The sequence below is a fragment of the Pseudoliparis swirei genome, chromosome 10 (assembly GCF_029220125.1).
Source record: "Pseudoliparis swirei isolate HS2019 ecotype Mariana Trench chromosome 10, NWPU_hadal_v1, whole genome shotgun sequence".
Lineage (NCBI taxonomy): Eukaryota > Metazoa > Chordata > Actinopteri > Perciformes > Liparidae > Pseudoliparis > Pseudoliparis swirei.
In genome coordinates, this window is record NC_079397.1 from 10,565,030 (window position 1) to 10,799,504 (window position 234,475).

Here is a 234,475-nt window from a genome sequence, read left to right on the forward strand (position 1 = left end):
TCTCCGGGGATGAGAGAAATCGGGTCTCTTCCACAGGTATTCTCGACGCCGGAAGGAGGGCGGAGGAGCCGATGAAGATCACGATCGTGAGCCTTGAATGTTTGTTCTACACTTCCTGCCATTAAATGTTGATAACTTAATTCACGCGCGTCCGGAAGCCTGTTTTCCATCATCTGCGAAGTGCCCAGTTTCAGAATACTTTACATGAGCCATGTAGCTTTCTCTGCTGTTGCGACCACACATTTGCTGCCTCAGGCTGAGTAATCGGAGCACACCAACATGATGGCGACCACAACAAGAAACAATATTGATAACATGATGCCATGTGTGTGTGTGTGTTGAATAAATGGTTCTCCAGGGAATACACGACACCGTGCAGGTTGTTCACAATGCATCTCCTCCATCTCTCTCCATGTGTCCGTTCACCTGTCTCTCTGCCTGCTCGCTCATATTGTACGTCTCCCTCGGTTTCTCTGCATTTTCTCTCTCTTTTCAGTCTGCTTTTCCTATTTACCGCCTCTCCAACACTCTCGTCTGTAGGCTACGGACGATGGGGAACGGCATTAGCAAACAGCTCTTTGATCAAATGTTGAGAGTACAACGTAATACATTCAACGAATACAACTCTCCAAGGGACATTTTTGAAAGAAATTTGGAGTGGTCTAACCACGAGCGAGCGGAGGCTAAGGACACTCCATACAGCTGTTCACGTTTGGATATATGTTTTTTTTCCAAATAATTTAGCAATGAACCCACAGCTGATACTAAAGATGTCCGGATGGGGATTAACAGACCTTTCTCAGAAGCATTCAGGATGTTGTGCTTTGTTTAAAAAGAATGATGGTGATGGTCTCACTGGAGTATCCTCACCAAATCCAAGAAAAGGTTAAACATGGCTTATTGTCTTTCCCTTTTTAATTATTAGATTTTTATTGTGGTCAATAAATCCTTTCTCTCAAACGAAGAAAAAAAACTCTAGTCGAGGACAGGAATTCCCTTTTATCTGCGTGCCCCACATGTGTGTCTGTGTATCCCCCGATACCTCCATCTCTTGTGTGTGCGCCAGCTGACCCCTCTTGCGGGTTCTTCTGGCGAGAAGATGCCAAATACCAGTCGCTGCCAACAGGCTCACTCATGGCTAAATATACACCTGTGTGAAAGCAAGATCCGGTTTATAGATGCACATGCGGGGGCACATGCAAATTCTGTGTGCCGTGTCGAGGCGTCCACCTCGCCAGGGATCCACTCTTACCACACCTTTGAGCAAGGTCTATTTTCTGTCGTTCACAATCTCCCCCCTCTCTGTTGGAGAAATATTCATGAGGAAGGGGGAATCGGCCCTCACCTCTCCTTTCTCTGGAGCCCAGATGTTGGATTTCGGGTATGTCGGCTATGCAGAGTGGCTTGGCGTTACAGTGCTGCAGACACAAAAGAAAAGAGAGGGGCGGGCGGGGGGGGGGAGGGGGAGTTGAGGCTAACGGCATGTGACAGGTGAAGAGATGAGGCGGGAGAGGAGGAGAGAAAGTGAGGGAGGAAGAAAAGGGAGGGTGAGCAGAGAGAGAGAGAGAGGAGGATACTGGGTGCACCGTGTCCTCAAAAAGCCCCGGATAGAAAGAGGCAGGGATGAGGGGAGAGGATGAGCAGTGCGGCGTGGCTGGGAAAGAGGTTAGTAAACCAGTTGAAATTGGATAACAGTCTCCCTCCGTCGCCACAGTTTCACATGGCGAGAGCTCAGTGGATGAAAATTGGAGATTAACGGCGGACAGATGGCGATGATTTAATCGCGTGTGTCTGCGCAAATCCGGCACATATGATGGTTTTAGGGGCCATGTGGAACGGACCCGCATGAAGTGTGCTGTTCCAACATACGAGCGAGCTCGTGAGCCAATTAGGAGATCCTTGATTAGGGTCGGAGAGCAGACGCAGGCCGAGCCAATCGAAAAGGTCGAAAGTGGCAGCGAGTGCGCGTGTGTTTTGGTGAAAACTCCAACATGTCTGCCGTCGGTGCCGCAGTGTCACCCTGCCTCCTCTCTGCTGCCTCTTTGTTGATTTTTCGGAACAATTTGTCCCCACAGGAAATGTCACGCTACCCTGTCAGCTCTGACTCCAACCCCCTCTGCCACCCACTGTCTCTCCTCTCCTTCTTCCCTGTACTTCTCCTCAGCCACACACAGAGAGCTTCCTCCCTCCCGTCTCCTCACATCTCCCCACGTCCTTATTTTCCCTTCACATCTCCTCCGCTCTCTTTCCCCTGAGCCGTGAGACTCGGTAGTACAGCCAGTATCACGGAACACAGTGTTCCACGTTGTACACAGTGAGTGTGCGTGTGTTCGCGTGTGAAGTGCACAGCGCCTCACTCGCCCACGTGCCGCAGGAAGAGATTGCGGAAGGACAAGAGGAGGAAAGATGCCCGATGACTTTCCCTTCTTTACAGCCTCTCGCATTCTTCGAGATAAACGTCGGCAACGCCTGATGATGTCGACATCGTCGCTCTAATCGCTCGCAGGCGCCGGGCCGGATTCTTCTTCGATGTAAACATCAACAGCGTGTTCTCTACGGCTCGCCCCGGTGCTAAAGCTCACTGAAGGCAGAGTTTCTTTCAACTCTCTTTCCATCTCTAGGCGATCAGGTATCTGTTCCAGCTGCAGCCGGTAGAACACCTTCACGCCGAAAGTGGCGTTTTGATTCACTGTTCAACAGTTTTTTGTACGCATCCACAGCCGCGTTGCAGTCTGACACGTTGACAACCAATTCTCACAGTTCCCTTATTTGTCCTGTAGTGGGGAAGTGAACACAAGAGACATAATACAATCAAAAACAGGTGACATAAATAATAAAAAGGAACAAAATAAATAGTCATTATAATAAAATTATGAATAAAAGAGTGATTCGGTGCCAGTCTGTCACCAATCTTAAATATCGGTTGCCGGGGCAACAGCCAAATGCGTCATCACTTTTTAAAAGAGACTGGCCGAAATGTCACCTGGAGCTTCATCTATTAATAAACAGGGAGGGGGGATGGAGATTGTTAAAAATCTACCAACCAATCAAAAACAATTTACCAAGCAAGACCCAGAAAACAATAAGTTTCCTCAGTGCATGATGAGAGGGATGAACGTAGTGAATGTGATTGGTCAGGACTAGCCCCGCCTCTAATGCACCCACTTATCATAATGCCTTCTCTTGGATAAAGGTCCAACATGTTAAAAGTAATGAGTTAATAAAGTTACAACATAAGAATACAAACAAGAGTCAAACAAAATAAAGTGTATAAGAAATAAAATGACCTTATATTAATAATATTACCGAGATATTACAACTTTTCACTCGTGACTTTGAGCAAAAGATCACTTCTAGCTAAATATTTAAACTATTTTGACAGCCAGAAGTGATAGATGGTTAAAATAGTTCTTTTTTCCCATCACTCCAGTCTTTCCATGTACCTGCTTAGACTCTGGTTGTGAATCACAGAGGAAGAGGCAGAATCATAAAGATGGACACAAAGACGGAGACTGACCCGTGCAGCTGCTCCAGACATCAAAGACCAGCTCTGTCAGTCTCACATGGTCAAAAAATCATCCCGCTAACAACACATGAAGTATTGGATTACCCCCCCCCCCCCCCCCCCAAACACACACACACACACACACATGCTGCCTTGTATACATTTCATAAAACACAAAAGGAGCACCACGTTATTTCTCTGTGACGTGATGCAGAGAAGCTTCAGGAGGAGAACATGCGGAATGCACCGAGAAAGGAGAGAAGAAGAAAAAATCTTTATTTTTCATCACCTGCCATCCCGTCTCCCGTGACCTCGTATTATTCCTCCTTGATTGTCATTCTTTCCCAAAGATAAGTTGTATGTCACAGCGGCGACCGCGACCACACGTACTGAAATTGAAATTGGAATGCTATTTTCCAGAAGCGTAAAACCATATTGCCGTGCCTTATAGTCCCCGCTTCACTTCTACATGGCCCTTCCCCCCCTTCTTTGCCTCCTCTCCACTTGACCACCTGTGGCCTCGCTTCCTCTCCTGTCAACCCCCCCCCCCCCCCCTCACACACACTCCCTCCCGTCACCCAATCCTGCCATTACACTTGTGTCTTATGACTACACTGTGCTTCATGAGGCTTATTTAACAGCCCCCCCCCCCAGCCAAAAAACACACATACACACACACACAGACACACACATTCAGTCAACTGCTAATAAACACAGGTGACGCTTTGACCAGGCACGTGATCAAACATGCACGAATGGAAGCAAAGGACAGAGACAAATGCACTCCGGCACAGAAGCAAACTCTGGCTTTCCGCGCCATTCATGGAGGTGCTACTGTATCGGGCTTTAGCATCTATTAATAGTGATGACCATAGCGAAGCCATTTATGTATCTTTACACCCTCGACTCACAGAGTGACGTGATGTGTCGAGCCGTGCGGCATATGGCTGACGCATTCTTTAAATGTTTGCCATGGAAGAGTTCGTATTTCCGGATGATCCAAGCCGAGTGCTGCAACACGCACGGCGGCCCAGTCGTCATATTGACCCTTAACTGGAAGGTCACAAATCAAGCTGGTGACAGCCAGGTGAACAACTGGGTGGTGCAGGGGTAAACGAAACACACCTGATATTCACGACACATCAGATACTGGAGCTGGAACACATTCTTCATGAAAACCGCAATGAGAATACAGCGCCTGTTTAAATGAAGAGATACAGATAATTGGTCTCTTTGGTCGGTCCACCACTTTGGCCAAGACTGATTTTTTTTTTTTACGATCGGACTATTTCTTTCAGACATTGATGGTCCCAAGAGGGCAAATCTTTCCCCAACTTTTCCATTCACGCTGCCACCAAGTCAAATTCTTTTTTTTCTTCTGCGAAATACCTCAACATCTACTTGATAGATTGGTGAAAAAAGTCTGTATAGACATTTCTGGTGACCAGATAATAATCATCCTTCCTCCGCTTTTCATACACAGACCGGTGGAGGGAAGGGGACAGTGGAGGACGAAAATAAAATCAAAGTATACATAAATTGTCACGCTGATACCGAGAGAAAACCTTTCATGAAAAGAAAATGTGTGAATGCAGCATATTGTCGCAACTTTCAAATGACTCCATTATTCTCTGACCATGAAATCTTTTCTACGTCTTTCCATCAGACACATAAACACTTTAAAAATGCCCCCAATTCTCCGGGAATAAAAGGCAGGAACCTTCTCATGGAACATCTGTGCCTTTCATTCACACTTGAGCTCGATTATCCTTGAAACACACTTTTAGAGCAACAAGCGCCGACTCACTTCCAGGTCACATGCTTTTGCCGACAACAGTTTTCTTTGATAATGGTCTCGTTAAATGCTAACTATGATAGGAATGTGAGCATGTGGGGCACAACGCTATCATGTGACTGAGTTTACAACACACACAAACACACACACACACACACACACACATGCGCACACTCCCACTCATGAACGTGCGCTCGGCTAACACAGAGAATGGGATAAGCCGTTGTTCAGCCAAGCAGGCAGCACCCTGTTAGGACGGCGCACACCTTGAGAAAGTCAATATCACAGATGTTTGACGTAGACACAGGTGAGTAACACTGTGCACACAGACAACCTGATCCCAGAATGCATTGCAGGAAGATCACTTAAGGACAGAGACGAAGATGAACGCTTGAGGGGAACTTTGTCAAATTACTTGTGTTTCCTTCTTTGATATTTATTCATTATTAGCATCTTCCAGTCTTTATGCTAAGCTCCGCCAACTAATGCGAAAACATGACTCACTTCTCCTGTATCTTTATTCTCTGCAAGAAAGCAAGTAAGCCCTAAATGTGGAACTATTCCTTTTGAGGTTGCAATGTAATCTGTGTGCTCCTTGTTTTATTTTAGCGGCTTGTTTGCAGCTAACTGTGAATCGCCGCGGATCACATTTCTGTGGAAGTTTGCCATGTTTGCTCTCATTTCTCATGCTAATTTTATTACATTTAAATGCTGAACTGCTGATGCGTTCTTCCCGAGGGATAAAATGCTTCACCCGGCATGACCTGACACTGGGATCCGGTCTCGGTACTCAATTTAAGGCCGTTCCCCTCGAGGGGATCCCCCGCTGCCAGCCTTTGTTATTCACGTGAAGTGAATCAAACTCCACAGGAAGTGTGTCGACTCCGGAGCCAAAGTGATTCAACGCGCCAGGGGGACATGTTGTGATGGTGCTCATGATTTGTAGTATAATTGTGAATTATGATCCAAATTTGAGTAAAAACACTACAACATTAACTATTTAGCATGTCCGTTGTCGCTTGACCCCCCCTGGCTCAGAAAGCAGCCACCCATGTGATCTATAAAGTCATGTCCTCGGGAATTTTGTTTAATCACTATTGTTTGGACAAAATAGGCCCATTAACTTTATTCTGGAGGCGTTTCAGCCAGTGTCTTGATACAAACGTATTGCATGTAACATCCACCAACAATCAACCATTCACATCCGATTCCAGAAACCACCCTTGTGTCACATGACCGACGCTGATGAATGCGGGTTGTGTGAAGCGAATGTGTGTGTTTCACTTATGAATAGTTTTAGTCTTTGTTTTTTTATCCGGGAAGGAAGAATAAGCAGGCCCAGGGTAGCACCCGAGGGTTCATCGTCATCATCGTCATCGTCATCATCGTCGTCTTGATCAGCCACCATCCCGCTCACCCTGAAGCCACTGTGTGTAGCTCAGACGTGATCAGCGGTGTGTGTCTAAATGAGGACTTGGAGGAGTACAGGTTGTCCCATCTTCAGTGACACGCCGAGGTCAGAGTTCAGATTGGGCGTGAAGCGGGAGCAGTGACCCCTGCTGCAGTTACCCTTCCCACCTGGAGTGTGTGTGATAAGGACAGCAGTGCGTGTGAGCTCAGTCCCCCGGAGCATGGGACCATAAAAAACAGCCACATGTTCTCTACCTTTGCTCCCTCGGTCCGTGACTCAGCATTTCCGCTGCTTTCATAAGCTCTTTAGTTGCATGTGTGTTTGCACATGCTCAGAAACGTGTGTGTGTGTGTGTGTGCGTATCTTTAGCCACCTCACTCCAGCCACTGACCTTTCCAAAGGTCTCAACGTCCAGTTGTCCAAACAAAGATGTGCAGACTGTCCTACGGAAGCTTTAATTCATCCGTCTATAAAAAACAACGGAAAGCGCCGGCGCTAAAAGCTTTGGATTGAAATCCATCCAAACATATAAGTGAAACGTGTGCTGTTTCTGAGTCGAGCTATAGAGAGTGGCAGAGGACACGCGGCTCTTATCAGGCTGTGCATGTCAAGGATAAAGATTGCCCTTAAAATGATCTTTGAAAACACAATCGCACGGATATGGATAGCTTTGCAGGACTCGAGACACACTCAAACTGACCGGGTGATCGTTGATACACGAGTTAAACCCAAGATGTGAATTTGGTCAATTGCTAGTGGCTTTGAAATGTAAAATAAAAAAGTGCAGACAATCATTTGTGAACGTTTGATACGCACCAAAACACAAATGTTCTTTGGCCTGGGGTTAGGTACAGTCCGTCCTGTCCAACATGGTTCATTGTGGTTTGACATTCCTCAATGTGACTCAATCTTAGTGGTTCAAATGTAAGAAGAAAGGAAACGCACCCAAGTCAATTATGTGTGTGTGTGTGATACACGTGTCTGTTATGGCAAAAATATTATTTGGAAGGAAGGAACATCCAATAAAACCAACATAAAGTTTATTTAGCATTTAGCTGTTTTTTGTCACATCGTTTAAAATTAAATTAAACTAATCTACAGATTAATAAAGAGCAATAGAAGCATATTAATAACGAAAGAACCGTATACTACAAAGACTACAGTATAATATTAGTGTGCAGAGTGGAATTAGGTCACAAGTGGAATGCTAATGGTGACCTCTTCAAGTAAGTTAGTATTATAACAAATACACTGTCTTATCTTTCCTAAAATCTAATCCTCCTTCTCTCCTCAATGAAATCTCATTAGATGAGCGATGGTAATAATCCCATAATGCACTGGTACTCGACTGTCCTTTGACCTCCAGTCATGTTGCAATCGTAGCCCCGAAGTCAAAAGAAGGGGGGTGTCCCGGCCTCGCTGTGTGTTCTCACTTTGAGTTCATCTGAGTTCAGTTGAGACAAAGACAACCTGAGAAAAAAAACCAATGTGATTGTTGCCAACAACCTGAACTGCAGGCAAGAAGACGTGTCTCGACACGGTCGCATACCGTGACCAGATCAAACGCTTGACAATCACACATGTTTCACTTTTGATCTCGTGAATCACAGCGACAGGACTTTAATTGGGAAATTGCAGAACACACACACACACACACACATTGGCTAATCTCTTCACAATTTTAAACAGAAGCATTTCACAAATGAAACCCAGAGTGTGGTCACTGGTTGACCATTGTTAACCCTCGACAAATTAATAAACCCCGCTTTTGGGAGATTATCTAAATCCTTTCTTGGAATATTATACGAGGATTAAAATGTGCAAAACTCCAAGTGAGTCATTGAGTTATGTCACTCAGTCACGGCCAATTAAACGGATCGTGCTGGTGTTCGTTGCATATTTTGGATGTTGCAGAATCGGTCAGCTGCTCAGAGTGGAACTAAAGTTTCCACCATAAAATGTCAACTGAACCAGTTGCTACATCAGGTGTTAGATACAGAACTTCCTTTATCTTTCTCGTGGTATTTTCTAAAGCATTCACTCTGTGGCTGTTAAACTTGCAGAACTGCCAGGAATAGCGTAGTGCTATGTCCCTGACGGTAGTGCGTTATGATTTGAATGCTCATCCCGTGACGTAATTACATTTTTCATCTCAGATATTATCGCCCATTTGAATGCCTTGTTGCATTCCTCTCGTTGACGGCTCGTGGCTCAAATAGCTTTCCGTGAGGCTCGAGTGGGAGCATTTTCTTTTCAATGAGCCTGTGGTTGCCCTTGTGCTCGTGCTGAGGCCTCGAGGAAAGCCGGAAGGGATGTTGGGAGACGTGGCCTTTGGACCGGGGCGAGCTCAAATCCACGGCTCGACAACGAGCCACTACATCTTCATGAATCTATTAGCACATTAGCATGAGCATTAGCATTATTATACATCCAAAAAGGGAGAGAGAAAAGAAATGAGTTCATTTTTGAATATGTTTTCCTTCTCTTTTGTCTCTCCATAAGTGCTTTTCTTTCCTGGTGAATAGGCTCTGGCTGCTCACCAAATTACCAAAAGGAAAGAAAAAAGTGTGTGACGTTGCAGTTTGGAGTATTTTTCTTTAACTTTTTTGTTCAAAATTTTCTTTTTTATAATCTTATCCGGTGAGACCGTGAGCATTTTGTTGATGGCATAATGACCAAAGTGCATGCATACTGTAGCAGCGGCAGTAATGACAGTGTCTGTTGTTGCAACATGATAATGGTAATTTACTGTGTGTTATGACTGTACCCGTATTTGACGAAGAGCAAATTCATATTTACAGCTGCAGCTCAGGGTGTTTGGTGTGGCAGGGGAAAAGAAAAAGGGTTGCAGACATTAAAGTGAATGGTTAATGCCCTTGCTCAAAGGCACTTCAAGCAAGTAGCGCAGGTCTTCTTCACTCCTTTAAGTCCTTATTCTTCTGTCTTTAAACCGGTGACCTTCTGAACACAAGCTGCCGTCTCCAATCTTCAGGTTGTGAGGTTTTGAAACACGCCTGTTTACACTCGCAACATCATAAAGAGCGATTCTTAGCCATCCATCGGTCAAACTGTGAGCATGTATGTAAGTAAGGGGGGGCACGATGGGGAACCAGAAGAAAAAACAAACACTTAACACCCCTCGATGCCTCCTAAACCTTTCCTGTGCTAAAAAAGGCTCAGCTGCAATTGACACATAACCGCTGACCGGTCAAGGAAGCAAAGCGAGGAGCCAGTCGGCATCGTTGAGCTGCATTCTGAAGACTAGCGGTTATCACTTTGACCCGGCAGGCAGCTATTCCTCCTGTCACACACACACACACACACACACACACACACACACACACACACACACATACATACATACACATACATGTGGGTCAAAGAGACACACAGTGCGTTTACATGATGGTATAATTCGAATCTTGCTTTAGTCGGACTATGCTATCTTTTGGGTCATCTGCTGTTATCCCAATATACATGGCAGTGAGTAATTCGAATCATTGGCCGAAAGCATGTCATATCCGATACGATAGGTGGCGCTGTTTTCATTACAACTCGTGGTGATACAGCCATTTCCGCTTGACCTCTTCACCACGACCAACAACAACCAACAACAACAACATCAACATTTCGAGAAAGAACCATGAACTTTAGTATGTTCAACTCCTTCAATACATTAAGCATAAATTCTGTCTGCTCTTCGGTCCCAACATGTGTGGTGGCTCTTGTGTTCTCCATAGCGTTGTTTGTTTGTTTTCTGCCGGCCAGGCTCCCGGCAGTGACGACTTATCGTCTCTTTCGACTTCCGGGTCACGACATGGGAGGGAGGGAGGAGGGCGGCGGGATCTCAAGGATGCGCAAAGACGCAAAGTCCAGTTCCTAATCCAATTCACCGTTACATGCCGCGATAGTCGAATTATCAACCGGATCGGATCGAGTTATCCAGGGGTGTTAATCGGATCGTAGTCGGACCGCACATAGTCGAACAAAGGTGTTTACATGAAACGGAGAATTCGATTTCAGTCCGACTAAGCCAGTTATTCGAATGCATGTAAACACGGTCACTGACTAACACAAGGGCAAGTGTGTGCATTAAATCCTCTTAAATACACACACATACACAAGGTCAAATATACAAACTCATACTTGTCACACACATCAAGCGTGCCACACACACACACACACACAGTCTAACCCTACACGAGGTTATTTACACCGCAATCACAGAAATGGATGAACCGGAATGGCTCACTTTCCGCACATACCTGCCCGTGACATCAGTCAAGCCTTTTCCCCGCCCGGCTTGACGTGATGGCGCCATAACATGTGTCGTTCACTTTGTGGCACTTGCGCTTTAATGCAAACTGAGCGCCGGCAGCTGATTTATCACGACGGAGGACCAGAAACAGGGGAAAAAGATATCGGACTGTCAAGACGCCGCTGCTGAAACGGAAGCGAGGCGCACAACACCCACGCTGGCGTGTGCACAGCGCCGATGGGAATGGGGGGTGAAAGGTCACGTCGAGCTTCCTCGCGTGCTGGTTCGGCGTTATTTACGGCGTCGCGATCCGGGGCGGCTGGACGCAGATTACTCGGAGTGGGTTTGATTAAAAAAGAGTCAGAATCAGCCAATCGATAACAAAGGCGCCTGATTTTCCGTGCTCCAATCCCATTTGTCACCGATTTCCTTCCTGCAGTTTATCTTCCTCGCGCCTCCGCGCATCATCTGTTATCATTACAGCGATACTGTATGAGGGGCCATTAGAGAGGAATTGACCCAGATTCCTGCCGGCCTCAGCAGGCTATAGCCTCACCGAGCCCCCCCCCCCAACCCCCTGCTGAGGCAGCGACGGCCGGCCATTACGATTGGAAGCTGGATTGGCGAACTGTAAAATATTTATTGGCGCTCCGCCCGGGGCCCTGGGGAACTGTGCACTCACACGCTCACGCACAGGCAAACCCATTTACACTCGGGGACCGAGACAATTAAATGTGGATCGGGTCGCTCTGTTTCGCTACACGAGCAAACATAAATGTATGTGTGCCGTATCAGAGTCGCGAGCTTGACGGGTCAAATAGGATTGAGTCGTGAGTGCATGTTGAGCAACTATCTGGTTTATTAGTGCATCAGTGGGGATTCCTCTGGACGTGAAGCGGGGCCGGCATCACTCCAGCTTGTGTAATTAGCGCTGTCGCTAAAATGACTGTTTTTATGCCAATGGAGGGTGGGGATGTGTCGCGTTTACGAGATAAGATATCAAGATAAGGGAGAGAGTTTTGCTCTTGCCGCCACGTGTGCAGAACTATCAGCGTGGCAGTTTATCACAGGACTTGAACTTTGCTGTTCCTTGGCAGCCGCGTGTGTGTTTATTGTCAAAGGTGGAAATGGGAAGCTCCAACCCGATTGTTGACCGGAGTCATCAAGTTACACAACACCTTGAGGGATAGTTTCCGTGTGCGTGCACGCCCATGTGTGTGTGTGTGTGTGTGTGTGTGTGTGAAAGAGGAAGAGAGGGAGCATTTTGCAGGCCCTGCTGACTCGTAAAGGTGCGATGCAAAGATCATTTCAAGGTTGCATTGCTAGTGAGAAAAGGGCGGCGGTGCGAGAAGACGCTGGACGGAAAGATATGGACATGCGTACACACCCCTCCCACCCCATCACACTCCATCACACACACACACACACACACACACACACATGCCTACTCTACCATCTCTAGAAAGATGTCATGAATATTCAGAACTCCCCTTAGATTCAAAGATAGAGCACTTTTTGCCTGGAAAGCTGTATGTGTGTGTGTGTGTGTGTGTGTGTGTGTGTGTGTGTGTGCGTGTGTGTGTGTGTGTGTGTGTGTCAGGGATCAGGTACAGGACTGCAAAACTGTGTGCAAGAGTTCTCTGGGGGCTCTTCCTTGACAAACTTGCCAAGTGTGTGCGCGTGTGTGTATGTATGTGTGTGTGTGTGTGTGTGTGGTGTCTGAGTGCATTAAAGGTCTGTTTCAAATGATCAGTCAGTGCGTTTACATGATGGTATAATTCGAATCTTGCTTTAGTCGGACTCTGCTATCTTTTGGGGGATCTGCTATTATCCCAATATACATGGCAGTGAGTAATTCGAATCATTGGCCAAAAGCATGTCATATCCGATACGATAGGTGGCGCTGTTTTCATTACAATTCGTGGTGATACAGCCATTTCCGCTTGACCTCTTCAACACCACCAACAACAACCAACAACAGCAACATCAACATTTCGAGAAAGATGGCGAACAGAGAGCAAGGCGAAGCTACATCCCTCTACTGTTCTTGCATGATGTTAATAGGAGTACAGCGAATGCAAATGGCGCTATTGGCGTTGTTTGTTTGTTTTCTGCCGGCCAGGCTCCCGGCAGTGACAACTTATCGTCTCTTTCGACTTCCGGGTCACGACATGGGAGGGAGGGAGGAGGAGGGCGGCGGGATCTCAAGGATGTGCAAAGACGCAAAGTCCAGTTCCTAATCCAATTCACCGTTACATACCGCGATAGTCGAATTATCAACCGGATCGGATCGAGTTATCCAGGGGTGTTAATCGGATCGTAGACGGACCGCACATAGTCGAACAAAGGTGTTTACATGAAACGGATAATTCGATTTCAGTCCGACTAAGCCAGTTATTCGAATGCATGTAAACACGGTCAGTGTCTGCTGCTCATTGAAGCTCGGTAAATGGAGTGTGACGCATCGTTTCACTGGTTTCCTGTGACAAGCAGACGTGATGACGATGATCTTCAGGAACTCTCACCTCCCATTCTACAGATGCCACTTTTTGCAAATTAAGTAATGTACCACGAATGCTTTGGTTTGCTCGGTCTCCCATCCGAAAATGATTAACACTCATAAACCCACACTGTATTTCTGCTTACCCGTGTCCGATTACAAACCCAAGTCACACGCCTTCGACGTATATATCAAAACCCAGAGGCAGCTGCTATGGATTGGCATGTTGGGATCTCGCGGTGTATTTATAGCCGGCGTGTGATTCCTGAGCCCCGCCGAACATCAGATGCCGGTTTCCGGCGCGAGCGGATATACGGTATATTTCAAACGGCGAGTGTTCTCCGGCTTCCTCGGCTCGGCCTCTCTGAATCACAACGTCTGCTCGATATGCAAATGTGAGATGACTCACTGCGACCGCCTGGCTCCGAAGCGCCGCTCGACTCTCAGCGTCCCCCGACACAGCTGCGGTAATGTTTACATTATGATGAATGAATATACAATGACGAGAGCGCTGTATATATGAGGGGTGATATGTATCGTCTACTTTCTAGTTACTGTCTCGCAGATTGACGGCAGCATGCCGTGTCATCTGCAAAAGTATTTTACCAACACGACAAAATGAATCATACAACATACAATATCCATGAACGAGGCCCACTGAGAGGGAAGGATTTATATCCATTCATTACCGAAACGCTGCTCGACAGACGTTAGAGACAATGTCTTGTATCTGTACGCGACATATGAAGCAAGGTCGAGCCTGGCTCAGTCAGCGCGGGAAGAAATGAATAAATCCACCACTAGCAGAACTCTGACAGCGACATCAAGACTCCAGGAAGCTGATGTACACGAGCAAGAAACGCACAAATTGTTTTTTTATGCGGATTAAACAAATGAGATATAACGTGTTCATTAGCGAGCCCCTTGACGTAACCTTTGGACTTTCACAAAGAGCCAGGCTGCTTGTTTCACCGTCGTGACTCGAGCTTCATAGTCCACATACATGAGGGGCGGATTCAATCTTCATCGAATTCAAAGGAATATATTTCCCAAAATGTCAAACCGTCCATCAGAATGGAGCCTGCAGCATTTCTCGCTACTACGCCGAGTGTAGATAGACATTTAGCTCTCTCCACGTAGACCCGGGATTGTCGTCACGCCGACCCGCTGTTACTATCACTGTTTGGCCTCAGCTCACCGTGGAGGGTTTGGCCATTTCTGCAGCAGCTCGGTCCTGCAGAGCAGAGGAGGAGGAGGAGGAGGAGGCGTGTTCACAGTGTGTCGCTATGAACAGCCGGCCTGTGTGCCCCTTGGCATGGACGATGACACACACACACACACACACACACACACACACACGCGTGCCTAAAACACACAATTATAGCAATGTTCTGAGTGAGTGTGCCAGTGGAACTGCATTGAGGAGAACTGGACATGCCTGTGAATGCCAGCTGGACATGGGCAGTGTATATATATATAGTATATATATACTGTATATATTGGTGTGTGTGTGTGTGTGTGCGTGTGCGCGTGAAGCTAGGCTAAAAGAGACTCTGGGTTCTTGCCAGTGAGAGCGGCTGCTAAATATGTCCTCATAGGAGCGCCGAGCAGAGCTGACTGGGGTTATTCCAGGACAAACCCTCCTCCTCCCCCTCCCCCTCCCCTCCTCCTCCCCCTCCGCTGCCGCTGCCGCTGCCGCTCCGTCTCCATGTTTCTCCTCCCATCCTTTCCTTTTCTCCCTCTGCGTTTCTAATATAGAGCTCATTTTGTGTCTGTTTCTAGGTGGCAAGGCCAGAGGGGGGTTGTGTGTTTGCGTTTGCGTGTGTGTGCCAGCTGAGGCTGCCGCCGCTGTCTCGATGGCTGCTTTATTTTGGCTCTAGTTGCCATAGCGACCCAGTGGGACTTGCAATGTGTCTAAACCAGTCATCCGACCGATGCTAACCAACACCAGCAGCAGAGATGTGTGTGTGTGTGTGTGTGTGTGTGTGTGTGTGTGTGTGTGTGTGTGTGTGTGTGTGGCAATATATCTCTGCAATGTGCAGCATATGAATCGTGATATTGAATTGTTTGTCTTGCACTTTTTGTGCAGCCCTCTGTTGGAGAACAGTTGTAAAATGAATAAACCTCGAACATTGCAGGAATTCTCCGAATCACATGAACTCAAATCGTGAATTTTGGCTTGTTATAAATTTATATTTGGGCTGCCCGGAACAACGCAGGATGGTTATTGGACATGTCATTTTTCCCGCGCTATCATTTCACACTACTGACCTCCCACCTTTAGCCCACATGTTTACCCGCTGATGAAAACACGGCCTCATCCCAGAACAGAATCAATAGTGGAAAGCCAACAGTTGCACAAGAAGTGTATTCCAGTAAAGCTCCGCCCCTTTTGCCAAGCATTACTGCGGGTTACATTCACTACGAGGGCAGCTTTGGACAAATCAATGAAATATTACTCTGCAGTCGGGCCAACACCACCTAAATCCAAAGTTGGTTTGTTTGTTCTTGTTTGCATGACATCTCCAGAACATTTCTAAGTATTAAGCTCAAGCAGGCAGAGAGTCCCGCACAAGGACGCTCCAACAAAAGCCGCTGCTGCTATTTTTGATACAGGGCATTCATTCAAGACGTTGCTTCTTTACTATTAAGCTGAATGCACGAAGTCTTTGTTATTGTGAAACTCTGGTTTGATTCTAAAATACAAAATGCAGGCTTTTTATCAGGAGCCTTGCATCAATCACAAGCTGTTCCCAGAAAGAATTGTGCGTATGCTATTTGTAGAAGTCCATGTACTGTTTGTATTTCCTCCCATGAGATAAGTCCCTGATTGGTGAGTGATGACTCCAGACATATGACGAGATGTTATGCATTCCTCCACGTGTTCGTAGACTACAAATGACCAATGCAACGTTTTAATCCGTGTGATGCGCGGCGTCGTACGTCACATGCATGCTGTTTGTTTGCATTTTGCTTACATACGCTTTCATATGTAGGAATATGGATGGCTGCATGACAGCCGTAGGCTGAGCATACTTATTAAAAAAGCTTCAGAAGAGACCCTTGTCAGGTCTCCTCGTATTCCGTATGTTGGCATGTGTTATGCTCCTTCCTATTCAATTAATATTTCTCTATTATTAAGCATGCAATATGGTGTCAGTCACAATCAGTTTTCTTGTTATATTATGATACTTGAGCTATGCCTCTTTTAAAGTCGGTCGAGAATACTCCAATGGTATTTCTACTGAAATATAACCACGAGGCAGTAATTCTAGGTGAGTTAGATTTCTTTGATTCATTTTCCACATTGCGTAACCATCGATGGTGTGACTGTAACATTTCTATAAACTACAGCTTTGAAGGACGACTGACATGAAAAGCCCTTTTCTTTGGGAACTCAATACATATCTTGTTAGTGTTTCTTTTGACTCTTGTATTCATTAGAGAGAAGAAAGAGAGAAAGAGCGTCATATATCGATGTTCTGGCCCATGAGCTTTTCCTGCCCACTGACTTCGCTGGTGAAATATCTGTGATGTCGGCACTCAAAATAGTTTGTTATGTCAGACAGGAATCGGAGTACATGATCATCTTAGTATCAGGAATTATTATTACAATTCTGAACACACTGTGTGGTTAATGAAGTTGAGCTCCTATGCAACATTATGCTCTTCTTTTAATTCATCATTAAACTGATATTATGTTACCTGCCTCTCTGAGCAGGAGTATGAGCCTTAAAGATAAAGGTAGAATATAACTTCATGACTTCACCGCCACGTTCTGTTCACTTTTTCCTTGAGGAAGACACACATAGACATGCATAGACGACCATCACGGGGAAAGAAGCAGCGTCATCCCTGATAACCATCAGGAGGGCGCCACTCCAAGGGGAACGCTTGACCGTGAAACGGAGTGATGTTTTTTTATTTAAGAAATCATTATTTTCTGTTCTGTGTGCCAACACCAGGAAATGTTTTTTTTCCATTAGTGCTGTGTGTTTCCTTGACACTGTGTTCCTGGGTTGTAACGCTGGTGTGTGTGTGTGTGTGTGTCTGTGTGTGTGTGTTCGCATTCCGCGTGTGTTGGTGTATTTTTTAACCAGGAGTGTCGAAACTCTCTGAAATGGAGAAAAACAGGATGTAAAATGCATCACAAGGTGAACAAGTTGTAAGGGAGAGAATGTACTGTGTGTGTGTGTGTGTGTGTGTGTGTGTGTGTGTGTGTGTGTGTGTGTGTGTGTGTGTGTGTGTGTGTGTGTGTGTGTGTGTGTGTGTGTATTGAACTCTCAGCTGACCTCAGTGGCCTCTCTTTATGAAAACAATGCAGAGTGCTCTAGAAAGTCCTATGGATTCATTCACCCTAACAATAGCCTCTTACAGTACGATGACATGGAGAATCAAAACACACTCACAAGCAATTACACACACACACACACACACACACACACAGGCAGTACATCTGATATTAACATAAACGTCATTGAAGAGTTACCATTTTCTGAGTTGATATCCATTAGTTAATCAAATTAGATTGGTATATATATTTATATAGCAATTGTTATTGTTCAGTTGAAATGGTATTTTTTCTTTCTTTCTTTAAAAAAAAACAAATTTCTATCGGCAGCGACTCCACTTCAGGGACTTCCACTTATTTAACTACACAGCCTCCCTCTGTCATTTCCTCTCTGGAGGGCTGACCTCCATCTATTTATGGTCCAAATTATTGTCAGAAGATGATGGACGACACTAGATGGGCGTAAGTTGGAAACAGTTTTGTGTGTTGACCAATAGTCAAAGGAGGGGTCATCAACAATAATTGTATGACCCTAAAGAATGTATAGTGTTATTTCCTGGCATCTCTTAGAGAGCTCAAGACCTTTACATGCCATTGAAACTGCATGGGCACAATCAATTGTCAAATACTTATAAAAAGTGCATTCTTATGAACAGTTGTTTACTTCTAAAACCACAACCTTTAAAAAACATAAATGTATTCTTTAAGTGTATGTTAAATATGGAGATAGTTAGCTTAGCGTGGTTTAAAGACTGAAAACAGTGACAGCTAGCGTGACTGTTCATGTCCAGCTTTTTATGTTTTAACCCCAAAACAGACATGAGAGTTGCATTAAAATAAAATAATACGTCAGGGTTGTTGCACTACTCCTATCGCCACCGCCTACAGAAAACCAGAAAAGGTCAAACTGGAGAACGTTTGTCCACGTGGATACAAATTGTTCAGGACGTATGACGACAGCGGCTTTAATTCTCGTGGAAGTGAACACACCATTATGCATTGTTTTCTTTCTGCTCCTGAGTATCTCTGTGTTCTAAATGCGTGCACACTAACATGCGAACTGCAGTATTCAAAGCACTATTAGCCCACATGCTGACACAGGCTCTGGGGAAAACAGGAAATGGGGCATGGTGTGAGGTCAGCACACCGCTGACTACCCAACCATTGAGCAGCTTGAGCACCAGCGTTTCCCCCTGAATGGCTGTGACCTGCAGCGGATGCAGAGACGCTGTGATGAGCGCTCACGCTGGGCATTCCCTCAAAGCATTGATTAAAAGGTCCATAATTATACATATAAAGAGTGTTTTAAATCTAAATAAAAGAACATCTGACTTAGATTTAAACCTGCATATTTATTTCAATCCTTTTTCCACTTTCTGTCCAAGACTTTGATGAGAAGATTAATACCGCTCTCGTGTTCGTGCACTAATTAAGAAGCAACAGCCACCGACTGGTTTGCTTAGTTTAACATAAAGACTGGAAGACACTCAGTGCGTTTACATGCAATCGAATTATTGGCTTAGTCGGACTGAAATCGAATTATCCGTTTCATGTAAACACCTTAGTCGGACTATGTGCGGTCCGACTTCGGTCCGATTAACACCCCTGGATAGCTCGGTCCGATCCAGTTGATAATTCGACTCGCGGCATGTAACTCTGAATTCGATTCGAACTGGACTTTGCGTCTTTGCGCATGCTCGAGATCCGCCGCCTCCTCCCTCCCTCCTTCCCATGTCGTGACCCGGAAGTCGAAAGAGACGATAAGTTGTCACTGCCGGCAACCTGGCCGGCAGAAAACAAACAAATAACCAGTCCCGCTGCTAACCATGTTGGTGCCCTAAGCATAACTCCTCATGATGCCCCCTGAGATCGGGTCTGTGTGCGCGGATGTGTCGGCGCATCACGGCAGAGCGGCGACCCCGAAGTGTTAACGGGGTGCTGGCGATTAAATATATCTCTTGTTCTGCCTGTTTTGTCATATACATGCCTAAAGGCGCCTAATATTTCTAGACTGAAATAATATCGGCATTATAATTATTATAACTATGAGGATTTTATTAGTTGCCTATTTTGTGGAGCCCCCTCAGGACTTGGTGCCCTACGCGCCAGCGGGGCTGTGCTGGGTTATGGGCGCGCAGCTGCAAAACAACACTATGGAGAACACAAGAGCCACCACACCACTTGAAGCACACACCCAAACACTTCACATTATTTGTTGTCTTTCTGTCGTGTTGATTGTTGTTTGTTTGTCATGTCCAAATGTTGCACCTTCCACCAAAAAAAATTCCTCGTTTGTTTGTGAAAACATTCCTGGCAATAAAACTGTTTCTGATTCTTCTGATTCTGATTTCTGGACCGAAGAGCAGACAGAATTTATGCTTAACGTATTGAAGGAGTTGAACATACTAAAGTTCATGGTTCTTTCTCGAAATGTTGATGTTGTTGTTGGTGGTGGTGAAGAGGTCAAGCGGAAATGGCTGTATCACCACGAGTTGTAATGAAAACAGCGCCGCCTATCGTATCGGATATGACATGCTTTCAAAGGCCAATGATTCGAATTACTCACTGCCATGTATATTGGGATAACAGCAGATCCCCCAAAAGATAGCATAGTCCGACTAAAGCAAGATTCGAATTATACCATCATGTAACCGCACTGACTATATCTGGTTAGTTTGCATATGCATTTATGTTAAGTTAAGTTCTCAGACCTATATGAGAGGGGTGTTGATCTTCTCAATGAACTCTCTGCAAGAAAGCAAATGAGTGTATAGGCCTATTACTCAAAATAGCCATGAGGTGACCACAGCTTGTTTTTACCTTTTTAGTTTGCGTATGGATTCAAACAAGTGAGATACAATGTGTAAATTAGTATCTTGAAGAGGTTCTGGTATTACAGTTTTTTTCAAGCGCTTATAAGCGCTCACACATACTTCAGATACTTTTTCTAAACTCTTAACACAGACTCACACCTACAAAGCACAATTGGCCAAATGGATAATTTTCTTGTCAAAAGCACATTTTGTTAAATATAGACTAACTCTTCATTTCAAAATAGAACACATCTTTTTCTGCAGACACTAACTTTACCAAAACACTGGAAATCTGACTCAAAATGAAATTATTCTGTCAAAGAATAACTCTAGTTTTCACTTCACAAGGCCCTTCCATTCAAGCAAAGTCCACCAGGTTTCAAAACACTGGCTGTTGTTGACATTACAAAAACTGCATAGACTTTTATGTTTCAGTTTTACAGGGATTTGCATGCAAAACATGCAATCCACTGTTTTTACACTACATTTCTTGGTTGGGAACTGTATGTCCACATGCAATGTTCACATTCAAAAGCATTCCAGTAAAAAACTAATCAGTTTTTTTCTCTTAACTGTTTACTACAGGAGGTACAGTATAAATACTGTTTACAGTATGATGGAACAGAAAAAGTTTTACAGTATTGCTTACAGTGAACAAAATATCCATGAAACACACAAGAGCATTCTGAACAAAAACACAACGGCAACAAGCCCAGATAAAATGGGGGGGGAACTATTGTTCCTTTAAAAAAGTTACAGTAAATCCAAACTATTTTATTCATTTTTTTACAAATAAACTATGTTCTGGGGCAACGGCTGCAATAGATGATTGAACAACATTCGGTTAGTCAATGTAGGCGGTGTCTGATCAACATCTCAACCTGTCATAATCAAAATGTAAATTCTACTCCAAAACTTGCTAAAACATAATTCTCAAAAACATTCCAAACTCTGACCTACCGTCAGGAGATGGAGAATCAATTGTTTGTTTATTATCAGCTGAGATATATTGTTTTATAACTGATATCATTGCAGAACAGGTTTTTAGACTGTATCTAAGGTTTGGAATATTGTGTTTGCCATTGTGGGATGTTGTGTGTTAACGTTCGTAAATAATACAAAAACAATCCATCATTTTGTTGGGAGGTATAGCTTGTCTGTTAAGAAAATGTAAGCATTGTGGAAATGTGTTCACTGACTGCATATTGTTTGAAAACGACATGAAATGTGTGAATGGTACGGCCACAAAAGACCGATGCTGTGCTAATTGTGTTTAGACGGAAACGTGGGAGTGGAATACATCTTGTCTAACTCGCTGGTGTAACTCTTATCTAAAGTGTACCCTTTAACTTGTAGTAAAGTTACACTAAGGCAGCTTTAATGGAAGCGGTTAGCAGTAGCCTACTAAAATCATAGATTTCTCGTCAGTAGTCTAAACTGCATACATGCATACGTAATACAAGCTATATTATAAGAATATACACTTTTATTAATCCCTAAGGGGAAATTAGTTCTCTGCATTTAACCCATCCTTAGTTATTAAGGAGCAGTGGGCTGCGGTGAAGCGCCCGGGAAGCAACTGGGGGTTCAGTGCCTTGCTCAAGGACACTTCGACTTGCAACTAATGGGGAGAGCGGGGATCGAACCCACAACCCTGCGGTTGCAGGACGGCCCTCTTACCCCACTGAGCTAAAGCCACCCCCGAATATTAGGGTGAAATCAGCAAGCGTTATCTTTTTCTAGCTCACGCAGGATTCAGGAATAGCACTATGAGCGTTTGGATTTGACGTTTACATTCAGATCTTTGATCTCGGGCAGGACTACTTGGTTTGAATAAAGAGGGAGCTCCGTTCTGCAGCCTTAGTTTGTGACAAATGGGTGACAAGATTGTGTGTTTCTTAAGTAAATAACTTCACTGTCTATCCAGAGCTCTCGATGCTAATTAGGGACAGTGAGGCGGTGAGGTTCAGTCGAAAGGCCATCAAACAAACACGAACCATGGCGCTCTGTGAATAAATCATTCTCAAAATTGACTAAATGCGGAGTCATGTTAAAAGGCAGAAGGATTTTGTATTTCTGTGAGTCATTCTTAAGACTTATAGAGAAATAAAGAATAATAATATACTGTTGTAGGCAGTCATTTCTTCTCACGTTATCATACTGCTTATTTAAAGAGACAGTGTTATGAGCTGTCAACAAAAACGCTGCCTTAAGGGAAACCTTTTCGAAAAATAATGCTTCTTCTGTGGTGTTGGTAGTTCAATTATGATGCTTGCAGTGGTCATAGGAGCATCGATTGACACGTGTCAAAAGAGATACTTCACATATCGCTTTAACTGTGTTTAGGCCCTGAGCGTTACATTTATTAGGGTTTCACAGATTAATTTTCAGTGAGACAACCTTGAAAAGATATTCCCAATGAAAACTGCCTGTGTGGCAGATACAACTGGCATGGCACGCACAGAGGACCACAGTATTTGTGATCCAGGGCTTTAGAGAATGTCAAATGTAAAAAAGACAAAGTAGAAAAGACAAAACTGTGCATGCAGAGCTCTATACTGTCAGTGACAACTACGATGTTATTGTTGACCAATCGCTGAACACAAATGCTGGTTCACTACGGAAAACCACGCCAGCAGTGATACATGTTTACAGTTAGTTTATTGTGAAATAAATGAATGAAGGGTTGATTATGTCTGGAACGAGAAGGGTCGTGAAGAGCGGGTTGGAGGGGTGCTATTGGAGACTGCTGACGTCTGGTGGTTAGAGGGAACGGCGGGGGTTGAGACTCGTGGGTGGGGTTGTTCTTCTGAAGCTCTAGCGGTGCAGAGTCCCGTTGTTCCCGTAGTCCTGTAGTAGAGAAATGGGAAGACAAGAACGGGGTTGGGAGGAGGGATGTCGCCGCTGAGACGAAGAGGGCGTGAATAGGTGTGACGTGTTTAAGTACCGGCTCGAATGATTGGCTGAATGAGGGCGTGGTCTCCTCCGAACTATGTTCTGTAAAACCTCCTTTCACTACGGAAAACCACGCCAGCAGTGATACATGTTTACAGTTAGTTTATTGTGAAATAAATGAATGAAGGGTTGATTATGTCTGGAACGAGAAGGGTTGGAGGTGCTATTGGAGACTGCTGACGTCTGGTGGTTAGAGGGAACGGCGGGGGTTGTCTCTTCTGAAGCTCTAGCGGTGCAGAGTCCCCAAAAGATGGCTTAATGGAAAGCGTGCATGCCCGTTACGAGTGTTAGATAGGAGCGGGTATCGGAGAGGACAGTGAGGGAGGACCGTGGCCAAGCATCTGAGTTGAGGCAGACAAGGTTGTTGCTCTTGCAGAGTTTAGGGTTAAGGATGATGTGTCGGCGTGACGGAGATGTCGGGCGTGGAAGCGGTAAACTGGAGGATGCGGGAGGCCGAAGATAGCGGTTCTTCACCGTAATGTCATTTAGTGGACTGTAGTCTATGCAAGGTCTCAGAGACCCGTCTTTCTTTCCACAAAAGAATCCGCTCGGCTGGAGCGATGAAGGACGGATAATCCTGATTTGAGTGAAGAGATGTATTCATCCATTGCTGTTCTCTCAGGTCTCGAAATCGAGTAAAGTCTCCCCTTGGGAATGGGGGCTCCCGGTACGAGATCAATGGGACAGTCAAAATCTCGGTGAGGAGGTAGCGACAAGGCTTTAGACTTGTTAAAAGCTTCTTTTAAATCATGGTAACAGAAAGGTACCTTCTGTAGATCAGGATAGTCAGGGTGATCTATAATGATCCTACTAGAGTCTGTTGGTGCATTAACAGGTTGGCAGTTTACACCTGCCCTTACAATCCTCTCCTCTCCCCATTCCTTAACTTTCCCTGAAGGCCAGTCTATGTGAGGATTGTGGATCTTCAGCCAAGGAAACCCCAAAATAATCGGGTACTGATTCGACTCAAAATATGAAATTGCATGCTCGGTATGGTCCTTATTTATAGTAATCCGTGATGGGCTCAGTGCAATGGGTAACTGTGAACAACAAGCGCCGTCTAAGGCACTGGCACTAACAGGATGAGATAGCGGGACAGTTTTATTTTAGCTGTTTGACTAGGCCCCCAGTCTATAAGGCTTTCGTCAGCCCCTGAGTCTATTAACACACCCTGGTCAATGGTCTGATTGTTAATACAAATGTCTACCTGAGTAACAGGTCGAGGAGGAAGTCTGCGGAAACTTGCTCACCAGCGCCTCCTTTTGACTGGTGAGCACGATCTTTTCCCGGCACGGCGAGTTGATGACCCGCTGGCCGCATAGAAACAGCAACCCTCCGTGAGACGGCGCTGCCTCTCCTCCAGAGAAAGCCTGGTTCTTCCAAGCTGCATGGGTTCACGGAGTCATTCGGAAGTGTAGTCCTCTGATGGTCCGGTAACATGAGCTGAAATCCTCCGCTGGCGCGACCCTCCGAGGCGAATTCTGGAAGCTGGGAATAACATCTCGGTTGCGTCGACGCTCCTCTCTCTTTCGAAGACGGTTATCGATCCGGATGGCTACAGCGATGAGGGATTCCAGATCCGGGGTGTCTCCAGTGGAGCCAGCTGGTCCTTTATCGGTTCCGAAAGTCCTGTCATGAAGGCGTCACGAAGAGCCGGAACATTCCATCCGCTGTCCGATGCTGCTGTACGAAACTCGATGGCATAATCAACCACCTGACGGTTGAGCTGACGTATTTGAAACAGTCTTCTGCTGGCCTCCGTAGCAGGCGATGAGTGGTCAAAATGCGCCTCATAGTCTCTATGAAATCGGCCAATGAGTAACATAGTTCGGTGTCTCTAGACCATTCTGCAGTAGCCCAGGCTGCAGCTCTTCCCGTTAAATGAGACACAATAAACGCCACTTTACCATGCTCAGATAAAAAAGCTGCTGGGTTGTGTTGAAAATGCAGATCACACTGTACCAGAAAGGCTCTGCAATTCGAAGAGTCTCCGGAAAATCTCTCCGGAAGAGCCAGCCGTAATGGGAAGGAAACAGCCTGACCTGGGTCGTCAGCTGGAGTATTGACAGGCAAATTCTCAGCTGTGGATGACGTCACCGGAGGAGCAGTCTGTTGATGAGTGAAAAAAATTATTCATTTGGGCAACCAGTTGTTGCATCTGTGTAGATAATTCTTCCTGAACCCCGGCCTGGCGTCCTCTCAGCTCTTGTATTTACCAGCTGACTTTGTCCAGTTTTTCCTCGTGATGAAAAATCGTCACGCCCTGTACCGACAGAGCGGCGTGGAGCGTCCTTGGGTCGGCTGGGTCCATAATGTGGTCAGTTCGCTCTGTTACGACCTCAGACACTTAGGAAGTAGGACCCAATTGCACGACCGGAGACAGAGATAAAGTATTTGTAAGTACTTTATTTTTCGGTTCTGCAGTGAACAAAATGAAAGCGCTCACGTAGTGAGGGATCAAAAACTTTTCAAGAGCATAACATAACCCGACCTGATCATGGCAAAAGACCAGACGAACTGACAAGGAACACTGGGAGACAGGGGAATTTAAGCACATGGTAACAAGACACAGGTGGGACCAATCAGGGGCGGGGCTGACACTGATGAGCATAGGAGACAGGTGTGATGACAGGTGAAAACAATCAGGAAGCCTGGAATGAGAGAAAGCGAACATAAATGACATGAACCTCTCTAGCATATCTGTCGGTGCACAACAGATTTAGAGTTAAAATACATTCAATGAATATGACAGAGTGTATGAATAGTTCATAGTAGGCATATTCCACGATGGAGACCTCCACGATCCATCAGGCAGATGGCGGTGGGGAGGAGGAGTGGGCGGAGTCTCAACAGGACAGTGGCGTAGTCATGAGCAGGAATTCCACGACCCAGACGATCCATCAGGCAGATAGATCTATGCGCGCCTCATAGGGTCCGATGACCCCATGAGACGTAAAGTCAAAAGGACTTCCGGGAGAAAGCAGAGTTAGTAACGTGTGATTGAGAGATGAAAATTCATCCTTAAGGAGAGAAAAAGAGGAGATAGGTACTCAGTGCATCCTAAACGTCCCCGGCAGCTATAAGCCTATAGCAGCATATCAAGGGGCTGGACCAGGGCAAACCTGATTCAGCCCTAACTATAAGCTCTGTCAAAGTGGAAGGTCTTAAGTCTACTCTTAAACGAGGTGACTGTGTCTGCCTCCCCTATCTGAAATTGGAAGCTGGCTTCATAAAGAGGAGCTTGATAACTAACGGCTCTGGCTCCCATTCTACTTTTTAAGACTCTAGGAACTACAAGTAGTCCCGCATTTAGTGAGCGTAGCTCTCTAGTGGGGCAATATGGTACGACAAGCTCCTTAAGATATGATGGAGCATCACCAATCAAGGCTTTGTAGGTTAAGAAAAATTTTAAAAGTGATTCTTGATTTTACTGGGAGCCAGTGCAGAGCAGCTAGTGCAGGAGTGATGTGATCTCTTTTCTTAGTTTTAGTGAGAACATGAGCTGCAGCATTCTGGATCAACTGGAGGGACCTAAGAGATTTATTAGAGCAGCCTGATAATAAGGAGTTGCAGTAATCCAGTCTCAAGTAACGAACGTGAACCAATTTTCTGCATCTTTTGAGACAAGATGTGCCTGATTTTGAAATATTACGTAGATGAAAGAATGCAGTCCTTGAGATTTGCTTTACGTGGGAGTTAAAGGACAAGTCGATCAAAGATAACGCCAAGATTCTTTACAGTGGTGTTGGATGCCAGGGCAATGCCGTCTACAGAATCCACATCACCAGATAATTGATCTCTGAGGTGCTCAGGGCCGATTAAAATTACCGGTTTTGTCTGAGTTTAACATCAAGAAGTTGCAGGTCATCCATGTTTTATGTCTTTAAGACATGCTTGAATTTTACAGAGTTGGTTGCTCTCCTCTGGTTTTATCGATAAATATAGTTGAGTGTCATCTGCATAACAATGAAAGTTTATGGAGTGTTTCCTGATAATATTGCCCAAAGGAAGCATGTATAAGGTAAATAAAATTGGTCCAAGCACAGAACCTTGTGGAACTCCGTGATTAACGTTGGTGGTTATCGAGCGTCATCGTTTACAAATACAAACTGAGATCGATCTGATAAATAAGATTTAAACCAAATTAGTGCCGTGCCTGAAATGCCAATCGACTGCTCCAGTCTCTGTAACAGGATGTCATGGTCAATGGTGTCGAATGCAGCACTAAGGTCTAACAAGACCAGGACAGAGGAGTCCTTTATCTGCTGCCATTAAGAGGTCATTTGTAATTTTCACCAGTGCCGTCTCGGTGCTGTGGTGTTTTCTAAATCTGATTGAAATTTCTCAAATAAACTATTATGATGTAGAAAGTCGCACAACTGATTTGCGACCACTTTCTCAAGGATCTTGGAGAGGAAGGGAGGTTAGAGATCGGTCTGTAGTTAGCCAACACCTCTGGATCCAGAGTGGGCTTCTTCAGGAGAGGTTTAATAACAGCCACCTTGAAGGAGTGTGGTACGTGGCCTGTTAGCAGAGACACATTGATAATATCTAATAGAGAGCCGCCAATTAAAGGCAAAACGTCTTTAAGCAGCCTCGTCGGGATGGGGTCCAAGAGACAGGTAGACGTGTTGGAACTAGAAACCGTTGAAAATAATTGGTCACGGTTGATAGGAGAAAATCCCTACAAATATACACCAGGGCATACAGCGGTTTCCAAGGCCATTCCACTTGAGAACAGATTGGCACTGGTTATGGGCAAGAGATTATTAATCTTGTCCCTAATAGTTAAAATCTTTTCATTAAAGAAGTTCATAAAGTCATTACCACTAAGGTTTATAGGAATGCTCGGCTCCACAGAGCTGTGACTCTCTGTCAGCCTGGCTACAGTGCTGAAGAGAAACCTGGGGTTGTTTTATTTTTCTATTATTGATGAGTAATAGGCTGCTCTGGCATTACGGAGGCCTTCTTATATGTTTTAAGACTATCTCGCCAAACTAAGCGGGATTCTTGAGATTAGTTGGACGCCATATGCGTTCAAGCTTTCGTGACGTTTGCTTCAGTTTGCGGGTCTGAGGTTATACCAGGAGCAAACCTCCTCTTCCTCACTGTCTTCTTCTTCAGAGGGGCTATCGAGTCCAGTGTCATTCTCAGAGAGCCTATGGCACTGTCAACAAGATGATCAATCTGGGACGGACTAAAGTTAGACCAGGAGTCCTCTGTTATATTGAGACGTGGTATCGAATCAAATACAGAAGGAATCGCTTCTTTAAATTTAGCTACAGCACTGTCAGTTAGACATCTGGTGTAGAAACTTTTGACTAACGGAGTACACTCCGGTAGTATAAATTCAAAAGTTATGAGGTTGTGGTCTGACAGAAGAGGATTCTGTGGGATCAATTGTTTGTTTATTATCAGCTGAGATATATTGTTTTATAACTGATATCATTGCAGAACAGGTTTTTAGACTGTATCTAAGGTTTGGAATATTGTGTTTGCCATTGTGGGATGTTGTGTGTTAACATTCGTAAATAATACAAAAACAATCCATCATTTTGTTGGGAGGTATAGCTTGTCTGTTAAGAAAATGTAAGCATTGTGGAAATGTGTTCACTGACTGCATATTGTTTGAAAACGACATGAAATGTGTGAATGGTACGGCCACAAAAGACCGATGCTGTGCTAATTGTGTTTAGACGGAAACGTGGGAGTGGAATACATCTTGTCGAACTCGCTGGTGTAACTCTTATCTAAAGTGTACCCTTTAACTTGTAGTAAAGTTACACTAAGGCAGCTTTAATGGAAGCGGTTAGCAGTAGCCTACTAAAATCATAGATTTCTCGTCAGTAGTCTAAACTGCATACATGCATACGTAATACAAGCTATATTAGGGTGAAATCAGCAAGCGTTATCTTTTTCTAGCTCACGCAGGATTCAGGAATAGCACTATGAGCGTTTGGATTTGACGTTTACATTCAGATCTTTGATCTCGGGCAGGACTACTTGGTTTGAATAAAGAGGGAGCTCCGTTCTGCAGCCTTAGTTTGTGACAAATGGGTGACAAGATTGTGTGTTTCTTAAGTAAATAACTTCACTGTCTATCCAGAGCTCTCGATGCTAATTAGGGACAGTGAGGCGGTGAGGTTCAGTCGAAAGGCCATCAAACAAACACGAACCATGGCGCTCTGTGAATAAATCATTCTCAAAATTGACTAAATGCGGAGTCATGTTAAAAGGCAGAAGGGATTTTTGTATTTCTGTGAGTCATTCTTAAGACTTATAGAGAAATAAAGAATAATAATATACTGTTGTAGGCAGTCATTTCTTCTCACGTTATCATACTGCTTATTTAAAGAGACAGTGTTATGAGCTGTCAACAAAAACGCTGCCTTTAGGGAAACCTTTTCTAAAAATAATGCTTCTTCTGTGGTGTTGGTAGTTCAATTATGATGCTTGCAGTGGTCATAGGAGCATCGATTGACACGTGTCAAAAGAGATACTTCACATATCGCTTTAAGTGTGTTTAGAATATAGAATAGAATATACACTTTTATTAATCCCCAAGGGGAAATTAGTTCTCTGCATTTAACCCATCCTTAGTTATTAAGGAGCAGTGGGCTGCGGTGAGGCGCCCGGGAAGCAACTGGGGGTTTAGTGCCTTGCTCAAGGACACTTCGACTTGCAACTAATGGGGAGAGCGGGGATCGAACCCACAACCCTGCGGTTGCAGGACAGCCCTCTTACCCCACTGAGCTAAAGCCACCCACAAAAGGCCCTGAGCGTTATATTTATTAGGGTTTCACAGATTAATTTTCAGTGAGACAACCTTGAAAAGATATTCCCAATGAAAACTGCCTGTGTGGCAGATACAACTGGCATGGCCCGCACAGAGGACCACAGTATTTGTGATCCAGGGCTTTAGAGAATGTCAAATGTAAAAAAGACAAAGTAGAAAAGACAAAACTGTGCATGCAGAGCTCTATACTGTCAGTGACAACTACGATGTTATTGTTGACCAATCGCTGAACACAAATGCTGGAAATGATTGACACTTTCAGTGATTTATTTTACTGATTTATGTCGCCTTAAATAACACTAGAAGTAGAAGATGGGTGTGGTGCTAGAAAGGGAGTTGTGTGTGTGTGTGTGTGTGTGTGTGTGTGTGTTTACACTGAGCATAAATCCCAAATATGGGCCTGTGTATATTATGACGGACATCGGAATTTTCTCCTGAATTTCTATATCCTCCGCACACACACACATACACACATACACAAACAAACACAATAACACACACTCACACAAACACACACAATAACACACAAAAACAAAGAGGCTACCCCTTCTTGCACAGTACGGATACGGCAGACGACCAAAATAAACTCTGGCTGGAAAACAGGATGGCGGGAAGACACTGCGGCTTGTCACCCTGCACTGTGTGTGTGTGTGCGTGTGTGTGTTTGTGTGTGTGTGAGTGAAAGCGAGGGAGAAAGTAGTAGTGTTAGGGGGCTGCCCCGCTATGGAAGCCAGCAGGAAGTCTGAGCTAATTGTTTTTCTAGTTCACTGAGTTCACCACAGTGTCTTCATAACAATGACCAGTGACGGCTCCGGACCCTGTGTTGTTGGAAAAAGCTTTGGGTGTGTGTGTGTGTGTGTGTGTGTGTGTGTGTGTTCATGCTAGCATATGTGTATATGTTATTCAATCAAGCGTAGTCATGTAATATATTATATATAATGGTATCGAACAGATGGTGTGGCAATCCCTGTTATCCATTTTTGACTGGGAAATTAGTGGATTCTTGTTTAACTGAAAATTGTAAAACATGCGTTGTTGATGTGTGTGTGTGTGTGTGTGTGTGTGTGTGCCTGATAAGGTCAGTCCATCGGAGCCCGCCACAGCCTGAATAAACATGTCCCGCAAAAAATATTTGTGTCTGCCTGCGACTTCGATCTGGCACGCTGTCAATCCAGTTGTGTTTGTTTTTCATTTCTTGTGTGTTTGTCGATGGTTAGAGATGAAAGAGAGGGAGGGTAAAGTTTATCAGAGACATGTTTGAGTCATCCTCAGTTGAGGGAGAGGGGGCGAATGTAAAAAGGAGGGGTGAATCGAAGGGGAGAAAGAGAAGGGAAGAGCGACGTTGTAAAAGGAGGCGGATAAGAAAGAAAAAGAGAATTGAAGATAAAAGAGGAAAAGAGCAGGCACTCTGAAGAGGGTCACCCTAACATCAACAGTGGGTGACACAGGGCGAGGGCAGGAGCTCCTGACTGGGATATCACGGTGGAGTCACCGGGGCCTGGCTTCAATCACCCACAGGTCAGAAACACAAGCGCAAACAAGCACACAAAACCCACATGGAGTCAGCTCAACCCACACACGCCGAGTGACACACACACACACACACACACAAGCTCTGAGAAATGTATGTTTTAGGTCACATACAGAAACTCGTGACCTTAACTTAAACAGAAGCTCACGGTCACACTGGCAAACAATCCAATACTGGCAAATATTTACATCACGCAGATAAATAGCAGCCAGCACAACAATAATAAAAAAAATAGAAGAATAAAATATGCACACATTTTTTTACACAATACATTTCCTACAAATCGCGTCAAGCAGTGCAGACGTATGTGATGTCTGTTTGTCTGTATTTTTCCTTTTTCGATTTAGTGCACTATTGAAGCTGTTTGCCTGGCGATAAACTTGTGATGCTCCTCCTCAAACGACGAGCCATTTGAATTGCTGCTGCTTCACTATTTGAGGAAAAACAATATGTCATTTGAGGGCTCCAGTTCTTAATTTGAGTGAACCATTTGACCAGAAATGTCCCCCTGATACCTGCCAGGCTCTGTAACATGCAATAGGTTTGCGTGTTTGTGTGTGTGGGTGTGTAAGTGTAGGTGGTAGGTGTGTAGGTGTGTGTATGTGTGTGTGTGTGTGTGTGGGTGGGTGGGTGGATAATTACACACACTTCCACCAATGTGTTCGGATATGAATAGATCTTTACATGTGTGTGTCTTCGTATCCTTCTTCCCTTCTGTTTGTCTATAGGGGCCAGGTGGTAAACACAGACGGAGAGTAAACATCTTCTGCACGTGCTCAGTGGGGATTTCCATCGCACCCCGATCGACAGGAAGCAAGAGCACTCGGAAAGTAGAAATGTAAACAAACTTGCACTTCACGTTCAAGTTGTGTGTGTCAGAGTGTGTGTGCGCCAGGATAATGGCAAAAATAGAGACCAGGCCCTCTTGATCGTGTATGAGTCCGATCCACAGTGTCTCTATGGGGGTTTGTATTAGATCAATACCAACAGTGAGGGTGTCTCCACAGTACAAACACTGGCAATTACTTTATTTTGGCTAAATGTGTTAAATGTTGGATACTGCTGATAGATTATGTTATTCATTAGTTTGTCTATAAGGGTTTAATTGCCTTCATAAAATAAAGCTCTTTCTGAGCCGTGGAGGATAAAACAAAAGCTGCTTTCATATATTTGTAGAAGAAAGAATTTTGTCACTCAGATAAAATTATAATCCTTTGGCGTTATTAACGTAGATGTCCGATACTGCTTGTGAGAAGAGAGCATGGAAAAAGAGTGTTTTCAGTTTTCTTCATCGATGGATTATAATGGATGGATCATTTATTAGTTTTATAACATTCATTTGACGTCTCCAGAGCAAGTGTGATCAAACTGAACTTCACAGCTTGAACCAGCAGAAGGTCGAAGTGAATACAGTCAGAATCATTTATAGTGCGTCCGCTCGCTGAAGGCTCACTTAAGGGAACAGTGTGTAACATTTTTGATTGGACAGGGAGCGGCGCTCTCTTTATAGTCAAAGCACTTTTCAACAAAATGTTCCGAATGAGAAATAAATACTCAGGAATTATATGAAAGGAACGAGTTGAGAGTCAACACCTCTCAGAATACAAGACCAGAACATTTCTTTCTCTACATGAATGCAGAATCTGTTTAAAGAGAATGAGTCTTTTGTGACTGCGATAAAGAGATATCATTTAGACATGACGGCTCTCACCTGACAGGAGTTAAAGCCACATGACAAATACACAACAACACTTCTCTGCGAAATATTTCCCATCAAAACTATTCATAACCGAAGGGATATACGAACGTGTGACAGTTGCAACACTTGTTTAATAAAAGGTGTGAATCAATTTGCTCAGGCAGAGAACCAACTACCAGGCTCCCATTGACCCAGAGCAGCGCCTGGCAGTCTGAATTGTAGCTCCGCCTAAGCTACTGTGAGATATTTGATTGAGTTTCCTGTTAGCGAAATGCTATTTGAGTTCCCTCAGGTCAAGAGTTACACGGTGGATGTCTTGTATTGTGTAACTCCAGTGCAGAAGGAGTGGATCTGGTCTGTGCTGCCTTCGTCAAGGTTGAAAGGTGGAATACAATTGGCAGCCTTGGTTCGGATTATGTGACCCCCCCCCCCTGTTGTTGTACAGTGTTTTAAAAAATAATAATCTGTCCCTCTTTTCCCAGGATCCAGTGGCTGCATTTTCTCCGAAGTTCATTAACGAGCAACACCACCTTCTCCATCAATCATTGTAACCAAACTGTGTCTGTCGCGGCAAAGATTTCCCACTTAGCGCTGTTTACTAATTAATCCCACATACCGCCGCAGCAGCACTTTGGATGGATGGAATAGGAGGAATGGAGGGAGAGGAGGCAGAAGAACAGAGAGGTAATGATTTGCCGTCTCTGTCTGCAAGGCGCTGACGAGGGAAAGTGGGCATTAGGAGAAGTCGGGGGTCGGGGCGGGGCTTTTGATTTGTTTGTTTCAACTGAGTCTGGACATGTGATACACACACGAAAACACACATATTTACACTGATGCCGAACATCCAAGCGCACATAAATACATAAATGACACAAAACCAGAGAAGCAAATATTCAACTATCAAGCAGGAACACACGGGGAGTGTTTCTATCTCAGCATCTTCTATCGGTCTGATGTATTGATCCCGAGGCTCTATTGCTGCACTCCCAGCGGCCATTAATTCACTGAGGGATGCAGACTGTATGCTGATCTCTGCAGACGACGACTAAGAGCATCCATCAGAGAAAAGAACACACAGAAAAGACGCACGCTCCATTTACACATTCATCACATCGCCGGACAGACATTTTACACACACATTTACATTTATAAACGCATGTCAGAGGAACTCGCCGTGTACTGCGAGACATTCACGTTGCCCTCGTGACTTTGAGGATCTTCTGGCTTTTAATTCCAAGTGCCATCCTCAGATCAGATTGATCAAGTTGAGCGTTTTGCATGCCCGACTCGCAGATTTCATTGATTTTTCCTGGATATTTGTGTTTCCGCCAGGAGTCCAGGTGAAACACAGCAACTTGAAACACACGTCCGATAGCAGGTCGACAGTTTATTGGCATCCAATTATAATGCAGAGAGAAAATCCCACATGATCAGCCAGTTAAGTCAATCAACAGAAAATGTACTGGAAATTAAGAGGATTTTAATGGATAAACAATTTCGATAGTAATCAATAAATCCATAATCAACTAGAACGGGCACTCGGTAGAGCGCATACCTTCGCATATCACAAGATTGGGCATTGAATTATGAACATTTTGGCATTAGTTGCATGCCAATTGGATAAAAATTGGCCGCGCTATGGTAAAAATAAGATGTTGACCTTTTCATGACCTTGACCTTGACCTTTGACCCAATCGATCCCAAAATCTAATAAAATGGTCCCCAGATAATAACCAATCATCCCACCAAATTTCATGCGATTCAAAGAAGATTTTGACCTTTTCATAACCTTGACCTTTGATCTGATCAATACCAAAATCTAATCAAATGGTCCACGGATAATAACCAATCATCCCACCAAATTTCATGCGATTCGGTTTAATACTTTTTGACTTATGCGAATAACACGCACGCACGCATACAAATACACGGCGATCAAAACATTACCTTCTGCATTTTCAATGCGAAGGTAATAACTGTTTATGCTTTTTGGAAACATGCCGACTTTTTGAACACTTGATATATTTTAGTTTCGGCTGGTTGGCGGTCAAAACAATCTGTTCACATCAACTTGGGTTTTGGAAATGTTCAAAATTGTGTTCAAGATATGAATCAAATGAATAATTGCCAATCAATCCCCCACACCTCAGATCACTTGTTATCACATGTCTGACATCCCAGCTGGAAATAGAGGCCGTGAGACGTGGATGGGAAGCTCTGAAAAAGCGTTGCGACCACACAGAAATGTAATCGTTAATGATTAATGAGAATAACTGGCGTGGATATACCTGTCAGAGAAATGCAAAGGGACAGAGAGCATGTTCTCACGCACTGTGCCTCTTATGTGGTAGATTATCAATCAGCTGAGATCTCACTCCTTCGCGTCTCCCAAGACCTCAGGCGTTGCCTCACATTCATCCAGCGTGGGAGCGCGTTGAGAAACGATTACGCTCAACGCTGCACACACCTCTTCCCAATCCATCACTGTTATGTATTCAGCCTCTTGCTCTTCAACATACAACGGAGAGATAAGGAATTATTCCTCCCTCTTTCCACGCAATGACGACTAAAGGGAGTAAATCTCATAAAAGGCATACACGCGAACATCATATTTCTTATTTTCTTGACGCTATCGCTCCTTACCGTGTGAGACCGCTGGATGAGTGAAACACACCGAAACACACCGAAAGGGATAAATGACGATGTCTCGTGGGTTTAGACACATTATTTCTGAGCCTCGGAGACATTGGGAAAGATACTTTGAACAAAGCACGAATGTAAATCGGTTCCACCTCGATGTCAGCGTGAAGCTATAATGAGCTATGTTATGTTAAATGGTAGAATGGCACTTTGAGGTTCCTGTGATGAGCTTAAAGATTGTTATTGTGTGTTTTTCAGTACCGTCTCAGGGCTTTATTTAAATGTCCTTGTTTTTATTGTCAGATTAAACCTTCCCGCTCGTTATTACAGTGGCTATTGTGTTATATTCTACTTCCCAAAGCTGTAATTATTTCAATACAACAGGCAGAAAGGTATTTTCACACCTCGCTAAAATGGCAGTGCAATTTGATTACACAAACAACATAATAGGACCAACCAACATAAGAAAAAGAGGTCTTTTGTACGAAGCATCATTCGCTGAGGAATTGCAAAAAAGGAAATGTTATGAAATTTAGAGGTAAAGTTCAAAAGTATTTGGTTTTTTTCGTATTCTTGACAAAAACATATATTGACTCAAACAAAATGCCCTAGGTGTGTGAAGCCCTTTACTCCCACCAAGAGCTAAGCGTGTGTGTGTGTGTGTGTGTGTGTGTGTGTGTGTGTGTGTGTGAGTTTGTTCAACCCTGTGTTTATTATAATCTTTTATCCTTCAATGTGTATTTGTATATGATTGCATATGATTACATGTTTTATCTTATACATGTGCTTTGATGCACACGGCAGTATCATCATGAGTTATATAGGGTCCATAGGGTGTGTGTATGTGTGGGGGGGGGGTGGTGTATGCGTGTGTGTGTGTGTGTATGTGAGATGCCCATGTGTGCATCAGCAGGTATATTCTGAGAGGTGACGGGGATCAATAGTGCATTAGGCCCCCCATCACAGCTGCTTGCCCTGGGGACATCGCATAGAGGCAGAAGGCTGGTATTGCTCTCGGATAGGCCTCACAGGCAGAGAGACAGGGAGGAGACACAGAGAAAGAAAGAAGCTGTCAGAGAGAGAGAGAGACAGGTGGGGAGAAAGAGACTGAGAGACCTATTGATCAAGAAAGAGAGAAGAGACAACGCAAAGGGGAAAGGGAAGTCAAGAAAGAAAGGGGTGAGGGAGAATGCGGGTGCCAACAAGGCCAAGATAGAGAAAACTGGAGATAAAAGGCAATCAGTGACAGGCAGAGAGGGGAGGAGAGGAGACACGCTGAGGGAGGAGGGGTTCCGAGAGAGATATGGGGCAATGCAATGAGGGAGAGGAGACTGCTGGGCTCTGGAGCGGATCAGATGAGGAATTTCATTTCTGATAGAGCGACTGTACATCAGCCCTTCATTGTCTTATCCCGCCGTTTAATAGAGACGTCTGGTTGCTGACAGAGAGGCCCGGCAAGAAACGACAGATCTATAGCGGAAGGCTTGAAAAACATCTGTCGCCCGCGCACACATCACACCGCCAACACCTCCACGTATCCAACGCTTTAGATGCACACAATCCAACTCACACACACACACACACACACCACAGAGGTACACTCACACTCAAGCCGCCTTCTCCCTAACGCGATACGTCAACTTTATGGAGCGGACAGAAATGAGAGCATTTGTCTAATCCAGTCTGCCAGCGGTGCGCGGGGGGCCAGATGATTGGATGGAACTATCTGGTTGAAGATGGGTGGGCCCGTTTCCCCCTCTGAGTCCTGCGCTGAAGAGACCCACGACGGCTCTCTGCTCCTCCCTCCGCTGGCTGTCACTGGTTGGCGTTGTGTTTGCCCCCCTGAAGCTGCAGCTACCCAATTAGGAGATGTCTTGACATTTGTGGCGGTCCCTTTTGAAGGGACAACACACTCTCACTCACTACTTGTCAAACACGGAGGGCTGGTCAGTGGCCCTATATGCTTCCACTACTATAAGCCTTTATTTAAGCAATAAGGTGCCAGAGGCCGAACTTTGTTGTCAATAATGTCCGCTTCAAGGGTTTTGTTAGGCCCGACGTGCAATTTGCCGCAATTTTAATATAAATAGATAATAAAATGGATCTTTTTGATGGACGGAAACAATTATGTACATTTTGCACATTATCAAAGTTGATAAAAAACCGGACCAGACTACTTTATTAACACAATAACAACACGTTGGATTTTAAGATAGCGCGTTCATTTCTGCACACAAACATCAGCATACTCTCACATCTGTGTTTGTATGTGTTGTGTTAGGATCTAAAGTTTGTGTCTCGTTTTGTGTGTTGTTTTGAAGTCCTTGTGTCGTCTGTCTCCCTGTGATTGTCTGCCCTGTTCCTGATTGTTTCCTTCTGTGTGATTGCTGGCCCCGCCCTCATTGTGTCCACCTGTGTCTCGTTCCCCGTTGTCCAATCCTCTCACCTTGCCTGTGTATTTAAACCCTGTTTGTCTCATTCCCACTGTGGCTTCGTACTGTTTGGTCTACGTTTTTGTCGTCCTGTTTAGTTCGTTGGAATAAATATTGTTTTTTGCTGAAGTTATGTCGGCATTTGGGTCCTCTCTCGACATCTGTGGCAATTCATGACGTTGATTTGAATATATATATGTAAAATATATGCGCGCCCACACTCATGTACTTCCTGTACATGTGTAGGCCTGTGGCGTGGAGAAGGTGTGTGTGGGAGGGGATGGCTGGAGGGCAATACGGGAAACGTTGGAAGGCCATTTCCAGTGTGGGGAAAAGAGCAGCACCATCTGTGACTGGCGCTCTAATGAGCAGCTTAATGGACTTGGAACCATGTGGCTTCCTCTATACCAGGGACGTGCGGTCAGGGGAGGCAGAGCCTCACCTGTCATGAGTAAAAAAAGTTTCAAAAAATAATGATAACATCAAATATATATTATTATTTGTCCACCGATCTTTATGTATGACTAATTTCGAACATTTCATCGTCAAAATCGCTGAATTTGCCTATTTCCTGTTCAAATACAGGATGAAACGAGAGTTGAGGCGACAGGTTGAGCCTCACCTCTGATTGCGCAATCCATCACAAGCTGGGTTGATGCATGCAATTGGCCCGTGCGGGTTGCCGTATCTGTCGCCAATATAATGTTTGCAGATATGTTTATTTGCCCTGATTTTCCACAGTCTGGCAAGGTCTTTAACCATTACAGTTTAATGTTTGTAAGTGACATATTTAGTTTTGCTGATGGTAAATAAAACCGCAGATAATACTCTGCCTCACTGAAGGGACGCTCGTGAGCCAACGGGTACTTGTTGCTGCTTCTTCTACGCTGAGGCGCCAGGCGAGTCAAGTCCGTTTGTTTTTGTATTTTGCTACGCCAGACTGCCAACATGGAAGAGGATTATATATCAGAATCAGAATCAGAATCAGAAACAGGTTTATTGCCAAAGAATGTTTTCACAAACAAACGAGGAATTTTTTTTGGTGGAAGGTGCAACATTTGGACATGACAAACAAACAACAATCAAAGACAACAAATAATGTGAGAGTGTTTGGGTGTGTGCTTCAAGTGGTGTGTTTTAGTTAAAGTGACGTGTGTGGAGGAGGGAAGAAGAAGGAGGAGGGAGGAGGAGTGGGAGGAAGAGGGAGGAGGAGGAAGAGGAAGGAGCGGGAAGAAGGAGGGTAGTCCTGGGGTGACAGTCAGTCAGTAGCTTTTGTTGTGGCGGGTGGACTTAGTCATGATGGAAGCCTCCTCCCGAGGGAGGGACTGGAGTGTCCAGGGTGGGAGGGTCGGCGACAATCTTTCTGGCCCGCTTCAGTGACCTGGAAGTGAACAGGACCTGGAGGAAGGCAGATTGCAGCCGATAACCGGATGATGCTCTGCAGCCTGCGCTTGTCTTTGGCTGTGGCTGCAGGGTGCCAGACGGTGATGGAGGAGCAGATGATGGACTCAACGATGGCCGTGTAGAACTGTACCATCATCTTCCTGGCAGGTTGAATTTCCTCAGCTGCCTCAGGAAGAACATCCTCTGCTGGGCCTTCTTGGAGATGGAGCCGATGTTCAGCTCCCACTTGAGGTCCTGGGAGATGATGGAGCCCAAGGACTCCACAGCGTCGGGAGTCACACAGGATGAGAGGGCGGGTGGGGCTGCATTCCTCCTGAAATCCACAACCATCTCCACTGTCTTCAGGCGTTGAGCTCCAGGTTGTTCTGGCTGCACCAGGTCACCAGGTGGTCAGTCTCCCACCTGTGGCGGTCTCGTCCCCACCAGAGATGAGTCCAATGAGGGTGGTGTCATCCATGAACTTTAGGAGCTTGACGGACTGGTGACTGGAGGTGCAGCTGTTGGTGTACAGGAGAACAGCAGAGGGAGAGAACACAGCCTTGGGGGAACCCGTGCTGGTGGTCCGGGAGCCTGAGACGTGTTTCCCCAGCCTCACGTGCTGCTTCCTGTCGGTCAGGAAGTCTGTGATCCACCTGCAGGTGGAGTCGGGCACGTGCAGCTGGGAGAGCTTGTCCTGCAGCAGGGACGGGATGATTGTGTTGAAAGCAGAGCTGAAGTCCACAAACAGGATCCTGGCGTAGGTTCCTGGGGAGTCCAGATGCTGGAGGATGTAGTGAAGGGCCATGTTGACTGCATCGTCTGCAGACCTGTTGGCTCTGTAGGCGAACTGCAGGGGGTCCAGGAGTGGGTCGGTGATGGTCTTGAGGTGTGACAGGACCAAGCGTTCAAAGGACTTCATGACCACAGAGGTCAGGGCGACGGGCCTGTAGTCATTGAGTCCTGTGATCTTGGGTTTTTTGGGGACGGGGATGATGGTGGAGGCCTTGAAGCAGGCTGGAACGTGGCATATCTAAACTTAAACATGTATCAAAACTGGACTTTCAGTCAAAAGTGGACGTGATTAACACAGGTAGACCAACGCCGGAGCTAAAAGGTTTGCTTCAAACTTTTTCTTACCTTTACATATCTGTAATATGTACCGTGTGCGTTTGTGCGCGTGTGTGTTGTGTGAAGAATGCTGATGAGACATGAAATAACCAGAAGCCAATTGAATAAGCTCCCCTTTTGGGTTTATATATTTGTAAATCTGACACTAAAGGAGTCAGTGCCTCACCAACCATGAACCTCACCGCACGTCACTGCTCTATACGTCACCACACAAGTGTGTGTGTGTGTATCTGTCGCACACTCACACAGATGTTACCACCTGCACTGGCTTGGCCAACATCAGCTCCTATGTGCATCTAATGTGCATCTTTCTCCCATTATCACACTCTCTCTTGTGTTTTTGTCTCTGTCTCTCTCACTCACACACACACACACGCATAGACCCACAGATGTTGTCACCTCAAGTGTTGCAGGCATCCTCAGCATGATACCTGGCTAATAGTTTTATAGGACCCAGGGTGCAGCTCTCAGATCATAATGTTACGTGGATGCTAATATGCGCTGATGTGGTGCCATTTGAGAAGAGGCGCTATCCCCACGCTTGCGATTACACTGATCTCAGGTTATTGTACCGCATGTTTATCAGCCTAATACTGAATTATATAGTGGGCTTATATTGGCCCGTGAGGGGTATAAACGCCACACTGAGTGCACCGGATATTTTTATTGAAATGTAAATACTGCATCATGTGGCTGCACTGAAATGGAGACGACATACAAAGTATACATGCGACTGGGTGCTCGGCATGTGTACCCGTTCCTATTTTCGGAGCATTGTCTGTTTATTGATTTGCAGAACAGACGAGCAGTATATTATGATGTCCTTTGTTTCGAAAGCTAATCGTGAATCTGTCACATCTTAAACGGTAGCGGTAATGCTCTGCGTATATAACCTGACAGCTCCAGACATAAATCAGAGACATTCCTTCAGGTAGAGAGGTAATGTGTGCGTACGCAGCAGCAGGGTGGGAAAAGAATGCTAATAAATTGCAGCTTAATGAAAAATGTAAGTGATGTCAAGTAAATACAACCCTAAGAAGATGAAATATTAAATATGAAACCATTGGAAAAGAAAAAAAATTAGATGTTGGATGGGGGAGAAGGGAAATCTGACCTTTTTAAAAAAATAAAAAATTGTTTACATACATTTGATTAAAGAGGGCGAATGATGAAAAGAAAAAGTGGTTATTTTATCATGTTTTTAACTATCAAAAGGTGGTGGAAATGCAATATCACAGTTTTAAGTTGAGTGATGTGTGAGTTAATCATTGGGTACGCAATAATTAGCGATAATTAAAAGAAATCACAAAAAGTGTATTGATGACTAATACAGCTAAATGAGTAAAATATTATATTAAATATAATTAAATTATAATAAAGAAAGAAATACAGTAATATCACATTTGTATTGCATTTCAAATTGTCTAATTAAATAAAAACTAACATATTGTTAGGCATCTTTCTGATTATAATTCATCATCTGAACGCATTAACATTCTACACCACCTCGTTGGAGGAGTGAATCTGGCTCATTACTGCGTTCCTATTGTTTCTGTAATGAACTCTGTTTATTAGCATCTCCATGTAAGCTCCATGCTGTCTCGCTGTGTAAAACCATGTCATGCACCGGTTGCGTCAATTAGCTCCGGGTCAGTCATACCCCTCGCCCGAGGCTCCCGTTAGCAGCATCAAATTGGTTGAGGTAATTGTGTGATTTTTTTTGTGTCCCCTCTCTAATTTGAGGGTCTTTTCGTGTGTTGTTTCATTGATGTTTCACTGGAGAAGGGAAGCGAAAGAGGAAAGGCGGTCGTCCGCTCACAGAGGAAGTCATTTTTTCGGTTGCAAACACTCGGACGACGCACAAAGTGATCTGTCCTCTTTCCCACGTTGTTCCTGTGTCGCCAACATTTTTCACTTCAGTTTTATTGCTTTGAAGGTTTTTTTATTGCTTTAGCGTAATCCACGTCTCCCTGCTGAATCCTAATAACTTGTCTCCCCGTGGGGGTCATTACTCTTTCATCGTCTCATCTTTAACCTCTGCACTTCCTCCTTTGTGTCTCTCTCTCTCTCTCCCTCTTTAACCCACCTTCCCTTGACCCCTCCGCCCATAATTTTTTAGAGAATATGTGCTGCTTTGTTAAACTAACATGTTGCCGATCGGCTCGTGTACGACGCGCGCACCGTGTAACGTGATGCGTTCTCTCAACGAGATTCCCCCAATGTCCCCGACCTGGGAAACAAGAGATGGAGACTAAAAGGCTCCCGTTGCAACTCGAAGTGGCAGAGACAGATCAAGGAGGGGGGAAAAAAGGGGGCAGAGGAAGGGGAGGAGGTGAGGGGTTAGGAGGCCCGCTGATGGTGGTGGTCCAGAGGGAAACAGACTTAATGTGATGTCTGCAATGAATGCATTGTCAGGGTGGATTTTTGTTTGTGTGTGTAGGAACACGCCAGCGGGGACTCAACTCGTCTCTTGGGCCTTGTGTACATTATTCGGTCCCCCTTTGCACTTCTCAAGCTGCAGTATTTTAAACACACACACACACACACACACATACAGACACACACAGGAAGCTCGGGGGGGAAAGGCATTATTGTGGCTGTCACATCGGACAGATTAACAAGAGCGATAGGGACCATAACATTAAAGGACGTCGGCTTCACTTGTTCCGTCAAGGATCTTTGGAGGGATGGATGGATGGTGTGTGTGTGTGTGTGTGTGTGTGTGCGCAGGCTTGTGTGAATGAGCCCAGTCAACACATGGAAGTTACATCAGTGCAGTGCCAATAGTTTCCATAGCTCGGCCTATAGGACGGTCTGCTTGCATCAGCGTGTCCTTGTCTTGCCTCAACATGTCGTGCACACGGAGCGCTGCAAGCGCCGTACAACGAGCAGCGCCAACACAAACACATGCGAGTCTCCGGGGAAAGCAAAGCAATGTGTCAATAGACTGCAATCAGACACTCGGAGAGAGAAGTTTGAATTTATTTGTGTTAAAGGGTGATGAAATCGGCAGTTTACTCCCAAAACGGTGATGAGTTTCATGCAAATGCAATCTAATGGTGTGGAGAGCACCCGTTTGCCTTCACCACCGACGCACACACTCGCTACAGGCGAGAGGAAGAGCGGCGCAGGAGACGCAGGATCCCATCAAGGTTTTGCAGCCTTTTCCTCTCAAGACTCTCTAAAGTTCTAGTACTACTTATTTGGGAGAGGAGAACAATTCCTCTCCGATCCCTGTGTAAAATAAAATAAAACAATGCATCTCAACAATTGAAAAGCATTCGGAAAACAATGCAGAAATATAACCAGTTTTAGGACTCTGACGGCCATAAGATATCTTAGTCCTGCCAACAAACTGGGAAAGGGAGCGCAGGAGTCCACAGGTCATACACTCACTCATGTCAATCCTGTAACAGAGAGCGTTGTGGTTCAGCGCCTGCAGCATCAGCCATTCAACACTAATCGTCTGGGAAACGGCAAGGGAGATATGAATTAATTTCAATCATGAGAGACAAGTTAGATGGAGAAAAGATGATGGTTTATTATTAACAGATGATATGTGATGATAGATATGTGATGGCATCACAGGGAGGTTTCTAACTGAGGGTCTGCCCTGATCAGCAGCAACATGAATCCCCCCGTGGAGTCCAGACCTGGTGGTGCTGATGAGGATGATAGAACGATGAGTTGATGGAGCTGATGAATCGGTGAAGAATGGGCAGAGATGGGAGGTGGAGGTGGAGGTTGAGGGGTGCGTAACAGCAACACGAAAGCACTGAGATAGAGAGACGATTATATTTACAAAGAGACAGCAGCAAGGCGAGAGGCTAACCACGGCATTGTTTTGTTGTGCTACTGGATGAAAGAGACCAGCTGATCCAAGCAGCTGATTTCATGATTGACAGCCCCGAACAATGACAGCAAGGAAATGATGAGTGAGCATGCTGTGAGGAGTGAATAGCAGATGTATGAGAAATGAACTACAAACCTCAGCATGCAAAAGTGACTGAACGTATGCGAGAGCTTCATTCGGTCAAATGCCCATAAATGGAAATGTATTTGCTGAAATCTGAGGTCTTCTTTAGCACTATTGCAAATGTGTGTCATTCCAAGACTTAGGATAAAACATGATACACTTATGTGTTCACGCTGCCATTCAGACCTTCCAGTGTGTGAATATTGTCAGAGGAGATCTTCAGGTTTAGGGTTAAACTGTTGGTTGAGAGTGTGGGATTACGTTAGCAGCAAATACACAGAGAGACACTTTGTTGAGCGCCTACTGTCTGTCACCTCAGTTAGGGATTCAAGAAATGCGGTCGTATTTAAAGGGACCACTGTGGCGGTTTTGTGTTCAGCTTAGTTTCAACCTTCTGGGTGGAAAAAGACTGTCAACAGTTAATGTGACTGCATCAAGTGAAGCACGTGCAGGCTGAATGCATAATTTCAGGCAATTTCATGAATGCATAAAGCATTTTTCTCGGTTTCCCCCTTCGTCTTAATGTAAAGCCCAACCTATAATTGGACTAAAGCATTACAGCATATACTGTATATACTATGTGCTCCTATGTGCTACAGGGCGTGTCCGCAGTAAATGCAAATGACATACAGTACACTTTGAGAACAAATAATACTGAGGATATGACAGCAAATTGCAGATTAGCGTTAAATATAGAGGAGATTACGCGGATGAGGTCACAATATTTCTAGTTTATGGTTTGCGAGCCACAAATGATCAACGGTATAATCTTCAACGTTACAGGGCAAACAGCGGAGACAGTGAGGCAGCTCCTGTAACGCACACTGCCGTTATATGATGAGCGAGTCCCCGTGTGTTCTCAGCTCTCCTGGGGACGACTTTAATCAATGCCAATCACAAACAAATTAGCCTCGCCTTAACGCACCACCTCTCCTCTTCCTCGCTGACTACACGGGTTTTCTTCCCCGAGCAGTGCACATCAGATACACCCCACCCGCATGGAAACCCTTCACATAGAGAATGTTGGCATTGAAATATGCAATGCAAGGCATCAAAGTGGATATGAAGTTAACACGTGCCATGAAAGGCGCAATGAACATTCATTGAGAAACATAAAAGAGGTGTCTGAATATTTACATGTTGAATATCCAGGGATGGTGACGGTTTTCCTGAGTCAGCTGTCAGATGTTTTCTTTACACTTAAAGCGAGAGAAACTGAAATCTACTTCCATTCCTTCCTCAAAGAATGTACAGTATTTGAAAGGGTATCGGGTTACACTTTTATTAGATAATCCGAGGCATTGGCTGCGCCTCGACAAAGCCCGTCTATACTGAATGCACACTGTTCCACTTCTAGGGCGAATGCCAGCGCACACATGTAAAGCTAATGTACGGGAGGATCTGAGCGGGAAGTACACAAACAGTTAGGAAATGGGGATTAAACCAGATTACAGTAGTTTATGTCAACACCAGAGAAGAAGATAATTGCAGGGAGGTGACAATGTGCAAGACGTGTGTGTGCGTGTGTGTGTGTGTGTGTGTGTGAACACACACCCAAGAGCGGGACTCCAATATCAGGACAGCATGAACTGCATGAGCGTGTGTGAAGCATGTCTCAGGAGGAAACTATTTTACTCCGGTGTGTGTGTGTGTGTGTGTGTGTGTGTGTGTGTGTGTATGTGTGTGTGTGTGTATACAAAGTATGAGCCAATAAACCAGCAAACACACTTGAGCAGCACATTTTAATAACTAGTGTGAGCAATAAAGCTGCTTGCACTGCCTCATAACAAACATACATAACGACATGTCTACAGTATTGCACATGCATGCATGCGTGTGGATGTCTGTGTCTACTTCAACCATTTCAAATAATCCATTATATTGACGGCAAGATTATTTTCAAAGAGAAACTCCCTTTAAGATGTCTTTGCATGCAGTTGCGTTACAAACCCATTGTATTGAGTGTAAGGGAGCGAGGAATAATTGCAAAGACTGTATGTAACTTGAACAGTAACTGGGACACTGTAGATAACGGTTGACAACGCAGGATACAATATATTTATCTCTTTTAGATTAAGGTCCCTTCTTTGCCCAAACTATTGGACAGTGAATACAACTTTACTATTTTGGCTTTGAGTTCACAGACACAATGTGCAAGTTAGTCGTGAGTGGTCGTGGTCAGTCAATTGCATGTCCACTGCACGGCACGGCACGGCTCTACTCAGCTCGACTGGCTTTTTAGATTGTGTCTTGAAAAAAGTACAAAATCAACCTGGCAGGTACTGAAGAGAAAATAACATGGGGCCAAGAACTGAACCCTGAGGAACCCCATATGTCAAAAGAGCATTGCCTCGTAAGCGACGGATACAAATAACTTCCAGTTTTGTGAACAGTGAGAAATTATTCTATAAAATGTCTGAATGAAGACATTTTGTCAAACCTTTTCAGTTTAGTGTCAGCGTTGGACCGTCTAAATACACTGTGATCACCACGTTTTGTCAGTGGCATTACTCGCGTTCCTCGGTGGAACTTAGGCTTCATTCTCCTTGAGTAAACACTTGCAGGAGGGAGATCAAAAGAACCACTGTGTTTGCACCACCCCCCCACCCTCCCGCCCCCCTTCATTACTACTGATGCTGTAGTTGAGAGCTGCGAATGTCAAGCAACCAGAGCTAAGCGTTCAATCACACCCCTCGAATCTCATTACGGCTCACTGACTGCACTGTTCATACATGCATACACAGGGAGCCACACACTTTCATTATCGTGAGCTCAAATAACAACAGCTGTGTTGATCTCCATCTCTGTCATTTGATCATGTGTCTGTTATACATTCATATGTTAAAAGAGAAAAGAAAGATACAAATTTAACGGTTGATGAGAGAAGTCAACAGAGATTGGAGAGTTGCACAAAAAGAGGACGGATGAGCGGAGGAAGGCGAGGATGAGAAGGTTGGACAATGAAAAAGGAACAAAAAGAAGAAAAAAACAGAGGCAGGCAGGAAGTGAAAGAAGTGGATGAACTCATGAGGAAGACAAAGAGAAAGAGAGGGACAGAGTCCCCGGTGTTTGTGTCTCCGCATTAAATGGTGAGAACTGAGCTCGCTCCCATCGCTCCCTGGCGACCAATCAGTCTTAGTGTGTCTGCGGGAGGCCGGCTAACCGGTTCACACCAGGCTGACACAAACTCAGTGCCCTCACCCAGCTAGCGGACCACCCTGATAACACACACACACATTCATACACACACACATAGACATTGTGGAAAGGAAAGCACCGGAGAAAGAGATGCAGAGAGGTGCTTCATACTAAGGCGCCCATATTTAAGCTCACACACATAGCAAAACACATACATGAGGATATGTACATTTACACCCACAATTGGATTAATTTCGTATTCTTGGCTCGTCGTCTGCCCTTCCTCTCCCCTCTGACACAGTGAGCTTCAACCGGAAGCTTGGCTCCCATTCTGGAGAAAGAGGAGCTTTTGTCTCCAGAACACAGAGGCCTCTTTCTCTGAGCGGTGGAGTGTTTGTGTGTGTGTGTGAGAGAGAAAGAGTGTGTGCGGTGGGGTAACAAGTGCAGATAAAAGTTAAGAGGAATTGAGAAAGAAGAAAAGGGAGGGACGGAAGAAGAAGAAGAAAAAAACATGAGAAAAACCAAAACCGGGATCTTTGTCTGACGTTATTTGGAAAGGATTTGCAAAGATGCTGTCAGCCGAAAAAACGAGATGCAAATAAGGGCCGCTGCTTCTCTGGCAGCGGCAAGGTGACATCACCGTGTGAGCGCAGTATAAAGTTGCACTTTACTTTTCACACCATGTTTTACTGACTGGAGAAAAGGAGGCCTGTTTGGCTGTGTCTAGACGCGGAAGCCGCGAGCGTGGCGCCTGACCGTCTCGCTGTATGGCGAGGCTGAATGAGTGGCGTCTTTCTTGCTAAGAGGAGAGTGGAGGACAGTTTTGTCACGGTGCTTGAGAAGTGAGAGTGAGAAGTGTGTAAGGGTCTGGTTGACTTTTATGCTCAAAGGTGGTAATGACTCTTAAGGTCAAAGTACGAGTTGCACCCCTTGAGGGTCAATTAAAGTTCAGTCCACGAAATAAAAAAATGTAAATAGGGGATTTACATACTGGTGCAAGAGGGGTTCTCTCGCTGATGGATTAGAAGAACATTTTAATATCCAGAGATTTATAGTTTTAAATGAAAGTTCACCTCTTAAATCAAATAGACAAGATAAAAGAGCTTTTCTATTCTTCTCTAATCTCTGTCATTTCCCGCCCACCTTTGACCTCCGTGAACTCTTACCTCGAATGAAAGTCAAGGGAAGACAGGGGTGCAGCTCACAAATGCACCTGTAATGCTACTAATAATCTATTTAAATTAAACAGATTTGTGTCAGTCATTAACCCTTTCTGTTTGTCTGAAGACGGCAGACGGGCATGAGGTGCCCACGAGACACATTGTGTCTGGTTAAATGTCACCTAATGTCAGTTCATAGATGATCATTAAAAAATTGCATTTGCAATATGAGTAGATCTAAGTAGATCGAGGTTAATTCAAGTTTTCAATAAAACACAAAGAGAGAGCTTCGTCATACAGTGCCGTGCATTTTAACTACACTACCGTTCAAAAGTTTGGGGTCACCCAGACAATTTTGTGTCTTCCATGAAAACTCACACTTTTATTTATCAAATGAATTGAACATTTCATTGAACATATAGTCAAGACATTGACAAGGTTTGAAATAATGATTCATATTTGAAGTATTAATTTTGTTCTACAAACTTCAAGCTCAAAGGAAGGCCAGTTCTAGTTTATATCACCAGCATAACTGTTTTCAGCTGTGCTAGCATAATTGCACAAGGGTTTTCTAATCATCCATTAGTCTTCTAAGGCGATTAGCAAACACAATGTACCATTAGAACACTGGAGTGATAGTTGATGGAAATGGGCCTCTATACACCTATGGAGATATTTCATTAGAAACCAGACACTTCCACCTTGAATATTAATTTACCACATTAACAATGTATAGAGTGTATTTTTGATTAATTTAATGTTATCTTTATTGAAAAAACAGTGCTTTTCTTTGAAAAATAAAGACATTTCTAAGTGACCCCAAACTTTTGAACGGTCGTGTATATATAAAAGGAGACACAAAATAGTTAACATTTAACGTTTTATTCCATCACCACAGCGACCTCCCGTTATCAGCGTTTCATTTTGCCGTCCTGCAATTCTATTGGACGATTGGTTTGTTTTCCCCTCCATAAATAGTACAAAAGTGGAAAGGGCAAACACTGCAGTCTTTTCTCAGAGGCATGACACCTAGCTCTTGTTCCTTTGGAGTTTGAATGCATGAAAGATTGTATTGTCCACGAAGTCACTTTGGACCAGAAGCATCTGCCAAATGAAAGCAATGTGAAATGAGATGTGTTGCTCTCTGTTGTACATCACAAAATATATGGAAGATTTGAAGAAAGACTACTTTTCTTACTGGAGCTTTAACTCTCCTCAACTTGCTATTTCACATGTCAACATCATTTTAAAATAGAAAGACATTCTACAACACAAAGGGCTACCATATCAATACGAGAATAGTCATCTAACGCGTATTCTGCCTCGTGCAAAAGAAACATTCACAAATAGAATCATGCCCCTAAGAGACTGCAGTGTATTGTGATTTATTTTTAGCGCTTGGTTGATGTACAGTAGCTCATTCAGCTCATAAACACTGTCGATTTTTGAAAGATCTTCTGATAAATGAGGCCACTGTGTTAGTATTGAGATAACAAATGAATAGCTGCATGCATGGACATAATGATGCACGGCTGAATGGCCGACAGATGAATTCATACAGCATGGTGGGTTGGTAATCCCCAACGGGCGGGATAATCCTATCCTTCCAAAGGATATCCGCGATGGTTTGACGTGCATATACTTTAACAGCAGCATGGATTTTCTTCCAAATGAGTAATCAATAAGTCTTCGAGCTGTATTGAGCTCGCATGACACAGCATATACATGCGGAGCTGCGCTGGCAATTTGTCGATTACAAAGTTGTCAAATTCCTTCCGCTGCTGTTGTTTGGGGTTCAGGCATGAAGACCAACAACAGCCGACGTGCCTTCACATCCACAGTAGGCTACGCCCCCCCCCCCCCCCCCCCCAGCCATCCCGCGGGAAAAGTCTTCCCCTCATTTACCCCGGGATGTGACCACTTACAGTAAAAGCACTCTCTTATGTGGCGAGAAACTCAGAGGCACACATGCACACAAGACACTCTGCCATCTGGGACTCATTCACCCCCATCGAGAACAGCTGTGGCCGGAGCTTTCATGTGTTGCAGTAGGCTTGCCGGAGGAATGCCAGGCGGACGGCCCTAGCGCTCCGGCAGAAGGTAAATTACAGGGGGCGGCCTCGCGCAATAACTCAGGAGAAAACGCAGCGGCCGCTTTGGAGTTTTTTTTGGCGGCCGACGTTTGCATCGAATCCTTTCTTTTTTTGGGGGACATTTCTTTTACTGTTGGTTCACATCTGCAGATGGGGTTTGTGTGGTGTCTGTGTGTGTGTGTGTGTGTGTGTGTGTGTGTGTGTGTGTGTGTGTGTGTGTGTGTGTGTGTGTGTGTGTGTGTGTGTGTGTGTGTGTGTGTGTGTGTGTGTGTGTGTGTGTGTGTGTGTGTGGTTCAATGCAACCCTTGGATCCCTGGATGTTCCATGTGCTTGCTACCAAGCAGAGATATATTTATATATTCTATTCTTTTTTATTTATTTACCAGAATGAACATACTTTTTTCTTCTTCCTGGAACTCTTCATACTCAGCCACCTAAAACGTTTGGCTTGTAAGTGATCCAGTGTGCCTCTTTATGTGGCTCCCGACGGTGCTTTAGAGGCACGGTTACTTTTTCGCCGCCAAGATTAAAGGTCTGCGGGAAACATTGAATCCATGTCATTTACGGCGGTGAAAATTGTGCCGTTTAAATTTTAAACTGAACATCGCCTATCGGCCCCCTTCAATCAAATTCACCGAAACACTGTGTGTGTTGGAAGGGAGAGAGACAAAGAGCAACACAGTCATACACACATCTGTAGGAGAGGGAAACCATAGCATGTCAGGGAGCAAAGCTCAAGAGCACCACTCAATATACCCCACACACACACACACACACACACACATACATGTTGTCAGTGCACTGAACCCAGCCAGAAGGGGGGGCATTTAGTAGCCGCTTTTGGCAAACTCATCACAAAAGGCCTGGTTAGTGTACAGTTCACGAACAGTAACGTTATCCCTCCGTCCTCCTGACAATAGGCCGGCCTGTTCTTCCTGCCATCCCTCGCTCTGCTCCTCCCTGGTTTGTCTTCTTTCCCCTGGATCTGTCGTTCTTTTTGTCTCGTCTATATCTCTTTCCTTCGGGAACTACTTTCATGACTGCTGTTCCCCCCAGTGGTCGACTGTAACTAAGTACCTTTACTCAAGTAGTGTGCTTTAGAACAGTTTTGAGGTATTTATACTTAGTTGATACTTCTGGTCCACTACATTTCAAAGGGCAACATTAGACTTCTCATGCAGGTCTTCTACTTATAGTATTTGAAGGACACTGGTGACCTCCCCTCCTTGAAACTCAACATCACAATTGTTACACTTGTATTCTTCAAGCACAATCGACGCGTCAATCAAATACTGTCGTACTTCTTTTTTTTTTAATCAAAGATCTGAACATTTCTCCCCTCGGTGCCTTTACCCGACGATCATCCCACATCATGACCTCTCCTACCGTCTCTATTTCACCTTCCCCAAGGTCATAGAGAGGCCAAGTCAAAGGACCCTAGTTCATGAATTACACATATGATGCTTGTCGATTTCAAAAATTGTTTTTACACGTAGTCAAAAATGCCATTTTGTTGTAAAACTGGAGAAAAAACATAATGAGAAAAGACTTAAGAGCCAAAAGTCGCGTAAGTGACGTCTTTTTTCAGATTCTACGATGCCCATGTGTCCTCACAAGACTAAAGGGTCTCGCTCATTGAATGAGGGGGGGGGGGGGGGGGGGCGACGACACAGGAGGTGGAGGGACTTCACCTCTCTATTCCGACCTTTCATGTCAGCTCTGCTTTAAATCACACATAACTACCGGGGGGTCTAATCTTTCAGTTTGCTGTTCCTTCTGACGTATCCCATTTTTCAATCAGTGCCAAAGAGTTGTCTAATCCCTGTTTATTAGCCCAGGTGACCTATATATAGCCATCGACATGCACACACTGCAAACACGTGAGAAACGGCGAGGAACGACTGCGGTATTAATATTAAGCAGCTTAGCTTGTGTAGGGGCCAATGTCCTTTAAAACACCACGAAGGACTCAGAAGGGATTATATCCACCAAACTGAATTTTGCAGTTTTTTCCTTATGCAGGGAGGCGGGAGAGGGATGGAGAGGAAAGGGAGGAGATGGCGTAGAAATCTATTTCAAGGTAAACGTGGGAGTGGGATTCGAGGAGGGCAGCTGTGAAGCACACACACACACACACTCACACAGAGTAGACCGAAGTGCCACTCACATCAAGTTGTGTTGTGAAACTGGAGGCAGAGAGCATTTAATGCGCTTTCACCCCATTGTGGTTCATATCACTGTGGCCCATGTGTACATTTGAACAAACAATGGGATTTTTATCAATGACAAAAGTCACAATACATTTGATTTTCTTTTAATTTTTTTGTGCTAGAACTGTCATGATGTACTCGTTCAAAAATACACCAGTACAGTAATTGAGCTGCTTCTGCACTACAATGGAAAAACTAGGTTTCTGATCCCTCCAGAGCCTTTTCATACTATTAACCGAGACAGCTTACAAGTTGTCAACAAATTGGCAGAGGATTGAGATACTGTGTGATTCATGGGAAATATACATAAATTCAGACTGGAAGTGTGGCAAATCAAAAATATTGCTACAAAAATACCTTCTTTTCATGAGGTGAATCCACCTATGCATGATTTATATGTCCCCCAATAGTCAATATGGATGTTTAATTCATTTATTTCAGTGTGTGAACACATGTAAGTCTGTGTGTGTGAACTGTACGCCCCCAGCCTTCTAAAATGGTGCAGTCGAGCAGAACCCCTCTGTGTGTGTAGTGTAGTATCCTACGCAGCGCTTGGCGAGAGCGAGCGGGAGAGAGAATTTTGACAGAGTGCCAAGCCGACCTCGTTTCCCCCACGAGGTGTGTGTGTGTATTTGTGTGTGTGTGTGTATGTTGCAGTCACAGCAGTACTGTAGCAGCACTAGCCAGCTTGGCTCAGCACGCAGCTCCCAGATCTCTACCCTGCACTTTGTGCATGTAACTCAATCCCCCCACCGACGCACAAAGCTACACCGTCGGCATCAAAACTTAACCCCCAAATACACACAGATATATATACATGCATGCACATACAATGCTGCTGGATTGGTTATTTTTAGCACACAGACACACACACACACACACACATGAACACACGCACTCTGGTGTGGGTATTCTGAGGTGAAGCAGCTTCATACATTGATGCACAGGTCCCAGAAGATCCTGTACCCATGTAAGTAGTGACGATGTGGGAATATTTATCTCACTCCATCACACGCCTAAGCTGCATATGAGATACAAGCAGAGAAATATTATAAGGTCTAGTAATAAAACCATTGTACAAATGTTTGACTGTGTGTGTGTGTGTGTGTGTGTGTGTGCGTGCGTGCGTGCGTGCGTGCGTGTGTGTTCTCCTCACCACAAGGAACTGATTGACCTGAATCGGTGCAGAGCCGCGCCCCTCCTCAGGGCTGCTGCAGAGACTCTATGGAGCCTCTGGTGGCCAAAGGGGAGAACTGCACCCTGGAGCCTCAGAGCCACATTATCAGATGCTTGACTGACTTACTACCAGCTGTGGAAGCCATCAAGTACCAATACCACATTGTAAACACAGTCCATTACAAGTCAAAGTTCTGAATTCAAAAGTACTGTGCAGAAATGTAAACAAATTGTATATCTAAGTAATTGTTTTGAGCAAAAATGGTCCAAGTAAACCTGGATCCGGCTTTATTGATGCATTAATGTACAAATGGAGCAAATCTACTTTATATACACTACCGTTCAAAAGTTTGGGGTCATCCAGACAATTTCGTGTCTTCCATGAAAACTCACTTTTATTTATCAAATGAATTGAAAATTGAATAGAAAATATAGTCGAGATATTGACAAGGTTAGAAATAATGATTAATATTTGAAGTATTAATTTTGTTCTTCAAACTTCAAGCTCAAAGGAAGGCCAGTTGTATAGCTTATATCACCAGCATAACTGTTTTCAGCTGTGCTAACATAATTGCACAAGGGTTTTATAATCAGACATTAGTCTTCTGAGGCGATTAGCAAACACAATGTAGCATTAGAACACTGGAGTGATAGTTGATGGAAATGGGCCTCTATACACCTATGGAGATATTTCATTAGAAACCAGACGTTTCCACCTAGAATAGTCATTTACCACATTAACAATGTATAGTGTGTATTTTTGATTAATGTTATCTTTATTGAAAAAACAGTGCTTTTCTTTGAAAACTAAAGACATTTCTAAGTGACCCCAAACTTTTGAACGGTAGTGTAAGTAGAGTAGTTAGTTTGGTCATCTAGTTTTCTAACATACCATTTTTAACATGTTTAAATGTGTTGTATTTTAGTCACATTCCACTACTGCTCGCTACTTATGTGTTATTGTTTTATAAAACATGTCTGAGTATAGCAAGGCTGCGTTATTATTATAGTGCTATCTCATCATAAGAAATATGGCCAACATTGCCGGGGTGTGTGTGTGTGTGTGTGTGTGTGTGTGTGTGTGTGTGTGTGTGTGTGTGTGTGTGTGTGTGTGTGTGTGTGTGTGTGTGTGTGTGTGTGTGTGTGTGTGTGTGTGTGTGTGTGTGTGTTCCTGGATGAAGTGGGTTAATCTGTCAACCGTTGGATGAACTCCAGTGTGTAATGGATTAGCTTAACTCTGAATAACTGGTGGACAGACAATGAGGATTACTTTTTCTTGCCATATTGCAGGCAGGAAGGATGTAGCACTGGACTGATTGTGTGAATGTATAACTGTCTGCCCTATGATGACTCTGGCAGGTCAAAGGTCAACATTTGTGTGTGTGTGCATTTTCTTTTGCAAAAAAAAAACATGTCTCAGAGAGAATGTGGCTTATAAAGTGAAAAGAAGACAATAGATCTGAGAAACGTATTTTCAGGGAATTTACAGAAGAATGAAAACAGAAGCAGTCTTTCAAATGACATCTGAAATGTTTATTTACGTCTCAAAGGTTGTCGTCATGCCACAATTTAGCTGGAATACGCTGAGGCTGTCAGCTGGTGGCAGAAAGCTTCCTGATCACATTCTTTACAAAGACACATCTGTCTTTGACGTTCCACCTTTTCAATCTGTTAAAATTGTGCTGCATTCAGGTTCATTCATCAAAATCTCTGCCTTTAGTAAAAAACTAAACATGATGTGCTACAATAGACGTGTCTACGCAGAGAGAATGAGGCTGTCAGAAATGTTTGGCTTTAGCAACTATTGTACAACTTGGACAATGTTTGGCACAATCGACTCAATTCTTGAATGTTTTATCTTGGTGAATAATTTCGGGCTACATGCCAAGCCCCCAGGAAGACCGCCAGGCTCAGAGCGTAACTTTACATAGTGGCCAAACGGTGTAATTACATCTTACTGGACCATGAGGCCCAAAAAGACTTTCCCATAGACTTACACTGGGCATGATACTTCTGGAAGTGTTCATATCATTAGTTGTTTATGTTAATTAACTTGCCAGTGTAAAAATTGGAATATCCCTTATTACTTGTTTGTAATGCATAATAGCCAAACCCAGAGATAGGAGTAAAAGGAATCTCTATTATATTTCTTCTGAAGTATCTAAAAATATGTACATACAATTTTTTTTTTTACGGTGAATATCGATTGTAAATACTGCAATTTAACTGTTCTAAAGTACAACCATTAATATTTTAGCTATTTTGAGACATTTAGAGGCTGATGCATAATCTATGGTTACATTTTTACAAGAAGGACATTTTTATTTTTAAATCTGCCTCATGCAGCCAAAGAAACCCTTTGGACTCACAGGGACATCAATCTAAGTAAAAATTTAATAAAAGGGAGGCGAGAAAACTAAGATGGCGTATTATGAAGTTCAATAAAGAGTAAGTCACAAACAGGTGGTAAATAATGAGCCTTAATATAAAAGTGTTTCAAGGAAAAGCTGCTCGAATAAATGTTCTTCTTTTATTTACTGACAACAACTTCTTTTCACTCCATTTTTTTTACTACATTCACAAACACGCAGGAACATTTTGCTTGAAACCGTGTTGGCCACGTTGCGCTCGATCAGCCAAGGGCAAACGCCTCGAGTCAAGGGCTGAGGAGGCTGAGAGCATTATCTTCCCTCAGCGCGAAGCTGCTTCTTTAACCTTTGCCATTGGGCTTGATTTCAATAGAGATAAAAGACAAGAAAAGAGCTGATTCTCTAAAACTGATTTGAAAAGAGTGGTTTTATTGGATCATAAATCCTATGATTAGGAAACAAACTGTATGTAAACAATCACAAAAGCCCAAGCTCAACAACAACAACAAAACTTTTAACATTGTCAGATTTTTATTTAGGTTTTTAATCATTAAGCTGCTGTTTTCTTCCTGCAGTGACACTCGTCACGTCAATTCTGAGACCTCCAGTCAATACTGTGGCTGTCGGGCTCTGGTGGCTCGACCTGTATGACCCCTAAACCCTTCCTCTGGACACGACCATGAAGTCTTCTTCTTAAATGACACGTGTCCATATGGTCTCCTCAACCCTCTGTCCTTGTTGACCTCAAGGGGGAAGAAGGAGATGAGGGAATTCTCCCTACACAGCCAATCATCTAAAAGGTAAAACACATTAGTCGGTGTGCCCGAACATGTCTTTACAGAGCAGCTCAACACGTATGATGTCATGACCGGAGTCGAGCACATTTGGAATAGAAAATGTAAGAGCCTGTTGTCACATTCCTGTGAGGCGTTCACTGGATACACGAAGCCACAGCGGCACGGGATCAGGTGGCATCCCGGAGAAGCCGAGGCTTCGATCTTCTTCACACCTTGACAGTAAAGAGCATGTGGCAGCTGCGGGATCAAACCTGTGCCCTGCCAGTCATGTGACGACCTGTGTGACCCCCAGCACACACACACACACACACACACACACACAGTGGACAGAACAAACACACAGCAGAGGCAGCAGCGTCTTCTCGTAGGCTGCAGACGTAAATATGTGACTCCAAACAAAGTTGAAAGTATGTATGCACACAGAAATGGGAGGAGGGGGGGGGGGGCATTTGTTTTGTAGTTGTTCGGGTTAGACCACATGCGCCTCGGTTTGACAAACACATGTGTTGGTGTGGTTGTTGTTGTTGTTGTGTAGTCTTATGGCTCAAGTGTGGTATGGTAAATCATAACGTCAGACAACATAATTACTTCAGGGATAGTTTGACATTTTGGGAAATACACTCATTCGCGATAGTGAGATTAAAAGATCCACTCTCCCTACGATCAGGTTAGCTTAGCACAAAAGCACCAAGACAGGAAGTGATTGAAGACAGCTGTTCAACACATAGAGTTTGGCAAATTGTCATTTTTATACTTAAAAAACGAGTTACAAACTGCTTATTATTGGTGAGCTTTACAAGTGCTTTTTACATTTGGATGGAGTTTAGCTTGCAGTTTCCTCCTGATTCCAGTCTGTTCTAAAATAATCTACATTTCTACTCTCAAAGGACAGATGGTGGTATATTATTAAAGCATCTGGCAAAAAAATAAATCAGTCCATTTGACAAAATGTGGAATGATTCGAGGTTCGAGAGATGGTGAGAGATAATACAATTGTAGGCCTACAGCAAATGGACAGGGAGCTCTCAAAATTAAGGATGTTCCAATGTTCCGTAACTAACTCATCTGGGACACAAAGATACAGCCTCTGGGACAAATGACAGCAGATAAACGTATCATTAAATATTGACTTATGATATTTATCCGAAACTCTGTTCTTCAAAAAAACAAATAAACTGCATTTGAGTTACTGTGTCCATTACTCTGGTGGATGCACAGTTGTACTGACGAGTAACAGACATTTTGTAACATGCAGAAGGTGATTAGTTAAAAAAAAAAAAATGTTTTGTTTATTTCATTCACATGTAGATCGCTAAACTCAGATGCTAATCGATATTGGCACATTAGCATTTACACTCTGTTTATACTTGGTTCCATGTTGATTTCCTATCAGCTGGTTCATTCACAAACACTGTAAATAGGACACATTTAAAAAGTTTACTTTTACAACTGTGAAACGATCGATTTCTCTGTCTCTCTGACTTAATTACAATTTATTAGAATGAGTTACTTTGCAAATAAACAAATAATGAAACCTAATTATTAGGGCTGTGAAATGATTAAAAATTGTAGTCGGGTTAATCACAGGTTTTGTGGATTAATCATGATTAATCACATATTAACGATATTCTCGGTATATTTTGTGAGAACATAGAGATTTATGACAAAAGCGGATATATACATTTATACATTCTTCTATACAATGGTGCTGCAACTCAGCAGTTATTTAGCAGTTTTCTTCCATATGGAACATTAATACATCTTCATCCTAAACAGAATGTTTAACCCTCCTGTTACCTTTCGGGTCAATTTGACCCATTCAATGTTTAATGTCGGTGTTCTTTCAATTTGACCCCAGGCTGTTTTTCACTGTGTCAAACATATAAGAAATATCAACTTTTTTATTTATTTAAAGGGCTATTTAGGTAGTCAACAAACAAACATAAAGTACCTCACACTTAAACTTGGGAAGCAATATTAATTCTAATAATTTTCTGGAGGTTTTAATTGCCGGGGTCAAATTGACCCCGAGGGTAATATATGTCAGTAAATATAAAGGTAAGAGGAGGGTTAAACAGAGCATTTTTCTCTTGCGTGTGTGTGTGTGTGTGTGTGTGTGTGTGTGTGTGTGTGTGTGTGTGTGTGTGGGTGTGTGTGTGTGTGTGTGTGTGTGTGTGTGTGTGTGTGTGTGTGTGTGTTCCTGGATGAAGTGGGTTAATCTGTCAACCGTTGGATGAACTCCAGTGTGTAATGGATTAAGCTTAACTCTGAATAACTGGTGGACAGACAATGAGGATTACTTTTTCTTGCCATATTGCAGGCAGGAAGGATGTAGCACTGGACTGATTGTGTGAATGTATAACTGTCTGCCCTATGATGACTCTGGCAGGTCAAAGGTCAACATTTGTGTGTGTGTGCATTTTCTTTTGCAAAAAAAAAACATGTCTCAGAGAGAATGTGGCTTATAAAGTGAAAAGAAGACAATAGATCTGAGAAACGTATTTTCAGGGAATTTACAGAAGAATGAAAACAGAAGCAGTCTTTCAAATGACATCTGAAATGTTTATTTACGTCTCAAAGGTTGTCGTCATGCCACAACTTAGCTGGAATACGCCGAGGCTGTCAGCTGGTGGCAAAAAGCTTCCTGATCACATTCTTTACAAAGACACATCTGTCTTTGACGTTCCACCTTTTCAATCTGTTAAAATTGTGCTGCATTCAGGTTCATTCATCAAAATCTCTGCCTTTAGTAAAAAACTAAACATGATGTGCTGCAATAGACGTGTCTACGCAGAGAGAATGAGGCTGTCAGAAATGTTTGGCTTTAGCAACTATTGTACAACTTGGACAATGTTTGGCACAATCGACTCGATTCTTGAATGTTTTATCTTGGTGAATAATTTCGGGCTACATGCCAAGCCCCCAGGAAGACCGCCAGGCTCAGAGCGTAACTTTACATAGTGGCCAAACGGTGTAATTACATCTTACTGGACCATGAGGCCCAAAAAGACTTTCCCATGGACTTACACTGGGCATGATACTTCTGGAAGTGTTCATATCATTAGTTGTTTATGTTAATTAACTTGCCAGTGTAAAAATTGGAATATCCCTTATTACTTGTTTGTAATGCATAATAGCCAAACCCAGAGATAGGAGTAAAAGGAATCTCTATTATATTTCTTCTGAAGTATCTAAAAATATGTACATACATTTTTTTTTTTTACGGTGAATATCGATTGTAAATACTGCAATTTAACTGTTCTAAAGTACAACCATTAATATTTTAGCTATTTTGAGACATTTAGAGGCTGATGCATAATCTATGGTTACATTTTTACAAGAAGGACATTTTTATTTTTAAATCTGCCTCATGCAGCCAAAGAAACCCTTTGGACTCACAGGGACATCAATCTAAGTAAAAATTTAATAAAAGGGAGGCGAGAAAACTAAGATGGCGTATTATGAAGTTCAATAAAGAGTAAGTCACAAACAGGTGGTAAATAATGAGCCTTAATATAAAAGTGTTTCAAGGAAAAGCTGCTCGAATAAATGTTCTTCTTTTATTTACTGACAACAACTTCTTTTCACTCCATTTTTTTTACTACATTCACAAACACGCAGGAACATTTTGCTTGAAACCGTGTTGGCCACGTTGCGCTCGATCAGCCAAGGGCAAACGCCTCGAGTCAAGGGCTGAGGAGGCTGAGAGCATTATCTTCCCTCAGCGCGAAGCTGCTTCTTTAACCTTTGCCATTGGGCTTGATTTCAATAGAGATAAAAGACAAGAAAAGAGCTGATTCTCTAAAACTGATTTGAAAAGAGTGGTTTTATTGGATCATAAATCCTATGATTAGGAAACAAACTGTATGTAAACAATCACAAAAGCCCAAGCTCAACAACAACAACAAAACTTTTAACATTGTCAGATTTTTATTTAGGTTTTTAATCATTAAGCTGCTGTTTTCTTCCTGCAGTGACACTCGTCACGTCAATTCTGAGACCTCCAGTCAATACTGTGGCTGTCGGGCTCTGGTGGCTCGACCTGTATGACCCCTAAACCCTTCCTCTGGACACGACCATGAAGTCTTCTTCTTAAATGACACGTGTCCATATGGTCTCCTCAACCCTCTGTCCTTGTTGACCTCAAGGGGGAAGAAGGAGATGAGGGAATTCTCCCTACACAGCCAATCATCTAAAAGGTAAAACACATTAGTCGGTGTGCCCGAACATGTCTTTACAGAGCAGCTCAACACGTATGATGTCATGACCGGAGTCGAGCACATTTGGAATAGAAAATGTAAGAGCCTGTTGTCACATTCCTGTGAGGCGTTCACTGGATACACGAAGCCACAGCGGCACGGGATCAGGTGGCATCCCGGAGAAGCCGAGGCTTCGATCTTCTTCACACCTTGACAGTAAAGAGCATGTGGCAGCTGCGGGATCAAACCTGTGCCCTGCCAGTCATGTGACGACCTGTGTGACCCCCAGCACACACACACACACACACACACACACACACAGTGGACAAAACAAACACACAGCAGAGGCAGCAGCGTCTTCTCGTAGGCTGCAGACGTAAATATGTGACTCCAAACAAAGTTGAAAGTATGTATGCACACAGAAATGGGAGGAGGGGGGGGGGGGCATTTGTTTTGTAGTTGTTCGGGTTAGACCACATGCGCCTCGGTTTGACAAACACATGTGTTGGTGTGGTTGTTGTTGTTGTTGTGTAGTCTTATGGCTCAAGTGTGGTATGGTAAATCATAACGTCAGACAACATAATTACTTCAGGGATAGTTTGACATTTTGGGAAATACACTCATTCGCGATAGTGAGATTAAAAGATCCACTCTCCCTACGATCAGGTTAGCTTAGCACAAAAGCACCAAGACAGGAAGTGATTGAAGACAGCTGTTCAACACATAGAGTTTGGCAAATTGTCATTTTTATACTTAAAAAACGAGTTACAAACTGCTTATTATTGGTGAGCTTTACAAGTGCTTTTTACATTTGGATGGAGTTTAGCTTGCAGTTTCCTCCTGATTCCAGTCTGTTCTAAAATAATCTACATTTCTACTCTCAAAGGACAGATGGTGGTATATTATTAAAGCATCTGGCAAAAAAATAAATCAGTCCATTTGACAAAATGTGGAATGATTCGAGGTTCGAGAGATGGTGAGAGATAATACAATTGTAGGCCTACAGCAAATGGACAGGGAGCTCTCAAAATTAAGGATGTTCCAATGTTCCGTAACTAACTCATCTGGGACACAAAGATACAGCCTCTGGGACAAATGACAGCAGATAAACGTATCATTAAATATTGACTTATGATATTTATCCGAAACTCTGTTCTTCAAAAAAACAAATAAACTGCATTTGAGTTACTGTGTCCATTACTCTGGTGGATGCACAGTTGTACTGACGAGTAACAGACATTTTGTAACATGCAGAAGGTGATTAGTTAAAAAAAAAAATTGTTTTGTTTATTTCATTCACATGTAGATCGCTAAACTCAGATGCTAATCGATATTGGCACATTAGCATTTACACTCTGTTTATACTTGGTTCCATGTTGATTTCCTATCAGCTGGTTCATTCACAAACACTGTAAATAGGACACATTTAAAAAGTTTACTTTTACAACTGTGAAACGATCGATTTCTCTGTCTCTCTGACTTAATTACAATTTATTAGAATGAGTTACTTTGCAAATAAACAAATAATGAAACCTAATTATTAGGGCTGTGAAATGATTAAAAATTGTAATCGGGTTAATCACAGGTTTTTGTGGATTAATCATGATTAATCACATATTAACGATATTCTCGGTATATTTTGTGAGAACATAGAGATTTATGACAAAAGACGGATATATACATTTATACATTCTTCTATACAATGGTGCTGCAACTCAGCAGTTATTTAGCAGTTTTCTTCCATATGGAACATTAATACATCTTCATCCTAAACAGAATGTTTAACCCTCCTGTTACCTTTCGGGTCAATTTGACCCCATTCAATATTTAATGTCGGTGTTCTTTGGGGTCAATTTGACCCCAGGCTGTTTTTCACTGTGTCAAACATATAAGAAATATCAACTTTTTTATTTATTTAAAGGGCTATTTAGGTAGTCAACAAACAAACATAAAGTACCTCACACTTAAACTTGGGAAGCAATATTAATTCTAATAATTTTCTGGAGGTTTTAATTGCCGGGGTCAAATTGACCCCGAGGGTAATATATGTCAGTAAATATAAAGGTAAGAGGAGGGTTAAACAGAACATTTTTCTCTTGTTTGTCAACCATTAACTCCACCATGATACAATCTAAAGGCCTCTAGTCTTCCTCTAGCAGCTGCTGAGGCAAACTGACTGTGTGGGTTTTCTTCATGAACTGGGCCGTGATGAAAGGGACGGCGGGGACACCGCTGCAAAGCTGAAACCTCACCGGCCCGGACACGGGGACAGATTGACAAGTGACTTTTTTTGCTCGGTCCCGATGCGCGCGCACGGAGCTCTGTGGCGCGCGAGACGGAGATCGATAAGTGTTAACGCAACGCGAAGAGACAGAAATGACATGCTGCTGTGGAGATACGATCAACAACAGACGTTTAGTTTAATAAAAGAACAAAGATGTGCTATAGAGAACATGTCAGGGGGCGGGCCAATCTATTTAATGTCATGCGATCTACCGACACTACGCCGCGATCGACTGGCAGGTCGCGATCGACGTGTTGAGACCCTGATCTACAGGAAGTAAAAGTCGTAACAAGGTTTCCGGAGGTGAACCTGCGGAAGGATCATTACCGATGAACAGACCGTCTGCATGAGAGCGGACAGAGTTCAGATTGAAGTGGTGTATTGGAAGCTCATTTTGCAAGTGACTTTTTTTCGTCCCGACGACCAACAACAGACGGATTGGAAGCTCATTCTGCGCATGCGTTAAATGCGTTAAAAAAAAAAACTAGTTAAACCTGAAATTGAATTAACTGAGTTAACGCGTTATTTTTCACAGCACTACTAATTATGTCTAAAACACTTATTCCAAGATTGTATTCAGATATAAATGCGGGAAAACAAGCAGAACTTCCATGGCGGACAAAAGTCAGGAAATGAGAATAAATTGTTCAGAATCAATCTATATTTATTATGTTGAATGAAACTTAAGGAACTTTAATGTGGGACTTCTGGGACAGTTGAATGGATTGTCAAGACAGTAAGAGTGACTTTTTCTAATGTCAATATTTAGTTTTTCGCACTGATTTGTGACATTTCATAAATAAAGTGTTTATCAGTCACTGTAATAGTAAAATAGTAAAAATAGTCTGTTTGACTTTCCCACTGTACCATGGCAATTTTTAATTTCCCAGTCATGTGACGTGTCCAGGTCGAGCTCACACAGCCGAGTAATTATGTAACGCAAGTGACTTGGCTTTTTTTGGAGGGCTGTGTGTGTGTTGGACTGTCTTTTCACTGGTGCTGATCAGTCACATGTGTGTTTCTGTCATTTTCCTGCGACACACACACACACACACACTCACAAACAACCCGAGTCATCCGCCAGCAGCTGCCTCGTCCTTGAGCAAAGGCATCCTGTGTTTTTTGGGAGACTGTTGTGTAACCTCGTTAACAACGGGGCTCTGCATGTGGGAAATGTGTCAGAGTCCAGCCAAGAGCCGCGATTGGCTCACCGGGCTCACTCCCCCCAACATCCAGCCCCTCCCACTGCCTCCGAACCTGGAGTGCTCAGATGCTCGGGCTCGGTCACCATGGCAACTGCCACTTCAGGAGAGTGGTCTCGTGTAAATATCCCCTTTTCCTCCTTTTCCTCCTTTCCTCCTTTCCCCCTCTCCTCTTTTGTCTTGCTCTTTTTGCTTCTCTCCTTTTTCTCCTTTTCCCCCATCTGTAAAGCAGGTGACTCGTATCTGTGTGTGTCGTTATGGATTATCAGTGAAATGCAGATGTTCTTGGAAAGGTCGGCCTCGTTTCCTGGTTCCTCAACGGTCATCCACTCAGTGACTCACTACTTCCCCTCACTCACCCTCCTTCCCGACTCCCCTCCTCCTCTTCCTCAAACCGGTAGTAACGGAAAATAGATAGAGGAGTGAGGGGGGAGGCGATGCTGACGGAGGGGTGTGCTGCGGTTGGGAGGGGTAGTGGGAGAGCCCTGCTGAGGAGGTGTGCGTGCTGTCTCCTCCAAAAGTGTGTGTGTGAAAGAGAGAGAGGAGACACCACACACACACACGGAAAAAAACTGCAGAATACTAAACACTGAGGGGATCTCTCCCTCCTCACTTTTTTTTTTACATACCGACATGTTGAAATATATGTGCACTTGTCCATTTGATCAATCGTACAAAATAAGAATGGACGGAAAGTGAGGAGATGTAAAAATGTTCCTGTGTTTACCAACAAACAAAAAAAGAGGGATGATGCGGAGAGGGGAGGGGGAGAGGGGGCGGAGATGGGGAAAACCTGCAGTGCAACACAGTCTGAATTATTCATCGAACGTCTGAGCGGGGCGCCTCCGACGGATAGACGTAGACAAAAAAGGGAGGTAGAGAGAGTAGAGAGGAAGAGGAAGAGGGGATGACCAGGGGAGAGGGAAAAAAGGAAATACCATAGAGAAAGTGGAAGGAGATTGAAGAAAAGAGAAAGGGGAGCGATGGTACGGCTGGATAAGGGAAAGAGAGGAGAAAGAGGATGGGAAAAAGTCGGAGTGGATGAGAGATGATGAGGAGGAAAGAGAGAAGAAGAGGACGGATGCAAGCGGGGAGGGAGAGCTGAGACAGGGGGAGAGAGAGGGATGGCGCAGTCGTCTGAACTCTGTGTTCCCGACACTTGATTCACATCTTAGTCTGCTCACACACGCACACACACACACACACACACACACTATAGCCCTTAGATGCACTCACCTAATACACACTGTTAACACACTTGTATGAAGGGAGGAATGAGAGAAGGGACTACTTTCTAGAAGGATGATGATAAAAAAATCATCCATATTTTTTGAGTTTACTGGGAAAAATGCCCAAAATCCAACATCCGACGAACAGAACCAGCTTTTCATCTTGAGCACACGCTGAAACGATGACTAGATTATCAACACGATAATATTCTCAGTCAATCAAGCCCAAATGTATCTGATGGGATGAAAGATAGATTCAGCAGGTTTAATGTGGAACGAGAGGAGAGCACACCGTGCTTCCCCCTCTGCTCACCTCAGACGACCCCACCCGAAGGACGCTCCCGCTCCATCGGGTGCTGCATGCCCTGCGTACGCACCTCCGTCTGACGCACTGACGCAGTGTTTGGCGTCACATTTGCAGTTGGAGACTCTCGGCCGTGGATTGGACGGACGGTTGTAATCTCGGTCTGGATACGGCCGGTCTCGATGCCGTTCGTGTGTCGGCTCTGATTCTTCTTTTTTTTTTAAAGAAGAAGCTGTTGCTGCTGCAACGTGACCGACATTACAAATCAGAGTAAATGTGAAGCACGATGCTGCTGCACCGGCCAGCCTGAGGATTGGGGGAAAGTTCTGATGGGAGGTGTTCCCCGATGAGACAAAGACACATGGAAGTAAAGACACATGTACTGTAACGTACTCTTTGACATTTGTGTGTGTGTGTGTGTGTGTGTGTGTGTGTTTGTGAACGGGAGCCATGTCCCGTGTGTGTCTGAGAGCCGGCTGTCACACTCAGTGCTTGGCATTAATATGACTTCTGCATCCTACATCTATTTTGGTGTGTGTGTGTGTGTGTGTGTGAGAGAAAGAGATGCGGCAGGGACAAAGAGTTCACACTGCAGCAGTGCTGTCTCTCTCCTCTCCATCTCCTCTCCCACATCCCTCCCTCCCTCCCTTCGTCCGCATCCATCTCCATCTCTCGCTCTCTCTCTGCTTTTTGTTTTTTTCCCTGCGAGTCTGTTCCCTTCTCCTCGAATGATCTCTCAGTATTTCGGTCTGTCTGGGTGCACATCCCCCCTCTCTCTCTCTCTTTCTCTCTCTCTCTCTCTCTCTCTCTCTCTCACACACAGTTTGAGGGTTAATACACTGTCTGTACATTTTTTGCTGCACGTGCCAGCCTGCTCAACCCTGTATCACAAAAATTACGTTCCCCCAGACCTAAAATGCAATTTGCAGTTACGTTTGACTCAAACGTATTTCTCTCCAAATTACGTTTGAATGAAACGTATTTCTCCAGATTACGTTTGTATTTGACGTATTATAATTACAAATACGTCTCTGATGAACGTATCTTTGCCGTTTGTTATCTCTCTTTTCTACAATGCTGTTATGAATTGTAAAAAGCGTCCTCTAGTCTTATTTATTATTTTGTTGTTGTTTCGCCTGCGTATTCTGAAAGCAATAAGCGTTGTAACGGATCATATGAATTGGCGTGAAGACTTACTGCTGGTGACTCTCCTTTATTTTCTTTTTTTAGGTGACAATACATAAATTAAAACTCGGCCACTATCACCACCTCATCACCACCGAAACAGAGTTAGTCCCATACGGGTCAAATCAACTATTAAACTTGTTATAAAATGCGCATCTGTCCGTAATCTATACCATAAAGTTCGCATTTTAACCTAAAAAAAAAGTGCGCTTCCTTTTAACCTTTCAAAATAAAAGTCTGATTTATCTGTTAAGCGGAAGTAGTATAAAACGTCTATATTTATTCAAACAATACAATATAAAAGTCATACATACATCAAAATCAATAAGGAAAATGGTAAAGTCAAACAACTCAAAACAATAAACCCTTCATGGCGTTATTTACAGGTGTTTACTTCTCATCAAACAAAAAGAGCAGGTACCGGAAAAATGAAATAATTTGAGAATTGTGAATAAAACATGATTTACCCTTCAACTTCCACTGATATGCATGCAAACTAATACATCGCACACACACACACACACACACTGACAGAAACACATAGACACTCACACACACACAGGCAGAGACACACACATACTCACACACAGACACACTCTCACACACACACACTCTCTTACGCACACTTACACACGCACACACAGAATGACAGACACTCTCACACACAGACACACACAGGCAGAGACACACACACACACATTTACACATGCACACACACGCATACTCTGCAGACTGACCCTTGACCTCCCAATTGTCTCTCAGATATAACCCTACTGCTTTATATTTAATATATTATATTTACCTAAATATAAGACTTTGAGGTCATGAGGGGAATCCCCTCCAAAACTTTCAGAAGAGAAAATTGTCACCGTGCCAATAACCCTTGTACGATCCTTAAAACCAGTCTTTTAGTTAATTTTCATACTTTCAATCAACTTAAAGATCTGGATTCTTTTCAGATTCAAAGAGGGGCCTCTGAATATGAATACCCTAACGTTTTGGACCGATAGCTCTGAGTTAAGGGCCCCAAAAACACGTCCAAAGGGTCAAATTGGGTAAACATGTCAGAGCTTAGCTTTCTTTTCCAGGTTGTAGCCACTCCCAAATGGGGTAGAATACAATTGAAATTGTTCATGTAGTACAAACATGTAAGGAGTTGTTAACCTTTGAAGGAAGGAATTTTGTTTTTTCCGGGTTTTAAACCCTCCCAAGCAGGGATGCTAAGTGCTATATGTTGCCAGCCTACATGGTTGGGCCCCATTTGGGAGGGGCTACAACCTGCAAAAGAAAGCTAAGCTCTGACATGTTTCGAAGAAAAAAAAGTTAAAATCAGCCCAAGCTCACAACAGGGTCTCAGATTTGTTAAACCACACACCCTCTTCAAGTCCTGGATTTCAGACAGCCAATTAACTCTTGTGGGTGTTTCGGAGGAGATTTCACCCCATCACCTCATTGTAGGCCCTGTCCTGAGTGTCTGTGTTCAATTTGGGATTTCCAGGACAAATATTTAGGAGATTATGGCCATTTGTGCACTTGTCAAAAAATATGCAAATTTAAGAGAATAAGGCCCAATTTGACCGTTTGGACTTGTTTTTGGGGCCCTTAACTCAGAGCTATCGGTCCAACGCCGTAGAGTATTCATATTCAGATGCCCTTCTTTGAATTTGAAAAGAATCCAGATCTTTAAGTTGATTGAAAGTCTGAAAAATTAACTAAAAGACTGGTTTTAAGGATCGTATAAGGGTTATTGGCACGGTGACAATTTTCTCTTGTGAATCTTTTGGAGGGGATTCCCCTCACGACCTCAAAGTCTTATAGTTAGGTAAATATAATATATTAAATATAAAGCAGTAGGGTTATATCTGAGAGACAATTGGGAGGTCAAGGGTCAGTCTGCAGAGTATGCATGTGTGTGCATCTGTATTTGTGTGTGTGTGTGTGTGTGTGTGTGTGTGTGTGTGTGTGTGTGTGTGTGTGTGTGTGTGTGATTCTGCCTGTGTTTGTATGTATGTGAGTGTCTGTATGTGTGTCTGAGTGTGTGTCTGTGTGTGTGTGTGTGTCATTTGTGTGTGTGTGTGTGTGTGTGTGTGTGTCTGTCTGTGTGTGTGTGTGTGTGTGTGGGTGTGTAAGTGTGTGTGTATGAGTGTGTGTGTGAGTATGTGTGTGTCTCTGCCTGTGTGTGTGTAATGTGAGTGTCTATGTGTTTCAGTGTGTGTGTGTGTGTGTGTGTGTGTGTGTGTGTGTGTGTGTGTGTGTGTGTGTGTGTGTGTGTGTGTGTGTGTGTGTGTGAAACGATGTATTAGTTTGCATGCATATCAGTGGAAGTTGAAGGGTAAATCATGTTTTATTAACAATTCCCAAATTATTATTTCCCAGATTTTTCCGGGTACCTGCTCTTTTTGTTTGATGAGAAGTAAACACACCTGTAAATAACGCCATGAAGGGTTTATTGTTTTGAGTTGTTTGACTGTTTAGCATTTTCCTTATTGATTTTGATGTATGCGTTTTATATTGTATGATTTGAATAAATATAGACGTTTTATACTACTTCCGCTTAACAGACAAATCGGACTTTTATTTTGAAACGTTAAAAGGAAGCGCACTTTTTTTTTAGGTTAAAATGCGAACTTTATGGTATAGATTACGGACAGATGCGCATTTTATAACAAGTTTAATAGTTTATTTGACCCGTATGGGACTAACTCTGTTAAGGTGGTGATGAGGTGGTGATAGTGTACGAGTTTTAATTCATGTATTGTCACCTAAAGAAAGAAAATAAAGGAGAGTCACCAGCAGTAAGTCTTCACGCCAATTCATATGATCAGTTACAACGCTTATTGCTGTCAGAATACGCAGGCGAAACAACATAAAACATAATAATAAATAAGACTAGAGGACGCTTTTTACAATTCATAACAGCATTGTAGAAAAGAGAGATAACAAACGGCAAAGATACGTTCATCAGAGACGTATTTGTAATTATAATACGTCAAATACAAACGTAATCTGGAGAGAAATACGTTTCATTCAAACGTAATTTGGAGAGAAATACGTTTGAGTCAAACGTAACTACAAATTGCATTTTAGGTCTGGGGGAACGTAATTTTTGTGATACAGGGTTGGCCTGCTTGTCTATGAACTCGGTCACTGTGTGTTCAAACTGATATCCAGAGTGAAATGTGCTCTCATAAGAGTCTCTTTCTTTGTAGAATTGAAGCGTTTTATTTGCCTATTGATCACAATAACCAGATTTAGCTCAATATTTCCAGCTACCTGACACAATACACGCAGGTTTGTTGCTCTTCCACATCTGAGGATTTGTATGCATGCGAGCGTCCAGCACTTTCATCCCTGCTGTTCTCCCTCATCCCCTCATTTGAACCCACTGTCTGCTGTCTGTATCTCTGTCTCTCTCTTTCTCTTTCTCTCTCTCCCTCTCTCCGTCGCATGGCAGTATATGTCAGATCCTCCCACGTCGTGTGTGTAGTTCAGCCTCCATCTGCCTGGGCGTGAGAGTGAGACCGTTTGATGCTTCCTTTTCTTTTTTGAAGCTGTCGGGTCTCAGAAAAGGCTTGATGTGTGTGTAGCTGTCTGGTGCTGATGTCTGCTTGTGATGTACTATAGGACTGTAGCACGGTGTGTGTGTGTGTGTGGTTTGTGTGTGTGTGTGTATAATCTCACCTCATAGGTTTTTCTTTTGTCTTGAATGTTTATATGCACCCATACACTGTTTCCTTTTATTCCTCTATTCCCCTCTATTGTGTCAATAAAAGAAAGGATGCAGGAGTGGAAGTTGTGTGTGTGTTCATACAAAACCGTCCGGTATCTTTGAGTTCTGTTCCGGCACAAAGCTTTAAGGGGTCAGACCGCTGTGAGACACTGACACGCCTTTCTGTGGTTGTATTCAATGCCATTAGCCAATAACTAGAATAACTGTGTTTCAGTATTTCTTCTCATCACTTCCTCCAGCTAGTGATGGTGACCAACACTTGGTGTGCTGTAAGACTTTATTCACGAAGCCAAGCCTGCATGTGTGTGTGTGTGTGTGTGTGTGTGTGTGTGTGTGTGTGTGTGTTCTTGTGTGTGTGTGTGTGATCTTTCAGTCGATTCAATCGACAAATCTGTAAAACAGAGCACCTATGTTTTATATTGTGCTTCCCAGAGATGGGCTCGATGGATACATGGAAATGTAAAAGAGCTAATGGACTAAGAGGGGACAGCCCTCGTATACATACTCTGCCAGAGGCTTTATGACGCGTGCATCCTGTATTTGCCTTTTGATACGGGGACTGAACCCGCTCAGTAAAGGAAGCAGGAAGTATAAACACGAGTGAACACTGTGGCTTTCCTCGACTGAGGTCGGTCAGAGGTCACAACACCGTTCCGCCACCCGGAGGCCAAACGCCTCGCTTGTCCTTCATTAAAGGTCAATTTGAGAATTTTTATTTCTATCCTAGATTTTGAGGGATATGTGTAGCTTAGAGTTTATATATGAAATATATCATGTCATATGCAACCTTTTATTGCTGTCTGTTGGTCAAACAAAACAACACATTTGAGCATATCATTTTGGAGTTTTTAAAATTGTGATGTTCATATCTTATTGTTTTTTACATGTTACACGTCAAACAATGAACTGATACTGTAGTTCCATCCAAATAAAAGATAAACCTGTCCTTTTCCTATGTATTGATTTTGATTGAGACTGCTATAACCACAGGTATTAATTGAAAAAGCACAATAGAGAACCAGAACGGTCCTCTGCAACTCACTGGTGTTCATGATTCCTCTCCTCTCGTTCTTTTACCGCCCATCACTCTCTCCCTCTCTCTCTTTCTTTTTCATCCCCCTCAGCCAAATCCCTTCCTCCATGATTGTTTCTCTTCCCAGGCTGTCGTTTCTAATAAGAAATGTTGTTCTCCGATGGGTCTCGCTTGTTAGACAATGGTTGCATAAAAAATGAATAACACTCCAACTTGTGGAAATAATATTATAATATTATAATGTAATATTGTGTCTTTCATAAAAATGTAGGGAGGGGTGTTCTTCTGTAAGCAACATGAGGATAAGCGACACCACTGGATCTGCCGTTTCTATAAGAGCATAAAGCTGTAAGACCACATTTAGTGCAACTAATTCCAGCTCGTCCGAGAACACGACGAGCGCAGCAAAGGTCTGTGTGTAGAAATAGAGACTCCTTGTAATATTATATACGCATGAGAAAACATATCCGAACTAGTTTCTGGCGAGATACATCATTCTCGCTGATTCCCTCTTAAATCTTAAATCATAAACTTCTCATGATCATAAAGGATTTGGGGCAAAGCCGGCGGAGAGCTGCAGAAAAAGGAAAACCTTCCCATAGCTAATGAATTGGTTGGTTGGTGAGCCAGCACCAGTCTAGAGTCTGGACCACAACACAAACTGCCCTCAGAGCAGAAGTCTCATTATGAAGCCTGTCAAACCGCTGGCTCGGCACTTTAAACGTCATGCTACAAATCAATTGGAAATTCAACTTTTTCTTTATACTTTTTCTTTCCAGCTCCTCCTTTGATGTCATCGAACATGTCGAAGATTTAACGCTGCTTGACAACTTTATAGCCCACTCGTGACCCCCGGACACACACACGCACACGCACAACACACACACTGTCACCATGAAATTGCATCAACTTCCGATGTTGAAAGGTTTCCATGGTTACTGGGTCTGCTGATGTGCCACAAACACACAGATAACCTCAAATGTGCCTCAAATTTTGATGCTTGTTTTTTTTTCAGGTGGGGGGGATTAAGATCTATTTCACATCATGACCAAGATAACAGAAGACTTTCATTTAAGTTAGTCAATGTCGGGCTGATTTTGTAGAGGTTATTTTATTAATATACCGTAACAGTGGACTGTACGGTTTTCTTCAGTGTGGCCATTAATATACAACAATTGCCCCATGACTGTTTTGCAAGAGTAACTATTATTGGCTTGATGGTATCCTGATTTAACAAGGTCAGAAGCTGAGTGGATAGTGAGTTTATAGCCGGGGACGGCTGCATTCAGTCAATCTTCTGCCAAGCTAAAGGTCAACCAAACTGTCCCTCCATCCCTCCATCCATTTATCAATCCATCACTTTCTGTCTCTTTCTCTTTCTCTCTCTCTCTCTCCTTGATAAACTCGCAGGATGACAACGTCAGCGTTCAGTGGCCTTTACAGCCCATTACGGCTCTGCTCAGAGGACCTTATTAAGCCTCGGTCAAAGGTCAGTTTGTGTGTTTTTGTTTATTGGTGTGTGTGAAACACACACACACACACACATATATGCACACACACACTGTGACCTCACTTGATGGTCACGCATCTGATCAATCATCTGTGTAGGTATATTGGTTATTTTAAGAAGGCAGATGAGGTCGATCCCATGAGGTTAATTCGCTGTGACATGTGTGTAGGTGTGTATGTGTGTGTGTGTGTGTGTGTGTGTGAGGGGTAAGGTGGAAGCGTTTCATAAATGTATAGATTGGACGAAGTGTAAACACAGAGGGGCTCCTGCATTATGCATGGTCAAGGGGATCGGTGTGTGTGCGTGTGTGCATGCGTGTGTGTAGATGTGTCAGTGAACAAATACGCGTGAGCTTGATTGCGTGTGTCTCTAAGCGTACGAGTTTGCATCTGAACGCGCTCGTATTTACTCTGTGTGTATAAACATGTATGTGTATGAGTGTGTGTGTGTGTGTCTTAGTGTACAAAGTAGCTTAGAAGTGACAGCTGCAGCACAGCACACTGAATACAAAGAGCCCCTCTAGACATACATCCGTCAATCAAACTCTCTCCGGGGGGTGTGTGTGCGTTAGTTTATTTGTGCTTTCGTCAATCAGCTCGAATGGCGGCCCACCCATCTGTCCGCCCATACATACATCGGCCACGCATAAACATACGAAGAGTCATTACACACGCCAACAAAGGGAGTTATGTCATTATGAGCTCTTTATGCTAAGGCATGCAAACAATGTGACTCTATATTACTTCCCCCCCACCGCACATGAAACCAACAACATTGGTGGGTTGAGTTATTCTGTAAGATAATGGTTGTCTAAATGATGGGTTTATCATTTATTTTGCAGTTGAGTGACTCATTAGATCTCCTGCTGGATTTCTGACATGTTGAGCAAAACAAAGTATATACATGTGGGCAGGTAATCTTTTTATTCTAACAACGGATACAATTAGGGATGGACCCAACCAACCACCAGCACACAGATAACCTGAGCTTGTGTTTGTGTTGACTGAAAAATTGCTTTACTTTGTCAAACAAAATGTATCAAATAAATACATACAGATATTGATTTATAATTTTTTTATTTAGTTTTTTATTATAAATTGCAATCCAGCAACATGGTAAAAAAAACTTATTCTAACATATTATATAGGAATTACATTTTAAGTGTAAACCTTTTTATTTGAATGCAAAGACAATTGTAAAAAAAAAATTCTTGACTTCCAGTTTATATTGTATATTGAATACAAAACATTACATGTTATTCAATACATCACACTAATAAACTACTATCACATTTAGGCTTGGACTGTATAAAAGGACCAAGTGGAAACAACCTAAATGCACCAACAAGCATCGTCTCCCCATCATGTATGCACAGATGCTGAAGCCTTGTGTGCTATCTTCTTAAATATTGGAAATATTATTATTTTTTTACATGAAAACCCTTCAGCTTTCTGGCTCTGCAGCAGACCGAGCAATGCACAGTACATGCTCACATAAAGTATTGGAGTCAGAACCCTTTATATTGGCTAACTGACAGACATTTTTACAATTCTCTGAGTCCTTGCATGCTTGTTTTACAGTGTGTGTGTGTGTGTGTGTGTGTGTGTGTGTGTGTGTGTGTGTGTGTGTGTGTGTGTGTGTGTGTGTGTGTGTGTGTGTGTGTGTGTGTGTGTGTGTGTGTGTGTGTGTGTGTGTGTGTGTGTGTGTGTGTGTGTGTGTGTGTGTGTGTGGAAACATGTGTGTCGCCATTTCAACGTGCATGTGCATGTATGTGTGTGTGTGTGTGTGTGGCACACCTCATGGGGAGGTTTTGCTCCGTGTGCTGAGAAGCAAGTTTTGGCACCGGTGCCAAGTTCCACACTCCACCACACTCGCCTCACATGGCTCCCGGTAGCTCGCCCACCTCCAGTTTTGGTTATTTAAAAAGTGTTTTCCTAAATTATACTTGACACTCCAAGTGATGGGAGAGATCCACAGAGACTGTGGAAGCAGCTCTAACGGCAGCTTTAAAGTCTTACGGAGGGAAATTACTTTTTGACAATTACATTTTAACGACCCCCTCATAATCTGGTTGTGGTGATGTGTGGCACTGAAACGGGGCCTAGTGCTGTCGTATCAGAATTTAGATTCATTTCAGAGCATTAATACATCTCTGCTACAATAAACGAACAGATGTTTATGGTAAACTACATAAACACGACTCTCATATTTGTATAATTAGCATAATTCTCCAGCCATGCGCATCGTATAGATTACCTGAACTTAAATACTTTTCTTGTATTTCTCTTGAAGCTTACGAGACTGGCGGGATCACATAACACACCGATACCAACGTGTTTGTGTCCGGGGGGAAGATGTGTTATCTTGCCACCTGGCATGTATCTTTTCCAAAGTGCCAGCCAGCTTCCCAACAGTTCTCCAAGGTTTTCCTTCTCAGGTGGTTCTGTGTAACAAACGGCGGGTCAAGTGAATCGCGAGGAAGTCACCGCAAAACCACAAAGCCATTTTCACGCTCCTTTTTTTATTTTGTCCAAATTAAACAAACGCGACCTATCGCGTGAATAATGAGCCTCAGAGGTGTGGATGGATTTCGTTACTCTTGATAAAGCCTGACTGGCTGTTTCCCCTGTTTACGGTGTGTGTATACGCTAAACTTAGCGAACCAGCTGCAGACAGAGTGCGAGTGGGGTCCATCATCTCACTCTCACTCTCAGCAAGAAAGCCAATGAGCTAATTTCCCAAAAAATATCAAACTACAGCTTTAAAGTTTGAGGTAGACTCTAAAAGTACAAGTGAGACTGGGTTGTGCGTGTTGCGATGACGCAGGCGCTCCGAGCTGCAATAAATAATCCTGTAATAACTGTGACTCGTATTTTACAGAGAACAGCAGGAGGAAAGAAAAGGGAACACACCCGCTGAGCGTAAGACTACACGCTCTCACCAGCCCCTCCAATGTTATTTTCCACTTAGAAGTGAAATTTACGCTGTGATGATCGTGTGTGTGTAGGTGTGTAGGTGTGTGTGTGTGTGTGTGTGTGTGTGTGTGTGTGTGTCGTCTCTCATCCTACTGTGTGGTAAATATTTCTTCAGGAGGATCATACCGGCCCGTTCCCAGAACAGCCACCCTGTCTTCAGCCAGAAATATTTGTTATCAATTGCACTATTATGATCTTCTCATCTTCGTCCACTTGCCTCCCTGCTTACATTCAGCAGCTGAGGCCCCAGTGTGTGTGTGTGTGTGTGTGTGTGTGTGAGCAGCATGTGACAGAAACTCCATGTGCACATGAGAAGAAATCAGGTGGCGCCAAGGTCAGATCAAAACAATAACAGACGCGAGTGCACGTGTGCGCGCTCCCCCGCACTCCAACACAACTCCTCGCCGCTTTTCTCTCGCAAACACACTCCTTCACAAGCAGCTGTCAAAAGTCGGGCCCCTCGCAGGGTTCGTTGCCTTTGTTTTTTCCCAGAGAACAACCTCTGTCGACCCCGATCATGTGCCTGCAACATCAAATTTGGAGTATATCCACAATTATTTGATGAGTTTGGGGAAAGCTGTGCTTTCATAACCCACTATTAGTTAAAAGGGAGATGATCTCACCTAACTGCCCATCAGTAAAAGAAACAACTTTAAATATAGTCCTGTTTTAGAAGGAGTGTTATGGAGAAGGTCCTAGTGTGAAGTTCAGGTAACATTCATAAAGCGTAATGCAGATCGACGTCTATAGATTAACCTCATTGATCATTGATCATTATTTGACTTTCATGTCAAAATCTTTCAAATTCTTAAGATATGTTAGGTTGTAATAGTGTATTTTGATAACATGTGCAGAGGTCTTATGCTTTAAATTAATACATATAGAAAGATATTATAATAGGAAATATTAGGGAGAATATTGATCTTGTTATTAATGTATTATGAAGCATAGGGGTAATGTTTACTCTATGGCTATGCAAATGTAAATGGCAAGAGTTAATGTGTGTTGCATGAGAGTGACTAGTATTATAGATTGTCAAAGCCGGTTGAAATCTGTGAAGTGACTTACAATAATAGACGGGACTTTTATTGTGAAAATACTTGTTTAGTGACTTGACCGGACGTGACGTTTTGACAGTTTTTTTTTAGATGTGCATTTACTTCATGTGTCATATATTTAAAGTGTTACATGTGTTGTGTTGTAGTCCTTTTTCTGGAGACCCAACAATAATCATCTATTTCCTGGTCTTTGTGAACTCCTGAGGAAAATATCAGACCGATGTGATTATACAAAGTTTCAGGCCGTCAAACCAAAACAATATGTTGAGAATCCTCTCTGGCTTCTTCACACCCTCCCCAATGGTTCATATGACACGTCCTTTATATCAAAATACCCACAAGCCCAGTTTGAGACATCTTGCAACCAAACCTCTCAGCTCTAAATTGGTATTCATAAGTATCGGTCGCGTTCAACAGTAAGTTCATCTGTCATCACATGTTCACCAAAGCTATCTCCTAATTGAGTGGAACTCTCATGTGGCTTTTTGTCCAAAAGCATCAATTTATCTGCCTTCCGTTTAAACCCCTGGTCGGATCTGAAGAAATCACCCACTCCTAATAGGATTATGAGGACACCGGACCAACCGCAGATCAGTCTTTAGAGGGTCGGATTGGCTTCGGCTTTTCCCGAATAAGACAACGGCTACAGATGGCTCCTTTTGTCGCAGTAGAGAAAGGTAGAGCGACACACTGACCATACATACCGTCACATTGAGCTCATCTCCTCGACATTGATAGATCATGTGGCGCCAAATGTTTCGGAGACAATAGCAGACAATAGCTGTGTCATGCTACATAATATGCTAATGTTCCTTTGTTCTTCAGAATTTGCATCGACTGTTGTTACATAACCGGACTCCTTCTTATAGAGTAGGGATATGAACATACCAAATACACATATTATTGCAGCTCATGGTCACTGCATGGCGTACTCTGTTCCAGAAGAGTTGAAGAAACAATCTCATCACAAGGTCCAATTGCTTTTATTTCACTTTATTGCATTCTTTTGTCAACTAGTCTTTCTAAAGTCAGGAGTGAACCTTAACTTGTATTTTATACTCCCAGGAAACCGTTTGTTCAAGGAAAAATCTGTCATAATTCAATATGTTTTTTTTGTCATTTCCTTTAAAAAAAAACAATATCAGTATGGATCTCTATCAGCGGTGATTCGGTGTTCTGCCACAACTTTTTATTGCTTATGTAAACATAACTTTCTGTCATATCTTTTCAAACTGTCACTTTATACAGACAGCAGTAAATCAGACGGATGGTTTATGAATAAAAGCAAGTTCCTCTGCCTCCTTTTATTGCTGCTGATGGCATTTGCAAGATTCCACCGTAGAGACCCGAGAGGTCTCTAAGGCACCTGGCAATAACTATTTGTTTTTTAGGAAAGTTTCAAATCGTCGATGTGTCTCTGGCCACAGAGTGGCAGAGGTTGGCAATGCACTCAGCTGTATTATCTACATGCCAGTTAAGAGTACGGAGTAAGGAGTAAATTATGTGTTTGAGTCACTGCGACCACAAGGGCTCCTTGAGCATGCAGCGATAACTGGCCACCCAAAATATTATGCCGTTTTCCGCAGCAGAATGCTGAAAGATTTGGTACGATTTGGTTCGTTTGAGGCACAAACATGGTATGATTAGGGAGGATGGTGGTTTAATTAAACTTTTTAGTTATCGGGTTGCAGAACAATAGTGACCATATTCAAAGAGACATGCATTTAGGAGACGGTCTGATATGTGGTTGACCTTTCTCTTACCTTCTTTGGACTTTGAGCCTCTGCAACAACGTCACAGTATTGTTCCTGTGGATGCCCGTAAACATTTTCACATGTCATTTTTTGGGCATTTGTTGAAACAGCCAATGTGGTTGTGCCTCTTGTTGCTGAAGCCACAACATCGTTGCCCTTTTCGTGGGCTCGTAGTCTTCATCTCACTTGTTAGCCCCTCGGTGACTGTGAAGGACACGATGTTCTCTCTTTTGTTATTCCATCGATGGCTCAGTCAAAGATTCCTCTATAGGGCTGTTTTTGATACACAAGAGTGTGTGTGTGTGTGTGTGTGTTGTGTGTGTGTGTGTGTGTGTGTGTGTGTGTGTGTGTGTGTGTGTGAACGTCATCACAAGGAAGTGAAACAAGACTGCATGAGTGACCACGTAGCTCTCACATGTGAGATGCATCCAGATGACCTGTTTGACCTCGCCGGCCACGCTGAAACACGCCTCAGCAGTACGACTCTCGTTTCAAAAATCCACAGACAGACGCTGACCTTATATCTGAGGACAACTTTACCCCGCAGCTGATTTCCATACAAATCCAGACTCGCTTTAGCCTCACGGGAGGCAACAAAAAAGGTTTGATTTCACCCTACTTAGTAAGAATACCCATCCATATTCCTCTTATCTCCCACCCTGAGCACTATGGAGAACATCCACATGCAGACTCCGTCTTGAGCAAATCTCCTCAAATCCAGTTGATAAGATGATGCAAGGTGAGCTGGAAATCAGTTCGACATTTTATTAACTTCATTACTGGACTTTCTCTTCCATTCAAATCCACTTTGAATGGACCTTGAGTTGTAAATGACTGCTTTTTTAAATTATTGCACATCAGTCATGTATTTCCTTTGCGATTAGATCCTGCTGCTCATCTGCCACTGCTGCTGTCTCGCATCCAGGCTTTATTCTCAAGATCTTCACTCGTTGCACTGCTCCTTTAACGACAACAACAACAACAACAACATCAGTCGGCTGTGAGCACGTTGTTTCGTATGAGTGAAACAAGAACACAGACAGAGAGGTTCTCCCACAAACCATAATCAATTGTGTTTTTACTTCTGATATACACAGTTAGATTATTAGTATTATCATTATTATTATCATTATGCTCTGACACAGACACACACACAGGCTATCTTCTGCTTTGCATTTGAGTAATTGCAATAAACAAACGACATGAATACAAAGGAGTCGTGTACAAAAATTGTTGCAAAATAAAGTTAGAAATTCCTAGAAAGACTGTTCCTTGAAGATATCCATGGATGTTCATACATGGAAACATTCATGTTATATCCCCCCTCCCCTAACTTATGTAATGTTTCCTTGGCCTCAGCCTCAATATACAGTGTACACTAGGCTTCACAGCTCTAAGCCTGATACATATACAACTCTGAGAATAATATGAGCCAGAACATAAATGTTTACTTGCACGGGGGAAAAAAGTCCATAATATATTTTACGTTTCTGGCGATGCATAGAATAGCGCTGTGTATTTGTGTGTGTGTATGTGGACGTGTGCAACAGGGTGCAATATACTCCAAATAACTTGGATTTGTATGGTAATGCTTTCGGCCCCAAGCCAAAGTGGACCCTGGAGTTGAGTTATTCCACAAGAGCACACACACACACACACACACACACAGAGTGTTTACAGTGGTGTATTTGGACTGAGCTGCGAATTGAAACATTTTTCTTTTTCCATCCAAAGTAGTAAAGGGCATCCCTATTTTCCCACTGTGAAGGTGTAGTATTTGTGTGAGTGTGTGTGTGTTTGTGTGTGTGTGTGTGTGTGTGTGTGTGTGTGTGTGTGTGTGTGTGTGTGTGTGTGTGTGTGTGTGTGTGTGTAAGGGGGTGGGGGGGCTTGTGAATAGGCCCATAGAGTTTCTAACCACAGGCTGGCCATTACACCTAGTTACAGTCACCGCTGGATCGACAAGGAGACAGACAGTCTGCAACACTGACAGAACTCCACTGTGTGTGTGCGCAAGTGTGTGTGTGCATGTGTGTGTGAGTGTGTGTGTGTCTTATATCAGGTTGGGGATCCCCTAAGTTGCCCCCGTCAGTACCACATGTTTCATAGAAAACGTAAACTCTTCCCACCAGGGAACAAGACGCGGAAAGAGGGAAAGGCAAGTTTGTCTCTTTAAACAGAAAGAGTCCTCTGTGACCGTGGCTCGGGACTTTGAGCCTGTCTCCCCGCCTGTCTGTCTGTCTCTCTGTCTCCCCCTGTGTCTGTCTGCCTGTCTTTCTGTCCTGCCGTCTCCCTGTCTGTATGTCTGTCTGTCTATCCATCCGCCCGTCTCCCCGTCTGTCTCCCCGTCTGTCTGTCTGTCTGTCCGTCCGCCCGTCTCCACGTCTGTCTGTCCGTCTCCCCGTCTCTCTCCCCGTCTGTTTGTCTGTCTATCCATCCGCCCGTCTTCCCGTCTCCCCGTCTCTCTCCCCGTCTGTTTGTCTGTCTGCCCGTCTCCCCGTCTGTCTGTTTGTCTGCCTGTCTTTCTGTCCTGCCGTCTGTTTGTCTGTCTATCCATCCGCCCGTCTTCCCGTCTCCCCGTCTCTCTGACTGTCTATCTGTCCGTCCGCCCGTCTCCCTGTCTGTCTGTCTGCCCGTCTCCTCGTCTCCCTGTCTGTCTGTCCATCTCCCCGTCTGTCTCCCTGTCTCCCCACCTCTCTGTCTGTCTGTCCGTCCGCCCGTCTGTCTGAAATGTGAATTGGATTTGAGTTTAAGAGGAATTAACAGACTGTAAAGGATTAAAAGCCGTCATTATGAAGTGGCCAGAGTAATTATATTGTGTACATTTCAATGTAAAAACAGCAGCATTCATGATAGTAACGATTTGGACTCAAATGATTTGATCGGCTCGATCATTGGATCACCGAAGTGAAACCTCCATGAAGCGATGTATGGAAAAGAGAGGTGTGGCTTTGCAGTCAGGCTGTCCCCTCACCGAGCATCCATGAACCACCCGCGTTGCAAGGAATGCGACAGTAAAACACTCCCAGGTGTTTCAACCAGGTGAGGTCATAAAACATGTCATCATTCCTCTTCGCTGCATCTCACTTCACACCCAATCGCTCGAAGGATTTGTCGATAAGCTGTCTTCGATAAAAACCCAAAGCGTTAAGTCCAAAAACATCTCACACTTTTGGACTATTGGTTGTTGGACGTGAAAAGTGCAAAGAGAGCTTTTAGGAACCCAGATAAATTCCACTGTCAACAATTTCCATCTAGTGAAGTAGTGGCACAGAATCAAGTACTTCAAGTTATCATTCAATACAATTCTTATGTAAATGTTCTTCAGCACTTCCCTCCGTGTCTTTGTTCTGTGACTTTGTTTTCTTTCCCATGTCTGTACACTGTGCTATTGTTCTGTCTCCAGTTTTTCAGTCTGTCTCAGTCTCAATATTACTATTCTCTCTCCTAGTTTTTACAGCTCTCTCTCTCTCTCTATTTATACACAGTGTTACTGTTCCCTCTCTTGGCTCTTTTAAGAGTCTCCCGCTCTTGGACGCGGCCTTAAATGGAAAGTCTATACGCGCTTGCCTGTTTGTGAAGGCCACAGAACTCTGTTCAACAGCTGAGCATTTATAATGGTTTGTTTATGTTAGAAAGAGCTTTCCACAGTAACCCACTGTCATGTGTGGAGCCTGCATGGCTAGAACGGGAGGCAACAGTAGCAGACGAGTGGGCACCCAACCACACACACACACACACACACACACAAGACACACACTGCTGTGCTTGAGAGCCTCGGCGATATGGATTTAATTAGTCTTATTATTCTAATCATAGGCTGTAAATTACAGGCCGTACCACTGGGAGGAGGAAGGAGGGAGGGTGGTGGCAAAGAGGGGAAGAAATAAAAAGAGGAAAAAGTGAGGGAGGGATGGCAGGACTGTTTCTGCGAATGATTGCTAAAACAGTGGGGTTATTATTTGAGTTATCCCTCAAACTTCATAAATTGGCGGCTGGTTGAAGCTCTCTTTTGGGGCTCCTGTTTGACCACTGCTATTGGAACGCGTGTGCTTCTGTTTGTGTCCATGTTCAGCGCCACTTCCTGCCTCGGCGCCATTTGTACGCTTTCCAAACTGCCGTTACGCGTGGCTATCTGCATTGAAACGTGGGGATTTTTGACTGGCAGGTGTCGAGCCTCCGTGCACCTGTCTCCGGCGTCACTAATGGAGCTGTGAACACAGGAGGTGGAGTAAGTGTGTGTGTGTGCGTTAGCCCCGCTGGGCGGGCTGCTTGATGGAGTGGTCCTCCGTGACACACACACACACACACACGTGGATGGAGGTGGATGTGTGTGTGTGTGTGTGTGTGTGGGCGGTGGGGTATAGACAGTGGTGTATAAAGTACCCAAAAGTCATACTTGAGTAAAAGTAAAGATACTTGACTGGAAAATTACTCAAGTAAAAGTAAAAGTCACCTATGAGAATACTACTTGAGTAAAAGTATTAAAATATCTGATTTTTTTGTACTTAAGTATCAAAAGTAATTTTCTGATATTAAATGTACTTAAGTATTGAAAGTAAAAGTAAAAGTAAATGCTGTTAATAAAAAAAACAAAGGGTCAGAATTTTGAGAATTATGAAGTTTATTTGTTTGGGTGCTGTGGCCGCCATGAACAAGGAGTATGAGCTCGGATGAACTTAGCAAGATATGAATACTATGAAATTACTAAAATATAAAAACACGATTAACACAGAAAAAAGCAGCACCAAAAGTAACAACCAGAATCATCACTTTAAAGTGAAAAATGTATTGTTCATCTTCAAAAGAAGTTGATTTTCAAAATGGACAGATTTCAGTGTCGCTCTTCTGGGGCTGAAGACGAGTCCTGCGATGCTGAAGAGCCGTTCACATGGTGCAGGTAGAGTGTGTCTAGCTTCACAGGCCCTGGTGCAGGTAGAGTGTGTCTAGCTTCACATGCCCTGATGCAGGTAGAGTGTGTCTAGCTTCACAGGTCCTGATGCAGGTAGAGTGTGTCTAGCTTCACAGGCCCTGATGCAGGTAGAGTGTGTCTAGCTTCACAGGCCCTGATGCAGGTAGAGTGTGTCTAGCTTCACAGACAGCAGCACACAGTTGGGAAGCATTTCAGCAAGTCAACGTGATCCACGTCTCCATCCAGCTGTTTGCTGCTGTCACGCGCTTGAGATGACGAAGAAGAAGTCCTCTTCATCAGATGAACTGGACCTGGTGGCATCACCTAGCTGCAGGGAGGGTTCTTCCATGTGCTGCTTGATGTAGTCCATTCCTGAAATAAAGTGAGAGTATTACAGACATGATAGAATTAATAACACTTCCTAACATGTCATGACCCCAACCAACAGTTTTGTCCAAAATAGTTTGTTTTAATTTGAGGTTTATACATTTAGTTTAATGCACTGTCCGTGCATCCAGAGTTGATTTGTGAATATGTACTTGTATCTCTGTAGTTAAACACAACAACAGTCCCAAATCAATATCGTCGGCATTACTGGACCGTCACTCTTATAATATTAATACAAATAATTATAATAATGCTGTAATGATTAGCATTATATTATAGCTAAGACGACTCAAAGCAACAAATTCTCAACTGTCAACACTTCTTCAGCTCATTAACTCGCTAGAGATCCGTCTGCTGCACTAACGCAAATTGTCTCTTTAATTGATGATAGCTAGCGAACGTTAGCCTAACATACAACATGCGTAGGACAACCAGACACCTGCCTCCCCCTCTCCTGCCAAAGATATAACTTACTACAATCCACTGCTAGATATCTTAACAGGTTTATGATGACTAAACATTAACGTTGCGGCTCATGGGATTAATCTTAATTTACCTCAATGTGTTTCCTGAGGTTGGATGGTGTGTTTTTGAAGGCCAGTATCTCCGTAGCTTTCGGTCGGCATAAGAGGCACTTCATCCGGTAGGAAGAAACTTTCACTCCGACAAAAGAAAAGAGTTCGCCCAAATATGGCCACGGACGTTGATCTTGGTCCCCGTGGTTGTTCGAGTAGCTTCCATTGCTGCTCCACATGAAATGAGTCGTATCTGTAGCCGCTCGCTCGCATCCTGGGCATCACTGGGAAGAGAAAACACGCGGCAAGGACCACTGATCCCCAACCTGGTGTTCGTGCTGCGTTCAGGTGCGCTGCGGTGTGTTCCACAACAGTCCCGATGTTTCTCATGATTATTTTTTTCCGTAGTAACGAGTAACGATACTGTTTCAGGGGAAATGTATCGGAGTAAAAGTACAAGTTTTCATTGCAAAATGTAGTGAAGTAAAAGTAAAAGTAAATAGAAATATAAGTAGTAAAATAAAGTACAGATACCCAAAAAAACTACTTAAGTAAAGTAACGAAGTACTTCTACTTCGTTACTATACACCACTGGGTATAGAAGGGGACCTCCTCCATGCTTGTTAATTGCCCCTACTCTATAACCCGCTGAGCCGCCGTGGGGGAGGAGAGAAAGAGTAGAGGGGGAGGGGCGCGAGCAATGTCTGCCATCTGCTCTGACTCCTGACCCCCACCCCCAACCACGGTAGCCCCACCCTCCTCTCCTCACTGCACCTCCATCTCTCCCGGCCTCCGCCGCTGCCACCATCAAGGAACAAGTGAGCCGCCACGTCATTCCAGAAGCACACGCAGCAAACACACGCTCGTCCTTTGAATCTGGCAAAATCACCGCCACCAAGGAACTGCACAGCAGGGGAGGAGAGAGCCGGGGGAGGGGGGGATGAGGAAGAGAATAGGTGGAAAGAAAGAGAAAAAAAACACTGAGGGAGAGAAAGAAAGCGGCATGGATAAAGGGAGGGAAACGGGGAGATGCTCAGTGAGAGTGGTAACAAGTGTCTGGCTCTTTGTGTCATGGTGTATTGTTCTAGAAGCAGAAGAAGACAGCTTGTCGTGACTCGTGATCGACAACTGCATCGTGGAAAAAGCTTTAAAAAGGGCTTCCTAGCGGCATGAGGGTGTGTCACATGTACGTTCCATTACAGAGCAGCATTTCATCAATTATTTACATGTGGCGGTCGCTGTGGCTTGGTTATAAAATGCTGAATTATGTATTACGTATAGAAGAGAACAGAATTCAAACGATCCATAATCATCCTTTAGTGTTGAGGGATGAGCGACGGCCACAGGATTATCCTAAAGGGACTCAATTAATGTGATGGTTAAATCTCTTATAGCTGTAGTCACGTTTAAAATAAGTGGCACGTACCATCACAAAGTGTTCACTCACGATCACGACAAGGCCGTGGGATAGTGAATATGATCATGTTTTCATGAAGGTATGTTTTTAGCCACCGTTGGTCAACACTGTGGTGGACTGAAATAAGATGAAATTAGATGAAGGTTGATGCCCCACTCTGAATGAATTATTATCATTTTGATGATGATAAACATTTAATTTAGTGCTATAATCAGGTGAAAAATGTAATGTGTTCAATACTTCAATATATCCCAGAATACCTGCAGAAAGGATGATCAGCTGCACTATGTTCTAAGCACATTAATTACACATTAAGTTACAATGCTACCTCTACATATACAGGACTGTCTCAGAAAATTAGAATATTGTGATAAAGTTCTTTATTTTCTGTAATGCAATTAAAAAAACAAAAATGTCATGCATTCTGGATTCATTACAAATCAACTGAAATATTGCAAGCCTTTTATTCTTTTAATATTGCTGATTATGGCTTACAGCTTAAGAAAACTCAAATATCCTATCTCATAAAATTTTAATATTTCCTCAGACCAAGTAAAAAAAAGATTTATAACAGCTGAGTGTTTGTCAAGGCTCAGGAAACCCTTGCAGGTGTTTCGAGTTAATTAGACAATTCAAGTGATTTGTTTAATACCCTACTAGTATACTTTTTCATGATATTCTAATATTTAGAGATAGGATATTTGAGTTTTCTTAAGCTGTAAGCCATAATCAGCAATATTAAAAGAATAAAAGGCTTGCAATATTTCAGTTGATTTGTAATGAATCCAGAATGCATGACATTTTTGTTTTTTGAATTGCATTACAGAAAATAAAGAACTTCATCACAATATTCTAATTTTCTGAGACAGTCCTGTACATCATGAGGGAGCAGCATATATTCAATGTGGGTGGAGGGAACGAGTTTTCAACGAGCTGATGGAGAGCAGCGCGCTGAAAACATGGAAAGAAAAGCAAACACGTGAGGCGCAGCTGGCGTGTAACACGTTGGGCTTTCCTGAAAATGCCGCCTCAGCATCTTTGAGCTCAAGTTGCTGTCGGGTGACCTCAGCTCCAAAATGGCAATTACCAACAGTCCATCAGTGCGCTGGCATTAATGGGCTTTCCCTGTGGCCCCCTGGGCATTGTAGTATAATTACAGGGCATTCACCCTCAGGGCCACTCTGAAGTCGACTAAACAGTCACGGAAAAAAATTAGACAAATGCAGGCAAAAATTTAACAGGACACACGTGCATACATCACGATGAATTGTAGGAGATGTGCTCCCCCCCCCCCCCCCCGGGGACGTACGCCTTGGAAAGGTCTGAGGGCCAGCGGGGCGGGATCTGGCCCCTTAGGTGGTAATAATAATAAAGGTTGAAGGGGGGTAGTGGGATGCGGGAGGTGGGGGGCAAGGAGGAAGGAGGGGTGGGGGGGGGGTCCAACCATCTTGATTACAGCAGAATTTAATTCTTACAGGGGCCTTATATGTGAGGGGAGACAGGCTGGTATATAGGCCAACCATAGGGATATGCTGTGATGATGAAAATACATTGCTGGGGAGGTACGCAATGTATATCCCTGGAGCGAAACAATACTGTGGTTGATTCTCCCCTTTTCCACATGAAAGCCCAACGAGTTCATCCGCCGTTCCACCACTGCTGCAATAACTGTAGTATATGGTGGCGGCCATGGCGCCCTGCCAGTACAGTATCGTATATACAGGACTGTCTCAGAAAATTAGAATATTGTGATAAAGTTCTTTATTTTCTGTAATGCAATTAAAAAAACAAAAATGTCATACATTCTGGATTCATTACAAATCAACTGAAATATTGCAAGTCTTTTATTCTTTTAATATTGCTGATTATGGCTTACAGCTTAAGAAAACTCTAAAATCCTATCTCATAAAATTTGAATATTTCCTCAGACCAAGTAAAAAAAATAGATTTATAACAGCAAAACAAAATCAAACATTTGAAAATGTGTTTCCAGGTGTTTCGAGTTAATTAGACGATTCAAGTGATTTGTTTAATACCCTACTAGTATACTTTTTCATGATATTCTAATATTTAGAGATAGGATATTTGAGTTTTCTTAAACTGTAAGCCATAATCAGCAATATTAAAAGAATAAAAGGCTTGCAATATTTCAGTTGATTTGTAATGAATCCAGAATGCATGACATTTTTGTTTTTTTAATTGCATTACAGAAAATAAAGAACTTTATCACAATATTCTAATTTTCTGAGACAGTCCTGTATCTCCATATAATGTGAATGTCGGCCGCAGCCCGAGCTGAGTCACTCGGATTTAACTATAAGAGATCTTCCACAGGAAAATAGATGTTCAGCGACCCAGGATGGGTTCATTTTGGTATACTTTGGTAGATACTTTATTTGTCTAATTCAGAGTGTTAATTAATCCTAATTAATATCAGCTTCAACTGAACGTTCAATAGTGTCAGCCAATATGAATCTTTATGTGTTTAACATATCCCATATCTATTTATTTATTGTTGCATTCTGCGCAAATGAGAAACAAACCTTTTTTCACAATGCCTTACATTTGAATACAGAATAGATTTTTTTGGTATAATTTTTAAATAAAAGTCAGTACCCTTTCATGGACAATTAAGACAGTTAGATCTTTTTACTTGTCACTCGACTTGTACGCAGATACTGATAAGCTCAAATTTGGCAATAACAGCAGATAGGCATATGTACCAGTTTAAAAGGTTCAGCTTGAAATCCTTGTATCAAGAAATAAAAACCTGCAGTGAATATCCATATAACGCGAGATGCATAAAAAAGAGAATCCCATATGGAGGATTCAGTGCATCGCTGGCATTGCCTTGGATTCTGAGAGTAGCAGTATATCAGTGTGCTCCTCCGGGCTTTCAAAACCAGCCTTGCATCGATGGCCAGTATCTGAGCCATATGTGAATACCAGCTCTGAATTCCTCCATGTGGTATCTCATGTATAGTCGGTGGTGTGTGTTGTGCATTGGTAAAATATGTGTGTGTGTCTTTTTCCACCAAACTTCTCTTTTCCCAGTTGGGTTTCTTTTCCTCAGTAATCTCTGACTCTGTTTTTATTTTTGCTTTTGACTTGTTCTTTCTCTCCCCTTGTCTCTCATTTTCTCCCCTCTGTATTGAACTGGTATCTCTTCCTCTCCCTTTTTTTACTTGTCTTTGTCAATTATTCTTAGCGGGTGCCCCTCCCTCATCATACACACACACACACACACACGCACACACACTCTCTCTCTCTCTCATCTTTCTTTGATGGTTTCCTGGTATCTTGTATAGAATATGACTGGTCTGGTGCAGTGGGCCTGTACTTATAAAAGCCATTGTGCATGGGGGGGTTGGCAGATCCCTCTGAAGCCATGCCAGTTCCTGTGACAAACGCACACACACACACACACACACACACACACACACACACACACATACATCAGTGATTTCCAAGCAAAGCCAGACAAGTGGGAGCTTTTAGAACTGCAGGGAAAGGCCTGGCACTCATCCACCCACGGGCCCCTTACCCCCAGCCCCACCCCCTTGCTTAGCACACAGTCGGGGGTCATCACAAACACATACACACATGCACACAAATACACGTGCACACACTTGCATCCACCCCGTGCAGAAAACAAACGGCCTCTGTATTGTGTTTCCATGTTATTCTTCTTTTGTCAGCCAATCCAAGCCCTCACAGTGAAGACGGGAGCGCTGTGGTTCGGCTGAGCGTTCACTCTGACAAAGACGTCTCACCCCGGATCAAAGTGTCTGAGCGCCGACACACAAAAAGACACGCAACGTACTCCATTCATGTTGAATCACGCAGCCTGTCTCTTTTGTTTCACTTTAGAATGAAAACACAAAGAGATATCTGAATGTGATGACGCAGAGGATGCTGGTTAAAGGGTCAGCTCACCTAAATTACAATAATAAATTACAGTCGGCTAATAGTTCTGGTTTTCTGCCATGTGTTTAGGTTTTAAGTAGAACGCATTATGTGCCTTTAATGCTTCTGAAGTCACCAGACTACAATTGAGGAAAAGGGAATATCATTCGTGGTGCTTTAAAAAAAAAAAAAACGGAATACACTCTTGCTACAACCAGCAGCTTGTTAGCTTAGCGTAGCATAAAGACATGAACGCATTGTACTTCATTTAATTAATCCGTACAAAAACGGAGGTGCGAGAACACAGAGCTGGTTGCCTGGCAGATTGCGTTCGCTCTGCCTCACGTCGTCGTGCTAAGCTGAGCTAAATCGACTACCGGCACGCCAAAGTGTATTTCACAAACTGTGAAACTATTCCATTCAAAGTGTTTGTAATGAGTGCCGAACAAGAACAGGATCACAGAGTGTCTCGGCGTTGGTCGGCCGTGTTGCGACGTTGCATTTGACCCTTCCTTTCTGCAACAATGTGTGTGCTGAGTGAGCTCATTGTGTCCCCGCTGCTGCCTTTGCCATTGTTTTGTTGTCTTGACGACACTGTACTGGTACTCTTACCCATCTGCCCCTGTCACACACACACACACACACACACTCACCTGGAGCGTGGAATCACCACAGCTGGCCAACGACTCCATGGCTTGACCTCGACGACTAAAATGTCAAGGGTCACAGGTTGCCTTCCGACAGGGTGACTCACATGGCTTTGGCGTGACAACAAACACAACCGAGGAAGAGGGGCGGGAGTCAGGAGCACAGCCTGGCGTGTGCCGGGGTCGCGACAGGTCAATGGTCAATTTAGCTGACAAAGACCAGTGACTCCACTGCTGTCACTGGCTCAGGGCTTCTTTTGAACATCTCATTGCTGCGCGACCAGTGACCTGGCGTTCATGAGGCGACCCCCAAGCAAAAGGCAGGAGGCAAATGTCAAGATTTGCTCTGAGTGACAGATATTCACTCGCTTTGAAACGAGACATCTGCAAAGAATCGCCACCACCTTTCTCTCCCGTGTAAACACTGAGCAGAGTGAGCGAGTGAGGGATGAGAAAGAGTTTATTCTTGCGAGAGATAGAGAGAGAGGGAGGGATTTGGAGAACCAGACGAGGGGCGACAGAGAGATAGGAGCCCATGGAAAAGGCCTTGTTCGCCAGCTGGGAGAGGCATGAGATCATCGCCCCGTGCTACTCCGCGCCATTATCCCCCCTAAACCCTCCTCCTCCTCCTCTCTGCCTCCCATTACACACACCCCCAACACACACTTACTGTACACACTCATCTGACTGTTCTGTTTATTGATGACTCAAGCTTGCCGTTTCTTTCCGGATACACAGTCAACACTGGAGCTCAGGGCCTAATGGACTGATCTCGACTGTTTACAGCTGTGCCCTTTCTAGAATGACTCACAAAGGAACAAAGAGGCCTCTGTGCGTAGAAAAAGAGCTTTTCCTATTCTCATCAACAGGACCTGCCGACGTGCGCTGCACCTTCCCTCAAAAGGCCCTCCTGTCTCTCATCCTTCGGCAAGCTTGTCGTCTTCTCTGCTCGTCCTCTGTCTGACAACACCTGTCGTCCATCCTTCTCATCTGCAGGAGGTTCTTTACCTTGCCATCTGTCACCACGCGGACCCACAGCACCTCTTACCTTCTTCCTACTCTGAATATACTTATCCTTTCATTTCTCACGCACACGGTCTCTTGACTTGATTCAAAATATCCCTACGAGGACAAAATGTTTCTGAATGTACAGGATGTATTTGTGCGAAGACACAGTTTCCATCAATTCAAATGCAAAAGTGGCAGCAATTTACCCACATCTCCCCCCCCCCCCCCATCCAGTTTCTTCTTCTTTTTTCCCCCTTGAACCTTCCACCTTCGTCCCAGTTTTGCGGCTCTCCTCCTACGTGTGTGTGTGTGTGTGTGTTTCCAAATGTACGTCTTTCCATGCATACCTGAGGGCATGAGTGCCTCTGTATGTGAATACTTGCCTGTTTGACATCAGCGGTCCGGTCTCCGGGGCTCTAAAGGCCTGCGTCTTGTTTGTTTTAGAGCAAAGCCCCGGCGTGAGCGCTGCGCCGCCGCTCGCCGATTAGCCCGCCCGGGAACAACACCCCATCGGAATGTCTGGAATCATACACAACAAGGATTAGCTCATCCCTGTCTGTTTTCTCTGGCCTCCGTGTTGGCCATTCTTTCACCACGTGGGCTTAGAGACAGAGATGGAGAGGCGGCGAGACACAGAGACAGAAGCATTGTGATGTTTTACCTGAAGGCCGAAAGCATCGTCCTCTGTGCCGATGCCAGCTTGAACAAAGTTCCGAGGTGCTGGCAACTTTATCCCTGTGGATAATCAGCCATGCTTAGACCGCATGACATCATGTTCAGATAATTCCTCCAAATCACAATAGAGTTTAATAATCATCTGCGATGCAGTTTTTAACACATAGGCTATAATCGTTTTGAATGTGACTGAAATTCTCCCTTTCTTCTGCATATTGTTGGAATAAGTTCCAAATGTTCGATGTAAAACCTACAGGGGAACACTTTCAGTCCCCGAGAAGGTATCCAAATGCATTCTGGGAATATAGTAAGGCACTAATTGAAGTAAAACAAGACCAGAAAAGAGAAAGTAATATGGGTACATCAGATGAAGAGAATGTCATCATAACTAAACTGCATTAAACAGCACCAACTGATGATGTGTCCCAGATGAGCTTTTTATCTTCATCATTAATGGCAACATTCAACCCTTTTAATTGATTGTTTAATGCCTTAGACTGTTATATATTCAGTAGCGGCTCTACTTTTTGAGAGTCTCAGACTTCATAGTGGTGGTTGTGTTTATTCCACCAACTTTGTCATTACTCAATAATCATCAGCGTGACTTATTACTTTGCATTGCTTTTCACCATGAACAGATACCATCATGCCTTGTGTGTCTATTTTAAGTCAAGTCTTGGTGAACGCCGCCATCTTGTGGCCACTATTGAACAACGAGTGGCTTAATAGGTCAGTGAAGAGTTGTTGGCAATAAAATAAGTGTAGTAGTCAGACCTCCAACACAACCAAATTGCAATTAGATCATAACTACATGTGTTATCTCCATTTGTCACAGTATAAAAAGCTCAACATATTCTCAGCCTTTAGACAGATACATCCTGCTGCAGAGCTCCAGGCTCAAGAACCTCCTGAACAGGGACTTATCTCCAGCTCACCAGGATGTCATGGTGGAAAAGATCCCTGTTTTTTTTATTGTGCCTCCTTTTACACATCACAATATTACATTGCGTGGAAGTATTTATTTTACCGCACACATCTTTTATAATACAAGTAGCTGTGGGTAAATGTAATACATACTAATGTGTCCCTTCAGTGATGGAATGTAGGTAGTAGTGTACTTCAGAACAATTTCAGAATCAGAAACATTTATTTGCTATATGCGTGTGTTAGACGAAGAATTCGACTTGGCGGCTGGTGTTTACATTAGACAGACAAACAATACATCAACAATCAATAGGGCAATAATTTAAACATTACATTTACAATGAGATAAAATAAAGTGCACAAACAGATACAAGTGATGTAGACAGGGGACTGTAAGTGTGTGTGTTTAAGTGTAATGTGTGTTAAAGTGACATGTGAAATTAGATGTTAGATATTAAGTATACAGAGGTGTGCAGGATAGTGAGTTGGACATACTTGTACTTTACAGTTTTTCTCCATTGCTTTGGCTCAATTCTTGAAACAGAAATTACATTCTCAAAGCTCTTAGTGCATTTGGTAAAATAGCATATATGGTTCAGCAAAACTACATAGATCACCTTCAAAAGGTCATATCTCACCCAAAACAGTTAACTCAAGCCTCAAACACAAATCATTTTCTCATAAAAATAGTCAGTGACCCCAAAATGAAAACTTCCTTCTCGATTGCTGTGGCTCATCTCTCTCTTGAAAAAAAGATACTTCTCAAAGCTTTAAATACATTTGCCAAAATAACCTACACTCTAAAAAGCCCAACTTCAAATTTGTTGCCCTAACACATTTTTTTAAGTTGAGTCAACAAATGCCTTTGAAAAAAGTTGAACTAACTCAAAATGTCAATTTCATGAATAAAGAGTGGAATCCACTTAAAATGTTAAGTTGAGAAAACTTAATGTAGTGGTTTGGGCATCTGCTGAGGTAACTAAGGCCACTGCGCATGTATGTCAGTAAACACACATATATATATATATATATATACAAATACATATATAAATACATATATATATATAAATGTAAATACATATATATACTACTTTAATCTTATATTTTAAATAATAAAATAATATAAAAATATTTTCTTTAGCCCCTGTTTAAAATACATTGGTTTTTGATACCATTGTTTGTTTATTATATTTAGATATGGATTAGATTTGGAAAGATATTGTCCATTGTTTAATGGCAGATTTGCTCCAGTTCAGGTTTTTGTCACTTATTGAATTAAAGGGAGCCTGTACCGTGAGAGCAAATGTTTCCCTGTATTTTGCTCAATTTATTTATTTAATTTAACAGACTATGAAGATTGAAATACTATAATACTAATGTGTAGGAGGTGACTCTTGTATGAAAGTGGTATATTGTAGTGTTTAAAATCTGCATAAAATGTCTTTGACTTTTAAATTGTATTGTTACAGAATGGGAAGAAAAAAAATGAAAATTTAAAAGAGGCGGAGAATATTTATTATAGTCTCTGTATGCTTGTATTTGTGTAGAATACAGACAGGGGAATCTTCGTGAAAGGAGTTGAACTGGGAATACTGCAGAGTGGGTGGAGCGGGGGTGTGGTTCAGGGAACGGTGTCTGATTGTCATCAGCTGGACCGATTGGTAATCAGATTGGTAATCAGTCCAGCTGATGACGATCTGTGTTGGTGATCTGAGTCTGTCTCCATAAAGGAGCTGGACAGACAGGAGATGAGAGGAGCGTGGAGAGCAGAGACACAGTCTGCTGTCGGAATAAACCTGATTACCGAATATCCCTCTGGCTACTTGTTGCTTATTGGTGATTTAGGCGGGGGAACCTACTCGTGACGGCTACACATGTGTCACAACCATGTTCCAAAGCTTGTTTCAAGGTCTTGATTTTTGATTCACAAAACAGAATTTTTTCTTTTTTTTTCTTTATGCAGCCATTTTGATTTTTAAGGATGTTGACCCTCTGCTGTTTATGTTCAAGTGTTGACACCTGGAATTCATATGGTTATGCAAACAAATGTTTCGTTATTGTTAATAAACATTTTGTGTTTGAAGAAGTTTGTTTTCTTTAACTGTTGACTTTTCCAAAACGGTGGACATTTTTTATTAATTTAAATGAAGGCAACGTTGCAAAGAATGTTGAGTGTACTCAAATAATGGGCAGTGAAATTTAGTAACAAAACATTTAAAGTTAACTAAAGTAGCTCTCAACAAAACATTTTAAGTTAAAAGTAAGTTCTCTCAACAAAACATTTCTCAACAAAAAATGTTAAGTGCTGTTGATGTATGTTTTTAATCTACAAGAACACACAATTTAAAGTTTCTCCAATTTAATATTTTAAGTGTTCTGAACTTAAGTACATGAGTAGATGTATCTATCAAATGCAATATTTTAAGTTGTTAACTTAAATACATAAGTACGTCTGAATAGTAATGTTACGTTTGACAAACTTAAGATACCACTTTGAGTGAACTTCTTATCATAAGTTGATACAACACATTAGCCCTTCGTTGAGTGAACTCAAAAAGGCTTTGCAGCTGGTTGCCTCACTTTTTTAAGTTGACTCAACTTTTTTTTTTTTAGAGTGTAGATGGTTTAGCAAAACACTATGGCACACCTGCAAAAGGTCATATCTCTCCCAAAACAGACAACTCATCAGTCAAAACTAATTCCTTTTCTCATACAAATCGTCAGTGCCCCCAAAATGAAAAGTCCCTTCGTCATTGTTTAAACACTGCAGGTCAAAATGTTTAGATGTTTTGTCAGTATGGCAGTGGACCATAGAAATATCCCTCATGTGCACAATTCAATCTTGGCTTAGTCCTTTGACAGTGAATGGTTACTGGAGTAGATGTTTTCTTTCCAGAATACTATGTGTATCAAACAGAACAAAGATTAATTCAAGAGGAGCCAACAAGGTTTCACATCACATACTGTGTTGCACTTATACTGCCATGGAAATTATTACAGTAATTGCAAAACAGAAACAGAAAATGTGTACAGCAAAAAATAGTGTCAAACAAAAAGCACATCAAAAATAAAATTAAGTATAGCCTACACTACTGTAACAAAACATACAGAAGGAAAGTAAAGCAAAGCTGGAGCTCAAAGCTGGAGTTCATCCTCACTCTCCTGCTCATCCTCGCGCTCACGTCTGTCTGGCCACAGATTTTCGTCAACATCGCATCTGATGTTCTCCCTTGCGATGCAACGGGGGAAGAATCGCCGTGCATGCCGCAACCATCCCCTGCACCGATCTGCTGTGACATCGGCACAAGCAGCATCCATTGCCTGGAGAAGGGACCTCTGATGCTCATACACCCTCCACCACCACGCACCCTTGCTCCTCTTCCTCTTCTTCTTCCTCCTCTTCCTCGAACAGGCAGTTGCCCTTGTTCGTTTACCTGGCCAGGTGCTTCCATGTTCATACTGTAAACTCTACTGAACTTTGTCAAGCCCTCGATATTTGATGGAAGCATTTATACTCCTGGATAGCACCTGTCAGCGAACAAAAATTACTGTGTGATTGGTAAGCGGATGTGAGAAACTCCCCCTTGAATAGTAAAGTTCTAGTTGCACCTGAAAATGAAGCCGATAATCCAAGAGATCCATATTACAGTATATACCATGATATTTTTCATGGTATTATGTGCCTGAACGATTTTGACAGTGGAGTGAACTATTGTGCAGGTGATGATGTGCACAAGGAAATTATGCCAAGATGTTTTGCAGAGAACAACCACTTGACTGAGAAGCAACAGTCGGTTTAGACCAGCAAGATGTATTCAATTGGTAATTGGGCTAACTGAAAGCAATTGTCCCTAACCGTTTTCACAGATGTGCTAAATCATTTGAAATGTGTGCAAGCTGTAGGCAATTGTACTTGTCATTTGCAAGGAGTTTCTAAAACAATTGCAATTTGATTAAAGGAATGAGAAATTCAAATCTGTTGTGAACAAGTGCCCAGTGGTTTGGAGGTTTGCACGAGTTGTTTTGAGAATGTCATTTCTGTTTCAAGAATTGAGCCAACGCAATGGAGAAAAACTATAATTGAGTATTTATTTTGTTATGCAACTTTATACTTCTACTCCAACACATTGTAGAGCTAAATATTGAACTTTCCACCCCACTACATTTGTTTGAGGCCTAAAATTACAAGTTACTTTTGTGGAGTATTTTAAGTACAATCTACACAGTATAAAGTTGCTCAACTGGCTCAACATTGATGATAGAAAAGGGTCAGGCGGGGACACAATATAGTGTTTGACATTTGTGTCTATACCTTCTTCAAATAATGTTATGGTAGCTGTTCATCAGTCACCAACCACCAGGTCTTTGGTACGGGTACACAGAAAGAATGAATGAAATTTCTGAAATGTTTTATTTTGAAAAATGACCAAATACATCCGTCAGTGCGTCTTTGCATCTTTAACACATGTCAAGAAGCTCGTCTCGGTCACGTGATACTATAGCAGAAGAGGAAGAAATAGAGATGTTCGTCTTTTTTAAACGTTATTCTTTGTTTTCTTTTGTTTTTCTTTCTACTCCTTCGCGTCGAAAGGAGTCAGCTGAGGTGGTTCGGGCATTTGATTCGGACGCCTCCCTTTAGACTAGAGGTTTTCCAGGCACGTCCAACTGGGAGGAGACCCCGGGGAAGACCCAGAGCAGCTGGAGGGATTACATCTTCCAGCTGGCCTCGGAACGCCTCGGGATCCCCCAGTGAGCTGGAAAGGGTTGCTGATGAGAGGGAAGTCTGGGTCAGCCTGCTGGGTCAGCTGACCCCGCGACCCGACCCCAGAATATGAAGATGAACATGGATGGAGTTGGAGTTAGAGTTGGAGTTGTTGCTGTCAGGTTTAATATTTTAATGTGTTATAAAAAATAGTGAATGTATGAATTAAGTTGACGGAGACCCAAGAGCAGGTAAATCATACTACATTTGTAAAAGCTTCCCCGGCCTGAAGATGGCACTGTTTACCATATATATATTTAAGTACAATGCCTTTTTGTCATTCACTATTGGTGAAAATTAAATAATAAATATTACAGTTCAGATAACTATATTCTTGTATGTTGTGTAATTAATTAAGTAAAGATTGATTTAATAATATGATAAAATATAAACATTTGTCCTTTTTAAAGTTTTATTATTTTGATCAAACATCTCTTCAAAACGTTTTAGTTTTTTTTACAAACGTGGTATTAACACTGTTCAAATTGATTATAAAGGGACATGTTCCTTATGTGTTCACTGCCGTTGAAAAGCTTGATGCACTCCTGTTTCCTCGCTAAACCACCACAGGATGGCTGAGAGGACTGCTCTGTATGGGTCATGCTATTAAGTTTTAGAGGGTCTTCATCAAAAATATAAGTTATTTTGTATTAAAGGGTTTGTAAATAAAGTTGTGTTTTAGTCATGGAGAACTTCACGGGTTAGACCGGACTGACAGTTGGAAGGGCAGAAAGAGAAAAAGATCCCTCTCAGCAACAATAACAAGAACAATAGGAATCACCGGTCATTGGTCAAATTAATTGGAATTAAGACCAACTTAATCACAGTAAGTTAGTAATGTAACACTGTTGAGACTATAAACACAAGTTTTATCCGAGTCTGCAGCTTCAGTCGGGTCTCTGTTTCCGAGCCCTCGGCTCAAAGGGAAGCTGAAAGAAAACCTTTCATTACTTCTACGATAACTTGATGAAGTCTATTGTTCTGCTTTTTTTGGATAAGAGTTTCATCTGAAATGTCGTGCAGGCTTGAAGACCATCCGGGCAGAACCGCCCACTGGTCCCTCAGTCCGGCTGCCAGGAACACACGACCACGAGCCCTTTGAGTTACATCCCTGCAACGATGCTTTGGGACGTGTTTTTAATGGTAATATTCGTTTAGTCATCTTGTCCCAGCATCATTTCTCTCTTGGGTGAGGTTTGTTGTTTACTGTCCTGTTCAGTTAAGGTGTGTCTTTCTTTCTTGCATTGCTTTCTTCTATCTTTGGATTTGCTTCTTTCTCTCCACTTGTCTTTTTATTCTATATCAGTATCTTTCTTTCTTTCTGTCTTTCTTCCAGTTACACATCAAAATAGATGACAACATCACAAGCGAAACTTTGCACACCACGAGGCTCACATCAATATTCTTCCAAAGTGTTTGTGACATAACAATTGCAACTTGGTTTTTTCCTATAAAAGACCAGCAGTGGTAGCAACATACACAAATTATATAATTGGAAACGTACATATGGCGATTATCATAAATGCTGATTCCATCAGTAGACCTAAAACATTAGAATGTGTCCACTTTTAAGCCATTTAAAATTAACCATTTAGTGTTTACCTACCAGGTAATTTATATAATCAATTTGATTTCCTGCATTGCCTAGAAAGGACCTGTTTCCGATCACTTAATCGTTCGGCCTGCAGGGAGGATTCGCGCTTGGTTTACATAGGCAGATGAAGTTTCTCAGAACAGGACAGGACACTGTACCAGCAGGAGAACAGAGGCCTCTATGTGCACACGCTTTATCAAGAACGAGTCCACAATCCACCGTGTGATCAAATGTACACACATGAGGAACTTGAAATGGACACACACGAGGTCCGGGCGTGCTGGCAAACATTTCCTTGTTAGATTGTCTTTGAATGTGCAGTAAACAAGTATGTAAAATCAGGTGAGTCATTAAAGCGAGAGAAGAGAATAACATGCTCCTTGAAATGCCACGACTGAGGAGGTAGGAGAGTGAATAGCGGGGTCTATTTTTATCCTTTGCCACAGGGCTGAAACACATTAGACGAGAGAGAGAGTGTTCATATTGTCTTTTATGAAAAGGCTCACATGGAGGGATCTAAATCCACTTGCATGAATCATCAGACGTACACGTGAGCCAATAGATTAGTGTTATCATTCATCGCCAGCTTGAGGAAATAATTCAATTTGACGGTAAGAGGATGATTGGCATAATGCCGAGACAGAAAATCCACAGCAGACACATGTTGTTTAATCCTGGACATGAAACAAATGTTGGTGAATTTTCATAAAGCACATTTCTGCTTGCTCACTCGGGGTTCACACAACGGCCACACGCACGTGTTAATACCACATGCAGATGTAAATGTAAATTTATTTATTCAATTACGTATCTTCTCTACATTTTAATTGTAAAAGCTGTCCTCGCCTCATTAACAGTAAATGAGCTGGTGGATGAACACTAAATTATTCATTTTAATTGGATTAACAGTGGACACACTTTAATGTTTTAGGTTCTACTCATGGAATCAGCGTTTATGATAATCGCCATGTGTAAGTTTCCAATTATATAATTTGTGTATGTTGCTACCACTGCTGGTCTTTTATAGGAAAAAGCCAAGTTGCAATTGTTATGTCACAAACACTTTGGAAGAATATTGATGTGAGCCTCGTGGTGTGCAAAGGTTCCCTTGTGATGTTCTCGTCTATTTTGATGTGTAACTGGAAGAAAGACAGAAAGAAAGAAACATACTGATACAGAATAAAAAGACAAGTGGAGAGAAAGAAGCAAATCCAAAGATAGAAGAAAGCAATGCAAGAAAGAAAGACACACCTTAACTGAACAGGACAGTAAACAACAAACCTCACCCAAGAGAGAAATGATGCTGGGACAAGATGACTAAACGAATATTACCATTAAAAACACGTCCCAAAGCATCGTTGCAGGGATGTAACTCAAAGGGCTCGTGGTCGTGTGTTCCTGGCAGCCGGACTGAGGGACCAGTGGGCGGTTCTGCCCGGATGGTCTTCAAGCCTGCACGACATTTCAGATGAAACTCTTATCCAGGGGTCCCCAAACTTTTTCCTGTGAGGGCCACATAACGTTTGCCTAGTGAGAAGTGAGTGTGCTCACCTATGCGCGCGCATCACGGCTCAGTGGTGCGCGCGCATCACTCACGCTCGCGTGCAGACAGCATTTAACGGAGCAGCGCGTGCGTTCTGATCGCTCTTTTAATGTAGTATCGATACTAAAAATATGGGGGGGGGGAATTACAGAGTGGGGGGTGGAGATTTCACCCTGTTATAATAGTAGGGATAACACTGGAGTAGATAAGCGTGTCTTCTTGTCTGATCAATACGCAACTGTGAGGTGCGCGAATGGACCGAGCGGCCAGCTGCTGATCACTCACTCAACAGCCCGACTTGCACGAGTAGACGGTGCACCGAAGACTCATTTTGACCCAGGAAAAATCCTGGATGCGCGCGCCACTCGCTGTGAGTGCATGCACGTGCAGACAGCATTTAACGGAGCAGCGCGTGCGCTCTGATCGCTCTTTTAATGAAGTATCGATACTAAAAATATGCTAAATCACATCGTTTTAACGTACGGGTACTTTGTTAGTATTGCTACACCGTGCAGCGTGACGGCAGCAGATGTAGCGGACTAACGATCAAGCTAACCTAACTTCCCAAACGCTGTGGACATCTGAACGCTGATTGGCCGAGACGCGACACGTCCATCAAAGATGTTCTATTGCCAAGAGCACCACTCCACATTTTCTCCGCGTCTCACTGCAATCTCAACGGCAGCGGGCCAGGTGAAAAAAATAATAAATCGGAACGCGTCTCTGGTATTGTTCAGGGGGCCGGTCCACATGGGAGGTGGGCCGGATCCGGCCCGCGGGCCGTAGTTTGGGGACCACTGCTCTTATCCAATAAAAGCAGAACAATAAACTTCATCAAGTTATTGTAGAAGTGGAATGAAAGGTTTTCTTTCAGCTTCCCTTTGAGCCGAGGGCTCGGAAAAAGACCCGACTGAAGCTGCAGACTCATCTGGTTGCGACATCAGGAGCATGAATACAAAATCCCGCGGTTGACTTCCAACGAGGATCTCACTCAGTGTTCATCACTGGGAAACCAGCTCCCAGTGCAGGCCGTCATCCTCGGTGCATTGCAGGATGTTTATCTACTTCACAGGTTCGGGGTCACCTGCAGGGCGGCTTGTCCATAAGGGCGATTGGGGCGACGCACTGCCTCAGGGGAAAAGAAAAAGAAAAGAAAAAGTTGCATTCTACCACTAGACGTCTGCTCTGCCTCTGTGTGACATTGTCCAATCAGGTAACAGTCATTCAGTCAGCCTAAAGTCGTGCTTCAAATGGCCCGCCCTTCTGGGGCGACTTTGGGCAATGAAAATCGCCCAGACCTCTCCCATTGACTCAATGTTAAACCCATTTTTCACAAAACAGAGCTCTCAATGCATTCTCTATGGCTTCCGGGAGAGTCGCCCCTCAGGTCTTGTCATAATTAATCGGCGTAAGCGTCTCAGTACGTCATACAGCTTGACAGGCGTATTCAGTCGGCCAGTGCTCAGGGCAACAGCAGCGATTCAATTCTTTCTTTGAAAGAGACTCCTTCGGTCGGCGTAACATTGAAGACACATCGGCAACAATAAGTAGGACCTCCTAGACCAGTGGTCGCCAACACGTCGATCGGTCGACCTCGGAGACGTTCCCTGTCGCTCTCCAAAATAAAATGAAAATAAAATCAGAAACACATTGTTCCTCATTCTCGAACATTTTCTGAGGTGTCTTCTGAAATGTTTTCTTCCTGACTGGAAGATCGACGTCAGAAAAGATCTCCGCCTGATGTTAAAGAACGCCTGTAAACGGGTTCTCTGACAGCCGTGTTGTCAGCTGTGCTCCTGAAAGAGGAACGTAGGACTACAGGTGAGCAGGGGCGTGTCTAGGGGGTGGCCAGGGGTGGCACGTGCTACCCCTGGAATCTGATTGGCCACCCCAGGTGCCACCCCATATGCTAAACTATGATTGGCTATCTGCCCACGGAGGCGGGAACGTTTGAATTGTGTGACTACCGAACTTTCATTTTCAACCGACAAGAAGACATCAAGAAGACATCAAGAGATTGCGGCTACTCGCTCCTGAAAGATGTGAGTAGCTAGAATTATTGATAACAGTTACACATAATGAGTCAGTGGTTTAAAAAGTTTGAACTGTAATAAGCTAAAACGTTTTTGATTTTCACGATATGTGGTGCAGGTCTGTCATCATCGCGACTGTCGACAGTGTCGACTGACTCACTTGCTGCCTAGCAAACCTGTCCAGGATTCTTAGCTCCTGAAAGATGTGAGTAGACTTATTGATACACATGTGTGAATGGTTTAAAAGCTAAAACGTTTTCCCATCTTATTTTATTATTTCCTGACTCAGCTTACTAGCAAACCTGTCGTCATCATTGTTTGGTTATTGTCAACGATGCTAACGCTAACGCTAATGCTAACGCTAATGCTAACGCTGATGCTAACGCTAGCTAACAACGTTACAGTATGTAAATCTGTCTTGTATCTCTTCTAACTTTGTAACATTAGACCTGAGTAAGTTTTGCATGTCACATTCATTCATGCATTCATAATTAGGCTAAATGTATTGTGCAAGATATAGTGACATGCATCATGACATGCGACTATTACAGTATGAAAAGAAATCAGAACATTCAGGATTCTTCAAAGAAAGAAATCCAAAACAACAGAGCAGGACAGAGCAGCAGAAGCCAGCAGTGCTAGTCAGTCTGAGGATGAGAGCCAGCTTGACTCTGCTAGGGATGTACAGCAGGAGCCTCCAGCTTCAGCTGTACATGGGTATGTAAAATCCTGATAGTTCCAGATTTCTCTTTAGTAAGCACTTATTTGATTGCCTTGATAATATCAATGACATTGTGGTTAATTGCCAGACATTGAAACTAAAGTTGACACTAACTTCTCAATTAGTGTAGAAGTGCAATAGTCATTATTTCATTTTAGTCATCTGGGTTGCGTAACATACCATAGCCTACTTACAAAAGGCTGATTTTATTATCATTCTGATGACAACGTATGTGTTTTTGTAGACTCAGACAAGGATACTGGTGATGAAGGCCTTCATCTTCACTTGCACATCAGGGTATGTAATGTATGCATCTTTATAAAACTATCTGCTATGACTTGAGATGTTTCACTTTGCTATACTTATAGTGGCTTATACTGAGATTCAGGGCAAAGCCCTATTTTAACAATACAGGTGTGAAAAAGCTAAATATGACTAATTTGACATACAAATAAATTGATACAACTGTTAAAATCCTATATTACTTCAGGTGTGTCAAGTCAGCCACTCTCTGACAATGACACTGACACTGAGAACCATCCAGCAGTACCTGCAGGCCATGCAGTGACACGTGGGGATGGTGATGCAGCAGCCCTTGTGGCCCCACCTGGACCTCATGGTATGCCTTAATATTTCATATGAAATATATTGTACTTAATTCAATTCTTTCATCTGTACTAATGCCCCAATGAGCACTTCTGTCCCAACAAGTACATGACACTGATCCAATTCTCATGCTTTTGTCACTTTCAGATATTTCACAGTCAAGAGCAGCAGGTCCCTCTCAGCCTCGTTTAAAGGTTTTTCAAGAACCCTCCAAGGTGAGAAGAGGAGGCGTTCAATCCAGTGTGGTTTAACCACAATTCCTGGCTTGAATACTCACAAAGCAAAGATTCAGCCTACTGTTACGCATGCAGACACTTCTCCTGCCTGGCGTCAGAATCTGTTTTCTCCTCAGAATCAGGCTTTTCACACTGGAAAAAGCAACGTACAAAGATGCTGGCTTTAAGTTGCATGAGAAATCTGAGTCTCACATTAATGCCATGTTTGCTTGGAATGAGCACAAGAGGCTATTGCTTACAGATTCTTCTATCTTAGATATGATTAACAAAGAGTACAAAAAGAAAGTTGAAGAGAATCGCAGTTACATTAAAACAGTTGCAGATGTACTGCTTTTGACAGCAACACAGAATATAGCACAAAGAGGTCACCGTGAATCGGAAGAATATGACAACAAAGGAATTTCTTAGGAGTTCTAGAAATGATCGCAAAACACAATCCTATGGTAGCCCAAAGAATGATGGGACAACACAATGCGAAATACACAAACGGTACCTTACAGAATGAAATTCTGCAGTGCTTAGCAAGTATGGTGCGTGATGAGATTGTGAAGGAAGTGAAGGAGAGTGTGGTATTCTCTGTCATTGCTGATGAAACCAAAGATCTGAAAAAAAGGAGCAGCTGTCATTAGTAGTTAGGTATTACTACAACGGGGCTGTGCATGAAAGCTTTCTTGATTTCCAACATGCCCAACATCTAGATGCTAAGGGGGTCAGCAAATGATCATCCAGTGTTAATACCACATGCAGATGTAAATGTAAATTTATTGCCTCAATTACTTATCTTCACATTTTAATTGTAAAAGCTGTCCTCATTATTAACAGTAAATGAGTTGGTGACAACAAATTATTCATTTAATTGATCATCAGGACACCCTTAATGTTTTAGGTTCTACTCATGGAATCAGTGTTTATGATAACGCTATGTGTAAGTTTCCAATTATATACTCCTGTGTATGTTGTTACCACTGCTGGTCTTTTGTGAAAGTTGTTGGGTACTGAAAGTGTCACAAACACTTTGGAAGAATATTGATGTGAGCCTGTGGTGTAAGTAAAGAAGTTCCTTTGTGATGTTCTCGCCTTGATGTGTAACTGGAAGAAAATATCAAGAAAGAAAAGAAACATACCGATACAGAATAAAAGAACAAGTGGAGAAAGAAGCAACTGAAGATAGAAGAAAGCAATGCAAGAAAGAAAAGACACACCTTAACTGAACAGGACAAACAACAAACCCTCACCAAGAGAGAAATGATGCTGGGACAAGATGACCAAATGAATATTACCACAGCATCGTCCTGTGCTATCGTTGCAGGGATGTAACCTCAAAGGGTTTGTGGTCGTGTGTTCCTGGCAGCCGACCGAGGACCAGTGGGCGGTTCTGCCACGGTTCTCAAACCCGCACGATTTCTTCAGATGAGCTTATCCAGGGGTCCCCAAACTTTTCTTTATCATATAATTAATCGACGTAAAAGCGTCTCAGTGTCATCACAAAGCCGACAGAGGCGTATTCAGTCGGCCGCAAAGCTCAGGGCAACAGCGATTCACTCTTTCGAAAGAGACCCTTCGGTCGGCATATAACATTGAAGCTGAATAATATCGGCAAACAACAGTAGTAATTCCCAGACCAGCGGTCGCCAACGTCGACTGGTTTGACCCGATATCGTTCCTCGTCGCTCAAAATAAATGAAAATAAACAGAAACACAGCCCTCATTTCTAAATATTTTCGAGGTGTTCTTTCGAAACGTTTTTCCTCACCGGAAGATCAACGTCGGAAAAAGACCTCCGCCTGATGTTGTTAACCGCTCGTAAACGGGTTCGACAGTCGTTAACAAATTTGAAAGAGGAAACGTAGACCACAGGTGAGGCGCAGGGGAAATGCAGAAAACATCCTTATTGACAACTCCACATATTACACACGGCTCAGCAATTTATCATAAACCAAGTCATGAATAACAAATGTTGAATGCTCATATCTAATGTAAATGTTTACGTTTATTGTTGTTGTGCTCAGAGGCATGCGCGACAGTTTATATTCTGGCGACCTCAGGTCTTACCCTCCGTGAGTTTGGTTTTTCGTTGTTGCCCTTCAAACAAAAAAAAAAAGTTTCATTTAGCTTTTTCGGTGGTTAACTATTTACTGAAAGTGATTACAATTGTATTTCTTCTATTATTTGAAAAGCACAGATGCAGGAATCACAAAATGGGGATCTCATTATTATTATAATTAGTTTAAATCTTGTTGAAAAATCACCAAATCAAAGACCAGGAGTTGATGACAGACAGTCACAGACGCCTCAGAATGTTCGTTCGTTATGAACTAACTACAAGTCACAGACAGAGTTCAGTCACAGTCGTCAACACTGACTGAAAACACATGACTTGGATGGCATTGTGAGAAAGCTGCCAGACAGTTGCTCCGAAGTTGTCTGTGGTTTGGGAGGGTTAATCATTATCGTGGCCTGTTCTGAGAATTTTTTTTTTCAGAGCCGCCACTGGTCACCTGGTATGCTTTATGTTTGCTTTCCTTCACGACTATTTTAGAGATATAAGGGTATAACTTAATACTGATGATATATCTGTAATATGTTTGGCCCCAAAAGAAGAATGACCGGATAAACTTTGTGTTTTGTCAAAGTCTCAACAGTGTTACATGCCCAGGATAATACCGCCTCCCATGTCCATTTGATATTCATTGATTCACCTTACCGTTAACCCAATACCAACTATTATATTTCTGTTGTGACATTTTAAGAACAGTTAAGGTTACATTTACAGGCATTTTGCACTTCACACAGAACAGGATTTTTTTTTTTTTTATTCGTTTTTGATGCAAAACTTCCAATCAATTTTGGACCAATGACCAGTGACTTTCTTATTGTTATTCAATCCGCCGTTGAGATTTTTCTTCTTCAACTGTCGTCTGGTCTAACCGGTACAGATCGTTGTTCTCATATCAAAATACAACCATATATAATTATCATATCTTGCAACATGCTTGTTCATCTGACAAATGTGTCCAATGTTCACTCTGTTTAGTCAATTAGGGTGTCAGGCTGTTTGCAGCTGAAAGCAGCAGTTGAATTATTAAACATGCACATAACAATACCCAATAAAGGATAATTATATGCTCCTCTCACCTCCCTCAGTCATTTTCTGAATCATTGTATTACATTATTAACGACAACAGCTTGAATATTCTTTGTTATGTTCTATATTCTGATGTTTGCTGTTGCCTTTATTAAACCAAATTGATTACCACATTGCATCTTCACCACTGCTTTTTTTATTTCTCTCAACTGGACCGCAACTTTGAATCTATTTTCATTGTTGACTTTTTGTTTTTTACCGTTTTAATGAATGCTCTTAATGTCTCACCCAGTTTCTTTTGCATTATGTTTAATTATTCAATGTGAAGCACTTTTGAATTGCTCAAAATATGTTATAAAAATAAACGTCCCTTTTTGATATGATGTGCTCAACATCCATACTAGAGAAATGATGTGAATGTAAAGACAAAGGATTAGGAAGCTTAGATCAGAAGGAACCAAAGTAAAGTACGGGAACCCGGTGAAGACCTAACGCTTGGTAACACAGTAGAAACTATAGCAAATACCAGTTTGGTGAAGTGAGTGTCGATGATGATTAAACTCTCATGTTCACGGTCTCATTTTGACCCACAATTATTACATGATGTGTTGCAGATGTGGCACTTGTAAAGTTGCACTACGGCGATTATTAAGACACAAGGAAATGTTCATTATGAAAAATATTGTCTTTTAAATTTTTTTATTGGAGAATATATATATAAATATGAATAATATAGACCGAAAATCGAATCATTTAGCCGAATGATTATTTAACTTGAAAGATCAGCAATATATCAACTTTCAACTAAACATCAACACTCCACATAACAGTCGCATGCAGTTTAAGCACCCTGATAATCTCCATTACTTTCATATCATTCATAAATTGTTGGGGTTTGATTAGGAACTTTTGTCATATATATAATACTTCATGATCAGTGATATTTAGCAGTAGTCAAGGTTATTTGATAAACAGAAAATACATATGCATCATAAGAGAATTAGACAGGTGCATAAATGTAAGCACCCCAACAGAAAACTATTAATATTAGTAGAGCCTCCTTTTGCAAAAATAACAGCCTCCTAGATCGCCTATAGCCTTCGATGAGTGTCTGAATTCTGGATGAAGGTGTTTTGGGACCATTCTTCCTCACAATACATCTCCAGTTCATATGCTTGATGGGTGCTCAGCGTGACAGCCCGTCAACAAATTCCATAGACACTATATTCAAGTTCGGCGACTGGCCATTCCATTGGTTGTGTTGTTCCACCGCATAAAATGCCTGCGGATTTGAGCGATGTTTGGGGTCGTTGTCCTGTTGGAACACACAACTCCGCCTCAACTTCTCAGATTTGTTACAGATTTCAGAACATTATTGTCAAGCACTTGTTGGTACCGAGTTGAACCATACCCTCAATCCTTTAACTAGATCTTCAGTACCTGCATTCATTGAGTCTCCACAGCATGATGGGTCTCCAAATGTTATCAGGGCAGCAAGTTTTCAGAATGTTAAAACCTGCTCCATGCTTAACGCCCTGTTGTGACCAACTCTAGCTTGTCCTCATCAGTCCGTCAGCACTTTGTTCAAAATGAGCCTGGCTTGTTCAAATGTGTTTTGCAGACCTCGTTTAGTTTGTCGCGTGTGTGCAGCAGTGCTCTTCTGCATCACCTCCCATACAGATGCCCTCTGGTTCAATGTGCGCGTGAATGGTGGAGCAATGCACAGTATCACCATCAGGCAATATTTAATCTGCAGTGTCTTTGGAGGCACTGAGGAAGACCATTCTTCTATTTTGCCTCCCGGGATATTTTTCTTTTTACCGCCACTTCTGGCCTTAACAAGAACCGTGCCTGTACTAAAAATATGGGGGGGGGGGAATTACAGAGTGGGGGGTGGAGATTTCACCCTGTTATAATAGTAGGGATAACACTGGAGTAGATAAGCGTGTCTTCTTGTCTGATCAATACGCAACTGTGAGGTGCGCGAATGGACCGAGCGGCCAGCTGCTGATCACTCACTCAACAGCCCGACTTGCACGAGTAGACGGTGCACCGAAGACTCATTTTGACCCAGGAAAAATCCTGGATGCGCGCGCCACTCGCTGTGAGTGCATGCACGTGCAGACAGCATTTAACGGAGCGAAGCAGCGCGTGCGCTCTGATCGCTCTTTTAATGAAGTATCGATACTAAAAATATGCTAAATCACATCGTTTTTAACGTACGGGTACTTTGTTAGTATTGCTACACCGTGCAGCGTGACGGCAGCAGATGTAGCGGACTAACATCCAAGCTAACCTAACTTCCCAAACGCTGTGGACATCTGAACGCTGATTGGCCGAGACGCGACACGTCCATCAAAGATGTTCTATTGCAAAGAAGAGAACCACTTCACATTTTCTCCGCGTCTCACTGCAATCTCAACGGCAGCGGGCCAGGTGAAAAAAATAATAAATCGGAACGCGTCTCTGGTATTGTTCAGGGGGCCGGTCCACATGGGGAGGCGGGCCGGATCCGGCCCGCGGGCCGTAGTTTGGGGACCACTGCTCTTATCCAATAAAAGCAGAACAATAAACTTCATCAAGTTATTGTAGAAGTGGAATGAAAGGTTTTCTTTCAGCTTCCCTTTGAGCCGAGGGCTCGGAAACAGAGACCCGACTGAAGCTGCAGACTCATCTGGTTGCGACATCAGGAGCATGAATACAAAATCCCGCGGTTGACTTCCAACGAGGATCTCACTCAGTGTTCATCACTGGGAAACCAGCTCCCAGTGCAGGCCGTCATCCTCGGTGCATTGCAGGATGTTTATCTACTTCACAGGTTCGGGGTCACCTGCAGGGGCGGCTTGTCCATAAGGGCGATTGGGGCGACGCACTGCCTCAGGGGGAAAAGAAAAAAGAAAAGAAAAAAGTCGCATTCTACCACTAGACGTCTGCTCTGCCTCTGTGTGTCATTGTCCAATCAGGTAACAGTCATTCAGTCAGCCTAAAGTCGTGCTTCAAATGGCCCCGCCCCTTCTGGGGCGACTTTGGGCGAAATGAAAATCGCCCCAGACCTCTCCCATTGACTCCAATGTTAAACCCATTTTTTCACAAAACAGAGCTCTCAATGCATTCTCTATGGCTTCCGGGAGGAGTCGCCCTCAGGTCTTGTCATAATTAATCGACGTAAAGCGTCTCAGTGCGTCATACAGCTTCGACAGAGGCGTATTCAGTCGGCCAGTGCTCAGGGCAACAGCAGCGATTCAATTCTTTCTTTGAAAGAGACTCCTTTCGGTCGGCGTAACATTGAAGACACATCGGCAACAATAGAAGTAGGACCTCCTAGACCAGTGGTCGCCAACACGTCGATCGGTCGACCTCGGAGACGTTCCTGTCGCTCTCAAAATAAAATGAAAATAAAATCAGAAACACATTGTTCCTCATTCTCGAACATTTTCTGAGGTGTCTTCTGAAATGTTTTCTTCCTGACTGGAAGATCGACGTCAGAAAAGATCTCCGCCTGATGTTAAAGAACGCCTGTAAACGGGTTCTCTGACAGCCGTGTTGTCAGCTGTGCTCCTGAAAGAGGAACGTAGGACTACAGGTGAGCAGGGGCGTGTCTAGGGGGTGGCCAGGGGTGGCACGTGCTACCCCTGGAATCTGATTGGCCACCCCAGGTGCCACCCCATATGCTAAACTATGATTGGCTATCTGCCCACGGAGGCGGGAACGTTTGAATTGTGTGACTACCGAACTTTCATTTTCAACCGACAAGAAGACATCAAGAAGACATCAAGAGATTGCGGCTACTCGCTCCTGAAAGATGTGAGTAGCTAGAATTATTGATAACAGTTACACATAATGAGTCAGTGGTTTAAAAAGTTTGAACTGTAATAAGCTAAAACGTTTTTTGATTTTCACGATATGTGGTGCAGGTCTGTCATCATCGCGACTGTCGACAGTGTCGACTGACTCAGCTTGCTGCCTAGCAAACCTGTCCAGGGATTCTTAGCTCCTGAAAGATGTGAGTAGACTTATTGATACACATGTGTGAATGGTTTAAAAGCTAAAACGTTTTCCCATCTTATTTTATTATTTCCTGACTCAGCTTACTAGCAAACCTGTCGTCATCATTGTTTGGTTATTGTCAACGATGCTAACGCTAACGCTAATGCTAACGCTAATGCTAACGCTGATGCTAACGCTAGCTAACTTAACGTTACAGTATGTAAATCTGTCTTGTATCTCTTCTAACTTTGTAACATTAGACCTGAGTAAGTTTTGCATGTCACATTCATTCATGCATTCATAATTAGGCTAAATGTATTGTGCAAGATATAGTGACATGCATCATGACATGCGACTATTACAGTATGAAAAGAAATCAGAACATTCAGGATTCTTCAAAAGAAAGAAATCCAAAACAACAGAGCAGGACAGAGCAGCAGAAGCCAGCAGTGCTAGTCAGTCTGAGGATGAGAGCCAGCTTGACTCTGCTAGGGATGTACAGCAGGAGCCTCCAGCTTCAGCTGTACACATGGGTATGTAAAATCCTGATAGTTCCAGATTTCTCTTTAGTAAGCACTTATTTGATTGCCTTGATAATATCAATGACATTGTGGTTAATTGCCAGACATTGAAACTAAAGTTGACACTAACTTCTCAATTAGTGTAGAAGTGCAATAGTCATTATTTCATTTTAGTCATCTGGGTTGCGTAACATACCACTTAGCCTACTTACAAAAGGCTGATTTTATTATCATTCTGATGACAACGTATGTGTGTTTGTAGACTCAGACAAGGATACTGGTGATGAAGGCCCTTCATCTTCACTTGCACATCAGGGTATGTAATGTATGCATCTTTATAAAACTATCTGCTATGACTTGAGATGTTTCACTTTTGCTATACTTATAGTGGCTTATACTGAGATTCAGGGCAAAGCCCTATTTTTAACAATACAGGTGTGAAAAAGCTAAATATGACTAATTTGACATACAAATAAATTGATACAACTGTTAAAATAGCTATATTACTTCAGGTGTGTCAAGTCAGCCACTCTCTGACAATGACACTGACACTGAGAACCATCCAGCAGTACCTGCAGGCCATGCAGTGACACGTGGGGATGGTGATGCAGCAACCCTTGTGGCCCCACCTGGACCTCATGGTATGCCTTAATATTTCATATGAAATATATTGTACTTAATTCAATTCTTTCATCTGTACTAATGCCCCAATGAGCACTTCTGTCCCAACAAGTACATGACACTGATCCAATTCTCATGCTTTTGTCACTTTCAGATATTTCACAGTCAAGAGCAGCAGGTCCCTCTCAGCCTCGTTTAAAGGTTTTTCCAAGAACCCTCCAAGGTGAGAAGAGGAGGCGTTCAATCCAGTGTGGTTTAACCACAATTCCTGGCTTGAATACTCACAAAGCAAAGATTCAGCCTACTGTTACGCATGCAGACACTTCTCCCTGCCTGTTGCGTTATTATCTGTTTTCTCCTCAGTATCTTGCTTTTCACACTGGAAAAAGCAACGTACAAAGATGCTGGCTTTAAGTTGCATGAGAAATCTGAGTCTCACATTAATGCCATGTTTGCTTGGAATGAGCACAAGAGGCTATTGCTTACAGATTCTTCTATCTTAGATATGATTAACAAAGAGTACAAAAAGAAAGTTGAAGAGAATCGCAGTTACATTAAAACAGTTGCAGATGTACTGCTTTTGACAGCAACACAGAATATAGCACAAAGAGGTCACCGTGAATCGGAAGAATATGACAACAAAGGGAATTTCTTAGGAATTCTAGAAATGATCGCTAAACACAATCCTATGGTAGCCCAAAAAATGAAGGGACAACGCAATGCAAAATACACAAGCAATACCATACAGAATGAAATTCTGCAGTGCTTAGCAAGTATGGTGCGTGATGAGATTGTGAAGGAAGTGAAGGAGAGTGTGGTATTCTCTGTCATTGCTGATGAAACCAAAGATCTGAAAAAGAAGGAGCAGCTGTCATTAGTAGTTAGGTATTACTACAACGGGGCTGTGCATGAAAGCTTTCTTGATTTCCAACATGCCCAACATTACATTACATTACATTACATGTCATTTAGCAGACGCTTTTATCCAAAGCGACTTACAATAAGTGCATTTCAACCTAGAGTACAAACTAAGAACAACAAGAATACAGGAAGTAACATTTCCTCAACATAGTCGAACTACAAAAGTACCATAAGTAAGTGCTATCTAAGTGCCACTGAAGTGCTAATCTGTGTTTTAATCCAGATATAGTCGGAAAACATCTAGATGCTAAGGGGCTCAGCGAAATGATCATCCAGTGTTTAGAAAGATATGGCCTTCAGTACAAAGAAAATCTTGTTGGACAAGGTTATGATGGGGCCTCAGTGATGAGTGGCAAACACACAGGTGTGGCAGCCAGAATTAAGACAGAGGCTAAACATGCGTTTTATGTCCACTGTAATGCGCACTGTCTGAACCTGGTCTTAGTTGACACTGTGAAGTCAGTTCCAGAGGCTGATTGCTTCTTCTCACTGCTTGAGAAGCTCTATGTGTACATGTCAGGATCTTATGTGCACCAGAAATGGCTGGATGTTCAAAAGGAGATGTATGGGGCCAGCCTAGGAGTTACAACAACTTAGTGACACAAGATGGGCATGTAGAGCATTGGCTTGCAGGAACTTCATGGATAGGTTACCAGCTGTGTTGTGTGTCCTTCAAAATATAAGCGAAGAAAATCATAGAGACAGATCCACTGATGCTCGAGGTTTGCTTGCACAGATTGACCTCACATTCATATCCTCCTTGCAACCTTCCGAAAACTGTTCGAAACACAAAGCTGCTTTCTGACCTGCTACAGTCACCCTCAGTTGATTTAGCTATGGCAGTAGACATGGTGGAGTCACTTCACGATACACTTCAGGAGTACAGGACTGAGACATTTTGTGATCAACTGTGGCATGACATAGTAGAGACAGCCAAACAGTGTAATATAGCTGTTGAGAATAGTGAGAAGAAGAGATCACAAAAAGTTAGCTCCAAACTTGGTGGGTCTTATGTGACATGTACTATAGGCCTGCGGAAGGGTAATGATGACAAAGATACATTCAGACAGAGACTACTCTACCCCATCCTTGACTCCATGATTGGTGAATTGGAAAGAAGGTTCTCAAAACCTAACTGTTTTATAATGAAGGGTTTACAGGCCCTAAACCCTAAAAGCAGTACATTCCTTCAAGACAACCAAGTATTTGGCTTGGGTGAAATGTATGGTTGTGATCAAGAAGATCTTACTCATGAGCTTCACCAGGCTAGGAGAATTTTGAAAAGGAAGGCTGAGAGTGGGGCAAGAGAGTTGTAAGCATTCTAGACTTGACTGTGTTTTAGAACCGTACCAAGAGGTGTTTCATGAGCTCTTCAGGCTGTGCAAAATAGCTGTAGCCCTTCCAGTCAGCAGTGCTGCCTGTGAGCGGAGCTTTTCTGCTCTAAAGCTAATTAAAAACCATTTGAGGACAACAATGGTAGATAGCAGGCTAAGCCATTTAGGTGTGCTAAGCATTGAGTCAAGAAGAGCTAAGGCATTGAACATGGATGACTTTATAAAACTGTTTGCAAGCCAACACAAGAACAGGAGAATTCAACTGTTTTAAATGTATCTGGGCTGTTTTTTTTGTTGGCACTTTACTTTATACTGTGACAGTTTTAATTGTATTTATTTTATTGGCACTTTACTTTATACTGTGACCGTTTTCAATATTGTTGGCATTATTACTTTATTTTAAGTTTGTTGGCACTTACTCTGAGAATGTGCATTTTCTTTTGTATATACAGTACTGTACAAGTTGTTAAAGAATAAAGTATGGAAGTTTTATATTACATTTGTATGGTGTCACTCTGTTGAGATTGGTAGGTCTGTTTATCTTTTAAATTAAACTTTAAACACAGGAATGTAAGACACTATAAAGTAATTAAAGTAGATATGGATAGTAGAGACAAAAATGGTAAATTAATGCTATTCCGTGCCCCCCGCCCCGATGTGCACTCGTACTTCATGCCACCCCTACATAAGTCAGTTCCCCACTTGGGCCACCCCAGTCAAAAAGGTCTGGACACGCCACTGCAGGTGAGGCGCAGGGGAAATGCAGAAAGACCTTTATTGACAACTCCACATATTACACACGGTCAAAGTACACCGACATAAAACTAAGTCATGAATAAATAAATGTTGAAATGCCTGTACCTTAATGTAAATGTTTACGTTACGGTATTTACAAGTTGTGCCTGCGCATGCGCGACAGCCGAGATTCTTGGCGACTTGCCAGGTCTTACCTCCGTGAGTTTGGCTTTTCTGCTGTTGCCCTTCAAAACAAAAGCTCAACATTTAGCTTTTTCTTGTCTGGTGGAGCAATCTGGTTTACTTGAAAGTGATTGCAATTGTATTTCTTCTATTATTTGAAAAAGCACAGATGCAGGAATCACAAATGGGGATCTCATATTTATTATTATTATAATTATTTAAATCTTGTTGAAAAAAATCACCAAATCAAAGACCAGGAGCTGGATTAATGACAGACAGCTCACAGACGGCCTCAGACTATCTGTCTGCTTATGAACTAACTACAAGCTCACAGACAGAGTTCAGTCACAGCCGTCACACTGACTGGAGTCACATGACTTGATGGCATTGTGAGAAAGCTACACATAGACAGCTGTCTGAAGGTCTGTGGTTTTGGGAGGGTTAATCATTATCAAAAAAATTGCCCCCCCTGAGAATTTTTTCAGGAGCCGCCACTGGTCACCTGGTATGCTGATGTTTCTGCTTTCCTTCAATGATGACTATTTTAGAGATATAAGGAGTATAAATCAGACACTACATTTATTATTTACATCTGTAATAGTTTTGGCCCCAAAAAGAAGAATGACCGGGATAAAACTTGTGTTTTGTCAAAGTCTCAACAGTGTTACATGCCCAGGGATAATACCCCCCCCCCCCCCCGCCCTCCCATGTCCATCTGATATTCATTGATCCAATTCCAATACTGCTAACCCAATACTAACTATTATATTTCTGTTGTGACATTTTAAGAACAGCTAATATTACATTTTTTACAGGCATTTTGTGCACTTCACACAGAAACAGGATTTTTTTTTTTTTTTTTTATCTGCTCTTTTTGATGCAAAACTTCCAATCAATTTGACCAATGACCAGTGATTCCTTCTATTGTTATTCAACTGTTGCTGAGAGGGATCTTTTTCTCTTTCAACTGTCAGTCTGGTCTAACCGGTGTACAGACGTTTGTTCTCCATGAATAAAATACAACTTATATATATAATTATCATATATCTTGCAACATGTTTCTGTTCATCTGATAAATGCAAGTCCAATGTTCACTCTGTTTTAGCTCACCAGGGTGTGTCAGCTGTTTGCAGCTGGAAAGTTGTGCAGTTGAATTATTAAACATGCATTGCACAATAATTATACAAAGGATAATTATATGCTCCTCTCACTCTCCCCTCAGTCGTCATTTGAATCATTTGTATTATGACAATATTAATGACAACAGCTTGAATATTCTTGTTATGTTCTATTGATGTTTGCTGTTGCCTTTTATTAAACCAAATTCAAGGATTTCAATACATTTCTGCATCTCACTACTGCTTTTTATTTCTCTAACTGGACTGCAACTTTGAATCTATTTCTTGATTGTTGACTTTTGTTTTTAATGTTTTAATGAATGTTCTTAATGTTCAAAAAAATCTAGTTTTCTTTTGCATTATGTTTTTAATTATTCAATGTGAAGCACTTTGAATTGCCTTGTTGTTGAAATATGCTATAAAAATAAACGTCCCTTGATATGATGTGCTCACATCCATACTAGAGAAATGATGTGAATGTAAAGATGCAAAGGATTAGGGAAGCGTAGATTCACTCAGAAGGAACCAAAGTGTGCGATGGGAACCCCGGTGAAGACGAACGCTTTGCAATACAGTGAAACGCAGAAGTAAATACCAGTTTGGTGAAGTGAGTGTCAGAGGCGATGATTAAACTCGCTGCTCCTGTTTACGGTCTCATGTCTGCCATTTTGACCTTTACAATTATTACATGATGTAAAGCTGTGAGATGTGGCACTTGTAAAGCTGAGACTCATTTAAGGACATTAAGACACAAGGAAATGAAGTTCATTATGAAAATAACATTGTTCCTTTTTTAAATTTTTTTATTGAGAATATATATATAAATATGAATAATATAGGACTGAAAATTGACCATTTAGCTGAATGATTATTTTAACTTGAAAAGATCAGCAATATACACATCAACTTTCACCCAAACAGACAACACCTACATACAGTCGTATGCAGAAGTTTGGGCACCCCTGATAATCTCCATTACTTTCATCTATAAATTGTTGGGCATTTGGATCAGGAACTTCTTTGTCATATATATAATACTTCATGGACACAGTGATATTTTAGCAGTGAAATAAGGTTTATTTGATAAACAGAAAATATGCCATATGCATCATAAGAGAATTAGACAGGTGCATAAATGTGGGCACCCCAACAGAAAAATCACATTAATATTTAGTAGAGCCTCCTTTTGCAAAAATAACAGCCTCTAGACGCTTCTTATAGCCTCTGATGAGTGTCTGAATTCTGGATGAAGGTATTTTGGACCATTCTTCCTTACAATACATCTCCAGTTCAGTAAGGTTTGATGGGTGCCTAGCGTGGACAGCCCGCTTCAAGTCACCCCATAGATTTTCAATTATATTCAAGTCTGGCGACTGGGATGGCCATTCCAGAATATTGTAGTTGTTCCACTGCATAAATGCCTTAGTGGATTTGGAGCGATGTTTGGGGTCGTTGTCCTGCTGGAACACACAACTCCGCCCTAACTTCAGATTTGTTACAGATTCTAGAACATTATTGTCAAGAATTTGCTGGTACTGAGTTGAATCCATGCGACCCTCAACTTTAACTAGATTCCCAGTACCTGCACTAGCCACACAGCCCCACAGCATGATGGACCCCCCACCAAATGTTACTGTGGGCAGCAAGTGTTTTTCTAGGAATGCTGTGTTCTTTTGCCTCCATGCGTAACGCCTCTTGTTGTGACCAAATAGCTCTAGCTTTGTCTCATCAGTCCACAGCACTTTGTTCCAAAATGAGCCTGGCTTGTTCAAATGTAGTTTTGCAGACCTCAAGCGAGCCGGTTTGTGGCGTGTGTGCAGAAAAGGCTTCTTCTGCATCACTCTCCCATACAGATGTTCTCTGTTCAATGTGCGCTGAATGGTGGAGCAATGCACAGTGACACCATCTGCAGCAAGATGACCTTGCAGGTCTTTGGAGGTGGTCTGAGGGTTGTCCTTGACCATTCTGACCATTCTTCGCCTTTGCCTCTCCGATATTTTTCTTGGCCTGCCACTTCTGGCCTTAACAAGAACTGTGCCTGTTGCCTTCCATTTCTTAATAACATTCCTCACAGTGGAAACTGATAGCTGAAACCTCCGGGATAACTTTTTGTAGCCTTCCCCTAAACCATACTGCTGGACAATCTTTGTTTTTAGATCATTCGATAGCTGTTTTGATGCCCCCATTTTGCCACTGTTCAGAGGAGAATCAAAGAGAAGCACAATTTGCAATTGGCTACCTTAAATACCTTTTCTAATGATTGGATGCACCTTTCTATGGAATTGAAGGCGTAACGAGTTAATCAGACTAATTATGTGTTGCAGTTAATCAGCATTTAGTAGGTACAGGTATTCAAATCAACAAAATGATAAGGGTGCCCAAACTTTTGCACAGCCTATTTTTCACATTTGATTTAATTTCACACAACTAAATACTGCTACACTAAATATCTTTGTCTGGAAAACACCCCAGCACTCAGTGTTAACTAGAAAATGAATATTACACAACTGTGATCTTTTTTTGGTGAAGACAGAGTAAATTATCATGCAGCCTCAGAGGGGTGCCTAAACTTTTGCATATGACTGTATTACATAAACAACAGCCATTAACTATAACGGGCATACTAACCAGCAAAATAACTGTAATATAACATTTGAAATATCTCTCCTTGTACGTTGCATTCAACAGAGAAATCCTTGGTCTGTGTAACAACTTTACGGTTTTACTCTGCACATTACAAGTAATGTCTTGTTCTCTGGTCAGTGGGAGATTAAGTTGGTCTTCTCAGTGTTCCCACACTGTGGGGAGTCGGGAATGAGGAAAACGCCATGGAGAGCAGGTTGACTCTGTGATACAGTGACTACACAGTCAGAAGTGGGATCTGTCAAAACACAGGCCGAGGGTCAGCTTTCAGGGTGAACATATTATGTTTTGCAGTTATCATTATTGTGATAACCTCACCTGTTCTCTTTTCAGAGACGCAGCCACCATTTATTTTTCGTTTCCTCCTCTGATACACTAGAATACAGGAATTAATCAGTTAAGGAGGATGAGGAAACACAACACAATGGCAAACTCAGTGGCTGGTTTTTGATTCAAATGAGTTGCCTGATACGCCATGTGTCAGGCAACGGTAGCCATGGTACTTGGACATTTCTTTATGTTATTATAAACCTATAAATCCATTCCCAGAGGAAGTCTTGCTTAAAGTCAATAGACAACCCATTGAAAAATGCCTCACTCACTCAATCAATCATTCAAGTATTACATATATGTATATATATATATATATAAATATATATGTAATATATATATTGATATGTATATATAGTATATATATATATATATATATTGATATATATATGTATATATACATATATAAATGTATATAAACAAATCACTTGAATTGTCTAATTAACTCAAACACCTGCAAGGGTTTCCTGAGCCTTGACAAACACTCAGAAATATTAAAATTTTATGAGATAGGATTTTAGAGTTTTCTTGCTGTGTTTCATATCAGCAAATTAAAAGAATAAAAAAAAGGCTTTATTTTTTCAGTTGATTTGTAATGAACCAGAATGCATTGACATTTTGTTTTTTTGCATTGCATTACAGAAAATAAGAACTTTTACAATATATACATATAAAAATATATACATATATATATAGAAATATATATAGACACATTTATACATAGCTGCATATATATAAATATATATATGTATATATATGTATATATATATACATATCAATATATATATATAAATATATGTGTATGTATATATATTATATATATATATATATATGGTACAGCAGCACAAGTTCAAATAAATAAATAAAAAATATATGCTCGTTCTAGTTGGATCTTGTTTTTTACATGATGTGAAACAGTTTTTTATTGATATTATAAAACTATGTGGTTAGTTCCCTTAAGCATTGAAGTCTAGAACAAGAGTGCGTAATACTGCAGGAATGAGCTGCTCATTTTCTACCTACCGGTTAACAGTACGTGGAGCGCCAGAGTGAAAATGATGATGCCAGAGAGGCAGACGGCAGCAGGTAAAATGACCCAAGTAAAGTCCCAAGAGGCTTGCCTGGAGATGACAGGTCTGAAGGGCCATGTTTGATCTGGAAAGATAATTCACGGGGTAAAGACAATTAGACACATGGCACTCGGTTGATAGAATGTTTTCTGTCTCGAGGATAACAAAACAATTGTGGGTTTCTCAGACAACTGAAAGATGATACAACCGGTACACATTGTTGCTGTACACTCCCTACGGTTTCTCAATGTGTTAGGTTCTCAGATATATGTTATAAGAAATTGGAGCTGAAATGCATCAACGGTGGTCTTCTTCACGTTTCGCCGTATGTTTATGGAGAACTGTTTCATCCATCATAGCACACAACATAAAAATGGGGTACACAATACAGAGGATCTTTTTATTCCTCAAAAGGATGCCAAGAAACCACTCAGGGCTAACTTTAGAGACTTGTACGTTTGTGATTATCCTATTAAAGATTGCGTGACAGTAAACACATGTCCTATTACTGCTCCGACCCATGTTTGTATCAAAGAGAGGCAGTGGAAATCATTTTCATTTCAAACTACTGTGGTGCCTCAGGTTGTAAATGTTTAATGAGAACGGGGGGGAGAGAAAGAGTTGAAACAGACAAGATGGGAAGGGGCCAAAACAAGAAGAGAAGAAGGGAGCAGTGAAACTGTACTTACTGCAGTGCTCGACACAGTAAATGACTGTGGCAGCGAACTTCACATCGAGCCTCTTCACCTGTCCAAATACAAAAGGTTCACTCAGAGTCATCGTCTGTCTCGCTGTAACGGGAACATGCAGATCACCTCGAAGGATGTATCAACTGCACAAACATACCTGGAGACAAGAGTTGCATTGCTCCCCTGCCATGTTCAAACCAACCTCTCTATGTTTCTCCTGAGAAAGAAACAAAAAGACACAAAAGGTGTGATGGAAGTTGTCATGGTTTCTGTTTTGCATTTATTGCCTCTATTGTGTGGTATGAGCTATGCCACTTTTCAGCGGAAACACACTGTGATTCAGAGAGAGGCTTGATTGATGAAGCGTTCCAAACACACTCGGCTCACCCCAAGACGTGTGTTAACACATTTCATGTTGCTGATATATGTCAGATACCCTTTAATTAAAGATGGAATAGCTCTCCACTGCTTTGATTACAATCTGTGTTTTATAGCAACATAATATCTGTTGCTCTACAGCTTTAAAAAAAATGGCATTTGACCAAACAGTAATCAGTGACGCCAGAATTCGTCCGTGCAATCTTCGCAAGCATGTTGTGACAAGATGCTTCTGTGCAGCTCACAACAGGTCATTGAACGGTTTGATAAGAATGAGAAATGAGAGGACTCATGTGCTCTATGTGCCACCTACCACGTGCATGGTGTGTGTGTCAGTGATCTGGCACACAGTGGAGCCTTCAGACCTCACACACAGCTCTACAGAAAACGTTGCGGTGATCTGTGACAACATCTTCACGTCTTCCTGGCCCTGTTGTCTCGTCGCGATCACCTTCCATGCTGGAAATTATTATGAATGTTATTATACAGCCGTCATTGTAGAGAACCGTGCTACAATACCGCATTACATTAAGGCATTATCTTTATAATATAGTGTGAAAATGTTTCTCGTCTAAACGGAACGTCAGGCAGATTTATTGACGGGCGTGGCAATAATTAGATGATACTCTTGATATAGTACCTTGGAATCTGGTATCAGCAAAAGGGCACCTGGTCCAGGACTGATGGCCTGCAGTAAACTGAAGAATATAGTCCAGTTGTATTGATTAGTGTTCCTCATCCAGTTACATAGAGCTCATAAACAGTGTAAATAAATCAGTAGGCTATAAACTTCCGATAACAGTAGCAGCAGTACTTCTGTTTTGTGGTTGGATTACCAAGTAAATGTCACTGCTGAACTGAGCTCCATGAGGGCGAACAGATGTTCCCCTTATTTGTGTGGTTACCATCGTACAGTAGAGCTTGATATTTCACGTGTGGGGTGTAGCCTACTTATATGGAAATGAACAGGCGTAGCAGAGTAAATGCTCACTATACTAGTAACATGATTACCAAACAGTCTTGATTGTTGTTTTTGTCAATTTGCTTTCCCATGTTGTAGCTTCATAGTTTAGAGTTAGCCCGTAACCTAACCTAGGCTCACTGGATGCTGGCGATGGCTTCCTATTTGCCCTACAGACGGTCGTCTTAGCTTAGCTTAGCTAAGGACTGCAAACCAGGGGAAGGCCCTTACGTCAGCCTGGATCCGTCTAAAAGTTGTCTTGCATAACCACACTTAAGTATCTCCAGTGCTGTGCCTGGCGGCCGACATGTTCATCCTGTTATTGGAGGCATGGAGGGACACAATGCTTTGAACTATTCATACACTCTGTCATATTCATTGAATGTATTTTAACTCTGTCCTTCTGTACACAGGACATCTATTGCATCTGTCCATCCTGGAGAGGGATCCTCCTCTGTTGCTCTCCTGGAGGTTTCTTCCCTTTTTTTTCCCCCTGAAGGGTTATTTGGGAGTTTGTCCTGATCCGATGTGAGGTTTTGGGGCAGGGATGTCTATGTGTACAGATTGTAAAGCACTCCGAGACAAATTTGTAATTTGTGAAATTGGGCTATACAAATAAACTGAATTAAACTGAATTGAATTGTATTTCATGAAACCAATCACGATAGTCTTGGGTTGCGCTAAGCCCTCCAGGATGCCGCGGTGGCACTCTTGCAAAATGGATAGCACAGATGGGAAGAGGGAAGAGGGCGCTGCGTGGGATTAGCGACTCATGGCAGCCTTAAACCCCACTCGACATCCAGTGAGTCAGATTAGTCCAAAGGTAACGCAATCAACCTAACAGCTCCTCAAGAGCTTGCAATCAGCCGAGAGTTTTTAAAAAATGCTTTGGTATTTGTTGGACTTAATTAGACGAGATGTGACATAAATATTAAGCTTTAGAGGCACTAGTAGGTATATTGTGTTACCCATAGACGGACCCAAGCTAGCTGTTTCCCCATTTCCAGCATTTGCACAGAGCAAAGTTAACCAGTCGCTAGCTGTAGCTTCATAAAGTATAAATCTTCTCTTCTAACTCTGGGTAAGTAAGCACATGTGTGTATTGCCCAACTCCACTGACACTGAGTTGTAGACATACTATGTGAGCTTTGACAAAAACAACAGATGTAGGCCTACAACAGTCACAGATGATGGACGGGGCATCTCACTGTCAACAGACATGAGTAGTCATGGGGAAAGTTATCATTACCTTCATGCACAGATGAGGGTGTGGATCCACTTTAGTAAATGTGATCTGAGAAGCAAAGATTTATGAAATGGTTATGACTGAAAGGCACAGAGCAGCACTTTGAGTTCAGCTGGATTCAGCTTTCAGATGGGCGACGCTCTGCGTCATTGCCGGCTATTTTTACATCAACAGAGTTCCCTTCTCGGGTGACCCGACCTGTTTTGATGACGATGACTGATCTCAACGCCATCTCAGTTACGTTTAAGGGGTCACATGTGTGCAGGCTCTCCCTTCGTTCTTGCTACTGTGCAGTTGTTTTCTTTATATGGGTCTGATTCAACATTTAAAAGAGCTTAAGCAAGAGGTTGGAATAAACTTATTCTCCCTTTGAGTCATTCTAAAATTCACTGTTTACTATGCGTGGCCAAGTGCAATATGTGTACTTTAATTTGGAAACACATTTTTCTGACATCATATAGTGTACAAGATAAGACCAAAATTACTGGCAAAAAGAACCTGCTGTCGTTATATCTTCTTCCCACCGCAAATATAATATATGCTCAGTCACTGAAGAAGACGTCAGCAGGATGGGTACATACTTTGTTTACGGCGTAAACACTTTGACTTCAAGCGATTTGAGACCAGGACAAGCAGCCAGAAACCCTTGTACCTTTTCTCTGCTCACGTTCTGTGAGGCGTGAGGCAGATCCACGCACACGCCGTCCTCTTTTTTCTGACACAACGCAACCACAGCCGTCACGGGACAGGCGGGCTCCCATGATAGCGTCTCCTCAACGGGGTCAAAGAGTACTCCAGACCACAGCTCCTCGAGACCTGCGGGCACACAAGCTCTCAATCTTTTCAACTGATATTGTATCAGTTCTGAAATACTACACCCCAGATTACTACGAATCCCTCGTGACTAAAAGCAATCAAGTGACTCACGGTGTGTGAACGGGCAGACCTGGACTCTCGAGGCATCCATCACCGCTGACCATCCCTGTCAGGAATTTATGAGCAAAGGTTCAATCCCTTTTCCTTCGAAGTGATTACGAATGGAAACAGATCGTAAATGCTTTAAAAGGAGCGTTGGAGAGAACTTCACCTCGATGCAGAGGCAGGGCAGAGGTCGGGAGAATGGGAGGTTAGCGCTCTTTACGTGTTGCCCTTTCTTTATCTGGAAGGTAAACACAGTTTTATAACATATATCCACCTTACTTTGGCATCTGTGTATGTGAGGATGGGGGTGGGTAGTCACAGCATTGATTAGACAATCTAATACAAGCAATCTGTTGGAGGTTTAAAACGGAGTATCCCTCACATTGATCTGGCATGAAGGGGTGAATGCTTCCTAAATGAATTATGGATCAGCGAGCAGCATTGCATTAGTTGCATTCACCTTTCCCCTCTGAATTTGAAAGCAGATGTAAACTGATCAAACACTGGCAAGCAGGAGGAAGGATTTAAGTGTCAAAGGGCTCTCTGACACCATTTGAAGAGATCCCGAGAGTTCGATGTTTAAAAGGATGCTCGGGTTCATGGGAAACTGCGGGACTAACCAGTGTGTACGCCCCTGTGCCAACGCAGATGAAATCCTTGTGGCACAGACGGAGGTGGTAGTCTTGATCCTCCAACATGTCTGACACACTGACACTCAGCTCCTTCCTCTGTGGGTTTAACACATATGACAGCCTCCCAGCTGAAAGACACAGAGGTCGAGGTGAGTGAGATGCTTTGGTCTCGGTTATGGATCAGGTAGGGGCCTACATTAGGCTTCTGGTGTTGTTGGGCTGCAATATCAATCTGAAAGGTCCTGCCATGAAGAAACAGATCTGGAACACAATAAGCTTTATTTTTCTGGCTTTTTCTCCAGTCTTTGCTTATTTTCTTAATTATTTTAGGACAGCTATGCTTATATTTAACAATCTCCAAAGAGAAAGTCACTCAAACCTACAAGAGGGCATAACTAGATTGGTCTTGGTTTTTTCGATATAATGATGTACTCACTGATGCATTCTGGGACATGTGTGAGCAAATCTTCACTGCTGCATTCTGTAGAAAAATGGAACAATGTTAAAACTACTAATAGTCTTCTGTATAAAGAATAGAGCAACGTGACATCGCCCCTTTGACATAATATTCACCTCCTATAATTTTTTATTTCATTAATCATTAACGTCATCTTAATATCAGATGTTCCAATAAATTACAAGGAAATACTTGGTAGGTTAGAAAACACTAATTATTGATTTAATATATTTGCTATGTTACACATTCAATCCTCAGCTGCCTCATTTATGAACAGTCATGCTGCCATGTGTGTGTGTTTGGATAATTATGCAAACATGCACACGTTCTCACCTGGAGCGCCATAAGAGCCGGTCCAGGTGACGCCGCAGTAGCTCGGCACAGTTTTCACTGTTACTTGCACACGTTGGCCTGGAGAAATGTCACTGCAATCATTCTCAACTTCCACCTTCAGGAAAAAGTAGAAAAACACACAAGCTGTTACACGTCTGGCACGGTTCCAAAAATTAAAACAATTATTATGTGATGTGGAAACTGTACCAGTCTGTGTTTTGAGAGTTATGGCTTATATATGATATTTTTTTTAAGTAACTACATGTCAAATTAATTACCACAAAGTCAAATGTGTTGTCTAAATATAGAAAAATCATCTTTCATTTGTGGTAAAGAATTTTAGAACTGAAACCTTCCAGATGCCGTAGACAATGGCAAGACATAAAAAAACAACTCTAATGTAAAAAGTCACATTTGCATCACGCTAATTCTAAAAAAAATGTCAACACAATCTTTCCTCTGTAAATTTAGTATTTTAGTATTAGTATTTAGTATTTAATATTGTTTTTGTGTTTTGTGTTTTATTTTGATCTTTTATTGTATTAATGCTCTAATCTGCATCCGCTGCTGTGATCACGAAATTTCCCCACTGTGGTACTAATAAAGGTTTATCTTATCTTATCTTGTCTTATCCTATCTTATAAAAGGTCATTTGATGCCCGTGGCACCTTTAACTGTACCTGCAGCCCGGAGAGCCTGTGTCTCGACTCTTTTCTGAAGTTGATCGTTCGGCAGCTGGCCATCATCCCGCTGGTGCCGACGCAGATGGACAAACCCTGGATCGACTCTGGGGAGAAAAGTATCTCAAAGTCAGAAGCCAGGAGACGCCTTGAACACCCAGTGGCCAAACAGTAACTGGTAAACAGTGTGGTGGTTAAAATGTTTCAAATTGGGTGCTTCTACAAGATATATATATAGTGTGTATTAAACTTTTCCATTGTGTTATATTTGGCTTTAATTACATCTACAAAGATGATTGAGAGGGCACACACAGCTCCCTCCCTGAGACGAGGGTCAACAACACCAGACATAGATACCCAGCAGCCTTGTGCTGATCCAGTCTTAACCGGTAGAGAGAAGACTGCAGAGCGAGGACCAGGAAGCTCAGACACAATAACGATAAGAGAAGTAACGAGGGGGGAGACGTCAGCAAGAAACCTCCACCTTCCTTCAAGTAACCGGCTTGGAAAGGAACAGAGGTCACACTGAGTGACGAGAACTAATATGTAATGAGGGCGTGGACGGAGGTGGCACATGCATTGAGTGTGATGGTATAAATAATATGTCAACATGTTTGTTGGGCAGTTGGGAAAGACAGATGAGGAGGAGGTTGTTGTCTTTAATACTGGACCCAGCTCAGGTTTATTTGTGAAACTGTTGGTTACAAATAATTGAACTCTGATCCAAACTCTCTGTGTCCTGTGGGTGTTTGATTGCTGAGGTCCAGAGGGTGAGTCTCCTGTGGCAGTCAGATAGGAGAGAGATACAAGTTTATATGCATCAGGTTAAGAGATTAGTCAGAATCGACCAAAAAGGAGGAAATCCAGCCACAACAACAGCCAGTTAGCCATTCAAAAACTATTCATGCTTTTCAGCGTGAGTTGGCATTACTTTAGGTGTCATACAGGAAGAACAGTATTCTGCACGTCCTACTTGCTTAGTGGACTAAAGACTCAATTAGGACCGATGAGATTTCCCCACTCCAGCCTGGCAGTGAGGTAATCCATCGAGATTATTATCGTGTGCTGCAGATGTGGACAAGTGTGCATGTGTCTGCCTTTGACCCGCACCATATCAGATCAAGTCTGTGTGCGAAATCAGGAACCGAAAGCATCAATTGACACACCCTTGATGCAAAAGCAGAAGTTTGATCATGAAGAGTTTGTTTTATACATGAGAATCACCTTCACTGTTAATCTGCACCATTTCCAACCTTTTTGAAAATGGGTCATCAACGAAACCCAAAACCACCTCGAACCATGACTAGTCGTCTCCTCGTTGAGACAATAACACAACATGTGGTGTGAGTGTCTGTTATAGAGAATATACAGAAATTCAGCCACAGAGAGCAAAAGCATCGCACACATAGTGTGTAGGTTCGGGGAGCAGTCACCCGCATCATGTATGTTTAAGGGAGTAATGTACTGAGAGGTGTTTGTGGATTAATTACAATTTAAGTTAAGCTGTTGACCTACATTTTGCTTGTAAAAAATGATTGCACTCAATGATGTCACTAATTGATAGGTACGGTGCCTCTATAATCCTAATTACACCACACATTATATTGTTTGGTGGTTTCTATCTCGGCACAAATGACAAATAAAAAACCTTGAACCTTAACCAGGTGGCTGCAGAAAGGTCAACAAGGCGGACCGCTCAGCTGCAACTGAACGTCATTCTGAACAAAACAATGTATTCAATGTGTGCATTGAAGTGGTCATGTGACCGTACCTGTGAGTTTGAAGGCGGTCTTGATTCTGAGGTGTAGCGAGCACTTCTGCCGCCCCTCACAGCGCATGACGGTGGAGAGGCTGACGTTGCGGAACACAGAGGAACGGTTCAGACCTTCGGCGGGGTTCTGACACGGAGGAGAAAACCAATCTACATGCACCAGGGCCAGAGAAAACAAACACATCGATGCAATCATGTTGTCTTTTCACACAACCGTCCCGCTTTTATCACACCGAACATCGCGAACATGTTCATTATTTTCCAGGCAGGTGTTTCGGCTGTCACCCGCCCAGTTTAGTTTAGTTTAGTTTAGTTTATTAAGGATCCCCATTAGTCTACTCTACACCGTAGTGGAGACTATTCTTCCTGGGTCCAGGCAAAAAAACATTACAATACAATACAAATACATAAAATGCAGTACGGCATGATCAATTATCTCAAAAACACTTAGACTTTGAAAACAACATTTACATTAAAAGTAAAATAATACCCAAATACCTTAAATACCTAAAATAATAACATAATCTACTATAATTTCCTTTCTGATTATTGCTGCCTTAAGTTTCCTTTTGAAATCACCTTTATTTATTGTTAGAGTCACATATGAGGGGAGCACATTCCAGTATGCAATGGCTCTGTACATTACTGATTTCTAAAGTGCATTTGTTCTGGGTAGAGGAAAAGTAAAGTGACCATTTAGTGCCTGTCTAGTATTATAACCATGTCTCTCATTTGCAGGTGATAGCTGTAAAGACAAACTGACAGGTTTCTGTGAGGAATACACATTATTTAAAAACAGAATAAGGCTACATGCCAGTCTTTCATCCACCCTCATCCATGACAGCCTGGCATGCATATCATCCACACTACTCCTCACAGAGCAGTGAAGTGCGAGTCTTGCCGCTCTGTTCTGAGCAAGCCCAGTGAGTAGTGTGAACATGTGTTTGTTTTTTCTTCCTCACAGAACATTTCCTTCAAATAAACAAACTCAGTATTAACACCTCAGTGAGTATAATTCAGGGGATTCATTTGACAAGGTCAGAATAACATTTATTTTTCATTGCATGTCAAGAGGCCGTGGGATTAAACTGGTATTATACCTTCTGATAAGTAAAGTACTCTGCTTTCAGATCTTAAAAATGTTTTTAATGTGTGTTTTAACAGGAGGTTTTAGTGTCACCTGTTGTGTTTTATCGCCATCATCACAGTAAAAAACACCAGATATAAAAAATATAACTGTGCAAATTCAAGTTCTGCGTGCATGCATGTGTCTACACTCACTGTCGGGCTTGGTCTTGCACTGAAGGCCCTGCAAGGAGAGAGGGAGAGAGAGAGAGAGAGAGGGAGAGAGAGTAAGTGAAACACCCTGTAACTGTTTTCCAGGGCTCCTCTTGAATGGGAGCTCCAATACTAAAGTACTTCTTAACAAAGAGGACAAAGGTAGCACCGCTCCAGAACAGGGAATTCCCAACAATAAGACACGTTTTTTACATCCTCGTTGCCCCTTCAGGTAAAAGCTGACGTGTTTGTGTCTTTGCTGCAGTTTGTTATGCTCCAACACGCAAAAACAGAGAATAAAGCTTGCTATTGATCAATTACTACTCTGCTTGTCTTATTATCTTCCATTTTGCAGTTGCAACAGGAGTCTGTGCTCACTTGATATGAAGTTAAATTGCAGACAACATTCAAACGGTGAATACAATCACTGTATCAATGTTATGCAATTCACCTTGGCTCACTTCCAAAACGATGTAGAATACATCCTTGTTTCTTCATCAGCCAGGAAATACAAGATATGGAAGCTATTCCAGACACCCACATTTAAACTATCCCTGCACCCAGTGATGACTGACAGCGTTGATGTGTCCCTGAATGCTTCTGAGCAATGCTGAATATGATTTAGATCCTCAATTCTTCCGTTATGAGATGAAGTGGTATCCAGTGTCCCATAACAGTATATTCACATGACCTCATGGTGTTATGAAATTCAATACAATTCACATCTGAAGCAAGATAATGGGATATTTAGGGTGCTGTTAGCTGCCAAATGAAGGTCGTAGGTCTGTTAAGTTCACTGAAAGAGAAGTAAACATGCTGGGGTGGAAATGAAAGCGTTATCTACACGCTGTCCACTCAACTGTTTAGGTTTCCTCTTTAAGCTTGAGTAAATGAGAAGTTGAGTCACATACTGTGTCGCCTTCGAGGACCAGAAAGCCAGCTCCCTTCACCTGCGTGCATGCAGTATAATATGCATTGTCACTTTCACATGCTGTGTCCTGATCAACATTTTTCAGTGAGTCAACAGGTGAGTCACACAGGAAGTTTTTAATGTCGGGAATAGACTTTACAGCAGCACACGTATCCTATTTTAACTGATGACACATGCTGAGAGGGCCATCCAGGAAACCCATGCTCAAGGATTAATTTAAAAGCCCGGTCACCTGAGAATATTCAATTCAATTCAGTTTATTTGTAGCCTATAGCCCAATATCACAAATTAGAAATTACTCAGAGGGCTTTACAATCCGTACACATAGACATCCCTGACCTTTGACCTCACATCGGATCAGGAAAAACTCCCCAAAAAACTTTCACAGTGGAAAAAGTGAAGAAACCTTTAGGAGAGCAACAGAGGAGGACCCCTCTCCAGGATGGACAGATGAATAGATGTCATGTGACAAGAAGGAATCATGACAGAGTTACAACACATTCAATGAGTATGACAGACTATAATGTATTATAACCCTTCTACATAAATTCATATCATAAACATCTAAAATATGTAGATGGCTTATTAATAGTTGTGGCTGTACAGGTAGTTGGAGTAGTAGCAGCCCTAAACATAGAGGTGTATTCCTGTGGCCCAATGGAAACCTCAAGCAGCCGTGACACAAGACGTTGTTATTAGAAGCAACATCAGCGGAAATAGCAGGAGGTAATAATAGAACACGACTATATTTAGAAACACTGACGCAATTAGCATACGTCTGTTTGTGGTTATTGAAGAATGCGGTTTTACCTGAGAGCAGCTGGTGCCACATTTCTCTATCCTCTCCAATGCAGCTGCATGCAGAGCCAAACAACAGTGGGACATCAGCAAGGCGACCCACAGGACCATGTTCACGAGCCAGCGCTATAATACTTCTTCTTCTCCTCCTGCTCTGCTTCCCCAGGTGATCTCGACTTGTTCCTCCTTTTTCTGGCCCCGGGCGGCTGGGCGGCAGGGGTCAGGTGAGACTTGGCCTAAAGTGGGACAGGTAGTCGGATGGTGTGGAGGCTGTCCGGTTTGTTTGTCCCGAGCGTGACGATAACAGAGCCAAGCGCACAGAGTGAGACACAAGCTGCCGTCAAGACTGGGTTTAAATGCTCCTGAGTGGAGGTGTGGCCTCTGGGTGGACAACAAACTCTCATTTTCCTCTTTAACAACATGTCCAATAAGGTTGTGGGTCATATAAACGTTGCATATGCCTGTATACCTTCTCCATTTCATGTTTATAATTGGAACTCATGACACACTTTAAATATTTGTATTTGACTGGTAGAGCAATGATTTTAAGTGGAAATACTGAATCCCTGCCACTGCCACACCCACACACACACACACACACACACACACAGGGACACACAGGGACACACGGTGCCACCTGGAAATCTGCATCATCATTTACTGTAAATGAGCAAAATGTCACAACTTAAAAAATTTTACGACCGCTACAATTCATCATGTGAAATGTCCGATTCAGAAACATACATGTTGCATCTTTTCCCTGAGAGAAAGTCCCTTAATGTTACAATCCTGTTAAATCTAGTTCATGTCAAAGAGGGTGGTGACAGAGAAACTTGATAGAAGCATTATGTCGTGTTCACCCTGTATAACCTTTTTGAAAACAGAATTATTTGTTTTGAAATTCAGGAGAAGAAAAATTGGGAAAGAGTTGGGTGCTTGAGGAAGGTCATGTTTCTGTTCACAAACACTTTGACCCGAGGCATCAGTGAGCCATGATAGTGGCACTTGACATTCAACTCTCCCCCACAAAGAAAACTTCCTCTTCCTTCCTTGATGCTGCGCGGCATGCCCTAACACGGGAAATATATACTGCACGGTGGAAAGCAGCTGGAACGACATTCTTAGTCTAAAGCTGTGAACATAACACTGACATAATATCACCTTTTAATTCAATATGACAAACAGGAAACAGTTAGTTAACAGAGTAGCCCCACGAGCATTTATGTTGTGTTTCTGGCCACCTGGCAAAGTGCAATATTTACTCTTTTTTGTTGTTGTTGTTTTCAACCAACTTCTGAAGGAAGTTGAGGAAGTTATTAACTGTGTCTGTTTGCTGTTTATTTTTACGAGAAACAAAACAGCATCTGGTTTCTCACCAAAAAAATCGCACAAGAAGCCCCGTGAGAGGATAAGCCCACACATTTGGACATAATAGTCATTTGATCCATTGTTATGACAAAAAAAAGGCCGTGATAGGTGCTTTTAATCAATTAGCATCTTTAAAACACAGAAACATTTGATTTGTATTTTCATACTGTACATCCGCTCTCTCTTTTCCACTCTTGTAATTACAACTATTGTGTTTTTTTCCTGTAATGCTGAGTTAACAGGCCGCACCGAAGCGGGTCAAGCATTAACAGTTCAGTTCTCACACAGCGTCCTTTTACGTTTCTCGTGGTCATTCAGAAGAACTACTTGTACATCCCGGTGCAGCATATTCTGTTGAGGATGCGAGTCACAACAAAACAAGTGTAATGAATGTCTCATGAGCAGTGCATGCTTTGACACATGCTGGGAATGACACAGAGATGAAAGTACCCACGTGGAACTTCCAAGCACTCACTAATTAATTTCAGCTTGTTAGTCTTTACAGTAGCTAATGGCTGGTTACAACATTTGGGTTTACAGTAATAGAAAGAGGCAAAAGTCTGTGTTGCGTGTGTCGACAGTGACTCTGCAGTACCAACAGCTTCACTGATGTTTTACTGGCAGGGATTGCACTTCTTTGAAACGCGGTGTTGCACAATAACATTAAAGGAAGACTAAATGAAAGAGTTCAGGCAACGGGTCGAGTGAGCTGATAACCACCACGTTCAATTCCAGGCCAAACTAAACTGAGGGGATTCTTGGATTTCGTGGTCTTAAAAAACTGATTGTTATCTTTCCACGACGTAAATGTGAAACAAAGACCATATAAAAGTAATTATCCGGCTATGTCATAATTGCTGTTCCTATATGACCAAATAGGATACATAGAAGACAATAATCAAATGACACAGGTGTAAATTAAGCTGAACACTGGGCATTTACGTGTATGCATCTGGCCCTTTGAGCTTTCTCAAGGAAAGTGTTGCTGAAAAAGGAAATTGATAAGACCAAGACCTGGAGCAAAGATCCATGACAGAGCTATTGACGTAAGACCATGCTTTTATTTTTTATTATAGTTTTAACTATTTACTGGCTCTGTGGCACTCTGAGATTCTTGAATAAAGAGTGCCTTACAAATAAGATGCATTATTATTATTATTTTTTATTAAGACTCATTTATTGTTGTATTTATTGTTACGATTTCACAGAAGAGCACTACCTTATTGTTTGAAGCAGTTGCTAGATAAAGAAAAAGAAAGCCCGTTGCTACCTTGCAGTCATCATCAGGTACTCAGTACGTCAGACCTGTTCTCCCTGTGTGCAATGGCGCCATCTAATGGGACTCGGTGTGTTTTACAATACTTTTTTTCCATGGGTAATACTGAAGTTATAAATGTGAGCAATGTATCAATAATTAATCAAATGTGTTATTGATAGTTTACCATCAATGGTGCCATCTTGACCGTTGGTTATGAATTAATAAACTCTCAAGGAAAATGATATCGCTTGATGAGTAAAAAAGGTTAATGATTGATCCATTAATATATTGTTTGTGATGATCTGCTGCTCTTTTCAACCCGGACTTTGGAGGGGTCCTCCAATTAAAGAGCACGTTATGCTGGAGAATATGACAAATTAGAAAAACATACCAGCCTTCATATGTTGATTTGTCAAAATATGATAACACTGAAAACTACTACTACTATTATTATTATTATTATATTATTGTTATTATTATTATTATCATTATTAATATTATTAGGTTTTTTAACGAATTATTTCAAATGCAATACTAATTGAAATGTGTGCTCCTCTCAACCCCCTCGGATGCTTGATTATGTCTAAAGTATGTTCCTTTTAGTTGATTAAATACACGTCGCCATATTATGCGCATGCAGCTTGTATCTTAAATGATTAGTTTAAAAAATAGACTTAACTCTTTTTTCTTATCAACATTCAAATATCTCCTGACATGATGCAATAAGCGTGTTGTATCAAGTGTTATATTGTAATACGTGATGTTTAGTGTGAAGCCCGTGTGATGACGACAGGGCTGAATTACCTCTAACCGGCTGTCGGCCACTGTAAGCTGCTCATCCTGCACTGCAAAAAAATATCAGCCTTGCCTTTAGTTAGCAGAAGGTTTAAGTCTGGTTTTGTATGCATAGATCATATAATGCGTTATTATAATCTAAATAGAGCTTTCTTAATATGACTCGGGAATTAAAATTACCATAAAAGAAAAGATGTATCCCACACCACTGGCTTTTTTATATTTATATGTGTATGTCATTATTTTATATATTATAATATGATATTACTTTCTGCTTTAAAAAAATAAAAAAAGAATATATATATATATATATATGTGTATATATATATATATTCTTTTTTGCTTTTCTTTTTATATATATATATATATATATATATATATATATATTTACTAGTGGGCTTTGTCAAAAACATGGAATATTCTTCTTTTTTTGCAGTGTGCATCCATGGCTGCATCACATGACCCGTTAATCTTCTTCACTGTATTTCCGCGTTCACGACGGCCGAGCTGTTATCAATGACTCTCCATGGGTGTGCAGGGCTCCACCTAACGCATCATCCTCTCCTCCGGCTGCGGCTGTTGTCTCTGGATGAATGAAGCTTTAACCGTCTGAGGTCCTCCTCCTCCTCTTCCTCTTCCTCCTCCTCCTCCTCCGCCTCTTGTTCTCCATCGAGGCTGCCGTCGACCAGCGTGGCCGAGCTGGGGGGGAATCCGGGCAAAGGGAGCCGCGGCGCCGCGCACCGGCCGACGGACGCCCCGCCGCGACGCGCCACCAACATGCTCACCCGGGTCAAGTCCGCCGTGGCCGGGTTCATGGGTGGAATCATGGCCGGGGGCGGCTCCGGCGGAGGGGATCACGCCGGTTCCGACCTGCCGCTGAAATTCCCATATATGAGACCCGACTTCCTCGGCCTGTCTCCGGATGAGATCGAGTGCTCCGCGGACCACATGGCTCGGCCCATCCTCATCCTGAAGGAAACCAGGAGATTACCGTGGGCCACCGGATACGCAGAGTAAGTAACCTGACGCCTGCTGAACGAGTGTCACCATCACGGTGGCATCTGATAGAATAAAGCACCTGTCTAAAGGAGGAGGCCTCAGAGCTTGCCAGGTATCCGTCACAACAGTTGTGCGTCACCGTCTTCAGACGCACACATTCTCAGGGCAGATGAGAAGCGTCGCCTGGAAGCAGAGCTGCACCTGTGGTGACCCCGCGTCCATCTGCGCCATTGTTTTGAATGTGCACATAACATCCGAGCTTTGCATGCACTTTAAACGTGTGTGCTGTGAGTCGTGGGTAACAGCATTCATCCATCCTGAGAGCCCGAGCTGGTGTTCATGTGCAAAAGGATGATGCATCCACTTCTGTACCAGCAGCATCTGGGTATTAGTGTCTACATAGTGCTCTATTTACAGGCCAGCTGTACACTGTGTGTGTGATGGCTTGTTAATAGGCTCAGATAAACAGTCTCTTTCTCTCTATATATATACTAATGCACTTTAGTTGTGCAGCATATTCTTCTTGTCATTGCTGCCCCGTCAGCATCCAAATTCTGCAGTATTGTGCAAAACCACCAGTGTACTAGAAGTAATTGTGGGTAAAAATGTCACATTTCTCCTCATAATCTGATATGAAAGTGGTGGGTATCGTTCCATAAGAACATGCATTTGGCTCTTTGGTTTGTTATTGAGCGATGGTGAGTCACCATATCAGCGTGAGGGTGGTTCTTTAATGGCCAACTCCGCTATACGGATGAATTACAAGTTGACTCTCCTCGATCCTACATGTTTAATAGCTCCTTTGTTTCCTCCGTTGGCTTCATGATACGCGTTGTGAGTCGTTACACAGAATCTTGAGTGTTGACCGAGGGACGAATGAGAGGAATTGCTATAGTTATCACTTTGCTCCCGAATGAAAAATGTAAGTAGATAAAGATAAGAACAGGGTGCAACTTAAAGTTAATTGTTCCTACAGGCCTATCTGTGGATTTAGAACAGCTTTTCTTTGAAATGTTTCTTCTATTCAACAGTTTGTGTGCAGGCGTAAGGTTCTCTTTGGGACCGGTGTCCTTAATGAGTTCAGCTCCTGCCGACATTCATCTGTAATTAAGGCCTTCTGTGTTATCATTACAGCAGCCATCTTGGCTCTCAATATGTTGATAAGTGTAGAGAGAGAGAGAGAGAGATCATTAGTTGGTGTATACAGTTGCAGTGTATACAAATGCATTTTTTGTGTTCACTTTCCACCGTTATCACTGTGAAGTGCATATTTCTCCTCACAGTCCCATCACGACTTTATATTGAAGACAAACTCTTATGTTTTATCATTCCATTCACCTCTCCCATTGCACCGTTGTGTTTTCATATGTCTGATATTCAGGTGGGGGCAGCGTCGGAAATACAGGAGTACAAATAAATATAATGTTGCCCCTGATATCACTAGGAGAGGCAAACAATGCCCCCATAATTTTCTCTAATAATTATGATAATTTAATAGCGTTTTGTTTTAGTTCTTTGTTGTGTGTGTCCTGTCTGTATTGCCTATACTAGTTATAGGTACACACACAAAAATCAATAAATATAATTTTTTATTATTAAAAAAACAATAAATAAATAATAATTGTGAATAGTTTTTCAAAATAATAATAACAATAAATAGCCACAAATAAATAAGAATACAATTGAATATGATTGTCTGATTTATGTTTTCTGTTTGTTTTTTGTTTAAAAAAATCTAAGAAATACTTTGAATCTGTAGACCACTGCCTAATAGTCTTATTATTGCCATTTTTTTGACAATTGCTCATATACTGTCAGCATAAATAAGTATATTTATTATTTCTGAACAAAGGTTAAATGATATTTCACAAGTTTAAAAAAGTGCCCCCAATATATTTTTAATTGCCCCTGGATTTCAGTCAGTGGGGACAAATATTGCCCCTAAAAAATATGTAAATGTTCTACCCTGGGTGGTGGTGCAATCCTGACCAACTAAATGTAAATCTAGACTTTTTGAAAGACTGTTTCTTTCATTTTACTCGTAGCTCTTTCTCCGTTTTTGTTTCTTTGATGTTCCGAGTTAAACGGAGGCAAAACTATAGGAACCATTGTGCCTCGCCAAATAATGATCTCATCCTTGGGGCCGCTGTCTGGCCCAGAAACTGTAGCAGAGGGGCGAGAAACAAAGAAGGCATTAGATGTCTGACAATGGAGGGGAATTAAGCTTTGGGAGGAAAGCTAATTGTTACGACTGAAACTTGATTGACAGAGAATTCTTCTTTTAAAGATAAGTCTTCCTGCAAATGGTGAAATGAGGACAAATTAGATGCAAGGGCACTTCCAATCTCACACACAAAGGTCATCACATTAGTGCGCTTGTTGACAGCAGATTGGATGAAGCAGACAAAGGCTTCCCGGACTTGTCCATCATGAGCTCCAAAGCGGTCGATGCGTCAAAGTGTTTTATGGCCGTCATAACTCCAAATGTATTTTTCGAGGGTGCAGCGTAACTATATTAGGTTTGAGAGCAGAGCTGCGCAGTCACAGTGAAGACCGTGCAGCCCTCTGGACATGATGGATCACGACTTGGCGGGGAGCCACGGAAAGTAGGACTCAATTGCAGATTGCAGAAATGAGGAACTCAGATTCAAAAAGCAAACGTCTTTTACTGGGCAACATTTAGAGACGAACCGACACAGCCAAGAGGTCGACACAGACTAAATACACAGGGGAACTAGAACGGGCACTCGGTAGAGCGCATACCTTCACATATCACAAGATTGGGCATTGAATTATGAACATTTTGGCATTAGTTGCATGCCAATTGGACAAAAATGTATCGTGCTATGGTAAAAAAAAAAGATCTTGACCTTGACCTTTGACCCGATCGATCCCAAAATCTAATCAAATGGTCCCCGGATAATAACCAATCATCCCACCAAATTTCATGTGATTCAAGAACATTTTGACCTGTTCATGACCTTTGACCCGATCGATCCCAAAATCTAATCAACTGGTCCCCGGATAATAAACAATCATCCCACCAAATTTCATGCGATTCGGTTCAATACTTTTTGAGTTTTGCGAATAACACGCATACAAATAAATAAATAAATACACGGCGATCAAAACATAACCTTCCGGCATTTTCAATGCGAAGGTAATGAGGCACAGGTGGAAACAATGAGGGCGGGGTCTGCAATCACACAGGAGGGCGGCACACAAGGAGGGAGGAGTCTGAAACGAGAGACAAGGTGAGTGACAGACAACACAACAGAAACAGACAGTGAACACAGAACTACCCAGAGGGTCTGGGTGTAACATGATGCCCTTCAAACAGCGCATGTATATGGTGAATGACACTTTATAACCAAAGCACTTAGCATGCAGTTGAACTTCGAACACATTGAGCTTCGTGGGAGATGAGAGCAGTAAAACTTCATCTAACAGACCGCTTCTTTGCTGTTGCCGCCATATCCGCGAGGAAGAAATCAGATGTAGAGCGTTGTAATATTTCCTCTGTTCGTACAACCTCAGCATTAATGAAGTGACTGATTAGTGTTTCAGTGGAACATTTTGACAGTTTGAAAGTAGAGCAAATATATTTATTTCTGTGGAATTTGCTGTTTGATACCGTGATGAGACAATATGGCTGTACACATTTTAAAAAGGGCTCTCTGGTTATTGGATTTCTAAAGTCCACTAAAGCAAAATGGCTTCACTTGAACCAGATATTCCAAACACAAACACCCTTTATTGATTTGGTATCCTCTCATTTAACCACAGCCTCATCTGCAGTGGGAGTGGACAGCCAGACAAGACATTCAAAGACAATACTTCTCTCTCTCTTTTTATCCCTTTTGTCTCTCTCTCTCTCAAATAGAAAATTGGAACAGCAAAAAGCCCAATATAAAACATACAGTATAGGTGCGTAAAAGGTCACTTCTGCGACGCATCTCTGTGCTTGTTTTTGCCGCTTCTCCACGAACATGTCGCTATCTGTCTCTTTCCATCTGAGAAAGAAAGAACCACACGCCTCATAGCAGAAAACATCCAAAGTCCTTGTCTCTAAATAGGCACGTCAATTTCTCGACACACATTCACAACACCCTCGGGTGACGTCTGTCTGCCTCGTCAGCCTCACTGGAGCTGCTTCTACACTCTCTATTTGCTCGCCATGCATTGGTAGATACAGCTCACATCACTATTGGATCATTATTTGGCAGGCAAAGATAAGTAAGTGTAGGTGTTGTTCATTTTAATCCAAAATAAATTATGTTGATGTGTTGTTATTGTTGCAGGTAGAAACTTCATTATATTCTTTTAAATATATACCAATATACCTTGACTTTTACAGCCAGAACCGTGGATAAGTTGCGGACATCAAGTTTATTTCTCTGGGATTTGGAGGGTTTGGTAAAGGGGCGGAGTCTCATGGTTAAAGGAGGCCAGACATCCTTGTGTGTCAGCAGTGAACACAAAGTACAGCATCATTATTTGGAAATAAGGGATTAAAATATGAACAGATGCAGTATTTCTCTAGCAGATTGTACAGTATTGCAGTTTGTAGAAGGCTTTGAATCAGCATATTCTGTGTTTAGTATGAATGTAGCTTCATTTACCGGTTATATTCCAGATCCTTGCCTTAACCATGCTCACGTGTATTTTTTTCCGCGCTTTCTTTGCTGTTTGTGACGAACAAAGAAGCAAAGCAGCGCATACAATTTTCGTAGTATCACTTCTATTCAAACCTCGTCCTCAAACAGAACTGTGGGTTTTGCTCTTCTCTGGCGTCTACCTGGTTGAATAAGGGACACATAAAGAAGAATAAGGCAACACACACACAGCTTTAATATGTATAGTGACACACAAAACAAAGACTTCTAATCCTCCCAGAAGCGAGTGTCCAGATGCATCAGGACACTCCCGACAGAGGAGGAGACCACAAACAAGCTCTCCCGTTTGATCTTCTTCAGGAACATGAAACGCACACGGAAAGAGACCTCGGGCTGCGGCTCGGACTAATTGTTGTGTGCAGAGAGACATAATAACCATGAAAGACCACAGCACTGTTTCATCCAACGGCAACAAAAAAAGCATCTGATGTTCGGCTTTCACTCAACCTCTTGTTTCGGACCACAAATGTCCGACAATCGCAGCAAGTGGCGCATCTGTTGCTCGCAGCAAAATTGTTTCTAGGGTAAATAAATTTATCCCTAAACGGGATTTAAATATTAAGACCTCCGCATGTCCGACAAACCATCAAAGCCTGTGAAATATGAGTCATGCTGTTTATATCGGTTTATATTCCTTTGTTTCCAGGGTGATTAACGCAGGGAAGAGTGCACTGAACGAGGACCAGGCCTGCTGCGAGGTGGTCGTGGCGAGGAGGAGGCCGATGAGCTACTGCCCTCCGTCCACGTCCAGCAAGACCCCCACGGCCAAGAGACGCACCTCGCTGCCCAACGGGGAGGGCCTGGGGCTCCGCATGGAGCACGGCATGCTGGGAGAGGTAAGGAGACACCGATGCACAAAGGGTGTGGAGCGCACAGGACGCATTGGGAAAGCACTGGGAGACGTTTACGTGCCATTAGGGGACGTGTCCTTCCCGCTGTGTGGCACAACGTGTCTGTGTTCGTCTTCAACCTTCATTTCACCAGGTGAGTCCCATTGAGATTAAATATCTCTTTTTCGAGGGTGACCTGGCCAAGACATGAGAAACACATAGTTACACAGAACAAGACAAGGTAAAAGAAAATACAAGTTAAGAGACAGTTACATAACATAACTAGAATGGGCACTCGGTAGAGCGCATACCTTCGCATATCACAAGATTGGGCATTGAATTATGAACATTTTGGCATTAGTTGCATGCCAATTGGACAAAAATGTATCGTGCTATGGTAAAAAAAAAAGAGTTTGACCTTTCCATGACCTTGACCTTTGACCCGATTGATCCCAAAATCTAATCAAATGGTCCCCGGATAATAACCAATCATCCCACCAAATTTCATGCGATTCAAGAAAATGTTGACCTGTTCATGACCCTTGACCTTTGACCCGATCGATCCCAAAATCTAATCAACTGGTCCCCGGATAATAAACAATCATCCCACCAAATTTCATGCGATTCGGTTCAATTCTTTTTGAGTTCTGCGAAAGATTTTGACCTGTTCATGACCTTTGACCTTTGACCCGATCGATCCCAAAATCTCATCAACTGGTCCCCGGATAATAAACAATCATCCCACCAAATTTCATGCGATTCGGTTCAATACTTTTTGAGTTTTACAAATAAATAAATACACGGCGATCAAAACATAACCTTCCGGCATTTTCAATGCGAAGGTAATAAGTTAGGTTCATTTCAGAAACATTAAAGTTTTTGGGAACCTGCCTCCATTTTGTTCATTTTATATTTGAAAGCAGTATGTGGTATCAATTCTTTGAGTTTTAAATTATTCTGCAACATATTCCATAATGGAGTTCTTTTTCCCATTTCCATTCTGTCTTTTGGGACGGTGAGCATCAGGAAGTCCTGAGAACGTAAAGAAGTTCTGCAACTAACCCTCATTTCAATCATTGAATAATCTTCCAAGTTTGCATGTTGACTAATCGATTTGTCAATGAAATATTAGAAGATTTGGATTTCCTAAAATTCAAGGTGACATCTAAAACTCTTTTATATTCAATTTCAAGTCACATGTTCACATTAGGATGAACTGTAAGTACTTTGGTGATCTCTTAACCTTTCAACAAAGCGCCAAATAAACTCAAATCTACAGAAGAAAAAACAACAACACCTTATTAGACAGAGATTGCGCATTCAAGGTCAGGTAATAGCCAGCAGGTTGTGTGTGACGGCACAGACATGCTGAGGTGTGAGCGCTTGTGCTGTGTCGGCCCTCAGAGAGAAATGAAGGGATGCGGAGGTTCGACCTCTGCAGCTTCCAAACACTGTCAGACAGCATGAGTCACGACGTGTTCTCCTGGATGTGTCCTCCTGGAGATGACTCACGGACTACAAGTCACCCAGCGGCATTAGTCATTGAGCTTTTCTATTTGGTATTTTTCATATGTCAGTTTATTTATTTATTCAAATCACGTTTGTGTAGCCTGAGTATGGTGTGATGAGATTTGTGCATACGTGCGTCATTATATTTACAAAATATGTAGTAATCAAAGATTTGCTTCCATACTGATGTTGCTTCCTCTATCAGCACATCATTCATTTATTCATTGTCAAGGACTGCTAGTTTGTTTGAGCTTGTTGTTCAGCGTGGGGAACATTTTGCATTTTGGTTGTATTTTTTGCCTCACTTTTTACAGAGAATTACAGTGAGAACCCATTATTCTGATGGCTCTTGTCCCCTTTTTAATACATCACAAAGGGGCTCAACCAAGCCAAGTCGAAGTAAAATGCTGAATAGAAACGAGTCTGTGAGCATTTATGTGGCACACTGCATATGTAAAGCATTGTTTATTAATTGTTAATTGTTTAAATGTTGTTAAAAGCCGTTCTAACTGAAACCAAACCTGTGAATTTGAATTTTGAATCCTTATAGATTCGCTTTATGGAAACTGATTTGGTAATTAAAGTGTAGGTGGGATGCTGATTAATGGGTGTAAAGATATGCATCTTTGAGCTGGAATAATGATGATCCTTTTATCATTTATATCGTGTTTTGACTGATTATATTTAATTCAGCTGTTAGTTTTCTCTTTAACTTCATATATAATGAGAATACATATTTTGTAAATGTGTCTGCAGGACAATGAAGGACTGGTGTTCCACTACTGGGCCTTGTTCGACGGCCACGCTGGCTCAGGTGCGGCAGTTGTCGCCTCTCGCCTTCTGCAGCACCACATCGCCTGCCAGCTCCAGGCCGTCATCGAGATCCTACGCAATCTAGCCTCCTTGCCCCCGACAGTCCTGAGCGACGAGCCCGACAGCAACCCCTACCTCCAGGGGAACACGCCGGGCCCTCAGCGAACCCTCACCCGGGTCGCTTCCCTGCGTGGGTCCGCAGGTGCGCCGGCTTCCCCGTGCAACACCCTGCCTCAACCTCGCTTCTTTAACGAGAAGAAGATCCAACACGAGAGTCTGGTGATAGGAGCCATAGAGAACGCCTTTAAAGAGATGGTGAGAGTCTGTGATAGGAGCCTTAGAGAACGCCTTTAATCAGATGGTGAGAGTCTGGTGATAGGAGCCATAGAGAACGCCTTTAAAGAGATGGTGAGAGTCTGTGATAGGAGCCTTAGAGAACGCCTTTAAAGAGATGGTGAGAGTCTGTGATAGGAGCCATAGAGAACGCCTTTAAAGAGATGGTGAGAGTCTGTGATAGGAGCCTTAGAGAACGCCTTTAATCAGATGGTGAGAGTCTGGTGATAGGAGCCATAGAGAACGCCTTTAAAGAGATGGTGAGAGTCTGTGATAGGAGCCTTAGAGAACGCCTTTAAAGAGATGGTGAGAGTCTGTGATAGGAGCCATAGAGAACGCCTTTAAAGAGATGGTGAGAGTCTGTGATAGGAGCCATAGAGAACACCTTTAAAGAGATGGTGAGAGTCTGTGATAGGAGCCTTAGAGAACACCTTTAAAGAGATGGTGAGAGTCTGTGATATGAGCCTTAGAGAATGCCTTTAAAGGGATGGTGAGAGTCTGTGATAGGAGCCATAGAGAACACCTTTAAAGAGATGGTGAGAGTCTGTGATAGGAGCCTTAGAGAACTTTAAAGAGATGATGAGAGTCTGGTGATAGGAGCCTTAGAGAACTTTAAAGATATGGTGAGAGTCTGTGATAGGAGCCTTAGAGAACTTTAAAGAGATGGTGAGAGTCTGTGATAGGAGCCATAGAGAACGCCTTTAAATAGATGGTGAGAGTCTGGTGATAGGAGCCATAGAGAACGCATTTAAAGAGATGGTGAGAGTCTGTGATAGGAGCCTTAGAGAACTTTAAAGATATGGTGAGAGTCTGTGATAGGAGCCTTAGAGAACTTTAAAGAGATGGTGAGAGTCTGGTGATAGGAGCCTTAGAGAACGCCTTTAAAGAGATGGTGAGAGTCTGTGATAGGAGCCTGAGAGAACTTTAAAGAGATGGTGAGAGTCTGTGATAGGAGCCTTAGATAACTTTAAAGAGATGGTGAGAGTCTGTGATAGGAGCCTGAGAGAACTTTAAAGAGATGGTGAGAGTCTGGTGATAGGCGCCTTAGAGAACGCCTTTAAAGAGATGGTGAGAGTCTGTGATAGGAACCTTATAGAACTTTAAAGAGATGGTGAGAGTCTGTGATAGGAGCCTTAGAGAACGCCTTTAAAGAGATGGTGAGAGTCTGTGATAGGAGCCTTAGAGAACTTTAAAGAGATGGTGAGAGTCTGTGATAGGAGCCTTAGAGAACTTTAAAGAGATGGTGAGAGTCTGGTGATAGGAGCCTTAGAGAACGCCTTCAAAGAGATGGTGAGAGTCTGTGATAGGAGCCTGAGAACTTTAAAGAGATGGTGAGAGTCTTTGATAGGAGCCTTAGAGAACTTTAAAGAGATGGTGAGAGTCTGTGATAGGAGCCTTAGAGAACTTTAAAGAGATGGTGAGAGTCTGTGATAGGAGCCTTAGAGAACGCCTTCAAAGAGATGGTGAGAGTCTGTGATAGGAGCCTGAGAACTTTAAAGAGATGGTGAGAGTCTGGTGATAGGAGCCTTATAGAACTTTACAAAGATGGTGAGAGTCTGTGATAGGAGCCTGAGAGAACTTTAAAGAGATGGTGAGAGTCTGGTGATAGGAGCGTTATAGAACTTTAAAGAGATGGTGAGAGTCTGTGATAGGAACCTTAGAGAACTTTAAAGAGATGGTGAGAGTCTGGTGATAGGAGCCTTAGAGAACTTTACAAAGATGGTGAGAGTCTGTGATAGGAGCCTTAGAGAACTTTAAAGAGATGGTGAGAGTCTGTGATAGGAACCTTAGAGAACTTTAAAGAGATGGTGAGAGTCTGGTGATAGGAGCCTTAGAGAACTTTAAAGAGATGGTGAGAGTCTGGTGATAGGAGCCTTAGAGATCTTTAAAGAGATGGTGAGAGTCTGTGATAGGAACCTTAGAGAACTTTAAAGAGATGGTGAGAGTCTGTGATAGGAACCTTAGAGAACTTTAAAGAGATGGTGAGAGTCTGTGATAGGAGCCTTAGAGAACTTTAAAGAGATGGTGAGAGTCTGGTGATAGGAGCCTTAGAGAACTTTAAAGAGATGGTGAGAGTCTGTGATAGGAGCCTTTGAGAACTTTAAAGAGATGGTGAGAGTCTGGTGATAGGAGCCTTAGAGAACTTTAAAGAGATGGTGAGAGTCTGTGATAGGAGCCTTAGAGAACTTTAAAGAGATGGTGAGAGTCTGTGATAGGAACCTTAGAGAACTTTAAAGAGATGGTGAGATGGGAAGTCACTCTGTGCTTCAGAGTCTTATATGGCTTATAGTGCACGGTGAGATTGCAGAAAAGTGTTCAGTATTTTATTACAGTATCGGGTGGCTGAACCTCTCATTTACAGACCTGCCTGTCATCATCCTCTCATTAGCAGAAGTTTTAGAACCTACACTATTTTCCGCACACTTTGAAAAGATCTACCTTGAAGATGCCACGTCACCATACCTCCTGATATTTATTTTAAATTAAATATAGTTTATGGATGGGAAATAAATGGAATATTCTCCCCGCATTTTCCTTTTTTTCTTCTTCTTATTTGAAGGGAAATATTAACATTAATACATGTCCTGTCAGTCTAGATATGTTTTACAGTAGCAACAGATACATTGTGTTTATGCAGTACACATTTGCATGAACACGAAGCAGATATGAAATGTAGCTACTAAATGAGCCAACACATGCAAATCGGTGCAGATAAACAAAAGCTGGTATCAGTTACTGAATTAGACATATGCGCCACACTCACACTCTTATTAGTATACATAATCCGACCTGAGTTTTCCCTCCGCAGCATTTAGCGTCTCTAATTACAGTTTATTTAAACATCTGGCCTCTGAGAGCTTATTATGAAATGATGGCTGCCGGCTAAACGCCACACCGATACGCACTGCGCATTTCTGTATAGTTCAAGGGCGGCATCTGATTAAATATGTCATTTGCTTTTTTCCCACGATTTTGTTCCTAATTACTGAAGAATCAGCTACACGCCAATCAACCCTTTTGTTTTTTCTCATCCAAAAGAGAAGAGATTCTTTTACAGCGTTCAGTCGAGTGTTTCTTTGTTATTTTCCTTCACTGTGTCTTTTAAATTGCTCTGTGGCAACACAAATCCAGAGAAGCCAAGGTCTATGCAGTATGACCACTAGATGGCAATGGAAAACAGTTCAAGTTGGACCCTGCAGGTACCCAGATTAACCCACCACCACCCCACCTTGTCTGCGAGAGGAAGAACAGAAGCTCTCCTCCGTTTGATTTGATATCATGTCTGCAGGGTTTCTGCAAGATTGGAATGCAAAAAAAAAATAATAATCACAAATAAACTCAACCGTAACCAAGCGTGATGAAATGTAGGGCGGTGGGCATGTATGATGAGTATGAAGCCTCTTGTACCGTGTCATGTTCAAGAAATACACAAACCCTCTCCCATATCACCGTCTACATTATTCATGCCACTTCTTGTTTAATGACAGGCAGTCAGCAAGAGGTTCGGGTTTAAGCGATCAATAGTCTGCAGCGATCATATTTTCTTGCTCAGCGTCTGTTCCTGGTTGTTTACCTCATGCAGTCGTATTTATGAACGTGTATTAAACAGACAAAGGCAGAGACGATGTATTGAAACCTTCCCTCTGCCTTCGTGGGCTGCACACAGTGTGGATGTCTTGACTTTGACTGTGATGTGAGAGATTGTTAAAGCATTTTTTTTTTTACAGTGAATCTTCATTAAAGCTTGACAACCGTCTCTCTCGCTTTCCACAGGATGCCCAAATCGAGAGGGAGAAGCAAGTCTTTAACATCACGGGAGGATGTACGGCTCTCACTGTGGTTTACCTGCTCGGAAAACTATACATTGGGAATGCAGGCGACAGCAGGTGTGTATGCTCACCTTTTGTCCAATAAAATGAAAGAACCTGTGAGGGGGGGCCAAAAAACACGTGATGACATCACCTATTTCTGGACTTCTATCTTGGCCTTCCATGCTATAAGAGCTTCTCCATGTGTCCTCTGTCCTTCCCTTCTTCACAGCTCACCTTCTTGTCATCTGTCCTCCACAGCGCACATGCTACAGCTTCCATGCTCATTTCCACATCCCAAAATGTGTCCGTTTTCAAAAGTGAATCTCTCGCCACATTCCCATGAGCCAGTTCGTTAAAAAAAATTCTGTTCCATGCGAGGTTGCCTGTGCATGACCTCTCCAACGCTGTCCGCGTCTGCAGGGCTATCATCGTGAGGAACAACGAGATCGTTCCCATGTCGACAGAGTTCACGCCGGAATCAGAGCGACAGCGACTCCAATTCCTGGTAAGAAAACGGCGTGCCATGAAGAGCCTTTGTGTGTCTGCTGTACGACGCTTCAGTGTGAAGCTTGACAAATATATACAAAAAGCCAATGGGATTTTTCCATTGAATTCTGGATTATTGCAGTTTACGTTTACGATACTCATAAATGTATGATACTCTTGATTTTCGGGAGATAATCCTCACAAATAAACTCCACTGATGTCGATTTTGAAGTTTGACGTAACGTCGGACTACAAACCAACCACACCACGGTCACATGACTTTACCGCCACTACTAAGCTTCCAAGTTGTCATTTACTTTGCCCAACCACAACCTCTGTAGTTCCATTTAGCCGCTTGTAAGCAGATATGCAGAATACATATCTATTATGTATTTTAGTGAAGGAATGCTGCCTCCTCTACGGGCTTGCGGCGCTCTATTGTCGTCACACTGTGTGTTCACACAATGAGCGACACAATCGGCCCGGCAGCTGAAGTTCATCCGTTTCCGAGAGAGCCGCGCAACGGGGGGAATATCGACCAATGCGAGCGCGGCGGTTGACCTTTTCATCGTCCGCGGTTCCTTTATTCGATTTCATGAATCAAACTCAATGAGGGTGTTTGGAGAAACTCTCTCGTTGGTTGGAAGAAAAGGAAAGCTCACGACACACGTTACACACAAAACGCGTTACTGCTGCCAAGAAGTGACATGGCGGTGGCCCGGTCAAGTACACAACGAGCAATAGCAGCAAGTCTGTGTGGTCATGAAGTCGTTTAAAGATGAGTGTCGTCGTTTGATCTGCTTGACTGACTTGAAGACCGCCGTTGTGTCCTCCAGGGTTTCATGCAGCCCCACCTGTTGGGAAAAGAGTTCACGCACCTGGAATTTCCCCGGAGAATCCAGAGGAAGGAGGTGGGCAAGAGGATGCTCTACAGAGATTTCACCATGAATGGATGGTAAGTCTTCTGATTCATCATGCGCCTTACACGCGGTGACTCACTGAGCGGACGCAGCAGACCCGTGCGTCCTCAACACGTGTGCTTCAGGACGAGCGACCTGCCTCACCGGGGGTTTCAAGGTGCCGCCTTCTGAATCTCAGCCTCTCTCTCACTCCCTCGCCCTCCTTTTCCCCCGGCTCACACCCTTCTATGCAGCCAGAGCTGAAGAGACCAGCAGAGAGCGAATGAGGGAGCAGCCTGACTGGATAGTTATGATAACCCTACAGCAGATATGGGTGGCCCTGCATGTGCAGTGTTCTGTGTGCTGGCGGGGCACCATGCTGTTTGACCGGGGCTTCAGTGGAAGCCGGTAACGAGATGTGCTTCTCTCTCTCTCTCTCGCTCTCTCTGGTGCATAGAGCCACATACAGCACTGTGGGTGATGTATATTTCACCATAACACCACCCCTCAGGAGCAGAAGTGTGCCAGCCACGATGTGCCACACTACTCCTATGTTTCCCTTCACACACAAGCCAGGAAATAGGGTTTTTTTGTTCATATATCGGACAGCCTTGGGTATTTGCACAGCCCGGATCTAAAAATATATTACTGTTGGCCACTGAAGGGGCTTAGCAGCCACTTCTTAGGTGCCCCTGAGCAAGGCAGCATTCGGGTTCCATAGAAAACAGAGAAAAAGCCGCAAACACCCCACTTGTGAGCAGCTGCTGAAGCCGTTGCTGTTCCCCGCTTAACTGATGACGGCGAGTCTAATCTCGCTAGTTTAAGGACATCAGCGTCAGCCGCGGGGTCCTTCAGAGCCCCATTGTATAAGTTTGTTTCCATATCGCCTGCCTCCGTTCGTGCACTTCTGAACTCGTTTTTTCGTGTTGTTTGTAGTCGAGGATCCCCCTCCCCCTCACTTTCTCTCGCTAAGTGTTTCAGCAGCGAAAAGAGGGACGAGGAATGAAAACCCACCGGGGTGGTGGCGGCTTGGTTTCCCCACATACAGGACATGTTCATTAACAAGATATTGATCAATAACGGTAATGAGATGCGTATTGTTTGGAGCTCATACTGGGGACTAAAAGCGCACATTTTGATTGAAAGAAATGTTGGTTGTACAGCATCCGTCCCAGTGTAGCTCGCTACGTCTGGGTGGATAATGATGCACCCCAGGGAGAGGCTGTTGCTCTTCTCACTCACTCCATGATGCACCTCATGAGTGTGAATGTGACCGACGGGAAGGAAGGAAAGATTCATTCTGGGTCTGGTTCTGCTTTTCTATTCTTTCCTCAAACACAGGGCATACAAGACCATTGTGGGTGAAGATCTCAAGTTCCCACTAATATATGGGGAAGGGAAAAAGGTAAGTGTGTGTGTGTGTGTGTGTGTGCACATCTACTCCAAGTTCTGTAAATCTACTCTAGAATTCAGAATTGTAGAGAAAGTCACTCACTCGAACATTGTCAATCTGACAAACACACACACTGCATGCCTCCCAGCCACCCAGAGAGTGGGCGAACACTCGGTCTCTGATGTGCGAGCACCACGCTGTGTGTGTGTACACCCTCACCAGAAGAGAACGAAGACAGTCCATCTGTTTCACTCCAGTAGCTCCATCTAACACGCACACACACCCACACACACAAATACACTCACACTCAGACATACACACACCACTCGGGAGATGACAGTCGTCTCTAAAAAGGGAAGTTAATCCCCACTGGGACTGCAGGGCGATGGGAAGGAGAGGAAGAGGACACAAAATGAAAGCAATCAAATAAATTGCACACAACGCTTCAAATTTCCAGTCACGGCGGTTTGTTTCGTTATCTCGATCAATCCGGTTTGATTCAAGAGACAAAACTGAAGGGACGCGGCATCCGACGACCACACAGTGTCGTCTGATGAACAGCAGGTGACGAAAACGAGTGGAATCTGATTGTTATCAGAAAAGAAATCCAGTTTCCGCTTCACATACCTCTGAAGTCACATGTTGTGATATTTGTTGTTTACATTTCATACAACCAAATGCAACGCTGTATTGCGACACTCCGTACCGCTCACATGTTGTAGTGAACTCTGACTGTAACAGTTTAGCTCCACGCCTTCCTTTTTGTAATCGTTGTTTTCATCCTGTCACACCATCTCGTCAATCCAACTCTCCTCACCTGCCTCTGATCACCTCGTTAGTCCCTCATTCCCTTCACCTGGTCCTCACGCCCTTCTCACCTGCAGCCCATCCCCTCATTAGTCCCTCACTATTTAGCTCCCTCACTTCCTCTTGTCCTCTGCCAGATTGTCTTGTGTTTTCGTACCAAGTTCTCCAGCGTTATTAGAGTATATTCCTGACCTGCCTGTTCTGACCCTGCCTGCCTGCCTGCCTGCCTGCCTGCCCTGACCTCTGATTCTCTGCCCTGCCCCTTTTTGGACTTGTTTGCTTCTTCGATTGATCTCCCGGTTTTGACCCAGCCTGTTTCCAACCAAAGACAGTATTCTTTGTGACTCCTGTCTGAGTCGTGCTTTTGGGTCCACTCTAATAGCGCCGTGACAGACTGGGAGCCAACAGGGTGGAACAAATGCGGTCTGTCAGTTAATACGGGAACGTCAGATTTATTCATGGTTAACAGCGGCTTTTATGTCAGAAATGCTTTGTAAAAGAAATATGTAAAAGGTGTGAGGAAGGTTAACTTAACCAGACTGTGTTTTACAGGCACGAGTGTTGGCCACCATCGGTGTGACCCGAGGGCTCGGTGACCATGACCTCAAAGTGCATGACTCCAACATCTACATCAAACCGTTCCTTTCCTGTTGCCCTGAGGTGAGAGAGAAGGATTACCCTGGATTAATAGAGTAAATTAATACAAAATGAAATGCAGACCCTGGAGTGAAGTCACTGAACACTGCGCGAGCCTCAACCCTTTAGTCGGTTCAACAGACACTTAATTGAACTATGACGCAATGCGACGTTGTAGAGGATAAATCTGAGGGCAAACAAAGCAATAATCTGCCTCATAATTCATTAAACACGGAGACGTGATTCACTCCTCTAGGTAACAGTGTCAGGGGGAAAGTATTTTCCTACGGTTAGGTTTTTTTATACGGCTACCAACCTGATATTAGGCCATTATCTATATAATTCATACATGGAGACGTCCGCTGACTCGGCCACCGTCATACAGCCCCCTTTTTTTCCTTTGACACCTCCGTATGTGCATGCGTGTCACCCGACACAGTCCTGCCAACGGTGTCCCACCATGCCAATGATCTACAGGTGGTTGTAACCAGAATATGTGCCAACAAAGGCGGCGATAAGAAGAACGCCATCTGACCGCCAACAGTTATAGATTATAGCAGCAGGTTGAAAGTACTCCAAAAAAGTCGTGCTGGGCATTCCAAACGTGAAGAATTGTGAACATCTGTCTCATAATCCCATTTACCCGATGCCGCTGGTACAGTTACAATCAGCCAACCCACCTCTTAATGACCTGAACCAGATGTTGCAGATGTTTCTTTCGACCATTCATCCCAGTTTTTGCCCGACCCATCCCTCACGTCTCGTGACGTACGCCCAGAATGAGACGATAAGTCTAACACGTGTCTCCGTGGGGGAACTGGAGCTCACCTGCCTGACTGTCTGGCGCTGGTTTCAAAGCTCCTTCATCTCTTGATGTATTGCAGTTTTTCCTTATAGAGTTTTACATTTCCCCTCCCAGAGCTCCCTGCTTGATCTTTCATTCAATGATACCCAGGTTCATGCTCGGTTCACGTGGGAGACTCGGCTCTCTGCACTCTGCGTCTCCTTCGTCCTCTTTCAGCCCTCAGCAGAGTCTTTCAAGTAGCTTCCTGAGTTGCGCTCGGAGAATGAGAACTGCCCTGAAACTTGAGCTCCTTTCGCTGACTGTATTTGATCTTGCGAGCCACTTAAAGGAATCGTTGCTATGATATTGTTTAATGAATAATTATTTGACGAATTCTGCATGTTTTGGCACGCAGGTGAAAGTATACAACCTGATTCAGTATGAGCACAAGGCCGATGATGTTCTGGTCATGGGAACCGACGGCTCTGGGATGTCCTCTCCAACCAGGAAGTGGCCGAAGCCGTCACCACATTCCTGGCCAACTGTGACCCTGATGACCTACACAGGTCTGCTGTTTCCTTTTTCTTTTTTTTCTAACTTCTTTATTTGTCTGTCTGTCTTTTTTTGTCCATATTTAGCAATGCAGAGAAAACTAGAACTAAACCCAAAGGCAGAAAATATTTCTATGATTAATTAAAGTAAAAAAAAGTCCAAAAGGAGGAAGTAAATCCACAAAGCTCCCCCCTCAGCCTTAGGGCCATCCCGCTGTCAAATCGTTGAGTTTTTGAGTCTCCGGCAGACATTTTGATCCCCTAATGAACCCTTTCCGTAAGTCAGCATTAGATGCAGACTTTGCTCAAGGGAGTTACCCACAATGCATAGCCATGTGGCAAAAGACACGCACCAATGGAAGCATGGATACGTTGAAAGAAGGTAAACAAAGAGGATGGCACATGTGCATTCAGTCTGAAATATTACATCTACACAACAACATTACGGATTAAAGATAAAAACACATGAAATCAGAAATATTCAATTTTTGTCATTAAAGATGTTTTGACAAAAACAAGTAAACAGATTATTTAAAATGATCTCTCATCTTGTGGGGAAAGAGCCTGTAAGACGTTCAAATCAGAGTGAAAACTCTCAAATTAATACCCACAATTGTACACAATATGTTTTGACGTTATGATAACATCATATGTTGCAGGTAACGTTACAGTGGTGACGCTGGGCGCTTCCTCACACTCCACACGCCATGTATCACATTGTGTCACCTCCATCGTTGAAGGCGCAGAGATATACTTTTCACGTGTTTTAATTATAATACAAAATCAGAGGAGGTCCGATAACTGTAGTGTAAAGATAGTTCTTTGAGGCCAAATGGAGATTAATCCAGCTGGGAGAGTATCATGACAAACTAGTGACTGGAGATGACTTTACCCCACATGCCGAGGATTACAGGCGTCATGGTTGTTCCCTCTGTGGTCCAGGTATACCATGGCGGCACAAGACCTGGTGATGCGAGCGCGCGGCGCGCTGAGAGACCGAGGCTGGAGGATCACCAATGAGCGCCTGGGCTCCGGGGATGACATCTCCGCCTTCATCATACCCCTGATGTACGGCAACCGTCAGCCCTGAGGAGCCCGACTGAGATGACCAACAGGCCTGATGTGGAATGAGAATCCCCGTTCGGTTTTCCTCATGTGCTATTTGCACATTTTCCTCCTTAGACTAACGATGTCCTAATGTTTGGATGTTTAGACTTGTTGGTGTTTCATGTCTCGACAGGAGTTCAGACAGGAGTTGGTCAACCAACAAATGTTGCTGCCACAGCTAAAGTCGGATAAGCATAAAATATTGACACTTGGTCATTTGATTTTAATCAAAATTATCTTGACAATAGCGATTGACCCTGAACTCCTGCAGGGACGTGAAAGCCCTAATAGATGAATGTACTTCCAAAATGAGGAAAAGACCTCTTGACTTTCTGTCCTACTTAATTCTCTTGCAGTGCTTCACATATCCCCTCTTCCTGCCACTCTTTAAGTCCTCCCCTCTTCTCCCGTACTGTACACTCAACTTGTTTGTGAAAAGACAAACCTCCTTCTTCTCGTGACCGTGGACCGAGCTGACGGGTCAGCTGCGTACTCTGTTTGGCCATAGCGTGGCTTTGAAGGACTCGCTTGCTGAAGAACTGCTTCCAGATTGTTTTTTAGATCACGGACTGATTGCAGCGACGAGATTTTGGTTCGACCCAATCTGAGCACAATTCATTTGTATTTCTTCGTGGCTTTCAGCTAGTGTGAGCCCAGGAAGCCAGACTTATTTGATCACGTGGCGGGTTGTGGGGTGGGGTGCATGGTGAACATCCATGTTTCTAAGAATGTGGACGCAGAAGAAAAAGACACGAGGACCTGATGTTGACCACCTCCACAGTGGTGAGGCAAATCAGGGTGAGCGCTCTGTATGAATGACACAAGTGTAATTAGAAAATTGGCATCATGTAACATCTGCACAGAAAAAGATGTTCACTATTACAAGTCATTTCATCTGATATGAAGTCTTAAAAATGTTTCTTTTTAAAATGAATCTGTTGGTCTTAGCTGCATTAAGTTGGTGAATAGCAGTCATGGTTATGGTGTTTTTATTATGATCAGAAAATATTCATGAAACTTCTCTATGTCATCATGTAGGGTAAAAGTCTGGCTTTAGTTCTGAGTTAGATGAGAAGTTTGATACCACTTAGGAGACCGTGAGCTTATTTTATCTAAAGTTTGGAAACAGCGGGAGCTAGCTTACTTCCGTCCAAAGTTAAAACAAAAGTTATCTAAAAGTTAACACATTACACCACATATTTTGTCTGAATTAAACAAAAAACTATTTCATGTTTGCCTGTGAGTTTCACAAGTGCTGCTAGGATCGTTAGTTTCACATCTCGCTCAGCTAACGGTCTCCTGGTTGTCGCATCGTATTTAACGCAATTTTCTCACTAACTCTCGGCAAGAAAACCAATTAGTTTTCCCAAAATGTGAAACTAAAACCTTTTAAATCAGTATTGTATTATTACTTTAGTTTAATAAAAAAGTGGCCAACCTCACAAGACGAATCATTAGATGAGATGACTCGCACTTTAGACTAGCCCACATCATGAACCATGCAGCCACGATGTATGGAATTATGAAGGGACAAATATTCCCTGCAGCAGGGAGGATTCAATTAAATTAATAATGATCACGAAATACAATCAAAGTCAACCTGGACAAAAGTTTGACGGAGGAAAAGAACGGAAACCTTTTGTTCGCTTTAACATGGTTTGCATGTTTCATACGCTTTACATGCTCGATCCCGTCAGGTCTGGCGGTAACAATGTTCTGAGTTTGGATGTAGTGATGTTGTCAGTGCATGCAGTGACATATTAGGCTGGGAATATGAGCGACGGTGCAATGGTTTACACTGCTGATTAATTTTTTTATGGACTGAATTTGTATTTCTGTAATGTATCAAAGCGTTTGTGATAATGTTATTTGTTTGTCGATGTGCATAGACCATGCATATGATTTTAAGAGTTATTTGCATCCCAGACATTTAGCGTATGAGCTGAGGGTATGATTTGTTGCGAGAGACAGGAATGAAATGAAACTAAAATGCTCATGGCCAGACACAGAACTTCATTTTTTATTTAGCACTTTTTTCGAGCCATGTCGGTGGACACGAAGAGTTCCGCTTGTCTAAAAACAGAGTCGCAGCCTCAGAAACTTTATGTGTGTGTGTATATTTTCTCTCTTCTCTCCATCATTATTCTGCATTCATACAGGCTACACTGCTCAGCCAGTCACACTGGGTTGAGATGCAGCGCAGGCAGTCTGGTGGAAGGAGACTTCAGGTTTATTAAGTCATCATTTTTTAAAAGTTTGATTCCAGTATGTTAAAGAAATTACAGCATCCAAATAATAACTTCTAAAAGTGTTTTGATTGACAGAAATAAACAGTGAGAGTTTAAATTGTATGATGTGTTGGACAGATTTTCATTTTGGCAATTTGTCTCCTTATTTCATAAAATCGACAGAATCCAAAGATCATTTGGAAGTCGTGCACTGCCACTACCTTGTATAAGGAATAATTTGACATTTTGGTGAAATGCGTTTGCCAAAAAATCGCACTCTTGTTTTACATCACATGATATGTGCCCATGTGTAGCATGGCCTATGATCTTAGCTTTGACTCTATTGCCGTTGACAATTACCAACATTCTTCCCAGCAGCAGTCTTTACATTTGTCTAAAATCCATATGGTACATTTTTCCTCCTGTACATTCCACAAAAGAAATATTTAAATTTAAAATGCCCTATTGTAATATATCATTATTTGTTGTTGCCTCTGTAATTCCATTATATAAGTTATTTGAAAGATACCAAATTTTTTATTGTCTTTCTGTTTTATTTTTTGTTGAGTCAAATCTGTCCCGCCGCCACCTAAGCGTCGTCTTGGCATGCCTCCCAGTTGTGGTAATATTTCGAACCGCAAACATGTTGAGACAATGTCAAAATGGGGCATCAGAAAATGTGTTGAATGTTCATCCTCATAGGGTGAGGGTTAGGGTCATTAAGCCTTGTTCTCTTAGAATCTAGATGAATGTCAAAAAAATTAATATAGGATTGTATTCGTTTCATCCCACTGTGCCACCCAACTGCTGCACATCAACTCAGGTTTAATTATCATGTGTGGTTAAAGTGGACCAGCTGTTAAGAGTGATTTTCTAAACATTGGGGAGTCCTCCAGGGCGGTGTATTGGTGCCACTACATTTGTAAATACAAGAGGAGGCTCTTGAAAGTTTACTTTGTCCCTTCAGCTTGACTGTTGGTGTCCCTTTTTGAAGTTGCTGTATTGTGAAAGTAGTCACTGCTGTTGTGTTTTTTTTCTACCTTTTAGACGATAAAGTTTGTAATGGGAAAAGGAAAAGAGCCAGGTTTTTTTTTCTGTAGCAAAGAGAAAGTTTGAAGCCCAGTGGGGAACCATTTTTAAGTGACCATTGTGCTAAGCCTCGACCTCCCCGTATATGAATGTGAAATGTACATTTTGTAAAACAAGAAGATAACTTATGAAGTCAAAAGAGATATTTGTAATGTTTCCTTGTGCAAAAAACAAACAATGTTTACCTTCAGTGTTTCTTGTCCAGAGATGAAAAAAAAGAAAAAGAAAATAAATGTTACATATAAATGTAAAAGAAGAATGTAGTTTGTGTCATTAAAAAAGAGAGAAACGGGAATAATTGAATGGCGAGTAAACTCAATATGGAAACACTCATCTCCGCTTGCAGTCCAAATCAGTTTACCAGACCAAATCAATCTGAAGGAGCAAGAGACAAAAGAGCAGACGTGCAAAAGAACTAATCAATAATTGCGGGTTTCTGTACCAAAACGGTCAGCAGGCCTCCAAAAGACGAGTCCGCTCGAATGTGTGAGAGGACCGCAGAGGGATCGATTAGAGGAACTACACGGTGCTCCCTGAAACTCGAAACATGGTACAGGACCGGGTTGATTCAGACCGTCGCAATTCTTAGTGAGCACGAGGTTCACCTGAGTAAAAGCCTCGATCCAAAGTTGTATTGCGTCTTCATTGGTCACATAAGACATGCAAAGAGAAATAGATTAGTGTCCCCATTATTTGCATGGTATACATATTAACTGGTCCAACCTAAGCCACTAGGTTAATGTACTGCGAAAGGCCACTTAAAGTTTGATAACACTAAACATGTGTCTTTATCCAAAACCAGGAGCCTACTAAGGGACCTTAGACAAGGAGATTGATGAGAGATGGGAGGGCTGAGAATGATGTTTTAACTTTAAAAATGAAATAAATACTCAACAACGTCATTAAAGTCTTCTTTGGAAAAAGTGCTACACCTTCCCCACATTATATAATAGTAATATAACCATATTGATAGGCTCAATTCAGTTTGACATAGGTGCACAAATACTATAAGATGGTGTACAATAAATAGGTAGTATGCAGTGGGATTGTCAATTGTCAAAATAACGTGCATAACACAATAATGTTCTTTTTAAATAATATCGCTGCCATTTTGGACGAATAGCCTAAACTGTCACTTGTTGGACCCTCCCCTGAAATACCAAAAAAATAATACCCACTCCAACCTAATAACTTGTGTACAGTCCCTAAACGTTACTTTTAAGTTCCACCAATTATGTTGTAAAGGCCCAAAAGGTGAATTCCAGTGTCGTGGATATAGCATTTACATGTGAATTCAGTCAATTCCCTAAATTCAAAAAAGACTTAATGAAAACAAATTCACATTAATTTTGACTCATCCTGACTTGCATTCGGTAACGAATACAAATAAAAGAGTCAGAGAGCAGAAACACAAACGCAGGTGATGCAGCCATTACAATCACTTTATTTCACGTATTACGTATATATTTACACACAGGTTGCATTTGAACACATGTGCCCCCCCTACTGAGTATTTACGCCCACCGGTGTCACATGGAGACCGCCAGTGTATTCGGTTTACAAACAGTGAGCTCAGTCCTTAACGCCGATCTGGTTCCACTCCTCTGTCGCAAGTCGCCAGCGCCGGCAAGGCAGTAGATTGCGCAGTCATCTCCACATGGGGCCACATGACAGCCCGACCAACAGCACAAACTACTACCTCACCCAGCGCTTGGCCCCCGGTGCTCTCTGCCTTTGCCTTTTGTCCTCTTCACTCCATTTCCAATCCCCCAGTTCGGCCCGTCTCGCTGTGCGTAAAAGCGCACAGACAGGGGAAAGATGGCGTGCGCGTAAAAAAAAAACGTGGCCGCAATAAAGTCAGACAAAAACCCCACCCGTAGAAAAAAAGAGAAAAGAAAAAAACACCTCCCGCACCTTTCACACATTTCCTGAACCAGCTGTTCTGCTCAAATGACCGCGGGGGCGAACGGTAAATGGCAGGTGAGGCCCGCGGGTCGCGGGGCTCTCCGTGGATCTCCTGAGCGGCACAGGCGACCCGCATCGCTTTGTCACGTTGCAAAATAATAATAAATAAAGAAAAAGGTATTAATGTTGCTTTTACAAAATGGAATTACACAGTAATATCAGCATGACACGAATAAGCCTCGCGAAGATATCAGTGTGTGATCGGCACAGTTCGGCTCTGCAACCACGCTGCAGACGTCAAACAACAATACATTACGCATGCAAAGATCCCCATAAACACATCGCAATGTCCAGCATTATTAAATACCACAATAAAAGACGTTTATTTTAAGCGTCGATTAAAGTATTTTGTTTGCGTTATGAAGCGCACGAGACAGACTACCAAAAAGTGACAACGTTATATAAATATTACCGGGATTTTTTTGGATGTGAGAAACTGCCAAAAAAATCAAAGCTCCACGTCGTCCCCCGGGCATCACCTTGCAGCTGGAACTGCAGCAGAATGATTTATAATCTATTGTTGTCCGTTTCGCTCTCTGCGTCGTGAGGAAAAGTTGTGCCGCCATCAAAAAACGGCTCGGTTCCGAACACAAAAACGTGCACCAAATCCACACCTCCAATCCGCGGGGTTCTCTCGCGTTTTCTCCCCTCCCTCCCGAGATTGCCGCATGTCAGGTAGGTGTGGAGAATGAGTGGATTTGGCAGAGCGGCGTGGATAAAATTCGCGGGGAACATCAGGACGGGTGTTGGCACGAGCGAAGATCAGCGAAAAGATTGAGGTCTCACTCTGACGGAGTTTCCCCCCCCCAAAACCCGTGCGCCCTCAGCATTCAAACTGGGGGATTTTTTTCACGAAGCAGTGCCCGAGCTGTTTGACACGAGAGGTATGAGACAAGCTCTTCATGTGATGAAGCAGAACATGATTGCAAGTGACGCAGAAGTTGGACCCTGTCAGCAGATGATTTGCTAGGATAAATGGAGAATAATAATAATTATGACATGTTCATAATTTGTATTTTTCACAGAAATAGCTTATTTGTTTCCTCAGCTCATAAACATCTGCTAAATGTATTCATACTGGCAACAAATCGATATAAAAAAATAATAAAATACATGTAGTCAAAACGACCTTTAGTACATTTGTTTCCGTTTTCTCCGAGGGAGTGAGCCACTGTTTTGCACACAGATGGATCTTTTCTTCCTCCTCCTTATTGGTCAGCAGGATGAGCCGCTGCTCCGGGGAACCTCCCAGCTGTGAGCGGGCAGAGAACCAGTCAGAACACGGAGAGAACACCGTGTTCCTCCTCGCGGACCAGTCTGCAGTCGCTGCTGGAGCAGAGCTAAATAAAACGAGGCTTTGTTTTAACTCAACTCGATGATTCAGAGGGTCTGAATGTTCCTGTAATTCTTAAAAGGGCGAAACTACTGCAATGATTCAATTATCATTCCATGTGAGAACGAACATGTGCAATTTAAATTATTCATGAACACTTGATACAAAGTCTGCCGAGGAAAGGAGACACGGAGCAAAGCACTGCAGTGCACAGGGAAGGAAACCCCAGAGCCGAAGGAAGCTTGACACAACTTTATTGAAGATTGTGTATAAATACACATGCACATTTCAAATGTAAACCCAAGTGAACTCAAGTGCAGCCAAACCTGGAACCCCTTCGTTATGTTTTCATGCAAGGATGTCTGGATTATTATTTATTTTTTGTTTTACAAAAAAAGTCCCAAAACCAGACCCTTCCTTTTTTTTGTTTTTTTTGTACATTTTTTTTGAAAAATATTTCCTCCCTGCCAAGAGCACAGCAAAACCTCGCCAACTAGTATGGACTCGAGCCACATCTCCCGCCTGACACGTCAGGTCTTGGCCAAGGTTTTAAATATATTGTATGTTTATTATTAAAGGCTTACATATAAATAAATAAACTTTATCAAATGTGCACTCACAGAGTGAACTCTTATGTACAGTATTGTATAAGCCTATAGTAGCAATCACATCTCACTCAGTCAGGATGGGGGGGGGGGGGGGGTCTGAAGTTGGTATAAAGGCATGGTGCACATCTAATATTCTGAGGCGACAACAGGGACGCTAATGCTGTTTACAATGGAAGAACAGGTAGAAAAAGAAACACATAACTCCACCATAGAAGAGAATAGTTTCATCATGAGTCACATTGATGGAGGAATATCCTGCAACAATCTGCCACAAAATATGTTCACTGTATCATGATCCTAAAAGCTGGTCGGCCTTTCAGGCAGACTCACCCCACTGTCCCCCTTACCACCTGCCTCCATGCCGAGAAGCTCAGGACCACAAAGAAGCATCTTAACCCCCCCCCTCCCCACCATACAGCTAATACCAAAGGCAAACAACCCGTTACCATCATTCAACCAAACCAAAAATAGGGCGCCGTGAAAAAAAATTGCAAAAATAAAAACCACCTGGCCCTATAAAGAAAAGAAGAAAAAAAGGCATCACCGACATACATCTGGTCGGTGTTCATACCATTCAACGTACATTCCGGCCCCCTGCGGCGAGATGACGTGGCTGCGATGTCAACGAGCAGACAAACCAGACGGGCATTTGTGCGCGCCGGGCCGGGCCGTGCGGGAAAGAGGGCGAGATTAGTTCTGTGCAAAGAAAAAAGGCGACCGGTCTGAGATTAAGAGTTAAGGCCGAGGTGATCCGAAACAAGAGACGGGCCATCTGATGCCGGATGATCACCGATGTTCCTAATCTCACAGCGCCTCGGATATGAAGAGCACAGAGAGAGAGAGAGAGAGAGAGAGAGAGAGAGAGAGACTGAGTCGTGGTAGAGCCTTTACCTGTGAATAACTCAGAGCTTTGTGGCGGAGGATTTAAGAGTCGGCCAGCTAACTTTTAAACAGATTTGTTGCAATCCCTGCAAATTATGTTGAGTTATTAAGACAGAGTGAAACGCGCACTACTTATTCTTCTTTTTGCAGATAAAATGTGCAAAGTTAGAATCTGTTCAGCTATATATATTTTTTTGCAAAGTTAGCTGGATAACTTCAAAATCCCACTTAATTTGCAGGTTTCCAGATCAACGGAGACCAGAGAGAGACGGCTGAAGCGGGACCTTACATCGCTAAAGTTCATGCCGATATACTAATAATCCGTCTAAAAATGCAAGATTACAGCAGTAGCAGCAGCTCAAAGCCAAGAGCGTTTGGCTGTTCGACACTTAATAAAACAAACTATAAGTATAACTTCTCTACGTGAAGTCCAGACTGCTCGCTGCTCCCTGAAGCCCTCAGATGTTTATGGGACACATTTGCAGTCCGTGTGGCAATAATACATCAAACAAAAAAAGGTGGCTGGTTGGTGATTGTGCAAGTTCAAAAGGTTTCAGCGCATCATGAAATAATTAATTCTTTAAAATATTTACACCGTCTAAATGATAATAAAATTAAATTCCAATAATGCATTGCTCTCAAAAAAATAAAAATATATATATATATATAAACAAGAAACACAAAAAGCAAAGGGGGGGCGATTGAGAGCGCGACGCCTCTCCATTCGCCTCCAATGTCTTTCTGTGACTCTTTTCCAGAGAGCAGGTGAGCAAATCCTAAACAAATGGACGTGACGAAACGCACACACACACACACAGTGATCCAACCACAGAGAAGGGCCCTGATTTCTTAAGAGTTGCGTCCCGCGGCAGCTCCCCGACGTAACAGTCGCCACCCCCGCAGCGGCTCGGCCTGTCGAGCGGCCGAGTCCGAGCCGCTGGGTGGGACCGGTGGCGCCCGCTGCCATGCTGTGTGTCCATATGGCTTTGGATGGAAAGATCCTCGTCTCTCTCTCCATGTATTCGTGTCCTCGATCGCCTCAGTTGGTTTTCATGGTGACGTTTCGATTGGGCGCCTGTTTCTCCTGCTCCCCCTTCCCCTCCTGCTCCTCCTGCTCCTCCTGCTCCTCCTGCTCCTCCTCGGCCTGCTCGTTGTCGTTCTTTCTGTGGCGGTTCTCGTTCAGGTCCTCCTCGTCACTCGGAGTGGCGGCGGCGGCAGACGAGGCAGAACAAGAGGCACCTTGAGAGGACGAAGGGGTGTTTCTCTCCTGCCTCTCATCGCCTTCATTCTCCCCATCCTCTCCTTCCTCCTCGCCCTCCACATCCTGTTCTTCCTCGCGGTCGAGAGCGAAGTAGCCGGTGCCCTTCACCGTGTCCTGGCGCTGGTAGAAAAGCACGTAGCCGGCTTTGGACTACAAAAAGAAAAAGACAGTGAACAACGTGAGCGAGCAACGCACAACCAAGACAAAGCTGCTGTGGGAACATCATCTGAATTCTGAAACATAACAAAGACGGTTATTTTTAGACTTTCCATTACGGAGGTTTTCACCTTGGATGTCGAGCCGTATCAGAACCATAATATGTATTTAACTAGATCAGCCTATAGCAATTCATGTTTATTTATATATATATATATCTCACAATCATGTCAGTGAATGAATGAGAGCGTCAGTCGCGTACCCACACACGCATGTTTCACTATATTCTTCCACGACTGTACGGACTAGACACATTTTCCAAAAGGCAGAAGGTGTTTGTTACTGCCGAGTGATTAAACAGCATCAGCTGTGATTCTGCCGTGAACCCGACAAACTAATTAACTAGTCTAATCGTCGGTGGGTAGTGAGGTGGAAAAGGCCTTTACAAACTTTCTCAACACGCTCAATGTCCTCTGATCCTTATTAGTGTTGTTTTGTTTGTTTTTCAGGGCGCATCAGCGCATTCGGGTGTCTTTGTCAAATCAACAATCTAATAATGAATTCCAATTAGTGACAACATAAGTACAGCATCACTTTAATAAATGGAACCATCCTCGCTTTGATGAGTGACGATACAGTCGTGCTTCTGCCAACGAGGTCACTCACCACTATTTGATCTTCGCTGGCGGGAGACGCGCTGCTGTCATCGAAGTTGTACCACTTCCCGTCGTCTTTGTTCTTGGCGTACGCCGTGTCTGAGCAGGGCGAAAAATCAAAAGACAAGAAAATAGTATCACAGGTTTTAATCAATCAGTACGGCGATGCCACCGTGTGACAGAATGGCAACGCAAACTCGACAGAATTTAGGTCAAGAAGCCTTGAAGGCAAACTAGTGGTGAAACAAAGCTCCAACACTAGTTAAGACTCATGTTTACATCAAGCTCGCTGGCCTGCTGCAATCACTGGGTGCCAGGCATGTGATGAATAATAGATTTGCACAGCAGCAATGTTCTTCATCATGCTGCAAAGTGTCGGCGCATAACGGAACACAGAGCTGTCAGACATTGCTCTGCATGTGTGTGTGTGTGTGTGTGTGTGTGTGTCTTACAGTGGCCTCCACCCATCCCGCCGTAGTGGTTGGACACAGCAATGAGGTCATAGTGACAGGGCCCGGACTTGGGGTTGATCAGGAACTCAGACATGTCCAGGTCTCTGCAGGAAACGCATCACATTGTGTACCGTAAGTGGTCATTAGTGCAAATAAATTATTTGACGTTGTATTGGAGGAAATGCAGTATATTACATGTCATTTAGCAGATGCTTTTATCCAAAGCGACTTACAATAAGTGCATTTCAACCTAGAGTACAAACCAAGATATACACTAGTACCGCCACATCATAAAGGTTTCTGAGGTATTTCAGGGTACTTAAGGAACTGAAACCCGACATAGCTTTAATGGCAAAACATTGCAGTGCTAGCAGGAGCAGACGTCACCCTGGTGAGTATGTTTGGGGCAACACACGACTGTCAAGATGTTGTTTGGTTTAGCAATAAAATTAAAATCATATTTTGACTGGCAAGGGGATCTGATATCTTAACCTGCAAATTCAAATCAATCAGCAATCTTTCACTCAAGACATTCTGCATCATAACTCCAAATACTGACGAAATAGGTAAACATTAAATACTTGTATTTATTTTTATCGTCTTTTTTTGTCATATGTATAAAACAATTGTATGTGGTCTGCATATTCTGTGGATGACGTGAACACGAAACAATGAATGCAGTGTTCTGCTGCAGCGATGTATAGCCTGCTCGATCTGAGGGTGTGTGACAGTGTGACAGTTTGTACCTGAGTGGAAAATCCACCAGGGAGTCCAGCTTGTCCCTCATGTATCGACTGTAGGAGAAGCGCTTCAGATGGACCACCAGCACCGGCGGCAGAGACCACAGGTCCAGCTTCTTGGTGGCCTGCTGGTGCTGCTTACAGTTCGGACAGTACCTACGGGACAGGACGCACGATGCAGTTGAGCCAACGCGCCGCAGCACTCAGGGGGGGGGGGGCACCTCCTCGTTAGTGACGCGTTTCTCACCATGGGTCCTCTGCTCCCAGTTTCTCCTTCGTGGTGAAAAGTTCAATGCAGTCTTTGAGCTTGAAGTACGCCTTCTTGTGAGGCTTGTACTCCATGCTCTCGTGCTTGTCAAAGTCCTGCTCCCAGACACACAAACAAATATGCAGTCAGACAACTTCTCTCATCGTCCCTTTGTGTCTCACGGAATGGATATGAGTGGATACGAGTTACAAGTTCAAACATGGACTAATCAAGTGTCTTTGGTTTAACGGCTTAATTTGAATGCACCTTTAAGTAACACGTTTGGTGCATGTGTAAAAAGAAAACACTGTCGTAAATCTTAAGAGGAACATTTTCATTTGAGCCACAAACGGCTCATCCTGTAATAAGCGGTGGTTTTTTAAGCCTTTTTCTTTTTTAAGGATGCCGTGGCTGCAGCAGACATTAAATCAGGGACCTTTTTAGTACAAGACCGAGACCTCCTGCTGCTCCTGGCTGGGTCACATTGCCATATGTTGTCACAGCATGGCACACTGCACTTGTTGTACACTGCGTGTACTTAAAGAAAGAGCACCAGCTGCTCAGCTGTATTAATACTGGATCTCTGTACCAGAGAATGTCCCCTGATGTTGGCTTTACCTCGACAAGAGTCTCGTCAAAGTACTTCTTCTTCATCTCCGGTTCCCAGTCCAAGGAGAGATAAGAGCGGTCTGTCAAAAGAAAGAACGTCATTTTTACCACCATCATTCAGTCTGTTATTTCCTCCACACATTGACATGGTCATTTATCTTGCTTCTTACAAACGGATTCATTTTACTTTTCTGTGCTCCACTATTTGAGAATGTGAATACGAAGTTACGATGACCCTCGATCAATAACTCCCGATTGGATCAGAGACGACGACTCTGAATCTATTTTGTTTTTATTTAGAAAATATAATGTGAGGATTTGTTCCCCCAGTTCCTACCACTGAGTCGGAGGTGGCCCTCGTCAAAGCGGATCTGCCTGGTGTCCTCCTTGATGAGGGAGAAGTCGGTCTTTCCCATGTTATTGAACTGGAATGTGAAGAGCCTCTTCCTGTTGAGCCCTGCTGTCTGCTGGCCTTTGGTGGAGTTCTGTGAGCCGACCACACCGTTCTCCTGTTCGTTGTCCACAGAGTCCTCAGACTGGCTGTTGTCGTTCTCGGAGGGCAGCTCCTGATCCTGACTGGACTCGTCGTCCTGCTCGTCGGTCTCCATCTCGCCGGTCTCCATCTCGCCTGAGGGAGCACACAGAGGACTTTAAAAGCGCTGCGGCTGCTTCTAAAGAGCAATGACTTTCAATTGCAAATGCTCTGCGGCACAAAGAGACATTTGGAAAAGGCCAGAACTGTTACAAGTATCTGACTAGAACACGTTGGGGTGTGGGGGGGGGGGGCTGTGCACTCACTCGGCGACCCCTCCTCCAGCAGTCCATTAGTGGCGTTACCGTTAACGGCGTGTGGTTTGGACGGCTGTGTCTCTTCACTATCCTCCTCCTCCTCCTCCTCCTCCACCACTAGAGATCGCACAAACCGGCTGCAAACACAAAACCATTTACATTTGACAGTCAAGGCGGCTCGGAGACAAGCGGCCATCCAAGTTGAGAAGCAATAGGCCAACAATGTCAACGTTCAACAATGAGCCGACACAGAGACGCATGGACGCACCACAGGCGCAGGAGCAGCATGTTGTAGAGCTTGTCTTCGGTGAGGGCTCTGGGCACGGTGAGGAGGAAGGGCTGTCCGAACAGCGGCGTGCTGGTGTGGTTGTAGCCCGACTGTTTGTACTTCTCCCTCAGGTGCACCGGGATCACCACGTGGTCCGTGTCCTCCACCCTGTTCACCGCCAACTCAAATCTGCAGGGACAAGTGTGGTCCGTTGTGAAGTCAGTGGATATGCTCCATGTTAGTGGCAAAGGGAAATACCTAACTCCTGCATACTTATTGAGCTTGGCAAATCCAGCGCTTTAAACTGGCCGACGGCCAAAAGCGTCACCAATGAAAGTCGAAAAACAGTCGATAGAGTTGTACTAGTGTTCCTTAAACCAATGAATGATGCGGTTGGATAAATCAGACGAAAGGATGAACCTGTTAACAATGTGGTAAACACACCTACATTCAGTTAGAATTCAGATGGCATTTAAAACTTTGGACGACGACACTCACACATAGATATCGTCTCTCTCCATGATGCTGCTGAGGTTCTCGTTGGTGGCGAAGATCCGATGGAAACGGTGGTTGTAGATGTCAGTTACAATCATCTGGGAAATAAGGGAAATGCAGTCAGAAGACTCTCCGAGATGTCAGCGACACATCAACCGAATCCTCATTATATGTAGTACACTGCAGGATAAATATTCCCCATTAGCTGCTGAAGCTGGGTGGGGGTGGGGGGGAACAGTGGAAACCAGAATGCACTATTTTGGTCGATGCCGTCTGCCGAGATGTCGGAGCAGACTGTGGTGTTTATACCTTCTCAGCAGGCACCTCAGACAGGTTGGAGAGGGAGGTACACAGGTCGGAGATGTAGCCCACTTTCGGTACGGTCAGCTTGTACTGAAAAGGAAACGCGTCGCACAAAATCATGATGCCAGGGTACAACACTCGGTGCCGTGCAGCTGCTTTCCAGGCGACGCTCGTTACCTGTGTGGGTTTGGCCAGAGGGTCCATTCGGACCAGGTAGACCTCCAGTGTCCGCTCCTTCTTCATGGGCAGGGGCAGGGTCAAGTAGCAGAAAGGATCGAAGGTCACAGAGACCTTGGAGCACACGGGGCACACCAGGGTGGACTTGAAAAGGCCGTGGAAGATGTCCACAATGATGGAGTCATTTCTCTTGATGTGGTTCTCCCACGCCTCCTCCGCCACCACCTGGGATGAACAGAAAAACATAAAATAGCAATATGAAAGTGTGTAAAACATAAAATTGTAAAAACAAGAAGGGCATTCTCCAGCACAGAGCAACTGATTGCTTGAACAATCCGTCAATTAATCTGAAATGTTTACCAGCTACATATACTTTAAGACGGGGAGACATTTGAACACATGTGCAAAGCCTTTTAGGTCTCACCTTGTCAGGCCTGCTGTTGGCGTCCTTTAGCTGGATGTAGGGCTTCTTCCTGATGCGGTTCAAGTCTTCGTGAAGGCCGTCCAGGAGAAAGGCCAGCAGCTCCTGAGAGTCCTGCTGCTGGTAGCCCGAAAACTGTGGAGCAAAGCGGCCCACCTGGGTCTGCAGGATGGAAGACACAAAAAGAAAATAACAAAAAAAAGGCACAAAAACAGAAGAAAAAGGACAAACTAAGATATTTTCTGCCCAACAAAGACAGATTAAATTAAATTGGTCTATTTTCACAATCACTTGACATACTTGGATGCTTTCTGGGCCATCGGTTTTAGTTTCGATTTAGCCCTCACATTTCGACAAAAGCCTTCAAACAAACTAATAATATCAACGAGGTTATTTTTTCAACTCGTTAAATCGTTATTGTAAAAAAAAAGATTCAGGATTGAAACTGGTTGTAGCTTTAAGACCCTTCACTCACCAGGCGTTTACACTGGTGTGATAGGCCATTCTGGTTCTGCTCATTTCCTACTCGCTCCTACTTTGTATCTTTCAGAGAAGCAATGATGCGTATGGTTACTTTTGCTTTCTGCTCCAACTGCCTTACTGTGGGTGACATCGTTTAGTCTCCTTTCCAAAGTGTAAAAGGAGTGCACTGCTTAGATTGTAACCCCAATATACAAAACTACTCCTAACCTACTAAGTTTTCCCAGGTAGTCTCACCTTGAAAGGCCGTGGGGTGACGTAGCTGAATTTGCCCGACCACAGCTGCTTGATGAGCTCGGCGTAAGCTTTGGCGATCTCCCCCTTCATGCCCAGCGGGTTGTCCTCATTCATCTCTTCTGTGAACTTGTCTTTGAGGAAGTACTCCGTCAGAGGAAGGATATTGCTTAAACACTGCGGAGATGCAAAAGGAGGAGAGGACAATAATCAGGATTTAGGCTCGTCACAAGATCTGCATTCTGAACTGCTGTGCAGTCACTTTTCTTTTCCAGTTTACATCGACAGAATGGTGACAAGTTAAAGGAGAAACACGGTGCTATTGTATGGTGTGGAGGAACCACAAGCCTCGGTTCATTTAGACTTCATGAGCACATTTAGGAAGAGTTAGAATAAGTATGCTTTTACCTGCACAGCAGAGTTCATGAAGCAGGTGTTGCCCAGGTTGGAGAGTCCACAGAGGCCCGAGCGCTCACTCTGCCTGCTCTGGTCTGAGTAGTCATAGCTGTTGCTGTAGGGATGGTAGGACGGTAGACTATAGCTTGAATTCTTCACACTGTGCAATAAACATACAAAAGCAAACAGGCACAGTATACAGGGTTGAATGGGGTTTGTTAAATGAGTGAAGAAAAGGTCACGAACATCCTAATGTGACGATGCTAGATCTATGTTAAGCGAAATGAGATGAAGCTGTTAACACACCACACGCAACAAGACATACAAAATACCAACAGGCGAAATATGCAGCTTCAGCTTCCACTACTTTCTCTTTGACAAAAGAAACTACAATCCAGACCTACGAGAACCCCCCAAAACACTTTCTCAGGCTTCCTAGACAATCCGAGTGTGAAAGCTACGCCTCCCCTACTGCAGCAATCAGCAGACCTCTGGGAGGGCTGCAAGGCAGCAGTGGTTGTTTTGGGCTCCCACTGGTCAAGGGAGACGGCTGCGATGGCGGTGGAGGCGCTGGCCTCGCAGTTCAGCACGCGGTGGTCCACCCTCCTGCTGTCCAGCTCCACCGCCTCTGGCCTCAGGCACCACCAGCAACAGAGGAGCATGACATCTCAGCCCCGCCCCGGCCCATGCCGGCCCGCATGTCCGCACTAAACTGAACGACCAGCAGCCTGGATGTAGTTCTGGTTAGGCTCGGTTCAGGTTCGGTGCATGCAAATGTGCAACGCCTGGTATTTAGGGAGCCGCGTCGGAAAGTCCAGCTCCAATCTCCACTCAAGATCCGAATGTTAACTCAGCTCAACCCAGTGCAGCTCCAGTAGCTGTTAGAATATAGTCCGAAGCAAGTTTAGGCCAAGAATTTGACTTCCAAGTCCGGCCAGGCCAATAATCAAATCATAGGAAGCATTAACACACACACACACACACACACTCTTCCTCTTTCCGAGAGCTAACTAAGCAGCTCCTGTCCTCTCTTCTCCCCCTTCTTCTTTTTCGAGCTCGGCCGCCTGTTATCCTCTCTGCCTCAGATCTCTTCCCCCCGTCCTGCGCTGTCCCGTCCCGCCTGCTCTCTGCGGTTACCAGCAGATATTTATAGCAGCAGCAAGGATGCTCAAGACTACTGCTACCGAAGCTAGAGGTGCACACACAGAGAGAGAGCGAGAGAGGGAGCGAGCGAGCGAGAATATGGGAGGGGCCGACAGAACAGGGATGGGGGGGGACAGAAGAGAAATTAGATGGGGATGGAGGGAGCAGCTGATCCACTGCATCCAGCTGAGGCTGCAGTATTCACAGGCCTGACTCTTTAGTATCTCTCTCTCTCTCTCTCTTTCTCTCTCCAACACACGTATACACACACGCATTAACACATTCACTCACGGCAACATTTACCCCCTTTTCTTACACACATTATATTGCCATCTCTCTCATCTCGACACACAACTTGTGCTCTCGTTTCCCCCGCCTCTCCCTGTTGAAATGACACCCTGTGACATTATTATAATCCCTCAAACACACACTCCCTCTTTCATCCTCTTTAATATGCCACGGCTATCTGTAAGAAAGCTTTCTAAAAGGGAGGGTGTAAATAAATAAGGGGAGAAAACTCTGAAGAAAAGGGCCGGGATGCGAGTGTGTGAAGGCAGGCGATGAGGGGAGCAGATGAAATGTATTCTGAAGGTCACTCAGACTGCAGAACGTGTGCATCCCAATGAGCTCAGGGGGCAAGGGGAGGTAACACACACATGCATAGAAAGAGAGAAAGAGAGAGAGACAGAGAGAGAGACAGACAGACAGACAGAGAGAGACGCTGACACTGAAACTTACTGCTATTAGAGAGCAACACTACTGAGGCTAAACCGACGAGGCCAAAACCGCAAAATCAAAAAGACAAGTGTTTTGCGGAATGCTTCGTATGAGAGAAAGAAAAAAAGGGAAAAAAGAGGCCCCATGCATAATTCAGAGGAACCGACAGCTCTGGCACTCCTGTGAATCAGGGATTGGAGGGCTGCTGGGAGTAAAGATCCAATTTCCCCAAGTCACCCACTCTACACAGGGAAAGATGCCACTGCCACCGAACAATATAATGCAGAGCTGTGAAAAGATAACTACAGCAAATGGAAAGTACAAGGCAGTAGTATTGTACTGGAGAATAATTGGGGAGCTTTTCTTTTCAGCTAGCGTGTGTAGCTCACCCGGCTTCCTTTTTCAATCTTGAAATTTGCTTAAGGGTGGCCAAGTCTGTGGCTGTTATTTCAGCTTTCCAATGTTATCAGAGTCTTTATCTAAAACAAACACACAGACACACACACACACGGTGGAAGGAGGGGACAGTAAAGTCGACTAGACAGCACAGGCAAACGCTCCACCCAGTCGAGCAGTGCTCTGTGGCAGAGGGCTGCTGGAGCCTCTGGATCCCAGCAAAAAACCGCAATCTGGGCTACAGCAAACAGATACTGAGAGTTGAAAAGAAAGTGAGCAATACATTTTAGCAAGGCGAGAAATCTAGACCGACTGATTGATATCGGAGTCGTTTCTGTGATTTGACCACATACACGCTTCAGCTCCGCCTCTCTTTTTTAATGTTGGTAAAGAAAGGTTAAGCTTCACAAAATGTAGGCTTCCACCTGAGCTGCATGATTAAGCTCATGCTGTGATGTTCAGGTTGAATGATTAACAGCACACTTCACGTGGTCTCCTCATGCGGTGCGGCAGTTTCCCAACCAAGACGAGAGTAAAGATGAGGATGCGGGCAGCAAAATCTTGAGGGGGCAACATTTGAAAATGGTCGAAGAACTAAAAGCATCACGTTTGGTTTAAGATAAATGGGTTTGAAGGTTCATGCTACAGTAAAGTGCAGATATTTTATGACTTGAAAGTTGTAATAACATACAAAAGTTCAGTCTGAAGAATGCACTGTGTTCAAACAACATAAGGGGGCTGCGTCAGCAGGGCAAAGGGCAAAACTGCCCCTAAGAAATATAATTTTGCCCCTGATATCACTAGAAGGGGCACAAAAATGCCCCCATAATTCCCTCTAATAAATATGATATTAATAAGTATTTTGTCTTTTTTTTGAACAAAGTTTAAATGTTATTTCACACAAGTTTCAAAAAGTGCCCCCAATTTATTTTTAAATGCCCCTGGATTTCAGTCAGTGGGGGAAAAACAAAAAGTAAATTTCCCACCCTGGGCTGCGTTGTTTGTGGGCTTTTTGCTGAGATATGAATTAGGATCCAGGACCGTTTCATTTAGTTTGAGTGACAGAACCATGAGAACACGGGTGCACAAAACAGACATTACAACTCTTTGAAGCTACCATGGCAACAATTAGTTCATCTTTCATCGCCGCAGTCGCGAGGTCGACTGTAGAAATACGCGGTTCGTGTAATGTAGTCATCTACCAGGAATGTCCGCTTGCACATATTTGATTGGCCGCCACAGCACCCTGGAGGAGGATGTCGTGGTGAACCGGGTACGGCGCATTTGTGGAGGACGCTTCATTCCTTTGCATTGGCCAATGAGGGGGAATGGTTTTGTTTCCCGCTCACAGCTAAAGTCAGAACTAAGAGGAGAAACCTCACTTAGGCCAAGTTTAAAATAAAATACCACAAGAAGCAACATAAATGGATCAGACTTTGGAAAGTCCTTCTAGATTTGAATATGAAAGCAATTCAGTTCATTAAAGGACATCTTGCTGTCTGGATATCAAGCGTGTCTCAGACTCGTCTTTGAGCCCCAAATGCATTGCTCATATTCTATCATTTGAACCATATTTTGTATCAAGTGGTGTACAAGACCGTAACGGTGAAATCAAGACCTTGTAACACACATTAATTGGTAAAATAATTGCTGCATGAACAATAACCATGCAGCCCTAGCCAGAGGTATCAATCAGTCGGGGAGCAAATCAGATGCAAACGATCAACTAGCAAGATTAAATGCCGAGTAAGGCACCATGGGGTCATTTACAGAGAGCACTGCTGTCACGGGAGAAGAAGAAAAAAAAGATCAATCCCTCGTAAACCCTCCACCCCCCTTCCCTCCCTGCCTTCAGCTTTTACAGCTGAATCATCACAAGATGGCTTTAAGACCTGAACCACAGGCAGAGATGGACCTGTGCAAGACAAAATTCAACAAACTTCATACTGAGAGCTGATTCGGTTAGTACGATGAGTTTAGGGATGAGTGCAAACTAAGCGAAGCAGTGAAAAAAAGTACAAATAGATCAAACTGAAGTAACTTCATTTCTGCGTGAATTTCTGGAGGAAGATCTCCAGGAAGCCAAAATGAGAAGATATTTAGGTGGTGTTAATGTGAAGGTTTGCACTTCAGACTCCATCTCTGTCTGGGGCAACCACAATCCACCCCTGAGCTACTCAACCCACTACTAGGCCTTACTTCCTGCTGTTGAAGCTGCTGTTATGATTGTTTGTGAGAGATGAAGGCAAGATCTTTGGCAAAGCAGAGAGATTGGAAGCACCAGATGACCTTCAAAAAGATAAAGAATATATCGTGAGTTAGAGTAGAGAAAATAGGGAGCCGTACCAGAAAGGTGTGTAAGTGTCAATAAAAGATTAACTCAAACAAATAAGAGGGATATGTGAGCAACAAAAGGTCAGGCAAAAGTGGTGGAGGGAGGAGTCATAGACAGGAACGTTTTGAAGATGATAAGGTGCTGTGGTGATATCGCAGGGAAACTTTAAAAGGGTGTAACCATAATATTTCCAAAGAGGCAGCTACTGAAAGGTGTTTTAGAATGATTCCATAACAAAGATTTCTGGAGATGTGCAACATCATATTATTTTCACCCCCCTTCAAACTAACCAAGTAAAACATCTCTAGCAGCTCAATAATACACCACATATGTGAGAACTACCGATACATCAACAGTGTCTGAATACCGCATGATAATTGCATTCTATTTATGTGGTTAAAAGACAGGTGCTGCGCCCTTCACTCACTTGGGTGCCGTGGAGCCTCGCGGCCATGAGCCATCCTCACTCTTCTGCTCTATGACGAGAATCTGTGGGAGACGGAGGAGGGAAAGTTTAAAGACACCAAACTGTGAAACACAAGATGACGTCTTTACTCGGAGCTAAAAAGGATAATTTCCTCTTATTTTTACATTTCATGGGCTTTTCAGATTTTGACCAAAGACCTCACAATTAAATCAGAAAAAGACATGATGACAGACTGTGAAGATCCATCGGTGACTTCCTAAAGGCGACTAGCAGAACCAACAAGTTGCTGCTTTCAAAATGGGGAAAGACGGAGACGGACGGTCCCATGGGGACGATTCGTCCGAGGCTCCACAATCCTCTGGAACAGCTGCTGCTGGTGAACGGCAAAGCCACGCGATCTGAAGCCCGGCGGCTCGTTGTGGCCAGGTGTCTACTTTTAATCTGGGCGTGTACAGAGACGGTGTGTGTTCTGGATAGGGATGGGTATCGTTTGGGTTTTTTCCGATACCGGTGCTAAACCGGTACTTTTAAAACGATACCGGTGCCTAAACGGTGCCTGAACCGATTTTTTTTTTTTACGCACAATGAGGACATTAAAAACCTCTTTGGCCATATTTCCTGTAGAAGCCGTTATCATGGAGCACTGACAAACAACGGATATCAGACTGTTAACATACACAATATATGTTCTCCATGATATGATGTGATATGTATTGTCATGTGCAGACTTTATAGGGTTAATCCTGTCACTGTTTTGATGGCAAAGAGAACAACCAATCAGAGGTACTGAAGATGACACGTGACAAATAAAGTTTAGCTTCTGACAGCGAGTTACACTGAAACAAAGTGACGCCCCACGGTCTTTATTCCTCCGTCATTATATTCCCGGTAACACCGGGTATACAGCCGGGATCGCTGGACATCAACACATCTGCTAGCAGACTGTCACGCTCGTAGCTCGTAGCTAGCGCTAGCTACGAGCTAGCTTAAACATGGTTATAATGGCTAATTTATTATTTCTTGGCCTACTTTTATGAATGCAAGACTTGCAATCAACGTTACGGTACTAATCTGAGTTCAGGCTGCTCGTCATAATTGGTCTCCACGTGTTCAGGGACCGGTGAAGGTCTCCCCATCGCGCCCAGCCTGACGCTGGTGTGCTCCACACGGGCTCACTAGTCACACACGGCCACGCCTCCGCTGTCAAACTTAAATATGAGAGGCTCGTAACCTGCTGACAGGGCGGAGTCACCAGAGAAGTTCACAACAATAGTTTTTTTCAATTTCAATCGGCTCAGGCACCGGAAAGAAGCAGCGAAATGTGCGTTGCGTTTCGGTTAATACCGGTTGTATTGGAACCGGTACCATATTGGCACCGGGTTTCGGTACCCAACCCTAGTTCTGGACGGCTGCCGGGTGGATGCCAGGACATGCGTGCACAGTTTAAGAGGCTTAACATAAGAGGCCGATTGCCTAGCGTGGCAGCCGACGAACAGATGTGGGTTTTGAAGTTGTAACCAACTCATTACAGGCGTCCGTACCACAGTGCCAACGTGACTCCACAGACTTTTCAAGTGAAATTCAAGACGGGGATTTAAATCATCTACTTCAGTGGTCGCCAAACCGTCGATCGCGATCGACCGGTCGATCTCGGAGACGTTCCCTGTCGATCTCCAAAATGAAATTAAAATAAATTTAGGAACACATTGTTCCTTGTTTGCGAACATTTTCTAAAGTGTCTTCTGAAATGTTTTCTTTCTGACTGGAAGATTGACGTCAGAAAAGATCTCCGCCTGATTCATGAACGCCTGAAAACGGGTTCGCTTACACAGCCGTGTTGTCAGCTGTGCTCCTGAAAGAGGGGAACATACCACTGCAGGTGGGGCGCAGGGGAAATGCAGAAAGACCTTGATAACTTCACATATTGCACAAGCTCAAAGTACACCGACATAAACCTAAGTCATCAATAAATAAATGTTGAAATGCCTGTACCTTCGTGTAAATGTTTACGTTACGGCATTAACAAATTACGCCTGCGCATGCGCGACAGCCGAGATTCTTGGCGATTTGCCAGGTCTTACCTCCGTGAGTTCGGCTTTTCTGCTGTTGTCCTTCAAAACAAAAGCTCAACATTGAGCTTTTGTTCTTGTCTGATGGAGCAATCTGGTTTACTTGAAAGTGATTGCAATTGAATTTATTCTATTATTTGAAAAGGGACAGATGCAGGAGTCACAAATAGTGATTCTCATATTTATTATTATTATAATTATTTAAATCTGAGGATCTCTGTTGAGTTGATGTGAATGTAATCACTCACGGTCTGAGTTCAGAATCAATCCCAGATGAGAAAACTTTCATGAATACCAAATTTGCCCTGAAAAACTCGTCAGTGGAGTAAAAAAATCACCAAATCAAAGACCAGGAGCTGGATTACTGACAGCAGCTCACAAACGGCCTCAGACTGGCTGTCTGTGATTATGAACTAACTACAAGCTCACAGACAGAGTTCAGTCACAGCCGTCACACTGACTGGAGTCACATGACATGATGGCATTATGATGAGAGCTGAACTTACATGAGTTGCACTGACTGATCATGTTGTCCAGGGGTCCCCAAACTATTTTCTGATCGCTCTTTTAATGAAGTATCGATACTAAAAATATGCTAAATCACATTGTTTTTAACGTACGGGTACTTTGTTAGTATCGATACACCGTGCAGCGTGACAGCAGCAGATGTAGCAGACTAACATTCAAGCTAACCTAACTTCCCAAACGCTGTGGACATCTGAACGCTGATTGGCCGAGATGCGACACGTCCATCAAAGATGTTTTATTACGAAGAGCACCACTTCACATTTTCTCCGCATCTCATTGCAATCTCAACGGCAGCGGGCCAGGTGAAGAAAATAATAAATCGGAACGCGTCTCTGATATTGTTCAGGGGGCCGGTCCAAATGTGGAGGCGGGCCGTAGTTTGGGGACCACTGATGTTGTCAGTGTCGTGCTGTAACTGGATTGGATTCAATTTATTGTCATTGCTAGAGTCCAGGTACAGAGGCAACAACATGTAAATAAATACAACATTTATATTGGTAGTTCATCCAGCTGCTCATTGCAAATGTGTTTTTTCTTGTTCATATTGTGTGCGGTTAACAAATATCTTACTTGTTATATTACACTTAAATTCTGTGTTCCTGGTCACATCAATTTGAACGCTGGACCAAAATGACAATTAGGCCAAATAAAAAGTCATAAGTCCAGTCTGGACTGTCGTTTTCTCTCAACGCCTCAATAGGGAGATCTTGCCGGTCATGAAGGCGGAGGTCAGGGATCTTGGGCTCAAAAAGGTTGGTGACCACTGATCTACTTCATATTATTTTTCTGATAAAATCGGATTCTGCCATCGCCGTAGATTTTAAATTGCATTGCATTTACTACTCTAATGCTGCGTTCTCACCAAAAGCATTGAAGATTTTCCGCGTGAGTAGATTCTATGCCAAGCCAATGCACGGACGCGGAAAAAAAGGCAATTTTCGCCGAATGGCCCGGCAGGCAGAAATGACTCGATGCAAGAAATTCCACCTCATTCAACTTGGAGAAAAATTCACCCAAACGCCAAGTTGCGAAAGCCAATCAGCGTTGAGACGCTCCGCTCGTCGTCACCGACATCGTCATAACTGTTTCCACTAGTGATGCTCCGATTGATCGGCTGCCGAATTGCGCGACTTTTTCCACCTGCATGCGCGGCAAACGGGCAGCAGAGCGGAGCTGGGCAGTGGCAAGCAAAATTACTTCTCCCGTGTGGAATTTTTTTCAAAGTGTCTGACAAAGATGTCAAATTTGCCATTTGTAATGTTTGTCGTTCTGAAATCCCTCGGGGTGGAACCCGTGAAGTAAAAACGGTATCTATTTTCCACACACACACACTCGCAAGACATGAATTGGTAGGATGAATATGAATGACTGATAGCGGCAGCCTTTTAAACAAAGCGAACTCTGCTAGATTATAGATAAAAGATTACCATTCCCCTGCCATTCTGTGATCGGCAATCGGTCGATCATGATTTTGGTAATCGGTGATCGACCCCAAAAATGCTGATCGGAGCATCTCTAGTTTCCACGGAGTAAAGCCACGGAGATAAGATATGGTGCGAATGAAATGAATAAACCTCAAAGTCGGGCGAGTAAAGCGTTGCCAATATTCGCGTGTGAACGCAGCATAACAACCCTGTGTCACGGTTTCTTGGTTCCCAACAATACATTGGAAACAAGATAAACTGGGAGGACAGTAGAGGCAGTAGAGACTTCAAGAGAATTGAGCATAAAAGGTATTTAAAAACGTTGTACTGAGATTAGTTAGACTGCCCTCTGCAGGTAGTGACCACGTGTTGGACAGATTCAAACAAAGCAGAAAAAAGGGTTTTCTAAAGCGTCAAAGAGCTGACTGCCAGAGATCACAAATAGGGATAAGCTCTCTGAGAAAAGTGATTGAAACTAGGGCACATTTCACTGAGCTAAGGAATAATGACCATCAACAATCATATTTAGACAGCTCTGCATTGATTTTCCATTCATACACAATTAATTTTCTTGTTGACTCACGGTAATGAAACCGGCAGAGCCAGTCAAACCATTCAAATTAGAAATAGTCCCTACCTGTCCCTGGTAGAGGCCGGCATCTTGAATGGTGCTGTCTGGTTTGTTGAGAGGCTCAAAGGTGTTGCTCATGTACCGGTTCCACAGCCTGGTCTCCTTCTCATCAGGGACGGTGAACAGCTTCCTCATCTCCTTCTCTATCATGTCTGCAGCAAAGTGTAAATATTAAGAAGAAAAAAACTGTTGGTTAAGAACAGAAATCCCCATGAGTTTGCCTTCACTTAAATTAACTATTGGTAAACTACAAAAGGGGAACATTTGATGTATTACTACTAGAGAACGTCTTATTAGTGTGCGTGTGTCATCATGACGGTTGTATTCAAAGTGGCCGCAATCAAAACACAAGGGGAAATGTAAACAATGGAAATCCAAGTTAAAATATGAAATCAGGCAAGTCAACTTTGAACTCGTTGGCAGTGTAACTCGGCAGAGACTCCGGAGTGACTCGGGCCTACCTATTGTGTCAGCTTTACTGAAGCGCCTGGTGATCACATTGTCCATGTTGCTGTCTTCACAGAGCTTCAGCTCTGTCAGGTACACCTCAACCTTGCAGTGCTTCACAAACATACCCTGTTCTACCACCTGGGGAAGAACAAATACAAATGAATATGTTAGTAAAGTTTGTTGATATTGCACTTATCACAGACAGAGTGTCACAAACGTATCAACAGTTAAAAGGGCAAAGTACAATACACAGTGAAAGATGGTGCACTGAAATATACAGAGAAGATAAAAAGTAGGCCAGAGTATTTAAATTAACCAAATGCCAGTGTAAGCAGATATGTTTTGAGATGGAGTTAAATTACACTATGAAAACAGAAAAAGAATAACTGTCCACATCATCTGAATATAACCATGATGAGTCAAATACATTGTATTTGTGTACATAACTAAATATCTATGTACCATATATATGTATCAAGTACTTGCAGAAATTCTATAAATTCACTATATTCGATAAAATGCAGCCTCCTGCTCATCATAAAAGAAACAACCCTCGTGGAACAGTATCCATGAGCTGTTTATTCTGTAAATAGGAGTTAGTAAATTTGCGATCGCTACGTCGTGGTATGTCCAAGATACACTTCTGACATGACCTCTTGATAATTATTTGTTAGCGATCTCAAACAATGAAAAGTGTAAATCTGGGATTGTACTAGCTTCTGTTTCTCATGGCTAACAGAGTACAGATACCACTCACCTGATAGGAGCAGCGTCAGAGTGCCTAAATTAGAAACACTGCGTGGAAACAGCTGAAGGGTCCCAGCCTATTTATTTCCCCTCTGAGCCCCCTCCAACACACACACACACACACACACACCTCAGTTTCTCCCCGCCCCTATCCATACCCCAATCCCCTGGTGGGCCCCTCCTACCTACCCCTCAGCACAACACCATGTGTTTGTAGACTCGGAGCAAAAGCCCAACTCATCGCCAAACTCTGGCAGAATTTGTCAAATCAGAGCCGGGCCAAAACCATTTACCCCACCCACCACCGTCCTTCCTTCAGTCCTGCGTATGCCTCTCACACTCCTCTCAGAAGCTATCGCTGCCTCACTCAGTGTGACCTCAGCCTGCATTCCTCCACATCAAAAACAGGAACGCCGCAGGACCACTCCGCCGGTGCGGGCATATCGCACCAGAGGACGACAACGGAAGGAAACTTAGCGCCAAACCTGAGACTACAATCCTGCTAAATCCTTTTCAACGCCTGCGTTCCATCCGCACCACAAGATGGCAGCCCCAAACAAGGACTGAGGAGTTCAAAAGAAGAGGAAAACTAATAATGAACCTGTTGCATGTTGTGTCTCGCAGATCGCTCCATGTAGCTTTTCAGTCATCCAGAACGTCGCCTGAAAATAGAAACCCTGCAGCCACTCGATATGTCTCACGACATACATGGCAAAATGGGAGGGTCAATGGAAGGGGGGGGGGAGCGAGAACGATAGAGGGGCACAGAAACCTCCTCAGACATGATGCCATGACGAGCGAGATTTGAAGTGGGGATTTGAGACTGTGGGTCTTTTGAAGTTGTAGGCGCCATTAATGGACTTTTCATCTAATTAATCATGTTTGTTCCACTCTATCGTTGTGAAAGTACTTATTACACCTAAAATAAATAGCAGAAGCGTATGTCTTATTAAATAATTCAATTAAATATATACGACATTTCTTAGGGTCACAAGCCTGAAGCATTTCGTTCCTTACAAAATTGTTGTGCCGGACTGTCTTTTTCAATTCATTTCTTGAGACTTATAATGAGCAGCTACCGAGTATCCTTTGGCCGGCTTTGTTGAGTAACTATGTTACAGACCTCAAGTTTCTATTAAAATTATGCCGAACACCTGATATCCCGATCTCAAATGGTCATAAACGCACTCGTTTCTCCATTTTATCCCGACACAAGCTCAACACCATAGCAATAACTAAACAAAACCATCAAACTGCACAACAGAAAGCCGCCTTTGCTGGTGTTGCAATGCCCCACTGGTTATATTCACAATACAGGGAGCGTAACGTGCTCCAACCTGTAACTTATTCATAGCCTTATGCTAATGACTGAACCCGTACCTTTCGTGCAATTGGCTCCTGATTCTCTGTTAATCCATACCAGCTGATGAGTTTATTCCAGCCCTCTGTGGGGACCAGGATGTAGTCAAGCTCATCGATGAGGTGCTCCTTGATGGCCAGCACATCCCCATCTAGAGGCAAGGATGGGATAAGAGAACGGTTGAGAAACAAGCAAGCCGACAGAGGGAGGGAGGGAAAGCACATTGTGGGACAGCATTTACAGCCGTATCCCTGCACTGAATGTCTCAAACGACACAAAAGAAGAAAAAAGGTATGCTGGAGAGCTTTCTATGAACCCCCTAAAAAGGCTACTCGCTGGATGTTTGTCCACAATGTTGTTTTTGTTCCGCTTCTCCTCTGAACTCTTTGTTACTACTTCCAGAATGATAAAGCCATCCTGGCCCGGTAAGCCACACAGCATTTACAATATATTCCACATTGTGAATTAATGCCCAAGGAGGTGAAGCATCGTCCGTCTTACCTCTGAGAAGACCGGAGTTATCAACTGGTCCTGGGTAGACATTCTGGTCACCCATCTGGTATTTATCCCAATTGTCATATCCCACATATTTCTTCCACTGTTTGAACCAGTGACTGTCCACCAGGTACCTACAGAGGGGGAAAGCAGCATTATGATTTCAGCTCTGATAAAACGAGATGGCACACTGATAATCGATCTACAACACAACGAGCTTTTGAGGTGTAACCATTTCTTTTTTCCCTGGTTAAATAGGTGATACCAGAAAGAGGCGAAGAGCACCTTTCTGTCAACGCTGTCAAAAAATATGACTTGACGAGGTGAAAATAACACAGATTGATATTTGTCACAGCCGACTTCAGGTCAGGTTGCCGCATGTCTGGCCATCTGGCTCTGTGGCTCTGACAGGTGCTTCTTTTCCGACTCCGCCCTGCCGAAAGTCGCCGGACGAACCCACCGGCTGGAGAACCACTTAACAGTGCTGCGGTAGGCTAGCCAATTAGCTATTAGCCTGCTAACTAGATTAGATGAGCAAAGTGCAGCCTCATTGGAGTTATGTCACGAGACAAAAAACGAGATGATAATGCGGAAGTAGCGGACGGGGACCACCGGAATACGGCATGTGACGTTAAATGATATGTGGGGCGACCACCGCGGTGCGTTGACAGTGTGTCGTTAGCTCCAGCGCCGCTAGCACACCGAGCGGACACACACGAAGCACACAGGCTCCCGTGTGCTAAGTCGAAGCTAACTGTCAACACGGGCCGCCAGCTCGGCTTTCTTATCCTCCGTGGCGTTGACAGCATCGGCCGAGCCGGTCCACGGCCACGGGAAACCTTTGAAAAGGTTCCAACTCAAGTCTCACCAAGTGTCTCCCTTTTTCAGCTGTGTTTTCAACTGCGCCGCGACCTCTCCTCTCTGGGTATCCAGATCTGCCGCTCCTCCTTCCGCCATCTTTCCTCAGACATCACCCGCTGCATGCTGGGAAAGTCCGGGGCGTCACCGGGGCACGTGGACGTGGTCGGCTGTTTCAGCCAATCGTCAAGCTCACCGACAGCGCGGCAGAAGCGTGACACCCAGTGGCAACACTATTCTCGAAAATGCTCCATCATTGTGGCTTCTTCATTTGAGAAACGGTCATTATATATTACGAAGAGGTTTGTCATGAATCACACACCTCTTCGTAATATCATTTTATATTTTTACGACATCATTATTTTTACTGTCTCAAATAGGCAGTGGTGTATAAAGTACCCAAAAGTCATACTTGAGTAAAAGTAAAGATACTTGACTGGAAAATTACTCAAGTAAAAGTAACAGTCACCTATGAGAATACTACTTGAGTAAAAGTATTAAAGTATCTGATTTTTTTTGTACTTAAGTATCAAAAGTAATTTTCTGATATTAAATGTACTTAAGTATTGAAAGTAAAAGTAAAAGTAAATGCTGTCAATAAAAAAAACAAAGGGTCAGAATTTTGAGAATTATGAAGTTTATTTGTTTGGGTGCTGTGGCCGCCATGAACAAGGAGTATGTGCTAGGATGAATTTAGCAAGATATGAATACTATGAAATTACTAAAATATAAAAACACGATTAACACAGGAAAAAGCAGCACCAAAAGTAACAACCAGAATCATCACTTTAAAGTGAAAAATATCTTGTTCATCTTCAAAAGAAGTTGATTTTCAAAATGGACAGATGTCAGTGTCGCTCTTCTTGGACTGAAGACGAGTCCTGCGATGCTGAAGAGCCGTTCACAGGCCCTGGTGCAGGTAGAGTGTGTCTAGCTTCACAGGCCCTGATGGTGCAGGTAGAGTGTGTCTAGCTTCACAGGCCCTGATGCAGGTAGAGTGTGTCTAGCTTCACAGGCCCTGATGCAGGTAGAGTGTGTCTAGCTTCACAGACAGCAGCACACAGTTGGGAAGCATTTCAGCAAGTCAACGTGATCCACGTCTCCATCCAGCTGTTTGCTGCTGTCATGTGCTGGAGATGACGAAGAAGAAGTCCTCTTCATCAGATGAACTGGACCTGGAGGCATCACATAGCTGCAGGGAGGGTTCTTCCATGTGCTGCTTGATGTAGTCCATTCCTGAAATAAAGTGAGAGTATTATAGACATGATAGAATTAATAACACTTCCTAACATGTCATGACCCCAACCAACAGTTTTGTACAAAATAGTTTGTTTTAATTTGAGGTTTATACATTTAGTTTCATGCACTGTCCGTGCATCCAGAGTTGATTTGTGAATATGCACTTGTATCTCTGTAGTTAAACACAACAACAGTCCCAAATCAATATCGTCGCCATTACTGGACCGTCACTCTTATAATATTAATACAAATAATAATAATAATGCTGTAATGATTAGCATTATATTATAGCTAAGACGACTCAAATCAACAAATTCTCACAACTGTCAACACTTCTTCAGCTCATTAACTCGCTAGCGATCCGTCTGCTGCACTAACGCAAATTGTCTCATTTAATTGACGATAGCTAGCGAACGTTAGCCTAACATACAACATGCGTAGGACAATCAGACACCTGCCTTCCCCTCTCCTGCCAAAGATATAACTTACGACAATCCTGAGGGCAACACTGCTAGATATCTTAACAGGTTTATGATAATTATGATAACTAAACATTAACGTTGCGGCTCATGGGATTAATCTTAATTTACCTCAATGTGTTTCCTGAGGTTGGATGGTGTGTTTTTGAATGCCAGTATCTCCGTAGCTTTCGGTCGGCATAAGAGGCACTTCATCCGGTAGGAAGAAACTTTCACTCCGACAAAAGAAAAGAGTTCGCCCTAATATGGCCACGGACGTTGATCTTGGTCCCCGTGGTTGTTCGAGTAACTTCCATTGCTGCTCCACATGAAATGAGTCGTATCTGTAGCCGCTCGCTAGCATCCTGGGCATCACTGGGAAATGTGGGAATAGAAAACACGCGGCAAGGACCACTGATCCCCAACCTACGTGTTCGTGCTGCGTTCAGGTGCGCTGCGGTGTGTTCCACAACAGTCCCCGATGTTTGCCTCATGATGATTTTTTTCCGTAGTAACGAGTAACGATACTGTTTCAGGGGAAATGTATCGGAGTAAAAGTACAAGTTTTCATTGCAAAATGTAGTGAAGTAAAAGTATACAGAAATATAAGTAGTAAAATAAAGTACAGATACCCAAAAAAACGACTTAAGTAAAGTAACGAAGTATTTCTACTTCGTTACTATACACCACTGCAAATAGGAATGGGGTAAAATAATCTTAATTAAGCAGTCTCCTTTTATAAAGATTGTTTTTGTTTGACACCATAACTCTGCCATTATCTTTTCCTGACTAGAAATTAGGCTTTACATTGTTATCCTTTCCAAAACAAGCGTTGTATAAGTTGATGCCTGGTCCCTAGTATTAGAAAACACAGCGTTGATAGCATGTCTGTCTATTATGCAAACTAAGCTTTTGGAAGGTCAACACCTGCTGTGCTCCATCACGATTAATAATTAATGTGTCAAGCAAACACAAGTATTAAGAACATACTGTGTATTCCTGATCTGTATAGGCACTCCAGCATTTTAGTATTGCACTTCCATAAAGTTGAGGGCCTTGGAGAGATTTTTTTTTAAATCAGACTGTTAATACTGATTATTAATTATATATTAATACTCACATTCCTCGAGGCACCGGTCGAGGGAGTGTGATAGCAGCCATCTCTTTGAATCGCCCTATTAATTATCAACCAAAAACACAAATTACACTCTCTTGAAGTTTTGTTTTCTTTCAGTCTCACACATCCAACCAAAAAACCAAACACTACAGCCAATGATTGATTCTGTACACACACCACATTCATTCATTTATTCAGAAATTCTCAGAATTTTTATTATATTTGGTTTTTAAAACCGATAAAGTTATTATTGTTGATTTTTTTAATATCCATGGTGTTTGATTTGATTGATGTTGCCTTCATCTCTCATCTGTTGGACTTGATTGGCTTTGGTTTCTGAGTAGCCAGACCCACTCCACATTTTTTTTCTTGACACGCTTTACATCTCTTGTTTTTACATGATGCTGACATTCATTTGAACTTTTCCTTCCCTCCACATCCCTCTTTTGACCCAACCTCAATATAATTTTTGAATTTATAAAAGTTTGAGTTCTATAGTCAAAAGATTCTACACTAGATGTCTAACTGATAGTGCTGTAGCTAATAAATGAAAGCAATTCTTCTCTATTTGGAGGACAAACCTCGCCCCTAGTATAACCCTCAGTGATCACTTTGTCCTTTAGTGCCATCCAGATTGATCATCTTGTGCCATAGGCCATCTGAGAATCCTGAAGACCATGACCTCTCTGAAGAGAAGAGAAGAGAGGAGGTATAGAGGAGGTTTGCTCAGACCAAACCACAGCAAGCAAACAGAAACGTCACGTGAAGCTTGAACGCATATGCATGCTCAACTAATCGCTTTAGTTTAACTTAGTTTCCATGGAAATACTAAGAAAAACATAAGAGCAACCTCCGTATCAATAAAGCAGCCTATTAATTCAAAATAATAGAAATTCCAAAATAACCCCAGGTCACAGAGAGAGTCAGCTGAGTGAGATGGCTGTCTTTGTGGTAATGCCTTTATGAACTTCTTTAATGAAAAGATTTATGAACTTCTTTACCGAAAAGATTTTAAATATAACTGACCAGACAAAATTCCTGCCCATAACCAGTGTGAATGCCTGGTGTGGAAATGCCCTTGAATGTATTGGATGGTTTTTATTTCACCATTTTTTTTTTTTCTAACATGTTCAACGGTTTTTAACGCAAACGTTTTCCTTGACCCCTCCTTGACGATCCCCCCCCCCATCCTGACCTATTTACTAAGGGTTCTTGTCTCTCTGCTAACAGATATTCCCAACACTCTGCCAAGGTGGTCACAATTCAGGCTCTCCTGAAGACTCATCAAACTCCTGAAGAAGCCCACCACCTGAATGAGCCTAAACCTGGATCCAGAAGATCCTCCCTTACTCTGCAATCCTCTCCACCTCTCCTTCCTCTCTCCCCTTCCTTTCAGCTGTGATTTAAAAAGTATTACAACATTTCAGACATCAATCATTCCAATGAGAAATTAACGAGAAATGGAAAAGAAAACAGCACCTCTTAACACTTGTGCATGAGTTGATGTTTGTATTTGTAAACGATGACGCCTGATAACCACTACGTTAATCACGAGGTTCACCACAAGGTTTCTGTGCTTGGACCATTTTTTATTTATTTATACTTTCCTTTGGGCAATATATCAGGAAACAAACCATAAACTTTCATTGTTATGCAGATGACACCAACTATATTTATCGAACAAACCAGAGAGGAGAACCACCAACTCTGTAAAATTCATATCTTAAAGACATAAAACATGGATGAAACTTGCAACTTCTTGATGTAAAACCAGACAAAACAAGTAATTTTTTTCCCCTGAGCACTCTCGAGTGATGTGGATTCTGTAGACGGCATTGCCCTGGCAATCACACTGTAAAGAATCTTAATGGTTATATCTTTTTTGATCGACTTCCTTTAACTCCCCAAAAAACAAATCTCAAGGACTGCATTCTCTATCTAATATTTTAAAAAAAAAAAAATCTTGTCTTCTCAAAAAAAAGAAAAAATTAGTTCATTTTTCGAGACTTACTCTTACTTTTATTACTGCTCCTTATTAGCATAAATCTCTAATCTCTCTTAATCCCTCCAGTTGATCCAGAATGCTGCAGCTCGCTGTTCCTCAGAAAAAAAGAAAAAAAGAGATCACACCTGCACTGCACTGCTGCTCACTGGCTCCCAATAAAAAAATCAAAATCATTTCTTCTTTTAATTCTCTCTAAAGCCTTTGATGGTGATTGCTGATGCATATCTTAAGGAGCTTGTTATTGCCCTCTGCATTGCCAGCCACTAAATGCGGCGCTCACTAAATGCTTCCTAGAGTTCCAAAATAGAGTAGAGAAAAATGTTTAGTTAGCAAGCCCTTTTATTATCAAGCTATTCACCTCCCACAGTCCAGAGGCAGTCAGTCACTCTTAAGACCTCTTTAGACCTTCCTTAGAAGTAGACAGAGTTGACAGAGCTTTGACAGAGCAGCCCCCCTGGCTGAGCTTTGCAGCTGCCTGGTCCAGCCAGCTGCCTTTGATAGACCTGGCCGCTTTTTCTCTCCTTAGGATTCCTTTCTCTCTTCTCTCCATTTTCTTTTTCTCTCCTCAATTTTCATCTCAACTCTTACGTCTCCCTTCTGCTTTTTTGACTTAGTCCTCGCGGGGTCATCGGCTGCCTGGGTCTCATGGGGGGGTGTCTGATATCTGCCTGATGGACCTGTCTGATCGATCTGGACACTCTCCTCCTCCCCTGTACCAGTCCTACCTGTCTCCTCCCAATCGTGGAGGTCTCCATCGTGAATATGCTACTGAACTATTCTAGGAGAGGATCTCCTCTTTGCTCTCCTCCAGGTTTTCTTCCTTTTTTCCCCCTGGGTTATTTGGGAGTTTTCCTTCCCCGTGTGGGGTTTGGGGCAGGGATGTCTGTGTGTACAGATTGTAGCGAAGACAAATTTGACATTTGTATTTGTAATATACAAATACAATAAACTGAATTGAATTGAATTAATACATGACTGCATAGCAATTATTGAAGAAAACATGAAATGTTGCATGTTTATTAAAAAACATACTGACAAGATTCACATTTGTACAGCCATATTATATTACAGTACACAATATGAAACTACGTTGTATATGTCATGTTAGTTCTATAGCTACTGCTACAGTATGATACTTTTCACTGACATATACTTTCATTACATCTATTCCTGTGTAACACAACATTTTATTTTGATTCTTGTAAATACAAAAAGAAAACGTTTCCCAATCATTTATGATAATACAATATATGATACAAATATGGCTAAGTAGCCTTGAAGCAATGTCAGATATAAAAGGACACTTCAAAAAGTATCTTACATGTGTTTTCTTAGTTTTACATCGACACAAACCATATTCTTATTATGCAAACTAAGACATTTATTCTTAAGCTTTTGGTGGTACCTGTGTGTCTGTCTCTACAAGTGCCACCTTTTAAATTGAGACAAAAAAGGCCATTAACCTCCATTATAACATTGTTTTTGAATTTAATATCAGTTTGAGTAGAGTAAATAACTTTTGTCCCTGAAAAAAAAAAGCCCTTGTCCTTTAAAAACTCAAATAAATGACTTTATAATTTATGTTTCTTTATCCTTTTTTGTCCTCCACAATCCTGCCATCCCTGAAATGTACAGGCGCTGCCAGACCCAACCCGAGTGTATGCCTATTATCTCCTGAGTCCTCCACACGTGTCTTTCCCATACACATCGCCACTGGGGGCCTTATAAGTTGGAGTCTGTCTCTGAGACAGGGTAGTAACCATTTCCAGTCATGGTAGCATCTCCCTCCGGAGCAAAGATGGCCAGCAGCTTCTCCTGCTCCCTCTTGGTTTTGGGTAAGGTGTCCGATGGTGTGATTAGCAGCTGGATGCGCTGTAGAACGTTAAAACAAGTGTTAACAAGCTCATGTATTTATTTAAAAAATCCCAAATGGGTTACGTTCAAGTCAAGTCAAGGTTCAGACGGGTTGGGGACAAGTTCACAGGAAAGTCTGGCACATATTGAAACAGGATAATCTGTTACCTCTCTGAACGTCCCTTGGGTGGTGCTGATCTTGTACACCATCCAAAGTGGAATGCAGACCATGGAGGCGAGAGCGAGCAGCCAGCCAATTGCATTACCCCACCAAGGGTACACATAGACGTTGTTGTACTTTAGAGGGGTGTATTTGATGAGGGAGAAGGCAAAGGTACCCTAGAGAGAAAATTAGACATGCAATACTATTGATGAAGAACGAATAACTGATTTCTACGAGAGGAGAGAAGAAGAGAGGAGAGAAGGCCTCTGTTGCTGTCAGCCTTGATACTACTTAATTAGTTTGTAGATACTCACAATGCAAGTGGCCGGGGTGAAGAACAACCAACAGTACTTGAAGTAGCGTCCTGGACGGTAGCCAATCATGTCCTCAATGTTATCATAAAAGCGATCTGCACCTGGAGAAACAGAGTAAAGGCACGTAAGTAAGTAAGTAAGTCAAATTAATTTATAATGCACTTTTTAGAGACAAAGTGTCACAAAGTGCAGTACAGTAGTCAATTAAAACAATTTGGCAATAACAGGGGCTAAAACATTTCAACAGTTAAAAAAGCAAAGTACAATACACAGTAAAAGATGGTGTAATAAAATAAATAAATAGAGAAGACAAAAAACAAGCCATAGAATATTCATATCAACCAAATGTCAGTGTAAACAGGTGTGTTTTGAGATGGAGCTTAAATGATGCTGTGGAAACAGCAAACCTTTAGGCAGGCAGCTTTCCACAGCTTTGGTGCTAATGCCTCAAACGCTGTGTCACCACGTCTATCTATGCTGATGGTAATCAACCGTTCCACAGCGTCTTCACTGGGAAACACTCACGAGACACATTCCTCCATGTTCACCAGTGAAAGGCGGCCTTTTCTGCTTGAGGACAGCTTACCATAGACCCATGCAATGCAGACACTTTCAAAGATGGCCATGAAGAGAAGACACATGCCACTGGCTGCATAGTAATCAAAGAGCTGGAACACATACATGCCTCCCTACAAAGAGAGAGAGCAAAAGCATCGAGTCAAAGTTACATCTGGAAAAACATCATGCTACAATTTTTTTTGATTTAAGACACGTTGGAAATGACTTAAAAACTAGAATCAAAGTTTAATGAATGCTCCTAATAATAAAACATATATCTACCTTAAGCCAGAACTATGAACAGGAAATAAACTAAAATCTGATGAAATTGCTTGTGTGACCATTCTAGAAACTTTTTTTCAGCAATATAAATATTTATATATATTTTGTTGCATGTTTCTGTTGAGTTGCAGGCGAGGATTTGTCTTGATAAAGTTGAAAGGTTCACTCCCGTTAACACATTCACTCACATATATGTGACCCACAGATAGAGATAGTGGGCACACTGGAATGACTGGGTTGTCTTCATCCATGAATTGTCAGTACCGACGCACTGGACGCACAGGTGAGAGCAGTAGACACCGCAACGTGGTGGATATCAGATAAATCTACTGTTCTGCCGTTGATATTGAAAGATTTACAAGTGTGCGAATGCGATTTTAAATGACCGAAGCCCAAAAACTGGAGACTTCAGACATGCTTGAGACTTACCTGAGACGTGTTGCACACAACCTGTGACTTGTACTTACAAAATGAAGACCTGTTGACACCTCTGCAGAGCATTCATGTTTCCAGCTGTGCAGAGGTGAAACCATGTCAACTAGGTTGAACTAAGTAAGAGCTCATTTCAGCAGAACAAGGCATCCTGTGCTGGTTCACCCCTAAACAACCATCAGGTGCACCTACCTCCATCAGCATGATGAGGCCCATGAAGAAGGAGAGGAGGACCAAGGCTAACAGGAAGAGCTCCCTGCGGTTTTTACGGCGGAACACGGTGGGGTACATGTCGACTATTGCTGTCACCAGGCTCTCGACACACACAAACTGATGGGGGAGAGGGAGGAGGGAGGAGGAGGAGAAGCGTGAAGGGTCGAGGGGGGAGATAGGAGAGAGGCGTGAGGGGACGAGAGGACGAGGGGAGAGAGGAAAGGGGATGAGGAGGAAGAGAAGAGAGGCGTGAGTGGGCGAGGGGGAGAGAGGAGAGGGGACAAGGGGGAGAGAGGAGAGAGAAGAGGGGACGGGGGAGAGAGCAAAGGGGACGAGGAGAGAAAGAAGAGAGGCGTGAGGGGATGAGTGGGAGAGAGGAGAGGTGTGAGGAGGCGAGGGGGAAGAGAGGAGAGGGGACGAGGGGGAGAGAGGTGTGAGAGGCCGAGGGGGGGAGAGGAGAGGCGTGAGGGATCGAGGGAATAGATGGGAGAGAGGAGAGGGGATGAGGAGGGAGAGAGGTGTGAGAGGTCGAGGGGGGGAGAGGAGAGGCGTGAGGGATCGAGGGAATAGATGGGAGAGAGGAAAGGGGACGAGGAGGGAGAGTAGAGAAGCGTGAGGTGGGAGAGAGGAGAGAGGAGGGTGGACAAGGGCGGAGAGAGGAGAGGTTGATCAATAAATGAAGTATTTAGATCCTTTAATTATGTACAAATACAAATAAAACGCTGAAAATAGTCTTGAATTGAAAATGTTCCTTAAGTAAAAGTACATCAGTAAAAACAGGAACATTTACTTATTAAAAGTTAAAGTACCAAATGTCATGAGAAATACTTTATTGATCCTGAGTGGGAAATTGGGATGTTACAGTTGCCCTTATGTATAAGAAAAATAGAAAGGCTATCTAAAATGTAATTATGCATAATTTACAGTGTAAATAGTAAATAAAAACGCTAACAGTTGGGATCTATTAAGTGTGTTGAATATAAATGCAAGAATAGTATAAATAGGAATAAGAATATTGTTTAAAATGTAAAAGTACATTCAACAAATGTAACCAAAACATAAATATATAAATTAAAGGCAATGCATCATTCTAAAATGTGTGTTGTCTTGTTCAAGACAAAGTCAATTCACACCTGTATAGTCTCAGTCATCAATGCCGTGGTAGAAAACAAGAGGTGTTTCATTGACCCGAGGTACGTACCTGACTGTCGAGCCCCAGGAAGACGATCATGATGAAGAAGAGGGCGGCCCACAGAGGAGAGAAAGGCATCATGCTCACAGCGCGCGGGTACGCAATGAAGGCCAGGCCGGGACCTACGGGGGCATTCACAAACACATCATGTTCTATTCCTTTTCTCTGAGTGTTGAGTGCACGGGAGGAAAAAAAGCCTCACCAGATACTGCCACCTCTGAGATAGGAACATTCTGCTCATAGGACATGAAGCCCAGGATGGAGAAGATGGCAAAGCCCGCTACAAAGCTGGTGGCACTGTTCAGAAAGCACAACGCGATACAATCCCTGCAACAGAAGACCCACAATTCACAGTGAGGGAACAGACGTAGCGCACGAGATGTTATAACTCTGTCATGATTCCTCCTGGTCACATGACATCCTTCTATCCATCCTGGAGAGGGATCCTCCTCTGTTGCTCTCCTGAAGGTTTCTTCCCTTTTTCTTCCCCGTGAAAGCATTTTGTAATTTTTGGGGAGTTTTTCCTGATCCGATGTGAGGTCAAAGGTCAGGGATGTCGTATGTGTACAGATTGTAAAGCCCTCCGAGTCAAATTTGTAATTTGTGATATTTGGCTCTACAAACTGAGTTGAATTGAACATTTCAGGATCAACACACACCTGATGATGAAGGTTCAAAGTGAGACTTATTTCCCATATAATACCATGTCAAATATGTTCTAGGGAAGAAACTCCGGTGAATATGAGCATGTACATTATTTTACCTACCGGTAACAGTTATTGTTGTATTTGTTGTAGCTTCCCAGAGCAGTCAGTGACCCTAAACAGATGGCGTAGGAGAAGAAGATCTGGGTGCCAGCATCCATCCACACCTTACACAAAAGGCAAAACAAACAATAAAGCTCTGGAACTAAAGGGATGCCGAGGCCGGTGGAGGCGCGCAGACATTACTTTGGTTGGTGTACAAACATGAGCATTCTATGTGGATTTAGATCATCCAAAGTGAAAACATTCATAATCATTGACTGATGTCGTTGCGCAATCGTAAACTGCCAAACGTCCTTAATCGGTTATGTTTGTCTCGACATTGATTAACGACCCACGCTTCCATAAATACAGAGCGCAGGAACTCAGAACTCATCCTTTATCCCGTGCACACAAAAAATGGCTTTAAAAAATCAACGGGAATGAACAATCAGGAGATATGGAGAGAGAAGGAAATGGCCGATTTTAATTGTTGGTTTTATGTATTTCCTCTGACTTGTTTGGCACAGTTTTTAGCATGCGACGAAACAGGAGTGAGACGACTCAATAAAAGCCGAAATGAAGCAATAAGAGACACGTGGAATGTTTTGGGGACTCTCCAGAGCTCTTCTGAATGCAGTCGAGCAGAGCCAGTTGAGCCCGGCTAGCTGACCGCGGCTCGGTCCTGGTAGAGCTCGTGTTTGCGCTCCCTCGTGGTGTCCTGAGTGACCCCGCATTCGAGGCCCTGCCGTGTCTGCCTCTTTCATGGAGAGCAGATGGACCCAGCAGAAACGAGGCTCCCTAGCAGAGAACCATGGGATAGCTGCATCTGGTGCGCCTTCGCCCACAGGGAGCAGTGCATCTTCTAAAGGCCCGCGTAGGGATTCTATTGGTTCTGTGTATTGGTGATGAAGGAGGGTCTGCATTTAGGCTTGCGTTACGTATGCTCTGTGGGTGACATCGTGGTACCTGAGGGTCGAGCAGGCGTCCCAGGTCTGGATAAAGGTAGAACTGGATGCCGATCCCAGCACCGGGCAGGGTGAGCCCCCTGATCAACAGCACAATCAGCATCAGATAGGGGAAGGTCGCCGTGAAGTAGACCACCTATATAGACACACGCATACAGCGTTGATGCAGTATGCAAACAATTAAAGAAACATCCATCCATCCATCGGGGGTCGCGGGGAGGGAGGGGGGCCGTGACCGATGAATAAAGAGTAGGGCTGTCAATCGATTAAAAAAATTTAACTAATTAATCACATTTTTTTTTTTTTATTAATTAAAATCGCTGATGTCGCTTAAAAAGTTGTTTTTTTTTTTAAGACACAATTTTTTTTTTTTTTCAAGTTTTTTTTTTTTAATTGTCACATCCCCTTTTATACAAGTAATTTCGTTCGAAAAAAAATTCTTATAACACCCAGAAAAAAAAAAGAGCAAAAAAAAAAGAAAAAATAATAATAACAAATATAACAAAAACACAAAAAAAGAAAAAAGAAAGAACAATATATATAAAACAGTGTAATAGAATATACATCATGACAATATATATATATAAAACAATGTAATAAAATATACACTTTTTGAGACTATATATATATATATATCTATATACATACAATATATATATATAATATATATATATATAAACAATGTAATAAAATATACACCATGGCCATAGATATTCGCAGAATATGTTCTGGTGTGTAGTGTTAATGAGGGTCTCCAGTTTGTTTCAGGCCTGATGATGGCTGACTGAAAAAAGTCTGTCCTTCTGTTTGTGCGGCACACTTGACTGTGCGGTATGCCCTGCCTGACGTGAGAAGGAACAGTTTGTGGCCGGGTGGTTGTTTCTTTTGTTTTTCCGGCCGTTTGCCCCCCTGCACCGCTTGTGGTGGATGTGGAGAGTCCACTCAACTCCAACGATGTATCACGACCCGACCTCCACTGTCTCTGTAGCCCTCCGCCGGTGCAGGCAGTGCAGTGGACGGACCAGTCCTGTCAGCAACCTGTCAGAACACTGTGTAGGTATGTTCTGAGGATGCGGGGAGGATGGTTGGGCCATGTTGAATTTCCTCTAATCGCTAAAGGATTGGGGCGTTTGGTTTGGGTCTTGGTGTGTGTGTGGTGGTGTGCGTCCTGAGGAGGTGAGATGAGAGATGTGCAAGCTGCTGCTCTCTCTGCTGCTCTCTTCTCTGTTGGGGTCTGTGGAGATGGCTCTCTCCTCTCCTTCCCACCCAGAGCCCTCAGCTCCTTGGACTTTGACACTTCACACTGTGTTTTCAAAGAGGCTCAGCCTATATAAATTAATTATACAGTAATTTAATATAAATGGATGATAAATTCTTTCTTCAGTGAAACATCAGATTAGTAAAAATATGGCCTTGGTAACTGGACTGACATTCAAATATCACGTTAACCTCTGAGGGCTGGGGGTTTTTTATACATTTAAAAAATAAAATTCATTCACCGTTTAAAGTCTTTTTGTGATGACACCCCCCCCGTGTATACATCAAACATTCCAGAACAATCTCAGCTCTGAAATGAGGCTCATTGTCCCTCCGCGTGTTCTCTGGTTTCTCTGACTGACAGGCTGCTAAATGAGCCTAACCTGTGAGTGGGAGGTCCTTTGTTTACTACTGAGTGTTTTGGTTATTTTTTTCCCCGAAAAAGAGAACAAAACAAACGGATTGAACGTTGAAGGTTTCGAGTTGGTTCGTTCTCTTTCGTCACCGACACGCTCCCCTCTCCGCCCTGTGTTGTGTGTCAGGGAGGAAGAGGGAGAGGAGGAGGAAAGGAACTGATTCATCATTCAACCGAAGTTAAACTGATTTTATTTTCGCGGAGAAATAATTGTTTTAAAACGAAACAGTGTCAAAACCGCTGCGCCGGTTTAAAAAAAAAAAAAAAAAAACATTGCGTTAAAATATAAGTGCGTTAGTCGCTTAGCAATTAATTTAACGCGTAACGCGTTAACACCTAATAAAGAGACATGCCGAAGAGAACAAATAAATACCAGATGTCATCCTTACAGTGGTCTACGGTCAATAAAAAGGGTCACAGGGTCACCCACCTTTCCTGTGGATTTCACCCCCTTCCAGATGCAGAAGTAGCACATGACCCAGGCGATGAACAGACACAGGACCAGGTCCCAGTTCAGAGAGCCCATGTGGTCGAGGCCCTGGGAAATCCGGAGCACTCTTCTCCTGCACAGACAAAGGAACGCGGAGGTGATGCATCGCTGTCGTTTTCACCACCGCGCGGGGATCACCAAGAGTGAGGCGAGGCGCTGCGTAAAACTCACTCCCAGAACTCGATGACGGGAGAGGTGGCATTCGGGTCGATTGTTTGTTCAATTGAGGTGTTTCTCCTCTGTAACTCCACGCAGTTTGCTGGGAAAAAAAAGAAAAAACGAGCAAAATGTTGTAATTAAACGCATCGGAAAAAAACGTCAGGGGACCCCCCCTCACCCTCGTGTATTTTGAAGGCCACTTGTTACCTGTGTTCCAGGTGTTGTTGCAGGACGCCCAGGCCAGGTCCCAGGAGAAGGAGTAGGACAGGTAGAAAATGCCCCAGGCCAGAACAATGATGTAGTAGAAGTTCAGCAGAGTCACGATCACCTGGGTGCCGTAGCCGAGACCTGCAGGGTATTCAAATCAAATCTTCGTTATTTTCCAAATGTGTACGCTTCGCCAGGTTCCCTCCGTGGCTTTGTGTTCACCGACCTTCAAACAGCGGACTGATTTTCCTCCAGCAGGTAATGCCTCCCTCGCTGGTGTACTGGCCCAGAGCTACCTCCAAGAAGAAGACGGGAACACCGCAGGTGAACAGGAAGATCAAGTAGGGGATGAGGAACGCACCTGAGTTGAAAAAGAGCAGAGGATTCTGGGTAAAGGTAACCCAGGGCCTTCTTGTACTGCAATAAATCCTCCAAAATGTACAGTCAATTGGCTCAAATAAGGACAAATGGTCCAAAAAGCCCACTTTGAGTGTGTGTGTGTGTGTGTGTGTGTGTGTGTGTGTGTGTGTGTAGTATCATGCAGAGCAAGTCTTAAGGCAACTGTACAAGATACACAATTACATAATAGTGATTCATGGAAAAACCTTCTCCGCCCTTCTTGGATTTGCTATTACTAATTACATATTACCTACTACATGCATGTTTTCGTGTGCTCATTTTAAAATGTTTCTACTGTTGGCAACAGATCACCTTTTAAATAATCCCGACCTTCATTACCTGGTTTGAATAAACCTACATTAATTCCCAGAAGCAAACTATTTACTGTTTTAAGACCACACATCCCTAAATGATGTAGAATTTAGTACATGAAAATACACCTTGTACTTGGATTTAACATGCCTGAACGAACTAAAGCTGTATTATAACTCTCAATGAAGACCAAGAAGAAAAGTTGTGAACAAAAAAGTTTCTTTAATTGGCATTTGGTGCTGATGTCCCGCCGGGTGTCCGAGGATGTTTGGCGTGCTCAGAGTTCCGCCGCTCTGTGGGAACAGCTGCTGTGAGCAAGGAGCAACAACAGCTGCCTGACCCGCTCGGCCCTGAACACTGACACCCCATGGAGGGATAAAGTGGGGCGTCCGATTGAGCACTTACACAAGTATAACCAATGGGGTCTGAGTTGTGATTATATATATATATATATATATATATATATATATATATATATGTGTGTGTGTGTTTTTTAAAACTTTTTCTTACCTGAGCTCAAGTGAGTAAATTGATTGAGAGATTCTGAAAAGGACCCTCGGGTGTTTTTCCGAGTGCCATATATGTTTTTTGCATGCATTTACTCCCAATTGCACGTCAGCTATCATGAATTGTCCACTTATTTAGTGCATAAAAAAAAAACTGTAAAAATTGACTTTAAAGGTGCACTGGAGCAATATTGAATTATTAGCATTATTATTATTCAAGTCATTCATTAGAAATTAACTCCTAGAAGGGGACATGAGCTCCACTCACCGCCTCCATTCTTGTAGCAGAGGTAAGGGAAGCGCCACATGTTGCCCAGGCCGATGATGGAGCCGGCGACGGACAAAATGAACTCCATCTTGTTGCTCCACTGGCCCCGCTCCTCCATCTTATCCTCCGACGGGGGCTTCTGGCCCTTGGCTTGGTCGATGCCATTTGGGGCGCACGCCTTGACAGCGTCACCTGCAAAGCGGGACGGGAGGATTGCAGCATGGTTAGAGAGGCCTGCAGCGAAGATGTCCTAAAGAAAGGCACCAAGGAGCTCCAGATGCAGAGCGGGAGACAGTGGAATAATGTAGTTTTACGACACATATATAACATGTTCCATCTGAAGATATGTATTGTAACGCAATTCTCATCCTTACCGTAAACAGAACAAATACAGCAATTAAAAAAGCAACATAATTGACCTTAAATCAATCTAAATTGAACTGATAATCTCCGGATAGTGAGTGTGCACCATGTGTCGCTCACCTTTCATCGCAGTGCCACTGGATCTCCTGTGTGTGGCTCTCGTCTCTGAAACGCTCTCTGGAGGTGTATCAGTAAATGCTCAAGTTTTAGGAATTTAACCGAACTGGAGTGAGGGGCGGGGGCTTGTAATGCTAAACTGAGGCCAGCCTCTTTCTTCCTCTCTTCCTTTGCTCTCGTCGGCCCCTTTCGGAGCAAAGTACATGACTCCATGCTTAAAATAAGGTGCACGGTAGGATGACACCGGAGCGGTCCGTGTAGTGTCGGTGTCTGCGCCAGAGAACCGCTGCTGCTGCCACTGCAGGAGCAAAACACTAAATGAATCACGCATTTCAATAATACAAATCATATCTCCTAATGTTTGCTTTCAGAAAAGATGATAATAACGTGATTTGGATTTTGGGTTCCATACTTTTCCGTTCTGCAATACAGTGCGTCCCAATTTCATGTGTGAGGTTCAGGTTTTTTCCATTCGAATTAGAAATCTATCAATTATAAATTAAGGTATTTGATGGAAAGAGCTCATATTTGAATCTACATCTGCTTTACACATTGCTTAATTTAATATTGGCGCCTAGCTGATGGATGGAGGGAGAAGGGAAGCCATAAAAGGGAAAAACAAATCACAGAAATTATAAAGTATGACATAAAGTGATTATTATCAAAATGCTTTTGTGGCTCAGTCTGACATTCCACTGACAGGCACAACATGCAGCGGGAGAGGAAGATGTGGCGTTATGAGATGACAGGACGGGCGTTACGCAATCAATTATGTATCATTATGGTTCATTACGTTGATGCCTCGCCGCCCCTCGTGATCACATATTTTCTAACTCTCCCAGTCAGCAGTGGCAGAGGTGAGCGACTCAGGCGGAGGGCGAAAAGCAGCTCGGGTCAGTTCCCACCGGATTTGACTCGGCTGAGTTCAAAGTGACAGGGAATCAACCTCTCAATGACACGGGCATAAATCACCATTGAGCCCTCAGAATTTGACCCACCAATCGTTCTGACATTTCAGCCCCAAGGACGCAAGAGCTTGTGGATTCTTCTTCTTAAATTGTGTGCGACACGTCCACAACAAGCCCTTTTAAATGGTACTTCTGCTTTGATAAGTGTTGTCATGTCCTCCCTCCAATACAACAATAATAATACCGATACAATAGAGAAAAGAAGTAATAAAGAAATAAAAAAATGGCTGAGATCATAGACTATGAATTTTAAAAAACATCACAATTAGCAATCATTTGACTAGGAATAGTTTATTAAAGGTGAGAAAACAAAAAAAGCCACAATCCATTTGTTTAATTGCTTAAAAGTATGTACATTATAAATAATTCCACTACATGACAACCATTTGTGTTTTTCCTAATCTGGAGTCCAACATATTGAGATGTTACTGACTGGAGGGCCACACAGAGGACAGAAGAAGGGGGGGGGGGGGGCACACATGTCCAGTAGACACATGTGTTTATTTGCCCGTTTGCACTGAATTACAACAGCTGGAGTATTTGTGTGTTTGACTGGAAGTAATTGTTCCGATGCCGTGCTATTGTTCCGGGGAGGACCAGGAAGTAGCTGGTGGATACCTCTAGACTTGAAAGTGTCGTGGGAGGAGTCTCGAGTGTGTACGGCGACAGCCGGACTCTCCTCCGACTTCCAGATGCAAGGTCATCTTCTTTCTTGTGCTCTTTACTCAAGGAGGTCGCAGAAACACATCTGGTTTGTCCCTCCTCATTCAGACTCATTCATCAAGAGCTTTTGTTTGACAGGTTGAGAGGCTGAACCCCTAGCCTGGGTCCTAGGTGTTGCCTGATGCTCATTGTGTGAGGTACAGTATTCGAGATGTGCTGTTTGTTGTTGTTGTTGTTTTGAGCGCTAACTGCCCTGCTGAGGCTCCTGCTGGTGAAGTAACGCGGCTGGGTTTAGATGAGAGGCGGCGGCGGCGTGAGACCACGAGGCCACGACGGACGGCGTCGCCTGCAGACTCTGCACGCCGCACATCGCCGTGGACAGCACCACGACGCTCTCCTCCTCCTCTTCCTCCTCCTCCTCCTCCTCCGCCGCCACCTCCTCCACGGTCATCCCCAACTCTCCGCCGGTGGCCTTGCCGCAGCAGTCCACGCAGATGTAGTCCTCGTTCTCCGCCATTTCGCACGACACGCCCACGCACACCTGGTGGAACCACTCGTCGCAGCCGCCGTCGCACTGCACCCAGTCCACCTGCGGACGCACGCAGACGCAGACACGTGCGGGAAAAGATCAGGACGGGTAACAAGAAAACGGTGTGACAAAAAACAAAACAAAAACACGTGGCTGTGGCTTGTCAAGCAAAACACTAAATTTGGTCCAGACAGCCTGCTTGAGTAATGTTTTACAGCAGCCGTTAAAGCCACCGGTCAGTCATTGTTTTTATTGATCTCATGTACCAGAGAACAGAGCTGAAACATAACTGGCAAACACTGATGAGACGGTCTTGTGTTTTACACATCATAATTTCCTCATCTCGCCTCCTCCCACTGAGCTTCAAGCCCCCCAGTTCCTCCGCTGTGATTAGCTGCCCCGATGGACAGCGACTGGCCACTGGTTCGCTCTCAACTCGGTGGGCCGTCTCTCCAGAGAGCACCACATACGCGTGTCCTGTTAATACGTGATGTGCAACTCTCCTTGAGGTGTTCCAGTGCTGTTATCAGCTGGTGATATACAATAAAGTTCCATGATGTTCGCTTTTTTTCCTTTTCTTCCTAAAGTGTTCGTGATTAACAAAAGAAAGCCGTGTCATTCACGGGGAAACACTTCGCTGGGCGTTTAAGACTTGTGAGGGCACGCTAACTTCTCGCGATGACAGTGTCAACCAGAATTTCCTCGGGGGGGCGGCGATGTTACAGCAGAGGGTCATTGAACCGATCTCACGGTCCTCCAACAGCATTGCAGGGTTACAGCTACATTTTAACACGGCATCGACAGTCGTCAGTCAGTCAGTCTGCACTCGACGGGGGAAGTTTGTACAAATTTGACCCGAAAACATAACATTGCGGAGGCATGAAATGAATAATATTTTTGTTTTGATATCACAGCTTTTAAATCACAGCAAACACATTTGGACCTGTGAAAATAGAGTGAACTTGTTTGTATCCGCTGAGTGAAACCGTAGTTTTCTCCGCATCGTCGTAAACTGCAACGTCTTTGAGTTTTGGACGTGTGGACACATCCCCCTGGGCTTTGGAAATCTGGGATTGTTTTTCCATTTTTAAGAAACTTATTGGAGGATTACACAAACATTGAAGTAATAGTTTCAGCAGTTCGGGACTCAATCGGACCTGATTGAGTCCACTGTTTCACATCGTGAAACGTATCACACAGATGTAGTCCGTATTCCTCGTAAATACACCGATTTAGATGAAGATTCAAAACATACATAACTCTTGAGTTTTAAAAACGTGCGCAGTCACATGTCCCCCTTTAACCTCTGTCAATTACTAACCTGGAACTGTCACTCATCTACGATCCCCCCCACCCCCTGTCCTCTTTTACGTAAACACAATCTCAAGGACTGAAACTCAGACTTCTATTTGTGGGAAAAGATGCATTCCATCATCTAATTGATCGCAACTTTCAGGAAGTATATTAGTTTCCAAAAGCAGTGACGAATGCTCACCTTATCTTTACAGGGTCTCTGGCAGGTCTTGGACGCGCACACGGCGTTCTCGTCGTTGGAGTCCTCGGCCCCGGACCAGTCATACTTGGAGGGAATGTCGAGAATCTTCTTCTCCTTCCTCTTCTCCACCCCTTCCCTGACGGTCTCTGCCTTGGCCGCCGCCTTCTCTTTTCTCTTCCTCTCCTTCTCCTCCTTGACCAACCGTTTGGCCACCTGCTTCATCTCCCGGTTCTTGTTGAGGTTGAGCTTTAGCTTCTTCTTCTTGGGTTTGCCCCCGAGGCCCAGTTCCAGACCGACCCTTTTCAGCTCCTTGGACTTGGCTGGTCTTATTTCGCCCATCGCCGAGGCTCCACCGGCGGCCAACAGCATGTGGTGGTGCTCGGCTCTTTCGAGCTTCCGTTTCCTCTTCTTCTCTGACTCTTTGAGCTTGAGCTTCAGAGGCTTCTCCATCAGAGAGTCGTCGGGCTGTGGAAAAGAAAATGCAGACCAAATGAGATCGTTATTTATAATTCTATACTTTCTCTAACCTAAAGTTGACCTATACATGATCTCAAAACACCTCATCAGAACCAACCAGAGCAATTGTATCAAACCCAAATCGAACATTTGGCCGCTACACAGCATTTGCCCAGGTGCGCCACCGGGTTGCATGATGGGATGACCTCCCTACCTCCATGACTTGCAGGAATCTCTCCTCGGAGGGAGGATGCGTGGCCTGCAGGATCCTCCAGATGTGCTGGGTCTCATCTAGGGACACCTCCAGCAGATCTCCCAGCATCATCAGCTCCTCCAGCTGGGCCTTCGCCTGCGGGGACAGCTCGAGCACCGGCGGCTCCAGGCTGCGAGGTATCAGAGGGGTCTTCCTGGGCTGCTTTCTGGGTGTGCTAATGTCTGAAATATTGTAAATATTTTGAGTGTGGGGGGTAATTAAATGTGTGTTACAAAAGCGGAATCATTTGTGAACCAAGGGATCTCAGTCAGTGACCGTGGCCTCACTTTGCACACAGGACTTGGAGGCCGAGGAGTAGGCGTGTTCGGCGCAGAAGGAGGGCGTGACAACCGGCCACATGTGACTGACCACCTCCTCGGACTTAACAGGAATCTCCTCATCGCAGAACAGGTAGGGCTTCACCTCGCCTGGGTCCTGCAACAAAACAAACACAAAACAGCGAGGAATTATAAAAAAATAAAAAAACACACCCTGCTTGTCGACAGGCGGCCTGAACAACAACAACAACAACCCCTCGCCTCGCATACCTTCATGTCATAACCGTAGGTCTCCCGTATGTCCTCGTCTGAGTCGGTCTCCTCGTCGTCGTAGTCCACGGATTGCCGAGGTGACGCGACTCTGCTGAACCCCGACTGCTGGAAGGTCTGGATGTGGCCCTGAGGAAGAGCAGAAACGCATCATCTCTTGTATTTGATGAGATCCTTCTATCGAGCAGGTTTATGGTTAATTTGCCTGATTTAATGGTTTAAAGTAGGTCCATTTATTCACATTAGAGAACCAGTCGTGTGGTTTACTTCACACATTAGTGCTCTCTTCTGGTGCATTCTATATTCTATACATGCAAAGCTCCAGTGGAAACCACAATAATTACCGTCCACACCACAAAACAGCATTCCTAGAGTCTCTCTGACGTACTGTACTGGAGCGGATATTACCTGCAAGTCCGGGTTGGCAGCAGCCTTCTGCAGCTCTGCATTGATGATCTTCTCCGTTTTCTCCCTCGCCGCCTGCTCCACCATGCGCTGACTCAGCACAGACAGCTTGGCCAGGGCTGAGGACAGCTCCTCCGTGGCCAGAGATTGACGCGCTCGGTCCTGGTGGGACAGTGAGACCAGCGTGAGGAAGGCCATTTAGTCGAGCTCAAAAGACAAACCCTGATCGGTCATCCCGTACCTGCCAGCTCATTGCCCTCTCCGTCAAACACTGGAGGGCTTCTCCTTCTGGGAGACGCAGCGGCAGTTTCTGCAGCGACACCAACAGCGACAGGATGGTCTCTAGTCTCGGCCTCCTGGACCTCTGACACAGCGGACACAGGAATTTGGAGTCTTTGCTATTGCTCTGCCAACCCACGCCCGCCTTCTTCTGAGTCCCCGTCTTCGGCAGGGGGACGCAGGCGCCGTGGAACCAGTCCTTGCAAAGCTCGCACTGCAACATGAAGCCGCTGGCCGTCTTTCGACACAGGCAGAATTTGACCTCCTCGATGCGGTCGGCCATGGCCATCTTGGCTAAATTGGCAGCGCGGAGAGAGTGGATGGCCTCCAGTTCTTTATGCTCTTTGGCTTTGAAGGCGGCGACGACGGTCGACGGGTCTCGCACATCTTCGAGGCTCTCCTCCAGGTCGCTGAGGGCGTCAGGGTCAAAGCCTCCCCTCTCCTTCTCCATGAGCTCCTTGACGCGTTTCCTTTTGCTCTTGCTGTTGCCGTAGATGCCGATGTCCACGCGAGGGCTGAGGACCTAAAGGATGAGGCGCAATAAGGACAGTCAACGAACCTTAAATGGTACATATGTGATCAGGAGACTCCACAGCCCTTACCCTTACTTACAACTACTATTTTTAAGATGTATACATCTGAGAGGCAAGCGTCAAATCAACTTTCTTTCCCTGGTGGCCCACCTGGAGCAGTGTGTACGTGGAGTTCTTCTTGAGGAAGGTGCGACCGGTCCTCTCCCTCCAGGCTCGAGCAGCGGCCACCTGAGACTCGACCTGGACCAGTGGATCGAGCCGGACGGGGATGGAGCGACCCCTGGCCAGCAGGCTCTCCAGCTGCTCCAGGTAAGCGTAGCTGTTGCCACTCTGTGTGAGGTGGAAACATAGCAGAAGAAGAAGTTAGAAACATTTCCATTGATGCCCATTATTCAGAGCAGCGAGACGCGGGTTAAATCTCAATCAAAGATCCTAAAAAAGGGAAACAAGGCTTTAGCTAGGGATCAGAGCTGATGTAGGGCACACATAGACGGTACCTGAATGGCGTCCACCTTAGATGTCCAGTCTTTAGCCTTCAGGAGGGCCTCTCTGAGGGCCAAGATATTAGGTAGGTATGCTGGAATGTTCCGAGCTTCCAGCATAATGCTCTCCAAGGTCACCATGCTGTGTCGGGGCCTGGGGGTTATTGCAGGAGAGACAGGCGTGGGACGGTCCATTAGGAAGGTGCAAACATCCCCATGGAGTCTTTCCAGATGTGTCTGTGTGAGAGCTCACCTGGCCTGCAGGCAGGCGCGGGCCTTATCCTCCCATCTCTCGGAAACCGTGAGGATCTCCTGCAGCTCGGCCATGGCCTTCTCCACCGCGTGGTGGGGAGCCAGGCCCACCCCAGAGTCGATCAACCTCTTCATCAGCTCCAGGGTGACGCGGTGAGGCTCGGCCAGCGTGACGCGCACCTAGGATACGATGAGGACGGCGCGGCGTTTACATGAGGCCCACGATTACAACATTGGTCCAAGCCACACACGGGTCCGAGGGCGTTGCAGTAGCCCACCTCGTCGAGCCAGCGGGCCTGCTGGAGCTCCTGTTTCAGCCGGGGCAGCTCTGGCAGCTCCACATCCAGGCCACTGCCCAGGTCCAATAGCGCCTGCAGCTTGGAGGAATCAGGCATTACGTCAGAGAGCGCCACCTGGGCTCGCTCGTGGAAGTCCTCCACATTCTCCAATAACTCCTGGGGACACAAGAAGCGACAGACGCATTGTGAGGAATAGGGAAAAGTAGAAATGAAGCAAGGTGTGACCTGTATTTCATTGATAACAGAGTTCCTGAGCCAGCACATAGGCATTGCGGAGACTCACCTTCACTTGTCTGGCCTGGCTGATGATGCAGGGCAGCCTGTAGAGCTGATCGACGAAGGCCTTGAGCTCATCCACCGTCAGCTTGGTACGGTTACGGCTGCTCTCGGAACGCAGACGGGTGCTGCGGACATGCATGTAAAAAAAACCTAACGGTTTAGTTCATCTTTGAACCGGAGCAGATGGAGTATTGATTTGCAAATGGAAATAAAAAATAAATGCCCATTCATGTTGGGTCATCAGTACATTGCTTTTCCGTTGGATGACATTAAGGCCCCTGTGTATCCATGTCCACTGACCTGTGCCGTTGTTTGCGGCTGAGCAGCAGCTGAGCGACAGAGGAGCACGTCTCTGCCTCTTTGACCATCTCTCTCAGACGTCGGAACAACACTTTCTCCGGATACTTCCTCTCCTCTGCGTCCTCCAGCAAAACCTTGAGCTCGATAAGATCTATGGGTCACATGGAAAAACAGATAGAGAAGAACTCATGCAACGGCACAGAGAGATGTACAACATGTACATATCGTGTAGTAGTAATTAATTGTGGAACCTTTCTTGTTTTTCTGGTCGGCAGCCAAGGCCTCTGTGACCCTCTTTGACCAGGTGTCATAAGACTGAGCCCGTGTCTTGACCCTATACAGCATGGACGGGAACTCCTCCAGATCATAGCGATACCTGAAATACATAACGCAGATATATATATATAAACACACTTGGGAAAGTGGTCAAATATACGTCAAAGCCCAAACCAACTGGCTTCATTGACAACGTGCGGCTCATGTTCACGCAGTGAGACATCGCTTGTATATCAGATCGCTTACCGGAGACACTTGTTCCCGAGCGGGCAGTCACAGAGCTCTGCTGCGTGGTTGAGACAGACCAGTCGGTCGGGGCTGCAGGAACAGGTCAGCGCAGACAGGAAACAGGTGGTCTTGCACTTGTAACACTGGCGCTCATCGTCGGGTAACAGTTCAAAAACCTCTTGCTCCGACGACAGCACCCCCTGTCAAGGAGGAGGGAGAGCACGGATGAAGTAATACTGAACAGACTGCGACAGCGTCAAACGTGACATTTGATAGGGGACACAGAAGAGGCCGGAGGCGAGCTATTAGCGGCAATCTGAAACGGCAGGTAAGGCACAAGTTCAACGCCAGATAACTGCTAATCACCCAGAACTTCTCTCAGCATGAGTTCAGCAAAAAGACAAAGACATTTACTTTCTCCTGGACAGCCAGTCGGAGTTTGGTCTCCTCTTCCATCATTTCTCCCATTTCCTTGAAGACGGCGGCGGCCAGCTCCACGTCGAGACTCTCCGGATCAGACGCCATCTTGCACAGCAGCTCCTCGTGGGAGAAGACGCAGTAGCGGTGGAGGCGTCGGTAATGGGCCACACACTGACGACCCATCGGTAACTACGGGAGGGCGCGTGCGAAAGACGAATGAGCACATTCAACGAACAAAACCTTTCAGTGTATACATTTTGTTATTATTAATAAGAATAAGTATTGGTTTTCCCCCTCACCCAGTCAGCGGTGCAGAAGTTAACGGCCTCCGCGAAGTTGTAGCCCTGGTTGAAGCCGCTGTGATAGGCCCGGGGGAAGGTCACCACAAACTCCCCTGCACACTGATTGGTCCTGTACACCTGCGGGAGGAAATATGCACACGTGCGTCACTGATAACCGACATGGACCACGCGGCCAACAACGAATCAGATCTAACCCCACCAAACATCACGGCTCAGACTACATACGGGGACGCCGTGCTCCATGAGGACGTTGGGATTCATGATGGTGACCAGTTGATGGAGGAGATCCGGCTGGGAGTCAAACAGCTCTGGAGCCAGCTTTTTCATCACGGCCTCAAGCTTTTCTGCCGCGGAGGCCGGCACTCCGTACCACGTCTTCGGTTCACCCCTGGAGGACAGAGGAACGAATTAACGTTCATGAGAACAAAGATATTCCGCTGATGCCCTTTTTCAAAGAAGCAAACAAGTGGAACAGGATATGGTCAGTTTTTACGAGCATGAATAATTCACGAATGTTATCTGCAGGATGTTCTGCTGTAGTCACCAACCATACATGTGTCAGAATTGTCTCACCAGTGCAGGAAGTTTATGGAGTAGCTCCAGTGGTCCTCGATGTGCCAGCAGAATGAGGAGAAACACATGCCCACATAGAGCCAGGGCACCTTCATACCCGAGATGTCCACGTTGATGTGGGTGAGCACCGACTGCTCCAGCACTGGCATGTTATTCAGGTTCCAGCCTGAGTTGGCATACTCCTAAAAGAAGAAGAAACAAAGTGCTTTTTTTCTCATTTCAGGGCAAATGTCATATTTTTACTTAACCCTCCTGTTACCTTAGGGTCAATTTGACCCCATTCAATGTTTAATGTCGGTGTTCTTTCGAGGTCAATTTGACCCCAGGCTGTTTTTCACTGTGTCAAACATATAAGAAATATAAACTTTTTTATATATTTAAAGGGCTATTTAGGTAGTCAACAAACAAACATAAAGTACCTCACACTTAAACTTGGAAAACAATATTAATTCTAATAATTTTCTGGAGGTTTTAATTGCTGGGGTCAAATTGACCCCAAGGGTAAAATATGTCAGTAAATATAAAGGTAACAGGAGGGTTAAACATTGAATGGGGTCAAATTGACCCTAAGATAACAGGAGGGTTAAACATTGAATGGGGTCAAATTGACCCTAAGGTAACAGGAGGGTTAAACATTGAATGGGGTCAAATTGACCCTAAGGTAACAGGAGGGTTAATGTACCGCCATGAAGTAAAAAAAGAAAAAAAAGCTTTAAGGCGATCTGTGAGATGAAAGTCTGAGGAATAAATTACCCTGGTAATGCCTTTAGGACCCAGGGGCATCCTCATCAAAAAGTACTTTGCTGGTTATAAATCTCTAATAGAAAGTTCAAGAAAATAAAAAGCTGGGCTTCTATTAAAGCTCAACGTGAAAAACATAAACATAAGAATCTCAGACGACACAAACCCCAAACGTACACTTGGAACAGCTTACGGAAACACAAAGTAACTATCCTCTCACCTCCTCGTCTCCTATTAGCCTTCTTTTACCGCCCCGGACCGGAAAGCCGCTGCCCACTTCCTTGGAGCTGATGTCCGCTCCGTACTCCACGATGACATCCTCCTCGATGCTGCTGACCAGGCGCCAGAACTCTTTCTCCACCAACTCCGTGGGGACCATCTGGAGGCACAAAGGCGTAAATAATGAAATGGCCTGCCTTGGCTGCGACACGTTTAACCTCTCATTGTTAGAGCACGGCGCGTGAGAGCCAGACGATGTGAAAGGACACCGATGGAAGCAGCACGCCCGCTCGCTGAGTGGATGTTACATACGTGAACGGGCATGTTGAAGTAGTCAGACTTGAAGTGGTCGGCCATTTCGCCAAAGCTCTGCAGACTGTACTCCCTCACTGCCTGCTCGAAGCCAAATGCCTCCCTGGGTTTACTGCACTCCTGTGAAGGAATAGAAATAATAGAAATGTACATAATTTGCATGATGCATATGGGGTTGAATATGGCATAGAGAGAGGGGGACATTAATAACAACTCTTATCATTCGTTAGATGAATAGAATAGCTCGAAAAGACATTCAGTTTTAGACTGAATCTGAAATTGATCAATTCATTTATTTGATCTTTCTTTTAAAATGTTTGACCCGTCTCACCTCGGCAACACACTTTGGGCAGCGCCAGTCCCCCTTGGGGACGTCCTGTAGAGGCGGGATGAGGCAGAAGGTGTGGTAGCTGTCGTCACAGCCGTCGCACAGCAGGAGCCGGTCCTCCTCGTCGCCCCGGCCACACACCAGGCAAAGGTACAGGTCGATCTGCGGGGAAATCGCCGCAGAACACAAGCCGGTGGTCACGACCCAGAGTTCCTCGCAGGCGCAATGAACACCAACCACCAAGGAAGATGGACCGGCACTCACAAAGTTGACCTCCAGGGTCTCTTTCCGTGGTCTCATTTTAATGGCGAAGGCCTGGGCTTTGAGGTGACGCTGCTTCTTGCTGAATCCGTCATCTAAAGAAAGGGGGAAAGCGGCGGAGTGTGAGAGTAGAATTACTCTGCAGTAACACTGCTGACTTTGTGCTCAGTGTCAGCCGTGTGTTCAAAATATGGGTCAACCAAGACCGATACTTACCAGCTGACACAATCTCCAAGCCAACCATCTTGGGATTTGTTCCAAAGATCTTGAGGCCTTTTGGCTCCTTGTTTTCCCTCTAGAGAAACACAACAACATCAGACTGAAACAACGGGACCCTGCTAGAAGGCCAAATGTTAGACAGCTGAAAAAGGGGATGCTCACATCAGAAGGACTGAATGTTAAAGGAATAAATTACACTATGTAAATTACTTTTAAATCATATTCAACTAGAAAGGTTATTAAATATAACTAACCACTTATTACACTTTTGAGATCAGCTTGGCAAAACGTTCATGAGGTGTGTAATGATCTCCTACCCCAAGTATATATACTACAAAAGTCTTTTTACCCATTTACCTCAGACTTAAGGCGCCTGGAGCGTCTCTCAGGCAGAAGCCGTTCTTTAGTCTGCATTGCATCACCCTCTCCATCTTTTTCCTCCTCCTCCTCCTCTTCCTCGTCTGCCTCCTCACCGACTCCCTCATCCACCTCTTCTTCGTCGTCTATTTCCTCGTATAGGCGCTGGATGCCCTGGTTGGAGAAAGGAGGAAAGTGAAAAAACTAGTTTTCAAGGTCTTTTGAAGCCTTTTGAAAGCCTTTGCCATTATGTGTGTGAATTGATTAGCTTTGGTTAATATGCCGTAATATAAAACAGTTCTAGTTGGAAAATTCAGAGTGACACTGGGTCAAAAACCCTAAAGAACTCAATAAAAACAAAAAAGCAGAATAGATTCACCCACTCAGACTGTGTTAGCTTCGGTTAAATGAGCAGCACTCACAGTCAGCGTTGCCCCAGACTGAAAGAGTTCATAAGGATAAAGGATCCTCTCATAGTGGGAGCGCAGCAGCGAGCCGGTGCCTTTCCCAGCTGGGAAGCCCATCCTGCTGGCCACCTTGGACCACCTCTTTTCCTTACACGCGGTCTCAAAACCCCCCTCGGAGGACACGATCTGAAACACACAGGTGTCCGGTGTGAGCATTTATACGAGCTTTAAGGACAACAGCAACACTTAACAGCCAATTGCAAAGCAACTGCTCAACACACAGGAATCTGGTTAGAATCAAAGCTATATAGTTTGTCAAAAACCAACAGTATAGTCCCCCCCCCAAAAAAAATTATCTTTGTTCACCTTGCTGAGCTGATAGAGGTCCAGCACTTTTCTCTCCACATGAGGAAATCGGGTCTTGGATCCCTGCAGCTCCCAGAACTTTGCGATTTGATCCAGAAAGTTGAGCTTCACCCGCGTGAGGGCCTGGACAGGCGGGAGAGACAGCAGAGAGGACTCTAAATGCAGCGCACTGTTCTGCTCTTATGAACACTGGACACCTCAGGCAAAATGACATTTGAATGGCCGCACACTGATACGCCACCACACTGTGAAGACCTTAGAACCCCGACAAAGGAGCTGCCTGCTGCTCTCGCTTTACACTCTGCACACGCTAAACAACATTTATGGGAATAGGAGGCTTGAAGAAACAAGCCGCTCAACAGGTGCAAGGCAGAAGACATTGTAGGTGGAGTCTGCATAGCTTGTAGCATAGTGAGCTCAGCACATCTCAAAGCAGCGTTTCCTGGTATCTCCTAAACACGCCGATCAAAATGCACAGCACATAATTTCCAACCATATGTCCCTCTGGCTGCTATTCATAAAACAGCGCCTGTGACCTCCGGTATTATCGTGGTGGCTGTCTGCAACGTCTTCGCAAAACTCACCTCAAGTTCATTCAGTCTTTGTACTCGAGGAGTGAAGTGGAAGTTGCGCACGTCGCAGGCAAAGGGAGGCTGCCAGTCCTGATGGACAAGAAAAAAGGACACATTCAAATGAGGAAATGACAGCAGCAACAACACTGAAACTTGAAGGGCAGAACATGACTATTTATTACATAATACTCACACACACAGAATAAGTATACACACTCGTCTACAAAGTGCAGTTTGGAGCCTATTTTCTACAGGACCACTTCGGCATAAATAATGAAAATGTAAAGATATATATACATGAAAATATAATGCAAATATATATATATAATGTATATCCTGGAAGAGTATTGATGTTTGCTGGCCACGCGGACACATAGGACATGTAAATGCACTTGAGTGAATGCTGGCGGGTCTGTATAACAGCATCAATATTGCTTTATAATCGGACAGGCCTGCAGTGTCGCATCTTCGCAGCTAACGTCACAATCACGGTGCCGTGAACTCGACTCGCGACGAGGAAAAACCAAAACAAAGGAATGGTGACCGGAACTGTTGAATACATTTCGCCCTTATGCACAAACTTTTATGGCTATTTAAAATAAAAGGGAAACCAAAAAAGGTCACCGAAGTACACAATGTGCACCGTTTTGAGTGCGAATAAAATGAGCCATATTTGCCCTCTATTGGCGTAAAGGGAACTATTCACGTCGGTGCCTCTCGCAGGCCCGGGCGAACCGCCTCCGTCTACGCAGGAGCATAACAGACACATCATCGGAGGCTTTATTTCCATGTTGGATATTAAGATGAGAGTTTACCTCGGGGGGTCGGATCTTGCAGATGCCCGTTTTCTCTGCAATGGGTCGGATCTTGTTGATGTAACCTAAAGGGTCCGAGAAATCCTCCCAGCTCGGCTCAAACACCGGGCATTCTGGAGGGGGCACGAACTCAGCAAATGCCGACATGTTGGTGAGGTGCAAGTGAAACACACTTTAAAAAAAACAACAAAAATAGTTTTGGATTAAAAAAAAGAAGGAAATGCGCCGAGTTGAGCTCAACAGTCCATGATTATGTCCAATAAGTGTCGTCTTTGGGAACTTCCTCTGTTTCCGTCATGATCCTTCAAAAAATCCCCGAATAACTATTCACTTCACTGTCATGGCATCCCGCTCGCGAACCACCGCCTGGTTTGAAGGTGAATGCATGGACACAACAACAAGAGCCGCGGATGATCAGCGTGTTGCCATCGTCCGTAAACAGGCCGGGCCGGGCCAAGCCGGGTCGGGGATCACCACCACCACTCCCCTACCTGGGACGCAGAGCAGGGTTTGTCCGAAGCGCCATCTCGTTCCTTCTCGACAAGAAAAAAACCGACAACTTCCCAAATCCACTCCGCGGTGAGGACCTGGCCCGATGGGGGCGATCACGGGATTAGAAAATAAGTTTGAAAACAAAACCACCCCGGCTTTGACATCGCACCGCTAGCATCGCTCCGTCTATGTACCTGTGCAATGCGTGGTTTCTTCGCGATGATGCATTTCCAACAAACTTGGATGGATTAGTCCCTCGGCTAGCTGCTGATGTCCATCAGCTAACGTAATCACGCGTCCCAAAAAACGAATATGTCGCCTCCACGTCCGCTGCTTCGAGCATCTGAGAGCTACGAACCGGGGGTGGACCACAACAAGGAGGAGGCTAGCGGGCTTGTTTACTCGGTGCCCTCATTCATTGACGCGTCGAAGGGGCAGATGAAACTAGCACACGGCTAATCTCGTTTTGCTGCTTATTGCGCAGCTAACATTGACGTGCGCTGAGAAAGTCGCGTGAGCGGGACAGTCCGCCGTGGATTCGGTGGGGGAATCGGTATCACGTAGAAAAAGGGGCTCTGATCCCGTCGCGTTGTCCTGTCGGGTGTCCCTTCTCGTGTATTATTACGTCGTCCACGGGTGGTGTATCCGCATTAGCCAACGTGCTAGCTACAACTAGCAAGGTTGGATTGCTGTTGTGGTGCCTTCAACAACAATCGGAAACGTCTTACTACTTCCGAGTTCGCAGGTTGAGTCAACGGCAGTGCATTGCCTGGACATTTAAATCTGCAACAACTCTTTCCTAGAAACGGCGAATAACGGCTGTTATCGTGTAATCAGTAAAACGAAGTAAAAACAATGATACACTGTTTTATAACTAGGTATACCGGTGGTCGCATTACTTGTTACTATCTCGACGCCAGGCGTTGAGTGTAACCGTATACCTTTCAATAGATTTTCACCACTTTTCTGGACGCTTCATTTGGCATAACAGAAAATGTCCCATGGCACTTGAAGGCATCACTTTGATAGCGAGGTTCGCGTTACATTTCAGCCGAATACGTGATTTTATTTACTATTTCCTGCTCAATCTATAATGTCACCCTCATAAATAGCCGTCGTTGTAAAAAATACAACAACAATGACCGATTTCGGTTTGTAGAACAGCTTACAAATGGCAGGAGCAATCGTCCACTTCCGTCGAGAATGTGTTTTCCATAATGTCTTTAAATCAACCACAAAGACTTGCATTGAAAATAGAACAGTAACACAATATGGTCTTTAATTCAATAACTTTCATTATTAATGTAAAGTATACATCAGAAATAATTCATGAAATGCACGATAAAAGTACTACCAAAATGATTTTGAGGTAAAGGCACACAATGGGAAAGCCTGCTGATTTGAACAGATGTAATTGAAGTCTTGACATCTGTGGGAGCTAGTAGTCGTCGTGAAATGGATACTCTGGGTGATCAGACCACCTGATGAGTCAATACATAGTATTTATTAATTTATGTCTTACAGGAACACAACATCCCTCACAGTATTGTAGCCGGCCATATACTCACATGAGAAGCTCCACAAAACGAATGTTCTTGTTCAATCCCTCAATTGTCTTCATCTCAGCATCAGAAAGAGAGAAGTTGAATATCTGCAGTATTTAAAATATATATATAATTTCAAAACACAATTGATTTATTTCCTGTTTTTCTAGAGGATCTGTTGCAGACTCGATACCCAGCATGCTCAATGGTTGTCTAAGATGATGCCATATAAACCAACCTGAAAGTTCTCCTTAATGCGAGCAGGGCTGAAGCTCTTTGGAATGACCACCACACCTCGCTGCACATTGAACCTCAATGCCACCTGGGCTGTGTTCTTGTTATACTTTTTAGCAATTGATGTCAGCAACTCATCTTCCAACAATGGGGGACATTTTAGGTTTACCCTGTTGAAAAAAATGGCATTTTATGATGACACTGAATGTGAATGTTAATGATTTAGTTGTATCCTCGAAGACAGTGACTTTTAGAAGTGACAGGTTAACTAGATGTAATAAAAGCTGTTCTCTCCCATACCACGATGCATCTCTAGATGTCCCCAGAGGGCTGTATCCCACGATGACAATATCTTTCTGCTGACAGTACTCAAGTAACTTTGGCTGAGTGAAATAGGGATGGCATTCAACCTGTATTTAAAAAGGAGAGGGTGAATTATTCAGGTGAGTTTTAATTCACATTCTTGTTTATTTGCAAGGCTAGTTTTCTGAGGACATCGCTACAGTTTAAAATTATATTTGTTTAGCCCACTACTAAATCTTTGAGGCATTTTCTTGTTTGTCTAAGATTTATTTTCCATTATCCACATTTGAATGTATTTGTTTGATTTGCCTTATCACCAGATGATGTGCTACAATCCTGTGTTTACCTGGTTTGACACAGGCTTGTGTTTCAGCCCAGGTTTGTTTAGGATCAACTCAAGTTGTCTCTTGTTGAAGTTGGAAACTCCAAGAGACTTTATTAGTCCAGTGTCTTTGCAAGCCTCCAAAGCCTGTCCACATCGTAAAAGAAATCAGTCACAAAGTTAGACTTTGAACCCAAACATTTCACAGGCACACAACACAAGGAAACTGGCCTTCAGCACTTCTATTACTTATTGGTATTTCTTTCTGTCATTCTCTATACCTATCATCTTAATGTAATATGGGTGGGAATGAATGAATTTACAGAATTGAGCAGAGAGAAAAGGCAGAGCTGTGTGTCAGATTAAATTGTTTTAAGTATAGTCAGTGCTCTCTTTAAATTCTTTACTTACCTCCCATGTTGCACAGAGATCTGTCTCGTGGTAAATCCACTTCCCGTTCCCATCTTTGGGGTAAAATGTATCTCCTGGCTTCAGAAAATGAATAAAAATTCAGCGAGGGGAAATCAACCCAGCAATGAGTATTAATCAAATATAATAAAGAAACAAAAAATATTTTTGAAATGTGACATTACATATATCCATACCTTGAAAGCTGTGGGCATTTCTACAATGTAGAGGTCTACATAATCCAGCTGTAAGGTCTTCAACGTTTTCTCCAAAGCTGGTCGAACAAGATCTGGTGAATGGAACGTGTTCCACAACTGCATGATCAGTGCAGATGGAAAATGTATGAGTTGTTGTGTATCAGTAACTTTACAGCCAAGATGTTTTTTTTGCGGGCTCAAGTTAGCTGGGCATGCCAAAACAGGAAAGCTTTTAATACGCTTGCACATACAAGCAAACTTTTCAAACCTTCCCACAGTAGAAGATGTCCTCTCTCGTCACAGTTCCATCTGCAATTGTGTCCCTTATAGCTTGTCCCACCTCATGTTCATTAAAGTAGACCAACGCCCCATCAAGGTGTCTGTACCCTGTTTCAATTGCCAATTTGACTGATTCGTATGCAGTTCCCTTTGGGGTCTATAAAAAAAAGGATATTGAATAATATCCTAGAAGATCATTTGGGGTGAAACATTATTTTGATTGTGTGACATGTACATGTAAGTTATTAATGAATGTCCTAGAAGCAATCTGGTTCAATCGTGTGTCTTACCTTGCGGGGATCTCCATAAGTTCCCAGTCCCATTAACGGTATGCTGTTTCCATCACTCAGAGGAATGGAGTGACTCTCAGCTGTCAAGTCCATGCTCTTCAAAGTGTGAGTCGTCAAGGGCAAACCTACCCAGTGCTTCAATATGTATCTTTATTCGAAGTCCCAGAATAAATCAATGGCACATATTGACACAGTTATTGAGGCCTGTCTTGTTGCTCTTTGATCACTGCTAAGACTCCTCCCAAATACAGAGACCATCCTCCACTTTAGGATCCTCCCACCTTAACTGGCAAATAACAGAGTGATAACTAAAACAAACATAACAGATGAACCAAACTTATCTAACACACTCACATCTATAAAGAGGGTTGATAATGAAAATTTAAATACACATTGGTGACCACTGGTTGAAAATGAACAATTTCGAGTTGCTTCCCCATAGAATGTAGTTTGGCCCTAATCGGGCCCTGTAGCTTTAAAGCACCGTGGTGCAGTCTGGGTAATATGTGCTATGTGTTTTTACCTTCGGCAAAGAGTGCACAGATGGCCGCCTTTCCCATGGACATATGAGCTTCAAAATACAATGTATGTAGCGTAAATTTAAGTCATCGGTGACTATGCGCCGATATATTGTGCTTAGTTAAATAAGAAACGCCTCAAAGCGGGGACTTAATTATTTATAGCCCTGGTATAACGTGCAGTTGAAATAGCCTGCGTTGCTAATTTAGCTTCCAAAACGGAAATATTCAATAGTTGCACTTCAACTAAAACTGTTATCGCACAGTTTACTAAACCACCTCGAAGGATGACGTCTCTACGTTTGTAATGTTGAAACGTATAACGGTAGAATGTACATCCGCTGTCCGGTGAAACAGGAATAGGCTATCCTTTGTTTCCAATCGTAACCCTGTATTGATTGGACGGGAAGTAGCAGAGAAAAAGGAGGAGAAAAAAAAACAAAATGGATGAAAGTGCTGAAAATGTCGACTACGACGACCTTGTCATCATTGTGGAGAACGAGGCGGAAAGTTTGCCAGCCGAGGAGGAGAGGCTGAAACTGCAAGGCACCTTCGGGCTCATGGACACCTGTCCCATCTGCAAGCTGAGCTTCCACAACAGAGAGCCCAAACTCCTGCCGTGCCTTCACTCGTTCTGCAAGAGGTGTCTCCCTGCCCCCTTCAGAAGTGCTGACCCGAGGCGTGATTCACAAGGTCAAGTCGACAACAAATCATGTGAGAATAGTTCATGTGCATGTCACTTAGCCAGAAAAAGCAGATAAAACTCTGGATATAAGTTCTTCTTTGCACTCCAACAAAGTGAAACTCGTGTGTGTTCTGTCACTAACACCCTAGTCTCAAATGACCACACCAATACTTGTATCTCTATGTATATGTGATGTTATTCTCCTCGGTAATTCCTAGTCTCGTGTCACCCACATCTGGGTGCTTGTTCCAAACATTAAAGTCGTAAAAGTGGTTGTGAGCTGACGTCTCTAATAGTGGATCTCGTCTCTCCTGATCCAGTTGGTGCCGTTCGATGTCCAGTATGCAGACAGGAATGCTGGGAGATGGACATGCTGGATAATTTCTTCGTCAAGGACTCCATTGAGGTGCCGAGCAGCACCGTGGAGAAAAGCAGCCAGGTTGGCCCCCCTAACCGTCCTCTCCTGAGCCCGTTGTTCCCAAAACAGTTGTTATGACACCTGTCTCTCGGGACTTCTTTTCATTTGTTCTTTACTTTTGTCTTCACTAGTTGTGTATCAGCTGCGACGACAACACCGAGGCAACGGGGTACTGCGTGGAGTGTGTGGAGTTTCTCTGTGTGACATGTATCGAGGCGCACCAAAGGGTCAAGTTCACCAGGGATCACACCATACGGCAGAAGGAAGAGATGTCTCCAGGTAGTGTGTGTGTGTGTTCAGTGATGATCCATGCTACATTCTGCACTTATAGGACATTTAATGTCATTTAATGTGTATTTACATTACTATATGTTCCTAATCCCCCCCCTCGCCCATTCCTGTATGAATCCCAGAAGCAGTAGGTATGTCCACACAGAAGCCCGTGTTTTGTGACGTCCACAAGCAGGAGACCCTGAAGCTGTTTTGTGAGACGTGTGACCGACTCACCTGTCGGGACTGTCAGCTGCTTAAACACAAGGATCACAAGTAGGCAGATTTATTTTCCCCCCACTAAAATGAAAATAATGTATTTTATTTATCTAATATAAATGTTAATCCTTTGCAACTGGCACTGGCGATTCAGCTTGTTACAGCGTTGTCGGTAATTTGGCTGCTTTTAATGAGACTGTTTATTCATGTCAAAAACATGTTATCTAAAACAGTCCGATCCATCATGTTGTATAAAAATAGTCATTGGTGATAAAATAGATGGAACTGGACCAAATGAACAAAAACAGCTGTTTGGAGAAAAAAAAAAGAAACTTTCAATAATTAACACTCATATTGTTTTTGTCCAGCTACCAGTTCTTGGATGATGCGTACAGGAACCACAAGCATCATCTGGAGAACATGACGCAGCAGTTGCAAGAGAAAAGAAAGGCCATCGAGGACGTGTCCACCTGTATCAGCACTGGGTAAAGCTCTCCTCGACAGCTGGAACTTAATCAGAGTTTATGTTCAGCTTTTTCAGTTAGGAACACATGCACTACTGTTCTGCACTACTTGTTTTGTTTGTTCTGTGTTGTAATGTACATTTTGTGTAAGCACAGAGACACTTTACCAAGACAAATTCCTTGTTGTGCAAACTACTTGGCCAATAAAACTGATTCTGATTTACATTATAATTTTGACATGAATTAGTTACTATGTATCATAATAATAATAATGTTGATGATTAAATAACCTTTAAAGTCATCTGTATATTGAAACTCATGCTGTAATAATGTAATGTTTGACACATTACAATTCTTTCTCTCAGACTCCATCACGTCGAGGAAAACCGGAAGTCTGTTACCAATGAAATAAAGAAGTCCATCTGTACCTTGATTATGGAGATCAACAGGAAGGGAAAGATTCTGGTGAACCAGCTTGAGGTATATTCTCATGACTTTTCAAAGGCGTTCATGACATGTGAAATCAGTTTTTTTTTCTGACAAGTCGTGCCAACATTTCCTCATAGGCTCTGACTAAAGACCACGAGGTGGGTTTGAAAAAGCAGCAGGATGACGTCAACTCTCTGAGGCGGCACCTGGACCACGTCATCAACTTCACTCAGTGGGCCACAGCCAGCCATAGTGGAACAGCCCTGCTGTACTGCAAGAGACTGGTGAGTGGCTTTAACACCCGACAGCAGTTGACTTTAGACTGTAATTCTCACGTGCAGTTTTCCTTTCTTTTTTTTACTCTAGTAATTTGACAATCATCCAATAGTGCTATAACCTTGGCTCTAACCTTTGTCACCTAGATCCTTTTCCAGATCCATTACCTGATGAGAGCGAGCTGTAATCCCTCCATCGTCCCTCAGAGTTCTGTTCGCTTTCAATGTCGCTCCGGTTTCTGGGCCACGAATGTCGACCTTGGTAAGACTTCCGCTTACTTAGAAACTTTATTAGGAGTCAAGCATCAGCAGTTATTGGTTGCATATTGATGTGAATAAAACAACACGTTTCCCACTGATTTGTAGAAACGTTTAGTGTGTCTATAAAAAAAACTTCTTCTGAAAAAAATTACAAACCAGTGTTTTTTAATTTCCTTTTTAATTTACACTTAAATTAATGCTACTCACTGAATAAAAAAAAAGCTATATTACTGTAGAATTCAAAGTCGGCAGAGAAGGAAACAAGAGGAGCCGTATTTTCAACAACATGGCTCACCAATGATTGCACAACGGCTTCTATTGGTGACGTCATCCTGTACTTTGAAGTAATCCTAATGTGTCAGTGTGCTCTTAAATCTAGTAAATAAGATAGTTTTGCATCTCAATCTATTGTGTGTATCTCATCAGGCCTTAAAAAAAAATTGGTTTTAATCTGTATGTTTTTAGTGAACATAATCTTCTCCTCTCCGCTATCCCTTGTGTCAGCACATGTATGCACCACATCTTAGAGAATGTCAAGCTGCAGTCAGTCATCTTAAATGGTAATTTTAAGTTCACGAGAGGCCAGCAACACCTGTATGAATTCTTAATGTTGTCGATGTCTTAATTGCCCTCAGTGATGTTGCTCGGTTCGGCGTTAGAATTTTTTTTTTGTAACGGTTGAAAAAAGTAAGAGTTACAAACCTCTGTAGCTTGAGACTATAGACACTATGAAGCATTACGCATCCACATCTCTAAACAAGTGGGTAATGTAGGCGCAGGGTTTTGATAAAGAAGAAGAATGGATAGCATTCTTCTGCATCGATTCTTATTCCTTAAATTTACTGAATTTTTCTTTTGGGTACAAACCTGTCCGTTTATTCTTGTGGAAGCGATATCTCACGAACGCCTGGAAGGAGTTTCTCCAAATGTCCACTTGGATCTCGTCCACACGGTTGAACTTGGGGCTCTTGCCCAACGACACTTTGACATTTGGACTCAGGGAGCAGGGGATCAAACCTCCGAGCCGATCTGAGGTCGGCCCGCTCTACTTCTGAGCAACAATGGATGTAAACTGCAACTCGACTGGTTCTCTTTTGAGATGAGCAGAGGGAAAAGGCAAAGGACTGTGGGTATATGATGCCGTACGTGATTTCCTTTTTGATTGTTTGCTTATCTCCTCCAGGTTCTCTGATTGTGGAAAGGGGCCAGAGCCGGCCCCCCATCAACAACCTCCCGGCAGGTCCCAGACCAGAAGCGCCCCCTGGAAGTCTTTCCGTCTCGGCTCAGCAGCGACAGAGCACGTTGGCTCAGCTGCAGATGCATGTATGTATAATATATATATATATATCGTCTTTTATAATGTTTGTTCTCGACTCGCATACTAAATAATATGCATTTGTTTTGATTTTCATCTCCTGCGTTGAATAAAAAATAATTGAATATTATTCCTCTGTCCAAGGTGGATAAGCTTGCCCAGCAGCCCAGCCGACAGCCCCCCCCTAACCACTGGTCCTGGTACCAAAATGTCCGGGTCCCCCCGGGACATCCCGGCCCTCCACCCCAAACCAGACCCCTCCACGGAGGGTCCTCCCCCTCCCAAGGCCCTCCAAGCCTGGGACAACCGGGGCGCAGATATGGAAGCTCTTACCCCAACCCCAGAAGCCCCACTTCATCCATGCTACACAACACAGGATTCCCCCCCAATCAGGTAGGTTAGCGCCCAGTAAAACGATAAGAATGTGTAAATGTGTGAGAGGAATGCCAAACATGTGTTGGGCTTGTCGCACGGAAGGTTTTATGGCAAACAGCCGACATTTAAAATACCAGAGAGGCGGCACGTTCCCGTCACTGGTGATGTCTTCAGCCCACTTCATGTTCTGTCATCTCATGAGCTTCATTGACGTAGATGTTGCTAGAAACATTTTGATAAAACGTTATCTCCTGCCTCAAAATGTGGGTGAATCAAGTTTTTTAATCTATTGGATTATTTGTATCTATCTTCTTGATACCTTTCTTGTATTCATTGACGATATGAAATCATGTCAGGATGGTATTTATTACTGGTAGCGTGTACAATGTCTTCCCAGCATTTTAACCCTTTTTTGTTTACCGTCTTCAATCCGGCAAATCCACGTAAAATGAATTCTAACCGTATTGTTTTTATCTGCCTACATTGAAAACATTAAATAGCATTTTCAACATCACTTCTTTTTTTCTCCAGTCTCTGAGAGATCTGATCCATAGCTCCGGCTTCCCCCCGAAACCCATGGATGTGTTGCAGGGCACGTCCCGCTACCCGCCGCCTCTGTCTGCAGGAGCAGCGACGCAGATGTCGCTACAGCAGGTCGGTAGGAGAACGCAGAGGGACCCGCGACGTCTCCAGTCTTGCGTGATTCCGGAGAGAAATGGCTATTGCGGCTCGTTTTTTTCGTCACTTTTTATTTATGAAGACCTAATTACACCCGGATTTGTTCTTGTTTCCTAAAGCGGGGCCTCGCGGAGCCCTCCTTCCTGAAGAGGAGTGAGCCTGGCGGATCGGTCCCCTCCATCACCATCTCTATTCCCAAACCCAGCTTCGCTCCGAGTCTCGCTTCAGCAACCTCAGATAAAATGAGCGCATTTAATCACGCAGCAGGTCAATATCACGGCTCTAAGATCTCATCCTGTTTTTAAATAGGGACCCCCTTTTAAAGACGTATTTTCCTCTTCTCTCAAGTTCTAGCAAGGCAGAACTCCCCGATGGCCAAACCATCGTCCTCAGACAGAGGCACAGGGTAAGAAAAGATCCTAAAATCTGTTCTCATCACGGTTACTCCCATCTTTTAACTTTTACGATTGACATTTAAAAATATTTATTCCCCGTTTCTGCCACAGATTGTGGCTAATCTCTTTCCTTCATGTTGTTTTGAATCGGTGCTTATAACTAGATAGACGTGTGGGAAGTGCTACTTGCTGCTGTTGATATTTGATTACATGTCCGTGTACTGGCAACACTTCAGCGGCCTGTAATCAGCCTTCAGTCTGACACGGCACTTTAATTACTTCCCCGAAAACATCAGTTTAAAATAACTTACATGTACACTATGTCCCTCTGTCCTCACATTTATGTTTCCACAAAGCTGTCAAATATGTAACGAATGACATTCACGCGATTCAGATGACTTTAAAAACACAATCTCTGATCTTTCAAACCACTTCATGTGAGCGAGGCCAGTGCGTCTTTTCAACCGTCTCACGGCCACACGCTTTCCCTTCTGCCCTCTCACTCGCCGTTGAAGGACGACCTCCTGGAGGCAGAGCTCCGAGCCTCCATCCGCCCCCCCTTCCAAGCGGCGGAGAAGGTCGTCCCCGGGGCCCGTCATCGTCATCAAGGACGAACCAGAGGACGAGGATGATGTTCGATTTGTAAGAGAATTAGTGGAGCACCTTGAAATGCCAAATGCTCTCTTACTTTACTTTCCACCAAGTATGTAACTGCATGTTGGTATAAGCAGTGGTAGAAGAAGAAGAAAGCCTACTCGCACTGTTTTTATGTAAATTAAAATCCAATTCATCCATCGGGTAAATATATTGATACTCAATTAGAAGTACAAAGTAAGAGTTTACTTGAGTTGAATTTTTGTAAGTGCTCTGGGGGCCTTTCAGAAGTTATTTCTGAGGACAATGAGCTAGAACAGTAGCATACTTCCATATTTTTCATATATTACCATCATATAAAAATCTGGCTGTTTATGGCCCCTTTTAATTTGGGCCCCAGAACCAAGTTGGTACCTTGTCTAATGGTAAATGGTCTGGCGTTTTCCCTCCACTAATCGTCTCTAACGGCATGCTCCCTACATGTTATTTGCCTCAAGGTGCAGTCCAGCGTTGGCTCCAGCCTGCCGGACAGCAGCACCGGGGGTCAGTCGAAGCCTCGGCAGCAGCCGAAGGCTCCCGTACCGGTCCCGGTGCCTGCGTCGGAGTCTGGAGCGGAGTCCAGCAGAGCGGCCAAAGAGCAGCGGCCGCAGCCCGCAGTGCAGCCCGAGTCCGAGAAGAGAGCGGAGCCGGAGGAAGACCCGAACGAGGACTGGTGCGCCGTCTGTCAGAACGGGGGGGAACTGCTCTGTTGCGACAAGTGCCCCAAAGTCTTCCATCTGGCCTGTCACATTCCCACTCTGAACGAGTCCCCCAGGTGAGAGACGGAGTGTCTCTGAGGGCTGTGGTTGCACAATGAAAGCACCGTCAAAATAAATGAAAGTATTTGTTCCAAAGAGCTTTATTTTTCATGGCAAGACACACTTCTCGGATTAGACGAGACTAGGACATGATTGGCAACCAAGCCAATAGTTTTAAAGGTCAGGAACAAAAGTGTCAAGGCCGCGTGAAAGATCGTGTACTCCACCGTCACAAAAACCTCTCTAATGAATTTGAGAAGGATTTAATTAGCTAATTAGAGGAAATATTAAAGATGCATTATATTTCTAATCTCAGATTAGTATGTGATCTCATCTATTTCAAAGGTAAATGTTGACACAGTTGACAAATGTGTTTAACAGCATTTTGATCGGGCTTCAAGCTCTCAGGGCTTCATAAAATGGACAGTAGTCATGATGTTGTTGTGGTCTATTCTGTTAAAACTTGGTATTTCTGCACAGTGGCAGATAAAGATCAGGCTACACTAATAATAATATCATTAGCCCTAGTCAATGTGTCCTTTAGCGAAATACTTGCCATAATACTCCATAATTGCCGCAATTTAGGCTTTAAAAAACACTTTCACTTCGGTCACAGAGCTCTCCGCGTGCCGCACTCAAAGGGGCACAAGCCGGTCCATCAGCAATCTATTATTTTATAGTGATGACTTCTTCAAAAAAGGACATTTGCTACAGCCCTTTTGACAATTATTTAGATTTCTTGCAGAAAGGTATTATAGAGGTCTTTATTGTTTTCAAATAGTATAAACATTTGTCTTTTTAAATTATATATTTTTACAGCTGCAATATTAATTTGGGATATTGAAGGTTTTGTTACCATGTGGTCGTACATCTGAAAAGCCCAGTAAACAAATGAAGGACAATATTTAACCCCCAAAAAGGTTTACTGCCTTTTTTTAAATTGATATTCTTCTGCAATTCTTGTTGTCTGACTCAAACGGCACGACTCCAGGCTGTGTGATGTTGGAACTGGACAGAAAAGGGGGTTCTCAAACCTTTTCAGTGGCTGACCTTGGAGGTTCTGTGCACACTGCTCTGGAAAGAAGCTCTAGACGGGACAGTTTCTGGTCATATTCAGCAGCCCACGCATCTGCCCTAACCGCTTCTCCTGCCCCGATGTCTCTCCACAGCGGGGAGTGGTTCTGTTCGCTGTGCCGAGACATCGCCTCCCCCGAGATGGAGTACGACCGCGACGGCAAGGACGACCCCGTGTCTGAAGGGTTCCCACCCACTGGAAGGATGGTATGCTCGCCCGGCTGTTTCTTTAGTTCCTGTGCATGATGTTCATTACTTGAGCCTCGTCGTTCTGAGTTCATACTTCCTTCTGATGAAGGAGATCATTTTGTTCAATGTTTGATCTAACGCTTCCTCTCTTTCTAACCTGCAGAGGTGTGAGAGGCTGCTGCTCCGTCTGTTCTGCAATGACTTCAGCACTGACTTCCAGCAGCCCGCGACTCCATCAGTAAGTTATTTTGTAGAGAAAGTGAATAGCTGTGCTGTTTCTTGTTTCCTTGTGTTGGAAGTAGGTAGATGCGTCAAAAAAAGTGAAAGCTTTCAATTTTGGGGGAAAAAAACACGGGTGGATGTCATTTTTATGACTTAGAAAAGAGGCTACGGTTATGTTTCCAGTGGAGAATGGCTAACTACGAGGTGAGTAAATGTGTTGATTGCAACAGGAGTGAAGTTGCCTATTTTTAGTAAAGATCACATTTATATTTGTTAGAATTTAACACCATGGCGTTAATGTTTTTCTTGTTTTTGTTTTTTAATCATTTGACTTCTCTTTGTTTTCCTTTCTTTATTGAAATGGTTCAATTGCTACCAGAATCCAATACATGTGAGATAGTCGTGGCATTAAAACGTGTCTGAGTGGAGATTGCTTTTAGAGAGAATGTATGATTCTCGTCATATTTGTTTGAACGTAGGAGAAGAAACGCTACAAAGAGCTGATCAAGACCCCGATGGATTTATCAATCGTCAAGAAGAAACTGGAGTTGAAGTTGGCGGAAGGTCAATGTTATAATGGTCCCGAGGGGTTTGTCGCAGACGTCCGGCTCATATTCTTCAACTGTGCAAAGTACTACAAGGTAATCATCACGTACAATGTTTTGCAGGTGCTTTCTTGACCTTCAAATTGAGTTTCATCAAAGATGAATAATGTTAAAGTACACACACTTTCATTTATAAACTTCTATTCCTGTGCATTGATCATATAGGGGACCTCCGAAGTGGGGAGTGCAGGCTTGTACCTGGAGGACTACTTTGAGGAGCAGCTGAAACTAGTCTACACGGATAAGGTGTTCCCCGGAGGGCGGGAGGAACAGATGATCCCTCCCCTCGAGGAGGAGATAGATGAAGAGGAAGAGATGCCGGCGGAGAGCATGGCTCCCATTGAAGACGATAAACCACAAAGTCCCGCGGAGACGGGAATCCCGCCTGTGGAAGAAGATTTGCCTCCTCTGGAAGAAGCAACGGCCCCTGCAGAGGAGGAACGGTTAGAAACGGAGGAGAAGGTGGTCAATGCGAGTGAAATGGAGGCGGCAGCCGTAGACGGCGCCGCCGCCGAGGGAGATGCCCCTCCTACAGAGGAGCCAGAGAAGATGGAGGTGGCAGAGGAGCCAGAGAAGATGGAGGTGGCAGAGGAGCCAGAAAAGATGGAGATGGCAGAGGAGGCAGAAAAGGAAGAGGAGCCAGAAAAGGAAGAAGCAGAGAAGGCAGAGGTGGCAGAGCAGGAAGCAGAGGAGGCAGAGGAAGCAGAGGAGGCAGAGAAGGACGAGGACGAGGCAGGGAAGGAAGAGGAGGCAGAGAAAGATGAGAAGGAGGAGCAGGAAGAGGAGATTCCTGTGAAGGAGGCGAAAAGCTCTCCAGCTGCTGTTGGTGAGATAAAAGAAGAAGACCCTCCCAAATCCCCAAAAGAGGAGAACCCTGAGCTCCCCACAGACGACGACGGCGCGCCCGTGGAGCCGCCTGAAACCCAGGAGGAGTCCGCTCCTGCAGACCCGGCCAAGGAGGAGCAGGGATAGACGAGCGCCGAGAGAAACTGTAGACAAGATGGATGAGTCCAGTCTTCCGCAGAAGTGGCCCCAGTGGGGACCGACATTTGCTGCAATCGGACATTTATTTTGGTAATATGTTATATTTGTACTAGGAAAGGAGTGCTGCTCAGCTAAATAGACTTATTTAGTAGCGGTCATGCAGTAGATGCACAATGAAGGGATTAAATAAGTTTTTCTTTTTTGTTTTGCTGGACGGAGGTTACAATTTTACTGTAACACAGGATTGTTATTTTCTGTAATGACTAAACTGAAAAGCACACACAAAGATATTCTTAATCATGAAATAATTTAACATTAAGTCAACATAAAAATAAGGAGGAAAAAAAAAAGATTTGGGATTTGTAATGCATGCAAGATGTCTTGATGTAAATAGAAATGACTCCAATGTTCTGTTTATAAGCTTTGGTTATCTTGCACTAGCCATTTGGCTCATGAACAAATTATGTTTTATTGCAATAGTATTTTTTTTAATTTTGTTAGTATTGTATTAAAGGACAGCTCTATGTACAACATACATTGAATTGTGCTGCTTGGGTATTTTAGAACAACAAATTATTTAAAAACGTTATTTTGTCATAAGATCGTTTGTTGGTTTTTATCAGGAGAAATTCTAAAGACTTTACTGTTCGCACTGAGATAGTTCAGAGACATAATTATCACCTCGATATCAGCCGCGAACAACAGTGTGTGTTCGCCAAATTGTGTCCTTGCCCTTCTGCAGCATGATCACTTTAGTGTGAGATTAGGCCTGAGCCTTGTGCTCTCAGCTGGTTTCCCTCACTGAAAGCAGTGGAAGTGTGAAGTTAGACCCTCAGAGCAGAGGCTTCACTTCAATACACCTTTCTGGAGCTCACATGGCATCACACTCATATTTCAGCTTCCATGTAGATCACTTTGTCCAATATTAACACTTATTATTTATTGAGGATACACAGGACCTGTACATGAACTCTGCAACAAATGTTATTACCTGCATTTACAATATTTGTAATAAACAGGGTTTAAAGTAGATCGTACTTGGTCTTTGCTCTCACTGTCATCTTTATTCTGTTTTCTTTATTTTATTCTATGAGGTGATGTAAGATGCTGCACCCTGAGAAAAAAAGCTGAGGTTCTCAAACAGTGGTCTGAATCCCCACAAGGGGTCGCCAAAATACTTTGAAGGGCCACGAGCTGATGAGGAGCGAGGATGCGCGAGAGCAGCCTGGCAGGAAGTGTTTAGCGACCGACACGCCCCCTTCATCAATTATTTGATTGGTCGCTGCAGCCGATCTGATTGTTCTCGGAAGTTCCATACCAGTGAAGACTAATCACATTTTACACTCTAGTTATATTAAATATGTGTTTTCTGATTTAAATAAATGTTCCCTGTTGGTCTGAACAACCTTCTTCATTTATACAAAAAATTGTCTTTTCATGATCTGTGATCACTTTTATTACGGATACAAGGACAGAGGGATGAAACACTGAATAAAAAACATGTATTATCATTCACATCCAATCAGGCCAGCTTTATCATTCCTGAGTGTCGGCTTTGATGACGTATTATTATTAATATATTAGTATATTAGCATATTAGTACATTAGTATATTAGTAGTCTACATTAGTACATTAGTTTTTTAGTATATTAGTAAAAAGTACATTAGTATATTAGTACATTAGTATATAAGTATATTAGTATATAAGTATATAATTAGTACATTAATTCTTTAGTATATTAGTATATAAGTATGTTAGTACATTAGTATATAAGTATATAATTAGTACATTAGTTCATTAGTATATTCGTACATTAGTATATAAGTATATAATTAGTACATTAGTACATTTGTCACGATTTCCCCACCTTCATAGCAGGGACGTGCGGTCAGGGGAGGCAGGTGAGGCAGAGTAAAAAATAAAATAATGATAACATCAAATTTATATTAATATTTGTCCACCGATCTTTATGTATGACTAATTTCGAACATTTTATAGTCAAAATCGTTGAATTTGCCTATTTCCTGTTCAAATACAGGATGAAACGAGAGTTGAGGCGACAAGTTGAGCCTCACCTCTGATTGCGCAATCCATCACAAGCTGGGTTGATGCATGCAATTGGCCCGTGCGGGTTGCCGTATCTCTGCATGTCGCCAATATATTGTTTGCAGATATGTTCATTTGCCCTGATTTTCAACAGTCCGGCTTAGGTCTTTAACCATTACAGTTTAATGTTTGTAAGTGACATATTTAGTTTAGCTGATAGTAAATAAAACCGCAGTGAAAAGGCGCAGGGTGAGGCAGATAATACTCTGCCTCACTGAAGGGACGCTCGTGAGCCAACGGGTACTTGTTGCTGCTTCTTCTACGCTGAGGCGCCAGGCGAGTCAAGTCCATTTGTTTTTGTATTTTGCTACGCCAGACTGCCAACATGGAAGAGGATTATATATCTAAACTTAAACATGTATCAAAACTGGACTTTCAGTCAAAAGTGGACGTGATTAACACAGGTAGACCAACGACGGAGCTAAAAGGTTTGCTTCAAACTTTTTCTTAATTCAGGCTAGCGCCGTTTAGCGAGCGGATGCTAATAGCGCGCAAGCGTTCTAGCGTTTCCGGTTCTGTGTTGTGACGTCACTAGTGACATCACAGAGTGCCGTAACAGAGTTTATATATAGAAGTGATTTCCAGCAGGAATTTACTCTGAATCTCACGCGGGTTCACCCTCCTGGGGAGGGGGGGCTCTGAGATTCACATTGGGGTGGGGAGGGAGGGACGGCGATTCTAGAATCGCCAGGACAAACAGCAAGCACACAGACAGAAAAACACAATAATCAAATTACTCCAAAACAAGACTATAATGCTTGTGATATATATATTTTTATTGTTGTTTTGCCGCGAAGTACTTAAGTAAGTTTTACGTATCTGTAATATGTACCGTGTGCGTTTGTGCGCGTGTGTGTTGTGTGAAGAATGCTGATGAGACATGAAATAACCAGTAGCCAATTGAATAAGCTACC

General features: G+C 43.4%; 7 protein-coding genes and 2 long non-coding RNA genes across 16 annotated transcripts; 4 read left to right on the forward strand and 5 right to left on the reverse strand.

The window, feature by feature from the left end:
* Window positions 1–105,832: 105,832 nt before the first annotated feature.
* Window positions 105,833–106,367, forward strand: LOC130200226 (uncharacterized). The gene is made up of 3 exons (XR_008832957.1): window positions 105,833–105,857; window positions 106,051–106,179; window positions 106,314–106,367. It is a non-coding gene; the product is annotated as an uncharacterized LOC130200226 (long non-coding RNA).
* Window positions 106,368–112,924: 6,557 nt separating this feature from the next.
* Window positions 112,925–114,846, forward strand: LOC130200525 (uncharacterized). Its single transcript, XR_008833030.1, has 3 exons — window positions 112,925–113,490; window positions 114,258–114,311; window positions 114,508–114,846. It is a non-coding gene; the product is annotated as an uncharacterized LOC130200525 (long non-coding RNA).
* A 6,442-nt stretch (window positions 114,847–121,288) lies between these two features.
* il17rel (interleukin 17 receptor E-like) lies at window positions 121,289–134,326 on the reverse strand. Of its 2 annotated transcripts, XM_056425393.1 has the most exons (18): window positions 134,038–134,326; window positions 132,300–132,327; window positions 131,019–131,168; window positions 129,248–129,354; window positions 128,568–128,682; window positions 128,214–128,258; window positions 127,766–127,905; window positions 127,312–127,383; window positions 127,152–127,206; window positions 126,877–127,040; window positions 126,228–126,272; window positions 124,658–124,715; window positions 124,331–124,476; window positions 123,797–123,856; window positions 123,640–123,697; window positions 122,904–123,035; window positions 121,869–121,925; window positions 121,289–121,788 (listed from the first exon to the last, which is right to left on the reverse strand). In XM_056425393.1, the coding sequence occupies exons 1-18, from the start codon at window positions 134,134–134,136 to the stop codon at window positions 121,667–121,669; spliced, it is 1,653 nt and encodes a 550-aa protein (XP_056281368.1). In that variant the 5' UTR covers window positions 134,137–134,326; the 3' UTR covers window positions 121,289–121,666. The 2 variants fall into 2 exon arrangements, with proteins under 2 accessions (XP_056281368.1, XP_056281369.1); XM_056425394.1 differs by lacking the exons at window positions 132,300–132,327; window positions 134,038–134,326 and having other exon boundaries at window positions 129,248–130,026; window positions 131,019–131,107.
* A 3,661-nt stretch (window positions 134,327–137,987) lies between these two features.
* LOC130200723 (protein phosphatase 1H-like) lies at window positions 137,988–160,631 on the forward strand. The gene is given in 11 exon segments (XM_056425221.1): window positions 137,988–138,459; window positions 143,768–143,957; window positions 146,217–146,588; window positions 150,381–150,493; window positions 150,839–150,923; window positions 151,741–151,859; window positions 153,145–153,208; window positions 154,556–154,663; window positions 155,839–155,905; window positions 155,908–155,989; window positions 156,917–160,631. Coding segments are annotated over 11 exon segments (1,584 nt in total). The 5' UTR covers window positions 137,988–138,223; the 3' UTR covers window positions 157,065–160,631.
* Window positions 160,632–163,933: 3,302 nt separating this feature from the next.
* On the reverse strand, window positions 163,934–186,549 carry LOC130200467 (ubiquitin carboxyl-terminal hydrolase 15-like). Of its 5 annotated transcripts, none has more exons than XM_056424791.1 (22): window positions 186,461–186,549; window positions 185,599–185,726; window positions 185,118–185,248; window positions 183,002–183,128; window positions 182,547–182,692; window positions 177,889–177,950; window positions 177,326–177,415; window positions 172,883–172,985; window positions 172,478–172,651; window positions 171,764–171,922; window positions 171,340–171,564; window positions 171,169–171,252; window positions 170,863–170,957; window positions 170,365–170,553; window positions 170,106–170,233; window positions 169,645–169,935; window positions 169,317–169,387; window positions 168,699–168,814; window positions 168,458–168,607; window positions 167,712–167,815; window positions 167,270–167,358; window positions 163,934–166,597 (listed from the first exon to the last, which is right to left on the reverse strand). In XM_056424791.1, exons 1-22 carry the CDS (start codon window positions 186,547–186,549, stop codon window positions 166,226–166,228), a joined length of 3,123 nt encoding a protein of 1,040 aa, XP_056280766.1. In that variant the 3' UTR covers window positions 163,934–166,225. The 5 variants fall into 5 exon arrangements, with proteins under 5 accessions (XP_056280766.1, XP_056280765.1, XP_056280768.1 ...); XM_056424790.1 differs by having other exon boundaries at window positions 172,883–173,030; XM_056424793.1 differs by lacking the exon at window positions 177,326–177,415.
* Window positions 186,550–192,272: 5,723 nt separating this feature from the next.
* LOC130200819 (sodium- and chloride-dependent GABA transporter 2-like) lies at window positions 192,273–202,754 on the reverse strand. Of its 3 annotated transcripts, XM_056425369.1 has the most exons (15): window positions 202,485–202,753; window positions 202,002–202,193; window positions 200,743–200,877; window positions 200,517–200,657; window positions 200,322–200,409; window positions 200,091–200,223; window positions 197,990–198,124; window positions 197,045–197,148; window positions 196,480–196,604; window positions 196,287–196,399; window positions 195,065–195,202; window positions 194,187–194,289; window positions 193,601–193,701; window positions 193,292–193,462; window positions 192,273–193,141 (listed from the first exon to the last, which is right to left on the reverse strand). In XM_056425369.1, exons 1-15 carry the CDS (start codon window positions 202,489–202,491, stop codon window positions 192,992–192,994), a joined length of 1,836 nt encoding a protein of 611 aa, XP_056281344.1. In that variant the 5' UTR covers window positions 202,492–202,753; the 3' UTR covers window positions 192,273–192,991. The 3 variants fall into 3 exon arrangements, with proteins under 3 accessions (XP_056281344.1, XP_056281345.1, XP_056281346.1); XM_056425371.1 differs by lacking the exons at window positions 192,273–193,141; window positions 193,292–193,462; window positions 193,601–193,701 and adding an exon at window positions 194,908–194,953 and having other exon boundaries at window positions 194,247–194,289; window positions 202,485–202,754; XM_056425370.1 differs by lacking the exons at window positions 192,273–193,141; window positions 193,292–193,462; window positions 193,601–193,701 and having other exon boundaries at window positions 194,201–194,953; window positions 202,485–202,754.
* A 965-nt stretch (window positions 202,755–203,719) lies between these two features.
* kdm5a (lysine (K)-specific demethylase 5A) lies at window positions 203,720–218,283 on the reverse strand. Its single transcript, XM_056425367.1, has 29 exons — window positions 216,619–218,283; window positions 215,816–215,893; window positions 215,232–215,354; window positions 214,881–215,051; window positions 214,459–214,632; window positions 214,099–214,177; window positions 213,886–213,977; window positions 213,625–213,783; window positions 213,294–213,413; window positions 212,983–213,141; window positions 212,022–212,203; window positions 211,674–211,836; window positions 211,446–211,565; window positions 211,141–211,335; window positions 210,745–210,926; window positions 210,474–210,598; window positions 210,223–210,373; window positions 209,927–210,047; window positions 209,623–209,799; window positions 209,346–209,524; window positions 209,108–209,246; window positions 208,761–208,940; window positions 208,040–208,600; window positions 207,802–207,960; window positions 207,394–207,522; window positions 207,133–207,280; window positions 206,807–207,027; window positions 206,137–206,601; window positions 203,720–204,701 (listed from the first exon to the last, which is right to left on the reverse strand). Exons 1-29 carry the CDS (start codon window positions 216,763–216,765, stop codon window positions 204,357–204,359), a joined length of 5,244 nt encoding a protein of 1,747 aa, XP_056281342.1. The 5' UTR covers window positions 216,766–218,283; the 3' UTR covers window positions 203,720–204,356.
* Window positions 218,284–218,357: 74 nt separating this feature from the next.
* On the reverse strand, window positions 218,358–221,096 carry LOC130200820 (aldo-keto reductase family 1 member D1-like). The gene is made up of 9 exons (XM_056425372.1): window positions 220,688–221,096; window positions 220,387–220,554; window positions 220,119–220,235; window positions 219,925–220,002; window positions 219,538–219,660; window positions 219,189–219,298; window positions 218,893–219,058; window positions 218,679–218,761; window positions 218,358–218,591 (listed from the first exon to the last, which is right to left on the reverse strand). The coding sequence occupies exons 1-9, from the start codon at window positions 220,778–220,780 to the stop codon at window positions 218,549–218,551; spliced, it is 981 nt and encodes a 326-aa protein (XP_056281347.1). The 5' UTR covers window positions 220,781–221,096; the 3' UTR covers window positions 218,358–218,548.
* Window positions 221,097–221,232: 136 nt separating this feature from the next.
* LOC130200818 (transcription intermediary factor 1-alpha-like) lies at window positions 221,233–232,486 on the forward strand. Its single transcript, XM_056425368.1, has 19 exons — window positions 221,233–221,919; window positions 222,211–222,329; window positions 222,440–222,587; window positions 222,722–222,854; window positions 223,166–223,282; window positions 223,627–223,741; window positions 223,828–223,974; window positions 224,113–224,227; window positions 225,410–225,549; window positions 225,686–225,934; window positions 226,448–226,570; window positions 226,714–226,861; window positions 226,943–227,000; window positions 227,505–227,631; window positions 228,081–228,397; window positions 229,550–229,661; window positions 229,807–229,881; window positions 230,345–230,506; window positions 230,636–232,486. The coding sequence occupies exons 1-19, from the start codon at window positions 221,649–221,651 to the stop codon at window positions 231,440–231,442; spliced, it is 3,483 nt and encodes a 1,160-aa protein (XP_056281343.1). The 5' UTR covers window positions 221,233–221,648; the 3' UTR covers window positions 231,443–232,486.
* The last annotated feature ends 1,989 nt before the right edge of the window (window positions 232,487–234,475 follow it).

Excerpts from the sequence above, each read along its gene's own strand:
- il17rel (XM_056425393.1), bottom strand. The coding sequence starts at position 134,136 with ATGGTCCTGTGGGTCGCCTTGCTGATGTCCCACTGTTGTTTGGCTCTG. Across the intron at positions 127,207-127,311 it reads TGCCCTGCCTCTGCATCGAG|GGATGGTCAGCGGTGATGGA; the intron begins GTGAAGTTCTCT and ends AATTCCTGACAG. Across the intron at positions 124,477-124,657 it reads TGCTGATACCAGATTCCAAG|CATGGAAGGTGATCGCGACG; the intron begins GTACTATATCAA and ends AATAATTTCCAG.
- LOC130200467 (XM_056424790.1), bottom strand. The coding sequence starts at position 186,549 with ATGGCGGAAGGAGGAGCGGCAGATCTGGATACCCAGAGAGGAGAGGTC. Across the intron at positions 183,129-185,117 it reads AGGAGCCAATTGCACGAAAG|GTGGTAGAACAGGGTATGTT; the intron begins GTACGGGTTCAG and ends GTTCTTCCCCAG. Across the intron at positions 173,031-177,325 it reads AGCAGCTTCAACAGCAGGAA|TGTGAAGAATTCAAGCTATA; the intron begins GTAAGGCCTAGT and ends TTTATTGCACAG.
- LOC130200819 (XM_056425369.1), bottom strand. Across the intron at positions 195,203-196,286 it reads TCCTGGGGCTCGACAGTCAG|TTTGTGTGTGTCGAGAGCCT; the intron begins GTACGTACCTCG and ends CTCCCCCATCAG. Across the intron at positions 193,463-193,600 it reads TCACCCCGGCCACTTGCATT|GGTACCTTTGCCTTCTCCCT; the intron begins GTGAGTATCTAC and ends TTTTCTCTCTAG.
- kdm5a (XM_056425367.1), bottom strand. The coding sequence starts at position 216,765 with ATGTCGGCATTTGCTGAGTTCGTGCCCCCTCCAGAATGCCCGGTGTTT. Across the intron at positions 211,837-212,021 it reads TCCATAAACTTCCTGCACTG|GGGTGAACCGAAGACGTGGT; the intron begins GTGAGACAATTC and ends TCTGTCCTCCAG. Across the intron at positions 207,281-207,393 it reads CCTACGGTTATGACATGAAG|GACCCAGGCGAGGTGAAGCC; the intron begins GTATGCGAGGCG and ends GTTTTGTTGCAG.
- LOC130200820 (XM_056425372.1), bottom strand. The coding sequence starts at position 220,780 with ATGGACTTGACAGCTGAGAGTCACTCCATTCCTCTGAGTGATGGAAAC. Across the intron at positions 220,003-220,118 it reads AAATGCCCACAGCTTTCAAG|CCAGGAGATACATTTTACCC; the intron begins GTATGGATATAT and ends CATTTTCTGAAG. Across the intron at positions 219,661-219,924 it reads ATCTCTGTGCAACATGGGAG|GCTTTGGAGGCTTGCAAAGA; the intron begins GTAAGTAAAGAA and ends CGATGTGGACAG.
- LOC130200818 (XM_056425368.1), top strand. The coding sequence starts at position 221,649 with ATGGATGAAAGTGCTGAAAATGTCGACTACGACGACCTTGTCATCATT. Across the intron at positions 221,920-222,210 it reads TCAAGTCGACAACAAATCAT|TTGGTGCCGTTCGATGTCCA; the intron begins GTGAGAATAGTT and ends CTCCTGATCCAG. Across the intron at positions 223,975-224,112 it reads TGCTGTACTGCAAGAGACTG|ATCCTTTTCCAGATCCATTA; the intron begins GTGAGTGGCTTT and ends TTTGTCACCTAG.